The 221612-nt window shown below is 44.8% G+C and overlaps 6 protein-coding genes and 2 non-coding genes across 32 annotated transcripts; 6 read left to right on the forward strand and 2 right to left on the reverse strand.

Moving 5' to 3' along the window:
* Positions 1-3462: 3462 nt before the first annotated feature.
* LRSAM1 (leucine rich repeat and sterile alpha motif containing 1) lies at positions 3463-32334 on the reverse strand. 13 transcript variants are annotated; one of them, XM_041119747.1, is made up of 26 exons: positions 32182-32237; positions 30848-31808; positions 27653-27843; positions 26010-26066; positions 24319-24363; positions 23780-23857; positions 22848-22916; positions 22002-22086; positions 20509-20630; positions 19221-19311; positions 18123-18253; positions 17438-17467; positions 16262-16384; positions 16033-16172; positions 15528-15572; positions 14420-14490; positions 13522-13621; positions 12496-12583; positions 11759-11833; positions 10134-10214; positions 7744-7839; positions 7052-7150; positions 6109-6240; positions 5599-5680; positions 5140-5285; positions 3463-4606 (listed from the first exon to the last, which is right to left on the reverse strand). In XM_041119747.1, exons 3-26 carry the CDS (start codon positions 27722-27724, stop codon positions 4481-4483), a joined length of 2184 nt encoding a protein of 727 aa, XP_040975681.1. In that variant the 5' UTR covers positions 27725-27843; positions 30848-31808; positions 32182-32237; the 3' UTR covers positions 3463-4480. The 13 variants fall into 13 exon arrangements, with proteins under 13 accessions (XP_040975681.1, XP_029855735.1, XP_029855736.1 ...); XM_029999875.2 differs by lacking the exon at positions 30848-31808 and having other exon boundaries at positions 32182-32334; XM_029999876.2 differs by lacking the exons at positions 30848-31808; positions 32182-32237 and adding an exon at positions 27944-28002.
* On the forward strand, positions 32190-35225 carry RPL12 (ribosomal protein L12). Of its 5 annotated transcripts, XM_029999880.2 has the most exons (7): positions 32439-32573; positions 32671-32744; positions 33030-33128; positions 33843-33924; positions 34405-34491; positions 34932-35044; positions 35134-35225. In XM_029999880.2, the coding sequence occupies exons 1-7, from the start codon at positions 32537-32539 to the stop codon at positions 35137-35139; spliced, it is 498 nt and encodes a 165-aa protein (XP_029855740.1). In that variant the 5' UTR covers positions 32439-32536; the 3' UTR covers positions 35140-35225. The 5 variants fall into 5 exon arrangements, 3 of the variants coding, with proteins under 3 accessions (XP_040975689.1, XP_040975690.1, XP_029855740.1); XR_005931309.1 differs by lacking the exons at positions 32671-32744; positions 34405-34491; positions 34932-35044; positions 35134-35225 and adding an exon at positions 33471-33744 and having other exon boundaries at positions 32190-32573; positions 33030-33118; positions 33843-33916; XR_005931308.1 differs by lacking the exons at positions 32671-32744; positions 34405-34491; positions 34932-35044; positions 35134-35225 and adding an exon at positions 33491-33744 and having other exon boundaries at positions 32190-32573; positions 33030-33118; positions 33843-33916.
* On the forward strand, positions 33566-33694 carry LOC115335502. The gene has a single exon (XR_003921446.1). It is a non-coding gene; the product is annotated as a small nucleolar RNA SNORA65 (small nucleolar RNA).
* On the forward strand, positions 34132-34257 carry LOC115335501. The gene has a single exon (XR_003921445.1). It is a non-coding gene; the product is annotated as a small nucleolar RNA SNORA65 (small nucleolar RNA).
* Positions 35226-42955: 7730 nt separating the features above from the next.
* ZMYND19 (zinc finger MYND-type containing 19) lies at positions 42956-53332 on the forward strand. 2 transcript variants are annotated; one of them, XM_030000164.2, is made up of 6 exons: positions 42956-43114; positions 43400-43459; positions 44980-45086; positions 50163-50303; positions 51325-51505; positions 52604-53332. In XM_030000164.2, exons 1-6 carry the CDS (start codon positions 43064-43066, stop codon positions 52745-52747), a joined length of 684 nt encoding a protein of 227 aa, XP_029856024.1. In that variant the 5' UTR covers positions 42956-43063; the 3' UTR covers positions 52748-53332. The 2 variants fall into 2 exon arrangements, with proteins under 2 accessions (XP_029856024.1, XP_029856025.1); XM_030000165.2 differs by lacking the exon at positions 43400-43459 and having other exon boundaries at positions 42958-43114.
* A 4320-nt stretch (positions 53333-57652) lies between these two features.
* DPH7 (diphthamide biosynthesis 7) lies at positions 57653-66462 on the forward strand. The gene is made up of 9 exons (XM_030000163.2): positions 57653-57989; positions 58539-58675; positions 59118-59205; positions 59964-60058; positions 61278-61444; positions 61962-62034; positions 62870-62935; positions 63139-63311; positions 64403-66462. Exons 1-9 carry the CDS (start codon positions 57852-57854, stop codon positions 65023-65025), a joined length of 1560 nt encoding a protein of 519 aa, XP_029856023.1. The 5' UTR covers positions 57653-57851; the 3' UTR covers positions 65026-66462.
* A 1152-nt stretch (positions 66463-67614) lies between these two features.
* On the reverse strand, positions 67615-69072 carry MRPL41 (mitochondrial ribosomal protein L41). The gene has a single exon (XM_030000166.2). The coding sequence runs from the start codon at positions 68955-68957 to the stop codon at positions 68550-68552; it is 408 nt and encodes a 135-aa protein (XP_029856026.1). The 5' UTR covers positions 68958-69072; the 3' UTR covers positions 67615-68549.
* Positions 69073-69191: 119 nt separating this feature from the next.
* PNPLA7 (patatin like phospholipase domain containing 7) lies at positions 69192-201232 on the forward strand. 8 transcript variants are annotated; one of them, XM_029999837.2, is made up of 36 exons: positions 69192-69305; positions 70147-70184; positions 72768-72833; positions 73243-73330; positions 73966-74048; positions 76816-76904; positions 77286-77426; positions 78814-78973; positions 80039-80119; positions 86304-86432; positions 87811-87891; positions 88475-88619; positions 89184-89276; positions 93831-93931; positions 94819-94965; positions 99716-99793; positions 100643-100848; positions 106014-106145; positions 107396-107519; positions 122667-122780; positions 135286-135346; positions 138290-138439; positions 147562-147625; positions 148142-148310; positions 149472-149654; positions 150219-150337; positions 168080-168236; positions 175635-175751; positions 180211-180280; positions 182346-182462; positions 184344-184492; positions 185720-185872; positions 188568-188675; positions 194228-194312; positions 199193-199296; positions 200392-201232. In XM_029999837.2, exons 2-36 carry the CDS (start codon positions 70152-70154, stop codon positions 200470-200472), a joined length of 3978 nt encoding a protein of 1325 aa, XP_029855697.1. In that variant the 5' UTR covers positions 69192-69305; positions 70147-70151; the 3' UTR covers positions 200473-201232. The 8 variants fall into 8 exon arrangements, with proteins under 8 accessions (XP_029855697.1, XP_029855699.1, XP_029855695.1 ...); XM_029999839.2 differs by having other exon boundaries at positions 69195-69299; XM_029999835.2 differs by having other exon boundaries at positions 69197-69308.
* Positions 201233-221612: the final 20380 nt, after the last annotated feature.

Consider the following 221612-nt stretch of genomic DNA (forward strand, 5'->3'; position numbering starts at 1 on the left):
AGAGCATGAGAAAGCTCTGGGCTTGCTGGGGGGACAGCAGGCTCTAGGCATGATGGAGGTGCCAGGTCCTGAGGAGGGGGCTGACACTGTCATGGGGGGCTGAGAAGGGGCTATTTCTGATTTTGGGTGCTGATTTGTGGCCAGGAGGCGGGTGTACCGTGGAGGGAGGGACCTTGCTGAGGATGTGCCCGAGCAGGTGTTGCTGGGTGGAGTTGGGGCTCAATGCCTGCTTCCCCCAGGGGCTGGGGGAAGGTGAGGACCCCCTTCTCCATCCCTGGGCCCTGGTTATCACACCCAGTCCCTCCCCTGCCTCCTGAGAGCAAAGGTGGCGGGCGCGTTGCTCTCGGTGCAAAACTCTGCCTGCCTTGGATGCACAGAAAAACAACCAGAGACGGCGCTGGGCCCACATCTGCCTTTAATGTCTCGTGTCTCTGCAGGGCTGTACCCCTCCTCAGCTGCCTCCGTCCCTCTGCGTGCACAACACCGGGCTCTCTTCTCAAGGGGAAAGGGCTTTTTTAATTGCTTTTGAACAGTTTCACCCACAGAAAAGCACTATGGGACCCTTCCCATCCCTTTTTACCCCGTCCTCGCTGACTGATGAGATGGACTGAAGCACAATCGGGGGAATTTTCCAGCCTCTGGGACCGTGACACCAGCAAGCGTGCATGGCCCCACGCCGCGACTCCCGCTGAGCTTCCGCCGCAGGGTCCGGAGATGCCAGGAACATTATGAATACAACATGAGCACAGCCACACCCCAGGGGGTGAAGGAAAGTGCTCCAATAAGTTAATTTTTAGAGAGTCTGATGCCCTGGGGGTCATGTGTGGGGCAGCCGAGTCCTGCGGCCCCCGCATGCCTGGGCTGGATCCTGGGAGGTGCTGAGCCCTGGCCTTAGCCCTCTCCCTGCCCGCCTGGCTCGGGCCGAGCTGTCTGTGGCCTGAGAAGTCCCTCACCCAACCGCTGGGTCCATCCTGGCCGCCCCAGGGGCAGCAGCGGGGGCCGCTGCGGAGCGGGACGGGAGCCCCTCTGCCCCATCCGGACCTACTTGAGGAAGACGAGCAGGAAGAAGGTGGAGACGATGAGGATGAGGATACCAGCGGCGAAGCCGAGGCGCAGGTTCTCCATGGAGGCGAGGGGGGGCTGCGTGTCCAGCAGCAGCCCCCGCCCCAGCAGCCCCAGCACGAAGGTTCCGGGTGCCTCAGAGCCGCGGCGGGGGCCGCAGGGGGACACCATGCCGCTCACTGCGAAGACGGGGGCGTGAGCCGCGCACGCCACCTCCACGGCCACAGAGCGTGCCGACGCTTGGCGGGTGTCTGGGGGGGTGACGCTGCCTTCCTCCTCCTCCTCCTCCCCACGTGGGGTCCCTGAGGCCGGCATCGCCCCAGGACCACCCAGAGCCAGCTCGGGCACCAGCGTCACCATCCTGCAGAAGGGGCAGCTGACGAAGGCGACGGTGGCGGCGCGGCACACCAGCTTGCGCAGGCAGTTCAGGCAGAGGGAATGGCGGCAGGGCAGCTGCTGGGGGGCTCGGCCCCCCCCGGCGCCCCAATATGCCTCGTAGCAGATCCCGCACTCCCCGCTGGCCTCCGGCCCCGCCGCCATGGCGCTCAGGGCGAGCGCAGCCTGGCCGCCGCTGCTTTTGAAGGCGGGAGGCGGGTGATGGCCGTGGCTGGGGAGGTGTTGGGGGGGGGGGCAAGGGTGCCCCCCCCCCCCCGCTGAACTTCAGTCTGGCGCCAGGGTGCCCAGTGGGCACTGGACCGACACGCTCCTCCTCCACCGCCCTAGACAAGGGGCTGCCCCAAAAAAACCTGCTTTTCTTCCCCTTCCCCTTTCCAAATCCATTTATCTCCTTAATATTTCCCAAGCAGAATGTGTGTGGGGGGGGGTTATTGCTGGTATTTTATTTCGGGATGAGCTCAGCAGTGAGGGACAAGAGCCCCCTCACGCATCCATTTCATGCCAGACCTGGGGCATATGTGTCACCTGGCACAGGAGATGGCCCTGGCCAGCAACCGGCACAACCGTCTCAGGGTTCAGGTCAGCCTGGCAGGCAGGGACATGCTGACAGCATGAGATGTTTGCCGAGTAAAGGGCGGCTGCAAACTACTACAGCCCCTGCGCTGCTGGAGGTTGGATGTGGGTGAAGGACAAAGATTTTTTTTTTTTTTTCCTTATTTTTCCCCCCCAATCTTTGAAAATGCCTGAGCACAGCCTGGGGTGACACAGGGCGTGACTTTGTGGGGACAAGCTGGCAGTCCCCAGGCTCCCGGGTGATGCTCCAGGGGTTGTGGTGTCTCCGTACATGGCTGAGTGGGGTTGGCCCTGGAGCTACATGGGGCTGCGGTGGCCCTGGGGACGAAGGGCAGCCCAGCACTGCCGATGCTCCGGGAAAGACTAGCACTTATTTACGGGTAGGCAGCAGACCTTGCCCTGAGCTCCTGTCACTCATTACCACCCCCCCAGCACAGCCTGGGGGCACAAAGGCAATCGGCAATCGCTGAGGGGATGGGATGGAGGGGGCAGTTTGCAGCATCGCTGCTGCTGAGCAGGTCTTGGGGCAGCCAGCAGAACTGGGCTCCTCTCCTCCCTCTCCAGCCGCACACGTGGGGCTCCCAGCATGGTCCCTGGCTGCCCTGGGGGAGCTGGGTGCAGGGTGGGGGACTCTGCAGGGCTGCAGCTCCGCAGAGGATGGCTGGGACATGCCATTGCTGTTGCCTCACTGTGCTTCATCTCCTGGCAGGTCGGCATCTGATTCCTTCCTCCTCCCCGATCCTGGGGAATGCCAAGCAGCTCTGCTGCCTGCACCCCAGCTGGGCAAGGGGGAGCAGGGAAGGTGCAGGTGGGTGAGCCCCTCCAAGAGCCTTCCTGCCTTCATTAGGGCATCCTTGCCAGGGCCCCCCCTTACTGCACTCCAATTACCAGCTGCTCCCACGTGTGTCCCCCTTGCCGGGTCCCCACCAAAGCACCCAGCAAGTCCCTGGATGGGACCTGCTGGCTCCTACGTGCAGCAGCAGCTCAACACAAATGCAGAGGCTGCAGCAGGGAAATGTCCCCGGGACTGTGACAAAGGGCTCAGCCAGGGCCACGCCGACCTGGCCCGGCTCTGCCGCTGCGGCACGTCCCCCAGGATTGCGGGTGGCACACCGCGCTGCGCACCGGCCACCACCACCAGGCCATGCACGTGACCCGCAGGGACGCTCTGCACGAGCACAGCACGTGTGAGGTGACCCCAGTGGAGGGTTCAAGCTCTCCCGCTGCCTGGAAATCCCCAGGGCCGCTCTACAGCGAGCGACACCCTTGGAGAAGTCCAAGATCCTCAAATTGTCCCCAGTTTGACGTGGGAGAGGAGGAGGTGATGCCAGGACAGCCGGGCACGTGGCAGCTCTGCCACTGCTCTGCAGCCTCTAGCTTTCAAGTGTCCTCCCCCTCCAGAAGGAAAAAGGCAGCAAATAACCACCAGCAGAAACCAGCTGCTTTTTATTAGCTTTTCCTGGGGGGAGGGCTGTGGTGGGACCAGGCTTATCTCTGCATTTTATACTTCCAAGGTCAAGAGACAAAAGACCACTGGGATTGTTACTTATTAATGTCGATGGAGAACTACCCGCATGACAATGCACAGAGGCGATGCAGAGCTGCGCCGGGCACAGCCCCAGCCCACCCGCTCACTGCTGGACTTGTGCTGGCTATCACGTGGCAGCAACACTTTCTGCTCCCAGTGTGTGTTTTTTGGATGAGGGATCCCACTGGGCTCCTCTGGCCTGAGCGAGTCCCTTGAGTCCCGGAGCTGGGGCTGTTGCAGACTCTCCCCTACAACACCAGCACAAATTTGGGGTCGGGGAGCTCCTCGCTCTGCTCTGGCACCTGCTGCCCATGGCTGCAGCCCCAAACACGCTCCTGTGGATCTCCACAACAGAAGCCCCAGACCTTTAGCATGACATAGCCATGACATAGGTGCAAGGCACTGTCAGCACCCCAGAGCATCGCAAGCCCCTGGCTGAGTCCTCCCACAGGAGATTCACCCACCTTTGGGCAACAGGTCTCGATGCAGGAGCATGGCAGTGCCCCAGCCACAGCAGGGGAGCTGCAAGGTCACGGTGGCTTCAGAGATGGCATTAACTGTGTCCCTGCTGAGCGAGGGGCATTTCTGAAGGCAAATGCATTAGCCAGAGAGGAGGGGCCACAGGTGCACCCAGTTCCATCACCCAGTGCTCCCAGGCAAGAGGATGCTGGGTGGGCAGGAGGAGGGGATGCAGATGAAGAGGGAACCCAGGGCAGAGGCTGAGAAACCATCTGGGAACATGGCAGATGCTGAGACTCCTGGGTGCAGCTGGCAGCCAGCCCGGGGCCGTGCACGGGGAGAGCAGTGCTGGTCATGCTGTGCAAGTGTCTGTTTAATACTGACACAGAGTAGGAGAGGGGCATCACCCCAGGAAGGGGTGACAGAGGCAGTGCCGGGCAGCCTCACCATCCTCCACCCTGTCTAGCTGCTGTGGAAGATGCGGATGCGCTGTGTGATGTCCTTGCGGCACAGCGGGCAAGTGTGCAGCTGCTCACAGCAGGTCTGGCAGCAGCAGACGTGGCCACAAGGCAGGAAAATCATCTGGGTCTGGGGGAAGAGACAGAGGAGAGGCCATGGAGAGTGCTGCTGTCCCGTAACACTCATCCCAGCACCACCATACTCCAGTACAGGAGGAAATGGGGCTGGAGAAGATGGGGATCACCCAGGGTGTCACAGCATGGGAGGCAGAGCCCTGAAGCCCAAGCCCCAACCCTGGGCACAGCCCACTACTGTGTGTGCATGAGGGTCTGGGCTGTGCCAAGAGCACAAGTGGAATGGGCCTGAGGGAAGAACACGGGTCAGGGCTGGACCAAGCAGCCCCTCAAATGCTTCCCACGGCTGCTCTGTGGACAGACTGGCACAGGAGCTCGGCAAGCTCCTTCCCAAGCCCGTAAGGAGCCCTGCCCTGCCATGCCTTCCTCTCTGCTGCAATGCCTAAGCCAGGCTGTGCTCCGGAGCTGGAGGGATGAGTATCCAGGCATTGCTCAGGGCCAGGCTAGGGACACAGATATTGGGGGGTTGTGCTGGATGCTGCCCTCACTCCACCCCCTGCTCCAGCACTACACGTGCTGGGGTCTCACCTCCTGCTCCATGCAGACAACGCACTCCGACTTCTTCTCCCACTGCAGTGGGGGAGCCATCAGGACCATAGGGCTCGGAGGCTCTTCAAAGGGAGTGCTGGGTTCTGGAGCTGCAAGGACCTCAGCATCCACCGTCCTCAGCAGCTCTGCAACCACAAGCAGGAATTCTGAGCATCAGGAGAGCTGCCCATCTCCTATGCACCTGGCATGCATGGGGATGGCTGCAGGCAGATGGGTGCTCAGGGCTCCAATAAATAGGAAAGTCAATGGGACCAGCTTGACAGTGCACCCTGAGCTCTGCCAGCACTCCCTGCCCTGCCTCTCCTCCTCACAGACCAGCCCTGCATGGCTCCACTCCCCAAAGAGAGGCATCTGGCCCTGCAGATCTCTCTGTTCAAGGCTCAGGTACCTGCTGCGAGCGTATGTATCAAAGACCAGGCAGAAAAGAACTGGTGGTACCTGGGATCATCTTGGCCACAGCCAGGATATCCTGAGCTCGCTTGAGGATGGCACGTTGCAGGCCAGTCTCCGTCACGCCGATCTGCGGTGCAAGAAGAGGGCTGTTAGCTCTCGGAGGGGAAAGAAGACTTATGTCCCAAAGGGGACACTGCGAACGCTTGGGCCTTGCTGGCAAGACCCGGCCATGCCAAGGGAAGCACCTCCATCAGGTGTCAAAGCCAGATAACGGAATTCCGCCAGCACCATTTCTATTACAAAGAGCATCTGAGGGATGTTGAAAGACAGAGCCAAGCTACAGCTCACCCTGCAAGTGCTCTGGGAGAGCTCTCGCTCACTGGGACAGGGCACAGAGCAGCACTGACACCTCTCCTGGCTGGGAGGTGACACAAAGGAGCACCAACACTCCCTCCTGCCAGACCTGCCATGGGCATAGCCACGAGCATGGCTGGGCTCAGAGAAAGGGCAGGTTCGGTTGGTGTTGTCCTGCATTGTGTATCTGCTGTCTTGTACCTTTTCCAGGTCACTGGCAGTCATGGTGCTGAGTGCTTGCAAGGATATTCGGTGGTGTGCAAAGACTGGCACGTACTGTTCAGCAGACAGCTCGATTAAAAGGTTCACCAGCTGCTGCTCCAAGCCCTCTTCCTGCAAAACACAAGGTGAGCTCCCAGACTTCGCTCTCAAGAACAAACACGGGGACAAGCAGCAGCAAGGCAGGCAGCAGTGTGCTCATTCCTGCCCTCTGCCCTGCTCGAAGCATTCTGCATCCCTGAAGACACTAAAGCTCAAAAGCCCAACAGCCGGAGGAGCTCTGGCCCTAGGTGTTTTACGAGCACAATTCAAAACACTGTGTTTTGGGAAGAATAAAACATAACTGTTTTCACAGCCGATGTCTGGAACAGCACCTGCTTTGCAAACTCGAGCTGATATGCAGCACAGGCAAAGCTCAGATCCATCCCTTCGTGGCCACCCCTGTGGGTATTTTAACAGCACGAAGTCCTGGCTTAATATGTTAGGGCAGGAAAGGACAGGAGTTGCTGCATTCAGACAGATTTACAGGGGAATTTGGGGACCCAAGCAGAGCTGTTCGGGTGCTTAGCCAGAACAAAAAGCCCTGCCTGGAAGGGGCTCAGAGTGAGTCCTCTGCTCCTGGCAAGCAGTTTGAGGGTGGGATGGCAGCTCCTGGTGCCAGACAGCTGAGGTGTTGGCTCCTTAGAGACCTGGGCTGCCCCATAACCTCCAACGTACAGGAATGAGAGAAGGCTGCTGGGCAGCCCCGCTCAGAGCACAATGGGCAGCCCGGGGTCTCCCTCGGCTTGTCAGCCTGTGCAAGGGGTCTGTGCCCTGCTCCCTGCCTTAGCTGAACCTGTGGGTCCAGGCAAGGCTGCCTTCACTCCCCGCCATGCTCTGCAGAGCAAAGCACAGCTACAGCGAAAGCATTAACTGCAGCAACGACCTGGAGTTTGAGGGAGAGGGGCTTCTGGTTCAGCAGGCGCTGGTACTGGATCAGCCAGTAGTTCTCCTGTTTTGTTTCGCTCTTTGCCTCCATTTCCAGCTGAAAAACAAACTCATTCATTCAACAGCCCGAGATAACGTTGCAAGCAGTATTTAGGGTAGCCCGAGTTGGATGTGTAGGAGGGGAAACCAACAGCCTGGGCTGCGCAGGGCCAGTTCAGAGCACTGCGATGGGTACAGCTATGGTAGGATGGGCTTTCCTGGATTTCTGCAGGCTGATCCCACTTTGATCCCCACATCGAGTCTAGGGTTGTGCATCCCTCTGGTCACTTTGCCCCAGACACTGGACGTGGTCTCCTGAAGCTCAGGAGAGTTTGCAGGTCTCCAGGATTACAAGGCCACACGCAAGGACCTTGTGGGATTGTGATCATCCCTCCCTATGACTCCCTTTCCTGACGGGGAAGATAGATTGATGATGATGATGCCTCATGCTGCACCAGGGAGTGATGCTAACTGTGCCCCCAAGAGCTTACATTAGCACTTTCTGAAGTTAAATTAGTCTCTGGATCTGGACACAACCCCTCAGAGCCCTCCTCTGCTCCCCTTTATCCCCGTGCTGACCCATGGACTCTCTCCCTGCAGCCAGCCCATGCGCTTCCTCATCTAGAGCACCTCATTAGGGGCCTTTGTTACCAGTATTTGTCGCAGTTCTTCTTCCCTTTGCTTCTTTTCTTTGAGCAGCTGCTGCAGCAGGTAGCCAAGTGCTTGGCGTTGCTCTGTGATCGTCCCCTGCAACAGAAGGACTCTGGCATCCACATCTCCATACCATATAGCTGCAAGCAATCACCCTGCCCCGATTTCCAGCAAAGCACTTACCATATCCAAAACAGTCACAGCACATGTGGAAGCCCTGTGCTCCACAAGCCCTCAGACCAGCTGAGCAGACAGCCTGAACCCTCTCCTAGCAGCTGGCATGGCAGACCCCAGCTGCACCCATTTCTTTTGGTCCTGCACTGACCATTAACCTGGTGGTGCCAACCCCCAGCACACCCCCGGCAGCCCCAGACTGCGCTGGCCTGCAGCAGCTCTTCATCACTCCATCAGAAGTTCAGTCAATGGCATTCCAAGTGTTCATGGTCCCCCTCCTTAACTGAGAAAGACCACCTGAAACTAGGTCTAGAAGCTTGCAGGTATGCAGGACAGGTAAGGTAACAACCTCCCCGTGCCTTTGGAAAGCTTGCTTCCATCGGGGTCTCGCAGCAAGCACCGCCAGGTACCAGGGCAAGGTAAGTGATCGCTGCAGCCACATTGCTGGGAAGTGAGGAGCGGTTAATTGTCTCGGGAACGTCAGACCATGTGGCATCTCTGCATGGCTCAGTCCCAGCTAGCTCATACCTGCTGGGAGGGTCATTAACTGAGCAGAAGCCAGTAGTCATCGGCCACAAGGACTTCAGATGTCCACGGACAAAGGGACAAGATGTTGTTAAGGGGCTGACCTCCTAAAGAACAGCTGTGGGGAATCCTTCACTGATTTGCATCTGGACCCTACACAGGGACAAGGTCCTCTGTTTAAGCAGGAGACAGGAATGCCTGCCTCTCACAGGCAAACCCCACCATTAGCCGATGCTGTGCCCTGACGGAGGCAGGAAAGCTCTGCTGCATCAGGACCTCCGCAGAGGTCAGAGGGACAACTAACAAACAACACATGGGAGCTGCTCCAGGCGAGAAACCCAGGCAGCTTCAGCTAACCTTGAGATGAGCTCTCCTGCCCACCTGCACTGTGAACACCCCACTGGGATCACTCTCCCAGAATGACCTCGCAAGAGACCGGTGCAAACGCCTCCCTTTCTCAGGGTGTTTTTCAACACTTCCTGCTTTCCAATGATTTATCAAGTTCTTTACTAAAGCATCTGTGTACTGGGGGAGGAAGCAACTGTCTGCTGTACAGGAGGTACCCAGCATGACTGCAGAAAAGATTCTGCCGAAGCACTTTGTGGGCACTGCCTGTGCACTGGCGGGGCAGGGGGGGGGCTCAGTCACAGCAGGGAACCTTTGTGCTGTAGACCACCAAATGGCAGGGGGGCATCCAGAGAGATAAAGCTGGTTTTGCCTTGTTTCTTAGCATCCGGTGCTGAAGTTGCAAACGTACCGTGCTGCTGGCTGGGCTGCAGACAGGTACGAGGACAGAGCTTTGTTTTCTGCACTCCCCTGGAACTCCTGTGGTCACCTAACAGGAATCACCCAAGTCCAGTGTCATTTGAACTACATCTGCCTGGGGTTCCTTGGTCTTTCCTGCATGAACTTCAGGCGGTCCCCCACCATCAGGCCTCCAACACTGCAGCGTTAAATGGAGGAGCTGCATGAATTAAGGTAGCATAACTCAAATCTTACACTTCAGGGTGAACAGCACAGGGCTCAGAGCCAATCCTGTCTTAAGTCAGTGCTTACCAGCCTGCTGGGTGCACTGCCCTTGAAAAGTATATGGTATTTGCTACTGATTTTGGGCTCACTAAACAGGTGACCTTATCTGGCAAACAGCACACACAAGAAAACAACTGATGCAAAGGCGTAATAACAAAACTTATAGCCAAGCTGCTTAAGCCAAACTTGATATTCCTCAATGTGTGACTGCTGATGAAGTCAGCCCATCGAATGGTGGGATGGTGGGACAGAGCACCCTGGGAGACAAGGCTTAGAAATGAACGGGGAGAGCCAACAGCCGTATTTAAAAACAAAACACAACACAAAAATGTAAGAAGACATGCGATGCACGGCAGGCAGGTGTTTCTGGGACAGCCAAAAGGATCGCAAAATCCTTCCCCACCCAGCAAACCTGGAACTGCCCACTGCTATCAGGGCCGGCTCGTTTGTCTCTCCCTGAATATGCATCAAGATGTTTAGGAGCAGCAGCAATGTTCCCATGTTACCATGACAAAGAGGGTTTTGTGGTGTCCTGTGGGTAAGTACCCTTCTGACTAAGCGTAAAACCATCTGGGAACTGCAAGGAGCAAAAGAAGCAAGTGGAGCTTTTGCGATCCCAGAGCAGAGAGAGGGTGGTGGGGCAGCCCCAGAGCCCTACATACCTGCAGCGTCTCTGTGTCCAGTTCTTGCCTCTTTAACTCCAGCTGTGTCAACTGCAATAACTCTGTTTCTATTAATTTAATCTAAACAGAAGATGAAACATTTTTTACTGACATTTGAAATGACTTTAATTTATGCTCTTTTAAAATGAGGTCTAACTGCTGCCCTGGGAGGGATGGCACTGCAAAGCCACCCAGAAGTTTGGGAGCCTGATAATGCGCTTCTGTGATGCTTGCTTTTAGGGTCGCTGTTTGTCTTTTGCCTGAGGAGCTGTGTTCCCCGCTCTCTAGTTGTCTCTCTACTCTAAACACCTTCTGTTCAAGTCTAGAAGCACATTGCAATCAGTTTGTTCAGCCAAACCTTTTGCAGCCACTCTGGAAGGCAGCAACTGATTGTCAAAGTCCTCCTAACACCAGGGCTCAAACTGCAGATCAACTGGGGCAGGGTCCTGGTTTCTAGATGGTCCAGCAGATCCCATAATGATACGTGCTTTTTCAGGTGGGGCAACTGAGACACAGAGAGGTGAAGTGAGTTGCCCAAGATCCCACAGCAAAGCCAAGATGAAAGCCCAGCTCACCTATCTGCCAGGCCATCTACCATCCCCAGGCCACGCTGCTTAATTAATGTGTGCCACTGACCACGAAATCCCTGCCAATACTGGGGCTCTGCAGCAGGCAGTATCCAGGACTCCTGCTCATTCACTGCCTGTGCAGGATGCTGGTGAGGTGGGATGGATTTTAACAGTAAAAGGTCCAGCCATGGTATCAAGGAACAAACTCCCTTTGTTCACAGAGCAAGTGCAAGCAAACTGCAGGGCTCTTATTGATGAACTCAAGCAATGCAGAGTTGTTAGATTCATCTACTGGATTGCGCATGCACAATCCAAAGGCTTCTAGCAGAGACTGGTCACTGAGTGACTCAATATATTCAAGCTCTTAAGCTTATCCACCAACTGCTGACCCAAGACTTTTCTGCTAGTGTCAGATCACGAGAGGGAAGATTCTGGAGCACCGTGTCAGAAACCAGCCACCCATCTTTGTGCATCAACCACCGCTACTTTCCCATCTTCGTGCATCAACCACCACTACTTTCTCCACCAGCTCTTGCTCTTCCCCCCGACTATCGCATTGCACCTTCTGCAGAATGGAGCTCAGAAAGGCAGGCCAAGAATGGGAAAGAAAAGGTGAACTTATGGCACAAGGTGCAGTTCTGATGTGCTGGATGGAGATGCAGTGGACTCATGTGGAAACAGCAGCCCTGCTAAGTACACAACCTGAAGAAAATTGTAGCTGCAATTGCAGATCACCCCCACAGAGCCAATGCAGGTCTGTCTCTAACAACCACTCTCCAGCACTTCATCCACATTAGTGCTGAGATGACTAAAGCAATTCCACTACTTCCACAAATCTAAAACCTGCATTGACACTCCCTCCTATGGAGCTGGGAGACTGTAGTTTAACCAATACTGCCCAATGCTTTGTTACAGAGCTCTTAGCAATACAAGAGCTCTTCATTTCCTCCAGACCCTGCTCTACGCTCACAGCACTTTGATCTTCCTCAGAAGTGTCTCATCGAATGGCGGTATGAGCTGAGTTCCTGGCTGCTCTTTCCTCCGTTGCTGACTCACCTGGTTCCTGATCTGCCTGTGCATAAGATCCTTCTTCACCTGGAGAGCTTCAAAGGCAGCTTTCTGCATCTCAATCTAAGGGACAGGCAAAATCCTGCTTAGTGAGGTTGTTGATGCAGCTGCAAATGGACTAAGAAACCCTGTTATCTTGCAGTGACTCATGTACAAGCACCTGAACACCCCTTCCTCTGGGCAACAGTGTCCCGATTACACCATGACTTAGATCCCACAGTCCCAAAAGGTAAAACCCACTTTACAGACAGACACAGAAGTTTATTCACGTTCTTCAAACACACATTTTGAACACACTGCATGAACCCCACCTCTCATTTCCAGCAGTGCTGAGCACCCAGGCTGTGCAACAGGGCATGGCTGCCCAGCACTTCTGAAAAACAAGCTGCAGAGGTCTCAGGTTCAAAATGAGGTATTCAAAAGGAGCAGAGGCTTTGAAAACGCCTCCTGTAGGCAGCCTGTCCCAAGTCACCCAGGCAACCTGCCAAAAAGACAGGACTTCCATCTAGTTAAAAAATAAATACATTTTTCTTGCAACCACCCAAGTCAGTTTGTTAGAATACCAGAGATTCTCAAAGTTTAGCACCTAGTGTTAAATAAAATAACTTTTGCACGCAGCCCAGCCACTGCTGCTCCTGTGCTCCTGTAATCCACTCTTGATCCTGCCTTTGCATGCAGTTGCTTTCCTGTGATCCCCCCCGCAAACAGTTTGCTCCCTTGCCTACCTGCTGCAAGATCTGACTAACGGCTTTGTTCTGATCCAGCTGTTGCCAAGCCAGGATTTGCTGAAACTTCTGGTCCATCTCAGCCAGGCTGCAAGAAGATGGATTTGCCATGGAGTTACTGCTGGGTCTGAGACCCTTGATGCAAACAAGAGGAAAAGCAGACAACAGGGAATCCAGGAAAGGTGGAATTTGTTACTGAACAAGGGTGAAGAGCCATGGCACTGCACAGCTGAAAGCTAACAGATTTAAAACCTCCTTCCCTACAACCAAACCAAACCTGCACCACAGACCAAGCCAGAGCAGAAGCACTGCTGCCTGCACGTGCACAGCTTGAAGTCCAAACAGGGGCTGCTGCCCCAGCAAGCTGCTCAGGTGATGAATTTGCACGTTGCTACTCTGCACTGGAAAGGGTGTGCTGATGAAGGAGACCCAGAGAAGGTGGCCATATATTGCCTGCACTTGCTGGCAGGTCCGTGTCTGCCCACTGCCCTCTGTTGGGCAGGTCACAGGCACACAAGGTTGTTTCTGTTCAGTGCCAGACACCGCCAGATTAAAATTTCTCACCTTCTTGTAAATAGAGCAAGCCAGAATGCTCTCTGTACCTATAGCAATGCAACAAGTCCTACATATATACAAACAGCATCCTTGAGACAACCCTGGGAGGAGAGGAAAGGAGTTCTGTGCTACAGTTTGACACTGAACTGGCTAACAAAACAGGAAGAAGACCAGTCTAATTTCATCCTCCATATTTAGCAGAATGTATAAAGTAAAATAAACAGTGTAAAAAAGTGATAGTTCATCCAAAGTATGATTAATATGCATATTCTTGTGGTTAGAAGGTGGTTCATTTAATCAAGTTTGACAGTTTCTTTAAATTGCATTGTCACCTGCTCTTACACAGCTGTCCTGCTGCATTCCAGTGGCTGCAGGAGTTCCTGGGTGTATATATGGGAATTACACTGGAGACTGCTGGAAAGAAAGGGACTTTACAACAGTACCACCAGCCCCAGACATCTCCCACTGTACCTGGAGCAGGCCTGGTTGACAAGGTCTTGCCGACGAGACTCGTACGTCATTTGGATGAGCTTGTTCTTGTAGCTTTCAGCCAGCATTTGTTGCATGGCAGCTAGGAGACAGAAATGCTGTCAGTCTGCATCAGGAGCGGGTGTCTAGAACACACGCTCATCTACCACTGCTGCTACAATCACTTGCAATTAACAGTGCCTTCTCTCTCATTTCCAACCAGTCCTTGCTTTTTCCATTTCATCCATTCAGAGCAGACTCATCCATTCAGAGCAGACTCATTCAGCTGCAAGAATCGTAGCTATTTATTCAGAAATTAGCTGAGCAAACTCCACTCTACCTGTGCTCACATCTCTTCAGTGCTCAGAGGAGCCCTGTCACCACCTACCGACCCTCAGTTGGGCTGCAGCTCTGCCTGTCCCACTGCGAGTAACCCATCCTTGGGGCGACAACACACACCCCATTTCCCTTGAAACCCCTGCAGATCTGTTCCTGGTCATCACGAGCAGAAAAGGCTCCCTTGCACCATTCTTGTTTACTATACGCCTCCTGCTTCATTAAACTGATCAGTTAACATCTGTTTCGTACCTCTGAAATATGAAGCACTTTGCGTGTTTATATCCACTCTCACAAACTCCCTGTGTGACATGCTGTAGCTACACAGGGACCATAGCTTGCACCTCAAGGGGAACCGGCAGTGAGCTGAAGGTGGAAGGAGTGGATCAGCTATGGTACATGTGCAATGCTACCCCCTGCAGCTCTGCCCCACTGCACCAAGCAATACAGCAAGAATGTGTGCGTGACAGAGCATCTCCCACATGGTTGCCACTTATTCCATACATCTCCAGAGGAACCAGGTCTTTCTTGGACCTTACCACCCCAAGGAGTTGTCTGGACTTACAGGCCACTTCCTTTCTGCGTAGATGCTCTGTCTCCTCCTGTGTTATTGCCATCAGCTGTTCCATCCTTATTCTGCCAAACAAACAAGAACAATTCAGCCACTCCTTCAAACAAGCACTCTCTCACTTCTCCTTCACCCACTCAGCTCAGAGCCTAAAAGCTGGGCAGATTCATCCTGCCACCTGCTCAGGAAAGCCATGTGCTTATCAGAGACACAAAAGTCTCGGTGATTTCTTGGTAAGGAACCTCTAAGTCTGTGGGAGACAACATAAATTTTGCATGAAACCATGAGGACAGTTGCTTCTTAGACTGGAAAGCTGATCTTTCTGAGAAACAGAACATCTATGCAACGTGCATACACTCTCACCAAACATGGTGCCAGTCCCTTTTTTTGCTTTCCTTTCTCTTGAGGCTTGACAAGGACTTTAAAGCTGACCTAAGTGAGCAGTGCCACTGAAAGCAGAAGCCTGGCCTCCATTCCCACCTCACCTGTCCTTCTCCCAGGACAAACACACACAACACCACTTAACAGATCAAGAACTGGTGTGGCTGGAAAACCATCTGACATACAAAGGGATTATCTTCAGCCAGGTCAGTGTCCCCATCCAGCTTACCGTGCCACAGCACAAACAGCTGGCTGAAGGGAGGGAGCAGCATATAGGCAGGGGAGAGTTGGGGACAACCACTTTTGGTGGCAAAGCTAGCTCAGACTGTTGGCTGAATAGCAGCATTGCTTTCAATGTATTCCTCCCAGCCTGTACACATTACTGGACCGTCTTCATAAATGCCTTGCTTAACAACAGATGTAGGATTTCTATTAGTCCTTGATAGTGGAATACAGGGTTTTGTTCCTCAACTCCATAGCTAGGACCATTCAGAGATGAAAGAGAGGTAAAATCGCCATCCCACGGGGTTTGCCAGACTGGGTAAGACCAGGCACATCTAGTCCAGTGTCTTGCCTCCAACGGTGACCAGAACCAGCTGCAGGTATGAGATGATCCTCCCCTGACTTAAGGTGGATTCAGACTGGTGGCTCTGAAAGGAAGGTTCCAGCCCTCCTCCCAGCTTCTTGCCCATTTTCTAGAAGAGCTTATTTCAAGGAGACTCACCTCTCATTCTCCAAGGATTTCAGAATGTCTGAACTTTGTTTTTGCCTAAAAAAGGATAAAACAAGAGGTTTTCATCAAGCTGAGCAGGACATCCTACTCGCCCAGAGGGCAGAAAATGACTTTGCTTCTCATGTACGGAAGAGCAGCTTTAAGCAGGCTGGTAACCTTGCGTCAGCACCAGCCCAGCAGGAGATCCAGCAGATCTAGGCAGTGGTACCTTCAAATACTTCAAATTTGCACCTTCCATGAGGAATTCAAATTTTTTCCACAGCACTGCAAAACTCCGACAGCACACATATGTGTGAAACACAATTTTTTAAGGTGTCAAATTCCACTTCCTTTAAATGGGACTTTGGCAGTTCAACAGCAAAGGCACCAGCTACAGACATCAATCCTGACAAGTTCCGTAACACTCAGAAAGGGCAAAATGAACCACTCAGAATGGGACAAAATAACACAAGCCCCCAAGAGAGAGAGATCACTGGAAGACACCCCGGGACCCTACCTCTGGTTGTCCTCTAGCAGCTTCTGGATACGGCTGGCAATGCCTTGCTCCGCTTGCTTCAACTGCTGCAGCAGCTTCAGGCGCTCCTGCTCCAAATAGCGCTGGTGCTTCGTCAGACCCTCCTCCAGCTTCATCTGGTCCTAGGACAAAGCAAGAGAGAACCAAAGGAGAAAGTGGTCAGTTTACGAAAGGCAGTGTCTTGTACAGGGCCTGCCCAGAGAAGACCTACTTCTCTCACTGTCTGCAGTATCTCATCCTTCTGACTGTTGATCTGCTGAACAAGCAGAGCATGTTCTCTTTGCCCCATGTTCAGGCGCCGTTCAAATTCCAGCTTCTCTTGCATTTTTTTTTCCTGAAAGGAGCAAGAAGAAAGATGAATGCCAGAAATTAGTAGAGTACTGGCTCTGCTCCTTCCCAAGCAAGAACAAATTCTGGAAAAAACATAAAATGAGGCACAGTAATCCCCTCGACTACAAGAAAGCAAGCCTAACGGCAAACCGGATGCTTGACTAGGGGATGGAACCCAAAAATTGTGAACCCAAAAACTGTGAAGCAGAAGCTGCTTCTCTCTTTATGACAGTCTCCAAACTCCCCACAACTCATTTCAAAGTCACGAAGCCAAAGTCCCTGGGCATCAACCCATACAACTGAAACAGCTGATACAAACACCCGGAGGGAAGACAAAATTAAGGTCGTGTTCAATTCCAGATGGCAAGGGGACTTCCTTGTCTGAGGACAACAGAGTTAAGGCAGCAGCCAGCTACGAGCAGCTCTAGCCAAGGGGAGAGGTGAACTGCATGACAGGAGCTTCTCATTATTTCAAAGTGAGCCTTGCACAGCGGAAGAGACAAAGACCAGTGAAATAAAAAGAAGAGCAAACTAAAAATGAAGCCAGGTGATGGGAACAGTACAGAAACAAGGAACACTAGGAGAGAATAGGAATGGTGGCACTTTGAGCCAAAGGGCCAAGGTAGGAGTCACTGAGGGGCTGGAGTTCAGGGCACAGACGTACTGAGCAGTCTGTGCATGGACTGCTCACACACGTCTGCCCACCTCATGTGAAAAACAAACTGAGTTTTCCGCACAGAGTCAAGAAAAATGCCACCTGCTGTGAAAGCCCCCAGATCCAACTCTGCAAACACAGACTGATGTAAACTGGAACTGCTCTCTCACAAGAGAGACTGCAGCTCATCGGCTGTGTGTGTCAGACAAGTCAGCCACAGACTTGCCCACACTCCTACTTGCCTTCTGCAGTGAGGAGTGAGCAGCTCGGGGTGGGGCATCTTCAAGAACTTGGTTCTCAAAACATTCAGTTTTGGCTGAGAAACCAGATAAAGGGAGGTAAAACAATAAAAAAAAGTGGAGCTATTCTGCAGACAAAGCATTTTCGGGGGTTCATCCTTACCTTCCTCTTCTCATAATCCAAGAATTTGTTCTGAAAAATAAGCAATATCAGCAGACATTTACTCCCAGGAGCAATATTTTGTAGATATTTTTAGCCCACATTCTATCTTCCCCTAACAAAGACATCAACCAGAGGCACAAGAAGGTTAACATAGCCACAAAGTCCAGTCATTTATGCTTCTCCAGGGTCAAAGAAATTTACTCCGTATTTGCTAAACAGCACAGGAATTAGCACAGCTTATCATAATTACATGCCTAGCCTCACCTTTCACAGGTAGGGCTGGACATGCCTTAGCACTTGGCTGGGAATCACAAGGTTTTTCTGCAGTTTGCTGTCCTCCCCCAAAAATGCATGGATTACCATGCTGCACACACCGTGTCACACTGTCACCCCTGTCCCTTGACTGCATCATTGCTTTCAAGGACGAAGATAGTTCTTTACGATGTGTGTTCCAGGAGTCAGCAGTGGTAACACCATCCCCAGCTGTCAGGGAGGAGATGAGCCACCCACACCCACAGTGCTATGCCTGCTTCTGGGCACTGATGCTCTCTTGACCCTAAAAGACACATCTCGTGGCAGGGAAGGTGATGAGGGATGATGTGCTAAGTGCTGTGAGATCCACTAATGGAGCAGAGAGACAAATCCAAAACCCTCTCGCACAACTTCACACAAAGTGGAGCCTCACCTGCCACTCGCTCTCCTCCTCCAAGTACTTATGCACTGCCCTGTCCACCCCATCCACTGATGTTCCTCCTCCATCACTCTCCAGCGTGGGGAGTAGATACTGCGAGGGAGGGTAGTATGCAATTCCACATTCTGGAAGGTATCAGACACAAAACGGGAACATTTAGTGCTTAAAGACCTCTTTGGCAGCATGGCCAAGGGTTGGCTGGTGTGTGACACTGCTTCCAGCTGTGCTCCCTCTCCCCACACACAGACGAGCACCCAAAAGAGCTCCTTCAGCTCAGGCAGGCTTAACAACAAGAAGCTCTGAGAGGAGATAGTTCCACCCCATTTCCACCAGGAAGACAATCAAAGCTAACCTGCTCAGAGAGAAATGCTTCCTTCACATGGGTACAGGCATGTTGACTTCTGCAGGGCTGCAAATGTTACTGCCCATATTAAAGTAAGTTCTCACTGCCCTTTTATTTCAGGCATTCCCACAATGTCTGGCAAGCCACTTCCCCTGCATAAAACCTCTTCCAAACCTTCCTGTCTATATTAAACTCAGTGTTTACAAACTCACAGCACATTACCTTTGTCCTCTGAGTTTTCCACCTGGTTTCATCTTTCTCTTAACAAACCATCAGTCTGCAGCCCCCAAGTCCTTTCTTATAGAAAATAAGCATAGGAGGGACCTTGAGTGACTACTGAGTCTATCTCCTTGTCCCAAGGCAGCTATACCTGGACAATGCCTAATCCTCCCACTTGAGAAAATACAAATGAGAAAATGAAATCACAGGGAGATGCAATGGCTTCTTACAGTCACCCAGACAGTCTCTGACTCAGCTATCCTGGTGTTTTTACAAAACCATTATAAATTTCAGTTTGACAGCAAGAAGCAAGTCTCAAGGAAGGACTCCTGTTTTGCTGTCTACCAGCAAAGACACATAACTCACTGACCAGCCTGCCACGTGTGCAGAGCATCAGAAACCACCCCAAGCAGAGCCAACCCAATGTTCGTCCTTCATTAATACAATCTTTGAACATGCCACAGCACCTCATGAGAGCACAGCACAGTCCCCCAAGTTCTCACTACCATCCACAGACTCTTCTGGCTTACCTTTGCAGAGGAACTGCTGAATGGACTCTGTACCTGCACTGCAAATATCAGGTGATGGGTAGGTCATGGAAGAAGCATCCAAGGTCAGCGTCTCCAAAAGAGAACACACAGAGCTGCAGGTTATTCTGGTGACCCAGCCAGAGTCCCACTGCAGTTATCCTTGCAGCTCCCCAAAATTTCATTTATGGAGTGATAATTTCATGTTAGCCTAAATTCTGACATAAATATGAGTTTGTATTGAATTTCCACTGGGTGTTTCGACACCTTTCAGAGGTGACTCCACTGTCTCTTACTTGGGAGCTTCTGGGCTTCAGTGGAACATCTTCCTCATGCAGACATGTCTACTTTGTGTTTAAGAACAAGAGGGCACGGCACTTCTTGATTACAGAGATTTTCTACTAATTTCTGTGTGCTGAAGCCCTTAAGCATGATCCAGGGAAGGGATGGTGATACAAAGAACACAGAGAGAAGAGGGGTACCAATAAAAACAAGTGGAAGGACCACTTGCTGGTTTGTCCTACTGTGGCCACCAGAAGGACCTAACGTTGCCTCCTGTAGAGAAGGGCGTAGCACAAAGGCCTGGAAAGGAACCACTTTATCAAGCACAGGGGAGCAAGCTGCACAGATCCCTCATCTCAGAAACTGCCCACAAGAGAAGTGAAGCCTAATGCTGTGAGAGCACTTATTCGCATCCTCCATGCTGGTGTCTGAGTCAGCCCCATTGCCTGACATTTGCACAGTTCAGTACTGACAAGTTTGGCAGCCAGAAGGTAACACATCCATAAAAATCTTGATGCTTGTTCCATTTTGAATGTGCACTCCAGGGAGCCAGAAACCTACAGAGGCTGACAATGAGTCAGAGATCTCTCACGGCAATGGAGGCAAAAACCTCCTCAGAAATATCCCATCTGCTCATTTAGAATCAGCCTTGGTGGAAAGCGGCTGAGTCAACCTGAGCCCACAGGCACAGTTCATGCTCTGAGAGACAGCCCTGGCAGAAAAATACCTGGGGGTTCACTCCCTGTAGACTACTTTTGTCATGATTAAGCCACGGCAAAAAGTGATCAGAAAAGATCAAAGCAGGAACAGTACGCAAAAGCTATTTTGGACACCAAGAACCACATATAGCCTTGTTACAATCCCCCACAGTGGGTCCTGCCCAAGCCCTAAAAATTCACTTTCTACGCTAAATTTATTACCGTATTGAGCAAGCAGGAAGGGAAGCAGCCTGCAGCAGAACAAACAGCCTGCAAAGGGGAGAGACAGACACGGCTGGCTGGCTGCGTACCTGCAGCGTGCGGATGTGAGCCAGCACCCGTGGCAGCTCTTGCAGCATGTTCTCACTGATATCCAGAGTGCGCAAACTCCGCAAGCCGCTCACGGTAGCAGGCAGCTCCTTCAGCTTGTTACCTAGAGAAAAGTCATTTAGTACCACATAACTTTTCCAAAGCAGGACCCAGCAAGTTCATCTGCTGGAACACCAAACCATAATGGTACATATGACTCATTTTCTATACTCTACTACCGGGACGGGGCTGTTGTGGGTGACACGAGAACTCCAGAGGCTGCCATTGCCCACCAAGGCAAATGGGCGTCAACATCTACTTGCACACAGCCCCGCTGCACAGGTCCAGCAGTGGTTCCTCACGCCGAAACGAACTTCTCAGCTGAGGTCACTGCTGCAGGCTGGATCTGTGCTCTTCAGGAGAATATTTGTAACGTGGAGTCTCCTTCCCTTCGGTGCAAGTACCAGAGATGGGAGAAAGGGGACTGAGTGTGGGACTGCACATCTAGGGGTCAAAGGCCAGGTGCTGCAGACAGATACAGCAATGAACTGAGCTGCACTTCCAAGTTCCTTGCCCTCCATTTCCTTCCCTGTTTCAGCAACAGCTCCCTGTAACAAAGTCTCCTTTTTCTCCCGAATTTATGGCACTGCATATCTGGAAAATGCCCAGGAGTCTTGAAAAGAGGTATGGTTGTGACCTTTGTGTTAGGGCTGTGCAAACCTGGCGGGGCTACACAGGCTCACGTCACCGAGCTCCGGGTGTCGGTGGACTTAATTGTAATTCAGTTTATCCAGGCCGACTGCTCTGCTTGCTTTACTGAACTGCTTCTGCCAAAGACCTGCTATTTTTCTTACACTTGAATCTGCACAGACAGATTTCTTGGGTTGGTCTAAATCATTACCCAGAGCGGGGCAAACCCCGGCCTGGGACTCCTCTTGCAGGGCACACACAGCGCTCCCAGCCCGAGGGGGGTCTCATGCTCCCGGAGGAAGACGTGTGCCTCCAGCCCCCTCGGCTCGCCTTGCTGCAGGCACGAGGCAGCTGGGGCTCTGAAATGCTGTCCGTGTGCAGGCACACAAGTAAGCTTTCAGCTGTTGAGATGGGGCATGATGGACCAACAACCTCTCATTTGAGAAAAGGCAATGTGCTGAATGAAAACGTCATACGGAGCAAGTTTGACCCAAGAGCCATGAGTTGAACCACATGCCAGGGAACCAAGGCAGACAGTGTGTGCATTTTCTAAGAAGCAGCCAAACAACCCTAGTTACTCCAAATAACTCAGGGAATTTTTAGGAAACATTTTCAGCTTAGATGATTTCTCCTGCCTTGCCAACTATTTGAATTCAAATCCTTTTTGTGTTCTTCCTTAGCGTTCACAGTGTAAACCATTTGGTGCTTGCTTTGGTTGAAAGGAATAATTACTAATGCAGCTCAACACGACCCAGATAATAAATGGTGCTTTGCCCAGAGCACCGACAAGAAACGTGTGCCATACCTTTCACATTGAGCATCTGGAGCTGGGCAAGGTCTCCTATAGATTGTGGAAGACATTTTAAAAGATTCCTTTCAAGGTTTAGGACCTAAGGTATTAACAGAAAAGATATTCAAGATATTCTTTATATAAGTCTCAGATCTTCTACACATCCGTGCTGTTGGGACTACTTTCAGGCCCAGAAGGATAACTTAAAATTGCTTTTAGACAATACTTGCTAGGTTAAAAATAAAAAAATAAAAAAATTCCAGAAGCCCTGGATACAGGGTACATCTAGCTACCACATGCAGTGAGAAACCCCGTTCACAGCCAACAGCAGCAGTAGGTGCTGCACCCAGATGCAGGAACAGGGAAGCAGTGTCTTTCCCTCCAGGGCAGCACTCCCCCACCCCGGCTCCCACAGGGGAACAGCAACTGAACCTACAGCTGCACCCCGAGCAGAGGGGACCCTCAGTGTCCACTACGACACGCTGCACTGAGTTCTCAACATAATCACACAAGGGAGAATGGTAAAACCTGAATATGTTGGGAAATCAGCGGGGCTGGAAGCTCCAGCTCTGCTTGCTCATAGCACCTGCTTGGCAGTGGGAGCCATTTGGACTGACAGCCCTTGCACTAAGCAGGGACTATATAACTCAGCATGCCTGCTCTTCTCCTGCGCTTCTGCTCTCCCTCTCCAACAAGCCAGTTCAACAGTGACAGTCAAGTCAATGAGATAGATCTGACAATATCAGCACCATCATTTAAGTTGTGATTAATTATAAAATAAAAATAGCAGTAAGCCCATATTCTTGCTGTCCTGTAACATGCCCTTTACAGACACTTGGGATGCAGATGCAAATCTTTTACCTGAAGAGATGTCAGCTGACCAATATCAGCAGGAAGCGATGCCAGCTGGTTGTCATGCAGGTCTAGAACCTGGAAAAGTAGATGATTTCACCGAACACGGTTGGGAAAAGAAGTCATGGTGCAAGAATGAAAGGTCAGGAATTATCTAGCAATGAAAATTACTTTCCTTCCAATGGGGCTTTGAAAAGCAGCTTAAGTTTTCAAAGAGACAAAGGTACTTAATTCTTGTAGGTCTTTTGAAAACTCAAGCCTCTATACATCGATAAACAAACAAAAGACTAGGGAGAACAGTGACACCAAGGGAGCTGTTCCACAAAACTGGATGAGCCAACTGGATAAATCATCTCCATGGAGCCAGCCTGGCAGAAAAAGACATTTTCTGCAGGATCAGTGAGCTGAACTGCTCCAACACCAGCGCTGGCACAGGGAGAGGACAGGACTACACCTGGAGACCCTCCTCCACGGGGAGAGGTGAGCTGCTGGAGTGACTCTGCCTCTTGTGGAACCACAGCACAAGGGTGGTGGAGCTGAAAGCCCTCAGCATTTGTATGACAGGTACAACAATACAGCCCCACCACCCATCGTCACCCATCACCAGTTTCATTCACCTTCAAATGACACACCAGTGCAGAGGAGAGATGGATATACCCCATAACACACTCAGCCCTGACTCACCCCCACTGTGAGAGGCTGTTGAGGGGGAAAGTGTGAGATTATGAAGAGGATAAACGAGTCCTGGGACTGATTATGATTTTATACAAACCACTCAGTGACTGCAATCCATCTACCAGGGAGGTAAACATAGGAAAGGCAGGTTTCACACCTTGTTACTGATTCTTGGCACAGACAGATTTATTTGGGCTAGTGTGTTTTAATGCAGCTAGAATGCAAGGAAAACAGGCTGCAGATTAAGTGTTAAGAATCACAATTACCTTCACAGTTATAAGACTCAGGAGGCTGCAGGACTTTGGAACTAAAGATGTCAGATTATTCGTATGAATAATCAGGACCTGAGGAGGAAAAATCCTATTGAAACATGAACACAAGAGATGCTGCCGGCTAGAACAAGCACATTTGTTGAGATTTAATTGTGGAGGCTGTGTAAGAGCTTAGTATCTTATTCAGTATCATATAAAATATTGAAATAATAAATGCATTTTCACAGAAGGTCAAACACGTAACATGAGATCTAAACAAGAGCCTAGTTTCTTACATGAGAAATATCATTAGATAGTCTAAGATAGAAACAACCACCTCATCTTTCATGACAGAAGTTAGCTCTAAAGCACACAGACAGGATTAGTCCTACCCAAATTGCTTTCTACATAGTATCATACAAGCAGCCAAATTCATTACAAGCAAACTTCTTCTGAAGCAACATATAAACAACCACATACAGTCATTTCAAACACAACAATACTACTCAAGCATAATAATAGAATTATCTAATAATTTCTGATTGCAACATTACCTTTTTTTGCAAGACTTTACAAGTTGCAAAGGCCCCATAAGGAACCTAAAAACAATTAAAAAATAATTGTGTCAGACTTCTGAAGGTACTACCTTTGTAAGCACTTCTACAGTATCCACTTGTAAAGTGTGAATAATTAACTTCAATGAAAACGCAAATGATACTTAAAGTTACTGGCCCCTAGTTTTGGCCCAGGATGCCAGTACTTCCTGGTTAGCTTCCATTTGAACAGCTTGCAATGGCTCTCCACAATACAAGTGTTGTGCACAGCACAGAACAGACTGAGGTTTAGGCAGAAATCCAAGTCTTGAGTGATTTAATATTCAATACGCAGATGACGCAAGAGTTCAGGCATATTTTCAGTTAGTCATCATACAAATATATTCTATGGTTTTGCAACCTCAGCAAACACGCTGCAGTGGGCTAAGTGAGAAAGGTGAGCAACAGGCAGGACTGAGTGTCTCCATATGTGCTAGGCTCTGCAGGAGGGGGGCAGTCAGAAAAGGGATATTGCAGCAAATTCAGCTGATGCCAGCCAAGGCTCTAAGCACCATGACCTGCTCTGCAGCATGGAACTGGCATTGGCCAAAGTGTTGTCCAGAGTTAATTTTAACACCAAACTGATGGCTCGCTTTATTTATTGAAACTACAAAGGCTAAAGAGAAGACAAGCAAGACAGAGTTTTATGGTACCAATCCAGAAGGAGCCACTGGGGATCCAAGACCAGCTGCAGCTATGAATGGAGCTGGCTCAGTGTGCATCTTCTGTCTGCCACCCTTTTACCCAGACTGGCTCGCAGACCATCCCACACAGCTCACAAACCTACACGCAAGATGCTGTTGGCTTCTGATCTTGGAACAAAACATCCCAAAGTCTCAGCAAAGCCATTTCATACTGCACAGCAGACAGCTATCCTCTCCAGGATGGTCCAAAATCTCTCCCCAAAGAGCACTGCAATATCTATTAGGTTGTTTGGCAAAGGCATCCTGTGACAAAAGGTTACGCAGGTACCAACATGTTTTAGAAACACAGGACAATGAATAAAAACTGAAAGTGAAATAAAAACGGGCTTCTGCTTAACAGGATTGCCTGGCTGCCAGAATGAAAAGCTGTGTCTCCTCTGAAAGCCTGGCAATCTGTCACTAACCGCGCACACTCCAACAGACAGCTTGTTTCTAATTTAGTTGGCTGCCATAAAAGAAGCCAAGCTGGAAGTGAGAATTCCATCCTTAACCAACAGCCTGGAATCACGGATTTTCACTTATACAGAAAAATAAGCACAGGTGGCAGACTTTGTAGCTCTAACATTAGAAACAGTCAGCTTTTGGCAACCAAATTCCCTTATGACTTGCTAAATTACGCCATGAGGTCCCAAACTAGGGTCCTACCAAGGTACTGGTGGAGGGTATGAGACCACTCTGCCCTTCCCATCTTGTCAAATGAAAAAGGACTCCCAGGACAAAAATGTTGTGGAAGCATCAGGTAGGACAGGCAATCTCCCACAAAAAAAAAGCAGAAGCAGCCTGTACCTGAAAGCCAGAGCTCAGCAGACATAGGAAGAAGCAGACCAGTAACAAGGCCATTTCTGTTTCAAGGCTCATAGACGTGATACTAAATCTGATAGTTGGTAACAAGAAGCAGACAGAGGACTCAGATCTGTGAGCTAATACTGGAAGTTGTAGAGAACATACCTCTGAGAGTTCACATTTGGATATGTCAAGAATGTCATCAGCACCAGCTTCTTTTGCCTGGAGAGAGAAGATACGCACCCAGAGAATTAGACCATGCAGAAATACATGGCCCCTTGCTGCATATTGACTAAACTACTCAACTGGCCCTTCCCTAGAAAATGCAATTACGGTTCTCTGCCACAGCTATGTAATTCAACGACGATGCTAGAAGCAAAGAGTGTGCTGCTACAACTGCAGCAAGCAAAAGCAACTGGGAAACCAAACTGCAGAAAAACCCTTTTGGTGCAATAACTTAATTTCTGCACAAAGAACCAAAGCACATCCTAATTCTGCAATTTTATCTGAGAGGATATGGAAAGGAAATGATGGGTTCTCAAGAGAGGTGCTTCCTAGGAACAACAGCAGTGCCATCCTAGCCTGTAAAGAGCCTGCTGTGCCATTGGCATGTCTCACCCAGCAGACCAACCTTCTTCTGAACTGTACACAGAAACCAAAGTAACCTACTATTGCCTTTTTCTCCCCTGGGACCTGCAGAGCCAGCTCTGCTGTGTAAGACAGAGCAAGGACTAACTGCTTCTGTACAAAAGTGGTTTTCCATATTCAAATCAACTACATCCAATGCCATTGCTAACTGCAATGACACTGGACAAAACTCACTGTAAGCAGCATTGCATCTCTGGAATTATTTTCTTAAATAAAAGGTACTGCATGAGGCAATAAAACCCGCTTGTGTTAGTGCCTCTGTTAAGTCTTCAGAACTGGATATCTGACCCCAAACTAAGCATGTGCAATACAGAACTAATCCTAGAACAGACAGAATAAGCTATCCTCCCCAGCCCCTCAGGTGCAGAACAGAAATCCTCCAACTGAATAAATTAATTATGGGTACATAACAAAGCCTTGCTTTCCAAAATACCTTACAGACATCCAACAGGCATAATTTTGTCACTTTTAAAATGCAGGTGCCTCTGGGGTAGAGTACAGCAGTTCACCTATGCCAGCACTGGTCCACAGCTCCTACAGCAGAATAGGTGAAATAATTCAAAAGAAGATTGCTTTCAGAAAGCCAACTTTAAATCTGTGACTGCTGTAAGGCAGGTAGTTCTGCCAACCTCGCTGGCATGACAGCAACCCGCTGAGGATCTACCCCAGAAGATCCTGGCCAAATCCTAGTCCAGGAAAACAAACAGCAGCATCTAACAAGTTAATCCTCTGATTGATAGGAAGAAACAAAATAACAATGAGAAGCAAAAGAGGGGCACAAGGAAAGCCAGTTATGATGGGAAAGGGGATGTCACAGGTTCTTTGGCAGGAAAAGCAAACTAGGAGATCTGTAAGAGTGAAGGGGCATGGAGGAGAAAGGCGGGATGGGGTCCCACATGCAGGCTGGCAGGTGGTGTGGGGTGGAGGATGTTACGTGGAAACACAGCAGCAGAGAGGGATGGAAGTGGCACGAAGGGGACCTGTGGATGGGAGGGCAAAGGGAGATGGGGAAAGCAGGAATTCTCTGATGTACGTTAGGAAGATGACCTGCTGTCTTGGTGAGATCAGTAACATGATTATTGGTAAAGCAGGGGACATACCAATTCACCTGGCATCCAGGACTGGACACAGAGAACGGAAAAGACCTCGGCATTGCTTACCAGGCACATTTGGTATTCAAGGCGCTTCCGAGCATCATCGCTGGGTTTCTTCTTACGGAAGAAGAGTGGCATCTTTAGTTATGACTTATGGTCAAAGCTCTGTCTCAGTGGCACAAATGATCAGCGTAAATAAAGGCAGAGGGCTTCTGGAGTATGCGTTTGCTGGGGAGCCTGGACTACAGAACTGTGCTCTAATAAGTGGGGAAAAAAAAAGAAAAAACTCACTGTCTCAGCAATTGCCTTTGTTTAAGCCCTTCTCTGGCTTGATCAAACAGGTAGATTCCAGCACACCTCCACAGTGGAAGTGTTAACACGAGCTGCAAAAGCAGTGCTGTGTCTCTGAGATGGGTTGATTGTCTTGGTCATCCCTGTGCAAGATAAATTAAGCCAAGCTGGAACATCTACAGAGAAAGGCTATTGAGTGATCACGAAAACACAGGGTCCACCCTACAACAGAAACTAAAAAAGCTGTAACCGTATCAGGAGATCAAGCACCGGGGGCAAAACCCAAACTATTTAAACTCAGAGATAATTCTGGCACAATAACAAGCAACTGTAAAATGTTCTAGAGTAAAGCTAGGCTAGAAATGTGAAAAACTCCTAATCTTGAGAGCAACACAGCTGCCTTCCCCTTCCAGGGCAGGTGAGAATAAACAAGACCCCAGTGCAGTTCAAAATACAGACAACTGTTTGCAAGGGGCTTGTTGACTACTGAGTACAGCAGAGCCTCCTCTGGCACGTCACACAGCCAGTCCCAGCTGCTTCCCAGGATGTCATGGGGACCCCAGACAGACACCAGAATCAGGATGCCCAAGCTAAACTTTGCTTCTCAGCTTTAGGGGTTGTCTCAACAAAACATGTGATTCATTTGCTTTCTAGGCAGAAGCAGAGTCACACAGGAATATTGTCCCCATTTTAGTCACACAATCTGATGAAAAGATTCTTCTTAAACACCTAATAGCTTAAAGTCAGATTTTTAACAGGCTTATAAAACCAAATCAATTTACAATAGTCTAATAACTGCCTACAAACCCAAAAGACCCTAACTTCAGAAAAACTCTGACTACAAACCAGAGCCCAATGCTGCTGCCCCAGCCGTGTGGCAGAGTGAGCTATCTGCGGCAACCCCCCCAGCACTTAGGAGCTTCTCCCAGGTTGTGTGTCTCCAGGTCAGATTGCCATACTCCATCCTGGGCTTACAGGGCAGCCAGATCTTCACCAAAATGGTTGTTCCAGGTCACTACAGGACCAAGAGCTGGAGAATGTTTTTCTGTTAATTCAACTGGACTGGATGCAAAGACACCAGCTGATTCAAGTGTAAAAGGAAGAGAAGCTGAATCAGAGAGAGGAAAGAGTAGATCACAGTAAGATGCCTCATGAAATCATAACTGGAGGTGAGTGAAGGGGTAACACAAACCAGAGTCAGTTCTGGAAGAGGACTGAACCAGCAGGGGATAAAAAGGGAGTGTGTTGGCGGATTTTGTGGGGAGGGCAGAAAGCTAAGGCTGGACAAGAAATGGGGAGACCAGCTGGTAATTAGATGGGTACCAGTTAGGATGCTGGGAAAAGAGGGACAGGGACCAGCTAAGCAATACAATCAAGGAGGAAAAGGGGTTCATCTGAGGCTGCATGAGAGCAGGGGGCAATGCAGAAAGAGTCCAAGTTAGGGCTGCTGGTGAACAAGGGCTCACAAAGGGAGCTGATGCAAGCAGGACTGAATTTGGCTTGGTGGTAAGACCAGGATAAGATGAGAGAAGAGCAGAAGAGCAACAGAGACCCCAAAAGGGGTAGGCTTGAGCTGGCTGGCCAAGAAGCCTTGGAGTACACAAGGAACCTAAGGAACCATGATCAGCACTGCCCAGCAAAGAAGGTGCGCCCAGCAGGACCTACAGCTGCCAAAAGTGCAAATTGAGATACACGCTATGAAGCTTGCACTGGAAGTTTCACTTTGCAATGACTTTTTTAAACATTGTTTTAATAGGCAATTTAAAAAAAAATACGGAAGAGTCAAAACTTCACCAGTTCACCAGTAAATGCACAGCTATACAATGCAGTTAATTTAGTGCTCAGTGAAGCTCATGTGTTGTACATAAAAAAGATGGTTCTCTGCCAGCTGTGTCTACACATTGGTCTTAAACTATACTGAAAAGCACGTACCCACAGGATACAGCCAGAGGTGTTCCTTGCACATGGAGATCTCTGCCAAAAACTAAACAGAGCTTTATGTAGATAAATCCTTAGTGTGAAACCAAAATATAACTTCAGTCTAAATGCATCCAAGCAGCTACCCTTCATTTCACTCCAGAAACAAGGAGGCAAGGATGTCCAGTTTCACTGTACTGCTGTCATACCACTCTAGTAGAACAAGCTACGAGACACAGCAGAAGGCTACAAATTTTGAAGCAGAAGGCTACAAAATTTGTGGCTACAAATAAACTCATTCTGTGCATTAGAATCAAACTCTCAACAGTTCCATGGCTCTTTCCCTGCCATCCTACTTTGCTGTCTTTTTAACAAGTTCAGACTACTGAAATGCCCCTCAGACTTACCCACCCCCAGGAAGGGAGGCAAGAGCAAAAATTCAGGAGATTAAGCAAGAAGGGATGTTCATTGTCAGTAAGCAAGGGTCAGACATCACAGAGAGAAACTAAAGAAGGAAATTTAAAGGTGAGAAACCAGAAGGACAAGAGTGCCTGAAGCAAGATATCCGTAACATTGCTGAACATGTTGAACTCTTTGCTAAGGACTTATGCATCCCCTTGTCCTGTCTCACCTTCCTCTATTACAGCTAGATATTATTAGTCATGTGGATATTGGAAAATCATTATTTAATTTTCACCCAAGAAAACACATAGACATGAAGGCTGAAGGACAGGCAGTTGAACAGGAAAAGAGTTGTATCAGGGGTCAAAAGATGTAGGATCAGAGACTTGTTAAATGGATTGAACAGCCTTTTAAATGTCAAAACTTGCCTTAGTGAGAAGACACGTCAAACCTGCAAAGAGCAAAGCTGTGCCTCTCTTTGTGACATTGCCTTTGTGTGCTTTGCTGACCGCCATCAATTTTAAGTGAGACTAGCACACAGCAGTCAATAACAAGAAGGGCCTTTGGCATGCGACCATATTTTATATGACGTAATTTTTATTTCTTACGTTATTGAAAGAACTATCTGTGAGTGCCTGGGACAGTACCCACTCTGCACTAAGTGAGCATCGATGAATTGCAAATCCCATGTCCCCACAGATGCCAGTGGTTCGTCTTTGCAGGAACCTGCTCTGCCTGCCTAAGCAGCAGCAACATACACACAGGGAGAGAAAGGGCAAGGGAACGTCCACTGTGTGTTTTACAGCCTGCAGCTGTTTGGATGCTGAGAGTAAAATAAAACAAACCCCTAATTTTGCAAACAAATGTAATCAAAACGAAACAGCAATGTAGCTATATAAAAAGACCCAAACCCCAATTTTTAAAGCATTCTGGACATCATAAATATGGCACAGCACTGTAGCAGACAAGATGGGGGTATGGAAAGAAAAGAGATTTTATTTTCTCTGGGAAAACATGCTCAGGAGCACAGCAATGCAGCAGTGAGCCAGCATCTGGATCTGAGCGGGGCTCCTGCAGAGATGCCACCTAGTCATGAAGGACAGAGCCGTCACCAGACATCTCTCAGGCAGCAGGTCTTGCTCACTGAGAGGAAGGTTATCAGGCAACTAGCAGTGGTAGCAGCAAGCACTGCAGCCCAACACGCACTGGAACAAGATTCAGGAAGGAGACGGAAGGCGAACTGCAGCTTTGTAACTTGCTCTCCCACGGCACGTTTGCTCTCTATGCTGGAGAGCTGTCATGACAGTTGTACCACCCCCTGTAATAACAAGGCTCTGCTTGATCCTGTCAAGGACCTCCACTGGCAATGCCTGAAACAAATCTCTCTTCTTCACCAGCTCCAGCTCTGCCTCTCAGTCCTCTCTCTCCCTTATTGTCACTATTCTCTTCTTCTTCTTCTCTTTAGGGATTCCCTGCAGTGTCCCCCTCCCAGGCTTCACACAGCTTCCAAAGGCTATCTTTCTCGGTTCTCCTCTTCTTTACTCTTTTATCAGCCAGAATGGAGCCGTTCTGTGCCTGAAGGCCTGAGCGCTGCCAGCACCGGCCCCGACACCTGAGGAAAGCAGCAACAATGAGCGAGGGCAGCGTCTCCTGCCGCGACCAACACACCCGCAGCTTCGGGCACCACCTGCTCCCTTCTGCGGAGGCAGCAGAAGCGCCTGCACGGTGCCCTGCGCCTTTGCTCGCCCTCGCCCCTCTGAGGAGCCCGGGCGCAGCCTGAGGGATCTCACACCCACACGGAGCCTCGGACCCCCGGGAGGGGCAGAGGTCGCCGCCGATCCGCCGCGAAACCCGGCCCCGCCAGGCCCCACGTCTCCGCGCTGAGGGGAGAAGAGCCCCGCACACGCTACCGAGGCCCCGGGGGCCGATCCCCCGCCCATACGCCCCCCCCCCCCCCGCCTCCGGCCCGGCCGAGCCTGGCTCACCGCTCCCCGCCGCCATGATGCGACACCTCCCCTCCCGCCCCCTCCAAGGGTCACGTGATCTCCCGGCCACGGGGACCATAGAGAGAAGGGGCCAGAGCGCCTCGCTCCGACCATGGAGTTCTGCGCAGCGTCCCGCAGCCCTCGTGCGCCCCCAGGCGGGTAGGCTGCCCGCCCCGCCCACTGCCCACACCGGCGACGCGCGGCGGCGGAGGCGGGGCGCGCGCGGCTCCGCCCTCTCGCGAGATCTCGGCCGCTATATCCGGTGCCCGCGCATCACCCCTCCCCTTTTCCCGCCCGCCTGCCGCCAGGCCGTCGCGCGCTCCATCCGCCGCCATCCGCCCCCGGCGCCGCCGCCATGCCGCCCAAGTTCGACCCCAACGAGATCAAAGTCGGTACGTGCCGGGGCGGGGGGGGGGCCGGGCCCGGGCCGTGAGGGCGGGCGGGCCGGGCCCGGCGGAGCGGGTCTGACGCTCGTTGCTGTGCCCGCAGTGTACCTGCGCTGCACCGGCGGGGAGGTCGGCGCCACCTCCGCTCTGGCCCCCAAGATCGGTCCCCTCGGTCTGGTACGTACGGCGGCACCGGGCGGGGGGCACCGTGGGCGGCCCCTGGGGCGGCGGGAGGCGGCCCGGGGCTGAGGCGGAGGGAGGGGGCAGGGAGGTGGGGGCGGCGGCGCGGGGGGAAGCGCGTCCCGGTGTGTCTCTGCCCCGCCGTTCGGCCGGGGAGAAAAAGAATTTTTTTAGCGACGTTACAACGAAGCAAACGAAACCATGCCTCGCGTGGGGTACGGGGAGGCTCTGCTTTCATCCAAGTGCCGTTTTTTGTGACAAGAATGTGTCGTTTCTTCTTAGTCCCCCAAGAAGGTTGGTGATGACATTGCCAAGGCCACGGGTGACTGGAAGGGGCTGAGGATCACGGTGAAGCTCACCATCCAGAACAGGCAAGCTCAGGTACTAAACGCCAGATGGGATGGCTTCGTGGTGCAAGCCTCAAGCATGAACGGGCTCTGCTTGCTCGAACCACAAGCTTACATCCCGGCAGGGTCGACTCAGCCCTTCATCCTTCCGAGGTGGATAAAATGAGTTCCACACAGCAAATGTGTGGGGGTCTTCTGGGAAAGACCTTAAAACACCTGCATGAGCCTTCTGAGTGCCTCTGGCTCAAATCTGGCAGTGGTTGTGTCTGTGTATGAAGCCTGGGGCTTGCCAGGCTGAAGGTTCCCAGCCTGTGAGTGATGGGAAGGGATCTGCTCGTGTGCAGAAGTTGATTTTTTTTTTTTAATCCTGTTGCAGATAAATTGTTCCTTCTACAGAACATCTGACCAGGAACAAACTATTACAAGCAATAGAGAAATTAGAAAAAAACTCCTTAGCTAATCCTGTAGCCACCTGCCACTATACCTGTCCTGAATTCCGTGGCTGGTATATTCCAGTGGTGAGCTGAGAGGAAGCCCCAGTCCAGGAAGCAGTCCTCTTCTGGTTGTGGGGAGGCCTGTGCCGAAAGGCTGGGAACAGGTTTCTGCATCACAAAAAAGCCTTGTGAACTAACTGAAAACACAGTGCTCTGGTAATTAGCTTTGCAGGCACTGATTGCCCCATTGAGTATCTTCATTAGCTGCCTAATTCTGCTTAGAGGGGGAGGAAAATTAATCTCTTTTCATTTAGATAGAGGTTGTTCCTTCTGCCTCTGCTCTGATTATCAAAGCTCTGAAGGAGCCTCCTCGTGACAGGAAGAAGCAGAAAAACAGTAAGTTTCATCTGACTTCAGTTCTGAATGTGTTTTGGGACTAAGGGGGGAATAGGTACCTGCCTCTTGGATTATTCAGCATAAATTGGCAAACGAGTGTCATGGGTCTGTATCTTGGGCAGCTGGCATTCCTTAAGTGTCAGAGTACAGATGACAGTTCGTACACCAGCAGAGTTCAGCTTCTTGGAGGATGGTGTAGAACAGCCACCTGCCACTGTACCTGCCTTGTAATGCAGTGACTAGGACAGTCCAGAGGTGAGCTGACAGAAAATGCCAACTTAGGAAACAGGGTTATTCTCATGGGTAACTTTGTGCCAAAATCTGGGAACAGGCGTGCTGATGGCAGCCTCACTGTAGTTGTGAACTCTCTGGTTTCCATGTGGTCTGAGTGCTGGGAATGGTGCTGCTCTAGTGAAGCATGGGGAACTGGGAGTGCGTGTGTTTTCATGAACTTAGTGGTGCTGTTGCTTTCCTTCACAGTTAAGCACAGTGGCAGTGTCAGCTTTGATGAGATAGTGAACATTGCACGGCAGATGCGGCACAGATCCCTGGCTCGAGAGCTGTCGGGTAAGTACTGGTGTTGGGGTTGCACAGAGTCCTCCCTCCACGTGTGCCGAGTGCCTGAGCCAGGCTCTGCTCTGATTCCTGGGAGGGCCCCATAACTGTGGTGTGGTGGAGCTCCTCCTGTGGCTTGGTTGCTCAGGCACTGAGCACCACAGGAACAACCTTGTGCTGGCTGTGAGCAGCCAGGCTCACACCTTCTGGTGAAGGTGGTACAGGATGGTGAAAGGTATGTGTGGTGCTTTCTGGTGTGTTGCCTGGAAACCAGTATGCTAGACCTGTCTTAAGTGGCTTGCTGTCCCCTGGTGAACCCTGTGGCTACAGCCTGCAAACCCCAGAGGGAGGGAGGGATGGACAGCTGAGGGGTGTGGAGAGGTGAGTTCTCTATACATTCTTCAAAGTTTTCCTGTGGTAAAGCACTGACGAGCTGTATCTTCCCACTGCAGGGACAATCAAGGAGATCCTTGGGACTGCCCAGTCTGTGGGTTGCAGCATTGATGGCAGACACCCACATGATATCATTGATGACATTAATAATGGTGCGATTGAGTGCCCAGCTGTAAGTATCCATCTCTGACTGAACTTGCTGTATTAGACTATTTACTAAAAGACTCTCCACTGATGAGCTGTATTTACTTCTTTCAACAGAGCTAAGACTGCAGAAAAGAAGTTGCCCTATGAAGGCTCCTTAAGTTTTTTGTAGCACCTTAAATACTTAATAAAGACCCAGTTGTCTGCAACAGTGTTGCTGGCTTAATTTGTCCTTGTCCCATGCTGCATGAATAGTGGATTTTGGCTGGGGACCACCTGCCCTCTGTGTCAACCAAAGTGATGGTTCTTACACAAACTTCTAAGTCAGAAGATGCTTCTTTCCCATTTGCTGCCCTGAAATCATTTGCTTGCAGCAACACTGAGTTCAGAGAAGTGGAGCTGCATCAAGCCAGCACTCCAGTAAAGAGCAAACATTGCTAACTTGTGGTGTCTCTTCTTGCCAGTGCCACCTGTGCAGCTCAGAGCTGCAGGTGTTGCCCTTCATTAGGGCAAGTGCTGGAGTAACAGGTCTGGCTTCCTCTGAACCACTACAGCCAGGACACAAACACATACTGAGGCTTGAAAATAATTTTGGAGGCTGCCTGGCTCTTAACCCTGTGCTAGAGTAGCTGCATGTGCTTGTGGGATGGAAGAGCTCTGACTAGTCCCTGTTTGAAATGAAATCCAAGGTGTGGCTGTTCAGTCAGCATTCCCAGGGACCACAGGAGCCAGGCAAAAATAGCTTTGTATGCCTGGCAGTATGTAGCTTGGCCTTGCCTCTAGCCCATTATTGCCAGGAGGAACCTCTGGCCTAGGTGGCATTGTGGGTTTTCTGTAGAACAAATCAGATTCTTTGCTGCTCAGCTTTTTCTCTTGCCTTGAAGCAGATGACATTGTGGATTTTCTTCTGGTGACCAGGACAAGCACGCACATTCTAGTTCTTGAGCTGAATTTGTTTTGTGCTTTATTTCATCACTGAAGAGGAGCAAGTCTGTTGATTGCGAGTGAAATCCTGTGGTCCTCTCTGCTTCAGAGAGTTGTAAAGGGCCCAGTCTCATGTTTCTTGGGTCTCCTGATTCCTTGAATGGTGATACTGAGGGAGCTGGGTAAGCAAGCCCTATAGCCCCTCTCTACATTGTATGTTCCAGGTCCTGGTGTATTCTCTGAAAGAAAAAGAAGCTGTTTAAATGTTGGTGTTTCCCTGTGCATGAGCATTCTGTAAATCCAGTGCTACTGCTTGTTAAGGAACGGATCCTAAAACCTGGCTGAGCCACAAAACTTGTGTTTAGCAGTGAATATTCTGGCTGTTTCTGCTAGTAACTGCACCCTGCAGGAGTGCCAACTTAACCTGCTGATGAAGAACTGCTGCCCTTCAACAATAGACTTTGTACCATGGTGGTACAGCTGGGGAGTGTGGATAGAACCAAAGATCCTGGGGAAACTGTTCTGTTTCCAGCAAAGGCTGGATTTTCCCTTGGGGTAGCACAGCGCAAGGGTTGATGTCTAGTCTTTCAGGCTGTGGAAAGCTGTATTAGAAGTGAAGTGAAATTACCCTGGTAATAAGAATGCTTTAGCTGACTCTGAGGTATTACTAAAAGCCCTATTAACAGCAGCATTATGATTGCAGTTTACTTCAGCCCTAACAGAGCGTCCTGGAAAAAAAAAGTTATGAATGTTAATTTAGGTCCATTTTTCCAAAGGGAAAGGGGATCAAATTCTTCCCAAGATGCTGAGCTGTATGAGCCTTGGTCTCAAAAAAATGTTCTGCAAGATATGTTTTCCTCCTCTGCAAAGTGTTGACAGTACTCCATTAACTTTTTGCTTGTCAGTGTCTCTTCAGTTTTGCAAGTAACTCTCAAAGTTATTCTTACAGGGTACTTACAGCCCTGGAGGAAAACTTCCTGGCTGGAGCTCTGCTATAGCGAGCAGGATGCTAAAGTGGTGTGCATTGCAGGAAAAAATAGTTCTGCTACTGCTTCTAAGGGTGTTCAGGAGAGAGTGTGGTATATGCACTAGCTGGGCTGCTAAAATTTGTTGAATGGGGCCTGGATTATTTACCAGGATCTGCCCGAGTCATTTGTAGGAAGGAGCCAGTGCAGCAGGAGGGTTGGCTGCAGTGGGGAATTGTCTGCTGCTGTGTCGGACACGCCAGGTGCTGACTGAGCTGGAGCCTCTGTAAAAAGGAAAACTTGAGTCTCCAAATAAATTCCATCCCAAACTGAATGGGAGGAGGTGTGCACCTGTAGTGTTTATTTCTAAAGTATAGGCAAGTATACTTGCCTATAATGTGGTGTTTTCCAGTATACAAGGCACTGCAGTTCCTAAGCAGCTGCACTTGAAGGCTGCTTAGGTGCAGAGCAATTGTGAGCTGGTTTGGTGAAACTAAACCTTTGTGTTTGCTCTAGCTTAAGCCAGGAGCGTGGCTTGGGCCAAGTCTTCAGTGCTGCCTCTCAGCACGCAGCAGAGTCATGCCCTAGGAATGTATCTTGTACTGCTTGTGAAGCATAAAATGTATATTGTGTCTGCAGTGGGAGCTTCAGAAATCACCTGTATGTGCACATGGTTTAGCAACAAACTGCTGCTTGACAAGACTTCAATTTCCTATGTGCTCTGCTTCTGTTAAAGTACCTACTAGTGAAGCAGGTAAAACTTTATGAAGGTGGACCCTGGGAAAGGAGAAGTCTCCTAGCCTGTTCTTGCAAGATCCAAAAAGCCAGGTCAGCATCAAGGCCAGCCAAAAGAAACTGCGAATCACATCTGTTTTCCACCATGGTCCTGCTGCCTGAAATGTTTAATGAAGCAACAACTCTGTAATTTTGCATTGAGCTCATGGGCAGAAGGGAGTTGCCAGGATCTTTGGAGAACGACTGGGCTGGCAGTTTAGCAGAGGGTGAGTGACTGCTGGAGGGGGGATGTGCGGGTGGAGGAGTTTGGGCTGACCGGTGCATTTACGATTTCTGAGAAGATCCACTTTTGTCCTTTGTTCCCTGATGAAATGTGGGTACATTGCCCCGGTGACTTGAGGGCCACGGAGATTGAAGACTGGCTGTAATGAAATAGGGAAAGACATGACAAAAAAATTAGTTTTTCTCAAATCAAATGCAGACACCAGTTTTACAGTATGTCCCAACATGTGTGGACTCAGTGTGGAGGGAGGAGCTGGACCCTCCTCATTCCTAAAGCAAAAGTGACCAAATCCTGACCCGGGTGTCCCCTGAAATTGCAGTTCCCTGCAGAACCTGCAAGGTTTTGCCCACAGACTGTTATGGGTCTGTCTGTTCCTTTATAGCACGGGCTGTATCTTAGGCAGCTCTGCCCGTGGTTGGGGCCCTTGCTGGCCTGTCTCAGCTCCCCGCCAGCCCCGAGCTCTGCACACAGGCAGCACAGGATTTTGTGCAGCCTCTTCAGCTGATACAAGCAGAAAGCAGGAGAGTTTGTGGCTTTGCTCTTTCATTTGCTTTTTCTCCTGCTGTTCGAAGGGCCGTTTTCTGAGGCAACCAGGGAATAAAAAAAAGAGAAACATGGCTGAAATCCCAGACACTTGCCATCTTTACTTCCTTGGTTTGGAGTTGACTGTGTTTCAAGCCAGGAACACTGCTTGGATGCTCTCTGAACCAGGGTCAGGTGTGGTTCCTCATGCTCTGTAACCTGCCACCTTCCCCACCTTTTAAAGGACACTGATTGCACCAAATTCTGATAAGGTACAGGGGGGGAAATCTGTGACGAGTGGTCACAGGCTGCAATGGGGATGCAGTGGGGTCGTGAGACCTCCATCCTCAGAGATGCAGAATGCTCAGCCTGACACCGACCTGGGCAAGCTGGCCTGGCTGTGATGCTGGCTGCGTGTTGGGCAGATGGTTGGGTCCCTTCCAGCTGAAGTTATGCAGCGATTCCATGACAAAGCTGCACAAATGCTTACGCTGCCTGAGGTAGGACAGCCTGGCAGAGGACTGCAGCGCCCCTTTCAGCAGCAATTTTAGTTAAACTTGTTTAAAGTGTTTGTTGACCCTGGTGTTAGAAGAACCCCCACTTTGGTGTGAACCCTGAGAGTGTCAGGAGCTGTCAGCCTCGTGGGTGCCCGGGGCTGTCCTGTGTACTAGTGTATATATGTACACACGCACACACTCTCTCTCTGTGGGTTTTCCCCCACTTGGCAGTGCTGGAAATAATTGGAAAAAGGATTTCTTCTGCTTAAGGGAAATTCTCTTGGGGCAGGATACATAACCTTTCCCATGCTACCTTAGGGCATGTGCTTTGGTTGAAGCGATGTAGCACTTGGAAGAAGGGTACTATGCTGCCAATAATTCATTTTTTCCAAACCAGGCTTCTTAGAAAGGAGGCAAAGGGCTTGGTAAAGATAGTAACAACCTACATTAAGTTCACATTTAAAATCCATCTTCTTCCTAACTGGGTTTGTGCTCCAAAGCTCACTCTGATTTCTTCCCGCTCTGGTGACCTGCACCTTCAGGAGAAAGGAGGGAAAGGGACATTGAGAAGCACTGAGCCCTTCCTGGGAGACCTTTGCTCTGGTGGCATAAGGGCTTCATGCACTTTAAGGAGACTGAACTTTCTCATTTCCCTGAGACAAAACAGGCCTTGAAAAGCCAAATCTTTGGGATTCATGTCTTCCTGTGTTACCAAACATTAGGATAGAATATCTGAATTTTGTTATGGTTGGGTGTAGGGTACCGAAGGCCCAAGGGGCCAGCTTCCCCCCCTCCACCTACGATGTGCCGTAATGGTGGATCCAGTAAAGTCAAGCGCTATTTACTGTGGGTACAGTGGGAAAGGGAGAGCTGAATCCCGCATCGCCCAGCGGGTGGGAGCCATTGGTGGGTGCTCATGGGGGTGCGAGTCCCATCTGAGGTCATGAGCAGCACAGTGGGGTGTGAACCGCTCACTAATGGAGCTCTTCTGCTGTGTCTGAACCTGGCTGGATCGCCCGGTGTGGTGGGAGGCAGGTGGCGTGTGGCTGTGCCATCAGGGCTGTACCCCTGCACTCGCTACCGCCAAGCCTGATGCCATGGTGCTTGGCCGGCTGCTGAGCCCATCTGTCCCCACGAGCGGGAATTTGACGCTGTGGCCCCTCTCTAGCAGAAGACCACAGTGCTGGGGAGATACCCTGCTCTTTGCAAAGGGAGGGGTGGTGGTCTCCATCCATTGCCTCCTGCCACAAATGGTGGCCTTGGGAACACCGTACCCTTCTGCAACGTCCGCAAGGGCAGGGAACCACACCGAGTGGGTGACACGAGAAGTACAAAGGGTGTCAAAAGGGGGGGGAAAAAGGAAAGGAAGCTTTTTCTGGCATAAAGGCAGGGAGGAGCCTGCTTTCTGAAGGAGCTGCAGGCAGAAGCCCTGGCTGGAAATGGGGCTTGGGCAGCACATGCCCATGGCTCACCACTGTGGGCATCCGAGCAGAGCAGCACTCAGTGCTTCATCGCTTTTCCTAGGAGTCGGGCAGGCTGGTGTCCCCGCAGGGGCTAAATGCAAGCAGTACCGACAGCAAACTTCCAAAATGAAGGTAATCCCGCAAACCTTGTGGGGTTTTTTGGGGGAGGGAAGATGCAGAGAATCCCTCGGGCTGAAATCATGAACCCAAATTGCTGCAATGCCCTCACATGCCCATGCACAGCCTGAAATAACCCCCAGTGCTGGAAGGGCTGACAGTAAACTGCTCCCATGGGGAGCCCTTCACCATGGGGTGACCTCACAGCAGCATTTTGTGAGGGCTGTGTTCCTCCAGGTCTCCCACAGCAGCTAGGTCTGGTTGCCTTTGCCAGCCAAGGCACGGCAAGTTTGGGCACCATGACCCATGCCTGGGGTCCCATTAACTACCCCCAGGCAAACCTCAAAGCATGTTGGCATCAGCAGCACCGCTCTGACTTTTTCCCTGGCCCAGACAATCTCTTCTCCCCATCCACAGAATAAGAAACCCCCGATTTCTGCTCAGTGTGCCTCCAACCCATGTGAAAAAGCAGTGCCATGGGGAACCAGAGCTCTTTCCAGCCCGAGTGAAGGCCCTGTGTGCTGAACACCAAACACCCAACTGTTGGCAACAGCGGTACCATGGGCTCTTGTTGTTTTTTTCTCTTTCAGATGTATGACCACAATCATCAAAACCCACAACCATCAGAAATGAAGTGATCCCCCGATAAACCAATGTACACATCCATTAATTCACTGCATGTTCCTTTCCACTTAACAATTTCCTTTATTAGAGAATTTATTTTTTTTTCCCTTACAAATTCTTTAAAAAACAAATCATTCTTTTTACCATGTAGGTATTTTTTGTTTCAAATTCAATGACTTGATTGTTTTTTTCATTAAACACAATGATTTTTGCCTATCCTGTTGCAAAGGTTCACCTGTCTGGTTCGCCGTTGTCACAAAAGAGGTCAGGTTGGTGCTAAAAATGTGGGGAGCAGCGCTTGCAGACCTGCTAATGACGGGCTGCTCCAAATAGCTTCATGTATTTAATTTCCATGGTCCACCATTATAGCCTTAAGGCGTACCTATCTTCTGTGGGACTGCTCCATTGCAGGGATGAAAGACTCAGAAAAGTTTTCCAAGATTCATCTTTAGATTTAACGTTTGTCTCGTTTAGATGCTCCTAGCACTGGTTTAAGCCCACCTTCCTTGGTGTTCGTGTTCTTCAAGCCGGAGTTTTCCTATCCTGCCCCAGAGGTTTGTGACTTTATACAGAGAAAGCTTCTTTATCAGCCCTCCTTGCCTGCTTTATCCATGTATTTGCTCTTTGAATTCCCTCTGTTACATCTTTCAAGCGTTGTTGCACTGCAGAAGCCAACATCCATCAGGAAAACACAGCCGTTCTCGAGGCATCTGACTTGACGTGCTCAGCTCTGGCCGCAGAGTCTCTGGGAGGGAAAGCTCTGCAAATCCCTCTCCCTGAGTTTTGTGAAGTAAGGATTAACTTTTTGGTGCTGGAGATTTTTATTGTCATTTAGATGTTGGTCGCAATTAGATCGTGGAAATAGGTAACAGCACACTCATCCTGCTCATGTGAGGACCGCGGCCGAACCAAACTCCCCAAGGACAAAATGTCCCCGGAGCCCCCTCGCTGCAACGACGGGTCGAGCCCGGCTCTTGCTCTAGGCCCCTTCCTTCCCCGCGCCCTGCGTGGGTTTTGGCAGGGATGCCTGTCCCAGCGGGCGCAGCCGCTGCTGGGGTGCCTGGAGAGGCGTCAGCGGCGCTTATCACGCTTGGCAAGAACGGACAAGCGCTACGTCCCTTCACGGACAAGCGTTACTTCACGGACGAGCGATGCTTCACGTCGTGTCCCCGCGGGACACCCACGCGGGCACGTTTTGCCCCGGAGTCGGCGTTTCCCCTCCCAGCCGTTTTCGCGCTCTCTGCCCCAACATCCCACGGCCCGAGCGGCTGCGGGTCGCCACGCACGTGCCGCCGGGCACCGAGCAGCGCTTGCCTGCCGGCGGAGGAGGAGGAGGAGGAGGAGGAGGAGGAGGAAGAAGGCCGGGGGCTGCGGACGGGCCGGCCGCTGAGGGGAAAAGCGGCGGCCTGGGGCTGGGGCTGGGCCCCCCCTCAGAGGCCGGGAGGGAGGCGGGCGGCGGGCACGAGCGGCGCCTTTAAGCCCTGCCCCCACCACTCGCCGCTCTCCAGTGTTGGCGGCACAAAGCTTCCCGCGAACGTGACGTCACCGCCCGCGCCTCCCTCTCCCGCCCGGAGCCCGCTCCCGAGCCCGCGCCCGCGCGCGGCCGCCCGCCCCACCTCCCCCCCTCCCCGCCGCCCCTTCCCCACGTGACCCCGCGCCGCGCCGCGCCGCCGATTGGACGACCCGGCGGCGTAGTAGAAGCGACGCGCCGGCGGCGCGGGGCGCTATTGGCCGGGCGGCGACGGGTGGGAGGTGGTGCGGCGCCCCGCCCCCCCTTCCCCCGCCCCTCACCCCCCCTCCCGGCCCGGGTGTGCGCGAGGCGGCGGCGCGTGGCAGCGGCGGCGACTCCCGCTGGCGGGCTGCGAGGGGCGAGCGCGGGCGGCGGCGACCCCGACCCCGGCCCGGGCCGGCCCCGCCATGACCGACTTCAAGCTGGGGATCGTGCGGCTCGGCCGGGTGGCCGGCAAGGTGAGCGCGGCCGCGGCCTGAGGGCGCCGGGGGGGGCGCGGCCGGGCGCTGCGGGCCGGGCTCGGCCGCGCCGGGCGGAGCTGGGGGGGGGGGGGCGGCGGGGTTCGGGGCCTTGCCGGGAGCGGTGCTGACGGGCCGCGCTGCCGCCGTGGCCGGCGCGGGAGGCGGGGGGGGGGGGCGGGAGGCGCGGGCAGTCCGGCCGGTGCCGCCGGGGGGGGGGGGGAGGGCCGGGCCGGGCTGGGGCGGGCGGCCGCGCTGACGGGGTCCGGCGGCGGTGCGTTTCAGACCAAGTACACGCTGATCGACGAGCAGGACATCCCGCTGGTGGAGAGCTACTCCTTCGAGGTGAGGGGCCGCGCCCCCTGCCCCCTTCTCCCCCGCCGGTGCGCCCCTCCACCCCACCCCCCAACCTCCCCGGGCCCGCTTCCCCCCGTCCCCCCGGTGCCGCCTCTCGCTGCCCCCCGTCCCGCCTGTGCTGCCCGCCCTCTGCCGCTGCTCCGCGCGTATTTTGCACGTTTCTTTACCGGCGATACCCAGTCCCCTTCGCTGTACCCCAGCAACTGGCCGTCGCCCCCCGTCTCCCCCCCCCCCCCCCGCCGCCGTCCGCGGGCGCCGGGGCCGCTTTGCCATCGCCTCTGGGGCCAGCGGACCCCGCGGGGGCTTCGCCGGGGGCCGGTTTGCAGGGTTCCCCGCGGGGGGGGCAGGTACTGGCGATCTGTTGCTGAAGGGGGTTTTGGTTGGGTGGGTTTTTTTGGTTTGTTTTTTTTTTCTTTTTGCTTTCTGTGCGACACGCTTAAATAGAACCGCTTATGGAAGCGCTTTGCCCCCTGACTTTCCTGCTTTGGTGGAGGGGGGGAGCTTGAAATTATCGAAATGCCAGTGTGAATGCTTTCCAGCAGGAAAAGTTCTGCTTTTTCGTTTTAGACGAGTGTTACTTTAAAACAAACTAATTTATTATGCAGTTTTTTGTTTTCAGCTTTCTATTTGTATACCTTTTGAGAACCAACAATTTGTCTTCCCTTATTTGGTTTGGGAAACTTCAAAAATTTTCACTCTGCACTGTCTTAGATGAGAAAAACTTCTTTATTGTAACTTATTATGGGACCAGGAAAAATGTTTTCTCTTAACATCCACTGAAAGAGGGTATTACTACCATGGTTTTGCAAGGGAGAGAGTCCTTGATTACAAAATCTAAAACTAAGGCTTTTTTGGAGGAGGGACTGTCTTTTGCTTGGTGCCTGTAGCGCAGCGGGTACTTCGGAGCTGCTCTTAGGAGTTTTAAGTGCTGTGGCAATACTGCTACCAGAAAACACCGTGTTTGCCCATTCCTCCTCTGTGGTAGCTCACTGTAAGTGTGTGCTGTCACTGAGCGTGGTAGTACACTGCGAGTATCCTAAATTTGTCTCGTCCTTAGTACAGTTTGCGAGCATTAGCTCCAGCACAAAGTTACAGAGTGGAGAAAAGAGGGCAGGACCACTCCTTTCACTAGCAACCCCTAATTAGATTGGTGTAAAGCAACATTGAGAACAAAGCCTTGGTGGCTTGCTGATGGCTGTACAGAAAATCTGTGCCAGAGTGGAGAATGGATCCTGGCCCTACGGGCTCACAACTGGATTGTTGCTGTTCTTTGTCCAAGCGGGACTCCTGCTGTGCACAGCCTCCTTTCTTCCCTTTTCCATCTTCGTAAATGACGATAGCAGAGCTGGTTGGCTCCCCTTGGAGGCTTGAAACAACTCAAATTCCATTAAGGTCAAGTGACCTCTAGGAGACAAGTGTTAAGTGTTGGGCCCTTCCTGTATCCCAGTGGAACATGTGCTCTGCTACTCGGTGTTGGATGTTCTCACAGCCTTTCCCTTTCTCTCTAGGCTCGGATGGAGGTAGATGCTGATGGAAATGGTGCTAAAATATTTGCTTACGCTTTTGACAAAAATCGTGGAAGGGGATCCGGCCGTCTGCTGCATGAGCTGCTTTGGTAGGTATCGTAAGGAGAGCTAAAACTTTAAGGGTTCACTTAAAGGTGGAGTTTGCTGCCAGCAGCTTGTGTGCTGTTTATTGCTCTGCTTGTAGTATTTTAAGTCTTCTCAGGCGGCTTGCAGCTACCCTCGGTTGGAAACCCAGCACAGGGGATGCCCATATATCTTACTACGGTTTGGTTTTGCACTGAGCCTTCAAACTGCTGAGTCCCTGTAAAAAAGTTATTCCCAGGGAAAACAGTGATAGGTGAGGAATATTCTAGTAGAGACTGTTTAAATCTGAGAAATGCTACTAAAACTTCATTCAGTTCAGGGGTGGGGGAACTAGGAACTAGCTCCATTTAATAGGTGAAGACTAACCTTTTGAGGTTTGGGGGCGGGGGGGTTTGTCCTGTGATAATCAGGTACGTCTTATGGGCACCAGTGAGAACTGGCAGAGCACTGGAGAGAGATAGAACCTCTCATAACTTAAAACTTTGGGGTTTTTTTGTTTGGCCTTCTGGAAAGCTGCCTGAAGTGATGCTGGTGATGCTTCATATCAGCTGCTACGTCTTATTTTCCATATTCTAAGAATCATTGCTTGATATCCTTTGTAGCTGCCAGTTTAGATTCAGAGGCCAACTTACTTGCTTGTGAGAAATTAGTTCATCTGGTGAACTAATACATTGCTCTCTCTAGATATGTTCATGGGTTTGTAGAAAAGACGGGGTATGCTGAAGAGAACTGTTATTTCTTTTAAAAGCCTTTTTCGAGAAATTAAGCATGTTTTCTGTTCAGTTCCATAAACTATACTTATAGTGCCCAAGATATAGCTCTGCTTTCTTTATTGTTCCACGTTACTTCTTATTCCCCAAACTTAGTCCCTGTACAAGAGGAGGGAGACAGGAAGAATATCAGAGACTATTATTATTATTATTTACAATCTGCTCATTAAATATGGATTTTAATCTGGATCTGTTAATGTTTAATCTTGTTGCACATAAAACTTTGAAAATTATTACAAAGTTGGCTACAGTATGTGGGGGAAATCACTGTGAGCTACTGCTAACTGTGAACCTCATACAGTAATAATTGTCGCCTGTAAGTAGCACTAAACAGCACCTTAAAATTATTCCAGCTGACTGTTGAAGGCTGTGTAGATGATGACAGTCCAGCTGTTTGCTTATTACACAGCCCAGTCCTCACCTCTTCTGGTTCATTTTACTTAAATTAGGAAATAATTCTAACGTATTCAGTTACGTAATTCAAATTGTGTCACTCTAGCATGCACTGGTGTTAAAAATTCTGAGATTGTGTGTGTAATAGGGATTTTTGAAAGTCACAAAGGCAGGGCGTAAACTGTCAGGCAAGCAGAGCTGCAGTTCTGAAATTGCAAAGTCAAATTCTTCGACTAGAAAATTTCAGCTGTTTCTGTAAATTCAGTTTGATCCCTTTGAGGGTGTAAATTTTGCTGTGATCTTTAATTACAAGCTAACACAATGCGGGTTAGTATACCTTTGTGACTGAGTTTCCTAATATCTTTAGAAAGTCTCTTGGCTACAGGTGCTATGTAGTTACTGCTCCTCCTAAACAGAATAGTCACATTGTTCAGTTTTACTTACCTGCACTGGGGACTGCTTTGAAAACAAAACAGAAATGTATTTTAGTGGCAGGTCCTGAAGGTTTTGGAGCCTTTGAAAGACAGGAGATGGGCAGTAGCAGTCATTACTCTTTCCAGTGCCAGCCTTATTTCTTGGGTGAATTAAAAGCAAAGAACTTGAATTACTGCAGGTGCAGGAGTGTAACTTAACTGTTCTCCCTCAAACATACTCCAAAAAATCAGCGCACTCCGAAAAAACTAACCTGACTGTGTGCTTCTGGTTTAGGATGAAGTGAGTAGGCATGTGTTGGATACTGTTTCCAGTAAAGCAGATTTTAAAATTTTTTAATTTTTTTTTTTTTTTAAATTTTGTTAAGCAGGTATCATTGTTCATGTAGTACAGCCCTCAAAATAGGAAGCTGGTAGCTACCAAAGCTGTGGCAATGACAGGGACCTTCTCCCGCTGTTCTCCCAAAGCCCTCTTTCTGACCTCTGCAGAGAGTGAACTGTGGTACTAAACGGGAACCAAGATCTGAAAAATACCCACATCTGCTGCAAATATTCTTTCTGGAAAAACTTCATGCAGCCTCTCTTGTGCTTGCTGTGTTTTCAGGATGGACTCTTAGCTCCTCCAAAGCAGGATTTGAATGTCTCTGGCTAGGGACCTGCAGAATAAGTCTGTTGTCTTCTCGCCCTGTTCCCTGTATAGAAATCCCAGCTTGCTGTATTTTGGCTGGGTGTAGTGATGTTCCCTGGGGAATAGCAGCATCAGGAGATTAGTCATAAGTCACTAACTGCGTGTTCAAAAAGACATCTAAGACCCAATTTCCTTTTTTTTTTTTTTTTTTTTTTTAGAGCACTTATACTGCCTATAATCTACTCAGTTATGGCTCCTGTTGACTTGAATTGCTGTTGTCTCTGCTTGGTGCTTCTTATTACGGGCCTTGCTTCTCAAGTTAGCTGCTGAAATAAAAAAAGAACAGTATCCAGTTAATTCTCTGAAAAGTTTTAGTTTCAGAGTTTTGCCTGGCATCTTGCATGAGCTCAGGTGTGGTGGTGGGGGTAGAAGCTATAGCTCTGCAGGAGAGTTGGCTGCATTAGCAAGGCTGTTTCTTCCATGAAACCTGTCCTTCACTGCACATTTCTGATTCATTTCTGGAGAAGGTCTATGCTGCACACTTTTGAAGCGTAGGTCTAGGAAGAGGAGTAGTGCGTGCTTGTGCATTCAAAGGTTGCTTGATTGTGTATGGAGAAAAGGGACCATCCTGAATTTGCCAATACTAATTCTGGCATCTCAGTCGAGTGGTACTGTTAACGCTTTCACTGGTCATTAGCCAGCCCCAATTTCCATGCATACTTTAAGACCTTTGTCACTTGAGGTAATAGAAAAACTGACAGCAATCTAGACGAATGTGGGTTTTTACAAAGTGAGGAAGACAGGTTCACTGTGCTAGTAAATTTTACCAATATTTGCTTATGGGGGTTGTGGGTGCAGAGCTAGACTTCGTAGGAGGAGGGGTAGGCATGTGCTACTCTGCTGTGACTTCCTGGTGTCATGAACAATCTCTTGTAATGCTCTCTCTTCCCCAACTCCAACCTTTCTTAAACTCTCATTATCTAATCCATTTAAAAAATATTTCTTAACTTGGTTTTAGATTCCCCTCCTCCCTTTCCCCTCCTGCACAGTTTGCTCTTGCTCTGAACTTCTGTCTCCTCCTCCCAGATTCCTCGTTCATATCTATCCCATCTCTCTTGTTGGCGCTTTGTCCTAGTCTCAGTCTAAGAACCTTAACTCCTTCCCTGTCTCTGTGTCTGTCTGTGATGTTCACCTTCATCCTTTTGTGTCTGTATACCTCCTGGGGTCCTACTTGTAGCCCTCATGGTTCCTGATTTCCTTTGCCAGACCCTCCGGTAGCCTTCAACAACTCAAAAGTAGCTTTTCCTCCTTTAGGGCCCCTTTCAGCAGACTCCTTTCCATAGTTTGTTTGCTTTTGTGTGTGTGTTTTTTGTTGTTTTTTTTCTTCCTTCACCCAAAGAAGGATTTTATTCTTTTTACCTTCAAAGGGGAGAGCTTCTCCCTGTTCTGTGGAGGCCCAAATGACTCCCTAGCTCTGTTCTCGTGCAGGGCTGCCGGTACAGGAAGAATTGCTTTGCCTACGAACTAGAGCATGGGCTGTGTGTGAGTGCTGCGTGTAGTGTCTCCAAGGGAATTTTACTCATTAAATTCTAGGAAGTTTTGGGGCATATGTGAATTGCAAGTGTTTTCCTTTCCCCCAAGGTATATAATGTAACTGTATCTGGATGGATTTTGACAAAACAAAAGACTACATTTTTCATTGTCAGTCACATCTAAATAAATTTCCCTGTTTTGCTGGAAAATGCTAGAGCTTTTTAAGGGGGGGGGGGGGAATTGGGAATTTTTTAACTTGGGCAAATCGTATCTCTTCAGAATTGGATGAGCCATTTAAAGTGAAATATTCAGTAAACGCTGAGCAGGAAGCAGCATGCAAACTAGACTTGGGTAGAGTTGTAAGTAGCTGTTGGAACGGTCTCCTAGAAGGATATGCTGGGTAACCCTCAGACAGCACTGTCAGTTTTACATTGTCCTTGGTTGCTGCCAGTATGTTCTCTCCATGCTGTGAAATTAATCACAGTGTAGCGAATGTACCAAGACAATTTCTGTCCAAGCCTTACTTTTCAGGTGAGAAGGGGATTCCTGCAAGAAGTGGTATGGAAACTTGTCCAGGCATAAGGGTGCTTGACAGCGAACTTGATACTTCTTGAAACAGAGAAAGGAGAGATAAAAGGAAGGTGGAATGGGAACTTAAAACTGTTAGAAGGCAACAGGGAAGAATTGCAACAGGACTTAATGTGCAGCCATCCTTGCTAATAGTCCTCCTTTGGTTTTGAGCAACTTTCAGATGTCTCCTGGTCAATTGTGGAGTCATTGCAGACTTTGTGTTACACACAATTAGAGTCTAAAAAGCATTTGCATACTTGGTGAAACCTCTGTCCTGTTGCTTGTTAAGAGACGTTTCTTCATACCTAACAAACTCTGTGACTTCACACCTGCGCCAAACTTGCATAAATGTGCTGGATAGAATTTCCCATTAAAAAAATAAAGCAGTATTGGCACCTTTCAAGTCTGCTCTGTGGAACACAATAATTATGTAGATGCTCTTGCAGTAACTGCACTAGTAGTCTCTGGAACTTTCTTTGCAGTATGCTTACAATTATAATATACCATGGTTGTCTTTTGATTCAACTCTTTTATAATGAAAATAACATCCTAAACAAGTCTCTTTGTTCTTGGAGTTGATATATCTGCAGTAGCCACTGTAGTCTGTTGGCAACCCAAGTTTTACTGCGACTGTTCCAGTGACACCAGACAGCAGGCTAGAATGCAGTGTTTCTTCTGGAATTAGTGTGATTCTTTGCTTTTCAGCTATGGAGTCTTGTTCACCACTGACCTACAAGCTGTTTTTGTCTCCTCCAGGGAGAGACACCGGGGAGGGATTGCTCCTGGATTTCAGGTGGTACATCTGAATTCAGTGACAGTGGACAACCGCCTAGACAATCTGCGCCTAGTTCCTTGGGGGTGGAAACCCAAAGCTGAAGAAATCTCTAGTAAACAAAGGTACATCAATATTTGGCAGGGGGTTGCCATCAAAAAAAATAGAGAATATCGTAAATTGTTGTCTCCTTCCTTTAGTGATTTTCTTCTTGGCAGAGCCTTTTTTTATTTGACCTTGGGCTACTGACACATCACTATGAGTCTTAGCTTCCTCACCTGGGGAAGAGAGTTAATGCTCACTGCACATGGTAGCTGTGAAGGGGCCATCTAGCCCCATGGTATTCTTATGTAGCGGTCCTGCTGTGCCAGATGTTGTCACCGCAGTGAAATGGGAAGCCTGCATTCCCTTCCACTTGAGTGATGGCATCTGGACACGCTGAATTAAGTCTGCAGATTTTACTGGCTGGTGGCTCTCGTCCTCAGGCACCAAAATTTTAACACAATCTGTAGAAGTCAGCAGCTGCAAAATGCTTACACTTGTAATCGTGTATTTGGGTTGAAACCAAATGAGTTCCTGGGATCAGCTTCCATTGCCTTTTCACTAGTAGGTTGTGGGAGCTTCCTACATGCCATGTTGCACTAATGCTACTCAAAGCACATCAAACTCTTAATGCTAGGATGGATTTGGTTAGTCTATGATGTAATGAAGGCATGTTCATTTTTGGTGGGAGACCTGTAGACTTAACATCACACTGGACGCTTCTCTTGAAACACTTGAAGCACCCGTAAGATAGGGATGTTCAGAGCTTATTAAACTGATTTTGAGAAGATGTAGTGAGTGGCAATGATGCTACAATGATGCTTCCAATGATTTTGGGACTTCAAGAACAAGAAACAAACTTCAAGCCATTTATACAGAAATAATTTTGCTTGATATAAGTGTTTCGTGATAGATACTTTCTTACGTTTTTTTCATTTAGGCTAAAATAATGCTAAAAATATCTAATAGATGAGTATGTGTAGTCTGAGGCTTAACAGGCTAAATACGATGTTAACCCTACTTACTTTATTAATTAATTTGGAATCAGTTTCCCTGTATGCTTATTATGAATTTATGGACCAAATTTGTACCTGTTTTTTACAGGGAACAAAGTCTGTATTGGCTGGCAATCCAACAGCTTCCTACAGATCCTATAGAAGAGCAGTTTCCTGTACTGAATGTAACACGATATTACAACGCTAATGGGGATGTTGTGGAGGAGGAAGAGAACTCATGCACATATTATGAATGTCACTACCCCCCATGCACAATGATTGAAAAACAGGTGTGTTCAAAAGAGTTGAAAGTAAGCATGTAATGACTCAGGCTACCGTGTGTGTCCAGGGATTTGTTTCTTAAAATGTGAAGTTTTACGTGTGCCATTCAGTTGCTAAAAGATTGCTTTTAAAAAGAATTATGGAATTCTTTTTAACTCGGGTTTTCTTTGGCATGAATCTTCAGACACTATGATAATTTTCTGTTTGAGAGAATGTAATTTTGGATTGGAACAGTAAATGACCTAGTGGTTTACTGGGAGGAGTGTGATTTCTGCAGAGTGTACGAAAAGACAGGTGGACACATTCCTCTTGGGACCCAGAGCTGGAATGAGCAAGCAGCTGTATAAGACAAGAGAAAGATTGTAAGAGGTTTTGGGCAGTAGTGAAATCAAAAAAATAACATGCTTAACCTTTCATGAGAAGAGGGTGAATGTGAGTGGCCTTTATTCAGGGGAGAACTGGGAGGAAAGCTAGTTCTAGTCCTTCACTGTAGGTAGATGAAACAAAGCAATATATATAGTGAGAGAATGGCAGAGAATTAGATGTCCAAGTGCTATGCCTCTTTGTCAGGCAGATGTCCTTATCTATGAATAAGAAAGGCTTTTCTTGTGATAACAAATGCCAAGTAGGCTAAAATCTTTGTGTTTCACTTTTTTCTTTGGGAAAGGGAACGTTTGCAAAAATGGTCTTAAATGCCCTGTATTTGAAAAAGGGTGAGCTTTGCCTTTTATTTGGGTCTGCATACGAAAGCTTCCTGGATAACTGTAGGTTTGGCAATGGCTGAGCTTGTGCAGCCCTCCTAATCATTTCTGAATTTAAGATGTTTGTAGTTGAAAACAGAACTTAAGTGGACAAAACAGTAGCACTGTGAGAACAAATGTGAAGCACTCGAATATTTTGTCTCTTAAGCCCATTCTGCAAGACCAACTGCGAAATCAAATGAATGCAATCGCTTCAAAAGTCTTTAGCCCCTCTGACACTCATGGTGGGATGGTCATGTTTGTGATGGATGCAAAAGACCTACTCGTAAAGCTACTTGGGAAATGATGTAGGGGTGCTCCTTGGTACTGAACAGGCTCACTAATGCTGTCTTGTGTTCTTCCTAGTTACGTGAATTCAATATTTGTGGCCGATGCCAGGTAGCAAGGTACTGTGGGTCACAATGCCAGCAAAAAGACTGGCCTGCTCATAAGAAACACTGTCGGGAGAAGAAACGGACCTTCCAGCAAGAGCTCGGACCAGAACGATGACTGGGTGGCACAGGCCTCTTAGCAGCAGGATTCCTTCTCAAAGGCATTGGACTCTTGCTTTTGCACAGTAATGACAGACTGCTTATTGAAGCCAGAGGCACTGAAGAAGAAAAACCCTGTGATGCTTGAGCAGAATGGCTGACTGAACTAAGCCAGCTCTGACTGGTGCTGTGGAAAGGGATTGGGTCTACCCTTCCAGTATTATATTCTCAAGCAAAAAGACTACTGTGGAGGCTCCAGGCAGGAAGCTTCTCGTTATTTATATGTTAATACGTTTGTAAACTCATGTACAGTTTTTGTTAGAAATTCTTGATAGGACTCATTAACTGTAATGTTCAGATGAGAACATGTTGTTGGCCTAAAAGTTAAAAAAAAAAAAAAAAAAAAAAAAAAAAAAAAAAAAAAGAGTCATGTAGCAAAAGCTTTTCCTCCCATGTGGCTAGAAGTATCTGTGGCAGTGCCAAGGCCGGAAGGCAGGCTCCGACATCAGCAGGTACTCTGGAGAACTCTGCATGGAGGTTATATTTTAAAAAAAAAAAAAAAAAAAGGGGGGTGTGTGTGCAAACAAAGTAAAGGTTGGAATGAATTGTTGTCTACTACTCTCTAGCTTTCTCCCGTTCCCTTCCAGCTGCTTTCAGAGCACAGTCACACTTGGATGTTGGAAATACCTACTCAGTAGGAACCAATGCACCAGAAACTGGAGCGGGGTGTAGGGGACCATCTGGGATCTGTGCATACAGGCAAGCTATAGCATGTCACTGCCTTCAGAGAAGGGCTGCTGGAGATAGTGCTTTAAGCAACCAGTATTTTAGAAGGCTGAATTAGTCTTCTTGTTATGAAACCTTTGTATATAAAGTAGTTGTAGGGAAGCTCAGGTAGTCAGCTGTGTGTGGATGTGGTTGCCCTCGTGGCTTCCCCCCGTAAGCATAGCAAATACTATAGTGATGTGCAGATATATTTAAATGATCTAATATTTGGTAATTTGAGTTATTTATTCATTTTTTTTAAAGAGATGCCATCAATCCAAGAATCACTTTTTGATTTTTTTTTTTATGTAGTAATGAGTAAAAATAATATGGGAGGAGGATTTGGCTTGCAGAGTACACGCCTGTTTTTCTTTTCAGACATTTTGTCATACATAATCTGAAAGTTTTTTCTTTTTCATTTTTGCCTTAGAAATATAAGGAATATCAACTGAGTTTCCTGAAGAACTAAATGGATAATGTAGTGCCAGGTGTTAGCCTTGCTTCACAGTAGGAGAATGTGAGCTGCTGAATGCTTAATGCAGAGCCTTTCTCAAAGTGCTTAGTGAAATAGGTATTTAAATTTTTTTTTTTGTAAAAGCTGTGAAGAATTTTGATTTTTCAATCAGGATTCACTTTGCCACTTCATGTTGCAATGTTGGTCTTGCTTGTATTCAATTTGTCAGAAAATTGAACTGCTGTGGACTTCCAGTATTATATTACATTTCAAATATCTGCACAGGAAGTTCTTAATTATTAGTATTTGGGTGGGTTTTCATACTTTAGCTTGAAGCATCTTAGGAAATAACAAAGAACTTCGGAAGCTTCCTGCTGGAAGTTCACTTGGTAGGCACATTGTCAAGTTGCAACTCTTAATTCATGGATATACTGTAACTTTCTGTTTAGGCAGCCTAAAATGCCCTTAAGTATGAAGAAGTCAAGCAGGACCTAATCAAATTTTCCTGTAATGGGTGATTTTTTTTTTTCAGGAAACATTCAATTATTTGCTTTAAATGAACGGCACAGTTTTTGATGAATGTAAAATGGGACATAAGGAGTATTTTTTGTATTTGAGGTAATCAATTGAGAAGGGCAGAAGTACTGACTTTTTTTTTTTCTTGCCTTTTTAAAAGGCTGCTATTTGTCATGCCAGTTTTCCATTGTGTTATCAGTAATCATGTTTAGCAAACTGAAGTGCAGTCTTGGAGCGTTTAAACACTTCTGCAGCACTGAGCAGGGAAAATGGTTAGTCCTAATGTTTGTAATGCTGCTGCAATAAGAAACGAGGACAAAGATAGACTGCAGATGAAGTCCTGATGGGGCAACAGGTAGATTCCTCTTGAGCAGCAGATGAAGGGAATGAAGGAAGGGTGAGACTCAAACTAAAGAGTGCAAAGCTAGGGTGGTGGGTGCTTAGGGCAATCCTGATGCCAGTGAATGTGAGAGGGAAGGGGATGGGAGGGTGGGGTGAAGCAGGTGGGAAGGGAAGGTGCCCACTAAGTCAGAGGTCAGTCAGACCATCAGTTGAATGAAAAGTAGCAAGTTGCCTGGACATCCCAAAAGGGCTTGGTGAAATAACACAGGTTCTGATTTCAGCATGTAACCTTGTGCCAGAGGAGGGAAGTGGCTACAGGGATTTTGACTCTTAAAAAGGTCCTGGGGACTGCAGTAACCATGTCACTGCCTGCAGAACAGTTTTTCCTGATTGGTGTGGGAAGTTGTGTGATCAACAATTCTGGCAGAAGATCTTTGTAATTTACAGAGATCTTCCCTTTTTGTAAGGTGTGTCACAAAGGAACCAGTTACACTTGAACATGGCAGCTCCGCTTCATATAGCCAATACGGTTTTTCAGAGGATGAAGCTCATAAAGGACCTCCTTTGCCCTCTTCGAGAAAACAGGCTGACATGGATATCCTCATATGGGCAAGTATTTAAAAAGCACAGGGTTAGAGTACGTGGTCCCTTACCTTGGAGCAGGCCTGTGCAGTACTGGTAAATGAGCTGACATTTCAAGGAGTTGCCCTGATGGAGATAATCTTCATCTAAGATGCTTCCTCCAGGTAAAAAGAACTGCATCTGTATCTTTTATTCCTTGGTTCTCTGAAGCATGGAGTACTCTCTGTATACACCCCTGATTCACCTGTGGACCAGAACAAGGCTTAATGATATTTGAGCCTTTAACGCACCCACAAGATTATACTTCCAAGTTTTCCTCTGTGGTGGCGATTTAATTTTAAATGAAACTGGTGAAGGTAAAAGGGACAGCTAGGATACTTAAATGCTTGCAGGTGGCATGGAGACAGTGTAAGACACCGCATTTGGGACAGGAGCAAGTATTTATGACCCGTCAAAACAGGTTTGAGAGGACGAAAAGAGGTTGGTGTGATTAAACAGCACTGTGTGGGTTGCTCGTAGAGTAAGAAAAAATCCTTCATAAACTGAATTGTGTCCAAATGTAAAAGATGAAAGAATAAGATTTGGCAGGTGAAGTGTGAAAAAAAGCAAACAGAAAAAAACAAACCCCAAAATAATGCAAAGGAAAATGGAATACGAAGAACATTCAAGTCATAAAACTGGCACAAATAATGTTGAAAAAATCAGGAGCAGGGAGACTGCCAGAGTCAGTAGATGTGATGCACAGTAAAGGGAAGGTCTGACCTGAGGGTAAAGTCCCAGCGGGGGGGGTGTGGGGGCAGAGAGTGAGTTGTTTGCTGTGAAAGAGCTGGGGGGGTTCATACAGGAATACTTCCACATGGAGAGCTCAACAGAGAATCTGTTTAGAACTGAAGTGCTTTTGGGAGAGATTAAAGTTCAGATGAAACGAGCAGTAACAAGTTGCCAGGATGGTGCCACCTATGGCCTCTAAGGGAGCTCAAGGATGAATAAACCGAGCTACGAGCTGGGATAGTGACCCCTCACTCAGTACCTGTGGCAAATGTGACAACAGCTTCTGAAATGAGTCTCAGGGCAGATGTGGCAAACTACAGTCAGGTGAACGCAGCACTTGCACTTAGCAAATTCATAGATGCTATGATGCAGCATCAGTGGGTAAATATTGGGGAAGAGTCAATACAGTTTTTGTACAGGGATGTCATGCTTCAAAACTATTGGAATTGTTCTAATGGCATCAACAAGCAGGGGATAAAGGGGATTTTGTTGGTAGTCTGCTTGAAGTTCCAAAATGCACTTGATCATGACTTTGCTTAAGGCACTTAAGGAAGAAAAGCTGCTATGGGAAAAGGGGGCATGTCAACACACGGACAAACAACAGTTTAAAAGACGAAAAAGGGAAGAGTTAGAGGGAGTTTTTTTGGGGGTGGAGGGAAGTCAACAGTCGGCTAGCCAATATGTGAAATAATTGGGAAGAAGTAATGAATCGGGAAGGTGATAACATCCACCGGTGAGGTTATTCAGTGTAATAATAATATAATAAAGGCTGAGTGAAGAATTGCAGGAGGATCTTATGAGACAGACTGGTAGATGAAATTTGGTGTCAATAAACATAGTGTTGCTTATGGGAAAACATCAGAAGATGAGCCCTTAGCTGACTAGTTTCACTCAGCAATGAGACCTTTCGGTTGTGAAACACAATCCTGCAGAAATTTCTGCTTAGGGAACAGCAGCAAACCAGGCTCAAGGAAAGGAGGGGAGAGCAGAGACCAGCACCACGGCATAAATGGGCTGTGTGCTGCGTCCCGAGTGCGCGGTTCGCACCCTCCCGACTTGGAAAGGACTGGGAGGAAAGGGGACTGCTCAGGGCAGGGAACGGGATCCCTCTGTGGTCCAGAACAGCTTCTGGGAAGGCACAGCTACATCAACCACGTCTGTTCTGGAAGAGGGTTGAGTGACAGGGATGTGAGGAAGGACTTTAAGAGTGGCAGAGGGAGGATGCCAAGGGAATACTGATGCCGATTTTCTCTCTAATGAGCAGCTGCTGGTTAAAACTGAGCAGCAGTCCTTCACCTGACACGCGTTTGAGCTGCACAGCCCTTTCCTCGGGATGTGGTGGGTGCCTGGAAGGAGCTTGGACGAGTTAAAGTAAAAACCCTCATCCGAGGGCGGTTAAGGACGAAGCTCGGCACCTTCCCGCGCTGCTTGTGCCAGCAAGCCCGTCTTGGGCCGCCGGGCTCCTCTTCCAGGCTGGGCAGCGGCGCAGCCCGGAGAGCGGCCGGGCTCGGCGGGGCCGGGCGGGGGCAGCACCGCCGGCGGAGCCCCCGGCGGGCCGGGCCGAGCCGAGCCGGGCCCGGCCCGGCCCGCCCCGCCCCTGACCGGGAAGCAGACGGGCGGCGGTTCCGCTGCGCGGCGGCGCGGCGTCCTCGGAGCCGTCCCGCCGCCCCGCGCAGGATGAGCCCGCCCTGAGATGGCGGCGCCGTGCCGGACGCGGACGCTGCAGGTGGTGGACACGGAGTTCAGCGCGGACGCGGTGGAGTGGTGCCCGGTGGAGGGCTGGCACAGCATCCTGGCCTGCGGCACCTACCACCTCCGACCGCCCGCCGCGGTGAGCCCGACCGCCCGGCGCCGTAGCGGGGCTCGCTTCCACACACCCCCCCCACCCCCCTGCGGCCGCCTCAGCCACCGCGGCCGGGCCCGGCGGGTCTTTCCCGCCCTTCGCGGGCCACCTCGCCCGGGCCCGGCGGTCTCCTCGGCCGCCTCAGTCGGACCCGGGGGTGGTTTCCCGCCCTTCGTGGGCCAGCTCAGTCGCCACCGGTCGCCTCAGCGCCGCCTCGGGTGCCCCCCCGGCCGCCTCAGCCCTGCGCCCGGAGCCGGTCCTGTCAGTCCCCACGCTGTGGGGCCGTGCCTCGTCGCAGCTGGGTTGGCTTGAGGTGGCCGCAGCCACCGTGTGGGGCTGAGTGGGCCCCGCCGGTGAAGCGTGGCTGCCTCTGAGGGAGCTGTGGCAGCTTGAATCCCTCAAGGGAGGGCCTCTCGAAGCGGGAGCCGTCTGCCCTGCTGCTGCCGGCTGCTCCCGGCAAGATCTCGGGTGGGGAGAGGTCTGGGGGAGGTAGCATCGCTGCTAAGCCTACTCTTTTCTTTCCAATTTTTGGTGTAGACTGACTCCCGAGGAAGCAATGGGGTTTGTGACCGGACTGGGCGCCTCTACCTGTATCACTACAACGAGGAGCAACCTTACATCCCGCTGATGGAAATCCAGAGGATTGACACTGCTGCCATCCTGGACATCAAATGGTAATGCTGGCCCATCGAGGCTTGGAGCTCACAATAGCGTGGTCTGCCCCTCTGGGATCCTGTTTTAGCTGTTGGTATGGCAGCAATAGTAATATTTACTAACTAAACTGCCCCTGACTTCTTGGAGGGAAGTATCCTCCAGTTTGTTGCAGTGAGCAAAGGCTGTGCTCATTTCTGTTAATGCTTTTCTGGATATTTATGAATATTTGTCAGTGACTGTGGACATCTTTTGTTTATTTAATAATATATAGTAGATTTCCCCTATATACAATTCCCTCCAGGCAGGTTTTTGGGAACTTGAGGAGCCTTAGATTTTCTTCATAAGATTTTTTTGGTCGAGTACCTTCTCCTTGTGCATCCTGGAATAAAAGTTAAGATTTTGCTCTCCTCCTTAAATACAAGAAAGGTGGGCATTCAAGACTTGTTTAACTTGATCTTTTAGGTGCCACATTCCTGTTGCAGAACATCCCATGGTTGGCATTGCAAACTCGACAGGTGCTGTGGAGTTTTGCCACCTGACTGGCAGCGAGGTAGGTGGCTGTAACACCTGCTGCTGTTGAAGCTGTGTTTAACCCAGATTTAATACATCTCTGGATTATTAGCAGTGTTCAGAGACATGTAGGAAAGCTGTATGGTTTTCATGGCTTTCTCAGTATGCCTAGCTTTTTAAACACTTCTTCTTTTGTCCTCTGATAATGTTTCTCATAAATCTCACAAATTTGTTCATGGCGCCAGAGTGACTGGCTGGGCTTTACCCACCTGCAGAGTGTGGGAGATGAGAGGCATGAGGGGACCAGAAGCAAACCCTGGAAACTGTCACTTGAGAATAAATATGGACTAACTGGTAAAGACAGCAGAAGATGCAAAGTTGTTAAAAACAGGGAGGACTTTTGGAGAGGGGTTTCTTTCCTTTGTTGAGAGAAGGGTGTATTCAGTAGAACCATTCCCAGAAAGCAAAGAAAGCAGAAGCCAGTCTGTAAGGGAATTCAACAATTAGGTCATCACTTTTTCTGCACTTCATCACCTGGTAAGAGGAAGCAAAGTTTAAGGGGGATTCGGTGGGAGATGGGTGGCAGAAGGGTGAGGATCCTGTGTATGCATATGTTTGCCCTTCAGCTAGTACTAAGCAATTGTATGTTGCTGTGGGACGTTTCATCTCTTCTGTAGTGTGGGACCCTACTATGCTCATCAGTCTCTGGGAAACACCTGCCGTAGGAGTAAGTGGTAAAAGTGTTGTTGTATACCTGCTGTCTCCCCAGTCTTAACCCACTCCTTTTCTTTCTAGTAGAAGAACAGCTGCATGTTGGAGCCATGCTTCCAGGTTGATCTTGGTGCACAGCGTCTGGCCTTGTCTTTAGACTGGTCCACAGGACGAGAGCAATGGTGAGGATGGAGACATAAAGGCTGGTATTGGAGGTTGTTGTGTGTGTGACAGCTTCCAGGCATAAGCCGAAGACTTTGATGAATGAACCTTTGGTGGCTTTTTGTGAAGTAGCTTAAGACTTTCTTGGTCCCAGCTGTCTCCCTGGACCTTCTCTAGAAGTTACTATTTCCAGAGCAAGGGTGACAAAGGAACAAGAAGACATACTGTGGCCACTGTAACAGAGGCTAAACCAACAACAAATGTGAGGTTGTGCTATGGTGAATGGCGGCAGGTGAGCCAGGGACATGTCTTCTGTTCCCCTTGCTAAAAGGAAAGACCAGAATGGGATGCAGATGGATCCACTGGTTCCAACTCTGCTTTTAGAATGGCTGAAATTTTAGTGTGAAGTTCTGCTTAAGAACTGCTAATAATAGCACGTGTAGGAAGTTTAAACGTGGGTTAGTGAGAAACGGGAGAGAATTGGTTTGGAAGTGGCTCCTTCCTCTCTCAAATGCTCATACATTTGATTTCACAAATGGCATTACTGCATGAAATAACATGAATTAGCTGTACCTTGAAAGAGGTAGGGTATATGTTTTCTGTAAGTTAAGTACAAAACAGAAAGTGGTGCCTTTGGTGTGAGAGTGGAAACTGAGGGGATTGTGTCCAAACTGAGTACATTGTGTCCAGAAACTGCAACTGTACTGTGCCACAGGAAGAGAGCAGGAAAGGTCAGGATCAGCCAGCACTTCAGATGTCTGTGATAGCAGGGAAATAAAACATTTCTTCATACTCCGGAAGAGCGAAGAGACACTGAGAGGTCCTTGTCAGTCTGACTTGGAGTAGAAAAAAATCTGTCTTCACGTGGAATTTGTTTATTGATGTAATATCAAGCATGTGAGAAGTCACGTTCTGCATGTAGGAGAAAGAAAGACCCAAGGCTGGTTTTCTTTCTCTCACGTGAGTGTGAGTGGTTTGCTCCCCCTGTGAGATCAGGGAATGGGGATCATTGGGGTAGATGATTTTAAGATGGGATGGACTGAAGCTGAAAAGAACTGTATAAATGTGCGCACTCCTTCCACTGTACTACCAGTTTCTATCAATGTTTAGTTGAATCAAACATATATAGTATTATGTTACATTATCTGTCTATGCTTTGGCTGCTATTTTTTACTCTTAACAACTTCTTAGGACACAAGTGTCAGTGATTTCTAATGTTTTCTCTGTATTCCACCATAGTGGATGTCCTTTGAGAGTAATCAGCAGCGATTCAGAGGGGAAGCTGAATCTTTTCTCCATAGATGAATCTGCTCCTTCTGTGCATGTCCTGAACCAGTGGGAAGCTCACAAATTTGAGGCCTGGATTGCTGCTTTTAATTACTGGGATACTGATATTGTGTATTCAGGTCTGTAAGGCCTGGGAATCTCATCTGGGGGTGTTGGGGAGGGGGCACCTTGTTAGGGATGTGTGTTCCTTGGGATTTTACTTTCCAGGGTTGGGTATGCTGCTTGTATCACACCTCTTGAAAGAGTTGGGGCCTCTGCTAGGGGTAAAAGGCTTCTTGATTGTGGGAAGTGGTTGGACTTAATTAGGAGAAGCTGTGCCTTTTAAACTGTAGTTCAGCTGGCTATTGCCAAAAAAGATGATAATCTCTTGCAGTGTGCAGAAGAGAGCCAGAGAGCTTCTAGAGTCCAGTCTTTTTATCTTCTAATTTTTTTTTGCTTGGCAAAGTGAGGGTTTTGTTAATGTATGTCTCTTCTGTGGTGACAAGTACTGTGAGCCTCAAAAGTTTGGCATGTCCGTTAAATGCTATGAGATCCTAGGGCTGAAAAGCATCAGCTTGGTGTTAACTGTGTTGCCTCAGTGCCCTGCAGTGGTCATTTGGATGGTGCTTAGGGTAACAATGTTTTGTCTTTATGCAGGAGGAGACGACAGCCTGCTGAAGGGCTGGGACACCAGGTGTAGTCCAGAGACTCCTGTCTTCACCAGCAGGAGGTAAGCAAGCCGTGTCTGCAGCTGGACCCTACAGCTATTGTGTATGAACATATGGTGCTACTGTGTCCCTTCCCAAGCCATGGAATTCAGAGATGTGCAGTGACAGTGGAGTCCTGTTTCTGCCTCCCTTGGGAAATGGAGACATCTGTTAGGTTTTTTTTATCAGAACAACTTCAGGTTGAAACTTTCTTCTTCATGTCCTTCATCATAATAAACCAACTGCTCGCTTCCACCATGAAGATGGTGGTAGCTTCTTTCTAAAAGAAGGATCCTGATTTACACTTCTATTTGGGGAATTTATGTGTGTGTTAAATTTGGATATCTTATTATGGAGCGTTTCTTAGGAAATACTTTGTTCTCCACTGTTCACTCATTTGAAGTAATCTCTTTTTTCTGATGGCATAACCTATCTTTTAGAATATGATGAAAACAATATACACACCTCTCCAGTGAAATTTTATATGTAACCTTAAAATACACTGGGGATTATTGCTATGGAAATATTAATGTTGGGAATAAAGTCTCCTGGGAATGGAGTTGTTTTGCTGAAATTCGTACAGGCTCTGAACAGCAGTTTCTGGTGCAAATATTACTAGCAAGTATTTGTGCTAAGAGACTGTGTGAGTAGTTTTGCCCTGGAAAGGCTGTTGGACTGTGTAGATGGAACTCTGCTTGTGTGTTTCACTGGACTAAAATTTAGGTTTACCTTACTCTCCTTTCCTGAGACACCTTGATGCAGTAATGTGGACCCCAAATCCTTGAAATTCAAGGAAGAATCCCTTCTCAAATCGTACATTGCTGTCTCTTCCCTCTGCTATATGTTCCTCTTTTGCAGACACTCAATGGGTGTGTGCAGCATTCAGTGCAGTCCCCACCGCGAGAATCTTCTGGCTACTGGCAGGTAAATCCCTTCTAGCTGCTCTTCACTAGTGTGACCAGCCTCCTCTGTTATGTTGAATGTGCTGCTACTGCTGCTCAAGGTGCAGTCTCTTCAGACATTCAGTGTGGTGAAGAGCATGTGATCTTTCCAAATTTTCTTCTGTACTTGTTGCACTGAATCAGCTTTGCTGCTTGTCTGCATATTTATTTTTAATATGTCTCCAGCTATGACGAGCATGTGCTGTTGTGGGACACCAGGAACATAAAGCAGCCGCTGGCAGACACCCACGTTGAAGGTGGAGTTTGGAGGTTGAAGTGGCACCCAACCTGTGATTTTGTGCTGTTAGCAGCCTGCATGCAGAGTGGATTCAAAATTCTTGACTGCCGCGGAAGCATGGGTGAGTGTTCAGAGGAACAGAGATGTTCTTATATTCCTCTGCTGCTCTCCTTTCCTACCTCCAGGTTAATGGGGAAACTCCAGCTCTGAGCTAGCTAGAAAGATCTAGATGTTGTTAATAGCCATAGACTTTTATTCCAACTTGAGGTAACTCTGCCAGCTTTCCCAGGCCTATCCTCACTCTTGGCCTGATAGGTTGTGCAAAGGCACTGTCATTATTTATGTGTAAATCTCTCATAACTTCTCTTCATGGGAAGAAGCCTGTTTTGGTGTGAAGGCATTACCTGTTGACACGACCATTCTGGTTTGTATTCATCTTGATGGTTCAAAGAGGTTCTTCGGAGTGTCAGGTGGTGCTTTACTGCCAGCAGAAGTTACTGACCTGTGATGAATTGGTTATTGCCTCAGAAAGGAAGTGCTGTGCAGTCTGGTTAATCTAGAGTAACATGAACAAGCTCCCCATGTGAATCGGAAAGTATTAAATGATTAAAAGCTGTTTGCATTTACATTACAAATACAATCTTGCATAAAATGGTTGCCTTCCTGGGTTTCTCCAGGCCTTGGGCAGACCCACAGCTTGTGAAATGAGGATGACATTTGTCCTGTGTAGGGAAGGGAGGAACTTGATGTCCATTTAATATCAGAGTAAGCATTTGACTCTGAAAGCTCATGGGAAGAACACATCTGTAATTTATTTATAACCAGAACCTGGTCTGCCAATCTCACCAGCTGTATTTATGGCTCAGTGGGGATTGCTGTGATCTGTCTTGTCTTTCTTGAGCCTTTTTAGGTATTTTGAATAACGAGGCTCTTATACCTCATGCCCATTAAACCCTCTTCTCCTGTCTGCTTACCGAACTGTGGAAAATCAAAGCTAATGAGAGGCGGCTGAAAAATTGCCGGAAGAGGCAGTACCTCATTTCTCCGACAACGCTTAACCCTGTTGTGAGGGTGGCAATAACTAGGGAACTCTTCCTGTAGGACATAGCCAATGCCAGAATGGCTTCTGAGCAGTCTGCAACAAACCATTTCACAACTTGATTTCTGCTCTTTTTTTTTTTTTTTTTTTTTTTTTTTAAATTTTATTTAAAGCGGAAAACACGGAGGAATGTATCATCCTGTCATCCTACGTCTTGCACAATTCCTTGGCCTACGGGGCTGACTGGTCAAGGCTCTGTCCGAGGGATTCCTTGACTGCAACACAGGACTCTGCTGCTGCGTGCCTGTCTTCAGAGGAGCTTGTGGGAAGGTCAGAGGAAGGAGACGAGAGACTGAATTTGCAGGTCCAAAACCTGAAGATAATTTATGAGTCTCCTACAGCTACTTTTGATGTCATACTGGATGAGGAGAGTGAAGGCCCTGCCTTGCCGCTCAAAGCAGAGGGGGGTCCTAAGCTGTGTGGGGATCCTGACCTGGTTAGGGGTCCTGATTTAAAGGGGAGTTTAGATTTGGCTGGGGGTCCTGACCGAGGGGGAGATCCTGAGTCAGACAGGGGTTCTGACACAGGAGCTAAGAGACCCAACGGAATGGGCCTGGACAGAAGTGGTGATTCAACCAGGTCTCTAGACAGCCCGAAAGAAATGAGCATTGTAGCAACTTGTTCTTTCTATGACAATATTCTCCATGTCTGGAAGTGGGAGATGAGCCTGGTGACCCCTTCGGAGACGCCAAGTACTAGATCTCCATCTGAAAGAACAGTTGAAAGTTTGCATTGACCAGTCCCAAGGGAGAGGGGTAGGAAAACTGGACTGAGAGCGACATCTGAGCTTATGCCCTGTCTAATTTCTGTTGGGCTTTTCCAGTTTTATTGTTGAGCTTCTGAGTCTTTTAAGGCCAATACTTGATGGGATTACTGGTATTTTATTTTCAGCGCTGAGGAAAGCCTTTGCTTTGAGGCGTGTGGTCAGGCACAGACACGTTTATTTAGTTTCCCCTTAATGTACTCGTTCAAAGTAGGACAGCCTTCCTCTCAAAGGCTGCTTGTTTGTACCTTATATTTGAATCCCTTCAAGGCTGGTTTGCATATGTACAATTGGTCTGTTAAGCCCGTTCTCCTTCCATCACAAACCAAACTTGTCTGCGCTGCTACATGTAGACAAACACAGTGTGTGGTCAGAGGTTTCCCTGAATGTCTCAGAAAAGCCCATGAGCAGAGGCTTAGCTGTGTGTGTAGCTTGCTGTGTGAGCTGTAAACTAGTAAGTACCCTGAGAAGATGCTCAAAGACAGTGCAGATACTGACAGTGCAATATGCTTATAGTCGTCTTTAGTAGGGAGAAATTCTTTATTAGAAGGAAATCCAGACTGGCTGGTATGACAGACAGCAGTTCAGTGACAGGAAGCTTTGTTCTGAGCAGGGCCTTTCTTGGAAGGATTATTGTGTACCTGCACAGCCTAGTTTTACATCAGACTCATCACCTGGTTGCAATCTCCCTTTATCACTCTCCAAGCTAAGCACAACCTGGTTTAGCATAAATTGTGTAGCAAGCCCCGCTCTGTTTTAGTGCCACACTTAACCACCCCCCATAGCCTCTTGGTATCAGACTCATGTTTTCCGCTCTCCATAGCGAGATGTACATTTAGGTCCAAAGTCAAGATCTTTCAGATTTGTAAAGGTGAATAGCTTTAAGATCAAAACATCCAAAAAGCATAAGCAGTGTTTCCTGACATCTTTTAAGTTCAAAATAAGTAAGTACAGAAACCAAAATCTTAACAACATTGCCCTGACTACCTCCAGGAATGGCTGCAGAATTTCTCATGGTTGCTCCATTAGCTTTCTTTTTTCACTGTGAAATATCAGCAAAAGACCGTTTCTGGAACACTTTCTCTATTATCTTCCTAGAAACAAAAAAACCAGCTTAAACTTCTAGCTTGCATGGTTTCTCTTTGAGGGTCCTAAAGAATTAGTTGTCTGGAGGGAAAGAAACACCAGCAACAGGTATCTATCTATCTGTAACAGTGCTGCATCTAAAACGAGGTACAGCAGGTAAGAATTTTACTGCTTTGAAACTCCTTTTTCAAGGGTGAATGTGTATTTTAGAAAACATTCTTGAGCACTGTTACATGAAGATTAGTATTGTGAACCAGAGCTTTTGTTAAAAAAAACAAACCACCCTATTTTTGGATGTTTCTAAAATAAAATCAATATAAGTGATTTATCTTTCTTAGTCATTTTGATTTTAAAAAGTCCTTCCCAGTTAGTCCTTGTGAGGACCTTCTGCCCCATCCTGTGATGGCTCCACCTCTTTGAGGGCATTTGGTTGTGGTGTTGAATGTTCTTTGGGAGTCAGAGTAGACAATCCAGTTCCCTCATGCCTCAGTGAGAACACTGAGGGTGTATCCCTGTAGCAGCCTGGCTTTTGACTGTGACTCTGTCTTAAAAGGCTGTAATGCTTTTTTTTTATTTCTGTGTGAGATTAAGAGGAAACAGCCTGAGGTTAGTGAAGCTGGAGTGCTGTCACAGAACACGACCAGATTGGGGCACTCAATTTATGCATTATGCTAGTCCTTGCTTTGCCCTGAGAAATGAGGAGTCTCTTATTATAATCTGCCTTCACGTAAGGAAGGTGAGGCAGGTGACTTGTTCAAGACCAAGCTGGTATTGGCATCAAAGGGTACAGGATCTCCTGCTCTCCAGCCTTGCATTCACCTGTCCTCCACCCCCCTCCAAATGACTGCAAGGAGTTGTACTTTCTGGAAAGTGTGAGGTGGAGCCTAAGAACGGGACACCTCTGAAAGGAAGGGGTGAAGCACCACTTCTGCCCTGACAGCAACAGTGTCCAGAGCTGAAGGCAGAAAACAACTGCTTGCGTATAACCATTATTCTGATGAGCTGAAAAATAAGTGAAGAATGCCGGTCAGGCTTAATTAATTGGAAAAACTGCACCTTCCCTCACCCGCACTACGGATGTGACTCTCACACCCTCGGTGCCAGTGTGCTAACAGGTCCTCTTCCATTTGCGGTTACATGGGGCTGCAACACTAAGGAGCAGAGGCCAGTGCAGCATCCCCTCCCTGCCATCACAGCCCTACCCAGGCCTGAAAATATGTCTTTTTTAACAACACCTTAAGGATTTATCTGTCAGTCTTCATTACAGACTGGATGCTCACAGAAAACACAGTAAACATGCTTCCTTTCTCCAAAAGTGAACATTTTTGTTGCAATTTAATTCTCTAATTCTTAAGCTTTGCAGTTCTTTGTATTTAGAAAACCTCACAGAAACCCTCCCCGAGTGCCCCTTGGAAGGGCTACGCTCTGCAGACACGACTGTCACACAGAAGAATTATTTTCTCAAAAACCATGGCATTTGTGTGTCAGAGAAAACATTTTATTTCCAACGACTTACAACATTTGGAATTTAGCAGTTTCTACTTTAAACAGTTGCACGGGACCGTCTACGGAAGTGTCACTTGTATCCATTTAATTTGATGAACAGCAAGACACTGCTCTTCTAGGAATATGTGTCCAAAAATAATCCAATTTAAACAGTTACCTTGTCACTTCAAGCAGCTGCACTAAGGAACAGATGTTAAATGTACCTATTAACTGTATCTTGACTTACTCTGAAAGAAAGAGTAGCTTCAAGGCTTGGGGAAGTCTGGAAAAATTGCGGCATTCAACATAAGCTACAGTTCTCGGAGAGTTCAGGGTGCGGACTTGGTTTTGCCTGTTGGGGGGTCTCACTCCCAGTTTAGCGGAACACTTCACTGGGGTTGGGGGTAAATCTGTCGGCGTGTTCCCTCTTTGCCTGCAGCTGCAGGTCCACGCGCTTGGCGGCAGTTCTCTGATGAGGGGATGCTGTTCGGCTTGCAGTGGCCTGCTCTCTGCAGCCGGGAGACTCCAGAGTCTCCCAAGGAGGTAAGACATGCCCTCCTTTGTTCCCAGACAACAGGAACTCCTTCCCAGAAGGAAGGAATGATGTTTTAGCGACCCGGAGAAAAACTGCCTCCTGATAATTAGCAGCACCTGGTCAATCAGTTCTTCTCGAGAGCAGGGCGCCTGCATGCTTATACCACACGGCTACACACGCGGTGCAAGATACAAGTAACGCTTTCCTTAGTCACAAGTGAGCAATTAACCGCCAATTTCCCTACGGCAATTTAAATCAAACATTGCAGAAAGACGTAAGTGGAAGGATTTGCTTTTCATTGCCAGTGACAGAAACCATCCCGCGTTTGCTGGCGCGGGCCACATCTCACACAGTGGCGATGCGCGGCCCCAGGAGCCCTGCTGTTTGCTCCCTACCGCACGTAGTTCTTGGGGAAGAGCTGGAAGAGCTTGCCCTCCTGCGTCGGCTCGAAGCCGTACTTCTCCAGGTTGTTGGGGTCAAAAGTGCCCTCCTTCACGTCCTTCTCGATGCGGGGAGCCACCACCTCGGTGAAGAGCTGCTTGGCCGTCATAGGCGGCTCGGAGCCCTCAGGGGCACGGTACGAGACGTAGGGCTTGAGCTTGAAGCCCTCCAGGTCGGGGACGACGAACTCGGGCACCATCTCCTTGACGAGGATGAACTTCTTGCTGGAGGTGAGCACGCCCAGCTTCTTGGCCCCTCGGCCCCTGTTGTAGCTCCGGGGGCCGCGCTTGCTGGTGAACGGGGACATGCGGTCGGCGCCCCGCACCAGCCCGCGGGCCAGCTCGGTCAGCAGCCCCATGCCGGGAACCCGCGGCCTCCTGAAGGCTCGGCGAAGCCGGGACTGCGCCGGCGGCCACCCCGCCGAGCTCCGCCGCGCGCCCGCCTCCCCACACACCAACACCGCCCGCTCCCATTGGCCGAAAGGCACCGGCCAATCCCTATCGTAACCTGCGAAGGACGCGGGCCATTCGGCGCGGGGGTGGGGACTTGCCCGCCAATCAGCAGCGAGGAGCCCATAGCGTGGGCGGGGTTTGCCGTTCGCCTCTGGGCGGGCGGCGGCGTATTCCCTTCGTGACCTTCGTCCCCGCCCTGCGGGGTTGACCTTTGACCCCGGCCTGGGCGGCTCCGAGCCGGGCGGCGGCGGCGGCGGCGGTAAGGGGACGGGACCCGACCCGACCCGGCCCGGCCCGGCCGGTGCCGCCGCGGGGTGCCCGGGGCTCGGTGGGGAGCGGCGGCAGCGGCGGCGGGGGGCCGGGCCTCGCAGGCTCGCGTAGTGCCGGTGCCGCGCGGGAGGTTGTTTTTTTTAACGTCCGTGTTCCGTGATCTGCTCTACCGAGAGAAGGGAAGCGGAGCCGGGCAGGGGCCGAGGGCTCGGCCTGCTGGGGTGGCGGCGAAAGAGGGGTGACCCGGGGCCGGCCCGGGGTCTGTCCTGACCCGCTGACAGGGCTGCGGCCGCCCCTTGTTTCTGTACGGCTTTTCCCCCGAAAAGAGGCGTCGGTGAGCGTCCCCGGGTCAGTGCCCGCCGGCGTTTCCCCGTTCCTTACAGAACACGTAACCCGGAGAGGGTTCTTTGTGCCACTGGGGTGGGGGCACCGGGGGGGGGTGGGAATCCCTCCCTCCCTCCCGTGGGTGTTCTTAGTGTTAAACCTTCCCGTCTCCGTGGGGGGTTTCCTCAAGAGAGAGCAGAGACGTTTGAGCAAAGTCCTGTTGTGCCGCTTCCCAGAGGAGTCATTACTAGTAGCTCTGGTTTTCCTTGATGGCTGGATGGTTTTTGTTGCTCAGCAAAGAGAAAAAGGGACAATGAAGTAAAAAAAAAAAAACAAACCCAAAACGTTGTTCCCCTTGAATTGTCTTGTTCAGCCAAAGTGGAAGAGCAGTTCTGGTACGCTGTGTGTTGCGGAGTTAAAAAGACTTTGGATTAGAGAGTGCAGTCATCTCTTAACCCGGTCTTCTCTTCTTTTTTTTTTTTTTTGCTCCTGCTGTACCTCCAGACATGGATGAAGAAGGCAACACCACCAGCCTTGAGGTACAGTATTGCAATACAATACGATACAAAAAATAGTAGTTTTGGACATACTTATTTCCCTATTAGTACTTCCAGAAGCTGAAAGCTACCATACCTAATTTGATAACATTTGGGTAATGTCTTTAGATGCAGTGCTTTTACTTTGAAAGAACCCTTCCTGATAACAGTTTTATCCTTCCAAAAACTTCAAGATTGGTCCCATTTTTTTTGTGTGTATGTTTTTATGATTTTTTTTACAATTTTTTTTTACTGCCAACCATTCACACTCTGCTTCATATTCTAAGCTGTTAGCAGAATGATGCATTTAAGTACCTTTTGCTCCAACAGTACGTTTTTAACCTAAAGATGGAAGAATTGCAGAATTTGCTGGCAGCTAGCTCTTCTTGCATTTGTTCTTAATCGTAAATACAAAAGTCCTAGTCCAACAAGGCGCATGGTACTTTTCATAGTCATGAAAGGCAAAGCCCATGACAGGAAATAGTTCTTCTCAGAACTAAAAAAATACATATAACCTACTCGTACGCAGCTAAAAAATGTTTTATGAAGATCCAGTATCTGTAGTCAAAACGTAGGCATGTGGACCCAGGTACTTAGGAGCTACAAGGAAATCTGATGTTTTGGGCAGTCCTCGTTTTAAGGCCTTGCTTTCGACACTGATAAGCTTTTTCCACCCCTCCCTAAATGGGGTATGTCTCACTGTTTGCCTTTGATTGCAATGCGAAGTTGTTAAACTCCAGCAGAGCTGCTTGTTCTGTGCTTGGTACTCTGGGTGAGCATGAGCATTATTTATGTAGCTGTATATTTTTGTTAATTACTTTTAATTTGCATTTTCTTCATGAAGTTTCAACATCATTGGAAAAAGCAGACAAATGCTATTTATGCTAATACATACTGTAAGCGTATCACTGCTCCATTTTCTAACAAAGTGAGGGACTTTTCAGGGTTGTTCCACATGTCTTTTGTGTCCGAGAATTGTTTGAGGCTGTGTAAGGCACGTGTGAAGTCCTTGAATTTCAGTGCTGGCTATTGCCCTCCTAAGAGAGGTCCTACAGGCCTGGGCTGATGGGAGGACCCTGTAGAACTGATGACTTAACCGTGACCTCATACCTCTCTCAGATGCTGTCATGTAACAATAACTGCTTACATGTCTCAAGTGTCTGTATGGTTGCAACCTGTCTGCTTGCTTCCCAGCTTTTCTGGAAGGATTGTCAGTGCTTGAAAAGATACCCTGCTGAGTACGTGGGGGGAATATCATGTTTTCACCAGTGTTTGTGAGAAACACTGCAAGAACCTCTCATTTTTTCTTGGAGGTCTGAATTCCTTCTTTCCCTCGTTGTTTTTCTGTATTGAGGCACGGGGGCTCAGTCTGTGCATGTGTGTGTGTTGATCATGAATTTGTTTCTTCTCCTCGTGTAGCAGCAATGTGACTGTCAGTTGGCAACTACTATTTTTGATGTTATTTGAGATCATACAGGCCCAGACAGTAGCAGAACTGTGCGTGTCCCTGTCACTGTGAAGGGGAAATAAATTAAGTGACCACAATAGACTTAGACCAAGAATTTGCTGTGTTTTACCAGCATGTGGTGTATTTGTTTCTAACAAATTTTCAACCTTCTTTTTTTTTTAATTCTTTTGACTTTCCACTACAATCCTACTAATAATAGTCTGATAATAGTAGTGATAGAGTTAGTTTGACTCATGTTGGGAAGATAAATTGTTGATATGCTGTGCTAAAGCAACCTAAGGAGACAAACTGAAGACAGCGATTTGTCTGCATTGACTGGTCGGGCAGGAGTTTTATTTGTGCTGTAGAACCGGAATGAATTTCATGAGAGAGACTAGTTTGGCGACTCTTGGCATGCACTTCATTTTTCTCTTGGTGGCAAAGCTAAATTAAGAGGTCATCCAGATCTGGAACCGAGGGCAAAAACTGGGACCAGAACTGCATGCAGTACTTAACCTTACAAGTACTTGAATATTCAAGAACATTGAACATTCAATGTTGAACATTACAGGGGGACACATCTGTCCTTTTACTTGGTTTGTTTCCTCCTTTTTCCTAATATTTGGTTTGCTTTTTTTCCCCTGTTCTGGTAAGTTTTGAGCTGGCATTTGTGAGACTGCTTTAACTGCCGGATTTTTTTCCTGAATGACAATACTTGGCACAGGTCCCAGGACAGTATACCTGAGGTTAGAGCTTCTCCCAATGTGCACAATTTTCTTTTTATGATGAATTTAATCTGCTGGTTTATGACTTTTCTCAGTCTCATAAAGTCCTTTACATTCAGTTCTCATCCTTGTTGCTCTGAATAACATAAAATCATCAAAAAAAGTTATCACCTCACTGTTTGACCCTGTTTTATGACTATTTAGGAATGCATTGAACTGACATCCATGCAAAACTCCACTAATGGCCCTTCTACACTGAATGTCTTGTGTTTGCAAAGTGTGCTATAGTTGAAAGAAAGATGTTGGAAAATACAATCAAGTTGCATTGTATGTGCCAGACCACGCATTGAGATGTTCTTATGGAGGCTTTTTGCCAGTTGTGGGAAATTAATTTCACCTTCATTTTGGTGCTAGGCTGTGCTACCAGCAGGTGGAACACGAATTCTTCAGTTTGTAGAAGACAGAATACAGACTACTATGGTAATGTATAGCTTTAATCAGCTGGATGAAAGACTGTCTGTGCGTAGTGTGTAGCTTCTTGTAAGTTCTAAAAACTCTACTAAGTCAAAGTCTGAGTGTTTCTTTGCTGTTGCTGTGCATGAGGCAGGAATTAATTACTGTTATTTCATCCCATGTACATTGAGTTGATCAGCTCACAGATCATTGGGGGGAAAATGCTGAATATTTTGCATGTGAGCTTATGAGTGAGATGCATGTGTGATGTTTTAACTACATCAGTAAGAAGTTTAAACTAAATTAAGTATTTATGAACATGCTTGACTTTTAGACATCTTACTGAGCTAAGTGTTCTTCAGCCCTCCAAAAAGTACTTAATAATTTTCAACTTTAGAAGTGACTAACTTCTTTCCCCTCTGAATTCCTCTCACAGCTGACTGGAATTGCAATTGGAGCTGCAGTTGCATTACTACTTATAGCGATTGTTGTGTTTGTTGTTTACAGAAGACTGAAACAATCTAGTAAGTACTCAATGACTATGTATGTTTTAAAAACAGTTTTCTCAGCTGTTTTCAGTATTTTTGTAATAATATGTGGTAGATTCTATGCTGATTTGTAATAACTGCTTGCTGTGAAGATAGTGGTTCTTGCAGGAAAACAGCTTTAAAAGGATGAAGAACTTGTGTTGATTCACTTACCCAGGTCTGAACATAGAATTCAGAACTGTCATGTGCAGGATGCTGGAGGTTTTTATTTCTCTAGTGTATGGTAGCCTTAGTATCAGTTGGCATGCAAATAATTTCAACTCTGCTGCGATTTTGCTGTTACAGTAATGAGAAATGGATGAATTAGAGGTTTCCTTTGTGAGATTAAAACTACCTGATCCTTATATCTGTTTAGAGAGCCTTTTCATCTCCTCCGGTGATTAGGTAGAGCCTCAAGCCAGTTCTTCCCTAGTCTGGCCTGGCTAACTGGAGTTGGATAATGAGGTATCTTGTGGTGGTTTAAATTCCAAATGCTGGCCACAAGAGCTTGCTGCTTAGTAGACAGGAGGCACAGCTGTTACGGAGGTAGCAAATTGACCACCTGTGCTCAGTCTTCTTTCCCTTAGCACAGAGCCGCAGATGGATTCTGATGTGATGCCTCTCTGTTTCAGAACAACTTCAGCCACACGTGCCTCAGTACAGATTTCGCAAGAGAGACAAAGTGATGTTCTATGGGCGGAAGATCATGAGAAAGGTGAATGCATCTGGCATGGTGGGAGGGAAGTAAAGATTAAAATCCAGTTCAGGAGGTGTTGTAAACTACAATACTTCACTTGCTTAGCCCGGCTCTGGGCCTTCAACCTATCAAATTTCACTGGAATTTTGAGGATGTTTCAGAACTCCCAGAATTCTGCCTGAATTGCTGCTGATAGAACAGCAATAGCTTCTCTTTCTGGCCAAACCTTACCTCTTTCAAGAATATTTGCAGACAATGAGGGTAGTAATAAATCAATGAGTATCTAACTCCTCTCTGGAGTTGATGGTTGTTTAACTATCTATATAATCTGTCTTTCTCAGCAATTAGGATTATATTCAAGATATTCAGTGTCTATATTCAGGATTGTCCTTGTCAGATAATGACTTCCAGTACTGCCATTACATTCAGAGCTGACACCTTCTTTCCCATGTGACTCTATCTGCAGAGCAGATACCAGAATTTGCCTTTCTGCAGACTACCTGTGAAGCGCACTAAGCATTTCAGCATATGAGCCTTTGTTTTCTTGTACTCAGTTGCAAATAAGACTTGACAAACTCTCTCATTAGAGACTGTTCAAGAGGGGTTTATCCCAAGATTGACCTCTTTGCATTGGATTGTCACAAGGAATACCACCTGTGCCCTCAGGTTTCTGTCCTGATGTTGTTCCTTGTTCCTGTCCTATTATTCTGAAAGGTCTCCTCAATAATTTTCCATCAGTCAGGAATCTCTTTCTGCATCAGTTGGTTAAATCCTTCAAGTCTGTGACTGCCTGTTTGATATTTTCTTCCTTTTTTTGGTTTTTTGGGGGGTTTTTTTTGTTTGTTTCTTTTTTACTTTTACCTTTGCAAGTGGTTTTTCTTGGGAAATTGCACAAGAAGGCTTGAGGAAATCTGGAGACAGACATATCCTTTAATGGATTAGGTTAATCTTAGCAGGTAGGCTAGGTGTTCAGCACTGATTGCCTGGATTTCATTTAACTGAAAAGATTAATCTTCCTGTCTTTCTCCTCAAAATACATGCATCCCTTGAAGCTACTTAGTGTATGCAGAATGTGAGATTCATTTCTTTTCTGACTAACAGTGCCACTATAGTCAAAAGAACTCATCTTTTCAGAGGTGTCATGAGCGGCTATGTCAGCGCAGAGATTTTGCATTTGGTTTTGTTACAAGCTTGTGCAGTAGGTCCTGGAGGTTGAGGTGACTTCCTTACTCAACACTTCCCATACCAAAATTTATGTAGCAGCTTCTTGGCCCTCCATGTGCAGTTTTAGTATATATGATGCTATTGATAAAGCCTGACTTTGGAAAGCTGCCTCTTACTCAGATGGGGACTCTGACCCCTTTTGAGAGTAACAAATGTTTATTGCTTGCTTGTAGTCATCTGTGGAATGAATGATGATAAATACAAATGGTTAGTGAAGGAAAAAGGCTATTTAATTCTGACTGCGGTAAGTGCTCCCTGTCCTCTGTCCTGTAGAGTCAGAACCAGGGTGTGGGTCTGGTGGGCTCACCGACCCAGGGGAGCTATGAGGCAGGAATGGTACTGACCCCTTTTGGGACCAAAGGCAGGGCGTGGCTGAGGATGGTCCTCGCTGTGCCCTGTGGGGTAACCTGCTTGAGTCCAGGTGTGCACTCACATCACCAGGGCACTGAAAACCAACATCTGTAGAAAAATAAGGTACAGGTAAGTAACCTAGCTTTGTTAGTGACTGCTTGTTGAGGAACACTTTCTTTTGTGAACTGCTACAGCCTTCTGCCTCACACACTGCTAAACTTTGTTGAGGTGAATTCAAATACTTGGACTTAATCGGACACTGTGCTGGTTAAGAGCTCTGTTTCATTGTGGAGGGAGATTACTCCCTGAACCTTGCTTTTGCATTGCAGATCAGCCTTTACGTAGAACTTGGCCAAAAAAGCCCTCGATGAAAGGAAATTGTGTGTGTTGCCAGCAACTTCATAATTTTAATATTCTTTAATGTAGATGTTTATATGTAACACACATAAGTAAAGAATGCTTAGAATTCCACATGGTAAAATCATTTCAGATAGTTTTTGGTTTGGGGTTTTAGACCTTGCTTTTTGCTTTTATTCCCGAGTAAGACATAGAATATTACAAACTAACTGCTGTTGGTTGTACTTCATGTATTTTTGATAAAATACAAGATTCTACTTTAAAAAAAAAAAGGACCCTCCAAACTACTTAAAGATTTCTTTTGTGAGGGAAACTTTTTCCTGGGATTTGACTCTTTGAGAAACAAATGGAGAACTAGTAATATTTTGAAAGTAGTGTTTTCTTGGTATTGCAGTTGTTGCATTTCTCCAGAAGGTGGCACTTAGTAACTACTAAAAGCAAGTACAAGCCATGCTGCATGTCACCAGCTCAAAAATGAACCAGGCCCTAGTGTGTCAGCATCACAGGCTGCCATAGGAGTACTGGAGCTTTAAATCTTACTTGTCTGCCTGATGTTGAGTGTTGCTGAGTGACAACTGTGAAGCTAAGGGTTTTTTTCCCCTCTACCATCCATTACCACTGTAGTAGTTGCTTATTCAAATCAAAGTATATTCCACTTGCTTTCTAGGGAGAAAGTGATCCTGGAGTAGATGTTGTTCCAGTCTTCCAAGGTCTTATATGAGTGCTTCACTCTGCTTATGTTCTAATGACTTGGTAAATGAGTTGGAGGCTTTGCAGGGTTGGAACTAGTGGTTGGTTTTTTGGTTTGTTTTGGTTTTTAGTAAATGTTTTTGTTTTCATTATTTCCTCCTAGGTTACAACTCTTCCAAACTCTCTGGTTGGGAACACTGTGCCTCGCCAAAGGATGCGGAAGCGGGCAAAAGTTTTATCTTTGGCTAAAAGGTATTTGGGTTTTTGAGAAGGGGAAAATTCATGTCATGGAGGCTGGTTTTGTGTTTTTTTGTTTGTGGTATGGAATCTGTCCCTGGCCTAGCACTTTTCCATAGCTGCTGTTTTTTCACAGTCCTGTCAGCTATGCTTCAGTCTAGCATTTTGCTGGGAAGTTTGCTGAAATGGAATGGTTTATGTACATAGCACTGTCTCTAGTTTTGCTGAGGACAGGCCAGGAGGGTGGAATGCTACTGTTTTATCTAATTGATAATGTGTAACTTGGCATGGTGTGCATTTAGTATTGCAGTCAACCTATGGTGTCAGTATACAGCCCATACTTAAGACAAAATGAGGAGACTTCCTGAACTTTCTGACTTGTGTTTTTCTTTGTAGGATTCTGCGTATTAAGAAGGAATGTCCAACTCTGCAGCCGAAAGAACCACCTCCCTCTTTGCTAGAGGCAGATCTAACTGAATTTGATGTAAAGAATTCCCATTTGCCATCGGAAGTCCTATACATGCTTAAAAATGTTAGGTAATGTTAAACGGAAAGATAAGTTTGGATTTTGGTTTTGACAGATGTTCAAGTGATCTAAATATCTGGCAGTTTGTGTCAAGTCTTAAATTTTATCACTGCATGGTCAGAGTCTTTGAGTCTTTAAGCAGTTGACTGAAAATTCACCTGACCGTGAGGAAAGAATAAATGACTTCTAACTTTCTAGAAACGTTAAGAAAATAGTTGAGTGCATTTTTAGGAGAAAAAAAAAAGAGAGAGAAAAAAAAAAAAGACGTAGATTAGTGGCCTAAATTGAGGGATAGTGATAATAAAGCTCTTTTAACAGGAACGGACTTCTGTTAGTGTGTTTTAAAAATTCCCTTTAGACTATATCAGACAATTTTTTGGTACAGAAAAGCATCATAATTGGCAAATGTTAATTGGATACCATATTGATAACTCTCTGAACTGCAGAATCTTTTAATTCTCTGGATAAAAAGTTGCAAATGGAATCAAAGTTAACTTAATCCCCACAGCTCTTTGGCAGGTTAAGAAGAAGGGATGGTCTTTGTGCCTGTTCAGCAGGGTTAAATTTGCTGAGACAGCAAAGAGGATGAGATCTTCCGATGCATAATTTTGGTTTTGTGTATGTTCATTTTTCTCCTAATTATGATATAATGTAGTCATGAAGGTCATATACTCTAATAAGCCTGCTATTTAAGTCATCTAAACTTTCTGCTGTGGAATTATGATCTCCTATGACTAATTGATGTTGCAGTAGAATTTGATTGGTTGATCCTGTTAAATGTGATCTAATGGAGCTATGTGGAGGGCCCTTTTGGTGCTGTGAACAGAAGGCTCAGGTTTAAGCCATGTATTTCTGTCTGCCTGGTAGTGACTGACTAGTTTCAGTATCGAAGGAGTCCAGTTGTGCATTACCTGAAGAGATTGGAATATTCCAAACTTACAGGTACATGCAGATGACAGGAATTTTTCCCTTTGTTTTCAGTATTTCTCATGTGTTCCTGTTAGGTGGTCAGGGTAGCTATACTAAAATGGAAATTTCCATAGAGTAACTTTTCTCATGCAATGTGTGAATCTTGCAGGTTTTTATATATCTTCCCCTTCAAAAGCCATGCTGGTGTTTGTTTGAGGAAGACTGGATTTACTTTCTTCTGAGCCTGCTCGCGTTGCTCAGAGTGCTGCTCAAAAGGGAACTCCAGTATTTACAGTTTTCAGCATTTCACAGTACTTTGGCACTTCTGTCTTGGCGAGTTCTGCTCTTTATGCCATGCTGTTGGACTGCCATGCAACAACTGACTCTGGGGTTCCTCTGCTATTCGTGCCTGGGGACTTTGCTAATTTAGGAAGGATTTGCCGGGGCAGTGGTGATTTTAGATTTACCTTTGCATTTTCTTTCCTGCAGGGTCCTTGGCCACTTTGAGAAACCTCTTTTCCTGGAACTGTGCAAGCACATGTTTTTTGTGCAATTGCATGAAGGTGAATACATCTTTCGTCCTGGGCAGCTGGATAACAGCATCTACGTTGTGCAGGATGGCAAGCTGGAAGTTTGCATTCAAGAAAGTGTAAGAATAAACTGATCTGTGGTTCTTGAGATAAATCTGTTGGCACAGCATATAGGTTGGCATGAATCATTACGCATTGATTAAACTTAGACATTTGAATCATAGTGATTTAGAAAGGATTACTTCCAACCTTTCAGGACCATGATATTTGTAAAGATCAAGGTTTTTATCTGTGATCCCCCGTGTCTTGGATGAGAGAGCGAAACGCAATGGTGTTAAGGCATTCTGAAATGTCCTCACGTACTCTGGTTGCATAGTTATTGAGGGAGGACAGGGTGCAAGATGGGCTTTGCATAGCACTGGAAACATTCTCCTTTTGGATAGTAGTTATATAAAATAGTTAAGTATACAGAGCAGGAGAGACCAAGTACACTTCACTCCACCATATTCTAACGTGGTAGTGAGCAGGTTTGCCTGGGAGGTTGAAGATTCAGATTTACTTTTGGGTCAACAGGGAAAAGAAATGAAGGCTTGTTTTATGGGTGAGTCTTAAAATGTGGAGTGCTAGCCCTTGTGATCCCTTCTGCCACTTCAGATTTTTTTTTTTTTTTTTTTTTCCTTCCTGACTGAACTTTGAGTTTAGCTTTAACACGTGAACAGTTTTGTGATGGCTGAAAATGCAGGGGGTTTATGTTTGTAAATTATCTCAAATTTGCTGATTTCTGTATAGGTTTGTACTTTGCTGTTCTTTGTTTTGTACTCTCTCTTGACATGTAATCCCTCAATAAAGGGAGCCAATTCTGTCTCAGAGTGAAGGAAGCTTTTTTTTTTTATTGGTTGTTACATAGCAAAGACAAGCAGTTCACATCTCCTCCTAGACAAAACTGGCTTTTAGTTTCTTTTAATTTATCACTTTTTTTGGTGGTTTGAAACTTTGGTGGTTTGAATTAGCACATTTCCATCAGAGCAGAGAGAAAACAAGCATCCAAGTTATAATGGGGGACCATTTCTTTTAGGGCTGCTCAGAGTATCTGGGAGAATAAGAGCAAGTTAAGCTTTCTGAAATGCTCCATATATGCCAAATATGCAACTATGAGCCTGCAGTAATCTATCCTACACTTGCAGGATGGAACAGAAGTGGTTGTTAAGGAGGTGCTGGCAGGAGACAGCGTCCACAGCCTTCTCAGCATTCTTGATGTTATCACGGTAAGTTCTTGAATGTGCAGGTTTTCTGCAGTGCTGCTTTATGTCACAGAGCTTGTTGGGGGAAGTAGACTTTGAATATTGCTAGGAAAGAATCAGAATGGAAAATGTTTCTTTGACCAATTCTTTTCCTCCTTCCAGGCCTTCACAGCTGTAAACTTAGTGCTGTGGTATGTAAGTTGGTTGTGAAACATGTATGCTTGACAGCGTAACACTGGCTATTTCTGATAAGAAGTAGGATTTGAATTATTCTTTTATGGCTGGAAAACTGAGGCACGGTTTGATTTGCTCAAGGTCATAAAGCAGTCAGGAGGAGGATCAGGTTAGGGCCCAAAAGTCCAGGCTTTTGCACTGCTTGATTTGTTACTTACTAAATTTATTTTTATTTAGCCTAATGAAAATAAATCTGGCAGTTGTTATTACTGTAATTATACTGTGACACCAGTTGATGGATTTAATTTTTTCCTAATACGTTAATGTTGCTGGTAACCATTGGAAGGTTGTGCTCTTTGGCAGGCAACAAGATGAGCTAAATGCTAGCTGGTCGTATTTATTGCACAAATTAGTGGTGTGGATTTTGTTTCAATTGGAATTACAGTGATGGTTTGCTGAAATTGTCACAGTGCATCAGTTTAGGAATACCTAAATTGAAGGTGGTGAATTCATTGTTTTCGATAATACGCAAGCATTTAAAGTGCATACTTGAAGGATTTTTGATAGTTGAGAGGATGCAGATAATCTAATCAATAAGTTGTGCATATTTGACCTTGTATCATGTTTCTCTTGTGCTTGGCTGTCTCCTTTCATTAAAAAGTACTGTTATTCTATGTGTAAGTAGTTTTAATGATTCTGTTAAGTGTTCTTTGCCACTTTTAGATGCAAGCATATATCTATATATCTGTATATATAATTTCCATAAAACCTATTGAAAGTGATAAACAAATTTTAAGCTTGGTCACGTTTTCTTATGTAGAAAGTAATGGCACGTGAATAATTTGGACTGTACAAGTCTAGTTCGTGCTGTCAAATCCATATTAATAGCAGATTTAGAGGTATCTTTGCCCTTGTTATTTCCACTAGTAAATTTCCTTAATGATAATATTCTAAAGAGCAGGACCATCGTATAGGAACAAGAATACTAGTCATGTTCTTTTCCTATATTCTTTTTGAACAAACAAGAAGAAATCCTTCTGGTATGACAATGGTTTGTGGTGGTTTGGGTTTTTTTGTTATTTTGTTTTTGTTTTGTTTTTTTTTTTTGTTTTTGTTTTTTTAAGGGTGGTTGCCATTCGTTTTGTGGTGGGGGTTTTTTGTTGTGGTGGGGTTTTTTGGTTGTTTTGGGGGGGGCGGGGAGGTTAATTCTCATTCTATCTTTTTTTTTTCTCTTTCTCATTAGTTATACCACTGGTAAATCAGGAAATAAAAATTATTGAAAGTGTGTTGAAAAGAGTTATCGGCATGCAGAAGAGTATATAACCAAAAACCTTGCAATTTTTTTTTTTTGCTTAAGTAACTTGTTCTCATTTATTTTTGCAACTCTATCTTTTCTCCCTTGTTTCCCAGCTTTGTGAACTGGTTGTTTTATTTCTGTTTTTCCTCTTCCTTGTGCTCTTTGCTGACTTTAGGTATAGCAGTAGCATGACAATGGGCAAGGAGAGAGAAAGTAGCATTGACCAAAATAGAGGAGACTTCTCTGAGCTGAACATTGTTGATGTCCATGCGAGTGTTTTCAGAAGCTGTTGCTGAGTGCTCACTCAACCCATATGTGCAGTCAGATCTTTTTCCTGACCAGTGAATTTTCATTCAGAGTTAAATGGGACAAATAGAGATGGCATTTGGTGCTGATTGCTAGAGCTTTGGGTTTTACTCTTCTTTTGTCCTCCATGTGGAGATGGTATTTAGAAAACTGCGAGCAGGTGGCATAGTTGGAATGAAAAAGAAGAGACTGGGAGGAATATTAATCAATTGCCAGTGACTGAGGGGAGAAAAATGAAAGTCTGAGGATTAAAAGAAGCTGAAAAACCACTTGGATAAAGGTGAGCCTGCAGGGCTCAAGTCTGTTTAAATGGCAGTGGACAAGATAGATGAGTTTATAAAGAAGCAATTGATTGCTGCAAGAACTTTGGCTTGCAGCAGTGTTGCTGTAGTGTAGAGGATGGCAGGTAGGAGTGGAGGAAGACAAAATCCAAGCAATGGGAATAGGGACAATATGCCAGATTTTGGGGTAAAAAAAGAAGTTACCACTCCAGGTGGGAGAATGTAAGGCACCTGTGTCTCTTGTATCAGATTTCTTAACCAAATTAATTTGGATCTGGCCATTAGCTGTCATCTGGATCCAGCTACGGCTTTAGCTGTGACATTTGCCACCTACAATATTTAATTACTCCGCAGCTCTTAAAACAAGACAGAAGTTAACAGTTATCCATGTTGAGAACAAAAAGTTCTCTGTTGAAAAAGCCCTAGTTCACTACTGATTATAACTTAACTGTTCCTTGTGACCTCAGTGTGTGATTGTAAAATAGTACAATTTAAACTTGGTATTCTCTGTGTGCTGCTGATTACATTATATTTGAGATAGCTGACAATTACAGGAGCATTTCCTCTTCGTGTTCCTCTGACAGCTTTTAGCATGTTCCAAACCAGTTAGATGTGGTGGTTGGCCCTTTCAAAAGCAGGCTGCTCTCATGCAGAGATTTTGAAAAGAAAAAATTATATGCTGAAAAACTGGAGGGGTGGGCTGTTCTTTGGAGAAAAAGGCTGCTGCATTATTATCCTAAAACTGCTTTTCTGAGAAACTGTCAGCATCAGTCTATCCTCAAAGAAGCACTGTTCAGAAAAAAAAAATAAAAAAATCACACTTTACTGGGTAGGATGTAGACCATAGAAACATGATACACGGTGCTTATTTTGCTCTTTTGAATAACTGTTACAGAACACTATTAAACTTAATGCTTATCCTTTGTCCAGTGACTAAAGATTTAATAGATTTCCTTAGTTTTTCACTATGTATTTGGTGTAGAGATTGGTACGAAATACAGTTGATGGCAAGTATAGCGATGTACATACTTAAAAGCAGACTATATACATGGGACCTGATGAGATGCGTCCACGGGTCCTGAGGGAACTGACAGATGAAGTGTCTGAGCCACTATCCCTCATATTTGAGAAGTTGTGGCAGTCCAGTGAAGTTCCTACTGACTGGAAAATGGGAAACATAACCCCCATTTTTAAAAAGGGAAAAAAAGAAGACCTGGGGAACTACACGCCAGTCAGTCTCACCTCTGTTCCTGTCAAGATCATGGAGCAGATTCTCCTGGAAACTATGCTAAGGCACATGGCAAATGAGGAGGTGATTGGTGACAGCCAACATGGCTTCACTAAGGGCAAATAGTGCCTCACAGATTTGGTGGCCTTCTATGACTGGGTTACAGTGTTGATGGATAAGGGAAGAGCAACTCATGTCATCTACCTGGCCTTGTGCAAAGCATTTGACACTGTCCCACATGACATCCTTGTCTCTAAATTGGAGAGACATGGATTTGACGGATGGACCGCTTGGTGGATAAGGAATTGGCTGGATGGTCACACTCAAAGAGTTGCGGTCAATGGCTCGATGTCAAGTGGAGAGCAGTGACGAGTGGCGTTTCTCAGGGGTCGGTATTGGGACTGGTGCTGTTTAACATCTTTGTTGGTGACATGGACAGTGGGATTGAGTGGGTGCACCCTCGGCAAGTTTGCCAACAATGCCAAGCTGTGCGGTGTGGTTGACAAACTGGAGGGAAGGCATGCCATCCAGAGGGACCTTGACAGGCTTGAGAGGTGGGCCCGTGTGAACCTCGTGAAGTTCAACAAGGCCAAGTGCAAGGTCCTGCCCATGGGTCGGGGCAATCCTAAGCACAAATACAGGCTGGATGGAGAATAGATTGAGAGCAGCCCTGCGGAGAGGGACTTGGGGTTACTAGTGGATGAAAAACTGGACGTGAGCTGGCAATGTGCGTTTGCAGCCTAGAAAATCAACCGTATCCTGGACTGCATCAAAAGCGTGACCAGCAGGTCGAGGGAGGTGATTCTCCCCTTCTACTCCCCTCTCGTGAGACCCCACCTGGAGTATTGGGTTCAGCTCTGGGGCCCCCAACATAAGAAGGACATGGACCTGCTCAAGCGGGTCCAGAGAAGGCTATGAAGTCGATCGAGGGCTGGAGCACCTCTCCTATGAAGACAGGCTGAGAGAGTTGGGGTTGTTCAGCCTGGAGAAGAGAAGGCTCCAGGGAGACCTTATAGGAGCCTTCCAGTACCTAAAGGGGCCTACAGGAAAGCCAGAGAGGGACTTTTTACAAGGGCATGCAGTGATAGGACAAGGGCTAATGGCTTTAAACTGAAAGAGGTTAGATTTAGATTAGATATAAGGAAGTTCTTTACTGTGAGGGTGATGAGGTACTGGAACAGGCTGCCCAGAGAAGTTGTGGGTGCCACAGCCCTGGGAGTGTTCAGGGCCAGGTTGGATGGGGCTTTGAGCAACCTGGTCTAGTGGAAGGTGTCCCTGCCCATGGCAGGGGGGTTGGAACTACATGATCTTATAAGGTCCCTTCCAACCCAAACCATTCTATGATTCTGTGAATTCCAAATGACTTCTTTGTCTAAAGCCAGGCTTTAAACTGGCCTGTAAAAGAGGAATGTTGCATGCATTTTTGGGTACAGCAAAAGCACAGAAGTGTCATTTTTAAATTTCTTTACTTAATTAAAAGAAACTCTGGAAAACTGAAGACACCTGGTAGCTTTGCATTGTAGGTCAAAGATATGTTTAAAATTTCATATCCCTCAGGAACTTGAAAATCAAAGCTATTAATATCATCACCAGATTTTATAAAAAGGTCAGCTGAAGTTGGTGTAATTAGGAAATTGGTTCCAATTAATTTAATTTAATTTTAGAGTCTGCTTCATCGTGACTTCCAGACCAGCAAGGCAGACAGAGCTGTAGCTTTATTTTCCAGAGTGGTTATAGTTATGCAGAATGTATCTTGTTTGGTTTTGCTGTGTTGTTTAGGCAGAAATTCTTCTGCAGTGATTGTGTTTAGTTGTCTGATGCTCTGGAAGACTTGCAAGTTTTTTTTGTTTGTAATCAGCATTTAGCATCTGTGTGTTTAGTGTTTGGAAAAATTTGCCTTCTGCTGCTCAGGAGGAATGAAAGTTTCAGAAGCTGCAAGGTGACTTAAAGTAGAAACTCCATTTCTTCCTTAGCTCCTGCTCCATACCATGAAAGGACTCCTTTTATCTTAGAAATATTGGATAAATCAATATTTCATGTATTAGTAAATGAATTCATGACTTACAGGTATTCTCTTCAGTAGTTACTAAAGGGGGACAGGGGTGTTGCTTGGAGTCTTTCATCCAAGTGTTTGGCAGTAGATTTTTGTTTAAATCTATTCTGATTCAAGGGGGAAAACCTAAACCAAAGGCTTGCCGTCCAGTGTAAAAAAAAATCTCTGTATTCTATCCACTTACAGTTTTATTTTTCATTGGTTTGTTAATTCTCCATCTTCTTCAAGCAACTCAGGATGGTCAAGGCCCAGTTTATCTCAAGTGAAAAGAAGCTGTTTGGCTTTGTCATTTGGAATATTTCATATATATATATGAATATATATGAAGATACGTATATATATCTTGAAACACAAGAAGTCTGCCTGGTTTTTGTCTTATTTCATTATGTATGTAATTATTATACAGTTTTGTTTGTATTTTTTGCTGAATATGTGAGTCTACAGTTGCTATTGCAGCAAATAGCTTGGTCATCAGTACAGATAATAAAATCAACAAAACCTCTTTTCTTTGCAGTTTTGAATAGCGGGAAGTTGAAATACTTCTGAAGCCTGGCTTTGTCTGTAATAAAACTGTAACAGAGTTGACAGACTAGCCAGTTTCCCTTAACCTGATACAGCTTCTTATAGCTCTTGTTTCTCTACCTCTGTTTCTGTATAATGCTAGTGAAATTGTTGGTGTGAATTCACCTGGCCATGCTGCCCTCATTACACCACCTGTAGGTCATGGAGCATAAGTTCAAGGCTTTTTTGTGGTCGGATGATGTCTGTCAAGCATATACAATATCAAAGTAGAAATCTGGGAAGGGATTGGGAAGAATTAGGTCAGATAATTGGTGGATTAACCTCGTGTCTCTGAAACTTTCTGTTAGGGTCATCCTGCTCCATATAAAACGGTTTCAGCCCGAGCAGCCATTCCATCCACTATATTGCGACTTCCAGCAAGTGCCTTTCAAGATGTCTTCCAGAAATATCCTGAAACTCTTGTTAGAGTGGTACAGGTAAGCTTTGTTGTTAAGTAGAATTGCAGAGTGGGGGAGAAATCACTCTAATTTCAAAGTTACAAGGAAGACATTTTGAAGTTCGGCAAGCTTATCATCCTTTTGCAGATATGAAACTGTTGAGTATAGCTTCTTTTCAAGATTTGGACTAGTTCTGCTATTACTCTTGCTGTTAGAGCCTTAGACTTAATCATCTCAGCATTAATCATGTACAGGAAGAAATAATTCATATATGTGTATACACACACACACACATTGAATCAGTTTCTGCATGTGACAGCCTCTCAAATCAGCCTGATCTGCACTGTAAGCTTGTTGGTCCTGGTGGAGTAGAATATGCTGGCATGGGCTCCGCATCATGGTTATGCACCAACAAGGCTTCAAAATGGCTTGGAGTATGGAAAAGACTTCACATATTCTGAAAAAGGGCTGATGTACCATCAGAAGCTGTTTGTTGAGGGGTGATGCTTTGTAAAATTAAAAAAATTCAGTCTGATGTGAATTTCCACTTCAGAAGCGATTGTCAGCATCTGAGGAAAGAGCTGTGCTTTGTATTAGTTTTAAGTTCACCTTCCCTTGCTTTGCAGGAGCTTAGACAGTTTTCAAGTGAGCACTGCAAATATGTCTTGTACATCCTGCAAGTGGATGTTAATGCAGGGACTAGTGTATTAATGATTTCAGTTTGGAGAGTTTGCCAAGTGGTGCGCTGTCCCACAGGTATAATAGTCAAATGGGTGCATGTGACCTGATGAGTCATTCTGGTCTGTCCTTTTGTTTTACTATCCCTTCTAAATCTTTTTGTCCTTGCAAACTGTTCTGGTATCTGGATGATTTATGAGTGACACATGAACATCCTAATACTGATGGGTGAGGAGAACAGCTCATTATACCAATTTAATGTGCTTCGTGAGAGCTGATAAAAAAAGAGAGGATGGCTTAACAGTGGGAATAAGCTGCCAGGGCAGAGGAAGGTCAGCAGTGATGTCTTATGTTAGTTTAGAGTGCTTGCAGAGCAGTAGCACAGGCTCTGTATGGGGAAAGCTGGAATAATTTTTTTTTTAATGAGGGGGAAAAAATGGAAGCAAATGCTTTTATTTCAAGGCATGTTTATTATTAATGTTTACAGAAAACAAAAAGCACTATTTGGTGTTTGGGAGTAAGACTTTGCCATCAAATGATTGTGAAGTCTTTGGTAAATCACTTGAATTTATCTTTGCCTCAATTTATCAAGTGCTAAAAAGGAATTTCAGCTTAGGGTACAGTCTGTATTTTATAAACTGCCTTCAGGTAGTCTGGAACACAACTGTATCTAAATGCAAGAACAAGTGTGGGAGAATGCTAAATCCATTCCTATTGCTTGTTGATTTCCTGTTTCTAGATCATCATGGTAAGGCTGCAGAGAGTGACATTCCTCGCTTTGCACAACTACCTTGGTCTGACTACTGAGCTCTTCAATTGTGTAAGTTTGGGGTACATTTTATCTGCTCTTCTATGCAGCCTGGCTGTGACTTGGCACAGAGAGTTTTTCCTTCTTTCAGGAGATCGTAAAGCAAGTGTTACATATTAATTTAATAACGACAGTACTTGAGAAGTAAGGTGCTTGTTATAACCAGCCCATAAAATTGAGCCTATGCTGATGCCTGGGGAATTGTGGGGGGAAGCTTAAATTTCAAAAATTTGAAGTGCATCACTTCAAACTGGTGTATGTATACATACATCAGTATGTTTTAGCAGTCCTGACATTTGTTAATGATACTGAGTCACTTCTACCTATAACACTCCAAAGGATGTACCCTTGGTGGAAGAGGATCAAGTCAGGGAATACTTAAGCAAACTGGACATACATGAGTCCATGGGCTGTGATGGGATGCACCTAGGAATGCTGAGGGAGCTGGCAGATATCATTGCAAGGCCACCTTTGATAATCTTTGATTGATCACCGCAACTGAGAGAAGCACCCCAGGGGTCAATACAAGGTCCAGTCCTGTTTAACTTGTATGGGTGTGTGGTTTATGTTTGACTTTTCACCTTGCTCCTTGCAGCAGAGCCAAGCCATCCCACTCATCTCTGTGACGAGTGTAACATCTGGAGGAAGTTCGAGCAAAGCAGTAAAAAGACAAGTGTCTAATGTATCAGAGGAAGATCGTGGAGAAAAGTTCGAAAAAGCTGCGGAAGCACTGGAAATAGGTAATGTTTCTGGAAATGTGTAGTAACTGTCCTTTGTTATGTTCTTATAATTGTGCTATCGATCAGAGGATTTTTATTTGATTAGAGTAGTTAGGGATTGTCTTAAATCAGTTTCAGGTTTGAAGTCTTTGGATAGTCCTTAGCTTTAACAGGAAATTATTACTGTGTTGTTAATGATATTGACGGGGGAGGGGGGAGGGGGGGAAAAAAGTGGCTCCTCATGTTGCCTTCATAGGAGGAGCTGTGAAAATTCTGCACTCTAGATACTAGCAGAAGAATTGCTGGATAGGTGTAGGCTTTCAGGTTGAAGTGTCAGAATGGAAGCTAAATCTCGGAAAATAAATTGAGTTTAATTTTGCCTCTGAACCTGAAAAATTCTTTTTAATCAAATCAAAAGCAGGAAGCAGGTTTAAACAATGTTTAATGTTGGCGTTTCAAAACCTTTAACACAACCTTTAATAAGTTTTAACAGTGGATAGTGGGAGGTTCTTGCTGTCAATGAAATTTATTTTATTAGGGAGTACCTTGTGTATATTTGTATAACTTTTTGTTTCTGTATTTCAGATACGTTGAAGATTTCTGGTACAGAAAACTCTGAGCATGTTTTCAGGAGAAGCCTTTCTTCACCTCCCTACGCAGGGTCTGCAGAGACTTCTAGTAAGTAGTGCTCAGCAAAATTGTGGGAAATATGTAATGTACCTGTCATATGGGGGAAGACATGTACTCTTTGCAGCATTGGGTTAGATAAGCTTCCTGTTTATGTTAGATAATCATCTTGCAGTAGTACTGCTTCCTAACTCATTTGTCAAAAATTTACTTTCTGAAGTAACAAATGGACTGTTACCTAAAAGAGCATTTATTAGCAATGGGGAACATACAGTACTTTGGCTACCGAGACACCTGCAAATGAAGAGTTTTATTAATTGATATAACTGAAACAAAGTGACTTATGATGACATGCTGTCATCTTTCATGTGAAAGATGACACGTGATTCCTGCTTGGCTGATTGTCCCAAAGAGCATGTTACATGGCTTTGTTGCTTTTAGAGGAATGTTTTTTGAGTGGGTAATAAAAGTGATTTATCATTGAATGCTCTGATGAGACATTTATGGGGCTGAGCTGTTTTGATGCTGCACTATTCATTTCGGTGAACTTCAGTCATCCCCACTGTAGACATCTTCCTCTGAGCCAGTCGTTAAGGTTAGCTTTATGTTCGAGGTAGAAACACTGGAACTTCTTGGGTGAATCACAGAAGGCAGGCATCTGTCTTCCCTTAGCTGAGTACCAAACTAACTATCTTGAGGTAGTTGTAAGGTCATGTTTAGATACTGTAATCATTATAAAGATATTGTTAATAGAGAAGTCATATAAAGTTTAATTGGTGGAATAAAGGTATCCTGGATACATTAGAAGATACATGTATTGCTTATGTTGACTATTAAATGGCTTAGGAGATAAGAACATACTATGGGGGGTTAGAGAGTATGGAGGCAAGGAGAAAGGAGGGAGACAGTCTGAGGGAGCCCTCAGCGTTGAGGGCTTTCCCCAAGATAAGGTTTCTAACACTTGTTGCTATCAAGTTACGTTGGTGGTATGTAGAGAAGAGAAGAATGGGTAGTTACTTCATTTTTAACAAGAGAGCTGATTCACTTCCCTCTTCAATTTCTGCTATGCAAATGTACAATGTCCCAGTTAAATTTTTTCATAATTTCCATGTTACTGTCCAGAGGGGGTGGATGTGACAGAGAAGTAGGATTTTGGCTAGTGATAAGGAGATCATCTTTCTGAACCAGGGAAACAAATTAAGGGAAAATACTGAACTGACCCATGCAAGACTTGGCTTTATTTTCATATGCGTTAGGTTGTTCTGCACTATGCATTATAAAATGTACTAGCAGACTTAATTCAGTGGTGAATTAAGTAATGCTTACTCTGAACATAGCCATTTTTCCCCCAGGTAGATAAAACAGTTGAGTGAGGTCTGCCTATGCAGCCTTGTAACACCTCTTAAGGTAGAGTCCATGCATGTTCTTAGAAGCTTTTATGTGGAAGGATCCCTGCATACTTAACAGTGAATATGTCCATTTGTCCTTCCTTTCTCCTTTTATGTGTCCCGAGAGTTATGTCAGGGTACACAGAGCTTAGCAGAGAGAGAAAATTAATTTTTACTGACAGGAGAAGCATATCTAATTGGGTAATTATGATTTGCCTCAGTTAACAGAGCTGATTTCTGTTCACTGCACTGAGGTTACAGTCACTGTTTAGCTTGCATGGAAAATATCTTGATGTTTGTAATGAGAAGATCAAGATCTTGCTTCAGATTCTATTCCACTACCTTACTGTGTGTTCAGACTCCATGGGGATATTGATTATGTTTATTATTGATTCAGAGAAAAGAGAACTGTCTGTTATTAGAGTCACACAGGTGCTATTATGTCAGCATCTCTTTGATTTGCTTGGCTCATTAGAATTAACAAAAACTGCAAAAAATTACTTTGGGGAAAACATTTTTTCCTCAGTTGCTCCTGGGGTTGGGGTGTAATTTGTTCTTCTATTTTTTGTATAGCTATCTAACTTGAAATGTAGCAGTTGTGGAGATGAGGAAATACGACCCTGCCAACTTAGGCTGGTCTACTTTTAAAGTATACTAACCCTTTTTGTGGAGAAAGATGTAATTAAGTCATGTGGAGTATCTGGGCTGGTGGATAGAAGAATTAGAAGAACAAAATAAAACAACAGGATCTTTTGTGTGTGATAACTTCAGTTTTATTGTTCCTAGAAGTGAGTGTTCCCAACTTAGAGTTATCTTTTATTGGTTGGTTTGTTGGGGTTTTTTTATCAAGAGTAAAGAGAAGCTGCTTTTCCTTCTTCAAAACTGGAGCCATGACCCTACAGCATACATGCAGGAGTGCAGGACCACCTGCATTAGGAAAAGCAGGTAGTTCAGTGAGCAAGTACTTGGAAGGAAAGAGGCGGCTGAAATACTGTGAGGGGCTATGTCAGTTGCCATTGTTTTTGGAGTGACTTCCATATCAGCAGTGTGTGGGATACCAGCGAGCATGTGTTCATCAAACAGGATTGCATTCCACTCTTGAGTTTCCCACTGCCTTCTGTTCTTTTGACTCAACGGTTCTAGTTAAAGCTTGTTCTGCTGTATCCTTTCTAACTCCCATTTGAGCAACAAGACAGTTTAATTAATCACTGTGTGGGAAGCTTATATCTATGACTGAGATGAAGACTTCTACTTTGAATAGAAGTCTAGTAGACATAAGTTTTCACGCTTAGAATGCTGCCTCTTTTTTCTCTCTCTGATTTTTTTTAATATGCAGAGCTATGTAGAGGATGCTTTTCATGCCTACATACCCATTATCAGATTATTTAGGTTTAACCTGAGAAGTGTGTGTTTAGATTTAAAACGCACTTGGTATACTGGGGCTTAGTAATTATGCTGACACTGTGATTTGTGGGGCAGTATAATTGACAGGTAGTCAAATCAGCCCATATGGAGTTCCATGCTGCTATTTCTATTAGCCCAGCTTTTTTTTGTTTATAACTAATTTACGGTCTTTAATGTTGCAGTGTGTATGAAATTCAGTTAGTAGCATCAACAGCTTTTTTCTTTTTTTTCTTTTTTTTTTTTTTTTCCTTATGGTTTGTAAATTTTGCTCATGACAATCTTTGGGTCAACTTGTTGGGTTTCTTGTTTGAAGGCTGATCACTAAATGATGTTATGACCTCAGTGGCAGATGTGGATTTACTACATGCAAAGATTTGTTTGTATTTGTAGATAACATGGAAGAGAGTACTCTGAGGCAGATCTGAATCTTTGGGACAGTAGGATTCTCTCCTTGTACTAGTTGGGGTGGACATAGCAGTCAAGCTCCTTCAGAAGTAAAATAATTGTATTTTTAAAATTAAATTTATAGATAGCCCTTCATGGAAGGGTAATATTTTCACATGATCATATGTCACAAGGGTGTAAATATAGGGCAGCTCCATGTTTCCAAAAGCTAACTTTCCAAAGATCAGGGTAATCCTGGGCAAACTCAAGTGTGTATGTGTATAGAGGTGGAGTGAGATGGGGGAGGAATTCAGAATTAAAAATTTGAGCCCTTTCTGAGTTCATGAGGTAACAAAGTTCAACAGTCAAGAAAGATAATTGCCTTTCCTAAGGGCCCATCCTATTTTTGAGCAGCAATTTGTATTTAAAAAACCAAAAGTTTAAGAACAATGTAGTAACAGAAGGAGAAAGGCATAAGGGAGAAAATTTAAACTTTTCTGAATACAGTATATTTTTGAGATCTATTAGGCATAGAAATATGATAGAAGTGATTATAAGTTTATTTGTTAAAGGAAATTGCAATCTCTGCATGATTCTTAAACTCATCTGTAAATCATCAGGCTGATATGTGGGTGTCCTATTCAAGGTCATTAAATAGGAAGCGTTTCCCAGTTACATTTTGTGTTATTGATTATCTCAGATAAGTTCCTGGAAGGTGGATGGGACAGCCAAGGAGCTAATATAATTAAGATATATTAAAATTGGGAATTAAGGAATAGAAGTTGTCAGTGACTTCAAATTCGTGCATTAAATAAGTGAAACCTGTAAGGGAATTCCTTATGTATCTCTCAGCACATGATGTGCTTTGAAAATTTGGACAAGTTGTAGAAAAGGTCTGAAATTATTTTAGGCATTGGGGGAAAATGCTTTCTATGGAGAAACTTTTAACAAGTTGCTGATCATAATATTCTCCCTATGAAAGCTCTTGCAATATATTGGGTACAAAAAAAGTTCTTTTGTTTGGTGGAGAAAAGTTTAATAGGAGTCATTTCCTGAAAACAATGAGGAAAATCTGTTTGGTGGATTTGCCTCTTCCTGATAATCTTCAGATCCAAATGACTCTGTTTTGTTTACCCCAAAATAATTATTGTACTCTGTACAAGAGTGGATGTGGGAATTTTGGGATGCAGTGCATACAGGAGCTCAACTGAGAAGATTTAAAGTTCCCATCAGATCTTCCAGCTCAAAAGGAACTAGGAAATAAAGAAGAATATGAGGATGCCACTTTCTATTTTATCCTCAGCTTCAGAAATGAAAAAAACAAAAAACCAAACAAATAAAAAGTTGCCTGACTTCGTGTACTATCTGCTATTTCTGAGAAACTGTAATAAAGGAGTTGCTTAAAAAAAGATTTTTATATTGCTTGTAGATAATTCCAGCAGTGGAAAGTCAGACATGGACATGGCGTATGAAAGAGCCAGAGTGCACTTTGGCTCAGAGGACACTGCCAGCAGTCCTGTTGTGGGCAAGGTAGGTCTCCTCCTTTGGAGATTCCGGCATGTTTCTTGCATTGTACTTCCTTACATCATTATTTGAGTAATTTAAATGTTTTCTCCCTTACTTTGAAACACTGCCCTTGCAACTCTGTACAAGTTGTGGTATTTGGTCATCTTGTATTGGTGTGTTTTAACATACAGTTGTTTCAGTAGATTTTGGTGACTGTTTAGGCTTTTTAGTGCAGATCTTGAAACTCGGTGGAAATTCCCTTGGCAAGTAATGGGAAAGCACTGCTGCAACTTTTTGATTTTAGGTATTGCCTTCCTCTGACTCATGAAAAGGATTATTTGGAAAGGTGAATTTGTCAGACCATGCTTTATTTGTGAGAATTACTTTGCAGCAAGGAATTAAAAACTTGTATCAGCATGTGAACTTCCTGTAGGTTTTCAGTCATGATTTATAAATCTTTTTCTTTTTGTGGCCTGCTTTTTACGAATACTGACCTGCAATTTAAGAGCACAAAAATGCTCTTGAATTGTAAAACTGCAAACCAAAATCTGAAGAGAAACTGGCTCAGTGTGACCTTGACAGACATTTTATTTTTTTCCTCCATCTTCATATATAGTGTTGATCAAGTTCTACTTTTATCAAGCTGGCAGCTGCCCAGTTTCTGAAAAGTCTCTTGTTCTTCCCTTTTGCAAGCTGTGATGAGTAACATTGTTTGACTTGAGTGTCAAGCTTTGCAGAAAAATACAAGGATAATGGAGTTAGCAAGCTGTTGCTTTTTTGGAAACCTAGCTTTTTTTTGCAGGCCACCAGTTGTGGTGGATAAAGAACACAGATGATATGGCAAGTTTTTGCTGGGTAGGTGCCAATTATAACATTTAAACCAATACTTGTTGTGTATCTGTTCTTTGCAGTCGATATTGAAGAAGACTGTGACAGTGACAGAAACTCCTTCAGCAGTTTTCCATTATAGTGCTGTTCAAGATTCCTGTAATAGCAAACATATTGATGCTATTGTCGAAGCAGCAAAGAAAGACCTTTCAACCTTGATGAAACTTGATGTAAGTTATTGCAGGAAGAAATGGCTTTGTTTTTGCTTTTTATGTCATTCTGCCAGGCACTAAAAAGTAAATTGTCTCCCTAGTATACTGTAGACTAGCTGAATATGTTATTCTCTAGTCTGTTGAAGTTAGTAGCAGGACTGAAATAAATCTGAATTATTCTGCCATATGAAAAGACCATACTGAAATACACTGCGTGAATCTTTTCTCACTGTGTACAGATTTATCCATGTGAGAAGTAAACGTGTAATTTCTGCCGCCTTGTAATTTCATGCTCTCACATACTGTGTGAAGAAGTTATGTAAAGGCGTTCAGGTGATTGCTGAATCTATTAATCCTGTTGGCATAGCATCCGAGTGCCTCGTTTGGTTTTTGGAGCTGAATCTCTGTATTTGGCCAATGGCTATGAGTACATCTCACAGCTGAGTGACTGTTCCATGTCCATTCCAAGTTAAACACTTGGTGCCCTCACAGTCGTCATTATTGAGCTCAGCCCCTGCTTATCACCTTCATGTTGTAAAAAGAAATGAAAATGTTTGTTTTCATCATTCTTATGACTCTAGCTACATTTCATTACAGAGGTGTAGCTGTTCATGCAGATTTGGGACAATTTGGGAAAATTGTACTAAATTGTCTAAATCAGTCACAGATAGCCAAGTTTTATTACAGCATATATTTCAATAACTCAAGTCTGCTGATGCTGCCAGAGACCTGGGTGCAGCTGCTGCCGCTTCCGCCTTTGCTTTAAGAGCTCTCACCAAATGACATGTGCTAGAACTTAAAAAATTTTCCTTTTGGATCTTAACATTCCCTGCTGACTTCCAAATTATTCCCCTTGCAACTTCAAAATCTTGGTCATGATCTTACAGCTACCAGTAGTGAGGCTCGAGATACATGTTCTGCATTGTCACTGATTCGATGAAGGGGTGCAGTACTGTCTGTTAGTCTTCAGGAGTCTTAACTGTCTTGTTACATTAATTTTCGTTTTTTTCAGGCATTTATATCCTCATGAAAGGCTACAGATTATTTTAGAAGAAATTCTTGTTACAGATACTTTCTTCTGTTCTGTTCAGCGTTCTGTTCTTGATAGAACTGGCCTCAGACGCCACAAGTGACAAAAGTTTGTATCCAATATATAACCTATGTCTTCCTTTTTAGACCTATCGGATCATGAGCAGAAATTCCAAAATCACTGAAGCTACTGATTACAGTACTCTTTTTTTTTTTAAGTCTAGAATAAATTTCTTGGTAATTAACAAGTAAACAGATTAGCCTTTACTCTAATTGGAACAGTATCCTTAAAATGCAGCTTCTAATAAGCAGTGTTTTTAACATGAAGATCTAAATAATAATGAAATAAGGTAGGCTTTTCAAACTTTGATATTATAGCAACTCAGTTTTTCACAAGCAAATAAGAATCTGATGGAATGTAGCCAAATGCTAGAAATCTCATTTAAAGGTCAATGTTAATTTTTTTCTATGCAGGATACCAGAAGTTGATTGTTCTACAGGCAATGGAAGAAAAATCTTATTGTGTTTAAAATATTTGTGTTCAATACTGCTTACAGAAGGGAAGAAAATGAATTCTGTAAGCTCTTCTCTTAAAAAAATTAGCTCAGATCTTTTATTTTTTAGCTGACTCGAGGCATTTTAAGTTGTCATTTTTCAGAACAGCCAATCAGTGTGAGTGAAATCAAGATGTTTTGATGATGGTGGTGAGGGTTTTTTTGGATGTTTCGTGGTTGTTTTTTTTCATGAGGCTGTAAGAGAGAGAGAGAGGAGGGGATAATTTACTATAGGAGAAAGGCAGTATTATTTCAAATGACCTTTAGGTATCTGACTTCAGAATTAAGATTTTCTTTCTTTTGTTTTGTTTTAAATAACTTGAATTCCTTGGATCTCTGTCAGGAATGGTTTTCAATCTCATACAACTTTTACATGTTTTCAGCTTTATCTGCAGTTATGATATGAGAGTTAATGTTGCGGGGCATATCTTCTGCATGAGTTATAAGGGAATTGCCTTTGAGAAAAAAAATTATTTGTCCCAGTTAATTACTACTTTTTTTTATTGTTTATAAGTGGTTTGTGCTTTCACTACTGCATCATAAACCGCTGCTAATTTATTATCTATTATAGTAACACAAAAAAGGAAACTTGCTCTGAAATGGATATTGTTGTGTTAGCGACTTCTTTTTCTAAAATCTAGTGGCTGGAGGAGGCTGGAGGGGATCAGTGCAAAGTTATTTAGCTCAAATCCTGTAACTACGCAATGCTGAATTTGGGATTGCTGGTCTTGCCCATTCAAGAGAGAAGGTACTAGACAGGATAGATCTTGTCTGTGATCTTGTTTGTTAACGCCTTTATTGCTTAATCAGAGTAGTAATAGCACAGAAAAGTAGGATTTCAAGGACTGCTTGGAGGTCATTCAAGTCTCTTTCATGGCCAAGGCAGAATCAAATATTGCTAAGTCATTTCTGGCAGGTTTTTGACTAAGCTGTTCTTAAAGATCTCCAGTGATGAGGACTTCACAGCTTTGTGTGCAATCTATTCCAATACTTAAGTAGCCTTAGACATGAAGAAAATCTTTTCAGGCATTTTTGCTAGAGCTAACGCAGCCAGAAAAAGCTGTTGATAAGTAGAGCTCATTAAGAAACTCGTATCCCCTTACTATGAGATACTTTCATAGTTAAAACTTCGTCTTTAAGAATAGGTAATACAACCATAAATGTACAAATATAGAAAAAACATCATAGAAATTAGTTGAGTTGATATTGCTGAACTGAAATATTTTGACAGGTGCTTGTCAGGTTCTTTGGATTGGATATGTTCCCATGAAACAGACTGGTTTCAATAAAACTAATTTTTGATGAAAATATGTTCTTTTTATCAGCTGTAGGTGTAAAGAATAATTCTGATTGTTTCACTTCCTCTATTTTTTCAACCAAAAATGAAAAGAGAAAAACTTGGCATAAGAATTACAATGGTAAAATGTTTACATCTCTGCTATATTGTTTTCCTGCTGCAATAAGATTAATGACTGTGGGCAGATTCTGCTATGCTGCTTGTACTGAATTGTCTCTTACTGTGCATGCAGCTCTCTTGCTGTTAGTGATTCTACCTCTGTGGCGAAGTACTGGACTGTCGTGGTTTAACCCCAGCCAGCAACTAAGCACGAGGCAGCAGCTCACTCACTTCCCCCCCCCCACCCAGTGGGATGGGGGAGAGAATTGGGGAGAAAAAGTAAAACTCGTGGGTTGAGATAAGAACAGTTTGTTTAAAAGAACAGAAAGGAAGAAAAGAGTAATGATAATAACAATAAAATGACAATAATAATAAAAGAATTGGAATATACAAAACAAGTGATGTACAATGTAATTGCTCACCACTCTCTGAGTGATGCCCAGTTAGTTCCCAAGCAGTGATCCGTGCCCCAGGCCAAGTCCACCCAGTTTATATACTGGGCATGATGTCACATGGTATGGAATATCCCTTTGGCCGGTTTGGGTCAGCTGTCCTGGCTGTGTCCCCTCCCAACTTCTTGTGCCCCTCCAGCCTTCTTGCTGGCTGGGCATGAGAAGCTGAAGAATCCTTGACTTGGTATAAACACTACTTAGCAACAACTGAAAACATCAGTGTGTTATCAACATTCTTCTCATACTGAATCCAAAACATAACACTATACCAGCTACTAGAAAGAAAATTAACTCTATCTCAGCCAAAACCAGGACGTGGACACAGTAGTGTCTGGCTTTGCCTTGCAAGGGTTAAGCTGCAAGACAGCAGGACTGCACTGTCATTCTTTAGCATAATGCAAGAATCACGTAATTGAGCCTGGGTTTTTGCCTCTACCCATTTGGATCATGATAATAAAATGTTGAGCTTCTGAAGATTTGCTGGTTTGCGTGAAAGTTTTGCCGAAGCAAAGGTGGCCTGAAGCATTAGGGTTTGATGCTGACTGCACGTGGACATCAAGCTGTATGGGCAGTTCTTGGAAAGAAAATTCTCTCCATGCCTTTTGGTTGTCTGTGCTATGTACTCAGGATTATGGTGGTGACCGGCTTTGGAGCTGGAAAGGAATCTTTTGATCAGCTGACGCACTTAACCAGATCAGCTCCTTGCCGTTGCAAGGGTTTGGGGTTGAGTCCAAACTGAGGGCAGGCTTTTGGAAACACCCTCCCTCCCATGTGCTCATCAGTCGGGAGAGACATTCCCACTGTGCAATCCACGTGTGCATGCATGCAAGAATTCATTGCTTTGGGGAAGCTTTTGGTCTACAGTGTGTATGAAAATCTGCTATGCATGCACAGCACAGCTGAGCTGTGTGACCAGAGAAGGGCTGTAATAAAGCAAGTGTTAGATCATCTTGTCCAGTTCCTCTGTGATGTAGACAGTCTCCTCTAGTTTCACCTTCCTTTGAAAATAACTTGACATTTCATGATTTTCATGCCAGCTGATATAGGTCTCTTCATTATAGACCCTTAAAAGAGTCTGGGGGCAAAATTGACAAGTATAAAATACTTAAGAATCTAAATCTGATCAATTGAAATTAATTAAACCTTTTTTTTCTTCTGGAAGAAATCTCTGTTGGGTACAGAAATATAAAAATCATGCACCATATTTTAAAGAGATTCAAGTACTTATAACATCGTCTTTAGTAATTATTATTTTTATTTGGATGCTTCCTCACATTCCTGGATCTTTACATGTGCACAGATGAGTAAATTGTACACCCCACCCCTTTTGTCTCCAGGATCCTTCGTTGTTGAATGGCAAAGTGACACTGCATCAGGTTACTGCTGGGACTGTGCTGTCAAGGCAAGGAGATCAGGTGAGTGGGCATCATCTGAGAATAGAGAGAACATAAGTCTGGCTCAGTCTTTGCCCCCCACCATAAGGTATTTATACACATTGATGATAAATAAAAAATCCCCACCTGATCCCTCCCGAGTCTTCTCTTCTCAAGGTGAAATAATCCCAGCTCTGAGCCTTTCTACATCCATGGAGTAGCAGTGTAGCCAGAGCAGAAATCTGGTACCTGTCTGTTTTCAGCTCTCATGTACCTTCATGAGAAGGTATGGAGTATCATACCTCCATCCTTCCTGAGGAGGTACGGAGATGGGGTAGCCTTTTTTCATGCCCCGCGCTGCAGGCTTTCGGTGATGTCACTCAGTTGCGGTGAAGTATTTTCTTCTGCCCATACAATAGAAATCCAGTGTTACTTGTTTATAGCAAAGTATATTTAAGATATAACGAGATTCATTTATAATAATACTGTGTAAATAGACAAGCTTATGCAAAGCAGATGAGGGGCAGCTCCAATAACAGTGCTGCTGTATTCTGCTCTGCTGAACTGCGATGTCCCTCATCACGCTGCTGTGATTACCCCATTATCTCCATTTGCAATTCTGTTTTTATTTCTTGAGATCTTATAGATGCAGCCTTTATTTTTCATAACCATACAAAGAGAAACACATTTTTCAATATTGTGGCTGCTTAGTTTTAAATATTCATAGCCTGCTTTTAATAATTCACTGTTGTGTCTTATTTTATTGCCTAATTGTTCAAAAACTATAGGGAGGTTTCGGGAAGACAGATTGGTCATGATAGTACTGTCACTATGATAATTGCTTTTAAAATCTTTGGGGATCTTATTGAGCTCTTTCTCCATTTTCTCCAGGATGTTAATGTTTGCTTTGTGGTCTCGGGGATGCTTCACGTGTACCAACGGAAGATAGACTCGGAGGAGGACACTTGTCTGTTCATTACCCATCCAGGAGAACTCGTAGGTCAGCTCGCTGTCCTGACTGGGGAACCACTGATTTTTACCATCAAGGCCAATCGAGACTGCAGCTTCCTGTCTATTTCCAAGTCTCATTTCTATGAGTGAGTTCTGCCATGAAAACATATATTGATTTTTTTTTTTTTTTTTTTAAATTTTTAAATTTTTTATGGCCCTTTTGAACAAATGTGAGTGGTGGATGTATGTGTGGCGTAGTACTGCTACAATACATCCCGCAGCAAACCATATAGCTTATGTGAGGGTTTTGAGAACCCAGATGAGCTCTGACCAATCTAGCAGATGGCTTTATCTCCAGCAAGAGGTAATGCAGGGCATATGGTAATATTAAATGGTGATACCTCCTTTGTTCCAGGTTTATAGAGCACTTAACCCAATGGGGTGTGATTTATGACCCAAGACTCATACTTCGTAATCCAAATAAAAAAGTCTGGCCAGAGCCTGTGCTTTGCTGAGTTAAGTGTTTCTTTGCCAGGCCCTTTCTCTTAGATTCATTATTCCTTTTTGCTGGAGAACCACCCCAGTTCTGTTTCCAAATACAGCCCAGGCTGTTGGGTGTGTTATGAATGATTGGTCTTGGTGTAACTGTAGGTTTTCAATGCTCACTAATAGAATAGGTCAAACAATAATGTCCCTGTGCAAGACAGGTTCCTTCCTGGACATTGGAAGTAGTACATGACTTGTGACTTTAAAGCTTAAAGGGGGATATAGGTATTTCTTAATTAAAAGCCCAGTACGATGACTGTGGTCAGCTTCATTGTCCAGTATTAATGATTAATGCCCTTGATTTATTCCATGATCCTATTGTTAAGGCTTACCATTAGTTCACACACATAATTTGTGCCAAATACCTCTATTTCCTTTTCTAAACTCCTTTTTCAACTTCTGCGTGCATGTGCCATCAGTCCTGTGTTATGTGTAGGACTCTTTGATGTTGTGTTTTCTAGGCCACTATTATGTTGTATATTTCTGCCTACTTCTTACTTTCTAAGTAATTCGAATTGTTTGTATTCCTAATGAACTCTACCACAGAATCTTATTCTGTGATTTTTGTTTTTTCACCTCAGGCAAAAGGCTGTATGCTATAAAACTGAACACGCTGTTCTCAGCAGTGTACTTGGTTGATTAGCTGTGTTTTTCCAAGTCTGTGCGGTGGATGTCAACTCTTTGACCTAGTTTCTGATAGATGCTCCCCATGTGCCATTCCATGCGGTATCAGATCTATTTCTTCTAAGATCCTGCTTTTTCCTTCTTTCTTCTTCTACTGTTGTTTTCCTACTTGTTTCTGACTTTAAATTTCATTATGTCATCTCAGCCAACCAGGCAGATTCCACCTTTTTCTCCTCTTTTTTTGGTTTTGATACTCAGTCCTGGATTAACTCTCTCATTTGCTTGAGCTCATTTTCCTGAGCTTTCTCTCAAGAATCGAGTTGTCTCTTGTTTATTCCAACTTACCTTTTTGCTTCCATTAACCCCTTACCAGTCAGTGATCTCAAATCCATCAGTGGATCAGCTCTATATGGGTTTTGGGACCTTTCCAAATCTTTCTTTTTTTCCTTTAAAAAGTCTATTGCCATTTCTCTGCATTTCATGAGCTCTGTGATCTTCCAGCATTCCATCTTCACAATTTCTCCTGAAACCCAAGCTTTATATCAATTCTAACTCCTGCTCCCATATTTAAAAGTGTCATTGTAAAAAGTCTTTGAAAAGCATGAGGTTTCTTCAATTTTGTTCATTTTTGCTTTGAACTCTGAGAAAGAAAAACTTGTTGATAAAATTAGAAGTTTTATTTTCCACTTTTTGTGCCAAATTCGGTGCTCATAGTCCTACAATGTTAGGTTTTCTCCTTTGCTCAGAATCTCACAGGAATAATTTTTTTTTTTTTTTTTTTTTTTTTGTTAAATCTTAATTACTGACCAGAAGAAATTTGACAAGAACCTTCATTATTCTCCAAAATTCCTTTCTTCTTTTCTTGTCAAATATATTACTCTTTTTCTTTGAGCTGCCCTGGGACATTGTATGTGGGGTTTTTTTTCAATAATTAATGAGAGGGCGAAGCAGAAAGAACATGGTCAATAGTTGCCATTAGGCAAAGAGCACAGTAATGGAAGTAGCCCAGGGTTTAGAATTGCATGTTGGATGTTGGACAACAGATTAAATCCTTTTCACTGAAACTTTGGGGCAGGAGCCTTTTATGTGGTACTAACATGACTAAATAACTATCTGTAAATGTAGAGTTTTAAGTATAGGGGTGACACAAGCTAATTATATAGTATATACCTTAAATGCTTTGCTATTTTGCTGAACTGATGTACTAAGTGTGCGGTGCCTACGCTGCAACTGTTGGTGTCTCCTGACAAACAGTGTAATCAAGTTGTCACCAGACTCTCTTGAGGGAATATGTTCAGGTTCTGCAGTACTAGGGACTCTCACATTTTCTGCTTCGGTAAATTTCACAGTTTGGAGTCTTAATCATGGGCGCCTGCCAGAGAAGAAGGAATGCTTTGATTTTTATTTGGTATTGCCAGCCAAGCTGAATATCAAATTGCATCCACATCCACAAGAATATCTGCCTAAGTCCCAAGCTTTCACAGACACTAGTTTAGCCCTATCATCACTATATTTGGTGAGCTTTCTAATAAAGAATCCTCAGGATACCTTCAGAAACAGGTTTCTGTAGTACAGAGGTTTGGTTTTTAATTTTTCCAGTGCCAGGCATGTGCCAAGCAGAAGAGCAAAGATGAAAATGCCTAAGTGAGAGGAAGGAAACCTGGCTGATAATGGGGGGGGAGGAAATCTGCTTTCCTTTTCTTGTGCACAAGGGTGGGCTTTTACCTTCCATGCTAATACTCTTGTAGAAGCTGTATAGCACTCAGTGAAATAACAGAGTGCTCCAGATAGAAATAAAAGCAGCCTGTTAGTAGTTTACATTTTGAATGCATTAAGTATTAAGATACATATCTTGAGGGAGGAAGAGGAATAAATGGCTTTTATTGATTACAGCAGACCTCCTATGTGGGAGGAGACTCTGAGGGCTCAATAAGCAAGTAGAGTAAAAACAATTAGCTAAACCATTCAGGAGTTTTCAGGGGGTTTATTTAACTTTTAGATCAGCTGAGAAGGGGGACAGGGCTGGGTGTTTTGCATGTGTTGAGGGATTAGTGTTGTCTGTTTATTAGTTCTTATCCTGGGGTGCCTCTTCCAGCTCTTTGTCCTTTGCTCCAAGTTACGTTAGTGTGGTAGAGTTTCTCTAAGATAACATTTTGTTTTCATGTGCAATAATAGCTTATCAAAACCAAGGCAATCTATAGGTATCTTGGGTAGGAGATGGTGGGGGGCACAGAAACCTCAGGGCAAGAGAAGAGGGGCAGGAGAGGAAAGCTGTTCTGTTTTTTCATAATCCTGTTTTGATGGCTGGATTTTAAACCATGCTAAATGTAAGAGTTGGTGTTCAGTTTAATTTGCCTAGTAGCACATATGAGTGCAGGGATACGAGCGTGATGGGTTCAATATGGAATAGGAATATATGTCTACGAATCTCTTCCATTTCAATTTCAGGGATTTTGGCTGAAGAAATTACAAGCTTTGTTATTGTGAAAAGTAGTAATTGGAGGCATTGGGTAAGGAGAGTAGATAAACATGCAAGCTTCCTGCAGTGCCCTGTGTGCTGCACTTGACCTGTAGTCACTGTCAGCTCTGGGTCTCTTGCTGCAGCTATAGGGCTAATGAATGAGAGATCTGATGTTTTAGAAACTTTAGGGCAGTTTCTGTGCTACATCCAGGCAGTAAAGAGCTGCTGGTGAGTCTGCTTTTGCCATCACATTCCAAGATTATGGATTTCTACTGGGGCTTTCTCTGATTTCTGCCAGGCTACAGTGGTCCATGAGGAACTGTACTTCAGTTAGGGAACAAAGACTGACAATGCTCCTTCCATGCCTTTCTATCTTCCTCTCTATTTTTTAGGGTGCGAGGTTAGATACAAAGGTCACATGATTTGTGCTTAGTGAGAGTTCCCACATACACAGGGTCTCCTAAGTAGATTTTTCTTATGGCGGCCTGGTATCTTCATTGTAAAGGGAACATTGATGCAGAAAACATACCAAGTACTTATCATTTTCTTTTCTTTGTTTCTGTCCTTGTGTGGCTTTAATGTAGCTCCCTCATCTCTATCTGCGTGCACTTCACATACCAGGTCTGCATGCACTTACCTACTTCTTTATGAATTGTTCTGTCTCTTGTGAAATAACTATTTTTTAGTAGTCTGCCATCAATTGCTCTTGATGCTGCACAGGAACAGAAGAGATAAGATGTCCTAACAGGTACACCATCTAGAGATGTGCGTGATCAGTTCACTCCTGTGGAGTAGGCCTTCAGTAAGAATTTGAGTGCTTACTCAGTAAGTGACAGGATGCCGTGAATTTTAGTCTAAAAAGAATGAAAAATAAGACATTCATGAGCAGTTATCAGGTGTGTGAGAGCGATTTCACTCAGGCCTCGCAGTCAGTGTCTAGTTTGCAGTTATCCCTGGCTAGAACATCCTCAAAGCTTTTCAGTTTGAGAAAAGTATTGAATTACATGGTATCTTTATTACTAGAGACTTTTAAGCACCACTCAAAAGATTCAGTGTGAAGATCAGCTTTATTAGAAGATGTTTCACTTCTTTGTGGCCTTTGCAACAGGGAAAAGGAAACATTTGAAATACAGAGCAGGTTTCTTATTTTTAAGAGCATCAGACTTTACATATAATGGGGTTCTGACCTGATATAAAACCTAGGGGAAACTGTGAGCACGTGCACGTGTGAGAGGCTGAGAGGTGCAGAACGGCAGGAAGGGATAATCTTCTGGACAGTGTGAACATTTCCCTCAGTCATAAGAAACCTGGGTGAAGGGGAGGTTGGGAGGGTGGATCATAAACAAGAGCTAGCATGGCTCGCATCCATCCTGCTGCTCACTTAAAGAAGAGAATTGGGCCAGACAGCAGGACTAGCTAGCATCCTACTAGCATAGTCCTGCTGCTACTAGGACAGTGCTGACTTTGAGTGACATTTAATTTGGGCTAGGTTGGAAGGTTGGCCAGCCCCATACTTGGTCAAATTATCACTGATGTAGTGTGGTTGTGGCAATAGTGGAGTGTGTGAATCACTAACTTCTGAATTAATGTCTGCCCAGTTGCATTGGGATGTTGCGCCTGTGCATACCTATTCCTATTTTGGGGAAGTACTTCAATAACAGTTTTTTTTTTTTTTTCTAGGATAATGCGGGAGCAGCCAAGCGTAGTTCTTGGTGTGGCCCACACTGTTGTGAAGAGAATGTCCCCGTTTGTTAGGCAAATTGACTTTGCCCTGGATTGGATGGAGGTTGAGGCTGGACGAGCTGTTTACAGGTGAGATGTGGACAAAATTGTATGTTGTCTGTTGAATATTTTAAGTTTTCATAGTTGAGGAGCTGTGCTCCCTTGGTGATATATAGAAGAAGAAACTCATTGGACTAAATTTATCAACCATTCCATCAGGTTTATCTGTTTGCCTATTCTGAGATTGTTTTCTTTCTGTAGTACCTTTCAACATTGCTTCAGTCTCTTGTCTCCAGGTGTTACTACAATTTTTGCGTACTATTCCTCATACTTTGTGTTGTCTCAGCAAGCTTTTAAAGTGACATAATTGATTAAGACCTAGACAGTTGTATGTTCCCGTGGTAGTTTCTGCATTGTTAAGGGCACAAATGTCTATTGGTTAGAGTATTTCAGCCTTTCTGAAATAAACAACAAAACTCAAAGGTAATTCAGTTAGGTTTATTCAAGAGTAAATTGAAAATTGGCACTGCACTGTATGTTTAAGGGGCAAAAGTTATCCTTGGGAAAACTTAGTTTTATGGACTTTTGTACTAGGATGCATTTGAACCATTCTATGGTTGCTGCAGTGGTGGGAGAATAAAGGTCTAATTTGTATATGTTCTGTATAATTGTAATTTTAATTTTTATAACTATACCTGCAGCACCAATGCTAATGGAAGTTTTGGATTACTTTGTGCATCAAAGCAGTCATAGCTGTCAATGTCTTATTAAAATCTTTTGGAATTCCTTGCGTTAGTTTTAACTCCACTACCAGAAGTACGGCATTTCATCCATGTGCTAGGTTATGCTGGAAATCTGCATTCCAAACAGCACTCTTAATCATGCGAAGCAGATATGGGAAGAACTTCCGGATAGGCTAAGATGGGTGCACCAAAAGGAATCCAAATACTGAGCCATTTGGGGTTTTTTCTCCTTGATGTGCAGAATTTCTCTACGTATCCATATTGACCTTGCAACGACAACAAGCTCCTGCTGTAACCAGTAATGAACCTGTTGTCTCCCCTAGAGACCACTTGCATCCTGGTCATCTGCTTCCATACCTAACATTAACCAGTTGTGCAAAGCACGTACATTTAAACATTAAACATATTTCCAAGTTGCCTTTTAACAGATGCCTGTTTAGTTTCTTGTTTGCTTGTTATGTTTAACTGTCAGTTAAACATTTTCCAATGTCCTCTAAGCCAGGTAGGGAAAGATGATCAACTTACTAAAAGACTCTAGATGCATTTGCTGAGCAAAGATGCTTCACTAATCCTTATTATTGATTATTCTTTCTGCAGGCAGGGTGACAAGTCTGACTGCACATACATTGTGTTGAATGGTCGACTTCGCTCAGTTATACGGATGGATGATGGAAAAAAGCACCTGACTGGTGAATATGGCCGAGGAGACTTAATTGGAGTGGTAAGAGCAAGTTTCAAAAGTGAATTGTTTGGCTGAGAAACTGGTATTGACTCCACACTAAAAAACAAAATCTTGTTCTGATTGGTTGTTAATCTTAGTTAAGGGCTTTCACAAGTTGAAAAGATGGAAAATCCCTTCTACCTTGGAAACTTTATATAATAATACATGAATGGGATTATTAGATTTGGTTTGAAAAGGAAGGTAAACAAAAAAAAGACACAACCAAACCAAAAAGCCCTCCACAATGCTCTTTTGTGATACGGATTACTTGCTTTCACATTAAGAGGAGTTCAGCCTGTTAGTAGAATAGCTCAGGAAGAATTTCAGGAGTGTGTACTAAATGGTGATTTGAATAAATCTAGCAGTCCTAGAAAGATTCGGTTTGGCTGGGGCCTGCTGTGGAAGTGTGTAGTCCCACCTCCTCTAAGTTAGCAAAGCTAACTTCAAAGCTGCATCAGGTTGTTCAGGGAATGTGTAGTTATTAAAAGTTACTAAAGCAACTTTTGATTTCAAAATTGTAGTATTTATCCATGTTTAATTTCTCTGCTATTTTCATTTTTTGTTCCTCAGACCTAGTTAACAACTGAAATAGGAGTCCTACATCATAAATATGCATGGTTTGGTTTTTTGGTTTTTTTTGTTTTTGTTTTTTTTTTAATTTAAAATTAGAAGGTTTCCAAAGTGCTGAGATTGTTGTTCAGGCCCTCTTCTGCTTTCTGAGCTGAAAACTAAACATTTAATGTGTATCTGTTTGTAGCCAGAATTAGCATAGTTCTGAATAAAGAAAACATGATAGTTGGTATTAGTACTATGGGAAGAAATTCTTGTTTATAGAGATCAAGAGGAAGAGGAATGAGGAGTACAAGGCTGTTTCCCTCTAGAGAGCTGATTGAAGATTGTGCAGATTGCAAAAGGTGATGTTTTTGAAAGTGGCATGATCCAGCATTTGAGTGTTACCCACTGGCGTAAGAGGTTGTCCTCTGCTACCTTGCCTCTTTCCCTTGATCACTGGGTATGTCTACATATAGTCTACAATGAGACTCTTGTCTCTGTAGCTAGGGCAGGAATACAACATCAGCATGTGAGACCTAGTTGTCTCTGGCAAGTGGATCACAGACCGTTATCTGTATTGTAAAGTGTTCGTGGCAGAGGTCTTGTGTGCACTGAGAGACTGGGAACTGACCTAACATCTGAGTTTTTTTTTCTTGAGAGAGGTAAAAAGTTTTCTTGTAAGGAGCGTGAAGTTTGTGGACATTTTTGGTGTGTGTTCACAACTCATTTTCACTTGCCTAGTAACTTTGAAATAAATTGTATATCATTCGGAAGCGAGTGCAATAGCGTACAAGAGGCAATTCTGGTGATACTCCCAGCAGAAGACAAAGGTTGTCTGGACTGGTGACTGCATTGTATTCTTTGAGTTATATGTGGACAGTATTTAACGATATCTTCCCAAGATCAGTGCTACTTCTGGCTGAGGAGTTTTGTTGGCTTGGGACTGTATTTGGAGAAGCAGGTCTATTCTTGAGTGTGCTAGGCACACTCAAAAATTTTATTTCTTTGTTTTTTTCTTTTTTGGGCTACCTCATTAAATGTAAAATGACATGGTTTGACAGGAATGAAAGGTGAGATCTTTGTGACTAATCATGCTGGTACAAGGCCTTTTAGTGTGTGAATAAGGGTTTGTCAGTTTTGACTCATACAAACATTTTCCAGCTCGTTTCCCTGCTTTCTTTCACCAGGGGTAATCTGGAGCTCCACTGTGAAGATTCTGGAGTTTTGCAGAGCTCCCAGGTTAAAACAACAGAGCTGCTGTTCTACTTTTTGAAAGCAGTTTTGAGTGACGCAGAGCATACGGTCTAAACTCTATCTCCCTGCTCCCTGTACGAGCAGTAGTGCCGACTTTGGCATAACATTTCATGCTGGCTCAACTGTTTATCTGGTGAGGAGGGAGGGAGGTTGATTTGGTGGATGGACTGGGACATGTTTGCTATAACAGTGCCATGTTGGCTGGTGAGTCCGTAGGCCTGGATACAGAAATACCTATATAGTGTATGTTTAAACCATAAGTCACTTTTCTGGATCCATGTTATGACATGAATCATTCTGAAGACCTTTGTGACTCCATGGATGTCATCTACTCCTTCCTACCCACAGCTTCCAGGCCCACTGACTCATGCTGCCATTTGTTGAACGAATCTCGATGCTCTGGCTGTCTTTTGAAAACATGGGGGAGGATTTGTAAAGATTGCCAAGATTAATGTAGCCGTTCTTTGCAGAGGGCATTAGTAAAATGACGTTTTTCCTTTTAAAAAGATTTGTTTATCCCCTTCTGCAGGATCTGTTATAAACCTTTAAAAGCCTGCTGTAGCGTTGGGTTTTTTCCCTGAAAGTAAAGTAATTGGAGGGTTCTAGGTGCTTGCAGGGAATGAAATTAGCAGTTGATATTGGTAATTGGTATTTTGGTCAACTGGTGGCATGTTCCTCCCTGAAACCCCTCCAAGACCCCTCCATGTCATTTGGAACTGTGGGCACTAACAAAATACAAGAGTCTTGTAGTTGATGTATTTTTGTTTATTGCCTTTGTTTCAGAATTTTAAAAGTGCTGTGTGTCATATGCATAAGAGATGAGTATCTGCCATTTCTGCTTTCAAAAGAAAAGCACTGAAAAATGAAGGATTTCAGAAAGATGTTAATTTTCAAGCATGTGCGTCCACTCTCAAGGCTAAACTTGTGGCTCACACTGTTTTGTTCCTTATACTGACTCAATGGCATCTGTTTCTGAGGTCTGTCAATTCAGGGGGAGAAGAACAGATTAGAAACTAAAGTCTCCCTGTGTAGTTACTTGAGGAGCTAATGAGGATAGTTATGTCAGGGGAAAATGATACCTACTCCCTGGGAGCCTTTTTGGAGGGATGCTGCCAGCTGCTTGCTGCTGCTGACCCTATCAATGGGCAATTCCAGTTGCTGTATCTGGTCAAATCAAGACAAAACTTGATTGAAGACCTTCCAGGTAGTTCTTAAAAGACAGTCATGAATCTGGGAGATAATTCCCTTGCATCTGAAATACAGTTGACCACTTAAAAGACAGTTGACAGAAGTCCTGTTGTCTAGAGACTATGATTTGACCCATTTTGAGGGGAATCTTACAATTTGTTGGTGCCATTGCTACAGATGTAGTTGTGGAAAAATGTTGAAATGTTAATTTTATTAAACTGTTATGTGAGATAAATGGTAACTCTTCTATCGTCATTTCTACCATGCCCAGGTGACCCCAGGGGAAATCAGAAAAGCCCACTGTGTGTTGATAGAGTGAAAGGGGCTTCTCTTCACTAAGTTATTTGTTAAAAATGCTTATATTAGTCTCTCTTTTCTTGATGCTGCTGTTTTAGTTCTGATCTTGGTTAACTGCTGCAAATTGTAGTTTTTACTCATCTTGCTCTCATTAACACATTGTTGTCTGAGAGGATTCCTTTTCATTTGTTTATGACTGATATCAGGTAAACTGGCCCAGGCTTTGACATTTAGTATTGTCTCTAGCACTGCTGATGAGACTGGGGCAGTTATTCAGTATTTCTTTACAACCTGTAAAAAATAGGCGGTCCCAGATGGGTTACAGGATCACAACTCCAAGCGTCTGTTGAGATGGGTGTTCTTTGCTTTTTGCATTGTTGAAAAGATACTAGTGGGTGAGGAGAAGGGAAAAAACCCAACAGAATTATCTTGCAGAATAATCTCCTGCTGAATGAAAGTTATTTGTATACTGCCTGCTGTCTTCAAATATCTGGATGTGATAGAACCTTCTATGCAATTACCTTTTTATGCAAGTCAACACTGTCTTAACTGGGTTCCTGAGGAATGGCTGCAGTGTTGGTAAGATGACTAATTGCCAGGTAGTTCTTAGGGGCCTCAGTGACAGCTGTTGAACTTACAATATTTTTAAAAGCTGGGCTCTTATGTAGTTTATAGCTAGACCTATTGGTAGCCACCTGCCTCATAAAACTGTTGTCTGCAGTGTCTTACCAGCAAACCAGTTGGCTTTCAAAAATGCCCTACTGAGTGGGAAAGTTGCAGTAATGTTTTGGTTAATTCAAGATCCTTTCTGCTTCTTTTTAACCGGAATGCCCCTTCTTATTAGTAGGATTATACCCAGTTGTTTTGGGGTAGCAAAATAGCAAAACAAGTGCAGAAAGCCATTTGTGCACTAATGCTTTCTTTTAATGCAGGCCAGCACGAGTGATAAATTGCAGAAAAAGAAACCTTATCTGCCAGTGCTGCGGCATACCAGTTCTGCTGTGGAAGAAATCACGCTTTACATTCTAGAAATAATGGCTCTCTTAAGTGTTTTTAGATGTTAAGCTGTTCATCTCATTAATACAGTTAAATGTGCATGGCTTTTTTTCTGTCTATAAAGTTGAAAACCAAGAAGAATCTGTAAATGGCTTATAATTTGCTGAGGGATTTGGAGCATTGTCCTTTTGAAATGTAACACTGTTAGAAATCTTTAATAGCTGAGCAATCCTCAAAGGAAACACACCAGTATCAGTATTACAATTGTGAGGCTTTTGTTTTTTATCAGTATTAATGTTATTATATACCACCATCTTTTGACACTACCCCAGCCAGCTGGATAGCATTGTACCCTTGACAACCATGCTAAAACTGGGCAAGTTCTACTCTGTTAAGGCTGGTTTACTTTGTCATTTTTAAGTGTGTGGATGTTTTTTGCTGATTAGTTGCATGTAATTTTTTCTGACTGTGAATTCTTCTGTTTCTAAAGCTTTAAGTCACTAAAAAAACCAGATTTCGGGTTAATTCAGGTTAGTGGTGCCTCAGGCACTCTCTGTGCACAGCCCATAACTGGGGAAACTGGAGGCGGATGAGGTCCAAGAACTGAGCTGGAAGACGTGGTTCTGAAAGGGAGGTGTTCTCTTTCCAACTCTTCCACCGTCTGTCTTGGTAATACATTGCTAAAAATTATTATTTGCCTAGCAGGATCTTAGGTGTGAAATTGTATTTAAAAAGCCCCAAAACAAAAACCCAAAACCAACCGACACCTCCTCCCTCCCTCCCTCCAAATGAACAAACAAAACCCAAACCAAAATGCAAACCACACAACAGCAAGCCCCCCAGTATTTACCAGCAGTGAAGTGAGAGGAAGCTCTTAGAAATGAGTTCACATTTGCACAGCTGAATTAGTGTCAGACTGAAATTAGAAGCTCGATGTCCTGATTTCCAAACCCATCTTGAGGGTGGTTTTGGCTGAATTCAAGTCACTGATCTGAGCCATCTGAACTTCAGTTTCCTACGAGCATCTTCACTTAGAGTGTGTGCTGCTGAGTACTGTCTATTTTTCTGACTCTTCTCTACAAGAATTCATTCTTTTATCCACAACAAAATTCATTTTTTATCTTTATTTCCCTCAAGTTCTAACAGCTGATGAAGGTAAGAGACCATTCATAACCGAAAATTATTGTGGTACAGTTTAGTGGTATCATCACTGCCTGGGAAAACCACAGGCACGTTTTTGACAGGATCTGGTGTTAAATTATCTGGCATTAATGTTATGTGGGTAAATCATTTGGCTTTGTAGCTGCCACAGATAAAACTGCAGAAAGCTTTATCTTCTTAGCCAAATTCTTTTTAGACTATTAGGATCTTTGATGACAGATTGTGATAAAAGTTGTGACCTGCTGGGTTTCAGATAGGTGATTTAATACATCAAACTGTCATTCCTTAAGCCATTTTGTGTCTTCCTCCTGCTTCCAGCTGAACTCCCTTGTGATAACATCATTGTTAGTGTCCAGCTATCAGCTAACTCTTGATACAACTTCTGATCCACCTTCAGGACAGTCTTGCACTTCCCTTGCCTTCTGCTCCTTTCTCCCTTCCATTTTGAGAAATGCTGCATCAAACTAGGCTGGCTTGTGAATGGCAAGACTTAATACTGCATCCCCTTTAACCTTTGCAAAGTGCACAAATAAGTTGTTAGCAAAAGACATTTTTTTTCTTGATTAGAACTTTTCTTTTTGGCAAGCACCATTGAGTAAGAGAGAGAGAGGCGTGATTGTCTTCATCATGAAAACACTTGGAGGGCAGCAAGTACTGGGAAGCAGAGTCTAGTAGAGGTGACAAAGTATTTATGCGGGAAGAGTCAGCAGTAAAGGACAGGGAAAGAATATTGCTAAAGTTCCAGCCAGGTTTGGTATTCCTGTTGTGTGAAGCTAAGTCAAAGGCAATCAGATCTCTCCTTTGTTGGAAAGTGTTTGAGCAGGTCATCGCCAATTGGACACTCACAAATCTATGGGACCAGATGCAATCCATCCAAGAGTACTGAGGGAACTGGCGGAGGTGCTTGCCAAGCCACTCTCCATTATCTATCAGCAATCCTGGTCAATGGGGAAGGTCCCGGATGACTGGAGGCTTGCCAGTGTGACGCCTGTTTACAAGAAGGGTCGGAAGGAGGATCTGGGGAACTACAGGCCTGTCAGCTTGACCTTGGTACCGGGGAAGATCATAGAACAGTTTGTCTTGAGAGCACTCACATGGCAAGTCCAGGACAAACAGGGGATCAGGCCAGTCAGCATGGGTTTATGAAAGGCAGGTCCTGCTTGACCAACCTGATCTCCTTCTATGACCGGGTGACCCACCTAGTGGATGAGGGAAAGGCTGTGGATGTTGTCTACCTCCACTTCAGCAAGGCCTTTGACACCGTCTCTCATGGCACACTCCTTGAGAAGCTGGCGTCTCATGGCTTGGACAAGTGTACTCTTTGATGGGTGAAAAACTGGCTGGATGGACGAGCCCAGAGGGTTGTGGTGAATGGGGTGAAATCCAGTTGGTGGCAGGTCACAAGTGGTGTTCCCCAGGGCTCGGTGTTGGGCCCCGTTCTGTTTAATATCTTTATCAATGATCTGGATGAGGGGATCGAGTGCACCCTCAGCAAGTTTGCAGATGACACCAAGTTGGGAGGGAGGGTAAGAAGGCTCTGCAGAGGGATCTGGACAGGCTGGATCGATGGGCTGAGGCCAATTGTATGAGGTTCAACAAGGCCAAGTGCCGGGTCCTGCACTTGGGTCACAACAACCCCGTGCAGAGCTGCAGGCTTGGGGAAGAGTGGCTGGAAAGCTGCCCGGCAGAGAAAGACCTGGGGGTGCTGGTTGACAGCCGGCTGAAGATGAGCCGGCAGGGTGCCCAGGAGGCCAAGAAGGCCAACGGCAACCTGGCCTGTATCAGAAATAGTGTGGCCAGCAGGAGCAGGGAGGTGATTGTTCCCCTGTACTCGGCACTGGTGAGGCCGCACCTCGAGTGCTGTGTTCAGTTTTGGGCCCCTCACTACGGGAAAGACGTGGAGGTGCTGGAGCGTGTCCAGAGAAGGGCAGCCGAGTTGGTGAGGGGCCTGGAGCACAAGTCTTATGAGGAGCGGCTGAGGGAGCTGGGGCTGTTTAGTCTGGAGAAGAGGAGGCTGAGGGGAGACCTTATCGCTCTCTACAACCACCTGAAGGGGGGTTGCAGTGAGGTGGGTGCTGGTCCCTTCTGTCAGGTGGCTGGAGATAGGACGAGACGAAATGGCCTCAAGTTGCGGCAAGGGAGATTTAGGTTGGATATGAGGAAAAATTTCTTTTCTGAGAGGGTTGTCAGACATTGGAATAGGCTGCCCAGGGAAGTGGCTGAGTTGCCATCCCTGGAGGTATTCAAAAAGCAGGTAGACGGGGTACTCCAGAACATGGTTTAGTGGGCATGGATGGTGGTTGGACTCTATGATCTTAAAGGTCTTTTCCAACCTAAATAATTCTATGATTCTATGCTCTGTTATCTCTCCTTCCATTGTTGAAATTCAGGTAAGGGGAGCATGCTGCATGCCTGTAAGTGGCATTGCACTTGCAGATACTCTTCAGACAACCTGGATAAATTTGATGGATTTGTTGTGGTTTGTGTGTGTGTTGTTCAGATAGCTTTTTGGTATGGTTTTTGGTGTTGTTTTGACTGTAATGTTGGATTAGGGGAGCAAAACGTGCATGCAACTTCTCATCTTTTTTATAGCCACATGTATATAAGGAGTGAAACTTAAATACACCAGGTAGGACTGTTATCAGTTCCCTTCCCCAGCTATAATCTTTCCCTTTTCTGTCTCTTAATGATGTTCACTGATGCAACAGGACTGTCATTGCACTGCTACAAAACGCAGGCTCAGTCCTTTTGGGAGAACCTGTAGCATGACTCCCACTGCCTTAATTACAAAAGGTAGCAAGCTCAGTCTTGTTTAATTTTTACATATATTTTATATCTATACTTACACATACACAAATATAGATATACAAAGTAAGACTCGCATGTATGAGTGTGTGTATATGTATGTAAGTCTTTTATGTTTTTATATATGTATATACATATATATATTAAAAAAAAGAGGGGGAGGTTTGGATTCTTTCTGCACAGCTGAAGTGCTGGATGTCCTCAGTCACGGGGTTAACTTGGCACATGAAAGATTGCAGAAGGTGGTTGTTAGAACAACTTTCAAGAGTACATGATGTACTGCATTCATCCACTGGCACTGCTCCCACGAATAGCATCGATTTGCAGCTTGTCTGGTTGCTCTTCCCACTCATTCATTGCTTCCAGCAGTGTCTCCTCCTTTGTCCTTTTCTGATACAAACAAGTTAATGTTTCAGATACTTCCGAACTGATAGCTGGAGGAAACACCTTTGAGAATTAGCATCCTTTGCTGCCTCAGGTGCAAATGAGCTGAAGAAGGGTCTGAGGGCAGCTTGTTTAAACGAGGAAAAAAAAAATTGTTCTGTGTAGTGTTTGGTAGCCCTTCATGTAACATTGATTATGTTACATCGCTGTCTTCAGTTGGCAGCAGCATCATCTCCTGTCCTTGTCTAGCAAAAACACTGCTGTGAAAATCCACACGTGTGTGTCTGTTTTGTGCCTGTGCTGTTCCAGTGCTTGTGTTGGCCACTGAGATATGGGTGTGCCACCTGGTACTTGTGCATCTGACTTGTTGCCTGTCCCTTTTCTTGAGCCTCCTAAACTATCAGCAGATGTCAGTGTTGATATTTCTTCTTCTTATGCCACCACGGGTGCCTCTACACTTCCTTGCGTAGTGTATTTCATCCCTGTCCCTTGTGTTTCCCACTGTCTTGTGATGGTCCTTGCCCAGTGCCTTTGGGTGAGCAGTTGGTTTTGCGTAGCACTTGGCGTGGTTCGGGATGGACGTTGTGTAAGGAGAGAGCGAGGAGGCAGTTTTGGCAGATGAACCTCTGAGACATTTGTCTTTTCAGTGGGGAGCTGGGGTGTCTGTGCAGGGTGTGTGCACTGGCAGTGGCACCATAGTTGTGCTGGGAAGCGTCTGTCTGAAATGCTGCACCCTGCACAGGGTAGTCCATGCCCCCCTCCCTTGATGATACTGGTAGAAGCTACGCTTGTGTTGGAGAGAAGAAAATGCCTTTTTACTATTTTTGTTTTAGAGTTCTCACTTTGTTTTGTTAGGCGTGATGCTACTTTCATTGAAGCACGACTGGATGTGTCCTGACTGATCTCCCTGGCATGCTCTTTTGTTAAGAGGGCGCATGTCTGCGGGCTGCTGGGTCTTGCCAAAGCATCTTGTGTCAGCATGAAAACTTGAAGCCTACAAATATGAGGTTAATTGACAGGTGGCGATTGTGGCTTCACGAATGAAGATTTGAAAGATGAAGAGTTTAAGTTACATAATTTAATAATCCTTGGGGTCCTAACCTGCTTCCCAGGGTCTTGTAAGTGATGCTTTTATTTCTGTGGCTGCTGCTCCCTCTTACTGCATCGTGTCCAGGGGGTGGCAGTGCAAGGGCTGAAATGCAGGGTACCCTTCATGCGGAAACATTACTGCTTTTTGTGAGCTGGTAGCAAGGAAAAGATTGATATGAGAGAAGGAAATATGATGTATGAGAGAATAAAAGATTCTCGGGTGGAATACTAGCCATAATGAAGAGAAACTGAAAGCAGTATGTTACAAAATGGATGGGAAGGGAACGCACAGGAAGAGCCACAAGAGTGTATAAATGTGCTACTGGTTGAAGTTCGGCGAGAATGGACCTGTGACTATAAACATGGTCCTGTTGACTTCCATTGCTCATTTGGACTGGACCTGTCTACTCTTGCACTAGGCATACTTGAAAACTCACTTGAAAAGAAATAATCTACACGAGAAACTATTTTCAAATTATTTGCATTTTACTATTTGCTGACTATTAGAAAAGTCACCCAGTAATTTGTCAAAGTGAGGCTAAATTTGTACAGAGCAGCAACATTTTGTTGCCAGCAGATAGACTAACATAAACCAGCCCCAGTTCTGGTCAAGTCCTCCATGAAGTCTCAGAGATGCTCTAAGCATGAGAATAGGTGTGCTTATTGCACTGGGGCTATGCACACACTTAAAATTAAGTAAATATTCAAAGTGCTTTGTTGGATGTAGCTCAAAAAGGAATTTGGAGTAATTGGACCAACTTGCAGATGACAACACTTGCTAGTTTTTACTTTCCAACTGTGTAATTTGGAAAGCTGTAAGAAGAACTGTCAGGGATGACTTGAAAATGAAGTCAAAAGAGGTCACGAGAATATAAATTGCTTTTTCCCCTCCTTTTAAAAGATTTACAATACCGCTTTTTCTTTGTAAAGAACTTGGAAGCCAGGGTTGTGAATCATGTGCATTGTATGTGGTGGATGCATCATACATGTTTTTGTCACTATTTTAATACTGAACTAAGAGAAGATACCAGAAACCTAGCTGTCAGAATTAACTGAAACAGTAAAAAGAGCAAAGTACTATTTACAGTTGGGTTTAGGGTTTTGTTGTTTGTTTGTTTGTTTGTTTGTTTGTTTTCTTTTTGTTAGTGTTAGGAACAATAGAACTGCAACAGTGCAGGAGGGATCATCTATGGTAATATTCATGATCAATTACAAGAACCACAGAGTATATAACAGTCTAAATTGATATGTGCTCCTTGATGCAAATTCTTACAGCATTTGAGGCATTGCTTCATGCAGCTCTTAGAGGAAATGGAAGTAAAGGCAATAATGGATGGACAGATTCTTGAGGGTGTGATGGAGGTAGGGAGGAGATGTTGATGCTTGCTGTAAACGAGGAGCCAAAGGGTAGACCTTGGAGATAGGTGAGGAATGAATGGAACATTTAGCATTTTTGCAAGGCTGCTAAAATAAGGCATAGCAGTTGGATTTCAAAGAGCGATGGATTTCAAAGTGGAAATATCACTATAATGTACGTTTGCTGAGCTTACAACATGAAGGAAAAGTGAACAACACTAGATAACAAGATGGCAAAGAGAAGAATAGTCAGTCCAGATAGAGCGGGAGAGGTGATGGGCTCAAGCATTCAGTGAACTCTAGGAAAACTGGAGGGTGGCTTGAGAGAGAGAGGAAGAGCAAGGATGGCATATGGGTGAATTAAAAATGGAAAAAGGCCAGAAATGGGCAGTGAGGCAGAACTTGTTTAGGGGCTTGTTACTAAGGAGAAGGAATGGATGTTATGGGAGAAGAACCAGAGATGTACTATTGCCTCAAGCAGAATATATCGTATTGACTTGAATTTGAAAAGAAGTGGGAAAGAGTCCACTGATTCTTTCTTGCACTGGGGCAAAAGTTGTAGCTGTGTTCATGGTGGGTAAATGATGATAATTGTAGTCTGGGAAGGAACTCAAAAGAGAGCCTTGGATGATTATATATACAAATATATGCTGCCTCCCAGTCAGGTTGAATAAGGTTTGGAAAATAATACTACTACTATTATTATGTTATTATGGAGGTGTCTTTGTGGTGTTTGCTGCAGCCGTGGTGGGTGATCAAAATGTTAAATGTCTTTTTTATGACCAAGGGAATAATCTTATGGGGTTGATCTTCTGATCGCAGGTGGATTTTACTCATATTAAAGTTCAAGTTAGATCTCTAAGTCTTGTAGTATTTAAAAACCTGGAAAAATAAGAAAACTTGTTCAAAAGGTTCACTGGCCAGAAGAGCCCAAGGATTTGAAGGTGGCTTAAGACTGAAATGATTTTAAGTACTCATGTTGCATGAAACTTCTTTTTTTCTAAGCAAAAAGAAAAAACTCTGAGTAGATGATATCTCAAACGGTTTATTAAGAATAAATACAAAGAAGAAAAGTATCATTTACAGGGGAGAACTCAACTCGATGTTAGACTATGTGTTTGATGTCCAAAAAAAGGTGAGAACAGCCAAATACCTGTTTGATTTCGCAGATTCCCACGTGCAGAAAATCTAAAACTGGTGCAAAGAAGGCTTTATAAGCACAGGGTGTAAAGAGGGGAGAGGTGAGAATGTAGCGAAGGTTGAGAATAATTCTGCAGATGGTCCAAATGTTGAACAAGAGCCCTCTCACTTCCAGTGAAGAGGAAGTATTTTATTAATAGTTTGGAATAACTAATAAAAATGGAGATTGGGAACTGAGATGGTAATATCCAAGTGGAAAGCAAAATTTCAGTTTCTTGGTATACAGTGTCTGGGACCCAGATATTTTCCATGCTAGAATACCAGGGTGTATTTGCATGAAAATATCGAAGCTAATAGCAAGACTTTCATAGCACCTGCATGTAAGAGTAGTACAAGATCCAATTTCTGTAATCTGTTGGGAATTACATTCAACAGATTCCCTGCAATTGCTTGGTCTGTAATGCTGGTGGTGTTGCAAATGCCACTTGCTCCAGAGATTTGAATGGCTCCTTGTGGAGGAGGTTTGAAAAAGGTCTTCATCTCCTCTCTGATCTGCCTGGGGAACAATTAGAAAAGACAAAGTCGCAGTTGGGGGAGAAAAAAAAAAATCCCTGAGGCTTTGTTTTAAAGTTAAAATTTAATTCCCTTTTTTACAAATCCCATCTTTTCTGAAAGACTTGTGAGCCCTTTGGAGCACAGTTAATTTTATGCACTCATATATCACAAAAAGAGTAGAAAAGGATGTTAGACACTTTGAGGGTTTTTCTTCTTTATAGAAATTAAACTCAATTGGGTGATGACTGGCTGAGAGGAAAGGTTTTATTTTAACAATTGAAACTCTTAACCTGCTTTCAGGATAAGGAAGCTAAATTATGGAGCCAAAAACTGTGATAAAAAGCTGGTAATAAGGGAGAGAGATAAACAGAAGATGATACAACCATTTGGGGAACCTCAAAGGGACTTGCTTCTCCATAAATGTGTGTACAAAGATGGCATGACCTTTTTTCCCCTTCTATATGATTAGTTTAAAATGTGATTACATAACAAAACATCCCTGGCATCTGAATAAAAAACAAAGGCTAGGTCTTGCAAAATGTAGTGACTTTAAATTTACTTGTGCAGTTTTTCATGCATAGCAGTTGGTGTTGATTAAACTCTTCAGCACTAGCTAGAGTTAATATTAGCAGGCTGATCTCAGCTTTCTGGACTAACTGCAAGTTTTTGAGATCTAGATGTTCTGGCTGTCTGAATTGTCCATTTTGTGCACATGTTGTCTTCCAGGAATGCACTCGTGTTGAAAGTGGGGTCATGGAGTTGCGTGTTTTAAATTAATTTTCTTCTACTGTGGGCAGAAGTACATGCCTTGCAGAGCTTAGCCAATGTACAGGGCATTATACACATTGCATTAACTTTTTGTGTGTCTGATCCCCTAGTTCTGTAATGAAAGCATTGCTTGTGTTGGAATTTGCTGTAAACATAGGCTTTGGAACAAATTCTGAAAAAAAAAAAACCAAATCAAACAAACAGAAAGACCCATCAAGCCCCCCAACCCAAACCAAACAATTATAAGCTGATAGATTATTTGTTTCTTTTTCTACTGGAAAACTTAAAATGAAAAGTATGTTCACTTTTATTCTGTCTGTGAATTGCAATTAGTGAGGAATTTTTTTGTTTGTGTTTTAACCTTAGTAATTACAGCTACTACAGTGACAACCATTTTTTTCGAAACAACTGATCTATGGATTTTTAAACCCAGTAAACATTGCCTGTTGCTAAAATTGCAAAACTGAACACCAGGCTGTTTCTAAGCAATTAAATGTTGTAGCTCACGCCTGAGCTCTGAATGACGCCATCTCGCCTGGCAGGCTATCTCATTAAGCATGTGAAGATATTTCACTAGGGAATTTGATTTCTGCATTTCAGAACAAAATAAGAGCTGGTGGTGGGTCCACGCTCTGCAGATGGTGCAGTTGGGGATTCGGGGAACAGCTGCATTTTGCAGAGTAGGCTTTTAGAACCTGGTTTTGTTTATATTGTGTCAGCTTCTCCCTGTAAAGGAGAGTATCTCTGTATTAATTTTTATTGCGTGATCATTTTCTTCTTTAAACTTCTACTCTCAATAAAATAAATGTTTCTAGGTGAAATAATGGGGCACTATTCAGGTAGGTGTGTACTGTCACGTTTCCCTGTTTACGTAGCACAGATACACATGCATATGTAAAAAAAAAAAACCCAAAACCAACACAACAACAACTGGAAAAGCAAAGCTCAGTTCTGGCCAAAACGTGCTAATTTGCTCCTTGTCCCTTTCTTTAATTTTTAGGAAGTCTTGATTATTTCAAGGTTGTCAGTATTCAGCTTCTGAAAGTAAAATGAAAGTAATTTCAGGGTAGCATTGAGGAAAGAAGAAAGAGTAGTAGAGAAGTGGGGTTTTCCTGTCTCTTAGATGGCTTTATCACAATTAAAAATGATGGATTAAAAGATGTAATTGTTGTCGTGATGACAAGTTCATTGTATGCCTCTGGTTGTTGTTCTGGCAAGTGTTAAAAGCAGTTCTTACCCTCACTCTGGAGATGCACTGTGTGTGAGAGTTTGCAAAAGCTCAGACAAAACTTTCTCTTGTGATACTGTCTGTCTGGTGCTATGGGTTCTAGTTCTATGAAAACCTGCAACTGTCCGATAGCAGAGTATGTGCCTGAGATATTTGGATTAAATAGATGCTAATACTTCTTGCAGATGGATGTGCCTTCAGCAAACTCCCTCTGTAAGCACTCTTGGGGGAAAACAGCATTTTGTTTTGAACGTGTGTAAGCAACAAGTATGACAGTCCGGTTCTTGGGAATTGTTCATTTTCTTCATCCTGACATTTGATTTTTGCAACATGTTGTGAATTATCTTTAATGTTTTCACTATATACTCTTTCAGGTAGAGGCATTAACCCATCAACCTAGAGCCACAACAGTACATGCAGTCAGGGATTCAGAACTTGCCAAACTCCCAGAAGGAGCACTGACATCTATCAAACGCAAATTTCCCCAGGTAAGAAAATTAAAAGTATTTTCTGTCTATCTCAAAAGATGTCTGAGGAGCTAAACCTCTCCATTAGCACCAAGTCCTCTGGGTTTTTTTGTATGATTGATTCATGCTGAGAATACATTTTGCTCTCTTTGTCTGCCTGATCTGATCTATACCAGACTTTGACCAGCTTCTCTTCCTTTATCTTCTAATCAATTTTAGCATGTTTTATTGCAGGGCTGTTTTGTGTATCTGGAAGAAGTCCATGCTAAATGCAGGACATGCATATTTAGCAAAGTGGAAATCACTTAGTGCTATTGATAGTAAATGAAAGTTTGACTTCTAAAATCACTTTAAAATGTTGTTATTCATTTGTCTTGCTCACTGGGACCCAAAGTCAGTACTTGGTTATATGTGCCTTTATTTCCAGAGCATTGGTATTTGGGGGTTGGTTTTCCTCTCACTTGCATTTTAGGCTGCCAATCCTCATTCTGGAACTGCCAGATCTGTCTGTGTCCTGAAGACTCTGATTGCTCCCTTTGAATCCATCAAATCATCCATCTTCTTTAATTCACTTGACATTATACCTCTCTCCTGCAAATCTGGAGACTGACGGACTTGAAATTTAATTCTTTTGTCCCTAAGTGCATGAGGGACATTATACTAAGCACTAGCCTTGAAGGAAATTGTTTAATCCTGTTACTTCAAATTATTTCTGATTTTTCTTTTTGCTGCCTTTAAGACATATACTTTTTTTACCAGATTTTGTAAAAAAAACCCCTGCAAAAGTAATGAACCGAATTAAAATACCTGTATTCTTTTGCTTTCCTAGGACCCATAATAACTTTTTTGATTTTATTTTTTTTTAAACTGTAGAATATGAAGCCTGTATTCATGCATTCTCATGTTACAAAAACTGTGGGGTTTTGTCTGTATTATTGCTAGGATAATTACATCATTGCAGTAAGTGTTCAGAAGTTATGTCAATGAAAAGTAGTCTTCCTGGTTTCCCTGTAAGCATTATTTTTGCTTAAGAGTTTCTGAACTTCTATTGTGGGTTGTTAAGGCACTCCTGTTCTCTAGATTTCTCTTGAATAGTTCTCCGAGTCTGTTCTTCTCTATTTAATGTAACAGATTTCCTGCCCAGATTTATGAACTGGTAGCAGTGTGCACCTTCTGTTCAAAACTAGCCACAAACTGGGTACCAACAGCACAGCATCCTGTCTTGAGTTGCCCGTTTAAATATCACTCTCCTTGTGACTGATCAGAAGTTAGTAAATGAGCCAGGTGGAATTTAAAACCACCTTTCTCCTTACATAGGGATGATTTTAAATGTTACTAGTAGACATTTAAACTGTAAATTACCAGTAAGCACTAAACATTTAGCACTTAGTAATGGCTTGAATGCTGATCTGTGCAAAGGCTGTGTTCTAATTCTGCCTTTTTGTCTGGGGCAAGAATTTATTTCAGTGTCTCTTTTTTTCTCTCTTCTCTTTTCCTATTCTACCAGTTGGCAGAGTTGTTTTCCCCTGAAGAGTGCTGTCTGTGGAGGTGTCCATCTTTTTGCATTGCATTTGAAGTTGAGCTTGAGTGTTACATTTATAGTACAATTCAAAACACTTATTTGTAATATTATTCAAATGTCTTCCCATGTCTACAGAGTGCAGCCTATCAGCCTCAAATTCCTGACCTTTCTGAATATGGAATTAGTTTTCTCTAGACTTGCATGTAGTTTGGCTAATTAGTTGCAATGAAACAAAATGCTAAAACAGATCTTTTCAGGAAATGTGTTGCAAAAAAGGTTGTTAGAAAAACACATTCTTGCTGCTGTTTGAGATCTCCAAATTCTAAATAGGTGCTAAACTGGTATCAAAAATGTGAGAGCTTACATTTTTAATATTGGATTATTTTGGAACAAGCATTCAAAATAGAAAGAGGAGTGTAAGATAGACTTTAAGTAGGTGATTTATGTGGTTAATGCCTTCAGACTGTCTTAAGAATCTAAGATAAAATATTTTTTTTATATGATCTCAAAGTTCTTGTGTCTTTTCTTTTTGTCTGTTAGGTCCATCAGGTAAGGGAGGAAGGACAGAAGTCAGAGGGAATTGAAGTGATGGAGGAAAACAATAGGGTAGAAAGTTTGAAGTCAAGTAGAAAATAAAAAGTCACCTTTAAAGTTAAAGGAGTATACTGGAGAGAAGTTTTTGAGCTGGAAACTAATAAATTGCATACAAAAAGGGTCTGTATAGCTGTTTCTTAGAAAAAGAATCCAGGCATTAGAGGATCAAAAGCTGATTATGCCTGAACAACATCATGCAGCTGCGAAAAAAAAAAAAACCAAACTATGTTAACAGAATACTTTTCGGAGTGAAAAGATCCTTGCATTCTCTTTGATATTGGAAAAGCTTCAATACCAGCCTGTGGCAGCACATTTGAAGGAACAGGCAGACCAAATGAAGAGAGTCTAGAGGACAAAAAGGTGACTGACTGGTGTTTAGAAATATTTACCTATAAAGGCAAAAAGACTGTGAAAGGTTAAGGGAAGACATGGTAGCTATTTTCAAATGTATAAAGTTGTCTTCTGATAGAAAAGGCATAAGCTACTTGCCATATTGGAACAGAGCAAATGGTAGTGTACTGAAATTGCAGCAGCTGGATATTAAGAAAAAGCTGATTCTACTCCCTAGAAAGGCTAAAAGATTGTTACTTGTTTTTATAACCTCTTAAAAAATTGTTTGAGGTAGTGCTTAGAGCTGAGCAGGGGGATGGGCCAAATTAATTCTCTCTGTCCTATTTTCTCTCCTGTTATTCTAGTGGAGTGATTTATACACAGGATTTATGATGTTGTTTTCCCCATCCAACCAGAAGTAATAAAGTAATGAACGGATAGCAGGTGCAATAGTTTTGAAAGAATTGACTAGGTAGCAAGAGCTAGCTTGTGATTCAGCAGTGTGGTGGAGGGTTTCCCTCTTAGACCTCTGCAAATTAGAAAACTGTCTTTTAGAGGGGAAAAAAAAAAAGCAACTCTGCCTCTGCCAAACACATGCTCCCCTACTGACAGGTAAGGTTAAGTTAACCTGAGTCTCACTTGGTGGAATAGTGATCAAACATTGGTGCTTGTCCCCTGAGTCAGGTGAAATGCGCCCTTAGTTCAGAGGAATCCCACATCAGGGAGAATTGCTTTTGTTTTGGTGTTCCTCTTGGCAGCCTCTGTAGAGCCTAAAGAATGTGTATCTTAACAGCCAAGAACTGGCCAGTTCCTGAGACTGAATTACCCTTTCAATTAGGTTACCCTTGAGTTTGTGGTGGGTTGACCCTGGCTGAATGCCAGGTGCCCACCAAAGCCATTCTATCACTCCCCCCTCCTCAGCTGGACAGGGGAGAGAAAATATAACAAAGGGCTTGTGGGTCAAGATATAAGGACAGGAGAGATCACTCACCAATTACCGTTTCAGGCAAAACAGACTCAACTTGGGGAAAATTAACTCAATTTATTACCAATCAACCAGAGTAGGGTAATGAGAAATAAAACCAAATCTCAAAACACCTTCCCTCCACCCCTTCCTCTTCCCGGGCACAAATTCACTCCCAGATTCTCTACCTACCCCTCCAGCGGCGCAGGGGGACGGGGAATGGGGTTTACGGTCAGTTCATCACACGTTATTTCTGCTGCTTCATCCTCCTCAGGGGCAGGACTCATCACACTCTTCCCCTGCTCCAGTGTGGGGTCCTTCCCACGGGAGACAGTCCTCCACGAACTTCTCCAATGTGTGTCCTTCCCACGGGCTGCAGTTCTTCACGAACTGCTCCAGCATGGGTCCCTTCCACGGCGAGCAGTCCTTCAGGAGCACACTGCTCCAGCGTGGGTCCCCCACAGGGTCACAAGTCCTGCCAGAAAACCTGCTCCGTGGGCTCCTCTCTCCACAGATCCACAGGTCCTGCCAGGAACCTGCTCCAGCACGGACTTCCCACGGGGTCACAGCCTCCTTCGGGCACCCACCTGCTCTGGCGTGGGGTCCTCCACGGGCTACAGGTGGAGATCTGCTCCACTGTGGACCTCCATGGGAAGCAGGGGGACAGCCTGCCTCACCATGGTCTTCCCCACGGGCTGCAGGGGAATCTCTGCTCCGGCGCCTGGAGCATCTCCTCCCCCTCCTTCTTCACTGACCTTGGTGTCTGCAGGGTTGTTTCTCTTACATGTTCTCATGCCTCTCTCCGGCTGCTGTTTCTGTCTGTCCCGCAACTTTTTTTTCTTCTTAACTATGTTATCACAGAGGCGCTACCACTATCGCTGATTGGCTCGGCCTTGGCCAGCAGCAGGTCTGTCTTAGAGCCGACTGGCATTGGCTCTGTTGGACACAGGGAAAGCTTCCAGCAGCTTCTCACAGAAGCCACCCCTGTAACCCCCCCGCTACCAAAACCTTGCCACACAAAGCCAATACAGAGTTTTACTATTTCCTGTCAAGGGTGAAGAACCCTTGAATTCTAGGATTTAGTGGAGGGACTTCATCTGCCTACTTTTCACCAGTCATGATGTGTTTGTAGACGATCCTGAAAGGGTTCCAACTCTGCAATGCACTGTAAGGAAGTATTACCTGATGGGTAAGAAAATTGTAAACATGGGTGGTGCTTGCCAATGAGAACAATGTGAAATGAGGGAAATCATGCTCTATTAGTCCATACAATAATTCAAGTTCCTTGAGCTGTGATGTACAATCTGGAAAAATTGCACAGCTGATCCTTGGGGAAGCACTGTATGCTTGGTCTCTGTTTTGTCTTCTGCTCAGGGCATCTGCTTTGGTTCCGTCAGGGACAGGATACTGGTCCGCTGGGGTCTTTGGTGTGACCCACTATAGCTCCTGTTATTCCGAGGGATGAAACAGATGGTGAGCACGGGGAATCTAATCTCAGTTATAAGTAACAGCCAAAATTTCAGAGTACATGCCCAGAAATGACAGATGTTGACTTCTAGATCCTGCTTAGTGTGAAGAAGTCAAATCTACATCTTCTAGCTTCTCAGGAAAGCATCCCAACCTTGAGTCACTCTGGATATGGCATCCTAGACATTCCCATTTGAAAGTTGTCCACAGTGCAAAACTTCTTTGTTTTCTCGGGACTCATGCCTGAGGGCTACAGCTTGCCAGCATAGCCATTAGGGCACTCAGCCAGTGAGAGCATTTGCTCCTCTGACAGCCTTGGTGCTTGCTTCTGGTGCTGCTTGAAGCTTTTCAGTGTTGCAGGAGTGAAAGGGAATTGATTCTTTCTATTTTCATCACTGCCTTCAGTTCTGAAAAGTAGGACAGAGAATCGGCTCACGATTTTTGGCACCACAAAGCAGTTTCGAAGCAGTAGCAAGAGTGCAGAATCTGTGAACAGATTACAGAGATGTTCCAACATCAGTGTATAACTTGGATCACGTTTCATAGATTATCTTTGCCTCTACTGAGCTGAGATTGTTTTTATAATTCTAACTTGAAATTGAGACCTGCTGTAGCTGATGGAAATTGCACTGAGAAATTGCTTAGGAGCTTGGGGGAGTGACTGTAAGACAACCTTTTGCATGCTAGAAAATACAGAGTTTTTCTCCATCTTTCTTTTAATTCTCTAAGTCTGCCCTTGGGGTTTAAGTATATTCAGAACCCGTCATCCATCTTGAACAGTGAGTCCTGCTATCTTTGTATGTGTATTTTAACCAGAGCTTTTCTGCAGTGGATGGAGCCTTCCCTAGGGTTATCTGCCTTACAAAGTGAGTTCAGTAATGTGCCCTCTTTTCAAAACGCTTCCCTCAGGCATTTTATATTTTGTGCATCACGTTATTTAAGCTTGATGTGGCACTCTGGAATAGGTCAGGAGAGGCCATGCTTCTAGATTTTTCTGTATTTGTTCTCATGGCCCATTAAAATAAGTTTTCCTTGACTGTAGGAGAAGTGGATGAGAGAAGGAGAGAAGAAAAATGTTCAGGGGAAGCATGGTCACTGACTGTAGCTGCCTGACATGAGACAGGCAGGAGTGAGCGCTTAGTCATAGCAGTGATGTGACAATGACATTTTTCTTCAAGACACAATTGATCACAAGTGTTAGAAGCTCAAACAGCCCCAGGATAAAGCTTCAGTTCTTCTGTATGCTTTAGCGGCATTTGTAAAGGTGCCAGAAACTGTTGTGAGTGAGCATTTAAGATTTGCTTTGTCATGGTGGTTCTCAAACCATCGGAAGTTTTAATCAGAGACCCCTTGCTAAGCTCCCTGATTCTGTGACAAGCAGAGTGTTCTGTCTGATCTGGGGCCATGTAAAGCTTCAATAACACCATGTTTTTATTCAAGTTGAGGATCTAATTTACCTTTCCTCCTCCCTTGTCCCTCAAAAAAAAACCTTAAGAAAGCTGGTAGAGGAAAAATCTCAGCTCCTGCTAAGAGCTCCACAGAAATGAACCTGCTATTATGTGAATTTGCATCACTAAAATGGCTGTTATTGCTATTTTACCTCAATGTAGAATAGAAAACCTTTGGCAGCCCTGTTTTCCACGCTAGCTTATTCACGTTGGGTCTCAGTGTGGTAGAAAGCCCTTTTATGTGTCCTTTAACTAAATCACATATGTATGTGAAGGTCTATAACACCCTGCTATGAAGGCACCAATAAATTGTTATTTAACATATTTAATTTAAAGGTGGCCTACTGGATGACTGATTTGAAGTTTTAAAGGCTTAACTACTAAGTATCTTATTTTTAAACTTCAAAGTCACCAGAGAAAGTCCTTAGCTCACCTGCAAGCCATCTTTTTCACTGTGAGAATACTGTTTTTTTGGATCTGGGTGATGGTAGAGGATCCTCTAGAGAGGATCAGAACAGACTTGGAAAGAAAACCACATTCAGATTTGTAGGGCTATATATCTGTTGGTTGTACAGGATCAAAACTGGTATGCCAGGCTTGTTCTTTGCTTACTTTAGCCAAGGCTGGTTTCCTAAAACAGGAACCTGCAAGAAGACAACACTGACAGGGGATGGTACTGTCCTTCCTAGGGAGTGGCCCTTTGCTTTCTTGCATAGGAGCTTTGTTGCTTAGATTTAAAATAGCATACAATTAAACCTGAACCCTAGTGCAGCGTGGAGCAGAGTTGATGAATGTATCTTTTAGTTTTTGTTTTTGTTGTTATATATGTTTTTTTCTTATCTATGTTTCTCCTGTTGTAAAAAAAAAATGGATTTGTACTACATAGTACCTTTTACATCAATTAGTTCTTACTGTGGATTTGGATATTGGTGTAGATTTTGTGAAGTTTTCCCATGATTTCTCTAAATCAGTTTTGTTGAAAGTTAGCTAAGATGGGAAGAAGCTTTGTTTGGTACCATTGTTATCTATTAGCAGATAGTCAATTTGCCAGGCAATCCGTACGATTCACAGAATGAAATAAATATCTGTAAAAAAGTATTTTACAGCTGAATTCTCATGAAAATCACTTTCAAAAGGGCTTATTGTAAAGCAACTCTTAAGTTTCACAGTTGAATAGGAACAAAAGCTTTAACTAGAACCCAGCCTTGGAAGATTGGCTAGTTGTGGGTAATAGGTTGAAATATTTAAAAGGATTATAAGAATACAACGCTGCAGAGTGACCATAACCACTTGGAGTGGGAATTACAGTAGCTGTGAAGCAAGTGGTGCTCAGGATAACACCCAAGATGTGAGATGGATGGAGTAGTCAGCTCTGTGTTTGCACCATCGCTAGCAGGTGATGTAGAGCTGTAATACTGCCTGGCCTCATAGTTGAAGGACACTTGTTTTGAAACTGGAATTAGTCATCCTAAAGTAGGCAAATACAGTCCCCTTGGGAATGTGTTTAGTCCTTGACCTGCAATGCAGAGGCTGCAGGTCTGTTGAGTAATTTAACATTCGTTAAGCAGAGGGAAGATTAATGGTTTCCCAGAGCCTTCTTTGTAGCAGATGCAGAAACAGACTTTCATGTTCAATATGAGGGTGCTGGGGGGATTGGAGGCTGCTAAGAGAGCTCGAGTGGGTCTTACTGGGGATGGAGTTGATTTAGAAACAGCCAGGAAGACAACATGTTTCTACATAGATGAAGTGGGAAGTGGTTAAGCAGGGTCAGAGAGGTGGAACTGTGCTGAGGAAAGTGCTCTCTAACACCATTTGAGAAAAAACAGGATAAAGAGTATTTCTGCACTGCACAAAAGTGTTCTGGTGAGTTAATCTGAAAAGGTGAGTAGGTGGGAGGAGGAACAACACTTTATTTCCCTTACAAAATGTGTGTCTCAACTGAATGTCCTGCTCTGGGGCAGGTGTTATGAGTTCACACTTGCAGTAGTGTCTGCAAGATCAGGAGAGGTTTTGGGGCTTTTGGAGAATGGTACTGATGTACCTGGAATCTTGAGTAGCTTCTGAGATGGAGATATACTCAGTTTTTTTAGACCTGTAAGGTCAGTTTTCTTCCTTCTGGCCTGAAAAGTTTTTTGCATAAGCTCAGGAGAGTGGATTTTTGTTTGCTTTGGGGATTTTTTTGAAAGTTGACTCAGTCATCTTTATGACCCAAGCAGGCTCCATGGCTCTAGAGTCCAGACTTGTGCTGTGAGACCCTATAGATGTATATTTAGGTTGCTGGCAAAGCCTTGTGACCTTTCTGCATCATTTCACAGCTTGAGACGGTAGCAGCGGGTAGGAAAGTGTGCTCCTTGTCCCAAGGACGAGTTTAACCTGCAGCGTGGCAATTTTAACAGTGTAGCTCTGTTCATGGCTGGCCTTACAACAGAAGTGCCTAATCGATGTCTCTGCCTCTCATTATTGGTTGAAGTGATTAACTGCGATTAACTGAGCAGGATCTGCTCACTGCTAGCACAGTTTCTAATCAGGAGGAATGATAAATTCAATTTCCTCACAAACTAAAACGACTTCGGCTCTATCCCTAGTACAAGGGATCAAAAAGTTGTATTTACTTTGCAGGCAATTAACGATTCTTGTCTAATTTAGAAACCTCCTGGTGTTCTCAGATAAGTCTGGACTCCAACTTGCTGCCTTTTTGCAGTGCAGATTTTTCTTCAAACCTTAAATCTGAACTGCCTGATTCTGTGCCAGTGGATCAGGCTGCGACTCGGTCTCTTTGGAGAGCAGGGTATGTGTTTGTAGGGCTGGGTGGATGGGTGCTAGAAGAGACTGTAAAATCCAGAATGTGCCATAGGGATGAGCACACCAGACGCTTCCGACTGTGCTGCGAAGGCTGTCTAGCCCTGGGTGATGGTGACACTGTGGAAATGAGACAATTTTGCATGGACAGATGTCTGGGAAGTGCTCTGCGCTCTTCTGGCACCATGCTTGGGAAAGAGTGGTGTTCACATGGGAGAGCGGGTAGAAGTCTTGCCTACTTTTGGGAAAACAGTACCCAGTCTGTCACTGGCTCAGCTGTGCTGGGGGCAGTGCTGGAGGCTGTATGGCACACCACGCCTCTGGAGTATTGAAAACTCAGTGTTTCTTCCAGGTCAGTCTGGTTTTCCCAGCAGTGCTGCCAGAGTTGCTGCCCTTCCCCCTCCGCCCAAACCCTCACTGCCAATTCCCAGAGCTTTTCCTACAAAACACAGCTTAATAGGTAGGGTGGGAGTAAGTGACTGCTGAATCACTGCCCAGATGTCTGCACCAAGGTACCTGCCTGCCAGTGCCCTGTTACCTGTATTTTTCCTGCCTCCATCTCTTCCAGGCATGCTTGGAATAACTCTGTTTTCCTTCAATCCCTGTCCAAGACCTCCTAGCTCAAGGGCTAATTTCTGCTTGATTCCTCCTCCCCTCCCCAAGCTAAATCAGCCTCCTCTGTGACACCCCAGGTCCTCTCCCAGGTCCCCTGGCTTCCTTGTTATAGTCTCTTGGGCTGCATTGAGCTGTGCTGCTCCTTCTTGTGCCCTTTTACTGGAGGGGCTAGAATAAAGGTGCTTGGAAACCTGAAGGATGATATTTTTTTTTGTCTGTTGGTTTTGAATTCTCCCTAGTTGTACTGAATTTGGTGAGGGCTGCTCTGGCTGCCCTGCACAGTAATGGGTGTAGGTCAGTCATTGAAGGTTGGGTCTGTTGTCAATGGAGAGATGTGATTTATATTGACTTCCCCCTCAGACAGATGGACAAGTTTCTTTTAAAGGAAAACATTGCCTTTTTGTCAAAGAAAATTTAGTGTATGTAATATAAAACTCCAAGGACGTTTCAGGCCAGTTCTTAGCTCCGATCACAAATTGATGTTCCTTTGACGTTGCCATGACTGCGACAGAGTGACTCATCCCGTTATGGTTAGCAATTTGCTTGTCTTACAAAGTCACCAGGGAAATAATTTTTCCATATCTATACATACCAAGGCTGTAAGGTTTGCTCTAGCAAACAAGACAAATAATATTTCCTGGTAATAGGAGCAGCCAACTGGAAAATGAGACCAATAGGTTCTGTTCTTAGTTCTGTCATTAACCTTGGACATTTTCTTTACCTTAGCTGGAGCTCTCCTTAGCTGACTATAAAGCAGAAGAAGTTATAAATACAGGAGATGGTTTTAGTAAGTAATTAAAATTCTGATGTTTGAAGTGGTTCAGAAGTGTAAAATGTTCATAACACCTTCCAAAACTGCTTAAGGGAAGTCCTAGTGTGCAGATACAGGTGGTTAGGTGAATGCATGTGAGCTGGGTATAGCAAGCGCTCTCGAGAGGCAGATTATTTCCCTTAGAAAGGGCAATCAGTCTCATAATTTTTATTAAGACTTTATTCTTTCTCTCCTGCTCCCCATAGTTGGAGCAGATTTCTGTAGCTACACCCAGCGCCATTTTTTGAATCCCAGAACCGCAGATCTTGGTGGTGTTAAAGTGGTAACGAGTTTGCTGGGTGGCTGGGTGATCATCAGCTCTTGTTATATTTTGGACAAATGGAAGCATTTAGATCCTGTCTGAGATTCCAGGATAAGGAAGGAGGCTGAGAGCTTACCTGCTGTCGGGAGTTGCCATCATTCCACCATCGCTCAATAGTGGCAGGGTCATGCTGCATCCGTGCTCACAGCGAAATGGGTATGGACAATGTGTGTCTGCTCTTGGTGCAAATACCAGAAACTTCAAAGAAGTTGATCTTGGATCACTGAGGAGATGTTGATGTGGCATTTTTAGGAACTTGCAGTTATGGCTATGGGACAGAAATTACTGAAATAACTTTGTTTAGGTCTTACTCCTTGCTCTACTGTAAGTCGCACTGTGTTGGAAGCTACCTGTTTGCTCTTCTCCCTTCCTCCTACAGATGCTTAAAAAATATTGGTGCTTATTAAAGCTATGGAGTTTCATAGTCTAGGGCAATTTATTGGGTTTTTGTTGTTTGTTTGTTTTTTTGTTTTAAAAGCAGGATATACAAGTGATTCTGATGGGCATGCTGACCTGTCTTGATGCTTACATGGTCTTTTATTTGAAAAATGCATCCTGAAGCGCCTATTCTTATGGGAACAGTGTGTCTGTCTTTGTGCAAAATCCAAGGTAGCCATTTGCTGCTGCTTGTTTAGCTTGTTAAGAGTTTGGAGAACTTTTTGTTGTGGTGGGTTTTGACTTTTTTATGTCCTTCTGAAGATTAGAGTTATTTTGACCTTAAATTATTTGTCTGGGGGAGAGTATCTAATGATTGCTCTATTAATTCTTAATGCATTTAAATATCTCTTTTCCTTATTTGGTAAAACATTTGCACATAGCTTTTGCAGAATAAATGATGCATTTTCCAAGTCTGTCACTCCTTGGTATTGCAATTATTAGTCTTCTGCTACACCACTTGTTGGGAATTATTGATTGTTAATGTTGGAGATAAGCTTGTCAGTTTTCAGATGTGCTTGGCTATTTGAATATTGGTTTTTATCGATGTAAGTCCTGTTGGGAAAAAAAGCTTGGAAAAAAATATCTGTCCCTTCAAAGGTACCACACAAACATGATTTGAGGGGGAAAACAATTTCTTGGTTTGTTCTGATTCTGCAGGTGTTTAGAGTGTGTATTTATCCCTTTTATTCAAGATGTCTTAAACTGGTTACTGTAAACTAATTCACAGGGGGTCAGATGGAAGTAAGATTGTGTGTGGGATCTGTTTGAGTACAGACTTGAACCTTTTTGAGCCTTTAGTACCTATAGAAGGTGGAGGTGTGCAACAGCCACTGAATAGTTAGAGTGACTTAGAGGTGCAAGCGCACTGCAGAGTGAAATAAGGAGAACTGAAAATGCAATTTGATGTGTTTCCCAAAATAACTGGGTTTTGTTCTTTTGTTCCCAAAGCAAATTAAATACTGCCTTTTTTGGTTTTGTTTTGTTTTCTTGTTTTTCCAGATTAGAGTAAAATAAAGTGAAAGAAATCAAGACAAATGATCAGTCACCATACGTTACAGCCAGGAAAGTAGCTATGGTTATAAAACCTTGTCTTTGTATGGTTCAAACTGAGATAACATCTTAAAAAAGTTTGCAAGTATCCATTTAGAGGCACTATTTCTAATACGTTCTGCCTGAATGTTTGTTTCTTTTCTTTTTCTTTCTCTCCCATTGCTAGGTTGTGACTAGACTTATTCACTTGCTGGGTGAGAAGATTCTTGGCAGTCTTCAGCAGGGAGGTAAGACTCATTCCTGGACTACTCCCATTGATGCTGGTGCTTCCTTGGAGCTAGATTTACATTGTTAAATCTGGAAACAGAAAGCACATACTTGAAAAGAGAATTTGTCGCTAAATATTTTAGCTGTTGTCACAAGTGAATGGTGATTTTATTATATATATGTGTACAAATTTTTTTTTGGCAGAGCATGGTTAATTAAGTGTGGGAATGGCATGATTTGCAATTGAGATGATAGAAAATTACTGCTGCATATGTGCAGTGAAATTTCCTTGAAATTTCTTGGAAGAGAAGAGCTCAAAGGGAGCATTGGAAATAGCAGCTGTAATAGACTTGAATCAGATAGTCATGCTGAGTGGCATCTGCATGTAGACTGATTTAATATGTCTGTATTTGCATTATCTTAATGAATTGTCTGAGAGCAAATGGTCTGCTATGGATTGGTTCTTAAGCTTTGTGGATGTGGCACAGGCAAAACAAAGCATATTTACTGACTGAAGTGAGGAAATTTTCCAAATTTTCTTGAGCAGCTTTTAAAAGAAAGCAGATGCACATTAACTACTGAGGGTGTTGTGGGGTTCTTTGCTGTTGTGGGTGGTTTGAGCTTTGTTTGGTTGGGGTTTTTTAATTACTTTTATTGCTGTTTTTGCAATATTCCAAGGAGACTGAGAATGAGGTAGCCAACTCTCATGTTTTGGAGCAGTCCTGGGGAGTGAATCTCAAAGTCCGCTCTTTCTTTACATGCTCAGCTTTCTGTACACAATCAGTTGTCTACAAATCTCTGGTGATAATTGTACTTAAACTTTTGTGCATGCTGAAATGCCTTTGTGGCCTACAGCAGAGTCCACACTGCTTGGGAGATAGGGCAATATGCGATCTGGATCAAAGGGGAGGAAAACTAGTGACAGTGATAGGAGTTCAATCAGAGAATCGCCATTGAAGTTCTGAGGAGGGAAGGACTGGTGGAGGTGGAGTTGAGCGGTGATGTGTAACTTGTTTGAACCTACAAATAGCTACTTGAAGATTGCCAAAAAGAGTGGAAAATCTGTTTAATGTTCTGTGCAGAGCTATTTTAGAAGACTTGAAATGAATAACTCAGTTGCTGAATATGTTTGAAAAAAGTTTATCTGGTATTTCTTTGTGTCCTGCAGTGTACTGTCGATCTTGCATATAGACTTTGAATGAGTTTTCATATGGTATATCAGGTACTTCCATATGTCCATCTCAAGAATTCATCTTAATGGTGCATCTTAGGCCTTTGCTGGGTGAAATGAGATAAGCAGGATGTTAAATCCTAACTTAGATGACAGTAAGTTTATTGTGTTCTTAGAGCTGAGTTGATAGGCATTAGCAGCAAAGTAAGGTTGTCTGAGAAGGCTTAGTTAAAGAGAAAAGAATTAGTATCAAAATAAAAAGAACAATTTGTAGAACACCCCTATCATTGATCTTTTCATCTTCTAAGCTGTCTAGGAAGATCTTAATCTTTGTCACATGCATCACATACTTCTGTCAAAAAATGCTTTCCTCTGCCCATACTCTTTGTTCTTACTCAGCTCACCATGTTATATTGGAGATACTTCCACAGTTACTTTGTAGCTACTACAGAGGTTCCATATTTTATATTAATACTCCTAAGCACATATCTGTAAAGCTCCACATTTTCCCATCTTGCAGAGAAGTGAAAATAGGTGGAGATACACATTCCCTATAGGAACTTTTTTTTGTTGAAAACAGGTATCTATTTCCATGATCGGGAACACCATAAAAAGTGAATGTTAATTTTTGGAATATTTTGATACTGACAACAGGTTTTGGGGTTTTGTTACTTCAGCTCATTCCTCTTGTAGGCTAAATCAATGCCTGTTCCAAAGTTGTGGCTGTTCCAAGTGATTCAAAATGCCTTTTTTTCTTTCTCTTAACAGGTTAGGTAAATGCACATTGTATTTAACTTGTTTCTGGCATAACATTGCCTGACTTCTACCCACGCATGCTGTGTCAGCAGCCAAAGATGGTGGAAATTGAATCGCAGAATCATAGAATCGTTTAGGTTGGAAGAGACCTTTAAGATCATCAAGTCCAACTGTTAACCCAGCACTGCCAAGTCCACCACTAAACCATGGCCCTAAACACCACATCTACACGTCTTTTAAACACCTCCAGGGATGGTGACTCAACCACTTCCCTGGGCAGCCTGTTCCAATGCTTGGCAGCCCTTTCAGTGAAGGAATTTTTCCTCATATCCAATCTAAACCTCCCCTGGTGCAACTTGAGGACGTTTCCTCTTGTCCTATCTCTTGTTACTTGGGAGAAGAGACTGACCCCCACCTTGCTACAACCTCCTTTCAGGTAGTTGTAGGGAGCAATAAGGTCTCCCCTCAGCCTCCTTTTCTCCAGGCTAAACAACCCCAGTTCCCTCAGCTGCTCCTCATAAGACTTGTTCTCTAGACCCTTCACCAGCTTTGTTGCCCTTCCTTGGACACACTCCAGCACTTCAATGCCTTTGTTGTAGTCTTTTAGTATTTGAGGTGCAGCCTCGCCAGTGCTGAGTACAGGGGGATGATCACTGCCCTAGTCCTGCTGGCCAAACTAGTTCTGATACAGGCCAGGGTGCCGTTGGCCTTCTTGGCCACCTGGGCACACTGCCGGCTCATCTTCAGCTGGCTGTTGACCAACACCCCCAGGTCATTTTCCGCCGGGCAGCTTTGCAGCCACTCTTCCCCAAGCCTGTAGCGTTGCATGGGTCTCTTGTGACCCACCCATTGATCTTCATTCTCTCATGAATGAAATATGTGGGAACTCTTCCTTTTTATGTGATACAGAGGATGTTACATTTATCTTAGGTTAAGCAATTCAGTGACACTTCCCTTGCTGCCTGACAGTTGAAAACAATAAAATGACACCTAGCTTTCTGGGTTGGCTGATGGCAAGTTTTTTCTTTTCAAACAGGTCATCCTCTTGGATTACACAGCTCGAGTAGCAAGTGGGATGCCGGAAATCCTGCCAGCAATCTCTCCACAGTAGCAATTATGCCAGTGTCTGAAGAGGTGCCACTTACGGCTTTTACTCTGGAGCTCAAGCATGCTCTCAGTGCTGTGGGTAAGAAGTGTTTACATGTTACTGCATTACAGGAAATAAATGCTTCTTATCTTTTTAGAGAGGTATGGTCAGGTACCTGGCATTAGTCAAAGGTGGATTCATGCTCTGTTGGGGGGGTAGCGGGACAGCAGTGCTCAGGATCAGCCTTTTTTATGACCTCTTGCTTCTCTGTCCTCATCCCTAATGTGCATTTAATTTTAGTGGAAAACTTTGTGGCCTTAGTGACTCAGAAATATTAGCCAATCTGTCTGGCCTCTCGCCTTGGCTGCCATCAGCGCTCCTAAGGCTGCAGGCACGCCAGTGGACAAACCTCACCACCAGTGGACAAACCCCACCACCAGTGCACTGTTCGCATGGTGCCTGTCTGAGAATGTGTGTCTTTCGTGTGAGAGTCTTTCAGGCTTCCTCAGTTGTACAGCTTCATCCAGCAAAGAATTTCTTATGCAGTTTTCTTTTGTTGAGGTAGTGCAGTGAGTGGTAAACACAAGACTTGATGGAAGAGGCTTGTGGAGCAGATCCAGGTTGGCACTGGAAGTCCAAACTTAAGTCTGAAATCATTGTCCTGTTTGTTGCCAGCTTGTCTGTCTCGTGCTCACAAACCCATGTATTCAGCTCACAGTTGAGTCATTAATTGCTTTATCCACGGGTGAAGTTGTGTGTGCAAGTTCCAGTTGCTCACAAAACCATGTATTTAATTCACAATTCAGTTCACGCTCGGTACTACAGTTTGACATTTCCTGAACATCCTCTTCTCATCCTCATACACTGTCATAGATCTCTTGAGTAAATCTCCTGTAGTCCTTTGATGAATTGCTAGTCTGCTATCTCACAGCTTATTATTTTGAAAAGTACAGGTTATGTGATGCTTGAGGTATAACCACTTACATTTACTAGTTATTTCCTTTTTGACCTTAAGGGTATCTGGAGCTGGCAGTTTTATTCTGCTTAAAAAAATCTTCTAGGCGAGCAGGCACAGGAAAAAGCTGTTGACTCTTGTCTTGGTTTCAGCTGGGGTAGAGTTAATTTTCTTCCTAGTAGCTGGTATAGTGTTATGTTTTGGATTTAGTAGGAGAAGAATGTTGGTAACACACTGGTGTTTTCAGTTGTTGCAAAGTAGTGTTTATACCAAGTCAAGGATTTCTCAGCTTCTCATGCCCAGCCAGCAAGAAGGCTGGAGGAGCACAAGAAACTGGGAGGGGACACAGCCAGGACAGCTGACCCAAACTGGCCAAAGGAATATTCCATACCATGTGATGTCATGCCCAGTATATAAACTGGGGGGAGTTGGGGGGGGGGGGGGGGGGGGCAATCGCTGCTCAGGAACTAACTGGGCATCAGTCAGTGAGTGGTGATCAATTGCATTGTGCATCACTTTCTTGAGTTATATTTCACCCTTTTTGTTTTATCTTCCTTTTCTCATTACTATGGTGATGATTATTATATTTTTTATTTCAATTATTAAACTGTTCTTATCTCAACCCACAAGTTTTACTTACTTACACTGGGGGTGGGACGGGGGGAGGAGTGAGCGAGCGGCTGCGTGGTGCTAGTTGCTGGCTGGGGTTAAACCACAACAATGTTTGAACTCTTCAACCTTTTGAAATATGAATTTGTGTGCAGCTTATGGTGGAGATGTGTTACAGTGGGAAGTAATTTGTGGGCGTTTGAAGATTCCTCTTATTTTGAGATGGCAGAAAAATTTTACATCTATAACGGAGCACAGATCTCAGCCGTAGCTATATTGCTAATGGGTACTTCTTATGGATTGTTGCCAGCTTGTTTTGATGTGTGACAGCACTAGGAGCCTGTAAATAAAACAAACAGAAACTTAAGTATAAGTGGATGGACTATTCACTATAAAAATAACCATTCTAGTTGAAAGCAACTAGAATGTGACAAACAAGGGGTTTTGTTATGATCGTGGGAAGGGAGAAGGAGGCGATTTGTAGGGGAGAGGGGGAATTGTACGGGATAGCTGGGGCGATTTTGCGGGGAGTCCGCGGGAGAGGGGGTGATATAGTTCGCTTGTTATTTTTCTCTTTTCTATCATGTTCTCTCTTTCTCTCTTTTCTCTCTTTTCTCTCTTTTCTCTCTTTTCTTTCTCCTCTCTTTTCTCTCTTTTCTCTCTTTTCTCTTCCTGATGTCTGTGTAGTGCCTGGCAGCTATAGATGGCACTATACAACCTTGGCATCTGAAGTTCTTGCCAAAATGGAGCAGACGGCTGCAGTGGGAAGAGGAAAGTGTTGTGTGAAAACACAGCTAGCCATATGGTTCAAAACACAGCTGGTAGACCAAGCTCTCTGGCCTTGATAGCCTCTGTTCGTCAGGTCATCTTATTGCTTATTCAGTCCAACAATGCTCTGAGACAGTGGTTAACCTTCTGCCAAGGGTTTACTGTGCGTGTTTACATACTGTGCAGAGTTGAGTTTTTTTTTCATGCAGGCTGTGTGGTGTTTTTTTAATTTTTTTTATTTAGCAGAAGCAGCATTCTCTTTCTTTCTCTCTCTCTTTTTTTTTTTTTTGTAGCTTTTGCTTTTTCTCCTTTTGTATTTTCTCCTTTATACTATGGCTATAAATTGTTTGGGTATTCCTTATTGGTGTGTGACAAAGTGCTGTGAGCAATGTGCCAGATGGTGCTTGGCTATAATGAAAGGGGCTGGTTTTTGGAATGATTTTTCTTCTGACTTCTTGCATCAAAAAATGAAATGAGTAGTAAAGTCTGTGTTGTGAAGCAAAATTTCAGTTTATTTTTAGATTGTCTTGGTATTTACCTGGCCATTAGAACTGTGTCCATTCGACATGTGGGGGAATTGAAATGTTATGTGAAAAGATTTGCATTAGGGCTCTGGTGAGCAGCTGGTGTATTGGAGCTTCGTGCTTCTGCCACCCAAGTGCTTACCTGCTTCTAACTTTCAAATTGGCTAATTAGCACTTGGGGTCTGGGTGTGAATTGCAGTTAGACCTTAAATGTATTTATGGAAATAAGAGGTGTTATTTAATATGCTTTAGAAGGCTTAATTGAAAATCTTTCTCTTAAGGAAGTATCTTTCAGTGTGTATGTTCCTAATTTTTTAAAATAAGGGGTTTCGCTGTGTAGATTTGCTGTTATTAGCATATTTTTGTTGTTTAGTCTTTTGTATTTTCTTGAACCAACTTTTTAAAATTGTAAATTGTAATCAGATGTTGCCGTTTAACACTTAACATTTGATCCATATTGTTTCATTGCTCTGGGCTTGAAATATGTTCCAGAGCAGTGGAGGGTAGCCTTAGTATGTGGGGTGAAAGCAGTTGTTTTTAGCTTTGTTTTGCAACTTAATATGTTATTTTAGAAAATTCTTTAGTCTTCTTGTTAATATCAACTTAAATGAATATTGCAGTGATGCCTCAAATCCCCTTGCTGCAGGTTGGAGACAAGAGTATAGAAGAAATTAGGAGGATGCAGGCAGTAATACTGAGATCACTGCAAGGATCATCATGAGGTATCAGCTACTGCAGTTCTTGGGAGGCACCTGCCCTTGCTGCAGGCTGACCCTCATCCTGGTGAGAGTGGTTGGGATGCAGGCTGGGTTGTAACACAACCTGCAAAATCAGATGAGAGCATGGGTTCTCTTTCCTGCAACCAGCATTAAGGCGGCTATTGGCAGTGCTATGAGTTGGAGCTGGTTGCAGGTTAATCTATTTAACAGGATTTTTTCTTTTGGTAATTTTTAACTGCTTCTATCTTATTAAAGGAGTATAAAAATAATGACAAAGAGAATACCTTAGTCTGATAGTGGAAGCTTCATAACACCATGAATTAATATATACTGTCCAGAAGAATTGGAACTGTATTCAGAATCGCTACCTGCCCCCACCCCCCCAAAAAAAAAAAACCAACAAAAAACAAAAAACCCAACGCTTTTGCCTGTAATGAGGCAGAACTTACTGATACGGTTGCTTGATTCTGTTGCGTGGGTTTAATAATTTTTTTTTTTTTTTTTTTTTTTTTTTTTTAATTTGTAATGAGAATACCTCATGTGATCAGACTGCTCTCTGTACTGGGTTTTCTGGGCCCCAGAGCACACTGACCTGGCTGGCCAGGTCCTGCTTGCATTCTGCACACAGGGAGCATCAATGTGTGGTACCACCCACAGCTTTATCCAAGTGATTCGTGCTAGTTTCTTTGAGATTTGGTGTTTCTGTGGTTTATGATAATTCAGATACTGTTTCTGGACAGTGTGATTGTGTCCCAATTAAATACTAAGGGATGTTCATGTTCCCATGGAGTTTGTTAAAAGCTAGACGGTGAAGCAGTTACTTGGTACCTGGTGGCAATAACTCCACGTGAATCTGCCTTCATCTTGAGACAGGTATAAATGTAAAATATGATCCGAGCATTGAGGAGAGAGCAGGGAAGTCCCGCAGAGCATGGTGAATCAGTGAGGAACCATCACTGCTTCCTCACTCCGTTTGCTTGTATGCTTCAGTGTGAAAGTCCTTTCTTTGAATCTTGGTCTTTGGGCCTCCAAAGAAAGAGGATGTAGAATATAAAGCTTCCAAAAAGCAGGAACAGAATTTTCCACTTCTGAACTGGAGTGAGATGAAGGTGGGTGAGTTTTACAGCTGTGCAAAGTTTCAGGTTAGGATAACCATGCCGATGAATTCTGGTCAATGTTCATCATGTCTGTATTTATTATATTTTTTCCCCTTAATCCTGGTAGAGCTGAGAGCATCTCTCATCAAAACACTCTTCTACAGTATCCAGATTTTGAAAAAGCATTTGCCTAACTACTTTTTTGTTCTTTTACCGAGACCAGCTAAATGATACCACATGGCTGTGCGAATTCTGATTATATGTGGGAGCCCTTTGATCGTATATAATTTCAAACTGAAGTAGAGAGGGATTAAAATTCAACATATGTGTCTCTCTCCTTCCTTTCTGCCCTTTAAATATAAGCTTTATTTTCATTTCTAAAACTGTATAAAGTATTGGAAAGCTCACTGCATTATCTTTACTAATAATTTATTGGAGTTTCTAATTGTAGTTCTGCCTGAATTTCTTTACGCACAGATTAGATTTAAATGTTAAGTGTTTAATGTGGTGCCTGGACCCTGGCATAACTTGTTATTTTTTGCTGGGCGAGATCTTCTGACACTGAGATAGGAAACTCATTTATCAGTTCTGTCTCTTTGACACATAATTTTGTAGACTTTTATTAGGCCAAATATAAATTCTCTTTTGATGAAGTCCAGGCAAGAAAGTTTGCTGTGCTAAAATTTTTCCACAGTGCATTTTGTACTGGACGTATCTTTTTGTGTGAGTAGTTTTTCCAGGTGAGGTGGATTTGCAACCATTTCTAAGCATCAGAAATCACTCCTTGACCTCTGGGCCTCTGATTTCTCTAGGCAACTTTTTGATCATGTTTTATGAGACTTAGAACTAGGATATCTGTATTCCCACTCCTGCATATCTTACAAAGTTTATGTTATGTGGAAAAAAATTACCAAAGTGAGTACCATGCTCATCTTTGGAAAGAAAGGAAGAGTTTTGTGTCTCACGTGTGATGTTTATGTCTCCTTACTGGGGCAGGATTTGAGCTTGGAAGCCTTGCTGAAGGGCTGTCTCAACCCTTTTCTTGAGTGCCTTTTATTCTTAAAAGGTAAAATGAACTAGACTTCTGATGTTTGCCAGCATTTTTTTTCCTCCTCACCTCTCTTTCATGGAATTGTAGTTCTGTACTGAAAAACAGGTGACTCTGGAGTACCAATTTAGATGCTCCATGAGGATTCCCCATGAATCATGACCTTCTGTGCCTGCAGGTAAGGCTGTGGCCATGCAGTATTCTCACCTGAAGTGCGTAAAAGCCGGGATTCAGAATCCCAGCAAGTTTGGTGAAAGAAAAATCTCCCGGGGCTGTTAAAAGTCACCACTTCTGGCTTGAGAAATTCATGATCTACAAATTGCTGGAGGCTTGGAGAATGTCATTAAGTTTTCCTTGCTCTAATACTCTTCCCCAGCAATCTGCTGCTGGTCATCATCAGAGATATGTTTTTGGGCTTAGATAAATATTTAATGTTACCTCATATCACCTCTCCTATGTTCTTAACTTTGAGCTGTTCACCCCGTGTCTAATCCTACTGAAAGAGAACAGTCCCTCAAGGGTGCAGGTGGCTGATGGAGGATGGAGGGATGTTTTCATGATGCCAGCTGCAGCTGTAAATTACCTGTGAGACTGATGTCAGGTGTGGAGAGAGCATCACTAGATGATGGTGTGTAACTATAATAATGCGCATTGAGGATGTACTAGCACATCACCTTGGACACTCCTGCCTGCTGGTGTGGCTGTTCGAGGGGTATGTACTTGAGAATGATTTTGGGGGTTGGGTTGTTGGGGTGTTTTTTTTGTTGGGTTTTTTTTTTTTTTTTTTTTAAATTACTTCATTGCTTTCAGCAGTTTAGTTTAAATAACACTTTTGGTCATTCTGTTTTATGAGAACACATATGTTGGTGTTCTTGATCACATTAATGGAGGGTTATTTAATGGTTTATTAATTGGGAGCTTGCTAGAAATTGGAAGTGTAGAGCAGATGGTTGTTATTTCTGAAACAAAACAGAGTTGGTTCAGTTGGAAGCATCACCATGTTCTGTGCTGGGGATGAATAAGGGTCTGGGTGTCTTTGTCCTGTGCTGCCGGTGTGCAGAGGGGATGCTGGGCAGACTCCTCCCGAGCCAGCATAGCTGTGTGTCTGCCTGTGCACACTTGTTTGTGTCATATACTGTGAACTGCTTCTTTTCCAAATACAAAAGTGAGGTGAGTGGACATGATTTCTGAAGTAATATACCTCTCCAAGGCTCTTTTTTGATGCTTGATGGGATGTGTTGTCCCCATTCAAGATATCTGTGGGTGAAGTAGCCATCACCTTAACTAACATAAAGATGCACCCCTGCTCTACAAAGTCTGCCTCTCGCCTTGTATTAAAAGGTGTTCTGGCTGGCAGCATTGCTGGGTTTAATGGTTTCCCCTTAGGGCATGGGCCCCAGTGCATCAGATCGATATGCTGTACTTCAAGTTCCTTGGCTGATGTTCTTGGATCTCAGTGACCAGGTGCAGGGAGGTAACAGCCAAACGCAGAGGTGGAGCATGCTGTTCCCTCCTCAGCATTAGTCCCTCTTACTTGACATTTTTATTGTAGTCCTCAGCTCATTTTGCATTCCTGGCTGTTCATCTTTGCCTACTAAACTTCCACCGCTGTCATAAAGCTTTGTAAGTCACATATCCTGGAAGAATATTTGGTCTACATATCATTTCTATTTTGCCGAGAACTTTGACACATTAATGAACACAGATGATAACTCTGCTGTTGAATGCTTTTTCAAAATTGACCTGCCCTCTCTCCCTTGCTGTCTTCATTGCATGCAATGTCATCAGTATTTCTTTTGGGAGACCTCTCTTAATCCCATTACGCCATCCAAAGTTGTGCTAGACCAACTCTTTGTGAGGCTGAATGGTGAATCAGATCAAGGAATCTACCAGTGTTAAAAATAAGGTGGTAAAAAAAAACCCACAAGCATTGGGGTTCCTGGCAGACAGATGGTTCAAGGAGCACAAACGGAAGAGCAGCACAGATGCAGGAGTGAAGGGCAGATTAAACCAGCTCTGGTCTTGAAATGCTTATGAACTAATTCTGTCTACTTGGGACTTGTTGCTTTAATAGGAACTGACCACCATAAACTTTATTGGATGATGAGGAGATTAAATTCTACTGTCAAGTCATCCTCCTTTCTGTCCTTTCTTACCAGCTTTTACTTTTTGGTCTCTGCTTACAGGATATTTTTGTCCATTTTGTTTGCTCTTCCTTCATCATCAGTGTAACAAAGAGCAAACACAATTTGGATGTTTGAAAATACAAGATGAAAAATCATACTTACAAGTTTTTTTCAAGTCTAACACTAAAGTATGTTAAAAGAGAGTGAAGTCTTTGCAGGAAGAATCAAGCATTGCGGGGGAAAGGAGTTGGCCCTGAAGGTCAGGATGGCCAGCTGCAGATACTGTACTTGTGGGTTTTTGCGTTTTGAGCACGTAAGTGTGAAATTGCGATCTTTTACCATGGTGTGCATTCATGGTTCCTTGATTTTTACTAAACACCTTAAGCCGTGCTGCTTTATTAGTGCCTTGGGAGACCTCACATAATTAAGTGTTTTGTTATTTCGTACATAAATTTCAGTTCTTTTGTTAATGAAAAAATGAAGGATTACATAATGAAAACATTAATACAGAGCAACTGCTCTTTCATGTTTGTAAAGCTGAATTTCTCAATATGAGACAGATAATATTTTCTTTGGGTATGAGGTTATTCCCTTAAGTTTTTTCTTTGCTTTTTTTCTTTTTATTTAGTTGCAGTTATTCTGCAACGTCCACCACACATGGCATGTATTGCTGCTGCTGAAACAGAATTGCTACTAAGAAAAATAAAGTTTCTTGCAGGCACTTTGGTTTATGTGCACCAAAATTCACCTTGGATATAATGTTGTGCCAGTTATGTGCATATGCCTATCTCTATAGTGGAAGTAGTGTGAATCGGACTGTGTCCTGTAGATTTGGGACTCTCTCTTTCCTTAGGGTTGGTAGTGGTATAGATTCCTGTTGGCATGTTGAATAAGAAGTAGCACTACTATGGAGAGCTGTAGGATTCATCTGGGGAGTTGGTTCAGTGCAGGCTGAACAAATAAAGTATTTCAATAGGTCAGTGAAATAGCTTTTTGCTTTGAAACCAGACTCCTGGCCTTTCTATGGTTGCAACAGGTATGTGATATTCTGAATGTTGTGTTTGTGAAAATGCAGCTGCAGTAGAAACTGTCATCCTATGTGACACTGAGGAATGCGATAAAAGAGAGCTTGTAGTTGCAACTAATGCAGTGAGAGAGCTCTGGGAATATGGAGAATGGGAAGATGTTATTGTAGATAAGTGTGAAGACTTTGCGTCAGCTCTTCCTTCTACAACAAGTCTGATCAATGCACTGATCCATCATGATCTTCAAAGCAAATTCACGGAACTGCATTTGTTACAGCTATGTTTTCTCAATACAGTTTGTCAGGAGCTGAATGGCGGGTGTTCACATATGAAACTTCTTGTTTTTCCAGGTCCTGCGTTGCTGCTCACCAGTGATAACATCAAACAGCGACTTGGTTCTGCTGCGCTGGATAGGTACCTGCCCTCATTATTACTTAGGAAAAAATACAGGAAGATACTACGCTGGTCTTATAAATATACAGTGTTTGGGAATAAAATCCTGTGTTCTAGCATATATTATGCTTTCTCATCAAGTTGTTTGAGACGACAATGTTTCAAGAGTATTTGGTTCAAATGTGGGTGTTTTTTTTCCATAGTTACTTTCTCGCTTGTGAAATTGGAAAAGCTGAATTGCTCCAAGTGGGTATTGTGTACTCATTCTTAGGGATTCCATGGAAGTCTTACTGAAGTTAGGCATCACTGCATCCTCTTTCCTCTGTGTATATATCTAATGGTATAAATAATGGAGAGATAAAGAAAGCATGATCTTGGAAATGTAAGCAGATAAGGTTCTTAGGCTGGACAAGCAAGAGATGCAGGTCTCTGATGCCCTTCAGATTTTGTGCTTGACATGTAAGATTTCTCTCTACTTTGTTAGGAGCTGTGATATAAAACTGTTTGAATTTTGGTTTTTTTCTTTTCTGTCCCCAGTATCCATGAATACCGACTAACTAGCTGGCTGGGACAGCAGGAGGATATTCACCGTATTGTACTCTACCAGGCAGACAGCACCCTTACTCCCTGGACTCAACGCTGCATCCGGCAGGCTGACTGCATCTTAATCGTTGGACTGGGAGACCAGGAGCCTACTGTTGGAGAGGTGTGGAAATAGTTCCTTCCCATGTTTGCAGTGTTAACAGTCCAGATCAAAGAAGGTTGTTTCATACTCATGAATTTTCCTGGGTTTAATACCTAGCAAAGCATAAATAATGCAATATTCCTGGGAGATATGTATTATAAATAGAAAATGAATTGAATGAGGATCCTCTGAAATGGCAAGTTTTATGTAGAAGTATTTCCAGCTAAGTTCTTTAAAGAGTCATTTTGGCCAATGGTAAATCAAAAGTCAGATTGCTTTGAAGCTTTGCATTTCTGCCAGAATTTCTTTGCAGGATCTCCAGACAGAGAGAGGAATTCTTTTCTGCCTGGATGGAATTCATGGTGTGTGCTAAGGAAAAAGTAGATATAAATTGTATTGTATGACTAATTTAATATATTCTATTACAGATTGTAAGCTGTACTTTTTTTTTCCTTACTATTTTTATTTTTGGTATTTTATTACCAAAGTTGTTTGACTAGGCACGTAAAATTCTGTAAGAAATTTAAAAATTAAGTCACAAGTGGGTTTTTTTAGGATTGTGAAGTGCTAAGTCTGACCTCCAAAGAGCCTGGGACTGGTACCACCTGCAGTGTTCTTGCGTGTCACTTTGTGTTGGTTCTTCATGACTGTATGTGTGAGGCAGGAAGCACAGTAAAAGCAAGTTGCCATCAGTTGCCTAAAACAACAAAAAAATAAAAATAAGGAATGCAAGGAGGAAGAAGTGGTCTGATTGGAAGTGCAAGAACAAAACATGCTGAACGTTTGTAGGCTTAAGTATGACTTGGGAAGCAATCTCATTTTGAATGAACAGTGTGTGTCTGTGCTGTGCATTTAATGGTCTGTGGTTTAGGTAAAAAGCATTCATTTTTAAGCATTCAGGTTTGAGTCCTTGTGTGATTTGAGAGTTCTATGTGCCATGTAAGCCCACAGCTAACAATGTAGTTGTTTAAATCAATCTTGTTTGAGGGTTCTTAGTGTGCATAGTTGTCCGCAGATTCAGATAGGAACAGGGGTCAGACGTATACTTGTGTGTGTGCGCATCTATACGTATCTATCTATCTATATATATATAAAATTCACAATACAGTATTCTGTTAAACTGATACTGGAGCAGTAAATACCTGATGCCCCTATTCCTTTGGTGTCTATGATGTGCTGTAGCTGGAGAGGATGCTGGAGAACACTGCAGTCCGAGCTCAGAAGCAACTCGTCCTACTCCATAAGGAAGATGGGCCTCTCCCTTCCCGAACTGTGGAATGGCTCAACATGCGGAGCTGGTGTTCTGCTCATCTTCATCTCCACTGCCCACGCAGAGTCTTTTCCAAAAGAAGCCTGCCCAAGCTGGTAAGAGATTCCTGCTTCGGTGGCTGGTCCCTTAGCTGTAGTACTTTACTTGTATCCATGTATCAAAGGTAATCTGAGATAACGATACTACATGATATTCTGATGTGCAACTGGCTGTTACACAGATAGTTTTCTCTTTAAATCTGTTTGGCCTCGATTTACTATAGGAAACATAGGGATAAGGGGCTCGCGTCTTCTTTATGGCAAATACTATCTCAAGGTCTTATTGATAGGTGTGTACACACGGTAGAGTCCTTTTCATTGGGAGGATCCCCATGCTTGCAAAAACCATGCTAAAGGTAAAGCACAGGCAGACTTGGGATGCTTCCCAGTAACTTCAAATCCTTGTCAAGAAAGAAATAACTCCAAAGAAAATACTGTACTACAGTGAAATTCTCCCAACTACTATAAAAGTATGAGATGTATATGGTCACTAGAAGAGTTTGGATACTTCATTAGCCCTCTTTGAAGAACAGCTATTCACTTTTTAACAGTATGTTGTAGGCTGGTAGTGTAGACTCTACCCTGCCTTTAGAATGACCGTCTTCTGTCTCTCTTCTGCAGATAGAGATGTATGAGCGCGTATTCCAGAAACCACCAGACCGTCACTCTGACTTTTCTCGCCTGGCTCGTGTTCTGACTGGAAACGCCATTGCACTGGTGCTTGGGGGCGGAGGAGCAAGGTAGGTGGCTTATCCTGGACACGCTGGTGCATTGCTACCAGATCCCAGAGCACCGCTGTCACTGGGCTGCAACAGAGTCTTCAGGATAACAGGCATTCTATAAAATCAGCACTTTTCTGTAAGCAGTATTTGGGGGAGACACTGAGGAATTGCTTTTGTTACACAAACTTAACCTGCTGTGTGGATTTGTGCCTGGATTTCTGCAGAAGGAACGTGAGTGTTTGTGACCTCTTGAGACCTCTCATAAGTTGGGCTTAATACCAGGAGATGACCAGGGCACTAAATATGATGCTTCTTTCTTTTATTGGCCTACACTATGGATTTTTTTCTCCTATGGATTCTTGTATTAGAAAATAGCTCACAATATTTCAAAGGCCCCCAAAGCTCTTCAAGGTTTGAGCAGCAAGAGGAGTTATGTCCTCTAATGGGAGAATGTTCTCTTCTTTATAATTGCCCAAAACCCCAGGTACCTATATGCTTCTGACAGCCTTACTTTACAGAAAGATTATATTTTTGCAGATACGAGGGCAAGATGTGGGCTGAACACTCTATTAGAATTCCATCTGAATTCCTGGTGAGCTTTGGAAATAAATTACTGACGTTTTTCTTTGGAATCCCTTTTTGCTTTGAGAGTTTTATGTTAAGACAAAATTTAGTAGTCCTTTGTCTCAAGAGAGCACTGTCTTCGTTGTCTTCATCATTGTGTTCTTGAAGCCTTTCTTTAAAACAGTGCTTTGAAATACTGCTCTCAAAAATAAAAAATACAATTTGTACATAGTCTCTCTATTTAAGTCTACAGAAATATCACATTTTTGTCTTTGGGCCAGTGCATGCTTTGGGGGGAGTATTCGCTACAGTAAAGGTTAGAGCTCCTTTGTGACAGCTTGTTCTGATTAGTCACTTGATGCTGAGACAACCAGCGCTGTGGCTGTTTCTCTGAGTGTCTGCAAAGATGCCTTTATCCTTTGAACTTGCTTTCACAGTTTCCTCACCTAAGATGATTTTGGTATTTTATTTCTGAGATAAGCACTGTCCTGTGGAGACACAAAGTAAAGCCGGGGAGGAGAGCTTCTTCATAATCTGGGTATCTCAGGAGGCTTCTAATCAACTGATGCAAAGCACTCATGGTGGTTTTTTTTTTGGTACGAGCTATCTGATATCTCTGTCTCTACTGAAGCCTGTGTCATGCTAAAATATGTGCACTTCTATATTTCTGGCAGCACATTTTGCTCATTCCCTTCCTTTCTTCCTTCTGTAAACACTGCTGTAATTTTTGCCAAACTATTTATTTTTTGTTCTACTACTTAATTTGCAAGCTACCACCTGCTGGTTTTCAAGAGCAGAGGTAAGAAAGAGCAGGATTACTGAGCTGTGTGTTGGTCCTGTGTTGTTGTTCTCCACAAATCTGAACCACTGCACTGCTACTGTGTTGGCTTTAGGATTTCTGGATGCGCACCACCCATTCAGCAATGTGACCATGTGCCATTATCCGTTAATTTGCTCATTTCTGCATCCATGCAATATGGAGGACTTTGAGGATTAAATGGATAAATACGATAATTTCTTCTTTCTCTGAAACTGTATTTGTCATGGACTAAAATGCTTTTTCTAGAGGTTCAGGCTGGCACACGGATGGTGTGAGTATTATGTTTTCAATGGAAAGGTACAGAATGCTATTTCTGTAGTTGAATTGTCATCTAAATTGTGGTTAGACAAAAGATTCGGATCTCTTAAAAGTTTGATTCTGAAGTGAGAATATAATTAAGACTCTGAGGAAGGGGCAAAGTTACTCTGAACTCTAAAAATCTGCTTTTGGAAGGTCAGAATAAGTTCTTAGGTCCCCATCTCTATGAACAAGGGAACTTCAAGAGATTGTGCACTAGGTACTTAAAATCATCCTGTGACTAAAGCCCCTTCCAGCTAAAAACATCTTGATCGGTTGCTGCACAGACTCTTGATAGTTAGTGTAGCCTTTGGATAATATACTACATGGAGTAACCTCCTACCTTGTTCTAGAAGCATGAATCATACTGGTCACAAAGCCCAGAGAGCGCTAACACTTACAGGGTGCTGGCTGGTGGTTATTTCTGTTAAAGGTATTGTGTTCTGTGACTCCAGTAATATCAATTATTTAGCTGTTACTTTGGGAATGTTTGTTTGGCTTCCTGGTGACAGTTGGTTTGGGAGGTTTTACCAGAGCAGCTTCCTAGTAATTATCTTTGTGGCTTGTCATGACAAAAGGCTCATAGGATCTAAAGGTTTTCTCTCTCTTGTGAGTATAAAAATAAAACAAATCGAAGTGATACGGTTCTAAAATTATAGCTTTTTGCTTTTGCTAAATGCTAAGTTAATTTCAGTTAGAAACATTGTGGAGCTTGAGGGAAGGAAAGGGGATTTACGTTTAGAAAAATAATACCTTTGAGCTACATAGTTGCAAGAATAATGACACATCAAACCCTGCAACAAAGGCATAAACCCTCCCATAAATCATTCGCATGACCTTCAGCCATCCCATGTACAGCCCACCCTTTCTTTGGTTTTCTATAGTTGTCTTAGCAAAGCTGTTTGAAAACTGAAATTTATGGGGAGTAAATAATTAATACAGAAGTATCTGGGAATCCCTAGGGCTTTGGGAAAAAAAATGGGTCATGCTGTTTCAGAAGACTGACTTAAGCAAAATTGTGATGACAAGCTTTGTTGTTGATTATAACGTCATAATTCTAGGAGTGAATTTGGTCCAACGTGCCTATTCCACATAGGCATAATGGGAAAATACAAAGCATTAGATCTGTTCCAGTTTGGTTATTTTGATAAGAAGCTATATTTGCAGTAACGCACATGATATAAATACATGATGTGCCTAAGGTATGCTTATTGAGAAGGAAAGAGCTATTGTTAAAAGTTACTTGCCTTTTTTGGATGTACTGTCTACAATAAGGCATAATAATCAGCTGCACATTCATGCTGGGAATGAATGCACGTGGTGCCAGAGACCTTTACCAGACGGTACTTGTGGAGTCTGCATATCCTGCCCTGTCTGTGCTACATGATGCATAGGTGGATGGAGCTCTGCAGCACACCATGCCTTTCCCTTCTCTCCACTGCCCTTCCCTTCAGGCAGAGCATTTAAGCCTTCCCTGAGGAGCTGCTGTTGAAGGATATTTGTAGATATTTCATCAGGGCGTCTTTTCATTTCTCCTTTTTCCATTTAGTTTTCTCCTCAAACTTACTATTTCACCTCAGCTCTTGATATGTCAAGCATTTTTTTTCCACAGAGCTTTCTTGCTGACTCTAGGGATTTGACTCAGACTCACGCCTTTTCATTTTGGGTAGTTGGTCTGTTTTGTCAACTTGTTCTTTCTGCCTTTTCTTCTTTATTTTCAGCTCTGGCCCTCTGAAAAGGGAGGATAAAAGCAGCAGCTTAGGAGAAGCAAGTTATTCCTTTCTTGTTATGAAGATATTTGTGTCTGATGAACCCACTTGTTGCCTTGTGTTTCTGTCTGTGCTCCTGAAGCCTGTGCCACATGCAGTGTGGTCACGCTCCATGCTTTCAGAGAAGGCCAAATGTGCAGGTCCATGTACCACCTGGTCACTTATTGGCTGCTGCATGGAGCCTGACTTGGGTCTCTGTGCTCCTTAAAGCCTGGCTTTATCTTCTGATTCAATGCCTTTACCCAATGATGAAGAGTACCCGAGAGGCAGATCTCATAATTATTCTGCTCTCAGGAGATCAGATTTGTCTTCCACACTCTGTGTGTGACTCCAAGACCCGACTGCGTGAAGAATAAAACAAGGAGGTTTTACTGTTGCATCCATTATGTTTGGCTGCAACTCCAGTTCATTCAGGCAAGTTTGAGTAAAAACCTGCTTACCAGTCTTGCTTACCTTCTCTGCCACCAGACACCGATCCCTTGGCACTGCTGTTCATCTAGAAGGCACAAAGACAGAATTTGTTTGTGCTTACTCTGCACAAAGACTTGCAGCTTACAAGTAATCCCCAGCATAGTGAGGTTGGGCAAAACTGCATTCTGCAGTTGGAAGGAATCAAGGAATGTACAGGTTAGATTGTCCTATATACATGGGTCAAGCAAGGAGAAGGTAGTGTGTGCCAACACCCACCGTGGGATGTGGTGGATGCACATATGTATCTCCCAGGGCAGGTACAAGGAACTTTTATTTGAAGGCTGGACCCAATGTGGCAGCACGTTGAGAGGTTTCCCAGCTGTCACTGTGCCCCCTTGTGTTTCTGAGCAATCATGGTAGAAAAGAGTTGATGAAAAGCTTCCAACATAACTTAAGGAAAAAATTGAAACAGTCATTCCAAGAACTTTAGAAAATCATATTCCTTTTCTGAATGTTGATGCATTCTTTTAGCATGCAAGTTTGGCTAGGAGGTGAGGAGCTCTTGCATATGAACAAACCCTGTAGTGCTTCCCTGTAGTGCTTCCCCTGCTCCGTCTTGTTTAAAAAGAAATTGATTTTGGATATTGATGACCTGGCCTATCCATGTAAAACACTTGAAAGCAAATAAATGCTGTGCTGTAAGATACTATATTCCTACTGTAGTGTCTTTGCACATTTTTTTTTTGTCTCTGCCTCTGGGCAGAGAGCCTTCTAGGGAGCTCTCGACTACCTTTAGCAGATGAAAGGATGTGTTGTTCCACAGCCTGTAATGCAATACTTTAATTACAGTCTCAACAATTAAGTGGTATCAGAGTTGACATAAGTGCAGAGGCTGAATTTGCAGTATGCTCATGTGAGGAGTCGGAATTGTTAAAGATACTAGTGTCTTTTGGGGTTTTTGTTTTTCTATCTCGTTTGTTATTCTAATTTGGAGAGGAGCCTTAAAATGTAGAGAAATCTTGTGTTCTCATCCCAGGTGAGGGCAGGCTGATTCTTAATTCTGTCTTTTTCCCCATGATAATTGAGGACAGGAGGTGTATTGTGCCTACCCTGTTATTTAGTTGCTTGATGCTTCCTACTTCATTAGATTTTGCTATCTGAACTGTGAGAAACTTTCGCTGCTTCATTGTATGATGTAGATCTTCAGTGTTTGGCAAGAGGATACACTGCAGGCAACAGAAATTCTGCTTTCACCTCCTGTGAAATTCTCATCAGCTTTTTTCTGAGAGAAGCTATGAAGTCACTGGTTTTTTTCCCTTGCTTGACTTGATTAAGGAAAAGTTGACGAGCTGCCAAAATTAATGAACATGCAAATACTCAGCAGCATAACATGGTAACGCAACAGTTGGACTTACTCAGGCAATGTGCTGCAAGGAGGGGAAATATGTTATGTTAGAAATAAAACCTCTTCTTTTTGGGGGCTGTTGTTAGCTCTACCAAAGACCAAGGTCAAATGGCAATGCAGGAAGGTCCAGTTTCCAGCACTGCTGCCGTGCAGAAGAGCACAGAGAGCTGTAGCTGTGCAGGTTACCTAGCGACTGAGATCCCTTCTGGTCTGTCATCTTTTGCTCCATGGTCCACAAAAGCAGAGAGAAGTGTGTCTTGTTCCCTGAAAATAGGGAAGACTGCACGGAAAATATCTAAGCTTAGTGAGTCTTCCAGGGTGTAGTAAAAGTGAAGTCTCCTAGGTGAGGTCTGAGGTTTGGACACCGTGGGGTAGAGCAGGCTGGCTGGTAGTGCAGTGGTGGAGCTGACAACTCATACCCCAGCTTTCAGCGTGTGATGAAACATCTGAGGAATAAAAAGCTGAAATTTGAGGTGGAAACGATGTTCCAATGACCAAGTGCTGTCCTTGGGATGGACAGTTTGCTCACATGATGCAGACAACACGTTTTCCGTGCTCTAGCTTCTTTTCCTGTGGTGCAGGTGATAGTAGCATTGTGGTTATAAAACCCTGATGTTCAACCTTTGGCAATAACAGAATCTCCTGGGGAGACTGCGTGAAGTTTTATGGCACGGGTGCTTTGGATTCAGTTCCAGCAATTAAGGAAGATTAATTCTCATCCCTCGACTAAGACACATAACTAATGGTATCGGGCTTTTTACTCCTATCAGTGGGAGAACGTGTGGACTTTGTCTTAAAACTACCACTACAGAGCTGCAGTACTTGAAATGGAGATGGTGGGTTTGTAAGATCAATTACTCTACCTCAAATACAGGGTAGTAACTGGAAGCATGAGGGGAGTTGCTTTTTTAAACTATTAAACTTGACCACAAGCACCCAGACAATGTGCTGTTACAAGCATGTGGGGGGGAGGGGGAAGGAATTTGCTGCCTGAATTCAGAAACTGCCTCCGGAGGTGTGCACTGAAAATACTGTCATAAAGAACACACAGCAGTGTTTTTCCCCTATGGGATCCTAAACATACTCAATATAGAGATTACAGAAGGGATGAAAGAAAATCCCATGGGAATTTCCTAGACTCTTGATGTTCCTCACAGAAGTTGGAACACAGCAAATGTTTTTCAGCTTCTTTGCTGAGTTCAAAACTTCACATAGACTGAGTCTAATGAGGGGCTCCCCAAGGTATGAGGGATAGGGATCTATGGAGCCCAAATATGCTGGTATTACCAGTTCCTTGTGCTGGAAAATAAAAGTAATGCTCATCTTGAGAACTTGCTTAATAATGTCTTCTCCATGCTTCCATTGCTATCTAGATCATATATAATCTATTTAACCTTTTTCTTTTTCTACCTGGCCATGTCTCTGTTAGTATGTAAGTCTCTGTTTTCCCTTTCTGACACATCCAAGCCCTAAGATTACCCAGTTTCTTCGCACCCTTTTCATTCCACTGTCATTCCTGCTTGTCATCTTTATATCTGCCCTTTAGTTCCTTTCTCAGTCTTTGCTTTCAAGTCCTCTCTCAAAGGACCTATTGCAAAAAATGTAATTTGCCAACTGCCTCTACCATACTGGGGGGTGTCCTTATTTGTCACCTTAACAGAAATGCACTTGGCTTTGAAATAATTCTCGGATCACGCAGTGAGCTTCAGGACTGTGCTGCCCTTTGCAAGTAGATTATTGACAGCAATGTTTAGGGTTGCTCTCAGTGGTTTATAAGGGGGTACAGGTATCCTCTTCATTTGTTATCTCTATCTCACAGTGCTTAAAATTCACAGTAAACAGAGGGCTGACAGCTTGAAAAATGTGTAAAAATTAGATTCTGATCCTTTGAAGTATTCAAAAAACATGGTCTGATAAAACACTTGTTCTGAAGTAAATTATGAAACAAAATTCTTGCTAAAACCATTGTTCTTCATTCTGACCTTGGTTAGGATAGTTCTGAAAGAGCAACAACAGCCTCTCCGAGGTGCTCATGGTATCATGAGTTACTGCAGCTATTGAGGGTTAAATCACTGAAGCGAGGATTGGGCAGTCAGGATTTCACTTCGCTGGTGTTCAGCTCCTAACGTCGCATGGGCTTGAGCAAATGGCTTAAATGCTTATAACTTGTGTTCTCCTTTTGTAAAATGAGGTGTTTGCCATCTCAGCTTTGGCATCTGTGCAGGTCGCCCTTTATAAATTGCTCTGAAGTGCTTGCATGGAAGAGAAGTATAAACCATTGCCACTGGGAATTGTTTGGGGTTTTAGGAGGGTATTGTTATCTCTAAATGTATATGGATTTATGCTCTCATCTCATGGGTTGGTGTCGTGGTTTAACCCCAGCCTGCAACTAAGCACCATGCAACCGCTCACTCACTCCCCCCCTCACCCAGTCGGATGGGGGAGAAAATCGGGAAAAAGAAGCAAAACCTGCGGGTTGAGATAAGAACGGTTTAATAGAACAGAAAAGAAGAAACTAATAATGATAATGATAACACTAATAAAATGACAACATCAATAATAAAAGGATTGGAATGTACAAATGATGCGCAGTGCAATTGCTCACCACCCGCTGTTCGACACCCCGCTAGTCCCCGAGCGGTGATTCCCCACCCCCACTTCCCAGTTCCTATACTAGATGGGACGTCCCATGGTATGGAATACCCTGTTGGCCAGTTTGGGTCAGCTGCCCTGGCTGTGTCCTGTGCTAACTTCTTGTGCCCCTCCAGCTTTCTCACTGGCTGGGCATGAGAAGCTGAAAAATCCTTGACTTTAGTCTAAACACTACTTAGCAACAACTGAAAACATCAGTGTTATCAACATTCTTCACATACTGAACTCAAAACATAGCACCGTACCAGCTACTAGGAAGACAGTTAACTCTATCCCAGCTGAAACTAGCACAGTTGGATGTGTCTGGGGAATTTGCTTGAAACCTGACATCCAGCCCAATTATTATGACAAAGTTAACTCTATTTCACTGTGCAGTGGCTGAGGAATAACCAGGCTGCTGGTAACCCTGTGTTGTCTGGGTACAGTGCCAAGACATGGTCAACATTGTTCCAGGGGCTGCTGGGATTTGAGAGTATCCTTGCCTGTTCTGGGCAGTAAAGAGCCCACACAGGCAAACCCTGTAGCCCGTAGCCAATTCTGGGCAGCACCAGCTTTGGTATCTTCTCCCACAGTGCAGAGATGCTGTAGGAGAGGGGCTCTGATGGAAGCCAACAAGTTCCTGAGTACCTGCCTCTGAAGCTGAGTCTGTAGGATGTGCCAGGTTCTAATCAGCTGGTGGGGGGTGCGTTTGCTTTCCTGGTATCATGGAAAGTTTAACGGCTGGATGTGGTGATGCGTGATCTTGCAGAGCTAGTGTGGGTCCAGCACTGTCCTCAGGCAGGTAAGCAGCCTTGGGTGGTGTGGAGAGCGGCAGTCAGTGGTGCTGAGCTCTGCTTGGGTTTGGCCAAGATCCCTGTCTCAGTCTTGGTGTCTGGCAGTCCTGTACAGAGCCAGTCTGTCACAGACTGCGTCCTTCAACACTCAGTTCACACCATTTCCTAATTTCTACTTGTACAAGATAAGAGCGTGGAGCTATTGCAGTTCCTGTTTTCTCTTTTTTTCTCCCCCTGACACAGTCAGGCAGCATCCATGAAAATTTGTGTTTCATTTCCGATTGCTTGCTCAAGATACTGAGATGGCACATAAGGACTCTGCTTTCCTTTTCTGTAGCAAGACAGGTCTTGAACAATATGCACTACTAAAAGGATCCCATTCCTCATCCTGATATAGCTGAAAAGGGTGTCAGGAAAGGGAACTGAAATATGAAAGAAAGTTGAAAAATGTTTCTTCCCTTCTTTTAAACGGAAGAATGTAGCTTACTGTCCAGCATCTGCAGTCTGTCAGTGGCCGATAATGGCTGATAGAGAAAGATTTCTGCAGTATGGAAGTATCAAAATGATACAGAAGAGGCTGAATCTGTTTCGTGTCATGAAAAAAAACCCTGAATACTTGAAATATCCTTCCTCCAGTTCCCTTTCTTCAAAGTAATCCCTTTGTACACCAGGCCAAATCTGTCTTTTGACATTTGGAAGGGCAGAAAGTTGGCAGCCCTGAGGTTAATCCTCATGACCTTTGCATTAGTCAGCCTGCAGTCTTCACCCTCCTTCACGTACGGTTAGCTTGCTGCTCTGGTAGGTGCATTTTAGAGGAAGGGAAGCTATTTAATGACCTGTAATACGTTTTTGTGTGTATAGGTAGATATCTGTATCTCAGTGCACAGCAGAGTTGTAATTTTTCTTTATTATATCCGTTTTTGAAGCTCAGATGGAAGTATGGGGGCTTCAGAGCTTGTAACTATTCATATAGGTGTTTGGACAAGTGACCTGTGCCGTGCATGTTTGTCCTCTTGTCATGAGTAGAGCATCCATTGCCACATGCAGATAAACCAGACCGACATCTGAACTCCAGGGTCAGCCACGCAGTCAGGCTCCTGGATTCCCTATGTATTTCAAAAAGCAGATTTGATTTCAGGGCAATATCCAGGAGCTACAATAACAGAGAAGAGTCTAAACTCTTTATCCTTAAAGATAAAATTACACCTTTGACTTGGTGTTTTGTTTTTGGTGCTGTTTTGTAGAGGCTGAAGGAGAAAGATAAGGAATGTGGGTTCTTCCTTCGAGATGATGATGATAAGTTATGTTTGGATACCTAATCTGAGTCTTATCCAGGTCAGCCCTAGAGTATATGTTTGAACAAACAAAACCTGAGTCCTAAAAATAAAATAGTGAGTTATGAGTATTTGCTTTTGTTGAAAAAAACCTCATGAGACATGGCTGTGAACTTGTACTGAAGGCTTCAGACTTTCTGTTTGCAAATGGTTGGTAATAGACTGCAGCGTAATTGCTCCTAAGAGGCTTTGTTTTGATTTCTTCAGGGACAGACCATCTTGTGTATTGCCCAAGAGCTCAGCCATATTAATCGTGTTTATGCATCCGTTCAAAATTCTGCCTCAAAGTGCAGTTGTCTTAAACACAGACAGAGCTGTGTGGCTGTTATCAGATCTGAATGCTAATTGCTCGGTGAGTTGTGTAATAGTTGGGTCATCACATGCACATAAAAGCCGTGTTCATATGGCTTGGCACGCATGTAATGCTTAATGATCTGATTTTTCTTTTTCCCATCAGCAGCACCTATGTAATTGCTCATTTGCTCCCATTGGCCACGGAGGTTGAAGATTTTACTGGCTTTTATTAAATCCTCCAAGCAGTGGGAGCTTGGGAGCTATCCACTTCAAAGTTACGACTTAATTTTTTTTTATTTTTTTTTTTTAATTGCAAGTGGTTTATTTGGACTGTCCTGTCCTGATATCCAGTCTTCAACCCACCAAACTCATTTAGTCATAGCAGTGCCTTTGGTATACAGATGAAACTAAACAAGGAGATGGTGGAGTTGTGGTTTAACTCTTGTTACTCGTTTTGCACCTCTTTATCAGCTGAAAAGCGTGCTGTGTTACAGAGCTGCAAGTTTGAGGGAGCGCTTTCCATGTAGCAGTCGTAATGCTCTGTTGGCAAGTCCACATGCTTTCAGGAAGATGGTAAAGCTCTTGCATTGCTGTGATTTTTAGGAATCTAACTTCATCTGGGCAATGAGCTTTCCTGTTAAGAAAGAGGAGATTGGAGAAGTTGTAAGTAAAATCACAGTTAAAGTGCTATGCTTTTGTCTTATTTCTGCAGCTTCCAGACGTTGTGCTCAAAATGGGTTCTTCTAAGACTTTTCACAAATAACTCTGAGGGGTGGGGGAAGGGAGGATATATTTGTTTTCCAAAGGAATTATCTTTCTTTGCGGATAACTGAATTGTTTCTTGGCTCAGAGCAAGAGTCAGGATTTTGTTTGGCATCCCCAAGCGGAGAGTGACTGGGGGGGTGCAGCTTGCCATTCAGCCTCTCTTCTCTCCTTCCTCCTCCTGCACGCACCTACCAGAGCATGCTGCTGGCAGGTGGGATCAGAAAACAAAAACTCTGGTTCATTTTCTGATTTACTTTTACTCTGGCTTTATTTTATGTTTTTTCTCCCCTCCAATGGCTTACTCATGTATCCCTTTACACCCCAGGACTGGGTAGACCTGACAGCCCTGTGGGAAGGGCTGAACAATTTTCGTTCATGTACTTCTGTGTCAGGCACAAATCTCTCTGTTTAAAGCTTGTTCCAAAGTTAGTATATAAAGCAGAAACAAGATCAATGCTAAAAGGACATTGTATTTGGATTTTCTTGCAGGAATGTAGTTTCACTGATAAATAGGAGTTGCTTTTTCTGCCAAATGTGCCTGCATAGCACTGAGTACACAGGGTTAATGTGCGATCTCTGTAGCATGGCAAGGCTAAAGGGAAAATGGCTCCTTCGCTCTAACTTCAGGACATGGTGGGAATCTGAGGGCAAAGCTAAGTGGGAGGATGAAATGAGGCTATTGCTAATGAAGGGGAAGACAGGAAGAATTCAGGTCTCTGGATCAGTACGTGTGTATCTGGCGATAGTTTTAAAAATGGGCAGTGGAAGGGAGAAAGCTTCCTTCAGGACAGCTGCTGGGAAAGATCCTGTTGGTAGTTGGATGTTAGGATGAGAACCTAGTAATGTAGGATTATTCCCTCTATTTAGCTTAGAAATGGGCCTTGCTTAATTAATTAATTAATGTTGTCCAGACTGGAAACTTCCTTGTAAGTGCACAAGTAGTACAGCAGGAGCAGAAATGCAGTGGTCTGTTTTCTGTTATCTTTTTGCGCTGACAGATAATCACTGTAATTATTCAGGCAAATTTATGATACTGGGAAGTTTTATGGTCAGGAAAGCTCGGAAATAATGTTATTGGAAAGATACAAGTATGATTAGATTTCAAAGCAACATTTATATGTATTGTTGCAAAAGATTGGAGGTGCCAAATTAGAGGTAATACAGTTGCAACTCATAGAAGACTTGCTTGATTTTTAAGTCAGTGATTGTGCCACTCAACGTCTGGATCAGCAACAAAACACATACCAAAAAAATGCTACTTCTTAAAGAGAAGTTTCTTCTTTATTTATCTTACATTTCCAGATACCACTCTATATATCCCTTCATTTAAATAACATCTAATTTCCCCCCTGTCCCAGTACAGTGAGCACCTCCAGAATAACTCTGAGAAGTATCTAACACCACCACCACAAATGATGTTATTCACATAACAGTTCTGTAGCGGATGTAGCGGTATCCATTAGTCTGAGACCTGCTGATTCAGTAACCAGCCCCACTTTCGAGATCCAGGTCCGAGAAGTGCAGGTGAGCCTGCATGCCGTATCTGGCAGTGTTTTGGGACATACTGTCCGTTCCTGTGGGCTGGAAGCTCAGTCATCTTCATTTTCTCTCTAGTGCTTTCAAAGCAGCATTGGGAGAACTGTTACTCAACACACCACTTTTGCACATCTCTAAAATGGGTATAGTAAATACATACTCATCTGCGCTTACCCCATAAGCTGGGTGATCTAACGACTGCTCGTAATGTGCTTTGAATCAAAGCTGTTATGAGAAGGAAAAGCTGTTTTTATTTGTATAGCTTTGCTTCTTCAGGAGTTTTGAGGTTATGAGGGTGCCTTAATTCAGGTTTGTTAGACTCTAGTGGAGCTTAGTAAAGTCCCCTTGGCAATTTCTCTACTTTTCTACCTACTTTCCCAGTTAACTAATCAGGAAGGTGGTGGAGCAAGCCATGCGTCCCGCTCCGGGGAGGCTTTGGTTAGAGACACAGTAGAGCTCTGCAGCAGCCGTGACCTTAATCTTGTTTTTAACCAGAGGAAATAGCATCTCTTCAGAGAGATCTCCTTCATCCTGATGAGTCAGTTAGGAGAAGAGATGGGTGCTGGGGAGGCTGAATGCCTGAGCTGTATTTTCTCTTCCTTTCTGAAACTGAAGTGGACTTTGGAGGGTGGGCAGTGTGATCAAGCTGCAGCCTTGCCTTGCTGCTCCGTTAGTCATGGTCTGAAAAACAAGTGTCCCCTCTCTGTGTGCTCACAGTATTGTGTTTTTTCTTTCTAATGCTGACAGGCAGTATCCTATTGATATGTTAAATGTGGCTTGTGGAGAAAATATCAGTGCACAGGTTCTGTTTTTGTATTAATTGTATTTTCTTCAGCACCCTGACCTAAGCACAGAAGACAGCCTGTATTCCTGCTGACACTTTAATCTGAAATGTCCTGCTGCATTTGCTCGCTTCTTCCTGAGAGTCGTATCTAATCTGAGCTCTTGGCAGGCACGTTTGGAGCTGACACATGCATGTCTCACAGAAGAATTTTTCTTTTATCAGTTGTGCTCTGGCCTTCGTGCATTACAGTCACATGCCAGTGGCATTTCCCCAGGGGGTGAAAGCAAGGACTTGTTTCGGTAGCAGGAATTTTCCTGAAAGACCTTCTGCCAGAAAGGCTGTGCTCTCTGCTTGCTGTGCTGTTATTTCAAGGAAGCACGTCTTCAACCCCATAACTTCTCTCCCTGCCATGTGGTCATTTATTTGTGGCCATTAGTAGTAAAGAAGAAACGGTGCTTGGAATTTAAGAAATATAGCACAGCTTTTGGAGGCTTTTTAAGCATGTTGAGCACAAGGTTGGTAAGTAGTGCAGTAAGCGGCGCTTTGGGGCAGCTGATGTGCAGAGCAGCCCATGACTTGCCTTGCTCAGCTCAGGTTGCGAGGCAGTGGCAGGGGTAAAAACGGAGCGTGACTCTTATTTCCAGTTCCTCCTCGAACTGGTTGATGCTGTTTCTGCTGTCTCTGCAAAGGGCACTAATTAATCAGGCCTGTCCTAGGAAGTGATATACAATGGAAAAGAGTTTTTGTTAAAATATAGACTGCACTTCTTGGGCAAATCTTTGGGTTCTGGTGCAAATTATTTGAAAGTAATCTTCTAGGCCATTTGTCCTTGGTGGCAGGAGTCCTTGTCACTGTCCTGGGGACAGGCGTTAATCCTGGCAGGGGAAATGCTCCATCCAGCTGCACTGTCAGGCAGCTTTAAGGCAAAGGACAGCTGCATGTGCAGCTCCAGCAACACACTGCGCACCCCCTATCTGACATGCTCCTTCCTCATATGTAGGTGGATTTCCCTGTTCCTCCTTTCTTCTGGAGTAAGTGACATTCTGCTCTGTGTCAGCCAGGGAAGGGGAGGTTTTCCCCATCCCTTCCTCTGCTCCACGCAAGTGCTCTGGCACTGATGTGTACGTACAGCGTCGGCACAAGCAATCTTCCTTTGTACTCCTCTTGCCAAACGCTTGTATTTTCATAAGTTGCCCTAAAACAGGACAGGTCCCCTGTGAAATTGTGCCTGGTATTACCATAAGTGCACAATTCCTGGGTTTTTTCTGCACTACTAGTCTGTTAACAGGGACCTAGCTCCTGGCTTCAGTTTCTTTTCCTCTTTAGTCGTAGCACGAGAGCTGCCCACACCAGCTATCCATGATGCACCAGCAAGTTGTCACTGAGCGGGATGTGTACTGCCTGGCAAAGAGCCGGCTCTGGCACACAGCTTCTCTTGGCAGCCTGCCCGTATTTACGTACGCCGTGAGCTGTGAAGAAGTGGCCAAGACAGAACCAACTGCAAGGAGTTGTTGAAAAGTTTCATGTAGTAGTGTTGCTGGGGTAATGATGGCCTAAAGCTATAGGGAGGAGAAAAAACCCAGTTAAATCTTTTAGGAGGCTGGGTGGTACATGGAGAAATGGGGTGGGTTTGGGCACATTTGCCTTTCTTCAGGATTTTAGTTTGCACAAATACCTTCAGTCAGGAATGCTCCTGTTCAGGATGCTGGAACTGGAAGAATCAGCTTTGTAGTTGTGTAATAAATGAAACCTAATTTAGTCTCGCAGTTTATAGGAGGTCCCTTTCTGAGCAAAAAAAGTACTTTCATTCTCATCTTGCAGGTCAGTGCTTTGAAATCGATGCATCTGTTGGAGATACATGGCTGTTACACATTTAGCTGGATATTGGCAGGGACTCTGCTGAGGCACGGCACAGAGGTGATGGCTTGCCAATAGAAGTAATAATAATCTTTTGCTATTCATTCAAGGACATCATACAGCAAAGTAAATACAAATCCAGAGTGATCACATGAAATCCCTCATATTTTATGGACTCATGAATCCATGAGTGAGGAGCTCCAGTTTCAGAAGAGGTTAAAGGGAGAGAATCCAGTCTGGAGCTAGTCCTGGGCAGTTTAGAGTTGCCCTCCAAGCAGGAAATGCTTTACAGTACTTAACACGTCTTAACAAATCCACATGATGTAGGCTTTCTCCAGAAAGCAGGTTGGATAGTGTAAGGTCTGTTCCTCAGTGAAACGTCAGTGTCAGCTAGTGACTTATGCGCAGGGATAAGACAGCAGTAAGTGCCAGGCACAAGAAGCAGATTGCAAAAATAGCTGTGATCTAAAACCCTAAAAGCAATGGGCTCCTCTGGCAGGGATAAAAATATAATTCTTTTAACTTAGGGTATCTTATGAGAAGAAGGAATAGTAAAGCAGGGGAAGGAGAATTTGGAGAGGAAAGCTAAATGAGCCATTTTGTGCTCTTGGATTACACCAGTGCAGATCTGTCATTGAAGTCATTTACACCAGTATAACCGAGAACCTGTCTCAAAGCATTTCAGCAGCTGGAAGGGATTTATTTAGATGGAAAGAATGCGTTCAGCATAGCTTGGCCAAATGACACCTACGGTGGACTTGGCAGCTGTTAGCAAGTATTTATAGGATGTAAACAGCAAGGGGAAGGAGGATGGAAATAGAGCAGACCGTGAGGGAACAGAAAAATGGGATGAAAATGGGAAAAGGAAGATTTTTACTGCTGTATGGCTTGGACTGCAAAGCATCCATCCAGGTGGAATGCACTAACTGACATGCTTGGTATTAATTTGACAAAGCATTTGAAACCAGAGGCCGGAATTTTGTACTAATAAGAAGGCAATCAGCCTCCACTGCTAATTTCTCTGGTTTTGTAATGGTTCTGTAGAACAGACAGGAATCTCTCTCCCATTAGGGGATTGCTGTTTATAAGAGCTGTTTATAAGATCAGATCAAATGTTCCACCTCTGCTTTCTCATTTCTGATAGCAAGTAGTAGCGATTGCTTCAGAAATTAGTATTTGCAACAATTAGCAGCTTCTGAGCTTTCTGAACGCAAGGCTGCACCTCTGATTTTTCACGTTTAGTAGCCACTGACAGCCTGGTACCTTTGATTCATCCAGTCCACATTTAAATCCATTTGTGATTTGACCTCTTCACCATGTGGTAACAGTGGTTTCCCCAATTTGTGCTTTACATGCAAGTGTCTCTGTAAATTCTTTCCTTTACATTAAACTTTCTGCATGGTGATATCATTGGCTGGCCCTGCATGTCTCCCGTCAGTCATCATCTTCCCCAGTCGGAGATTCCAGTCTAGTTTCTTCTCATGTGAAGTTCCTTCCATATTCTGGTCATCTTTTGTGCTTCTGTCTGTCACTTTCTAGTTCTGCTGTTTTTTTTTCATGAGAAGTCTGAGTTTGCTTGCAGTTTTCAAAATGCTGGTCCATCCTGGATGTATGTTCTTACATTTTCTGGTTTATTCTTCTTTCTTTAATTTGTCTTTTGAATTTGCACTGAACAGTAGGTTAATATTTTTCAGAGAATATCCACAGTGGTTCCAAAAATGTCTCTGCGTGAGCAGAGCTAGTTAAGAGCTCATTGCTGTAGGGGCATTGCTACTTCTGTTTTTCTCTTGTCCCATCAGCACTGAGGTTCATCTGTTGTTTATCAGTTGACTCCATCATTGCTCTGAGGTCCTTCCACATTTCTTGAAATCAAGGAAGATTGCAGATTCACTATCCTGAAGGAATTTGTATTATCCTCAAATGCTGCCTCCTCATCTGCCCCTCTCCTGGGTCTGTGTGCTGAATGAAACTCTTACCTTCTCATCACTGTTTGTCTCATCTTGCTCTTTGTTTTCCATCTTCAAAGTCATTATTAATCCATGTGGTGACCCATCCCATGATCCCAGGCTGGCTGAGTTTCTTTGAAGAATCACTGGGAAAGACTCTTGTGGAAAGGTCTCTGAAGTCCAGCTGTCCTTGGCTGCTTTGGAAGAACCCTAGTGGAATTTTTTGATGCACTGCTCTCTTACAGCTATGTTGACTTTTCCCTTCCATATCCACTGGTTTGATTCTTGGCTGTTGTTTTTGTATTGCTGTCTTTTGTGCAGAAGTCCAGCTGAGTGGTCTGTGCTTCCTAGGATCTTCAGGGAGTCTATTTGAAGATTTCTGCGTTCATGACATCTTTTTCTGGCTTTGATGCTTGTTTAGCAAGAGATTGACAGTTCAGCTAGTACACACTTGAGTTCCCTTAGAAGGTGGCATTCATGTCTTTATGCTCTTTCAATGGCTGTTTGTCTGATAATGTTTTGTTTGTTTGTTTTTTTTTTTTCCTTGGCACAGGGGATGCTCCCAAGTGGGAGTTATCAGAGCGCTGATTGAAGCTGGCATCCCTGTAGATATGATCGGAGGAACATCTATTGGTGCTTTTATGAGTGCCTTGTATGCCGAAGAACGCAGCTACAATCAGATGAGGATTAAAGCTAGGCAGTGGGCCATGGTAAGCATTGGAAATGTTGCACTTCTCAGATGGAGTGCAAGAACTTAACCACAAGCCTTAGCAGGCAGCAATGCACAAGCAGCCACCCAGGCAAAGTGCAGCCATCTGCACTTCGGTGTCTGTACAGCGAAAAGGGCCCCTGCCCAGCAGCGAGGGAGTGAATTGGGAAAGCCACTTGCTGTTGCGCTGGCAGGCGATGCGGGTGCGTGAGGAGGCACGAGTCAAATGCTTGACTTTGCTCTGCACAAATTCTAGTCACGCTATAAACGTAGAGTGATGTTGTTTAAGTGTGTTAGCCTGTGTTTATCTTTGTTTTATCTTCTCTTTTTATGTGCTAGAATCTGTTTCCTTTCCAACTCTCAACAAATGTGTTTCTCTTTTGTATAATTTTCTCTCTTTCGTTCTCACATGCTGTCATTTTTCAGTGGAACTGATTGACAGAGGTAATCCTTCTCTAAACTAAATACAAAATGTGTAATTCACGGTGTAGCCTGAGAACTCCAGAGTGTGGTACTCTGGTTCAGGAGAAATTTTTAACTTTAAATATTTAATACAAGCAAAACCATATTTTCATAGTTAAACCGAGGTTTGGGAACATTGTTTTAAATAGTGACTTCTGTGGGTGAATTTATTTATTGATAAGTTGTTGGGGAAAAATTGTACTAGCACCAGATTACACTGGTTCAAATTGACTAAAGGTGAAGATTAGCGTTATTTCTGAAGTTTGCTAGTTACAGCTTTGCATTGTTCATATGAAAACCACATTTTCATGTTGGTTTTCTTATTGAAAAGGAAGCAACATGGGTAATTTTCTAAATTAGATTAAGCTCTGGGTCTGCTTAGATCTTGAGTTTTAGGGAGAAATAGGAGTCTGTAGTTGGCACACGTATACTGCTTACCTTTCCCAAGTGTCTTCTAATCTGCCATGGCTTTGAGACGAAATCTACTGTACCTTGGCAAGCTAAATAGTCTGGGGCATTAAAATACATATTGAGGCCCCAGCGTGTTTGTGCTGTCCTGGTGGGCAGAGGACCATGGGGCTCTGTTTCACCTCCCTGTCCCTGTTTGCTAGAAGAATGCGGATTTTGCGCTTTTTGTTTAAGAACTGCCTGTGCCTGGCTGGGTTGGGAAGCACCCGAAACATAAACTGCATATAATACAGAGCAGTTTGCTGGAATTGCAAAAGTGGAGGAGACTTGAGATTAAGGACATAAAAACAATTGTACTGAATCGTATCAGACATCCCTTTAACCTTGCACTTTTTATTTCCCACATTGGTCACTACCAAATGCTTACAGGACAGCATCTGAGCAGGGTGAGCATGTGGTGATACCTCCCTGCAATGTTTTCCTAGTCTCCAGCAATCTGTGGCTCACTGCTCGCTCTCCCTTGCTCTTGGTTAGGCTGGAGTGATGGAATTTTCCTCCGTGCATTTGACCAGAGGATTATCTGCTCTTATTTGTTAACTTGTCAGATCTCTTCTGTGCAGGGGGTGATGCAGAGCTGGAAATGCTGTTTTCGGGGCTTGTCAGGGCTGTGCTCCCATCGAAGCCAGCCTCATTTGCAGCACGGCAGCTCTTGAGCTTGCCAGCCTAATCTGGAATCACACTTGCTTTTACCAGGAATAGTTAAAGATGAAATGAAGAAATTTAATCCATTGATTAACTTTTGAACACAAATTGCAAACCTCAGAAAACGTTTCACAAAGGAAAAGGCAGGTTTTGGCCCAGCCTCAGGCTGTTTGAGGTATCGGTACCTTGAAATCTGCAAATAAATAGCTGGAGGAGAGGTTAATGACCTCTGTTAGAGCAAACATTTCATCTTGTTAATGAAGAATGGATTTTCTTGAGGTTTTTATGAGTGTTCTGACAAGCTTGCCACGTCCACATCCAAACCAGAAATTGTTCAAGGGTTTGAGAATGAAAAAAGAAAAGACCTGTTTGAAGCCCTTTTCACTGTTAACAGCACAGTCCAGCAAAATGGTTGCATTGTAAACTGAAGAAAACCGTGAAAACCCTCTCTCCAGGATCAGATCACAGCTAATGTACAAAGTAGCTTGAGGGATTATAAATCTTTTTAACAGTGGCTATTCTGAGTTATTTTCTCCTGTATTGTGTTGGAGCAACTGTAGACTGAGCAAGGAGAGTGGCTCCTTTCACTGAGCACTAGCTCTGTGTGTAACAGCAGGGAGATTTGTTGGGGATTCATGGGAGATCCACCCAAAGGAACCAAGTATGAGTGAGGTGACAACCCAGCAGATAAGCCCCAAATTCCCAGTGTCCAGAAGTTACAGGACTGTTCCTGCTGTCCTGCAGAACAGCATCACTGCCGGCGAGGACCACTGCAGGAGGCAGCTGCTGTGCAAGGGATGCTCTGGGGAGCATCCTTCATTAAGCCAACATCATGCAAAAAGGCTTGAGCACTCCCTGCTACAGAAGCTGCTGATTCTGTTCCTCTGAAGCCTGTGAGCTTTTGCTGGTGAAGGTTATCGCTGAGTGCTCTTCGTGCAAAATCTTGCAGCCTGGCTTTTTTAGCGTGTGGGGTTTTTTGAAATGTCTTCGCTGTGATGGATTAGATAACTCTGATACTTATTTATCTTTTTAATACATCAAAATAAATGCTGTTTTTTTCATGCGGTTACTTCTCTTTTTGATATTTTTAGAGATTGGCATATCTCTAGTTGTACACTTGGGGCTAGGAGAAGGGATATCTTTAATGGGGTGGGTTTTCTGGACCTAATGAAGCAGCAAAGAAATAAATGACTCTTTTGTCAAAATACAGAGGGGTATGAAAATCACCTGTCAGGCTATTTACTATATATTGCCTCTCTGTGTTTTCTCTACCTGTGTTTAACCAGCAAAACAAACAAACAAAAGCTTTCATGTTTGCAGGTTGTTGGGTTTCCTTGGTTTTTCAATTGGAGAATAAATATTTCAAAGTATAAGATTTCACAACGAACGGAATATTATGCTGTTGAAGGGAATACAGTTACAGGAATGTGTAGCTAAAAAGCTTCCCATAATGAGAATTAAAAATTGTTGGGTAGGATGCTGCAGTCGTTTGCTGACTGTGATTGTTTGTGATTATATGACAGCTAAAATAAATGGGGGGGGCAGGTTCTGAGGTCGCAGTCATGAGGTTCTGCCTCTCCCAAATGCGGCTCTAGTATTTGTGCATTGGGAGATGCTGTGGTTTAATGAGCTGATCTGGCCAAAAATTCATCGTTCCCCCCTGCTGTCATGCTAGTTTCTGGCCAGCTCAGCTCCTTGAGCTGCCTGCTGCAAAGGCAGCCGTGCTGACCCAGGGCACGGGGGAGGCAGAACCATCAGCCCCAGTTTGGGTCACATCAAGCTGCTGTCAGACTGGCTCCCAGTATTCTTCTTGATCCATTACATCTGTTGGTTTGAGGAAGAAAAAGCTGTTCTCTGCCATAACGAGGTGATGCCGGCACCCGTAGCCCGTGTGGAACCAGGTGCAGCTTAACGATGGCTTGGGAGCACAGCGGAGGAGCATGGTGGCAGCATGCAACTGCCCTGGCCTGGCTCAGCAGAAGGGTTAGTGGGGAAGGGTGTGATGCCCATGCCATAGGGACCACAAATGGTCCTTCTGCTGGGGAAGGCAGAGGGAGAGCATCATAAGTAGGTGCCGTGTTTCATAAATCACTTTGCATCCTACACTATTTTATTTTGTTTGTATGCCACATCTTCCTGTATAACAACAGCTACAAGGACAGATCCCTGCAAACAAACACAAAATCTGAGCTGAGTGGGCAAATGTTGCCAAACTGGATTGGCATGAAGAGCGGGCAGGATATTATGGGAAAGATACCTCCTGACCAGGGGAGATAGCAAAATAAACTGGTACCAGTCCCCCAGGTGAAGGTAGTCTTGGTTACTGTGACACTGGTTCAAGCACAGCAAAAGGTAATACGAGCTAAAGCAGCTTTAAAGTGCAAAGCGAATCCTAAATAAGTAAGAGGTTCATTACAGATGCATGTTAATGAATGTGCACATATTGTCTCTTAAATTGGGTTGATGAGCTGCAGCAGAGAACCTGCTTTGGGTGTCCTCCAGCCTGCTGGTGCTCGAGGACAGCATTGGCCTGCCAAGGTATATTCTGCTGTGGTTTGGTGCTTTTTAATTGCATCTTTAAAACTTTGTCAACCAGTTTGGAAGGTTTTATTCACTAGGCTTGTCTGCTTGCAAAAATTAAACCAGGGCAGATTGCTTTTCCCTTGTAAGCCAGGTGAACTGTTCCCTCTCGTTGCCTTTCAGATGGAATTCAGTATTTGACATTATTAACAACAGAAGACAAAAATACCGGATGTGGTTTTGTTAAATCTTAAAAATTTGTTACATCAAGAGGTACAGGAAAAATCTATTTTTATGTAGCGATAAGGCCTGATGGTTCATATTTACCATTTCAATCGTATTATTTGGGGTGTTGAAATTACCCTAAATCAAGGATTATAATTTGGCAGATTCAGATAAAAGGTTGCATGCAAAACCCAAACATGCCTATTGCTTTGAAATGTTCTGTTAAGGCACCAAACCATCCTATTTCTACCCTGTAGCGATCACGTCAACTAATGATCATGCAAATGCATGTTAATGTTACAGGATCAGGACATCTGAATCTGGTTTTAAACATACATTTACTTACCTTGCTTCTCTCCTTTACCAGACTCTGAGATGGCTACGGTTTCTTAGGTGGATTAATTTCAGTTTTCTTCAACTCTTACATTTCTTAATAGTTTACCTTTAAATCTGAACTTCCACTATCTGTAATTCCTGCCTTCAGGATAAATATATCCCTGTAGTGCTCTTATCTGAAACTGTTGGCCTAAGTTATTTTTTTTATTTCGTCTTTAACATTTTTTTTCTTTGTGAATTCCTTTGCTTGTTTCACTGAAACTTCTATGAAACACTGAAAAGGTACTAAAAGAAATTTTGGATGCTATCTCTAGTAGTTTAAAAAATATTTAATCTGTTCTGCTGTTTTAAATTTTTGTTCTTGCAATAAGTTTTCCCATACCCTTGCTTATTTTTATACTCAGGAACATTGAAAAATCCTGGGATTGTCCTGGTTTTTGACACCATTTTACCACCATTCTGCATCAAAGAACAAAATAGCCAGAGATTACAATTCAGGTTTCTTTTTGTCCATCATCATGTGCATTTGCTCTTGTTCTTCTGCTATGTGAGAAGAACCTTGTCCCTTCCTTGTTGAAGTTGCCTTATACCACAGGGTAGCTTTTAAAAATAATTTTAGGATTGAAGGTCTTTTTAAAAAGAAAGCTCATCTTGCAGCAGAGCTGTAGAAATGAAAGTTCATGAGAAATTAATGAAGGATTGCAAAATACCTGCTCTCTCCAAAGAGAACTGGTAGAGATGCCTTAAGGATGTGCTTCCATCACTGTACTGTAGGGAACCGAAGCTGCATCATTCTTGGAAGCGCTGGTGTTGGCCCTTGTGCTGCTGGTTAGTAGAGAAGTATGAAGTGGAACAGAAGTCAGAAGGCTCTGGCTGCCTTCCAAAGGGTGATTTTTAACTTCATTTATCTTGAGAATGGTAGGTGGTAGCAGCTATTCTTGGAAGGCTGAGGGAGGCTGTTGGCCATCAGCGTCAGCTAAAAGGGCATCTTCCAGTTATGAGAAACGAGAATATTAATAAATAACTGTTAATTAGAAGTATTTTGTTCATGTACGAGATTACTGCGAGCATTAATTGCAGGGAAAATGTAGAGGCTCAGCGTTCTAAAGATCACTTGCCACAAGGATAGCCCGATGTTTGGTGCTGAGTTGGAGAGATTTTTCTTCAGTATTAAATAAAGGACTTTTTGTAAATGCCTCTCTCCCTGATTTAATCATTCTAAGTAACGTCAAAGACCAAATCCCTATTTTAAGTACAAAACTAATTCCATATAACTCTGAAGCTGTGGGTAGCATGTCTATGGTTAGGTTGGCACACTGTCACCACCCCATCAGAATCCAAAATGAAGACCTGAGTGAAGGTGACAGGTTCATAATTGGTTTTGTGCTAAGCTTTTACATTCTACCATGTTTCCTGTTTATATACTTGTTTTTAAGGATCTTTTTTCTTTTTTTTTTTTTTTTTTTTTTTTTTTTAATACTTGGACATGTATTCTCTGGGCAGATACCTAATATATATTTAAAAGCAGCTGGACATGACAATGTAGGCTAATCCTGCTCTTCTTTAAATAATTGCTAAAGGAAAGCAAAGCCCAGATGTCAATCACAGATCTTTTAATAGACTGCAGGTTTAGAGGCTGTTTCATGCTATAGGTCTCTGACTGGGTACAATGCCATATTGTCTGTTAAGTTGTTTGTTAAATTATAGAGAACACGTAGAGAGAGAAGATATTTCATCAAATAGAAATAGTTCATCCAGTGAAACCCTATTTAATTGCAAATGAGTTAATTGGGCTTTTTGGTCTGGCATTTTAACTGAGTATGATGTAATATATTAGGCATTGAATTTTGTTAGGATTTATTAGGATTTGAGACCAATAGTGTGGGTTTGGGACAATTGCAGTGGCCATTATGTCATATAGTTTAGGTATTTTCGTCATTTTATCTTGTAGGTTAGTGCACAAATGTAATGCACTTGAAATGGGGGAAAAAAAAAAAGAATCCATGGAAGCTTAATTACAGTATGTGTGTGTTTAGAAGAGACACATTTGACAGTGCCTGCTGCTGTTATGTAATACAATAGGTATCTATAGTGCTTTAAGAAACCTAACGTGATTTGGTTTATCTAGCTTATGTGAGTGCCTGCAGTAGTATCTAAATGCTGACTACCAAGCAGCAGGTGAAGAGCACAACTCACTTTGGGAATGAGAAATCATGGACACTGATACATAGAAAGTGTGTTTAAAGCTCTCTAACGTGTGACTGACTTAACCTTGTTGCAGTCCCAGAGAATCACATATATGGTTTTGTAAGTGTTTACACTGAGGCAGATAAAAGATTTAAGACTGGAAGAAAAATAAGGTGTGATCCACAAATGAGAAGAGATGTACGAAGACATAGATATGCCCGTGCACGCTGCTTTAGAGGGATGTTTTGATTTATGGGTAGAAGGGAAATGATGCCAATGTACATTCTTCCATAGCCTTATTGCAAACTGGCTACAGAGTTTGCTGCTTTTTCTTTTAAATTTATGGCACCATACAAGGAGTTACTGATTGTAGTTGTATTTCTGTCCCCTTGACAACTTTTGTACTTATAATAGCAATGCTTCCAACGTGTTGGCTGTAGAATCTGGAATACGTCGTCTCTTGAATTGCGTACATTAATGCATACATTAATATGGATTAACATGGTTTCTTGCATATATTTACATTTGAAATGCCCTTTTTTTTTCCCCCCACCCTTAGGTTATGAACTCAGTGTTTAAGACTATTCTAGACTTGACATATCCAATAACCTCTATGTTTTCTGGAGCGGCTTTTAACAACAGCATCAACAACATTTTCAAAGATAAGCAGATAGAGGTAGGTTGCTTATTCACTTTATGTATGGTAAATGATGCCCTGTATTCTGTTGTAGTAGAAATAGCTTTCTTCCATGGTAATATGAGATATGGGGCTGTGGGATGACGGAAAACTTGTTAAAACTGTGAATGTAATGTCACATGAATATAGGAAGGAGCTATTCTTTCATTTTGGTGGATTTAGAAAACACAAGGAGTAGACTATTTGTAGCTACTTCCGTTCTGTTTGACAATGGGATCCCCTCGTCTGAGAGCAGAAGTTAAAATTGCATTACTGAAGTAGAACTGCTGAGACTTTTATCATTATTTTTCTGCAAATCAGGTCTAAGAGACCCTTAGGGCATAGCAGAAGAAGGTCTTGAAGAGGGTAGCAATGGGTTTGGCTTTTTTTAAGTTTTATTTTTGAAGCTAGAGGGAGTTTTTATGAACAGCCTATTGAAACCTGCAATAACGTCAAAGTGTATTGTTTCCTGTTCTGCATATGGTGACCTTTTTGTAATTGCTAGATGTTGTATGGTCTACCTGAGCGGATAGCCACATTCAGATTCCCACCTATCCTCCGTCCTTCAGCAGTAGGAATTTATAAAGCACATTATCAATGGTTGTCTTCCAAGATCACCATGCTTAGAGAGTGTTTGGGTAGTCTTGCAATCTTACCTCATTTGCAGTTTTAACCAAATTATTCCTGTGTTTTGAATCCTTGTGATAAAACATTATGTAGCAAATGAACACTATGTATACTTTAAATACATTTATTAAAAATAATCTAAAACATTCCCTACTTAAATGTAAGTATAAAAGTGATTAATCATCACATGGCTTAAAATAGCATTTTGCTGTGCAGAGTGGATGGTGCTGGAAACAAACAAGTTTTAGAGTCCCTTTATAAGTCCCTTCTCAGACTGGAATTATTTTTGTTTTGTTATTTGGGCAGCACCAGCCATACTCTCATTTCTTTAATCATGCGTATCCCTTCCTGAAGCATGCCAGCTCCTATCTTTGGTTTCAGCAGTGCCTGATAGGAAGACATGTGATTGTCCAATGACTAAACCAGCTCCGCTCTAATTGCTTTGGCATAGCCGAGGAGCTGCCTTATGCAAAGCTCTGAGACCTTCTCGGTGGTGCGAAGCACTGTCTTCTCTTGGTTAACTTCGTGTGAATTGTGGATGGTACCTTGCAGCGTGAGGCTGTAGGATAATGCTGAGCAGAGCTTTGAGAAGGAATGAGTGACAAAATGGAAGAAAATCTCCTCTGAGATTAGGTGGCCCCAGCTTCCCCTGCTCTATCTATCTCTGCTTTTGATTTCAGCAGTCAATTTATTGTACTTCCCTTTAAGGTGTAGTAGATTCCTTCCTTATGATTTTTAACAGCTGTAATTGTATGATCTGTTCTAACACTGCATTCACAGGAAGGTTTTGTCCAAGAGAAATCCAGTTCTGAGGCGTGCAACAGCATCATCTTTGTGCGCGCATGCTGAGTGTCATAGTGTCTTTCAGTCTGTGCCTGAGAATTTCCTCACGTTGGAAGACTTCCGTTGGATAAAGAGAAATGTTGTGTAGCTCTGCAAGGAAAGAGGCAGTTACTCCTTCATTGCAATTTGTGTTATCAGTGCAGGTTAACCAGTCATGCCACTAGACAGACAGAAATTGAAAGCTGCCTAAGTCTAGAGGGCAACTTATAAAGTAACAGAAGCTGAGCTAAGAAGCATTAAGCCTTGAACAAATGTTTCTGTAAAGCATTATTTCGAAGCATCCAAACTGCAAATATCCATCTTTTCTCAGTAGTTGGAAGTTTTTTTGGAGGGGGCTGGGTAGCAATGATTTCCAACTGGAAATACATATTAGCAAGAGTTAATTATAGCCTTACAACCATACGCTGTGTTTGGATGCTTGGCCACAACTGCTTCTTCCTGGGAGGATCCACAATGATTGTAGCAGAAGCTGAGAACTTCCTCCCTGAGGGCCTGGGGTGGGTAATGGCCCTTGTGTCTCTCTAAAAGCTTAAAATTAGCAAGCACTGGGCCAGATCCTCCTTTTTACTACCCGTGGCTGTGAGGTGGCACTCCTGCACTTATCACGTGTGCCCTCATCCCTCTTCTGCATCAGAGCCAGGGAGCAGAAGCACTTACGTTGGACTGCTATTTCTGACATTGTAAGGGAGGTTTCCATTTTCTCTTAAACTTGCTCTCTAACAACCCTTGTAACGTAGGTGTCTCCTGATTCCCAGCAGTGCTGTTTGTGGGGTAGCCCTGGTTACCAGCAACCCCCGTGATTGCTGCTACAGATGTCAGCCAAAGGCGCTCCACGAGAAGAGATCAGCCTGTGCAAGTTCTTCCAGGAAAGCATGCAGAAATCCAGGACAGGGGGCTTGAAAGATATTTCTCAAGAAATACATTTATTTTCCTCTGAAATTACCCATCCTTCTGGGAGAGCACCAGGCTCTGGAATTTTTGTCTCCCATGCCAGAAGCACAAAATGCTCTTGCAAGTCATCTCAGCTGGAGGTTCAGGTGTGAGGAATCAGGAAAAACTTGTTATCAAGTCCTGTTTCAGACTTGAATAATGCTCTGTCTCCAAAATAAATGGAACAATATCTGAGAAATGCAGGCTTTATTATTGCATGATGGATCTTGGTTTAGTTTCCTTCATGCACGTGTTTTGCATGAAAATGAAAGGAAGCGTCAGATAGACTCCTTTCCCCATTCCCCTATTTTTGCTTAAAATGTGGTTGACGCACTGAGATCTGCAATCATCAGAATATCTTTAGCATGGAGAGGCACCCCTAATACTCTCGTAGTCACACTTTATTCATCCGCCTTCCTATGGCATTTATACCAGATGGGTTGTAATACTTGTGCAGCACTTGTTAGCCTTCCCAATTCCACCATCTTTGCAGAGCTGCTTAAGAGATTAAACTCACTAGAAAAAAAAACCCCTTCTTGGCAGTTCAGAATTTCATATTGAACAGCACAGAAACTTACACTAGAAGTACAGACTGAGCAGAGGGGGAGTGCTTCTCACTCATACTTGATAGCTGGAGTCCAAACCCTTGTTTGGCTTGAGTTTAAGGGACATCAAACCTGTGCTAAAGAAGGCCCAGACACCTTGTCCCACAAGCAAAGAGGCTGGCTGGATGGGAAAGCAGATTTACCTCTTCAGTCTTGATTCAGCTTTGCTGATTGACAGAGCTGTTGTTCTCTGGGCATAAGTTCAATTTATTCAAACAAGTCCTCCTCCTTCCCCTTTGCAGGCTACCCTTTCACTAGACACCATGGAGACCTCCCAAAACTATCTCCCAGAAACTCCTATGCAGTTGGGAGGTCACCTTCCCTTTCAGTTTTTCCAGCTAGTGCGATGTGAGCACAGACATGGCTGAAACAAAAATGAGAACTTCCCCTGCCAGGAGCAAGGCTTGTTGGTTTGGTCTAGCGCCATTGAATAAACTTGTAAAGCACTTACGTAGTCAGCTGTTCTTTTTGTATATCGTCCTCCTTCTTATGTACCACACTCCTCACTGCTATTTTACACTGCAGTATCTCAAGCAACTTCTGGGGTCTTCTTGAAGATCTACCTTTCAGGATCTTTTGCTCCTGTCGGTAATGCCGCAAAGCTTTGTGTTCTCCTCTTTGACTGTAGGCAGCTTTGGGTCTCAGCAGCATTGTTCTGCATCTCCTGCTGAAATGACCCATAGCCTCATCACCATGAGGCACAAATTGAATGTCATTTAGTCAAGAGGTCATGACTCATGTTCTTCCCAATTTGTCCTAGGCTGTGGTGTCTCAGGAACTGAGATGCTGCCTGCTAGTCTTAGGTTGGGGTTAGAGGGAACTGAGGAGTTGCATACTCATCCATGGTGAATATGATTATGGAAGACTTGCTCTGTGCAGTGGATGAACACCACCTTGAGTAGAAACAGTTGGGTGAAATGCAAGAATGGCTGTACTGGGTGAGATCAAAGTCTTTCTAGCTTAGTGCCACGTCTCCAGGGGAGGCAGCAGGTATCTAGCGACCGGCGTAAGAACTGAATATATAAAAGGTCAGTCTTCCCTTCACATTGTCCCCCAGCAATAAACAGCCTAGGGATCTCTTTAGATGAGAGTTATCAGACCGCCACACTTGATCTGAAAGAAAAACAGATATCAGAAAGGTGAACTCTAGTTTGAGTGATGAGGTTTCTGTGCTGCTCTGTATGCTGGACAGTCTTCTGGAACAAGTATTTCTTGCTATTAAAAAAAGGAAATAAGGATTTTTGTCTGCCTTGGTTCTGAATGAAGTGTTTGCATAAGAAACAAATTTATGAACTTAAACACAGGGCTGACGGGTTTTTCTCCATCGATGCAGGCATTTGTGTCTGCAGCTCTGTTAAGACACAGAGGTTGTTGCCTTGGTTTGTGTTGGGCAAGGGTTTTAGTTTAAATGCAAGGTTACAGATTTAGTAAAATTGGGACCTCCTCTGTTGCAGGATCTGTGGATTCCTTACTTCACTATCACAACCGACATCACTGCCTCTGCAATGAGGGTCCACACGGATGGTGAGTGTGCAGGTGGCCTTCTCCAGCACCAGGTCTTAAATAATGATGTGAGACTTCATTGTTACCCCTTGTTCCTGGAATTTTTCTTGCCTTTAAATTTGTCTTTCATTTTGTTTCTCTCTTCTCTGTTATTTGCTGAGCACCAAACTGTGGTTGTACACAGATAACAGGGAACAGAGCTGTTGGGAAGAAATTAAATGAGGTGCTCTATTTACTGTTTAGAGAGAAAATGGGTCCATTGACACCATTCTGTTTCCTTAAAACATCTCGTGAAGTGCAGGTGTTTTAGCTATAAATCAGACTTAATGCAACCAAAACGTTTTAATATACAAATTCCCCATAAATGAAGCGGTTCTCCCAATAAAGAGATTCCTGTGCCTGAAGCAGAGGCTGGGTTGGGTTCTTACTTGTGTCCAGTCCTCTTTATTTCTCTGGTGGAAAACTGTGGTGTACTTTACTGACTGAACAGAGGAGAAAGATCTGAGGTGTCTGCTCTGCTGTCAGGACGTGGTGGCAGCCCTGTGGGACATTTGCTTTAGCTTTTGTCTATTTGGGGTAATGGTGCAGTGACTCAGGCTTCAGTGAAGACGGTACAAGCCTACCAGGTGCCCCAGATATTTCCTTGGGTGGCTGAAGCCTTCGCTGCCATGTCTTTGATGTTTTGTCTTTTGAGCTGGCTCAGGTAAGGCTCTCCATTCCTGCTGTTAGGGCGTGGGTTACAGAACTGCTAAATTACACTGACATCAGGGCTTTGTTGATCAAGGACGACCAAGGGAGCTAAAACAAGCAGAAAAAGGATACAAAACCTTTCGTAGAGGGCTTTTATTCCTGTTCTGCAGCAGGTTAAGCCAATTGAGGTCAGGAAACTCACTCCATCCAGCTACTCGTCCCTGTGGCAGTTTAATGTAAGGTTAGAAATCAGCTGGAGAATGGTTATGGTTGTCTCCAGAATTCACTGAAAGGAGAGGAGGGAAGTTTCCAGCTGCTGCAATTTCCCATCTTGGTTTCATCTGTGGGGTGTAACACAAGAAGTCAGCATTTTTCTTGGGTGGAATTTCCAACTCGACTAAAACTATTAATAATAAAACCCAAATCTGCCAGTATTGACCTGTGCTAAACAGTAGGAGTGCTTAGGTTATAATTAGAAACAGAGCTGTTATATATTTTTAAAAGAAAAGAAAAAAATAAATTCTCAGTTTGCTGAAGAGTTGCTCTTTGAAGCACCAAGTAGTCAATTATTGAGAAGTGAGCTAACACTGCAAGTCTTACTTATTTTTGATAATATAAAGATTCGCTTCTCAGACAAGACTCTTGGCCTCTTTGTAAATGCAGTGTCTTCCCAGTTCAGCTGATGCAAATGTTAAGGGAGAAATCATTAAATAAGAGCCTTAAAGCAGAATGTTTTACAGGAAACAGATCCAATCAATTTCTACTAGATTAAACTTTCGAACAGCTTAAAAGATTATAACTTTCTTCCTCACAGCACTATTAACAGAAATGTCCTAAGAGATAAGATCGCCACCATGCACTTGCACTGGTTGTACAAGTGTGAAGATGTTTGCTTATTACAGAGCAGGGAAAACAGAATTTTGGGGCTTCTACAACATATATTTTTCATGTTCAGCTCCTGCTAAAAGTCTGGTTTTTGTGGATCTCTGTAGAACATAATGGCTTTAGCTGCACTTCCATCTGCTTATTCTTTCTGCCTTTGTCCCCAGGAGAAGCCTTTTCCTTTCCTTAGCAGTGTAAGCTCAACGAAGCACTAAAGATGATCCCCGCAGTCAGGCATATGCTGAAATTTCCTTGAAGGCAATAAATATGAGGCATGGGCTTAAAACTGTGGTTTCTAAGGCCTTTGCCTGGTAGTGTGTCTGAATAGCCTTCCCCTTCCCCCCCGCCCCAGCCAGGATTACGGTATAGAAAATAATAAACTGCTTTAATAACTTTCTAACAGTATTCACAGGAGAGCCTCTATGTCCCGATTATTTTAATCAATGCAAAAGCCTGCCCCACCTCTGTGGCAGTAATTAATGCTGTTGCCATTCCCTCCCTCTCACTCCTGCAGGCTCTCTGTGGAGATATGTCCGTGCCAGCATGTCTCTCTCTGGGTATATGCCTCCTCTCTGTGACCCAAAGGATGGGCATCTCTTGATGGATGGAGGCTATATCAACAACCTTCCAGGTAGGTGCACAGATCAGTTGGGAAGAAGTTACCAAGATCACAGCCCATCAAACAGTCTGCAAAACTTGGTCCTCTTTTTTTTTTTTTTTTTTCGTCCCCAAAAAAGAAACAAGGAGAAAGACTGCAGACACTTTTAATCTCGTGATGATTACCAGGAGTCATTGTTCTCAGCTTCCTAGGTGTTTGCTTTATCATGGCTTTATTAAGACTACTTTTTGTTAGGAAGTGTTTCCTAATAGACGTATTCTGAACATATAATTCCAAGCTAATTTTGAATTCATTTTAGTGCTTACTGAAATGAAAGAGCAGAAATTAAACTGCAAACATATAGTCTATCTTCAAGTTTCTTTTCAAAAAGTACCAGTTGAATACGAAATAATTCTTAGAAAGCAACAGCATTAACTCTTCATTGTTCACACTGGTGTGACCCAGAGCCCGAAGGGTTCAGCTGACAGGCATTGGTGTCTTGGTTAGCTGCTAGCACCTGGCAGAGGTGGAATCATGTGGTGTTCAAAAGAGTGATGTGGAGTTTGGGGTGTTCTGAGGACTGAAGCCAAAAGGGTCCAGGGCATGTGAGTTCACCTGCGTGTGTTTGGGATGTGTTTTGTGTCAGGGTTGTCATCATAGTCAGAAAGCAGTGGAAGATGGGTGGCTCAGGAGGGCAGCCAAGATAGAAGAGAGATGCGTGGTGTCATTGCATTTTGTGACTATAATTGTGTACAAATAAAGAGGAAGGAATCTAAGTTAGAGACTCCACATCTGAGCAACCTAAGTCATTTACATGTTCCAGACAGACCCAGACTATATTTTTGCATCAGGGCTGTATTTGCCTAAAAACCAGAAATGGAAGTAACACAAAATAGACCCCCAAAACCTGCATCTAACATTCTCTGTTTGTGTCTGTAAGCAAAAGTATGAATTGCAAACCAGAGCACCTTTTCCACCTGCACATAAGTGTCTAAATTAAGCATCTAAATTGGCTCTTCAGAGCTGTGGTTTTCCTACGCATAGCTATTCTGGAAACTGCAACTATCTTGGACTCTGGGGATGTGCAAGAAATATAAATTAATTCTGTGAGGTACCTGTCCTTCTCTTCCCTCCCTTGGCACTTCCCTAAATCCTCACCCGTATCCAAAGGCTGCAGCTAGTCCTTTCACTGACCTTGAAGTAGGAAATGTTGCCTCCTTTCTTTCCCACTTCCAAATATGAATCTTTCTCTTGGATCCCAAAGCTTTTCGTAGACTGAAATACTCCCAGTCTGGTTTCTGTGCTGCTCCTTTCCTTTATTACCTTCTATCTGCAGAGTTGACCCCTGCATTGCTGACTCTTCTCTTTAAGGATCTCTCTACAGGTCCCCTAGATTTTTTTGTTCTCATGAGAACTGCTGCACGAGGTAGAATTAATGTGGGTTTAATGTGCTCTTTCACATTATACCTAATATGGTGTAACTATGGCCTCGAGCTCTGTGTCTCACCTCCTCTCCCCTGCTCCCTGCCATATAGTTTTGCTGCTGCCTTCACATGGCTTCTGGTGACAGTGTGGCCTCAGAGAGAGTCAGGTCATCCCACCGATCCAGGGCAAAACATACCCCATAAGCAATGTTTACCAGCAGTTCAGCAATGGGAACTCACCCTGAGGTTATGCAGGGGCTCGGTCAGTGCACCCTGGGATCTCTCTGTTAAAATGGAGCAGGTATGGTAGGAGCCTCCCTGAGGGGAGAGTGGTCTCTCGGCAGAGTTGCTGCAAGTGCTTATACCTGAGGCTGTTCAGACACACTCATGGTAGGTGTAATGTCAGGTTGTATACTCCCTAGCAGTACATACGTAAGCTTTAGCTTAGGGTTGGCAGCACTGGTACTGATACCACCTTCTTTACCACCAGCTGATGTTGCGAGGTCCATGGGTGCAAAGGTGGTGATCGCGATCGATGTGGGGAGCCGGGATGAGACAGACCTCACCAACTACGGCGACTGCTTGTCTGGCTGGTGGCTGCTCTGGAAGAGGTGGAATCCACTGGCTGAGAAAGTCAAGGTATTGTAGATTTATATTAAAATGGCAGCTGTTTTTATGCACAGAGCAGGAAGCTTCCCTTGTTCATTCAGCGAGCAAGCCTGGTTGACAGACCATCATGTTTCTTGGGTTTGAGCTCTTAGTCATGGACAAAGACAGCTGTGCAGTGCCCTGACACCAAAGGAAAGGCAGTGACATGGGAGACGGTAGAGCCTCAGTCTGGGAAGGGGGTGGTAGAATTGTTAGAGCAAAGAAACGTTTTCTTAGAGGTGTATTAAGTTTTGATAAAGTCAGAATTTATGAATTTTACAGATAAAAGTAGTAACTTTGTCCAATTCTGTGTTTCTATCCTGTATGTCACTGAACTGTTGATTTAGGGAGATTTTAGCACTAGGCAGAAACTAACATTACTACTACTGATAAACACGGGGCTGCAGAGCACAATTTATTTTTTTCTCTTGTTGCATGCAGTCAGGCCAACTCTGTTACTTATTCTTCTGTATTTCCTAAATTATCTGGCTCTGCAGCTGTCCCCCAAGTGAATGCTGTTTTTTGTTCTTCCCTCCCAGCTACAATTAAGTGAATGCTGTTTTTTCTTCTTCCCTCCCAGCTACAATTAACACACTCCCATGTTGGAATTGGAGGCAAAAAACTTGTTTGTGCTTCCCAAAGTTGGGGAAAATACTACAAACTCTGGGTACTGCTCTGTAATCTAAAGTGATAACTCTGTGATAACTCCCTTCCCTGAAAAGGTCTGGTCTCCCTGAGAAGTGGCCTTTTGGAGTTAGGGCAGCTGTGGAATGCCCTGCTGTGCCTTGGCAGAGTTGACCATGCTGCTCCCAGCATATGTACTGGGAGTGTTTGGTGGGGGAAAATGGAAGACCCTTATGAACATCACTGATTTCTGCCTTGAAGGATCACTGCCCCTCTCACCTCAGCACAGATCTGTCTCTTAAGGTACCACTATATCCCAGAATGAAAGACTCAGTTCAACGTTCAACTGCAGAAATATGTTGGAGGGCAATTCCCTTTCTGCTGTTGATTATGGAGACTCCTTGGCTAGCTGTCCATGCTGCCTGCGAAACAGATGGAGGTGCTGATGTGTGAAGGCTTCAGCAGGCTTCTGTGTGCTCTTGGCAAAAAAAAAAAAGATCGATAACTTGCTTTTTCTCCATTGTGAATACAGAACATATTCTGAAATTAAATTTCTGAACTAATAATGATTGGTGTGTCTGGCCTGTTTGGCAGGTGCTGAATATGGCAGAGATCCAGACGCGGCTTGCATACGTGTGCTGTGTGCGGCAGCTGGAGATGGTGAAGAACAGTGATTACTGCGAGTATATCCGGCCGCCCATTGACCGATACGGTACCCTGGACTTTGGGAAATTTGATGAAATATGTGTAAGTGCATCCTGAGGAAAGCAGTTCCCCAGTATTGCTGTTCCACAGAAATCTGCTGGTTTGTGGTGCTAATTAGTGCCTAAGATGTTGGAGAGTAAGAGAAGTCAGCTGGCACAGAGTGAATAATTGACGCTAAATAATGCTGTGGAATGATATCATGCCTGTGAGATTGGATTAACAGCAGAAATTGAGTTAGTAATCTTTATTATATAATGACCTGTGAATGGATCAGTTGCCTCGCTCTGTTTCATGGCGGTTCTTGCTCAGCTGCTTGGTAAAAACTCTTGGGTGTCTGAGCTGCTTCGGGCAGTTGGGGTTTGTCAAATGGTGTCATTTCTCTCCCTTCATTATGTAGCTTGTTGTTGCATGAAAGATTTGAAGCTGTCTGTAGGGGAGGCCATGAATCACTGAAATGGAGGGCAACACGCTAAAATATCTGGCTCGGTTAACATTTCAACACTTCTATTAATAAAACATATCATCCATAATTCCTCTGCACCTGATAGAGTATCAGGAAAATGGCACCAATGTCAGTGGAAGGACGTTGTAAAAAGGGTAGTACCAGGTTACACATCTCTGGGGTTTAGTTTTGTTTGTTTATGTATCAGAAACCAGCATGGGAAGAACTGACTCCAGATGTGCACTTGTATTGTCTTAGTGACATAATTTGGCATTGGTTGAGGTAATGATACCAATGCTGGCTCATTGTCTCTTGTCAAGGAAGTTATTTTACTGTCTCTTTCCATTCTTTGCCCGCTTCAGCCATGCAAGCATCTTCCATCCAGGTGTTTCTGCATAGCTTTGCTCTTCTAGGCTGGAAACTGCTCCCCAGCCCCCCAGATTTTTCTTTAAGTTGATCTCCTTTATAGATGTAGTGAGAACCTACAACATTCATTAGGCTGCAGATTGATTTCTCTGATACTGTCTTATAAATACTAAACAAAACCAGTAATTAAGCCCTGCAGATTCACATTTGAGTGAGTCCTTAAGACCAAACAGCAGCTATTCCAAGCCACCAGCTGTTTTCCCCAATATAAATATTTTCTCTGGGATATTTAGTGTCTCATAGCTCCTGGGCCAACAGTGCTGTCTGCCAATGGTGGATCTAAGACTTTGCTGATAAATAATATTCTTCGCTAGATGGAGTGCCCTGGCCGTTTTGAAAACCTTGATGAACGGGTCTGGGTAGTTCATCACAGTAACAGATAGTAAGCTGTCAAATCATTGTTCTGTCTCTGTCTAATTTGGTGTCGTTAGAGATCTACAGACACCAGGCAAATTTTTCTCAGTGGAATAAAACTTGAGAAAAGTGCAGTTTCTCAAAGATGTCACTTTCTGTGAGCAAGTTCTTGGCACGAGACGCTGCAGGTATGATTGGGCAGCACCCTCCTGGATTTTCATTCCCTGCAGCGTAGCTAAATAACTTCTGTCCACAGGGAAGCTTTAAACTGTGCTGACCTTAAAGGAAAGGGCAATCTAGGCATTCCTTTATCATTATAGGCTATGAAGTAGTGGGGTTTTTCATTTCAGCTATGTACCTGGATTTTCCAGAAAACAGAAATGGGCACCATATAACCATTCCACATGTTCAAAAGACTAAAAATCCCTTCTTTTTGTCAAAACCCCTCTTCTGTATCAGCTTAGAGCAGTAAGTTGGTTGCATGTCATTTCCCAAAGCTCAGGTTCTCGCAGCTACTTTGGATCAATCTGACCCAGTTGTAGATCTGTCAGGTCCCTTTTCCTCCTGAGTAATCACATCCACCCTGGGCTGAGAAGCTATGATAGATTACAAGAGGTGAATTCCAGCCTGAGTGCCCTCTGTGCTTTGAACCCTGGTCCAAAAACCAAAGAGAGACAATACCAGCTCAGCCAGGGCTGCTTCCAGCACTTGGGGTTGCCACACAACCCTGAGGTTTGGTGCGTGCTGCCAGCGCGAGAGCTGGAAATAGGATCCAGGACTCCTGACACCTGTTACCCTGTCCTTTTGATTTGATTTTTCAACACCATTTCTACTGTCTTGTTAGAAAAAGAGTAAGACTTGGAGCAATCAGTTTATTTTTTCCGGTTGTTTCCATGGAAAGGACACAGTGCCATGTTATTATTCCAAACACAAATTACTTCATGCTTTTAAATTAGAGGAACATGGAGTTTGTGGGTTTGGTGTTGTCCATGTGCCCTCATTTCTGGTCCAGCAAATGGACTCTTGCATGTTCAATGCTATTTGGCTTAACTCATTGCAAGAGATTTTGGAAATGGGTGCCCTACGGTAACTTTTCTTTGCCAGACTTGAGCCAAAGGGGGAAAAGACACAAATTAATTAATACCTTCTTCCCAAGAAAGAGCCAGTACTGGAAAGGTGTATACATATGCATCCTAAGCTTCTCTTTATATGGCGCTATTCTGTGAGCAGCCTGCTTGAAGCCACTGCTATAAAAATAGGTGTCAGGTGGCACTTTTCATTGCGTACTGTGGGGCCAAAGGTCAAGTTAGCATTAGGACTTAAAATAGCACCTTGTTTGCTTAATTGTTCCCCTAATTCTTAGGCTGAACAGTTTACGTAGCTAAGGCTGGACGGTAGCAAAAGTACATCCTAGCTTTGGGGTAGACCTCTGGATTTCCTACTGATTTGCAAAAGATGTGACATAATGGTTTTTTAGCTATTAATTACTTTTTCCCCCAACTCTCTTTTTTCCAGGAAGTGGGATATCAGCACGGGAAAACAGTATTTAATGTCTGGTGCAGGAGTGGGGTCCTTGACAAGATGCTAAGAGACAGGCAAGAGACCTGCAAATCCAAAACTGATGTAAGTGTTCGGTTTAAATGCACTATTCTGCAAGAACTACTTCATGCACGCCACTTTGCGTACCGCTCAGAAACTGGGCAGGGGTATGAAGGAGAACGATCGATTGCCTCAAGTCCTTATTGTGAGCATGCAGGTATTAGTTAAAACTGTATTTTAGGCAAGAAAAGGTATGATCAGTTTTTCAGAAACGTCTTTCCTTGAACCATAGCCTTGATGAATGAGGTCCTGCATTTGAATCATCAGACACAAGTGTGGCCAAAGTGTGCTCTGCTGGAGCCCAAGCTCCGATGTCTGCCTATCCATCCCTGATACCTGGTGCGTGCCCATGCAGAGATCCATCCGTATCCTCAGCAAATACGATGGGGTCTCTGAAACCCTGGGAACTGATGTAGCACTCTGTAGGGTGGCTTTCCTGTTGCTGTTTCGTTCTAACAGGTTCTTGATACCGTGTTTGTAACCTGGAATTGTTCACAACACAAAAGTCCTCAAAGGCAGGCAGGATGCTCACCAGTAGCCAGCATTTTGAGACCTGTAGCTGATGTGTACATGTTTACACACCCACCTTTCTTGTCTCCTTCACCGTGTGTGTCAGCAGTCTTGAGGGCGCTAAATGCTGCTGGCTGAGCTGCCTTCTGCACCGAACACTGGAGTGGAGGCTGTGACTGTGCCCCAGCAGGTCCTGTGAGAGAGGATGGTCCGTGGTTTCAGGTGATGGGCCGCTTTTGTACCCATTGCTTGTATGCACCTGTGGACTTCCTCCCTGAGTAATGCTAGGTAGGAATGAGTAAACTTCTAAGAATTATTTTTCATTTATTCTTGTACCACAAACTTTAGGTGGTGCCTTGATTTTGTTCTTCCTACCAGAAACTGGTCTGCCAGCGCAGTGGCTCTCTCCCGCAAGCTGCCCAGTGCTCATCACACGGAACATGAATCAGGATCACTGGCATTGAGCTCTGCCATTGCTGGCTTTCAGGATGTGACTCACATAGTTCTTAGATGCTTCCAGAAACCCTGAATTAAACCCTTGCTGGAGATGTGTTTTTAGCCAAGAGTTAAAAATCCCTGCAAAGCCATAGATTTCTTCCTTTGTTGCTTTTCTTCCTCACTCCTCTATTAGAAAAGGCATTTCGTAGAGCCATCATTAAGGCTCCTCAGAAGCATGTGGTGCTGTCGAGGTACTGGGTTTCACATACCTTGTTCTGCCCACTTCAGCACATCTGAGCAGTTAATGTACAGTTTGGTAAATGCCTGATTATGGTAAATCTACAGGCTACGTAGTGTTGCTGTGTGGTTACAGGCCTGTTAAGATTTCTTCTTAAAAGTAGGATAAAACACTTTTGGGTTTACAGTTTAAGGATTGAGGTCAGCTTCTAGAGTTGGTGGGCTGACTGAATTTCTTGGCAGGGAAGTTTCAGTTGTTTTTAAGAAACACTTACCACCTTTTTGAGGACTTGAGTACAATATTATAATATATTGGCTTATTATCCTTACCCTCCTTTCAATTCCTCTGATTTAAAACCCAAGTGTTACAAAAGGCTTCATGTTTTACCCAGTAATTCATCTTTATTGTCTTTTAGAGATAGGGAAATGAGCAGTAATACTTTAAGTGATTGCCAAAATGTATTCTAACTGTAGTGAGCCTCACTAAGGAAAGTCAATAGAGGTGAAAAATGACACTGAGGATTTGCAGCTCTTCCTGAGATCGGTGGTGGAGCACTTTCGGTAGGAGGGAGATGGTGTGAGCAAGGGGAGAGGAAGGGCAGTACTTGCAGGGATGGACATTAGCCCAGCAACAAGGGGTGGATGACTCCCACATCTGAGCTCATTGTCCTAGACCCCCATTTGTTACCGGAGAGACATGAGCCTCCATAGGGCATGAGTCACTTGATGAAATGGAAATGGCTCCATTGGGATAAGATGAATGGCACCCTCAGCTCTGGCCATGTAAAGGGAGCCAGGGGGACTAACACTGATGACTTCCTATCATCAGACGAATCCCACCCAAGCTGCCTGGCAGGGTGAGTGGCCATGGGAGGACCACAGAGGGACAGAGCTTTATGGGAAAGTAGCTGATGATCCGAGTAGCCTGAGGAGCTCTAAAACTCATCAGCTTGTTCTTACTGGGAAGATGACCTGGACTAGGAGATACATTAGTCTGAGCTGCAGATGATGGGTCCCCATTCTGCCTCTGACACCTTGTGTTCAGACTAGTTATAAGCTGGTATGTGTTTGGTTTTGTATATTAATAGTCATAAGGAGAAGTTAAGGGAGAGAAAATTGTGTGTGTCTCAGAAATGGTTACATGTCCTATTTCATCCTCTTAACTTTTATCACCAACAGGTAACAAGCTCAAACATATTCATTGCCTTAACAAGTGCTTCTTTTAAAGAAGTCTTCTTTTAAAATTGCCTGTTATATTCAGGCTAATATTTCAGTTAAATCATGATACTACAGCTGTGCATCAAGCAGCATGTTGAACATTTATCACAATCTACCCTGGTTTTTATGGCCCTTCAGCTGCCCTGGAGATCAAACATGTCACGTACTCGTTGTAGACATAGCCCGTCATTGCATTTCCGTGCATGCACTTGATAACATGGAAGAAAGTGCTGCTTGCTGAGACACCAAGATTATGGAAGTAATGCGTTCAGGAGAGTGAGTCGACAGACTGCCTGGGTTATGGAGCGGGAACCATCAGCTTTGTGCGTTCCCCCCGAACTGACGCTAAGGCTCAGTTCCAGCCTGTACTCTTGAGGACCAAGGAGGTCTTCTGTTCTTCCTCCGAAAACTCTGGAATCCAGTAAAAACCAAGATTTTTTTCATCTGTCTTTTGTTTCAGTAGATTTTTTTCTACAAAATAACAAGTATTGCAGGCTCCCACTGGGGTGTTGGTTTGGTTTTTTTCTTAGTCCATTAGAGTCACTTAAGTCCTTTAGCTCTGCTATCTTCCGAGGATAACAGCTGATATTTTTAACTTTCCTTTCATTAGTAAAAGCTTTGATGCTCTATATGTTTTAGTTCTTCAGCTATTTCTGGAGCATTCAACATCTGAGAGAGCTGAGCGTGGTTTCTTATCTTGTTTCCGTGTCCTAAGCATTGAATTTTTACTTAAAAACTCCAGATATTTAATCATTTAGATACTTTTCCTTTGCTTTCATCATTCAATCACTGTTTATCTTGTCTCAAAAATGCAAATAACTGAAGACACAAACAACAGGAACCTTACATAAACTTCACTTGAACAACCCTTACTCTTCCCCAGCACAGAATAATGCAATACTGTTAATTGGATCTCCTCGGGGAAGTTTTGTCTACTGAAGTGTTATTCATAGTCAAAGCTAAATATAATCTAGCAGACTACAATAGTAACTGTCTTTCTCTAATTTATTTAATAAAGATTGTGCCAAAGAGAATACTTTCCTCCTTGGAAAAAAAAAGTTATCAGCAGAAAGGTTTTAGAGTAGGTTTCAAATTAATGTGAGACGCTTCTTTGCCTTGTGTTAACTGATGGATGTGTGGTTTCGTCCTTAAAAGTAGTAAGAGGAAGTGCTTAAACATTAAATTCCTGTTTGCAAAGCATCAGACGAGCATAGGAAGACACCTGGTTTCCAAGCGGCATTCCAGCCTTAGTGCTAAGACTTTGGGGTGCAGCTGCCTCACCAAGCATCCCCTAACAGGCTTACATGCAGGATCATCTGTATGTCAGTGACCGTAACAGATGCTCCCGTGGGTACGGTCACACTTAACAATTGCCTTCATGGTCATCTGTCCTCACAACTTCTCTGCGGGAGCACATGAGCTGATGGTGGTTTTCCTGAAGCACCTTCTGGCGATGGTTGCTGCAGGATTTTGTTCAGGAGTTCATACAGTGCCCTGGACTTTCATCCCTTCCAAAGCTGGTCCCTGTCTGCTCTGTGCTCCCACAGACAGCCTGGCACATGTCTGCCTGAGTGCTCTGTGCAACCGCTTTGTCCGTGTGGTAAGAGTCCATGTTTTTAGAGTACAGGCGATTGCCTCAAACGTTGCTGTGTCTGCATGGTGGCCAGAGTTTGCACATATCCCTCGCTTAGTCATATGGCACAAAATGAAGACGTAGATGCTTTTTTTTCCCTGTCCTGGGCAACAACCTTCTGCAAACGCTTCAGTGGGGCCATTCATGTCGGATGTTCAAAATGAGACCGGACTGACTCACCCTTCTTGATGGTTCCTTAATGGTCACACTGAGCTTCCTGACTTCTGTATATTTTAAAGTGTGTGTCCTAAGCTACTGCTGTTTCATTTCATACAGGTATTTTTTAATTCCCTCTGGGCTTTTCTCTGTCCACTGCTCCCCACCAGCTGTTTGTCCTGGATCCGCACCTTACTTTAGCTGTACTAAATTACATCAAAAGTTAGTTACAGATTAAAGGTCAACTGAGAGCAATCTGCTGCAGCTGTAATGGGCTTCTGCTGTGACCCCCACGGAGGCTGTATGATTCATAGTATCGGTGCTCTTGCCAGAAGAGCAAAGAACTGCTCATAAAACCCCTGTGTTAGGCAACTGCCCTGTCTGGAAGCACGTGGACGGGTCTGGGCCTTTAGAAAGATGACTGTCACAGCAATTCCCGACAGCCCAATGCCGATAACATGCCCCCTGCCAGCTCTTCCCTGTCTCTCTCCTCTGGGGGTGTGTGCTATTGTACTAATTAAAATCACTGGTTTTAAAACAAGGCAAGGGGTGTTGGTGGTGACCTTGTGCCCTGGCCCTGAGGAGGCAGGTGGGGCCGCTCACGGCATGGCATGAAGAAAGACCAAAATGGTTCTTAAATGCCAAAGTTGGGTTTTATTAGAGGAGAAACTGGAGCAGGCAACTCCGCAAAATAGAGAACACTCAATCCACTGCTTGGTTGAGACAGAGTAAAAATAGAAAGGGTTCATTGAAAAGAGGAATTACGTACCTCAGGCTATTACTCGCTGCAGCACCTCCAGCTCCATGGCTTGCTGGGGTCTCTGGGTGGCTCCTGGTCACCCCAGTGCCTGGGCTGCTGCCCACCTGTCTGTGCAGCCTCCCATGGCATCAGGCTGCAGGCTCAGGGCTGGACCACATGCAGTGTCCCACCTGGGCACTGGGGCCTCTTCTCCTTCTCCCAAGGGAAGGCAAAAGCTCCCTGGGGGCTGCACCTGGTGCAGCCGGCCTTTTTTATAAAGTAACAGTGATGGAGAACAAACAAGTAAAATGAGCACTGTCTGTCATGGAGTCCAGACCCTCTGGTTCTTGTCTTTGTGGTCTTTTCTATAGTTTGCTAAATTTTTAATAAGGCTTCTTGTTGCATGGATGGAGAAGGAGCCATTAGAGGTTGTCCCACTGTTTGCACATGGGAGTCCCATCTCTACATCAGGAGAGTTGCTCTGAGAATTTCTCACTGATGAGTAATGGCTTTTGAGGGGGCAATCGTGGAGAATTTGTGTGTCTGGAGCTTTGTCTGTTCAATATTGCTTTTATACAGTCTTGGCTTGTTTGAATTTTTTGTGTGTATTTGTTAACATACCCAAAACTTACCACTGTGTTTCAGAACGTGACCTGTCCCACCACCTCTTTTACGGACCTGGCAGAAATCGTGTCCAGGATCGAGCCCGTGAAAGCACCTGTGGCAGATGGTGAGTGGGGTGATCCAGCCAGCACTGTGGAAGTGTTGGGAAGGGCAGTGAGGCAGGGATGGCTGCTCACTTCTCCTGTGTGCCTTTTCTAACTGCTTTCTTTTACCACCCCATGCTCTAAGCTGTGACAGTTCAGGGCTGGCTGCCAGGTCTGGTGTCAGCTGAACAAAGCCAGCAGTGGTGGGCTGTCTCTCTGCTTCACCCAGAGCCTCTGCCTGCAGGTGTGCCCGAGCTTGCCCCAGGCTAGACCCTCCGCATCCCTCTCCCGCTTCCTCCTCCAGGAGAGGCTGGGAGTCAGATGTTCTTGCCATGGCAAGACATCTGCTGTCAGCCTGTTACCAGTGTGGTCCAGCGTGACTTCCCAGTGGGAGCAATTCCTAGTCAAGTTAGTCTCATCTAGTGAAATAACGAATGTGGCAACTCCTGCAAAGATGAGATTTCATCCCTCTTGTGCTGGCCCGTGTCCTTGTGATGGCTTTGCTCTTTGGTCCATGTCCTTTTGAGATGGGAGGAGGCTGATTTAAAGCTTTGGCTGAAGGATTTTTTCCCTGCTGTCGTGAGTAGGATCTGGAGTGACTCACTGGCTCCATTGCTTTCTGTACGCTCCTGTTATGGGGAGCGCTAGTGAACTAAGGAGGAACAGGTAATGGCTCTCCCGCACTCGAGTGCCTTGTACCTCAGCCGTGCCCTGCGGAGCAGTTCCCTCTACGTGCCATAACCGAAGCTTACTTAACAAAAAGGATCAGAGCTTTGCAGGCCTGAAATCTCTGAGCATTTCATCAGTGCTAGAGCTCTTTATAAACAGTCTCTCCCTTTCTCCCGATTCTTGTTCTTGCAGAGGGAAATCTAAAGTTAGCAGTCCTCCCATCTGTGACTGTTTGTAGAGATGTCCCTGTGGTAATTTGAAATGCTAATTGCAATCATATGCCTTATGAAGAAAATATTAATCAAATGTGGTTGAAACAGCCATTGTGAATAAGAATGAAAAGTTCATGTAACATGGTTAGTTAAGGCATAGGCATTGAGACCTGCTAAGATTTAACCAGTGTACTGGGACAGATCTTCCTCCTTTATATAGTTTCTGATTATTTGTCCCCATTAGGAAGATCTGCTTTCTGCTGGGTGAGGCCGTGAACATGAGCGTAACAAAGGGACACGTCTTTCAGAAAGTAGATATGGCAGATCTGGGGCTAAGGAGGGACTGTGCTACCTAGGACGGGATGGGCAGGTGCCACGTGCTCCTTGTGGATGCTGAAATCTGTTGGTTGTAGAGAGTCCAGAGGAGGGGGGAGGATGGCAGGAGAGACTTGTGCGTGAGAGTGCCATGTCTTGAAGGACCCTTTATATTCATGTTGGGGGTGACTCCATGCGCTGCCTGCAGGGACCTGGCCCATTTTTCAGAGGGCAGTCGTTGTAAAGCCATTCCTCTGAACATGACATCACCTTGGTGCCTCCGGGATGGCATTGTTTTTGCTGAAGAGGTATCCGGAGCTATGTGGGAAGCGGTCTGTACCGAGGCGAGCTCAGATGGAGGGTGACACCTCCCTGGCAGTGGCCTTGCAGCTGTCAGATGGTTCCTTGCGCATGGTGGCGAGCCTTTGCATTTATCTGCTTGTGACGGTGGTGAAGATGGTCTGACTGCTTTTGTCCCATGTAGGTAAGAAGACAGGGTGCTTCTTGGTAGCCTGGCTGTGAAGTGGCACTGTCAAAGAGCGTGAAACCTTTTTTGTGCCTGGAAATCCCTTCCTGAGTGAGATCTCGGAGCACAGGGATTTAGAAAGGCTCTGCCTGTCCTGAGAGCACACTGCAAGTCTCAGGCTGGGTGGAGAAATTATGTCAATAATTTTGTTCTAAAGAAACAAAATGACAATGATCATGTTCTGATTGACTGGGAGAAGGAGAAAGTGTCAGTATGAAGGCTGAAAGGCCCTGACGGGCAGAGGCTGGTCGAGCCTCCAGGTCAGAAGCCGTATCTTCTTGGGGGAAAGAGCAGTGTAGTTTCTTATCCAATCTCGAGTAAACTGAGAGCAATGATTGAAACTATTTAAAAAAAAAAAAAAACAAAAAACGGGGGGGTGAGCAGAGGGAAGCCAGGCGAAGCCCTGCACTGGACCCAGGGTACCTGTACTGCCAGTAAGCAGGTGGGGAAGTGTCTGTAGGAGAACAGGAGCTCATTTTCACAGCTGAGCCACTGCAGTATTTGTGGCCGTGTTTCTGTTCTGCATCCAAACACTTCCTCAGTTGGGATTTTCTGTCTTTGTTCAGCTGTAATTGCATTTTACGCAGCCGAGGCCATGGCCAGGGGAGCACAGATGCCATCCTCCAAGGGTGGCTCAGCTGCATCCCTGGTCATGCTCCCACCTGTAAGGGATTTCTGAGGACCAAAGTTGTGCAGGCTCTTTGGTGATTTCCCACAGCAGGTTTCATGTCTCATTTTTCAAAGCAGTGATGCTTTGGGCTGTCCTCACGGCCAAGTCTCACAGTGTGAGGTGAGGTAGCACGCTTGCTGCACATGATGGCTGAAGGAGATCAAGTCACGTAGCAGAGCAATTGTAGCAACAGTCATTTGGATAAAAAGATTTGGGAAACAGAAGGGTTAATCGTGGTGTCAAATGACTGGTTTTGCAATACAGCTGAAGCCAGAGACATGCCAAAACCTCTCAAGGGACACAATTATTGGGCACTAGGTTGCCCTCAGCATCTTTGCTGCTTAAAAAGTACTTTTATCAAGAAGCACTAATGCCCCTTAGGTTGTGAGGAGCTACCACGTTCCCTGATTTACATTGAAGCCTGTCAGCGTTACCGGAACAGAAACCCTCTAGCCACACAGCACTGATTTTCTTCAAATACGGTGTGTTACCTGCAGAAATCAGGCTATAAAAGAAATGCTTAAAGCTACAGAATCACAAAGCAGATCTTTGGCATGAGAACTGGTCATGTGCTCTTCCTGCAGTGAACATACTCCCTCCACTAACGGTAGGCTTGGGTACCCTTCCCTGGTGTAATGTCCTCTTCACTGGCTCATTTTCGAGCTGCAGTGTTTGGGTGTTGGTGTGTCGAGCAGGGCAACGAGGCCTTAGTCCTGCTTGATGCTTCTGGAAGTTTTTGTAGTGTAAAGCAGCGGTCGCCCCTTGAGCCCCAGACGCTCAGCGTTGAGTGGGCAATGGAAGGTGATGTTTAGGGACAGCAGGGCCACCTTCTTTTCTCCTTTCCCCTCTTGTTGTCCAGCACCCAGAGTTACTCTGTGAAGGATGTGAGAAGGGACACTCCTCTCTTGTTTTTTGTATAATGACCTGTTAAATGCTGAATAATGCTTGGAAAATCAAGGATTTTGGTTTTGATGGTAGTCAGTTTTATTGGAGCTGTAAACTTCAAACTATTGTTTGTGCTGTCTGTTGCTGTTCAGATGGGTTTCCAGTTTCTCTGGTGTGTTTTATCAAAGATTGATTATCAGTAGTGTTTTTAGTATAAACCAACAATAATTCTCTGATCCACAGTAAAAAAAAAATTAAAAAATAAAAAAAAAAAGACCAAATGTCTTTAATCCTAATGTTCTAGCAGTTGGTTGTAGTTATCATGTTAGAAGTAAATGCTGTGGAACAGACTGTGCTGTTGTCTTCAGTGTGGAGCAGATGCTATTGACTGTTCCGAAAAGAAATACTTAATCAAGAATCCAGTTTAAACACAAGCCACTTTCTTCACTAGTGGGCTGAAAAACAGGTATTGCTTCAGCCACTCAAAGCACACGTGAGTTAATTTGTGAAAGTGGCAGAAAAACTAGTGTCACACAAAAATTATTTTCTGCCATTTTAACATCTTTAACTTGCATTCTGAAAAACTGCGTGCCACAGACGCCACACCAAAAGGAAGGTGGCCATCTGCCACTTGCTTTGCTTTGCTGCCTGCATGCCTTGGTTTCATGCTTGGTTGGGATGGGGCTCTGCAGTGGCTGCTGGTGCGTTGTGTGGTGTCCTGGGGCCGATGACGGGCGTCTGCCCTGGCACACTCGTTGAGTGTTGAGTTGATGTGGGAGAAAGTCAGGCCTGTTAGCAGGTGACTCTCCTGCTGTCTGTTTTACAGACCCTAAAGTGATCTCCAGGTGCTGGAAGAGCCATTGGCTCTGCACTGATGTATCTTGTTCCTTGGGAGCAGGCTTCGGTGCTGGGGACTGGGGGCTTGGTCACGTGTCCTGCTGCTGACTGCTGTGCCTCGGTGTGCAGAGCTCTTGAGCTTCCCTAAATTATGTTTATCTGCTGGATTACCAGAGAGAGCAGGTGATGGGCCCCTGTGGAGAGGAAGGGAGCGTAAAAGTCACCCTCCCCTGTGGATCAGAGGTTGTGAGACATGTAATTATCATCTCTGCACCAGGAAGAGCTCAGTCTATGCCTGGAAGTCCCTGTTTCCAGTGAGTCTGTGACCACTGTGTCCAGGGGAGTTTGGATTGGTAGCTCACAGACATATCTTCTGAAGGTATTCTACAGGTCTTGTCTGGTCTGATGGGTGGGAGACAGCAGCTATTCTGTGAAGAGCATTCACCACGGAGCATCTCCCCATTGCCAGTGTCTGTGTCCCATCAGGCTGGGCAGCCTGGGCCCATCAGGATAACACGGACAGTTTGCTGCTCTTGCTGCAGACTCTTTAGATTCTGGAGGGCTCCAGGACACCAGTTCACATACAGGACACAGTTTATTTTGTGATCTGGCTAGAGAGCTGATATCTGTGCTTGAGTAGTCCCAGTCTACTGAGCTGCAGAGAGTTGGCCAGCAGTCACTCTGCCCTGTACCAGTGCTCAATGGAGACAGCTATCATTCCTCTTCCCGTTTTTTCTCTCTCTCTGAATGCTAGTTAAAACCAGTGTTTTTTCTCTCTTCTCTCTTTAGATGAGTCAGACTACCAGACTGAGTACGAGGAAGAAATTCTGGACAACCAGAAGGATGACTATATCAATTTCATAAGCAACCAGGTTGAAGAAGACTCTGACTCGGTATGAACTGCCCTGGACACAGGCAGTGCCTGTGTTGTTGCCGAGTCCTGTGTGAATGGTGTGCGGCGGGGGTGAGGTGGGGGTGTCAGGAAGGATGCTGAGAGAAGCACCTGGAGGGGACTTGCTGAGGAGGACTGTGCAGAAATAAGTTTGCTTTTCATGTAGTACAGACACTAAATGATGCATGCTCACCCTGTTCAGGTCAGTCATCTACAGTGGTGCTGTGTGGTAAAACCTGGCCACGCAGCTCCATGGGTTTGCCCGTGAGGTGGGTCAGGGCTGGAGAGCGTACAGAGCTGCTTCGTCTGGCTCGGAGGAGAGAAAGCGAAGAGACGATGTGGCTGCTGTCTGCAGCTGCCTGCTAGGTGGTTATGGAGAAGACGGCAGGAGAGATTCACAGCAAAAAGAAAAGAGGTGACAGATACAACTTGTGCTAAAGGAAATCCTCACTGGGTGTAGAGGGAAATATTTCCCAGTAAGCATGTCTGAGAACTGTAATAAGCTGTGCAGGGAGATGGTGGAAACTCCATCCTTGCAGGTACTTGAAAACCAAATAGATGCCCTGAAAAACCAGATTTAGCATTAGAGTTAGCCCTGCTTAGAGCAGAAAATTGTATTTTACCTTCCAGAGGTCCCTTCCAACCAAAGTTGTTTGATTCTGTGGGACATCAGGTCCACCCTGAGGAAAACCTGCACTGAGGCCAGACTTCACACAATGTGGCCCACAGCCTGAGAAGCAAAGCTCAGAAGGGTCAGATCGCTGCCACTCTTACACCGGCTAGAGTGGCCAGCAGGTTTAAAAGGTGAAGCTGCCTGTTGTGCTGGACATGAACAGTTTCTCAGTCGGAGCATGTGAGCGGTTTGGGAAGGTGCCCGGCCTGTGTAGCTGCCCGTGTGAGGATGTAAGATGGCTTTGGTGCTTTGAGTGAGGAGCTGGAGTGATGGCATAAATATTTTGTTTGCTGGGCTGATCTCTGGTGGGTAATGGTTGGTGGACAAAGAAGAGGTGGAGGGGAAGAGGACACATTTTATGCAGCTCGGAGAGGATGCTGAAGAATGAATTTGTGCTTATTTATTTATTTATTTCTCCTTCAGGATGAAGATATGCAGATAAGAAAGCGCAGGAATCTCCACAATGTGGACAGCCAGGCAAGCAGCACAGGAGAGCCAGGCTAGCACTCAGAGAGTCTGACCTTGCTGGCTGAGAGCTACATCCCATTCATACTGACAGCAGCCATATTTATTTATTAAATATTTAAAAAAACCAAAACAATGTCTAGTTGAAATTAAGTAAGCTTTCATCCTTCTCTAGACAGGGTATGGGGCATTCAGCTGCCAGCGCTAAGCACAAATATCTGCATCACGCCCAAGTCCCTTTGGACCTCCCATGAAGGGCGGCTGACGTGTGCCATACGCCCTCATACAGGTGCCAGTAGGAGCAGCTGGTTGTTAATCACTCTGAGACTGGTAGAGGGGAAACGTGCTGAGAACGTGCGGTTAAATGCTGCCTTGATTTTTGCTGCTGTATGTTCTAGTCGCTGTTTTTACTGCAAAGGCCCAAAGGATGACGGGATATTATCTTGCTGTGTGCTGAAAAGGCTCTGAGCAGCAGCACTAGAGAGAGGGAGGGTTTTGTGGGTCACAACAGCGTTGCTTTCTTTTCATATGAATCAGGTAACTGTGTAATTAACTCCTCAGTGACTTTCAACCACGTACTTGTGAGCAGTGCTCTGACAGGAGCAAGTCTGAATGTATTTCACTTGAAATCTAAACCTAAGAAATCAATTAATGTGAACACTAGCTATAGAGCCTGTATCCTCAAGCCATCAGAGAACATTTACGGATGGATCATGGAACTGACACTTGGCGGGCATCTCCGGAATCACTACTTGGCTGTATTTGCCCTGTGAAATAAAGTTATTCTGCTGGATTGAAATGTCTGCGTGGTTCTTTGTGTTGGGTCCCACAAAGAGAAAGTTGTCAACAACTAAGAGCCCAATTCACCTCTGCTTATATCAGACTTGCAAAGAAACACATGCGGTTTTCAGTTCCTAACCCCAGCAGGAGTCACTCGGTGTATTGTCAAGCATTGGAAAGAAATCTCCAGTGCTCTTCCCCCTTGAGGGCTGCAGCAGTCGATGTGAGTTGGACCGTGTTCAGAAGTCCCCTGGTGCTTGCTCTTCTTGTCTCACATCTGTCGTTGCCGATGGCTCCACTTGGCTGGATAATCAAGCTAATTCTTGCTTTATGTAAACTCTTCTGCTCAATGCTAGCACTAGGTGCTGTTGCCTTGAAGGGATTTGTCATCCAACCAGAGCACCGAAGACACTCCTCAGAGCTGCCTCCTTTGCTGAGCTCTCCTGGCTCTCTGATGTGAAGTGCATCAGCAGCCAGCAGTGTTGCCTCCAGGCATGACCAGAGCTGGGCAGCACAACGTTGAGGCCAGAAACGTGTTTGGTGGCACCACCAAGGACCATGGTGGTTGCAAGTACTGTGAAGTATGACCTGTTCTCTGCATTTAACCTCCTCTCCCATCTATATTCCCTTGTGGCACAGGCTCTCCATCTCTACCTGCTTGCCCTGCATCGTGTTTTCCTCCATCGTGTCCATGAATGTGCAGCCTTTACCCAGGAAGGCCGTTACTCTAATACAAAATGATATTTTCAAGTGCTAGAGCTTCAGTGTTTTGTTCACAGAGGGACTCCAGCCCTCCCCTTGGTGAGACCACCCAGCCCAGCTGCACCTCCGGCAGGCCCCAGGCCCATCCAGAAGCAATGGAAGCGATCGGAGACCTTCCCTGCAAGGATCATCCAGATCTTTGATGCAGATTTTGGTTAATACAATTGTACAGAAAATGTTGCAGTTGCTGGAGGTTGTTCCCTAGTATTGGGAAGAATGAATTCTTACAAAGAAAACTTAAAAATGGCTTTTGAAGTGGAGGTAGAGCAGCCAGCAGCCAGGGGCTTTTGTGGAGGCACAGGCTGCCTGTTGGGCTGGAGAGATTTAATTTCTGTTGAGATTGGTTACAGGGTGGTGTTGGTGCCTGTTACAGGGAGGGCTTGTAAGCTGGGGACAAGCCTGGGAAGGCTGGGAGTGAGTTGCAGGTGAGTGCCCACCTTACAGCTCTCTGCTTTGTTTCTGCAGAGCAGCTCTGAGCAAACACAAGAGGAGCATGTCTCGTTCAGCAGCAGCACAATTTAGAGCTTTGTGTTTTTCTGATGAGAGGATGTAAACCTGATGTGAGTCCCTTCAACATCTGTATTTATAGGTGGTTACAGTACAGGAACCTTTCCCTGGGAAATGAGGAACAGGGCTAATCCTAGAGATGACCAAGGTCTTCTGATTGCCTTTACTGAGCTCATCCCAGGCCAGTGGTCTTCAGCCTTCAAAGGATGTGCTTAAAAGCAAAAGTACCTTCAGCAGAGGTTATATCTTTGCATGGAGCCTCCAAACCTCCCGGCGATGGATGGATGTGGTTTGTCGGAGACCTGCATTGTGCTTCCCATAGCAGCAACCGGTTCTGCTTGTTCCCTTTGCCCCGGCTGCCGAGCAGTCTGGAGCAGGATGGGCACCACAGGTTGTTCTCCAGAAGGATGACAGGTCTGTCAGCCTGAACCCAGCTCTTCTTGTATTGCTCTGTGCTGTTCCAGGAGAGCTCTTCCTCTCTGTTCAAACAGGTAATTAATTTCTGAGTTTGTGTATTTTAACTCTAAACTTCCTGGCAGCCAGACTCACTCCTGTAGCCTGGGTATGAGCCGCTGGGCTTGTGGCTGCATAGGTTGAAGGAGTTGCAGAAAACAGAAAAATACTAGGCTCCTGGGTGTGCTAATTAGAGCTTCTATATTTGCTTTGTGCCCTGTTCCACAGGGAAATGGCACTTAGTTCAGATGTACGAAGACAGAAGATAAACCTTTGATGTGAGACTGAAAATCTGTTCTAAATAATTGATCACAACTTTCCTCCCTAGCTGTGTTCTCCATAGCTGAGCCCTGGATGTTAAAACAATATTTTCTTCGGAGCAGAGGAATGTAAAACAATTATGGTACAACTTTAAAAGCAAAATTATTTTTTCCAGCTTGCTTTGCTGCTGGCTGTGGTCTGCCTAGCTGCCTGGTCAGGCAATGCAGGGTCCTATTGGTGGTTCAGCCCCATCCTGCACTTACACTCAGGTGCATCCTAATGATCCTGCACTCGCATGTGCAATTCCCCATTTGGAGGTTTTAAACAGTCCCTGCCCACTTAGACATCCAGCCCTGTGCTAAGGTGTTGGTGCTGGATCATCCCTTCATACCCCAGCCTCTACAGCGACAGTCCCGTTGCTGTTTTGCTAGAAATGCAGCAGGAGAAGGGTCGTTTGGAAGAGCCCAGCTCTGCCTGTTTCAGCTGTCCTGGCCTGGGCCACCATCCTGCCAGTCTTTGCTGGCCCAGTGGGTGCTGGCTTTGGCTGGAAACCGCCTGCTCTCCCTGCAGTTTCTTCATGCATGTGTTACATCCCCTAAAAGGTAAAGTCTGACCAGAAGCTGGATGAATTTGGCCCTACTGGGGGAGAGAAAACAGCTGCTGAGACCTGAAGGTTTCATCTCAGGTGAAGAGGACACGGAGCTTATTCCCACAGCAAGCCTGATGCCAGCCAAGGCCAAACATGAGGTAGCAGGATTGGAGCAAGGTCCTGAGGAACCAGGGCTCTGAGTGGTAGCTGCAGTGCGAAGGGTTGCCCTCAAGGCCTTTGACTTGACATGTCTGATGGTTGCCAACTGCTGGGGGTAAAGCCTTGAATGAGCTTTCAGAGACACGTCCCAGGGATGGATTCACAGCAGGTCAAGCGCAAGTCCTGCTCGGTGGCCTGGGCTCAGCTCCTCCAAGCAGCCAGCGTGGAGAAGCGGGGTGAGAAATGCCCATGGGTGCAGCGTGTGCTGCCCAAGGGCTCTGCCAGTGACCATGGCTGGTTGCACTGAGGGGGCAGACATGCCCCAAGTCAGTGATTTGAGAACCAGGCGCCCGCTGGAGAGGGGAAGCCATGGAGGAAGGAGGGTGTTTGGCAGAAATTTGTATGCAGGACTCCAACACCGGCCCCAGTCCCTGCAGGGGAAGAGCTGACAGTGCGGCTGCCATCAATGGCTGGTGAGGGATGCTGCAGCCGGGCTCTCCAAACCTCCTGTGCTGGTGAGCGGTGGCACTCCTGTCCCCCCAGAGCAGCACTTTGGGCCTGACCTACTGCAAATGGCTCGGTACAAGTAACAAACCTATTTAGTTGCTTCATTAACGTGGCCTCATGAGCGGTTCAGCTCTTAAAAGACAGCTCTGGCGGGGTTTGGGAAGAAGAACGAACTACTGTTGCCCACGTGGCAGCTGGAAGCACCTGTCCAAAATCTCCAGGAAGCCTTGCCCGGGCAGGGGGAGAGCTTTGATCTTATGCTGTCCAGTTCTGGCTCGTGCACGGCTGTTTGTGATGGTTCCTGCTGCCACTTCTCAGGTTTCTCACCCTGTGCGGAGCCAGTTGTGTTCCTGCAGCCCCTCTGGGCTTTGCTCCTCTGGCAGGAACAGCCAGGGCTGTGGTGGGAACCTGCGATGCTCCTTCCCTGGCAGACCGTCATTCTCCCTGCATGTTCTTCCAAAATTAATCTCATCTTATTTACTTGTGCTCCCCTGCCCTCCTCTGACATGTGATTTTCCTTGCATGCCGCCTGAGGACTGTGTTTAAGCTGTCAAGATGCGGGGGCTTTACTGTGCCTCTGGGTTTAATTTACTGATGCTGTGAGTAAGAGCCGATAATAAAATCAGCAAACAAGAAATACAGCAAATATTTGCCTCTCCCACAGGTGCTCCATGAGGCCGGACCGGTGCCCACTGCTGCCCGCTGTGCTGAGAGCCCTGTTGAAACATGGCCACAGGATGCCACAGGACCGTGGCTTCCCAGAGGAGCCGGGGCAGGATGCATTGGGGTTGTTAAGACATTGTTTGTTTGATAAATGTGATTTTGTGATGTTGCTTTTGCTGGCACTAGGGCATAGACTCCCACTAGTGGTCCCTTCCCGGCTGATGGCTGATTTCTCTCCCATTGGGTCTGGTGGGATTTGCGTCCGTGCTCCTTGTCCCCATCCCCTCCTCAAGTCATGGAGGGTCTGACCCTCCTTTTCCCAATGACCTTAATTTGGGTTTTGGTATAAATAGTGCTGAAAGGTGCCAGGAGCTGGCAGGGCAGCCATGCCTGTGCCCATGTCCCACGCCTGGGAGCTGCCTTGGGAAACAGATGGGGCGCAGCTGCCTGCGGGCGCCAGGTGTGAAAGCTGGGAAATGCCGGCATGTCTGGCTTGCTGCAGCCTGAGGACATCCATGCTGGGCAAGTCAGCGCTGCCAAACTTCCTTCCCTTACTGAAATCAAGGCTTTTAGGGGAAAATGTGGCACTAGCAATTGCAATAAAAGCATTGGCCTGTTGTTTAAAAATAATAATAATAATAAGGGAAAGCAAAACTAAAGCAGTGTTAATGTTCATCCTAGTTTTAGAAGTGAATATACCATAAATCTATATAATTGTGTGTTGGGATTGTTCCTGCAGACACGCCGCACGCTGCAGGAGCAGTCCTGAACAGCATTCCGAGCTCTGGGAATGCACCTGGGGCCTGAGTGTTAGCGCAAACATGGCATTTTCACTGGTAGTTGACAGAGCCACTGTCACCACTTTCTGCAGCAGCCAGCACCGGCAGGGACGACTCTTAATTAAGCCTCACTTTGTCGGGGGGGCTATGGACAGGAATGAGCTTCCTGTCACGAAGCAGCCAGGCCTTCAGCTCTGGAAATGCAGTCAGGTTTATCAGTGAGGAGTGACATTTTGGTCCAACGTGGCCTTGGCACAGAACTGTGCTGTGCTGAGCTGATTCCAAGCCCCCCTGGATGGCACAGGACATCCCTGGCACCAGGCAGGAGTTGGTACTGATGAGGTACAAACACTAACAATGCTGCTGGAAACACTTACTTTTGGAAATCTTGTCTTTAGCAGTGGTCTCTGTTGGGGAGGACAGGCTTAGCAGCACCAGCGGGCAACGCTGTCCTTGCAGGAACGAGCACAGCTCTACGTTATAGCATGCATGCAGTGTATAATTTTGGATCAGAAAGAACACCAAATGTGCATTAATTTTAAATGTACCATAAATTACACATTGTTTCCTCGAAGAAGGCACATTAGATGTGATGCACAGCCACAGAGGAATATGTTGAATAAGGCTGGTGCCTCACTTGAGCAGCCCCGACCTGCCCACGTGTCCCCTGGCAGGACGGGGTGAGCTCTGTGCTGTGCCTGTGCTTGAGTGCATTGCTGCTGCGTGAGCCCCTTTGGGTGGTCACACGTGGCCCCAAATGCTCTGTTTGCCCTTGGTGTTGACTGCCAGGGCACTCTGCACCCCACTGGGCTCAGGGAGGCACAGCGGGGTGCTTTCTGGCACTGGCTGTGCCTGTGGCTGCATTTGCATCTAATATAATTTTTTTACTCTACCTCGGGTGCATGTGCGCCCTCTTCATGGACTGAGTTGTGAAACTCTTTTTCCTTGCAGTGACTAACGGCTGCCTCAAGGTAGAGGCACTCGGTGGTAGGTTTCAGCCAGTCGCTGCCATTGCCAGAAGGGTTGCTGCTGCATTTTGAGTGAGAATTTGCCCAGGCTGTGCGGTGCATTGGCTCTTGCATGGTTGGAAGTGGCGACGAAGGACGTGTGTGCCAGCTCTGTCGTCTTTGGCTTCATCATTCTCAGTCCCGTCTTGGTGGTTTCCCCTCTCCCACTGGTGTGAATCTGTTTCTCCAGCATGTGACCAGGCTGTTGCTGCTGTCCCTCTGCTGAATTAGGCACTGAATTAGCTGGAAGTGGCTGGTGGGTGACTTCTCTCCCTGCTGCAGAACTGGGGGATGCCAGCCTGGCTCAGGACATCCCTTAAACTGCTGCCCCATGGCTCAGCCACAGCACTAAGTCACCTGAGGGCTGTAAAATCCCTCCCCTCTGCTTGCTTCCTTGCTGGAAATAGAAAGCTTTTAATGAAGCAAAGACTGGAAAAGCTTTTAGTGTGGGGCTGGCAAAGTGGTGCACCCCCGGGATTTCAGGGGTAATGAGGTGGGAAAGAGTTGGCGAGGAGGAGGCTGTGCTGGCCTTGTGGATCAATGCCCTGGCTGCAGCGAAGAGCACCGGCGTGGGGCTGCCTGACCCAGCGCAGGCACCTTCAAGGCTCCTGCTGGGACACCTACTTGGTAGTGAAGGAGATTCTGGTCCCCAAAAGCAGTGGGGATTGCTGAGCCTTGCAGGGGTTGTTGGGGTTAGCATGCCTCTTGCTGGGGCTCCTCTTCCACGAGCAATGAACCTTTCAGTGCACTCCAAGTGTCAGGAAAGAGGTTTTCAGAGTGCCTAAGAGATGCCACATTCGTGGAGATAGTGTGTGCGCTGTGGCCATTCCTTGATGCGAAATGGGTGGTGGGAGGAGAGTGCTTCTGCTCATGTCCCTCGCAGTAAAACTGGGGTGGTGAGTGGGGATTTAAAGTGCTGGCAGAGGATGGATGATTTAAAATAGCACCTGGCTGGTGTGGTTGGTAGCACCCTGTCAGCCCCCAGTCCTTGAGCACCAGGATTATATGGCCTGGGGGAGCCAAGCCTGCCATGGAGCCCTCAGCACTGCAGCTGCCGGGGGAGGCTCTACAGAAGGTCAAGGCAGATGGATCAGCTGCTGAGCGATGCTGGGACTGAGCTTGGTCCCTGCCAGAGCTGTGGGCAGGGTGGACAGCAGAGCCCGGGCATGAACTGTGCATCACAGCAGCTCCACTCCCCATCACTGGAGTCAGGCTGTATGGGGCTCAATAGAGGGCTAGCCAGGCTGGCTGTACAGTTTGGCCAGCTGGGAAGCTGAGTTGTTGAAGGCAACTCCCTTGGGGACCCAAATTCAGGCTGCATCCGTGCCGGTCTGGGAGCTGCTGATTTTGCATGAGACAAGAAAGAAATGGAAGCACCGAGCCCCAACAAAAAAGGCTGTCAAGTGCCCACAGAGCAGTGCCCACCCATGGGCCCTGCACGTGTCACTGCTGCAGGCAGCCCTGGCTCCCACAGGATCCTCCTCCTCCTCCCCAAAATCTGCCCCTGGGTCAGCTGTGCTGATCCGCAGGGAGGCAAAGCACTGTGTGCCCGGGTTGCAGTGCCCTGGGGGAGCTGTTCCCAGGGCTGCTGGCATCCTCCCCAGCACATGGCTGAGCAGGGACCCAGCGGGGTGAGTGCTTTGCCTTGCCAAACTAGGTCACACCGTGAAATTGAGCGATGTGGCAGACAGAGCTAAAAATACTGGCAAAGCCGAGCATTTCCCCAGCAGCTGTGAAGGGCTGTGTCCTCGCCGGGTCGTACTTTGGCTGTGAGGTGCCCTGATCCTGGCCCCATCCAAGAGGGTGACCAGGACCCTTGGGCTGCTGGAGCCGGGGGTGATTTGGGAGCAGGTGATGGAAAAGCCCCTCTGGGGCTGCAGGTCCAGAATCTGCCCAAGAAAATACCGCTCTGCTAGTGGTATAAACAAGTCATCGTGGGGCAACTTGCAGCCGGGCCCCTGCTCCTTGCAGAGACCCTCCCACAAGCCTTGGATGGCTCATCTCCAGCTACCTTATCTGCCTCCTCAGAAAAACCACCTCAGCTTCCCTTTATTATAAATGTGTTAACAATTTGAGGCAGAAAATAATGTTGGGGAGAGGAATGTAACCCAAATGTGATGCAAGAGATCAGCAAACCAATTTTTTTTTTCTTGGCAAAGAGAGTGCTTTCGTTTTAGTGTCACACTTTCAGGGGGCGCCAAGAGGATGGGGACGAGTGGCCTGGAGTGTGCTGCTGCGACGAGCGTGGCCGGGTCCCTGTGCTGCTGTAAGGTCGAGCTGGCAGTAGGTTGCAAGCTGAAGCCTGTCCCCAGCTTCATGGCTTGCACCCCGTGGGGTGCTTGCAGCTCAGGGACTTTGTCTATCTCCTCTTTGGGACTTTGTCTGTCTCCTTTGGGACGTCAGCTGTCCCCTCTCTGGCCACCGCTTGTTGCACTGCAGACAAGCACAGCCAGGACAGTTCTGCTTTTCTCATCCTCTGCCTCCAATTTCTGCACATGGGGCCAGCACTGTGTTGCTGGAGTGCTGCAAAAGCAACTGCCTCTGACTTGCCTTCCCCTGATGATGTCTAGATTTTTTGCATCTCATCTTTTCTGGATGAAACATTTCCTTCGTTCCTGTTTGAAAGCTGGCCTATTTTAATACTGCCAAGTGAAAATGGGTTTGTGCACAGAAAAGATCCCAGTTGTTCTGTATAACTTCTCTGTCATAATTATTCACTGCCAGTCCTCCTGCTTCCAGCAGCTGTATAATTTATCAGCTGTGTTTTGTGCTCATTTCTCAATCAATGATGAAAACATTGATTAGTGTCAGGCTGGGACCGACTCCTGCAGAATCCCTCTAAATCATCTCTGTTCACTGATGACTCCTTGTTTTGGAGATGGGTTTGCAGCTCTCCATTCATTTAATGTGGGCTTTATTGAGATTGTATAGCGCTAAATTTGTAATTAGGGTGTCATATGATATTAAGTCAAACACGTTGCCAAAAGCTAAGCAAATAATGGCTACATGGTAACCTTTATCTACAAACTTGTACTTTTCTCAAAGGATGAAGTGAGGCTCATTTGACAAGACATTTTCCATTACACCACACTGATGGGTGTATTTTTAATCCTTGACTTCTATATTAATTGAATCTTCTGTGTCCTCTCCATTTTTCAATCTGAATGTCATGCTGGACAGACCAACTCTTAACCAGGGCACCCGCTTCACCTGCCGAGCACCACGTTAGCATCCTGCCAAACTTGGCATCTCCCCAGGCTTCGAGCTTTTCAGCAGCGAGTGAACGCAGCTCAGCTTGGCAAGCTGCTTCAGGGCCCTCAGGTGCAGATCACGTGGATCTGCTGATTTAGAAACCTCACAGATGTCACCCGAGATGCTCTCAGTTGTTAGTAGACCAGAGAGTATTTCATCATCCTCATGTCTTACATTCCCATCCTTTCTAAATGCAGAAGAGACACACACTGAGGGCTTGTCACTGGCAATGTACCTCATCTAGGAATGCTGTGACTTCTCCGTGCTTGGAGATTGTCAGAATTCAACTGGGCAATCCCCGAGTGAGATGGTGTTGCTTTGATATCAGTCCTGCTCCGAGCAGGAGGTTGGACTAGAGACACCCGAGGCTGCTCCTGACCAAAATCTTTTTATGCTTCTCTAAGTCTGTGAAATGAACCTGCAACACAATTAATGTTTCTTTTGTTTCTAGTGTATTTAGTGAACAACTTCTTATGGGTCGTGGCTTTGCCAGGCATGGATTTTCCTCTGTCTGTTTTCCCTCCTCTATCTATATCTTTGCTTCATAGCTCCTTGAGGTGATTGCTGCATATTGATTAGTATCTATTACTTTCTTCTTCTTCAGAGAGAGAGAGAGAGAGAGAGAGAGTCGTTTTGCTTCCAGTTGCTGTTTTCAGGTTGTTAACAGGATGGGCTTTCAGCCAAAGTTATATTTTCCTGACTCTGCAATATTAGCTTTTCTGCCCTGTTGCAAGCTCTACTCAAAGAACTGCTGATTTCCCACTCTACAGGGAGTGTTTCACCTTCAATTTGCTTCATGATTGTCACCATCTCCATAAAGTTTGTGAAGCTGCTGGTTCCATGAGTGATGAAGAGACCAACAAGCCATACCAGTCCACGGGAGAGTTATGTGACTGTGTAGAACGTTGGCAAAGCAGGCTGGAGCAGCAGTGCTGAGATTATCCCATCTGACCTGGTGCCCAAAGGAGGCTCTGCTCCAGTTGTTCGCATCCAATACAGCACCTGAGCTGCTCTCCCCACGCTGGAGCATCTCTGCTCTCCCTGGCAGTCTGTTGTACTGCCTCACTATCCTTAAATAGTTTTTCTTTAGGTCTAGCCTGAATTTTCCCACGATGGTTTAATCCCATTGCGTCTCACCCTGTCCTGCCTTCAGCCTTGTACACAACTGGATCGTGCTGCTGTGGCTCCCCCCAAGCCTTTAATTTTCTGGGGTGAATCAGTCCCACTTTCAGTCTTTGCTCACAGGCTGCACTTTTGCACCACTTAAGCACTGCCAGTGCTCCCTCTGAGCTCTCTCCAACCAGCCCAAATCTCGCCTGAAACGCTGCAGCCAGAGCTAGGCCAGGTCCTCCAGCTGGTGTTGTACCAGACCTGCACAGCCTGTGCACAATGACACATTTCTGTATTATTTCTCATGCTGTGACATTCGCCGATTCTGCACAAGCACAACACTTTTGGCTCTTGTTCAGCTGAAAATTTGCAGCAGCAGCATCCAGGTCCTGTCCTGCAGAAGGGTGACGGATTCAGCTGCTGCCCATCCCAAGCTCCCTGCTGAATCTCACTCAGCACCCGTGTGATTTCACTATGAACCTTTGAGGGCTGCTCTTCTTACTCTCTGCAGGACAGCTTGGAAATGGGGCACAGGTACGGACAGCAGAACAGATAACCCCCTCCCACTGCATACACCGTAGCCACTCCTTTCCTGTGCCCTGGGCTATTTTATTTGCAGTTGTGGAATTTCTTATCGTTGCCAACAGGGCCTAACCTAGAGGCTCTTTACTGCCTGCACCTTTGTGCGATGCCCCAGCTGAAGCAGATGGCACCTATTTTGCTACACCCTTACTGTGGCCAGGAGCTGCTGATGGCCCTGAATGCGTGTGCAGCCCTGCGTGAATGTCCCTGCACTGCCCAGAGCCACTTCTTGTCACTAGCGCAGACGCAGGTAGGTGCTTCAGGCCAGAGAGAGGAGTCGTGGAAAGGCCTGCAATGCACACAATATAGCAAAGCCCAGCTCTCCTCTTTTCATCACCTCCCTTTCAGCTTCTCACTCCTTCTGCCACAATCATCGCAAATAGTTTCCTTCCACCCACCAAGAGGGAAAGGCTAAATACATCCCTCCTCATCCTCCAGCTGAGCTTTCTGAGTCATCGTCCCCGTACATTTCTACCTGCTTCTCTCCTTGCTCCTTGGCCTCACTCTATGCAGGATCAGTCCCCACGCACACGACTGTCGCTCCCTTGTGCGGCCTCGTGAGGGGCAGAAGCACCGTGTCGGTGGGAGCTGGCCCTGCTGTGCCTGGGGCTGCACGGAGTGTGGATGCTGCATTTCCAGCTCTGCCTGAGACCTTTTGCCAACAGTAGTGGTAAATGTGCAAGACAGCTGGAAATGGTTTAATTTCTGTGCCTAGCACCTTTAGATACAGCAAGAGTTGGACATGGTGCAGGGTAGGGTTGGAGCAGAGCTTCAGGAGTGAGATGTTCATAGGGACACGTTCACACAAACTCTCTTTTAGTAGCAACGTTTTTTTCTTCCATCTTAAATATAACACAGCCACTTCATCTTTTCTTCTGCTGCATGGTACCAATGTCAGCACAAAGTCAGACTGTTACTTTGCCAAACAATGAAATACTGAGATGTGGATGGAGAAAAAACTGAGTAATCACTGAATCATTGAGCAATCAATTACCATCAGATCTGTTCCTGGAGCTGTTTCGGGAATCCCAACCTTGAGGAACCTCCACTGTAAGGGCACAGTCTTGCACCTCCACAGCTGCTGAATGGTGCTGGGGACCGTGGGAGTAAAATCTGTCTCTGGTAGGTGCAAAATCAATTTCCCTTCATCAGGAAGGTGGTGCAGCATGGGAACACGTCACCCTGGGGAGGGGGATCACCATCCAGCAAGAGTGTCACAACTTGGCCAAGCAAAGCTGCTCTAGTATAGGCGACAGTCCAGCTTCAAGCAGGCAGCAGGACAGGAGACCTCCAGAGAGCCTTTGCACCAGTGCTTCCACATTACTGTGGCAAAGTTAAGGAATCATTTCCCTGTATGAAATATCCATGTTGTTGTTTCCTTTGTTACATTGATTAGTTCTATTTATTGTAGTTTATTCTGAGGCACTGACTTATGTCAACTTGAGGCCATTAATTTAGGCAGCAGGAGTGAAATGATGTTACTGTCCTGCTCAAATCCTCCCTCCTGCTATAGCCAATGCTCATCTGACTGTCAAGGTTTTTTTGTTTCTCTCTGCCTGCTGTATCATTTTAAGAAAAGAGGAGGAAAATACTATTATGCTGCTCTAGAAATGCCCACTCTCCTGTCAGCTATCCTGACTCAGAAACATGATATCTCATCCAGAGTCTTCCCCTCCTGGGCAGAGTGAGTTCTCTCACAGGGATTTAGAAGCACGCTTTTGAAATGATGCCACCCAAGGGATGGACACAGACTGCAGCAATCTCCCATGCTGTTGCTGTTTGCTTTGTTTGGGCTCTTTGGCAGCTCTGCTTGCCTGGATTGGTTTTGAACATTACAGACTTTGTGCACAGTTGCCCAATATTGGTTCTCAGGAGCTCTTGGGGTCAGTAAATGACCAGAAAACTGACTTGGCAGCAAGGAGCAAAGGCTTTCTGCTGGCACAAGATGGAGAGCAGGACTGAATGGCTAGGAATGCAGGGAGTGGGAAGGAGCGATGGGAAACGCACTGGCTGTGTTCAACATGGAGTTTGGGAAACGACAGAGTGATTTGGGAAAGGACGGAAGGGTCTGCATGGTTGGTGGGGCTGGATATGCTCTTGTCCTCCCTTAAGTGTCTGAACTGCATTGTTATTATCATCATTATTATTACTGTTATTACTTTATGAATTGGTGTGCATGCACATCAACAAGGGTATGCATGGGACTGAGTCTGCCTGGCTCCAGTCTACCTGGCGAAAGACATCGCTTGTATTTAGAAAATGATTTTAGCCTTCTTGGGCTATGTTTTAAGGCAGGTTTGTTCAATACTTCACATTTCAAGCCCTCAGTCCTGACTAGGCTTCCCATTTGTGACACAAATCTAATCAATAACAGGCATGGCTGAGTGGTGAGACCTCTTTGTATTTTGCATGTGAGCTTGTGTCACCTGGCTGTTGTAATGCCAGCGAGACCTGGATGGAGCAGCCTTGTCAAGAAGGCAGCTCAAGATTTCAGCCAGCAGAGTAATAGCTAATTGAGTGTATTTCAATCATGAGTTCCACAGAAGGAAAGCGAACTCCACAGAGTAGAAGGAAATTGCATCTTAGAGTAATCCGAATGTGGGTAGATAATTAGGCCTATATTTCATGGGAACATTTGCTGGGCAACATAATGAAAAGGCCAGCAACATAATTTTCTTTAAGTAGTGTGATGCCTCCCACTAGGGATGGGCCGTGCCAGTGCCAATGCTGCAGTGCAGCGCGAGCAGGGAAAGGCATTGCCCAGCCAGAGGGGCTGTTGCATGATGGTGCGAAGCAGAAGCCTGTCCTCCCCATCTCTAAAGTCTGCTCAGAGGAAGCTGCTAAGGCTCCTGCACTGCTCTCAGCAAGAAGGTGGCAAAATAAATCGCGCAGCCTCATCACTTTCCCATCTCTCCAAACGGCAGCCACAGCAAAGTCTGTTCAGGTTGCTGTTGCAGAGCTGGACAGACCCAGGCCAACTCAGTGCTACTATGGGAGTCTCCCAGTGGGAAGCCAGGCTGCTGCCAATAAACCCAACTTGGAAGAGCTCCTGCTCTGAGTCATTGTCTGATGCAGATTGGAAGGTCAGCGGGGGCTGACGAAGCGGCTCTGCAGTTGGGGTTCAAGGGGAATGCAGCCTGGCTATCTGTGCCCAGGAAATCCCCTCATGTGAGAAGCCCAGCCCAGGGAGAGCAGTGCTCAGCCGGTGCAAGTGCTGGGCTTTGCCCTGAGTGTTGGCGGTAAGTGCTGTTAACGGGCTGCTGCGCTCATCCCAAGAGAGTGCATGAGCCCTCAAATCCCTCCCAAACTGTGGCTATTCCTGAGAAGTAAAGCTCCAAAGCCTTTTTCAATGTTGGTTTTTTCCCAATTTGGGATAGAAAGGCTCTCCTTTTCCAGGTCCTCCACCCTCAGCTAAGCACAGATCCTCACTTCCAAATCTCCAGTTTGCACCAGGGCTGCTTCTGGCTTGCCCTTTCAGGGACCTTGCTGCCCTGTGCAGGAGCAAACAGATAATATAAAATAATATTTGGCTTCTTCATAATGCTGGAAATATTAGAAGATTTGGGAAAGTGCAGTGACTTAGGAGGATGGAGTAGAGGGTTTAATCTTTGAGCAGAGGTAACCCTGTGATCAGGGTCTAAGGGGACTGAATTCCTCTCCTGCCAATGCTGCATTCATTAGCACATCAGGACTGGGACATGTCACGTAACAGAAAGCAAGGCTGAGAGGCTGTATCCAGCCCTGATAATTACTGATTAGGTCTTTTACTAAAAATAGCTGGGTGTGAACTGGCCTAACATTGGGTCTGAGAGCTCCATATCCCGCTGGTTCAGAAGAACCATTCATCCAGTGATCAGGCCTATCTTTGGGACTGCATTTGAACAAGCTCTTATTTTCTGATGTCAAATGCTTGGCCATTTAAGAACACTTCTGTCCAAATGAATGCGCTCAAAGCAAAACCATATTTCTTGGCTAACTCCAACTTGTTAGCTATTAATATTGCTTCTGTGATATATTGCCTGATTTTAATTATGCCAGTGTTGGGAAAGTTATTTTCTTACAGTGCCTCGCAAGAGTAAAGTTTTCTAATCAATGCATTCAACAGCGAAATCTTGAAGTGACTAAACTGGCCAAGCGGGAAGGTGGCTTGATGATATTTGAGTGACCTTCTGGTACCTCGGAGATCTTGAGCTTCCCAGTGCCATTGGCTATAACCGTTGTTCTTAAACTCTTTCCAAACAGTGCTGTGGAGATAAACCCCAACAGCTCCCCCACCGTCTTGGTTTTACACCATCTCTCAGGGCTGTTGTGACTTGTCAGAAGAGCTGAATTGGGACACCGTGTTTACAGACAGTGGACGCATCAGTTTTTGTCTTCTCTTTTCAGTCTGGTGCTTTGCCCCTCCATTACCACCGCACTAGGGCCAGTTGTTTTGTGCAGAACAATGGGAGCAGAGGGCAGGGGGGCTAAAAACATCCCTGCCCAAGCCAGTCCTCCCCACACCACTTCTGCAGTCTCAGCACACCATGTGCCTGGGAGGCACCTGCACCTTGGCTTACACTGCTGTAAAGTACAGCCCTGGGAAATGTCCCTGGGGAGGGGGTCCCACAACTCCCTTGGCACAGCTAACCCTGTTATTCTGCCCTTCCCAGTAACTAAATAACTGACTGTGATATCTGCAGGGACTGCAGATGATCCTGGTCTCAATTTGGACCAAAGAAACTACAGTCATCTCACATGGCCTGTTAAACATCCTGCCTTGTCCTGTTTTTATGCTTACCACACTGCTGAGTCCCTTCCCTTTACCTCCTGGGGTTGTACTGCCTCCAAAGCCAGCGACCAGTGTGTAAGGCACAAATGCATCTTGGGTGGGGATGATATTCAGATGAACCTAGGAAAAAAAGAGGCCATTTCTGAGGATAAGGATTAGTGCGGAGCCCAGTACTGAGCCACTGAAGTTGGGATTGTTTTTCTCCTGTGTGCCTATCTTTGCAATTATCTGATCTGGATGTACTGAGCCATTTTATTACCTAGTTATTCACTGTCATGAGGTCCTTGTATAATTCTTTAGAGCATCTCATGTATTTATGACCCTGAATACCATAGCATCATCAGCAAGCTTTGTCACCCCTTTTTTCAATTTCTTTTCACGATTATTTCTGAATATGCTGAAGTGAGCAGACCCCAACACAGGTCCTTGGGGGGCTCCATTCAAGTCTTCCCTCCATTCAGGAGCGCGTATTGATAGCTACTCTTTGAGAATCCTTTAACCAGTTATTTACCTGTTTTAAGCCTTTTCTGTTAATCCCATGATAGCTGCATTTCTGTAAGGAACTCCCGTGACAGACCTTTTGGGAATCCAGGCAGACTATACAACAAGCTTATCGACTTCTCTAAAGAACTGTAATAGATTTATGAAACATTCCTTTATTCAAGGAAAACCACCTTTTTTTTTCTTCCCAGTATTTCAGATGTGTCTAACTATGCATTAATCATATTCTTTATTACAATTTCTATCAGTTTGCCCAGGAGGGACCTCAGACTTCATGGTCTGTAATAAACCCAAATCCTTGCCATTTGTCACCTTGAAGCTCTCAGACACCGAGGCTATGTTACGCACAGTGATTACATGCTACAATTAAGTAATTAAACTGTTGCATTGCTGAGTTCCTGAGCACTTAGGTGAACCATCTCATTCTGGTGAATTTGCGCTCTTTGGTTTGACTATTTATTCTTCAACTTCTTCTGCCGACGCTTGAATATGAGCCAAATCCAATGCCGCGTCCATATAAAGATGACTTTTGGCACAGGAACGTCTCTGAGCTTTTCTTCACTGACTACAGATGCAAAATATTCATTGTTTTTCTGTTCTGACCTTATCTCCTACGAATGGTTCTCTGGCACTGTGGCCAACTTCTGACTCTCCAACAGGCTTCCTGTGCTTGTTGTGCTTGAAGAAGTATTTATTATTGTTTGCCTTTGCCTTTTGCAGGTTGTTTCTGTGACTCTTTTTGGCTTGCCTTATTTCTCCTTTTTGCATTTAAATTATCAGGATACATATTTTTTGCTCGTTTAGACAAAAATGGCTTTTCTAAACATAAAAAGGGTGGATCCTTAAAGTCTGAGAATCATCAGGCCATCTCATCTCAGCCTGATCTAAGACCTAGACCTAACCAGGTTTGAGACTCTGGGTTTCCCACTAGACGGAGATGTGCTCTTTGGTTTGACAGGATGCTGAGATGCCAGATTTTTCAAGTGTGATACATTTATATGGACAAAAATCATCACTGGCCAGGATAAATTTTGCCCAGCTTGGGCTTCAGGATATTGCACCTTCACCGGTGGAAGGAGGGAAGCATTTCTCTGACTGGCTATGATTATTTTGGAAGCTGTTTTGGGGTGTGATCCCCTAGGATGATGTGAGCTCAGCAGAGAGAGCCCCATGAGTGGAGGTTTGGGGCTCAGGCAGAGGGACCGCGGTGCTCCCTGCCTCCTCCTCGGCCTGTTTGCCTATGTGCGTGTGTCTGGAAGGCCTGTTGCCATGGAGAAGCAATGGGGAACAGTCTGCTTGGCTCGCCTGACTTTTTTCCTAGCACGAAGCAAAGGCATCTCTCCAGCTGTAATGAGTCGGAGGCCCGCTGCCTCCTCTTCTGTGCCACACTGGGGTAACCCAGACCCCCAAATACCTGGGAGAAACCCAAAGGCAGGGAGGAAACCCTAAATGAAGGTAGGGAAGGAGCAGAGAGCAAGAGGGGAAACTGCAGGGAGATGGGCCGGCGCTCACAGGGCACTACAGAATGACGGAACTGGGTGCTTCTCAAGGGCACACAGAACAACAGACAGTGGGCACCTGCTGCAACAAGGGAAATTCCCATTAGATATACAGAAAAAATCTTTCATTGAGGGAGTGGTGCAGGCCTGGGACATGAACTGGAGTGGTGATGGCGTCTCCATCTGGCCAAGCCCTGAGCAGCCTTTGAAGTGAGCCCTGCACTGGGCTGGACCCTCCCCAGCCTCAAAGAGCAAGACCTTGCTGGGGAATGGACAAGGGAGAGTTTGAGAGAGCTCCAAGAGGCACAAATGTGGCAGAGTGGCCTGAAAACAGGATGAAGTTGGAGGCATCCCTGCTTTTTAATTTTGGGAATTGACAGTACTAGACACTGCTTTACTGAGATGGTAACTGCTTGCATGGCTCAAGTTCTCTACAGTTTTTTTAAGGTGCTCCCTAAAAACAGATGGATTTTCTCTCATTTTCTGTTGTAGAAACTCTTTGGTGACATGACTGTGCAACAAAAACCAGGGCGGGGGTGGGGGGATAGTCATGAGTAGAAGTTTAATGGGAGTCATCTTCTGTGGGAAGAAATCAAATGCACTGATGCTGGGTTTTGTTTTGTACCTGAAAAATGTCACTGTGAGCAACTTCGGGGTATTTCCAGGTAGATCTGGCGGGGATGATGTCGGGGATAGAGTAGACCTGTCTGTTAGTTTTGGGGTTTTTTTTGTTTGTATTTTTAAAGAATAGCATTTGCCACAACTGACAAAATATTTAAACATAGAAATAAAGAGCATTTTCCCCCTTTCATTTTACAGGGAAAAAAAAGGGGGGAGGCCACAGTCAAAAGGCTCAGGCTGACTTTATTTTTAAAGTATTCCCATGTATTTCTCTTTTTTCCTTCTTTTGACTGTGTGTGCACCTTCAGATCTCTGTGTCTCTGTTTCTAGTGGGATGAAGCAAGGCTAGGCATCGAATTAGATGAGCATGCATCAGCTCTACCACAGTTGCTTCCAACACACAGGACTGGGGCATACCTGCCTTAAAATCTTGTCACCAATAATAGCACATAGGATGAAGACCGTAATTTTTAAAGTCTTACCACTCAGTTCAGTGCTGTGTGACAGCAGAGCTGTGTTCATCCTGCCTGAGATACAAAACCCCATGGGAAGAGAAGCAACTCTCATCCTCAAGAGCAGTTCTGCAGAGCGAGTGGGACATGGAGGTCATCTCACTCGGTGGCAGTGATGAAGCAGACGATGTCACTTAGCTCCTCTCCTTTGGTCAGCTGGTCTAAGCTAAAAAGCAGGGTGATGTCTTTGCACACATGGCACTTTTTCCACTCACAGCTTGGGTCTAAGCAAAGACACATTTCTGAAAGTTTGTTATTCACAGTGAATTCCCAAGTGTATGATAAAATTCCAGCTGATGAGGTATTTACATCCTGCTCCTTGTGTTCACATACACCAGGGTAGCTGGGTACCTTATTCACTTTTTTTCTGCTCTCTGCATGAATTACTTTAGTTTTCAATTTGTAGATTAATAGTTCAAATAGTTAGACTTAATTTATTCAAATCCTCATATATTTTCTTGCAGATTTGACTTCAGAGTCTATAAAGAGAGGACTGAAGCTTTTCCCAAACTTTCGGTCTCTTCCATGCAGGGTCTCTGAAGGACAGTGAAACTTATGCTGCAGCCTTCCCCAGGTAAAGACAAGACAAGGTGTGTCTGTGTGTCACTCCCTCCTTTGGCTGCCTCTTTTCACAAAGCTTGTAGGAAGTTTAATTATCTATAAAACTTCTACACCTCTGTCAAATATTGTTGAATGAGTTGGCTCTGAATTCCTGGGATTCGTGCACTCGCTTGCAGAGCCAGGGGCACCGCCCAAGTGCAAGTGAATAATATTTTAAAACTTGCTGCCCCCCCCCCTCAGGTGCCCTGAAAGCAGATTTATAAAATACTTTCTTGAGGAAAAGCACTTTTCCAGACCTTCCTAGGGATCAAAACCTCTGCTGTGAAGAAAGGCTGAAGGAGTTGGGATGGTTCAGGTGAAGAAAAGGCTCCAGGGAGACCTTCTTGCAGCCTTTCAATACATAACAGGGGCTTATAAGAAAGATGGAGAAAGACTTTTTACCAGGGCCTGTAGTGACAAGGGGCAATGGTTTTAAACTGGAAGAGGGTAGATTGCGGATAAGGAAGAAATTTTTTATGATGAGGGTGGTGAAACCCTGGAACAGGTTTCCCAGAGAAGTTGTGGGTGTCCTGTCACTGGATGTGTTCAAGGCCAGGTTGGATGGTGCTTGGAGCAACCTGATCCAGTGCAACATGTCCCTGCCCATGGCAGGGGGGCTGGAACTAGGTGATCTTTGAAGGTCCCTTCCAACCCAAGCAGTTCTGTGATTCTATGAACTGAAAATCCTCTGAGGCTTGGCTGACCGAGCGGCCGATCAGCTTCTTGCGCTGGGTTTGTTTTCAAGCGTTCAATGACCTCGAGGACAGTGTTTTCTCTGGCAGGTGACACTGGGGACGAGGAGGTGTCCGGACGCCCAGCTCTGCCTCATGGCTCTGCTGCCCCCAGTCGCCTCTGGGAACTCCCCTGCTGCCCTGGGGCCCGCTCTGGGACCATGGTGGTGAACAGTGACGGGCTGAGGGGACAAAGCCAGCGGAGGAGAGTGGACATTTGCATCAATCCTTCAGGGACATCATGTTCAAAACCTGACGGCCTGACCTTCGTGACCGCGTCCACCCCGCCAGCAGCGGGACCCCGGTGCGCCCACCCATCGTCCCGCCGTCAAGAGAGCACCCAGCTGTGGAAAACAAACCACGCATAAAACCTTTCAGGGGTTCCGTCAAAGGCAGGCTATCGTTTTATGTCAAAACGACTGCTTTTTTTGCAGGTCTGTTTCCTGATGGGAGCCCGGAGGGCGCATCTCCCCGGGCCTCCCCTCGCCCCCGGCCGGTGCGTTCGCCTCAGGTGTGGGCACGAGCCGAGGAGG

Source organism: Aquila chrysaetos, chromosome 24 (genome assembly GCF_900496995.4).
Source record: "Aquila chrysaetos chrysaetos chromosome 24, bAquChr1.4, whole genome shotgun sequence".
NCBI lineage: Eukaryota > Metazoa > Chordata > Aves > Accipitriformes > Accipitridae > Aquila > Aquila chrysaetos.

Bases quoted from the DNA above. Each gene is read 5' to 3' on its own strand.
- LRSAM1 (XM_029999875.2), bottom strand. From the start codon at position 27,724: ATGCCACTCTTCTTCCGTAAGAAGAAACCCAGCGATGATGCTCGGAAG. The intron at 17,468-18,122 runs GTGAGGCTCCAC...CTTATTTTTCAG, and splicing joins AGGAGGAGAGCGAGTGGCAG to AACAAATTCTTGGATTATGA. The intron at 12,584-13,521 runs GTACAGTGGGAG...ATCTTCTTGCAG, and splicing joins GTCAACCAGGCCTGCTCCAG to CCTGGCTGAGATGGACCAGA.
- RPL12 (XM_041119755.1), top strand. From the start codon at position 32,196: ATGATGCGACACCTCCCCTCCCGCCCCCTCCAAGGGTCACGTGATCTC. The intron at 32,574-32,670 runs GTACGTGCCGGG...CTGTGCCCGCAG, and splicing joins CCCCAACGAGATCAAAGTCG to TGTACCTGCGCTGCACCGGC. The intron at 32,745-33,029 runs GTACGTACGGCG...GTTTCTTCTTAG, and splicing joins AGATCGGTCCCCTCGGTCTG to TCCCCCAAGAAGGTTGGTGA.
- ZMYND19 (XM_030000164.2), top strand. From the start codon at position 43,064: ATGACCGACTTCAAGCTGGGGATCGTGCGGCTCGGCCGGGTGGCCGGC. The intron at 43,460-44,979 runs GTGAGGGGCCGC...CTTTCTCTCTAG, and splicing joins TGGAGAGCTACTCCTTCGAG to GCTCGGATGGAGGTAGATGC. The intron at 51,506-52,603 runs GTGTGTTCAAAA...TGTTCTTCCTAG, and splicing joins GCACAATGATTGAAAAACAG to TTACGTGAATTCAATATTTG.
- DPH7 (XM_030000163.2), top strand. From the start codon at position 57,852: ATGGCGGCGCCGTGCCGGACGCGGACGCTGCAGGTGGTGGACACGGAG. The intron at 61,445-61,961 runs GTCTGTAAGGCC...GTCTTTATGCAG, and splicing joins TACTGATATTGTGTATTCAG to GAGGAGACGACAGCCTGCTG. The intron at 63,312-64,402 runs GTGAGTGTTCAG...TTTTATTTAAAG, and splicing joins TGACTGCCGCGGAAGCATGG to CGGAAAACACGGAGGAATGT.
- MRPL41 (XM_030000166.2), bottom strand. From the start codon at position 68,957: ATGGGGCTGCTGACCGAGCTGGCCCGCGGGCTGGTGCGGGGCGCCGAC.
- PNPLA7 (XM_029999837.2), top strand. From the start codon at position 70,152: ATGGATGAAGAAGGCAACACCACCAGCCTTGAG. The intron at 72,834-73,242 runs GTAATGTATAGC...TTCCTCTCACAG, and splicing joins ACAGAATACAGACTACTATG to CTGACTGGAATTGCAATTGG. The intron at 148,311-149,471 runs GTGTGGAAATAG...GATGTGCTGTAG, and splicing joins AGGAGCCTACTGTTGGAGAG to CTGGAGAGGATGCTGGAGAA.